Below are 288,358 nucleotides of genomic sequence, written 5' to 3'. Positions count from 1 at the left end.
AGTGCCCTGCACAGTAAAACTTTGCTGTGGTTGAAGCAAGCTAACGAGCTGGTAATGTAATATAAATCATAAATTATTCCTGCTAAACAGCTTTGTGGAGAGGGTTGTGATTTTGTGGAAGGGAGATCTATGCAGCATGAAAAAATAGTATTTGATGACTTCCCTTTTAGTTATTCTTTAGCCTACTTGCAGCTCAAATCCACAGTTCAACATAGCACATCACTAATTTTCTTGATTGCTCAAGGACCTCACCAGAGCTAGGCATAAATTATTTTGGTTTGGATATTATTAATTTAGCTGACCAAAAAAATTGGGTTAAATATTCAAAATGGTTTTATGCTGAAAATGCAGCTGTGGCCTAGGGTTGGGTTTGCTTCTTGCTGCTGTGGATCCATCTTTCTTAGAGGTGGCAGGTGACATAAACTGCCTTGAGAAAACATAATGACTGATAAAGGAAAGGGTGACATGTCTTAGTCTTATCTCCCAGCTTGTGCTCCATCAGCGCAGGAGAACCCCCAGGATGGTGCTGGTAACTGAAGGAAACATTTTTATTTCTATTGCTGCAGAACAGCAGGAAGGAGGCCCCCTCTCCTCAGCTGTGCTCCTTGATTCCAGCTGCCAAAGTCCACAGCCAACAGTGGAAATCATCACAAGTGTAATGATAAACCCAAAGACCAAACCCAAAAGCCTCTAGCTATTGCTTTGTCCAGCCCAACAAGTCTATATTTAAGGAGGAAAGTCCAATTCTGTTCTAGGCTATTTTACTGGGTTTTACCCTTAAATTTAAATACACAGTGCTAAGTCAAATGGAGGGGGAGGACGACAAGGAGAAAGGCCCCACACTGCAATGTAGGTAAAATCCTCATTTGCAATTTGAGCAGGCAAAATAGAAGGAGGCATTGCAGGAAATGTCTTGGTGTTGATCAGTGATAAAGTGAAATATCATCTGGGTATACATGCTTTGATTTATTGGGACATTAATTCTCCTGCAGGAATTTACCCCTAAAATGTTTATTTTTATTATCTAGCTGGGACACTGTTGTGTAAGCTGGCAGAAACAGAGGCTGGCTCAGAGATTGTCTGTGCCTTGTAAAGAAATTAAATGCTTGTTACTGTTTATTGCTTTTGACTAATACAGGGAAAGTTCTCCTCTGAGCAGGCTTGGCTCCTTAATGCTGTGATTAAATGGAGGTGAAGATAGACTTTGTTATTGCCTTGCTGCTGTAACTACCTACATGCTCTGAGTGTCTTTGTCACAGCCACACACAGGGTAGAAACTTCTCTTGGCACAATAATTTCACTGGGTGGGAAGAATCTTGGAATTTCTATTTTTTTTAGGCACAAGAGGCTGCATATGCCAAACCCCCATAATAATGGTGAGCCTGGTGAATACTATTTAAAAAATCCTGGTTTGAGAGCTCTTGCCTTCACACTTTGCTTTGCCTTGGGATTTGTACACATTTTTCTGAAAAGATGTAAAATCTCTCTTATTATGTCTTATATTTTATCCAAGTATCCAATATCCAAGTATACATGAGCTCAAGTATTATCAGCATACATATGTGTATGCTTGGATATGTGGTGCTGCAGGTAACAGAAATTAACATTATTGATTTTATAAGCTGACGTTTTTATTTTATTTGTATATAATTATTTTATATTATTATTATAGATATTCTTATAGATTTCTTAGTATAGCTATAAATTCTATTATAACTATGAATTATTATTATAAATATAATAATTAAGCTGTATAAGTTATAAATATATTCTATTATGATTAATAATAGTAGTAATAATAGTAATAATATTATTACTATTTATATTATCAATATTAAAATAAATATTATTCATATTATTATTCATATTATTATTATTATTATTATTATTATTATTATTATTATTATTATTATTATTATTATTATTATTATTATTATTATTATTATTATTTTGTGGTAACATCCATGCTTCAGTGGTACTACCCAAACACATTGCAGCACTCTCAAATTTAGTGCCTTTCTCCTCTGCAGACAGAAAATCTGACTTTGACATTTGCAAAAGGATGCAAAGGCCTCAGAAGCATGACTTGGAAATTAGATGAGAGCATCAGGAGCTGGGGGGAGAGCTGCAGACACTTGGAGAGAGAACTTGCCAGCAGTATTTTCATGTCCTTCCTCCAGGTATGCTGTTGTTTTATCAAGCACACCTATTAGCTGTTTACAGCCTCCTCTTGTCACCTGTGGCAGCTTTAACCTTGCTGTAGGAAATGATCCCGTGCTGAAATCAAGCTGCCTGCCAATGTGGCTAAAAACCTGCCCTGCATGGTTCCTTACCTCTAAAGGTTTGCCAGTTAAAACAGCTCTTCAGAATGAGAGCATTTTGCTCCTGAAATTTAATATTGCAAGCATGTGGAGAGCCATTATTGTCTGACTGGTGGCACCCTTCATCTCTCATTCCCCTCAGAACTCTGTTTTCCATCTGCACTTGCTCTCAGTGCCTGCCTGGGAATATTACCATTCCTGGAGCAGCAGATTGCTGCTTCCCCCCAGTCAAAAGCAACTTCCAGACTGCTCTAACCAGACAATAATGAAGAATAAATGTCTAATGCCCCAATCTGGCAAATCACATTAAACAATTGAGCATATCCAAAGAAATTAAATGTAGCCCAATAACTCTTTATGGCTTGGAAAATTACAGATGGGGGAAACTTCACGTCCTAGAGTAAGTTACTGACATACCCATTCAGAAATGAGTACTACATTATTAACCTGCTGACCTTAAGGGGAAAGTTTGAGCAATAAAAATGTCAGAATGAGACTGGCAGGGTGTCATCTGCCCCTCTGTTTTACTCTGTGCTTTCTGGGCTGGCACTGCTCACCTGCAGCTGCTGATCCCAGCTCCAAGCTGTCACTCAGTGCTCACTCCCAAACCCTCAGAGGGAAAAAGGAAGCCTGGGACAGGGCACTAACAGAGGCTCACCACCAATTTTTGCCTCAGCTTTTTACTCAAGCTATTGCTGGCTGGGGTCTGTGTACAAATCACAAACAGGATGGGACTGCTGGGAACGTGCCTTGAGCTGTTTGTTTTCCAGCATCAGCCTCATTACATGGTTATGACAATGGAAAGGTGCCAGCAGCTCACATCCCAGGCAGCAGACCAAGAACTTAATGTTACAACTCACTTTATAAGTTTTTTGGCCAATCACACAAAGCAAAAGCACATTGACAGTAGTTCTATCCAACCACTATAAGCACGTGTACCTTTGGTTAAAACAATGCTTATTTCAAATACAATACCTGCTTGTAAGCTTTAAAGCACAATGCACAGAGCTCCATTATTAAGCTTCAAACTTCCTAATATCTTGCTAGATAAACTTTTCTGTAGCTTAGGGAACTATTCTAGACCAGTGTTAATACACAGACCATTGTTCTATTTCTCCTTGCTTTTCTACTTCTTACATAATTTTTCTGCTGACCAATCTCATGGCTGCTGCTTAGCTCTAATCACAGTTCTACTGCCTCTGAGGCCTGCCTTTTGCAGCTTTCCCAAAACCCTCTGATATTATGGATTTCCATATCAAGCCTGATAAATTGAGGATGAATCCCAAAACCCTGCTCTGGACTCAGGTCACCCCTTGGCACCCTGTGGCTCTGGGGACCAGGAGAAGGGTGGGCTCTGGCTGAGTGCTGGGTGTGACGCCTTGTGCAGGCTGACCTAGAGCAGGGGCTGGGCAGAGCTAAAGAATCAAGCAGGGATTGATTCAAAGCATCTCCTCCATGGATCCACCTTGGGCAGCACCAGAGCCCAGCCAGGCCTGCACCCAAGATGAACCAAAATGGCCCCAAAATGCCCCAGCGCTCCCGGGCTCTCTGCCTTGGATCAGTTCTGCTCCATTTGCATCTTGCAGTTCATTGTCCCATCCCAGCTTTAGCCCCTGCAGTCCCACCCTGCTTGTTTTTCTCTCTCCAGCCCACGGGGTTTGTGCTCTGGGGCTGAGATTGGGATCATTTGTCCTTGGTGCCCAGCTGGAGCAGGAATTGTTTTGTCTCCCTGCTCTGTGCACAGAGCTCACCATCCCCTCATGTGAAGCCCAGACCCACACACTAAAGCAGCACAGAATGGGAAAAACAGAAAAGCTGAACCCTGAGGCATCAGGCAGAGGCTGACTGTGCTCTACTCCAGGATCATTAAACCTCTCTGTGCTTGGGCTTACAGAGAGACTGTTGGAGCTGACAAGTGCTCTCATCTCCCTTCTTCCCGTGCTTACTGGGCACTGTAGGCATGTCTGTCACCCCTCAGCTCCTGAGGGGTTCTTTAGTGCTGGCTGCCTGACATTTATTTGGCTTTAGGTCTTTGAATGAGCATGAAGCCACGCAGGGGAAAATCTTCTGGCATTATTTCACTCTAGACGTGATGATGTTATGAATTATCTTATTTATTTTCTTTTTTGTGAGTAACAGAGCAGCAAGAGTTTAGAAAAACAGTCGTGGGCAGAACATTCTCTTTCTATTAATTTTTTTTTTTAATTAAAACAGAACAAAAAAGAAACCAAGAAAAAAACCCAAACAAATAAAAGACAAAAACCACCATCAGAGAACCCCAACTTTGGAAGAGAGTGAAATATGCTTTTCCTTTACCATTTGTCATGTTTCTTTGGTTAGCTGTTAAGGAATTAGGTAGATGTAGTGGTTTTGGTTTGTGAATTTGAGATTTTTTGGTTAATGCAGTAATGAGTGTGGTGGGTTTAGTGTTGGTTAATTAGTACTGTACTTATTAGAATATGCTTATTTATTTTTTGTTTTGAGGTAGGATTAGGAGAAACGTAAAGGAGGTTTAAAATTTTAAAAGGGTATAAAGAAAAATTATTAATGCTAATTAAAAGAAAGCGTAATCAGAATTAGAATAATTTTTTAGACTACTTTTTATTTTTATAACTTTTTTTAATGATAATTTAAAGAGACAAATTTTTAATTAATTTACTACTTATAGAATAAGGGGGTTTTGTTTACTTAGGGAGAGAAGGGTTTTTGTGGTTAATGTTATGGAGATTTTTTCATAAGAAAGTAGTTTTTTTGGTGGGTTTTAATTTTTTACAATTAGTAGTTGTTTGGGGAAATTTTTAATTGTCAAAAATTTGTGCAATCATGAAATTTGTAGTTGTGTTTACGGGCTATGTTAATTTATGGGGTACTCTTTTAAAGATGAGTTGTTGTTTCTATGAAATAGAAATTATGAAATAGAAAAAGCCCCCCATTAGAGATGGAAGCAGATAGAAAAACCAGGGGTTTCTTCAACTGTTTTGAGTATGAAAATAATGATTTTGAATTCTGTAATATTTTTATTTTGCTTCCTCTCAGGCGGGCGGGTGCATGGCACGGTTCCATCTGCAGCCAAGGCATGAGATGTGCAGGAATTCCCTGCAGGAAAGGGGCAGGAATGGCTCTCCTGGAGCTGCAGGGAGGCAGAGGGGCCTGGCCTGTGTCCTTGGTGAGTGCAGACATCACTGGGTGTGCACATCACTCATGTTTAAACCCCTGATCTGGGCTCTCCCGGCGGGCCCCTGCTTGCCCTTAAGTGTGCCTCAAAGCAGGAGTTGTTGGAATTGATTTTCCAGCATCAGTCTCAGTTGTTGAAATTGTCTCTGGGTGCATGGGAAGGCTGGCTCACAACCTGGGCACCAAGGGCAGGCAGCCCTGAGTGCTGGGCCCAGAGCAGCTCCCATTCCTTCCTTCACTCCTTATGGCTCTGTGCTGGGCTCAGAGCAGCTCCCATTCCTTCCTTCACTCCTTATGGATCTGTGCTGGGCCCAGAGTAGCTCCCATTCCTTCACTCCTTATGGATCTGTGCTGGGCTCAGAGCAGCTCCCATTCCTTCCTTCACTCCTTATGGGTCTGTGCTGTGCCCAGAGCAGCTCCCATTCCTTCACTCCTTATGGATCTGTGCTGGGCTCAGAGCAGCTCCCATTCCTTCCTTCACTCCTTATGGATCTGAGTGCTGGGCCCAGAGCAGCTCCCATTCCTTCACTCCTTATGGGTCTGTGCTGGGCTCAGAGCAGCTCCCATTCCTTCACTCCTTATGGGTCTGTGCTGGGCTCAGAGCAGCACCAATTCCTTCACTCCTTATGGATCTGTGCTGTGCCCAGAGCAGCTCCCATTCCTTCACTCCTTATGGATCTGTGCTGGGCCCAGAGCAGCTCCCATTCCTTCACTCCTTATGGATCTGTGCTGGGCCCAGAGCAGCTCCCATTCCTCCACTCCTTATGGATCTGAGTGCTGGGCCCAGAGCAGCTCCCATTCCTTCCTTCACTCCTTATGGGTCTGTGCTGTGCCCAGAGCAGCTCCCATTCCTTCACTCCCTTATGGGTCTGTGCTGTGCCCAGAGCAGCTCCCATTCCTTCACTCCTTATGGATCTGAGTGCTGGGCCCAGAGCAGCTCCCATTCCTTCCTTCACTCCTTATGGATCTGTGCTGGGCTCAGAGCAGCTCCCATTCCTTCACTCCTTATGGGTCTGTGCTGGGCTCAGAGCAGCTCCCATTCCTTCCTTCACTCCTTATGGGTCTGTGCTGTGCCCAGAGCAGCCCCAATTCCTTCACTCCTTATGGGTCTGTGCTGGGCCCAGAGCAGCTCCCATTCCTTCCTTCACTCCTTATGGCTCTGTGCTGGGCTCAGAGCAGGCCAAATTCCTTCACTCCTTATGGATCTGTGCTGTGCCCAGAGCAGCTCCCATTCCTTCCTTCACTCCTTATGGATCTGAGTGCTGGGCCCAGAGCAGCTCCCATTCCTTCCTTCACTCCTTATGGGTCTGTGCTGGGCTCAGAGCAGCTCCCATTCCTTCACTCCTTATGGATCTGTGCTGGGCTCAGAGCAGCTCCCATTCCTTCCCTCACTCCTTATGGGTCTGTGCTGTGCCCAGAGCAGCTCCCATTCCTTCCTTCACTCCTTATGGCTCTGTGCTGGGCTCAGAGCAGCTCCCATTCCTTCACTCCTCATGGATCTGTGCTCACTCAGAGCAGCTCCCATTCCAGTCACTCCTCATGGATCTGTGCTCACTCAGAGCAGCTCCCATTCCAGTCACTCCTCATGGCTCTGTGCTCAGAGCAGCTCCCATTCCAGTCACTCCTCATGGCTCTGTGCTCAGAGCAGCTCCCATTCCAGTCACTCCTCATGGCTCTGTGCTCAGAGCAGCTCCCATTCCAGTCACTCCTCATGGATCTGTGCTCACTCAGAGCAGCTCCCATTCCAGTCACTCCTCATGGCTCTGTGCTCCATTCAGAGCAGCTCCCATTCCAGCCATTCCTCATGGGTCTGTGCTCAGAGCAGCTCCCATTCCAGTCACTCCCCATGGGTCTGTGCTCCACTCAGAGCAGCTCCCATTCCAGTCACTCCTCATGGCTCTGTGCTGTGATTTCCAACAGCTGACAGAAGCACGTGGTCTGCTTCTGCTCAGAAATGCCAAGTACTGGAAATTTCAGAGCTGCCTTTTTCTTCTTCGGGAAAAAAAAAAAGAGAGAAAATGCAGCCTACATTTGTGGGTATAAATATTTTCATTGAGTTTTACAGTTGATGGTAAATGTCCTTGATGGAATGAAGGTTAAATCCTATTAGCCCAATCTTTTTTTTTCTCCATTTGACTGTGATGGGAACAGATAGGAGATGTGAGAAGAACTTTAATAAATGCATTTTAGTGCTAAAAATGTTGCATTAGCAATTTTACCTGCAACTAGATATCCTAGACCTCTCTCATTAGTACCTCTGGCTCTGCTTCTTTTGTGCAAATTTAATAGCTACCACTAATGAAATGAAGACCTTGGTCATTGTAATTACTTTTTTGGAAACAAATAAACCATAAATACTTAGGGACCTAAGTTTCATTAACTACAGTTTCCACCTTTCTTAAAAAATTTTCTTGATCTCTTGGTTGATGTGAGAGGGTAGAGAACTGCAGAGCCACTGTACTTTGCTATCCCACTATACTCAATAGTTCAGAGGTATTTATGGCTTATTATATAAACACAGACAAGGATCAAATCATTTGCACTGTGGGCTTTCACACGCTCCAGGGAAATTGCTGGGATTATTTAAAAATACAGGAAATCCTAGCAAGTAATCTGCCACCTTCACAAATATTTTTCTCTCTCTCTTTTCATTTAATTCCATGCAGATGTGGGTTAGATGGAGGAAAAAGGGCTTAAATTTGAATTTCTACTTAAATGTGAGTTTAATTTTTTTTTATTTTTTAATATTCTGCCACCTATTGGTAACTGTAGGTGCTTGAGCTAATGTACATGGCACAGTGATATATACACAACAGCCAGCATAATCCATGTCCCTGTCCCTCTTAATTAACACCACCATTTACTCTTCTTCCCATGCAATTTACGCTGCAAAACTTCCCGTGGATCAAATTATGTCAGGGGAAATTACTAAAGCATTAAAACAATTCCACTGGTTTCTGGTTGGCCTGAAAACAAATCAAATTTTCAGATTCTAGACTGTCTTTCAGCCTAGAAATATATCTTAAATGCCATGGCCTCTCTTACCCAGTCTAATATGAACACTTCCTGTAAATCTTACGTGGTAAAAACATTTAGGAGACCAACTTCTGCCTATATGTACCTCAAGACATTAATTTACTTTGTTTATGATGAACATTGAATAGAATTGGATATCCATTATGTCTGGAACATATTTTGAGAACTCCCTAATCCGTTGGAAATCATACAGATTCACATCAGTCTTGATTAGCTCTTTATTTTCAGAAGCAGAGAAATTTTTACTGCACTTGGATGAGCTTAGTATTTGCTCCTGGTTTTTTGAATGAGAAAACTTCAGTGATTTTGATCTTTATGTAATATATCCCACAACTTTATTATTTATTCAGAAACCCCTCAATCGAGCCATGCACAATGTTGTCTTTGTCTCATTTGTAACTCCAAATGTGTCATTTTAATATTAGCATCATTTTAAAGAGTTCCTCACTGTGGAGGGGGGAGAAAGTCCCTCAAAGGCTGGGACTGGTCCATTCCTGGGAGTTTGTTATCAGGTGTAAATCCCCCTTTAAAGGTTTTTATCAGTGGGTGTGGAATTTGGATGTCTAAGGCAGCAGGTGTGGAAGTGTTTGAACTACACCATGTTGGATGTTGAGTATCTTCAGAATAGGAGGGGAGTAATCAGTGTGAGAGTATGGGGGCAGGCAAAAATAGGTCAATCTTTTCATTTTTGGGTGTGAGCCAGGAATTCCAGTCTAAAAATAATCTGTGAGCATCAGAAAGAAAGCCACAAAGAATGGCAAAGAGGAACAAAAATCAGAGAAGATGGGAGAGTAAAGCAGAGTTATCAACACAAATGTTTAGCAACTAATTGGCCCTCAAATGCATTTGGGCACCTAAAAAAAAAAAAAAAAACCAAACAAACAAAACCAAACAAACCAAAACTTTCTCATGGTTAAATAACAAAAGTACTTTGGGTAGACTGTGAAGCCAATAGAGTCCAAATTCTGAGGGATATAAGGGCAGATTTGGAAAATAGGAGGTCAAAGTGTGAAAACAAACAAGGAACTCTTCCAAAGAGAAAAGTAAAGATGATATTGTGACAAGTAGGTTACCAGAAAATAAAGGTGAGAGGTAATTAAGGAATATTGCTGAGGACCTCACAGATGTGCTTCTGTCAGTCTCCTCTGGGGAGGCTCTGGAGAGGCACCAATTTTCCTCAGGCAACAAAGATGACACATTCTGGGGCTGAGGTGCTGCTTTAATGCATTTTGAAAAAAAAGTAATCAGCTGTGGATAACAAAACACCAAATGTAGTCAATTAAATACCTGAGGACTTGGGCTCCAGAGAAGCCTGGGTGTAAAAACTGAAAACATAAAGATATCAATATGTATTGGATGCATATTATGCATAGGTTGTACTAAATCTATCTACATGTAGTAGGTACATACAGTGCAATTATACAATATATACAATTATAGGGATATAATATATACAATTACAGGGAAATTATAGCAGTGTCCTGTAAAAGGAATGATGACCCCAATGAGGCACAAGTTGCTGTTTGTTACCTCTGGGAGAACCTGTAAAACCAATCATGTGGATGTTCAAAATGTTTAGCAGGGAACATGAACTGAAAGGAAAAGCAGCCTCTTCCTAAAGGGAAGATGTGCCTCCTTAATATCTTGATTTTTTTATATTAACAAATGACTGGTAAGGGAGTAGAGAAAGGATTAAATGAGAGGTAAAGTGCTGTTGAGTTGAAAGAGGCTAGTGGCCAAAAATTAGAACCTGCTCTAAATCTAAACCTGGCAAGCTGTGCCCAAAAGGGATGAGAAAAACAGGCAATATAAATCATGTGGGGGGAAAGTATAAATATATGATTTTATTTTAGAAATCAGTCAGTTCCTTCTTTTTCTTTTGAAAGTGCCATTTTTATTTCTTGTCACCACACCAAATGTGAAAAAAGAGACAGCTGAAGTAGAAGTGATTGAGATATGAAGAGGAAAATGATGGACTTGGAGACAAAACCGAATTAATCTAGAACTGACATAGCAGCGTCTTTCAGTGCCTTACAGTGCACTTAGAATGGCAGCTGGGCTGTCTTGGTGGCATGCAGTTCTGAAGTTGGAAGAGAAGAGGAGATAGCTAACAAAAACAAACAAAACCAAACAAAAGTGTAACAAAATTCTTGCCAACTTTCCATTAATTAGAAGCTGAAAATCTAGAAAAAAAAAAGATGCAAGGAAATGTGCCCTTCCAGAACATAGACATTGACAGATAGATGGAGCACAAATAGAACTGATCCATCTGCACTATCTGGGAAAACCATTGTAGGGGGTTTAAGGTTTTCATCCCAGTGAGCCCACAGGGTTTATATGTTTATAACAGAGTGGAGAATGATCTTATCAGCTGGCACTTTTTTGATCAGCTGCCATTGTGCTGTGCATTTTGTTCCATCCCCTAAGCAGCTACTAGACCAATTCCAGTTAAGGGTGCTGTCCTGTGAACAAGCCAGGCATGGCAGGAAATCCCTGAACACCTGCCCTTGCTTTGGGACATGCATTTTCAGCACCTACAAAGCTCCCAATTCTCTGGGGTTTGGCAACTGAAAACAAAACTGGAGTTACTGGTATTCAGCTGTTGGGACAGACACCACTTGATGTGGTTGGTTTTGGTACTGTAAGGGCACAAGTTTGTGAATTCACTCCAAAATGTAGATTACATGCAGTAAATGTGAACTCAAACCCTGTTTCATGCACAACACCCAGGGCAGAGAGTGCCTCTGCTGAGCAGACCACACAGAAACTGATTTATTTTTCAGGGGAGAGAGAAGATGGAACGAAAGGAAAAGAGAGATGATGGAAACTGAAGACTGCAGCACACGTTACCCTTCTTTCTGCTTGGCTGTTATCCATTTTCTCCTGTGCTCCAAGAGAGTTTGTGGTGGCAGTGAGGAGCAGAGCCTGTGACACAGGTCAAGCAGGTGAGTGCAGCTTTCTCCAGTGGTGGTGGCAGGGCTGGTGCCAAGGTCCCATGTTCCTGCTTGGGTGGAAAAACTGCAGGCAACACCATGGAAAACCTCTTTTCCCTCCAGGAGAAGGGAAAAGAGGTTTCCCATTCCATGGAAATGACTGCATCTAGTGGGGAGGGAGCAAAGCTGTGCTGAGCAGGTCCAGCTGGGCCAGTCTGGTTTGTAACTCCCACCAAGGGCTGTGACCAAGCCCAGTCACTCTGATGCCAGCAGGGCAGAGGTGGAGAGCTGGGAGAATGAGAGGTGGATGGGAGCAAAGCTCTGGGGATGGTGCTCAGGAGACAGCAAACAGGCTCCAAGCACCTCTGTCTGCAGGAGGGGCCAAGCAGGCTGGGGAAAAGGGGTAAATCTTTCCTCAGAGCCCTTCTAATGCTCCCATGAAAGGAGGCACAGAGAGAGAATAAGTACCACAGCCTCTCTACTGAATTTGAGCCTGTGCAGTGGCAGTGCAGAGAGTGCCCCTGAGAAAGCTGTTCCTGAGCACGGTGGATGCACTTTGGAAGCCTGGGAGCCAGTCCCTCCCTGCCCCAGCTGGCTGCCCTGCAGTCTGTGCCTTGTGCTGGCCACTCTCTCGGTGGCTGTGGCCCCCAGCCTGCCAGCAAAGCCATGCAAGTGCCACAAGCCATGAGAACTGGCACCCAGACCCCCTCCTTCCAGCAGCCCTGCCCAGGTGTGCCAGGATGGGAGGGACAGCAAGAGCTGGACTTGTGGCTGGCTTTGTCCAAATGAACTGAGATAATGCTTGTTTTGGTGAAAATAGCTGTATAAATAGTCTGCCTGCAAGGCAGGCACCTCTCTCCAGTCAGACAGCACAGCCATGGTGGCACTTACAAATACCTGCACCACTGCAGACTGTGAGAATTGTGTTTGGAACGGCCCTCATTCCACAGAAATTGGCTTATAAGGAGGAGCACATGTGGGTTAAGAAAAACAGCAAAGAAAGGCATGGTTATAGCAAACATCATTCACCCCACACGTTGCTTTTAGAGCCAGAGCTCCTTGCAAACCTCTCTTGTGCACATCTCACCTCCAGACATGCCTCAGATACATTTCTCCTGCTGGTTGTCTCTCTTGCTCTGTTTAACCATGCATCTTTTTTTTGGCTCAGCTGGGAGCACCATGATGAAAGTTGCCTGACATGGCCCAGTAAGGACCATCTTTATCTGTTTTTTTAACTTCAGCAGAGTTTTGTTTCTGGGAATGGCATTTTCTCTGCTGAAGATGGTGTAAAGATGATTTGTGTATGTGTGAGAAAGAAATCAGAATAACCTTTGGAGTAAAGATAGCGAGAAATATTTTAGTTTAGTACTTTATTTTTGTTCTGGGGAAAACTTGTTTCATTTATGGTGCCTTCCTGCTTGAGAACAGGAATTCAAAAATTGGCTAAGTGTTATTTGGTAAGTAAGCAGGTCTGTCAGCCTCATGTTGATGATGTTCTTTTAGCCAGCCTCATGAAAATCTGCTGAAACTTGGCCAACTTGTAAATCCCAGGGGAAAAAAATTCTGTTTGCTTGTGCTCAGCACCATATGTGAGCAGTGGTGAAATTCTCTGCTGCACCTGTAGCTCTGGGCAGGGTTGTGGTGGGCTGTCCTCATCAAGTTCTCCTTCTATTGAATCTCCAGAATTAGTAGTAGTAGTAAAGCAGTAGCAGTAGTATGGCATTAAAATATGGTCAAGAAACCATAATGCTAGCATGGCCCAGGGCTGAATGAGTGGCACAAGTGCTTGTCTGAACCTGTTCCATTTGCTGGCCAACAGGATGAGTTCTGGATTTTAAGCTCTCATCCTTCAGCTGCCCATAAGAAAATGCTTTAAGATTTTGTTTTGTTCTGGCTGCTCTCCATGCAGGTGATTTTCACAAGGTAGCTGAATGCCAATGGGGGTTTTTCACAAAGAAGTGCAGTTTAATATTTATTGTCTCTACCATGAGTTTTGACAGGGATTATTTTATTTTTTTTAATAAACCTGAGGATTTAAAGCCAAGTCATCCCTGATAAAAAAATATTGCACTAATATCTTATGTATACTAACTGTAAATGTGAAAAGACAACACTGTGGTCAGTTCAAATGCATAAGATGTCAAACTCACTCTAAAAATAAGAAGTCTGAAACCCACTGAATAGGAGATATCTCTTTTTTTTTGTTTTCCATCACAAGCAGCCAGTGTGATTTGCAGGAGTTCCTGGTTGCAGGTGTGTGCAGTGTGCAAGAAAGCTGAATATTACAGGGCTTCCAACTGATGTGAAAAGTGTCACCACAAATGTGCTCTCCTCTATATTTTAAGTATGAACAGCGTAGATGAACTCATCACTTCAGGAGAGGAAGCTTTGAGAGTAAGGAGTAGAATAATTGCACTCATCCTGTAATACAATGCAACAATCCAGGTAGTATTTGATAAAAACATAACCCTACATAAAATATAAATCAACTCTGACTAGATGTTCCAGCTGCACAGCAAGAGCCAGGACCAAACCCTGGCTCTCAGCTCCAGCCTCCCCAGTGAACCGGAGCTCCCAGCACTGACACCCCAGTCACCAGCTCTTCTGTGAGGAACAGGAAGGGCTCTGCAGAGGCTCAGGGATTTAATCAGGAGTCCAAGGGGGGCAGGTTGCTTTTTAAGGAGCACCTTTTGGTGTTTACAGTGCGAGCCATGGCCTTGTTTAGTCTCAGAGGGAGCAGTTCCAGTTTTCTGCCACGTCCCTCGAGCTCCCAAGGGCAGCAACTGCTGCTGATGCTCAGTTGGGTGTAATCTCCCCATGCCACAATTATCTCAGCACAGTAGGGATGAGAACAATCCTTGCCTGCTGTCACCTCCAGTCCCAGGCTGCCCTGGCCCTCACTGTAGGATTCCAAGCCTGGCTGAGCCCCTAAGCAATTTGGTAACACAAATAAAGATAGATTCAGCCATTATTTACTAAAGACAACAGGGGACACAGCCACCTCACAGACATTTTAAATCCTCTTAATATTTGCATTTATTTGTTTTTAATCCTCAGTGCCATAGAGTTCATGTAATGGATGTGGGGCATAAGAGATGGGAAGTTTTGGCCCTTTCATCTGAATGGGAAAAATCCAGAAAACCAAGATTTCTGCTCAGATTCCTATTGCTGTACAATTTCAAAGAACATACATTGTCCCTTAAAGTAAGACTATAGTTTGGTTGCTGAAATGTGCTCAGTAACATGTCAATTGGAGAAATCTAGGAGGGGGCCTTCTGCACCTCATATGTCTTCTTTTCACCTTTCAAATTTGATAGATCAAGTAAGGGGGCTGATGCTTGAATCACAGGGATAAAATGGAATTTTGAAGTCTGGTCCTTTCCTCATTGAATGGCCATTACTGTCAGTATTGGGAGTTTTCTGCTTGTTTCAACTAATCCTGGAAGCTTCAAGGTCCTTTTTGAGTCATTTACTTGGAGGCATCTCTGCTGAAAAGCAATGGTTTCTTATTTTCAGCTTCTCAATTCTTTACAGGGAGCCTTTGCTGAAAGGAGAGCTTACTTTTTTTTTATTTTCTTTATATTTTCTTTTTTTTTTTTATGAGTTAAAGTAAGAATATGAAACAAAACTGATCTGGTATCTTGAATGAATGGATAACTGTGCAGGATCTGAAAGTGTGAAGATTCTCAAGCCCCAAGGAATTATTGCTGTTGTGCTATTTCTTATATAGGACTACATCCTGCCTTCCTCATTAATTGGACACAACTGCTGAAACATCCTTTACAATAAGCACTTCTTCATACCAGACATATTTCCTGGATCTATAAAACAGCTTTTAGAAAGGGAGAACTGTATTTAAGACATTAATATAGTTCCACAAAATGGTGCTTGCTGATATATGGAGCGCTTTTTGAATAATTCACTTTGAAATTAACACTATAATACCATTTACCTTTAAAGTCCTATTTACTGGAGCTGGAAAGAATTGTTCTCTGGAGATGAGGATGTCGGCAAGCACCAGACTTCCAGAGCTGCCCTGGCTTGATGAGAAGGGTCAGATGACTTGGTGCAAAGAGAGCAGCAGGCAGTGAGAGGGTGGCAATGCCAGGGGCTGAGTGTCCTGCCCCATCAGGTTGTGCCTGGGCAGGATTTGGGGACTGGCAGCAGAGGGGACCTGCAGAGCTCTGCCCCAGCTGCAGCCCCCTGAGCTCCCCCCTGTGTCGGGGGGGACTGAGCCCCAGCCACTGCCTGCAGCCATCTGGGTTAGGTTTAATCCCTTGAAAAACAGGGATTATTTCCAGGGAGGATCAGTTTCCCACTGGGATTTGCAGGGCCACCCTGCAGGCAGGCAGCCAAGCCCCTTGGAGGTGGCCACTGGGCTCCTGGCATGGCTCAGCTGGCACCCACCACCCCTTCCCCCAAAACTGCAGGCACAGCACACCCAGCCTCCTCCAGCAGCTCCAAGCAAACCCACTTAAAAGCTAAAATCTTCTGCTTCTCTTTCTTTTTTTTTTTTTTTCATTTCCCTTCCACCTCTCTGCCACGCCTGGAGTTGGTTATCATATAATTTAGGCAGAAAGAGACTAATGGAACTTGTGCCCCTTAAAAGGAGTTGCAAATTTTGCAGTCAAAAGTTCACAGCCGTGTGTGGTCATAGCTGCAACCTGATTTTTATGCAGTTCATTAGTTGCTTGTTCTTTAGCCAATTTTAGGTATAAATAATGAGGGGGAAATAGGATGTTGGTGGAGTCCTTTTCTATTGATTTCAAAATTACCTTTAATAGGAGTTTCTTTGATTGACAACAAGTCCTATGAATGTTGACTTTTGAGGTAGAGAGCTAAATGTTTTATTTATTGAACACCTGTTTAGCACTACTGACAAAAATGTTTTTGGTAAAGTCACATGATGTTATTTGACTGAGCTGATTGTCAATAAGGATAGCCCAAGTGGCAGCTGACTATTTTTTTTTCTGATATAAGAATACAGAGCACAAATTTATGCATATTTCCCATTACAGTTCATGTGGACAAGTTTTTATTTCCCATTTTGACTGCTTTCACTATTGCTAACCCCAGATATTAAAAAAATTGTGAGTTAGTTTATAAGAACAGTGGGATTAATTTCACTTTATGCATCTGTGGATTTTGGTTTTTTAGTAAGCTCTAAGATATAAAAGTAAAAATAATTTAGAAGCATGTAGGCTGAGCTATTTGCCCAGTCAGAATATTGCAGAAATTACCACTCCCTGCCACTGGCAGCCAAGGCTGCTGATAATCTGGGAAAACTGGTGCTGCTGTCACACTCAGCCTGGAATAACCTCTGCAGAGTGTCCCATAATTCCATTTAGCTGAAATGTAAACCCATTTATCTGTGCTCCCTTTCAGGTATACCAGTCACAGCATACCTTGGCCAGAGTAAGAAATTGTCTGTTTCAGACACTAATGGGCTTTTTCAAAAAAAAAAAAAACCCCTCTGTCTTCAATGGGAATCACAATTTCCGCATCCCAGTGCGAGTGGAGAAATGAATAATAACATCTAGATTTGTCTGAATTCCATAGATCCCAGAGGGATCAGCTTTGATTCCCTCCCTTATTTACAATGATACAAGGAAAGCATTTCAATTCTCCAAATGCTCCCTCATGTGGCTTCTTAGTACTAATACTGAAACATTTATGTGTTCTCGGAGATTACAGCTCTCTGCCAGGAAACGGGCTGAGACAACATAAGAGGTATTTCATGTGAACTCTGACATTAGAAAATTATGGTTCCAGAGCCTATATGTAAAATGTTTGGCTTTTTTGTTTGTGAATGAGATGGAAGCAGTTCTATTTGCTTCTGCCCCTGTGTTGGGGGAAGGGAAAAACCTGAGCTTGGATCGGGTTAGCCCACTGGATTATCTCATCAGATGTCGTGGCAATAGGTAAGGGATACAAATCTGAAAATCACAGAATTAACAGGGTTGAAGAAGAACCTTAAAATTCAAGTCCACCCCCTGACCTGGCGCCACCTTGTCAACTAAACCATGGCACTGAGTGCCACCTCCAGCCTTTCTTAGACATCTCCAGCACGGTGACTCCCCCACCTCCCTGGGCTGCCTGTCCCAATGCCCAATCTCCCTTTCTGGGAAGAAATTCTTCCTGAGGTCCAGCCTGAACCTCCCTGGTGCATCTTTAGTCCGTGTGCTCTTGTTCTGTCGCTGGTTGTCTGGAGCAGAGCCCGAGCCTCACGGGGCCACAGCCTCCTTTCAGGGAGCTGTGGAGAGTGATGGGGTCACCCCTGAGCCCCCTTTTCTCCAGGCTACACAGCTGAGCTGCTCTGCAGAGCACTTGTGTTCCAAGCCCCTCTCCAGCCTTGTTGCCCTTCTCTGGACATGCTCCAACATCCCAATGTCCTTCCTCAAGTGAGGGCCCAGAACTGGACACAGCACTCCAGGTGCTGCCCAACAGGGGAGCAATGACCTCCCTGCTCCTGCTGGCCAATGAAAAGGGACTAATTGAGTGTAATATCTGAAAAAGGGAAAGTCTGTGTACACAGCCAAGGGAATTTGCTTAATGCACAATCTTGCTTCCACAGCAGTTGTCAGTAAAGGTAGGAGTTGAATGGAGAAAAGGAGATGGAGGAAGGTGAATGAAACTGTGACACTGTCTTGTCCTTTACAATTTGGGAGATGTTTCTTGGAGCTCTGACACTTCCAGTTTGGTTAACAACATGGGAAGCCACTGCTGAAGCTTGGTGAGCAGGTGTGTGACCGTGTTCACAGGGGTCTCAGGTTGAGGGAAGAGGTGAGAATGTTGACTCCATGTTTCAGAAGGCTTGATTTATTATTTTATGATATATATTACATTAAAACTATACTAAAAGAATAGAAGAAAGGATTTCATCAGAAGGCTAGCCAAGAATAGAATAAGAAGGAATGATAACAAAGGCTTCTGTCTCAGACAGAGAGTCTGAGCCAGCAGGGCTGTGATTGGCCATTAATAAAAAACAACCAACATGGGCCAATCCCAGACCCACCTGTTGCATTCCACAGCAGCAGATAACCATTGTTTACATTTTGTTCCTGAGGCCTCTCAGCTTCTCAGGAGGAAAAATCCTAAGGAAAGGTTTTTTCGTAAAAGATGTCTGCGACAATCAGGGGGTGTAAGCAGTGCACCTGTTTCCAGTCATCTCAAGGGCCTTGGGTCAGCATGCTTCTCTCTTCTTCTTTAATGACAGCTCTGGTTCAGCATTATTTCTGAATCTGCTTTTTCCTGTGCTTCTGCAGGTCCTGTGTGATGAGCAGGGACTCCACCAGTGGGCAGCTTCATCTTGTGAGGTAGGAACAGGAACAGCTGCCACCTGTGCTGGGACTTCTCATTTCCATGGTGAGCTGTCACGTTGAAGGGCAAGGAGTGACTAAGGCTGGACAGTCTTCTATTATATGAAAAATCTCTGTAACAGGAAGATGATTCCTTCCCCTATTTTTGAATATTTGACGAGTGTGGAAATGTATCTGATAAACTGGATCAGAACACAGGTGGCTCAGCAGGACCCCAGGTCCAGCAGCACCTCTCCCTCTCTGAGGGGACCAGAGAGGTACAGCTGAGGCAGGCAGACAAATTGCATCAAAGACAAGGGCTTAGGGGAAAATGCTTTGTTGTCCCTGTGGAGAGCCCTCACCTGACCCCAGAGTGTTTGCATGGTATGCAAAGGCACACATGCAGGTGTTTTGGTGTGCATTTTTGCCTGAGGTGAAGGGAAATAATACTGCTGCTAGGTCACTTCAGCAATCTGGGAACACTTGATTTGCCTCTCAAGTCCTTTTGGAAAGGGCAAGTTTTACCTTCAGGAGGTTGATTCTAGAGTTGCTGGCTCGCTCACAGGAAAAAAGCTTCAAAATCAAAGGACTGCAAAGTTAATAATTAATATGTTTCATACTGGACAAAATATTTCTCTCAACAAGAAAATTTTCATTTTTATTTTGAGCTTTCTAAAGCCTGTAATAATAAAATTCTCTGACCCTGCAATAGTTTCTTTAGAACTTGGATGAAAAATCTGACAAAAGTGAAAGTCACCTGCATGCCTTATGGGAACCCTACTCTGCAGCTTGTACCAATAGAAGTATCAGGAATTACCCAGGAATGTTCTGTATCCAGATGCTTGGAATTGTTGCAGAAACATGCAGTGTTGAAACCTCCCCAGCAAAACCTTTTGCAAGGTGATGTTGTGTCTGTAGAGACCTGGAAAAATGTGTTCAACATGTACTCACATTGCTTGGTGTAGTGCTTCTAACTCTTTTGGAAAGGAAGCCAATGCCAAAAGAAATGCAACCGTTTGGGGACAGAAAAAAGTTTTGCATATTGGAGATTTTAGTAACATTATTTTTCCCCCATGTTATTTAAAATAGCATCCCTCAAAATACTTTGATTTGATCAAAAGAAGAAAATATTACAGGATTTTTTTCTCAGTGTCTTTGCTTTCATCCAGTATTCTGAATTGGTTTTCTGGTCACTGAAATTTTGCACTCATTGTTGAGGCATACGTACAGCATATTTGGGGGAAGACATACAGGGAAGACAATTGATTTTCACATTAATATGTTAGATTTCAGGAGTTACTGTTGAACGTAGAGAATGGAGCTTTTTCTGAAAGAGAAATATACAATGTCACATCTTTGTTTGTAGGTGTGTCCTGCTCATTGTGCCAAAGCTTCTGTCCTGCCTTGAAGCCAAGAAAAAACACAGAGCCTGCCCCTCCTTGCTGGGAACTGCCAGGAACCAGAAAAGCACCTGCTCCTAAAACTGCAGGGCAAAACGTCCCAGTACTCCCCTCTCAGGACGTCTCTCAAGGTAAAGGTAAAATTTCTCAGTTGCAAGGTAAAATATGAGCTAGGACTGGCCTTTCCCAGAGCTAGTACCAGGTGGATTTACTATGGCAACTACAGTTCGGCAGGTGAAAACACCATAATGAGTGGTGCAGGGCAAAACCAAGTTAGTCTGATGGACATTCCAGATATTTGCCAAGCAAAATGTGAGAGGAATGGAGTTTAAATAGAAAATATCAGTGAAGCACTTCACTTGTGTTAGATAAGAGTGATATTTAATTTGAATCTAATTTGAACTTATTATTAGGTACAGCTGGATATGCAGTTGCAGTATAAACAAAGTTCTTGCTCCTCCTCCTTTCTTGCCTATCCAAACATCCTACCTTCAGTTATTTTGTGAGATTTTGGACCTATGTCAGTTTGAAATATAGAAATTTAGATATTAAAATATTAAATTATATAATAAAATTAAAATTATATAATAAAATTAATTTTCTTTCTTAATTTGATAAGATATTAAAATAATATTAAAATATTAACTACGGCACCCAGTGTAGTTACCACCAAGCCAGGAACATTGTTCAGTCCCAGGAGAAGGAGGAGCACAGGGCAGCCTTGCTGTGGGATTGCACGGACAGTTTGCATGGACAGCGGGACACATGGACAGCGGGATGCATGGACAGGTGGGACACATGGAGACTGGGACACACGGAGAGTTCAATGCACAGACAGTTTGGACAGACAGTGGGACGCACGGACAGTTTGCAGGGGCAGTGAGACGCACGGACAGCGGGATGCACTGATAGTTTGCACAGACAGTTGGGATGTATGGACAGTGGGGTGCACGGACAGTGGGACACACGGACAGCTTGCACACACTGTGCAGGATGCACAGACAGTTGGATGCACAGACAGTAGGATGGATGCACGGACAGTTGGGACACACGGACAGTTGGGACACACGGAGAGTTTGATGCACAGACAGTTTGCACAGACAGTTGGGACACACGGATAGTGGGATGCACGGACAGTGGGACACACGGACAGTTGGATACAGTTTGCATGGACAGTTTGCACAGACAGTGGGATACACGGACAGTTTGCACAGACAGTTTGCACAGACAGTAGGACACACGGACAGTTTGCATGGACAGTTTGCATGGACGGCGGGACACACAGACAGGTGGATACATGGACAGCAGGACACACGGACAGCAGGTCGCACAGACAGTGGGACACACAGGCAGTTAGATACACAGACAATGGGGCGCACGGACAGTGGGACACACAGGCAGTTAGATACACAGACAATGGGGCGCACGGACAGTGGGACACACAGGCAGTTAGATACACAGACAATGGGGCGCACGGACAGTGGGACGCACGGACAGTGGGATGCACACGCAGTGGGACACACGGACATTTTGCACGGACAGTTGGGATCACGGATAGCTGGATGCACAGACAGTGGGACACATGGACAGTGGGACGCACGGACAGTTGGACACACAGAAAGTGGGCTGCACGGACAGTGGGACGCATGGACAGTTTGCACGGACAGTGGGATGCACGGACAGTGGGATGCACGGACAGTGGGATGCACGAGCAGTGGGACGTACAGACACTTTGATGCACGGAAAGTTGGATACATGGACAGTGGGAAGTACGGACAGTGGGACACACGGACAGTTCCCAAGGTAAGAGTGTGCAAGCACCATGTGCATTTTTCACCCCATCAGTCCCTTGCTGGTGCCCTCACCCAGGGGGTGCAGGTGCCCCTCTGCAGTGGGGCAGGGGACAGGGCCAGCCCTCTCCTCCCAGCACTGAATTCTGCCTTTTCACAGCAATGGTCTCTTCCTTCTGCTTGTGCCACCACAGCAGCGTGGCAGTGCTGAAATGCAAATGGGATGGCCCAGCTCCTGAGGACGCACATCTGCCTGGAACTCACTTGGAGCTGCTGGTAAACAAAATGCAAATGAAATATTCAAAGCTTTCTTTGCAAACTAGCTAAAGCAATCTACTCTACCTTTCTCTTTAATTGGTCTTACAAGCCAGTGTAGCATCCCCATAAATTCACTGTTCTCCATGACCTGAATTCATACTACTTGCATGTGGAATATCCAGAAATTATATGGTTCACTGTTTGCTGTTTATTTGGGTATTATTCACATAAGGTCCTTAAAGCAACGTGAAAATGTATTTACATTGTAGGAATATTAAAAATAGGCAACAGGGACTCTAACAATGGGAATTAAAATGGATCAGGGACTCCTAATAAGGACACCTAATACAATAGAAATTTTAATTACTAAAAAGGCAGATCTAAGTCTCCATTTCTGTAATCTCACATCCAGTGATGTCAGCATGTGTGTACATGATTTAGACTACTTGGGCACCCGTCCAAAAAAAGCAAATTCCACCAAATCTACCATTATTCAGTGACCGATTCATGTTTTGCATGGCCCTTACCCAGAGAATAAGATAATGTGGTTTCAAAATACTCACTTTATTTAAATTATTTCTCTTGTCACAAATCTCAAAAACCATGCCTTTTTGAAAAGCTTTCACCTGAATATTTATTTACAGTAAACCTCATTTCACCTCTTTAGCAAAGTAAGGAGGCTTTACATTAGCTCAAATTCCTATTTATAGTCACCCAAAGACCCCTGGACCTGTGTAAAAGTATGTTAAATGCCAACTTAGACCTTTGGGGCTGTGGCTGATAAACACAGATGACTCAGTCCACGATGAGCAGTGATTTCTCAGACAGAGGTCCACGCTGCCCTTCTTCCCACACTTGCTGTGGTGTTGTCTCATCTCTCCACGTGGCAGCTGCTCACAGTCTGTGCTCTGCACTGAGGTGAAGTTGTACCAAGCCTGGATTTCCTTCACTGCAAATTGGTGACTGAGGCAGCTCTGCAGAGATGTTCAAAGGACAACTGGAGGCAGCAGCCACAAAAAGGATCATAAAATAAACCATTCCCTTTTGTGAGTCAGACCCCTGAGCACATTTTAGGGAATGTTTGTTGTGTGGACAAGCAGTCCCTCAAATACATTACAGTGCTGTAAGTACTGCCCCAAACATGTGAAAAGGGCTTTGGTTACATAAGGCCATTAAAAGGGGGAGAAGTTATGTGGCTGACATCCTGGGTATAGAAAAACTTTAAAAAGCAGCATCACAGTCTCTTGACTTCTGGTTTCCATTTTTGTAGTAGTTGTTTTACTTGCTGGATGGTCATCACCAAAAAGCCAGTGCAAGGTTGCATGATTTACTCTAATATCATCAGAACACAGCAAAAACATCTGTGAAAAAAAGCCAGACTAATGAAATTACAGAGCATTCAAATATTGTAAAGGCTGTTGGGATCGATCTGAAGCAATCATGAGTCAGATAAAGAGGGTTTATATAAACTCCAGCTTTTGGAAAGTGTTGGGAGGGTGAAACTAGTAGCAGTACACCAGCCAGTGTTCAATTCAATTCAGTCCATTATGAATGGCTGGGTTTGAGTACCTGTGTAAAGGTCTCACTCAGGAGAGCTCTGTCAGCCTGCTCGAGTTCCATGATGAAAAGGCAGCTCCCTGCAGGATGTATCATGCTGTTCCTCATCCTGACAAACCCTGCAGGCGTGAGCTGGAGGCACAGACTGACCCCTCTCCTCTCAGCAGCTCATGGTCTCATTCCTCCAGGACAGGGGCCAGCCTGTACTTTTTCTCAAACTAGCAGGTTTAAGCAAAGAAGCACAGGCATTCTTCTTCCTAGGAAAGCAAATAGAGCAGGGCTTGTGAGGCAGGAGCAGTGGAGCCTTGGTCACACCAGCCAGTGCAAATCACAGCCTGCTCCAGGAGCCAGTGCAGTGCCTGCCAGCCAATTCTCCAAACTCTTGCATTTCCCTCTTTGGGGAGGAATTTCAAACAGAGCTAAGACCACAACCTAGGGCTCTCAGCTCCTCATTCCTTACTGTAATCATTACACAAGGTGCTCTTCTAAAGGTGATGGGATCAGTCCTGTGATGGTACATGTGGAGGACAACAAAGGATTTGATCTGAGGTGTACCAAGCTGAGTGTTTGTTGCTCTCTTGGGTTTAATTTCTAAACAAACAAGCAAAAATCTGCATGGCAGTCTGGCACTCCTGAGCTCCTGGCTGGGCTGTGGTGCAGTTGGTGCTTTCTGTCTTCCACTTGGCCACTCCTAGATCTCCTACAAAAGTGGAGCAAACAGAAACTGCTCAGCCTGAAGCTGCTGCTCTTTAGCTTGCCTCTCTGTTAGCCATGCCCTTATTTTCTCCTTATGTGCGTTTTATGTGTCTGGGGAAGGAAAAGCTCTGAGGTCACTGTGTAAGTCAGAGCCACGTGGTTTTTATCAGGGCACTGTAGTACATGCAAACAACAATGACATCTGTGGCACTGACATCTCTCTGGGGCTTTGAGTCCAGATTTTCTCTGTTACTGTGATGTAAATCTGGGAGAACTCAGAGCTACTTGGTACCTTGGAATAGATATGGCACTTAAAGTGAATATTTGATCTTCTGCTGAGCCTTTGAATATTTGATCTTACACTGAACTTTAGGACAGAGGACAATTAAACATAAGAGAAATTGTATCTCTGGAACAGGCAAAGGAAAAAGCAGTTTAAAGGGAAAACTTTAAAATGGGAATAGAAAACTTATATTCTTCATCTAACTTGGGCAGAAATGCTGAGTGGGTTTGAGGAAAAAAAGGTTACTTTTAATACTCTCCTGATTGGGTGGAAGGGAGGCAGGGGTGGAGAATGGATAAGAGGAAAGGGGTTTGTTTTGAGGTGAAGCATTGAGTTGGGATCTTCAAAAGAACGTGCTGTGGGAGACAAAAAGTGCTGTAAAGTGAGTGGTGCAGAGAGAAAAGGTGCAGGAATCCCTCCACTGACCATGAAACCAGAGGGTGGTTGACTCTGTTCTGTTCCAGAGAAGATTTAAACAAGAAGAAAATTAATATGCCCTTAAGGGAAAAACCAGAATATCAGCAGAAACAAATAAGTGATGGAAGAATGGGGAAAAGTGGCGTGTTTGTAAGGACATCTTTGGATATTCATCTTTAACAAAGGTGAATTTGTGCTGCAGAAAGTGCTGGCTCCTCAAGAAAGGGGTGCTGACTGAAGTCTGCCAACTGCTTCTGATGTGGCTGCAAGTGCAGCTGGAAAGGTAGCCCAGAGATGAAAGACTGGTTCTTTTATGGCCAGGTTGCTGAACTGCCTGCAATATGCATTTGTTGGATTTAAGAGAAAAATAGCCAATCTGGAAGGGATTTTTTTTTTTCTTTCAGACTGCTCTGAAATTCATTCCTGAAACCCATTCATCTCCAAGACAGAAAGAAAGCAGGAGGGAAAGAGTGGCTAAGACAAGTCTGAGGAGGGAGAAATCATGACTAAGAAGAATAGAAGGAGGATAATACTTTCAAGATGGAAAAGTTAACTTGCAGCTTTCAGTAAGACTTATTTTTTTTTCCTTTGAAAGACTCTTATTTTACTTACAATTACCAAAAAAACAAAAACCCAGAAAAGTTAGTATAAGTCAGTGTGTGCAGATGTGGATGTGTGTAATGATGATAACATGCTTTTAAAAATTCTGGATTATTTGGGGCTTCCACTTGCTCCAGTCATGGGTCTGGATTCCTACAGGGTGCTGCCCTCTGTCTTTAATCAGGGACTCATTTTCCAAATAGAAGACAGATATGCATAACTTCACAAGATTTGTAGTTATATGCACTTCTTATTAACTTAACAGGGAGGCATGTTTTTCTTGGCTTTGCCTTGTAAGTGCCATATCTAACAGAGCTTTAAGGCATATCAGCAACCAGCTTTCACCCAGCTCAGCTGTCAGTGGTTCCCAATATCAGGTACAGAGATGAAATCATTTTTCCTTATCCTTCTCTTATAAAGTAATTTATAAGGCATGTTCTCATATCCAAGAGTACTTTGGAAAGCACCCCTCTAGGTGTGACTTAAGCATGCTCCTGTTTATGAGACACTTCACAAAGCTGCATTGATTGGGACTTTAATGTGTCTGTTCATCTTTTTTGTCTGGAAATATCTGGTTTGAAACAGGATGAATAGGAACATTTTAAAACCTGACCATGGCTCTGCACATTCATGCACACAAACATGAATGAACATTAATGTCTGCATTTTAATCATGGAACTCTTACCTAGAAGAGTTCCCAGTGAGAAAAGTGCCATGTGGTATTTCTTAAAGAACATAATTCTCAATAAGGGCTTATATATACATGAGTATATAAACATACATAAGTAATATATTTATGTATGTTTAGAAATGTGTTATTTATATATTTATCTATTTAAAATGTTTACATAAATATATTTATATGTCACTATATAAATATTTATTTATTTATATGAAGATATATAAATAATATATTTATATTAAAAAATCCATCCCATTGTACAAAACACAAGCCACACAAAATCTCTAAAAAGAAGGATTATCAAAATATAAGGAGGCTTTCTTTCTGTCTTTCAGTACATTGTAGCTACATGCTTCTTTTTTTTCCATAATGCCACAAGGTTAGGGAGATGATCTCGTGGTTTGGCACTGGCCAAATGCCAGGCACCCACAAAAGCTGTTCTCTCACCCTCTCTTGTTCTCAGCTGGGCAGAGGAGGGGGAAAAGTTTAACACAGGACTCAGGAGTTGAGATGAGGACTGGGAAACAACGCTCTGAGGGCAAAGCAGGTTCAAATTTAAAGATGTAAAGTAGATTTATTATTAACAGAGTCAGAGGAGGATAATGAGAAGTGAAATAAGCCTTGAAAATGCCTTTTTCCCCCCTCAGCTTCCCCTTCCTTCCCACCAACAGGGCAGGGGGCTTTGGGGCAGTTCATCACTCGAGGTCTTCTGTTCACTCTGACAGAGGAGTTGTTCCTCTGCTGTGCCATGGGGTCCCTCCCTTGGGAGCCAGTTCTCCATGAACTTCTCCAGCGTGGCTCCAATCTCAGCAGCAGCAGTCCTGCCAAAGCTGCTGCAATGTGAGCCCCTCCAATGGGCAAAAACCACCCCAGAACTGCTGGGGAGTGAGCCCCTGGCCCATAGGGTGCAGTCCTCTGAGGCTGGGCTGCTCTGCTTTGGAAGGAAGGGCTCCCTGGCTCTCTGTCCCTGGAAGCAGGGCCCTCTCTCTCTAGGAGAATCCAGCTTGCTCTGGCATCCACCTGCTCCACTGTCAGCACTTTTGCCACGGGCTGCAGTGGGCCTCTGCATCCCCCCTGGGTCTCTGCATCCCCCCCTGGGTCTCTGCATCCCCTCCTGGATCCCTGCATCCCTTCCTGGGCTTCTGCATCCTCTGTGATCCCTGCATCCCCCCCCCGGATCCCTGCATCCCCTCCTGGATCCCTGCATCCCCCTCCTGGATCCCTGCATCCCCCTCCTGGGTCTCTGCATCCCCCCTGGATCCCTGCATCCCCTCCTGGATCCCTGCATCCTCTGTGGATCCCTGCATCCCCCCTGAGCCTCTCCATCCTCTGTGGGTCTCTGCATCCCCTCTGGTTCTCTGCATCCCCCTCCCTGGGTCTCTGCATCCCCCCCTGGGTCTCTGCATCCCCCTCCCTGGATCCCTGCATCCCCTCCTGGATCCCTGCATCCCCTCCTGGATCCCTGCATCCTCTGTGGATCCCTGCATCCCCTCCTGGATCCCTGCATCCTCTGTGGATCCCTGCATCCCCCCTGAGCCTCTCCATCCTCTGTGGATCCCTGCATCCCCCCCTGGGTCTCTGCATCCCCCCTGGATCCCTGCATCCCCCTCCTGGATCCCTGCATCCCCCCCTGGATCCCTGCATCCCCTCCTGGATCCCTGCATCCCCTCCTGGATCCCTGCATCCCCCTCCTGGATCCCTGCATCCCCCCCTGGATCCCTGCATCCCCCCCTGGATCCCTGCATCCCCCTCCTGGATCCCTGCATCCCCCCCCTGGGTCTCTGCATCCCTTCCTGGATCCCTGCATCCCTTCCTGGATCCCTGCATCCCTTCCTGGGCCTCTGCGTCCTCTGTGATCCCTGCATCCCCCCCTGGGTCTCTGCATCCCCTCCTGGGTCTCTGCATCCCCTCCTGGATCCCTGCATCCCCTCCTGGATCCCTGCAAACCCCCCTGGGTCTCTGCATCCACTGTGGATCCCTGCAAACCCCCCTGGGTCTCTGCATCCCCCTCCCTGGGTCTCTGCATCCCCCTCCCTGGGTCTCTGCATCCCCCTCCCTGGGTCTCTGCATCCCCCTCCTGGATCCCTACATCCCCCCTGGATCCCTGCATCCCCCTCCTGGATCCCTACATCCCCCCTGGATCCCTGCATCCCCCTCCTGGATCCCTGCATCCTCTGTGGATCCCTGCATCCCCCCTGAGCCTCTCCATCCTCTGTGGATCCCTGCATCCCCCCCTGGGTCTCTGCATCCCCCTCCTGGATCCCTGCATCCCCTCCTGGATCCCTGCATCCCCCCTGGGCCTCTGCATCCCCTCCCTGGATCCCTGCATCCCCCTCCTGGATCCCTACACCCCTCCTGGATCCCTGCATCCCCTCCTGGATCCCTGCATCCTCTGTGGATCCCTGCATCCCCCCCTGGGTCTCTGCATCCCCTCTGGTTCTCTGCATCCCCCTCCCTGGGTCTCTGCATCCCCTCCTGGATCCCTGCATCCCCCCTGGATCCCTGCATCCCCCTGGGCCTCATGCCTCACAGCAGGACACTTTGTTTCCCCATGGTCCTCACCCCATCCTGCAGAGCAGCCTTGGCTCTGACTGGGGCACCTCTTCCCCTCCTTTTCTTCCACTGCCCTTGGTGTCACCAAGTTGTTTTCCCTCACATGTCCTCATTTCCTCTGACTCAGAGAGCATCTGCTGCCCCTAGGTGCCATTGCCAAGGGGTTCCACCAATCCAAAATCCCTACAGGCTCCCACAGCACCCAGAGGTTGATCCTGTCCAGGTTCCACATCAGGGAATCGCTGGCCCTGTTTCCCCCACCGGCCATTTCCAAGAGTTGCTTTATTTTGTTGATATGTTGTACAAATAGCATTTGATATGCATGTTTTACATCTCTTACTCAGAGCTTTATCAAGCTTTCCTTTTCAAATTAGAATTTTAAAGTTGTTCTTTCCACTGAAGTTAGTACAGTGTACCTTTGCTGTGTATTTTACTGTCAGCATGTAAAAATCATTACCCTCTGCCCTTCAAAGAAGCAGTCAGGATAAGGACTTTTCTTATTTTTTAGTACATTCCATGATAATGCTAGTGTCCAGCAGCAAGTCATCTGAAGATTTATTTCCTTTCCCACACACACCAAAACCACCAGGTAGGGGAATGTGCTGCTCTCCAAACTGTGGCAGAGATCCCAGAAAACCATCAAGCCAAAGGTCTGCCCCTTTTGGTTTTTTTCGTACAAAAAATCTAACCAGGACCTTAAGGGCTGATGGAACTGGGAATGTTGCTTGACTACAGGTGCCAGATCAGGCAGTGAAAGTATTATTGAGCACAAGCTTTTAAACAAAAGCAAATTACATCTACTTCACCTCTGGCAAGGCTCGTGTGTGTTAATAGCAACCGTAGTGTGACTGCTGTCATCCATCATCACCACGTTTAATCAGAAAATCCTTGGAAAAAACATCAGACAAAGAGCAAAAATACTGTACCAAGAATGTTTCCCTAGCAGGGAAATGTGCTGCTGAACACCACAATCTGTTTCAGTTTTGACAGAAAGATGTTTCTTGAGAGTTTGCATCTGTAGAACTGAAAAAAAAAAAAAAAAAAAGGTTTATGGCTATTTTTATAGCAGTCTTTTTATGCATTTCCGTTGCAGTTTAATAATGTATTTGTGGGTCTCCATATTTATTCCTACTTCTCTGCAAAGATTTCCATTGATGTGCAGGGTGGGGGCTTGTGGGAGGGGGAAATTCCTGGTTGGATTTTTTGGTTTCTCTTGGCTCTTAAAAGAGAAGGGAGACCTGAAAACTTTTCAGAAAGGATATTTTTAAAGGTGTATTCAACATTTGGCATTCAGGTTGTCTAGCCTTTTTTTTTTCTTTTTTTTTCCTGGAAGACTCCATGGATCACCAAAGAGCCATTAAGCTTATGACATCAAAGGTGCCATGGAAACAAAACCTGATTAAAAGTGATTTTGGTTAGTCTGTTTTAAGCTTTTTTTTTTTTTTTTTTTTTTTTTAATGTTAGCTGAAATGTTTGAATGGGCATCTGGAAGGAAAAACACCTGCAAGTGTTTCCTTCTCTTGTTGTAGGTTCTGTTCTGTCTTCCTTGTCAAAGGCTGCAAGCTCCATCCTTCTCCACCTCTAAAGGAATGCGCCCAGAAACCAAGGACTGTTGTTTCCCCAGCATTTCCCAAACAGGGGAGAGCAAACACACAAACCAGCACCATCCCTATGGCCCAAAACTGGCACTTGTTCCAATTCAGCTGTAAAAAAGCCAATTTTGCTCTCTTTGACTCCCTGGAAGGGATGGGGTGAATTGGCTCTAGGAAGAGATTCCCCATTCATCATCCCTGACATGAAAACCACATCCTCCTGTTTATGTGGAGTCTGAGGCTACAACAAACAGCCTGAATGCCTGCTCCACTGAAACCACTGGGGGCTGTACAACCACCCTCAGAGAAACAGATTTCTTCTGTCATGAAGTCCTCTTCTGCCTTCATGCAGCTTTTTGTTGCTAAAGATCTAAACATCTAAACATCTTTCTAAATGATGAATAACATGTTCTAAACATCTTTCTAATGTTTTTATGCTCTGTGCATACTCAGTTGGAAGATTTGTTGGTTTTATTTTTGGTCTGAAAACCACCATCATGCTGAAATCATGTCTAATTATGGCTGTATCTTCCTTCCTCATGTTGTAGTTTCAGTCATTCCCTTGCTTTGCCCAAACCCTTCAGTCCTGGTTGTGGCCAGGACGTGGTTAATTCCCCTGTACCACCCTGATGCCAGCTTCAGCTATCCCTAAGATGCTTCCTTCTGAATAAAATGCTCCAGCTGGCTGAATTCCAGCTTGCTGTTCAAATATTTACTTTAAGGCTACACTCACAAAACTCACTGCCCTCATCTTGACGCTTCTCTCTCACCCTTTATCTCCTCAGGAATGGTCCTTCAGGCTGTTTAAGTGATGGTTGGGTATTTGCACTTCTGCATGCCTTTCTGAGTTGTGTGGCATGAGGCACAGGCATGGAAAGGACTCAGCTCCTGCTCTCTGGGCAGGAGGCAGGGCTGTTCAGAGCCTTGTCCACAGCACTGACCAACCCCAGCAGGCTCCAAACAAGCTCCAGCCCTGGCTCACTGTCACCAGTTCTGTACAAGACAGAAGGGGCCACGCTGAGGTAAGAAGAGTTATACCCCTGCAAATCCTTTATTTGCCATGATTTCCCTCTGTTTTCCTTCTGTGTGTTAGCAGGAAGGTTGGAAAGATAAAGAACACCTGTGGAAACACTCGATGCAGAAAGAGCCACCAGAAATCTGGTCTGAGAAATGGGAAACACGGAGACTGAAAATTTGCACCAATTTGTTATCCTGTGAAAATACCTTCAGGTATGGAAATACTTTGATAACATGCAGTCCCATCCTGTAACAGCAGCTACATTTCAGTCGCTTTGCTTTCAAATGTGTGAGAACAGTTTGCTCCATCAGTTTTGCTGATTTATCCATGTTTCCCCCAGTGCTTTGCACTCACCCAGCAAAGCCTCTGCAGAGACCTCATCCTGTCCTTTCAGCATCACAGCGGGCCTGGAAGAAAGATTGAGGACAAACTTTTTAGCACAGCCTGCCATGATAGGACAAGGGATAATGGTTCTAAACTGAAAGAGAGTTGAACTAAGTTAGATATGAGGAAGAAGTGAGGCCAGTTTTCCACCACAGTGAGGGTGGTGAAAAACTGGCCCAGATTGCCCAGGGTAAGGGGGAGATGCCCCATCCCCAGAAACATTCAAGTCCAGGCTGGGTGGGGCTTTGGGCAACCTGGTGTAGTTGAAGATGTCCTTTTGTCAGAACCAGGCTTTCTTAGGCCCTGGTTTAAGCAGTGAGCCAAAACTGCAGCCTTCCTTTCACTGCTGGCAGCCTCTTGCCTTGACTCTGCTCTATTTCCTCCACTCTGGTTTGTACTCCTGGGTTTAGTTTTCATTTCCTCTGCATTCTTGTGTTCACCTGTTGCATGCATGTGTTCCCATCAGCTGAGCATTGAAAGCCAGCCCTGGCTCTTCTCAAAGCTGTCACCTCTGCAATGGCAGCAGTGGTTGTACAACTCTGCATGGAGGAAGGATGGGAGGACATTTTTCTCTCCAAATTTCATTCAAGCCAATCTTTCCTCTGTCCATACTGATTATTCTAACAAAGTCTGACTGTCTTATCACTTTCACTGCTTTGATTTTTTTGACTGGAAGGGAACAAATAATTCCTTTTTTTTTTTTTTTTCCTGTGTTTAGGGCCTTTTCACTAAACATGATGAGGAATTGTCTGTCTTCTGCAAACTTGTGACCATTTGCAGGTCTAATGCACATGTTGGTTGTAACTCTGGTGTTCATATGACTGAAAAAGAAAGAAGAGAGTGTCTGGCAGCTCTTGCTAGCTCTCATTGCTCAGGTCCCTGAAGAAAATAATGTACAGGAAGGTGCTAAGGGGCTGAGGCAGCACATGCTAAATCAGTGGCTAGACTGAAAAGTTTCAAGTCATGACACCAATGGCAACTTCTGCTTGTGTGATTGCTATTCTGAAATCCCTTCACCTTTTGCCTTTGCATTTTTGGTCTTTACAGCTCATGAGGAGCAAGGAAGCCATGGTGTTACACATTGCCAAAAAGTCTCCACTGAGTTACCATGAGTGGGAGCAGAGGAACAGCAGGAGAAGCAGCAGTTTCAGCCTCAAGTTCAGCCACAGGTAGCTTAAGTCACTTGCACTGCTTGAATTTGAAGGACACGGGCTGGTTTGGACTCCTCTTGTTCAGCTTTGCTTAAAAAGGATTTCTGTGGTGTTGGAGACATGTTGCCAGACTCTCTGTTTTATAAACTGCTTGTGTAATCCACACTGAAAGTTTGCGAGGCTTTCTTGGGTAAAGCAGGAGCTGCTTTAAATGGCACCTAAAGCCATCTGTTCCACTGGAAAAGGCCTTTCTCTTGTAGGTTACAGGGCACGCAGGTTCAGCTGCTCCTATTACCTGCAGCTGATGGGTTTCCCTCTCTTCTCTAGAAGCAGGCAAAGGGGGATGCAGACAAGAATCTGCCCTGCCTGAGCAGGGCTCTCCAAGTGCCCAGATCCCTGCAGGATTTGCCTGGCTGCAGGCAGGTCCGTGTTTGCTCTGGGTGTCCCAGATGAAGCCAAGCAGGCTAGAAGTGGCAGAAGGGCCCTGCCCACATGTGCATCTTGAACACATGGTCCCCTCAAGTTTGACCACACACAGGCAAGAGATTGGGCAAGCTGTGTGCCAACAGAGCCCTTCCTTCCCACACTAGCCAGCCCTGGAGAAGGAACTGCTGCAGACATGCAGTGCGACCGAGATATTTGGCTTCGTGATTTGTGGTGGGAGAAAGAGCCTCAGCACAGTCACCTACTCATTTGGAGGCTCTAAAAACTGCCAGTTCTTATGCCCAAAAAGCATCTGCCCCCACACCCTCTGCTGCTGCTGTGACTATTTTCTGCTGGGGGGACAAACAGCCCACTTTGGGGAGTCACATCTTGGGAACTGAGCGGGGAGAAAGTCACCTTGGTGACTGTAAAATGCAACAGGACCAGCAAAAAGGAGGGACTGGTGTGGTGGTGCTCACAGGGGTCCCAGGATGAGGGAAGAGGTGAGAATGTTGACTCCATGTTTCAGAAGGCTTGATTTATTATTTTATGATATATATTATATTAAAACCATACTAAAAGAATAGAAGAAAAGATTTCATCAGAAGACCAGCTAAGAATAGAAAAGGAGTGCTAACAAAGGCTCGTGACTGTCCGAGACAGTCCGGACAGCTGGGCTGTGATTGGCCATTAATTAGAAACAACCACATGAGACCAATCCCAGACCCACCTGTTGCATTCCACAGCAGCAGATAACCATCATTTACATTTTGTTCCTGAGGCCTCTCAGCTTCTCAGGAGGAAAAATCCTAAGGAAAGGATTTTTCATAAAACACGTCAGTGACAGACTGGGTGACAATTCAGTCCAGACCTTGGTCTGAGCTCTCAAGGATTTGGGCACAGCTCCTCTTGCAACTTGAGGCCAAGCCTGAATCACCCCCCCTTGCCCAGCACACCTAAAGCAGGAGGGTCCTTGCTGTAAGGCCTTGCACAGCCTCACCTCCATGGTGTTCAGTCCCTCTGGGCTGGGCTCACCCCTGGAGCTGGCTGGCTTTGCCATTTGCTCATTTAAATGAGCATAGCCAAGCTCTGATCCTCCCTGCACAGAGCAGTGCTCCTGTCCAAGGCCACCTACCCTGCCCCTCCAGGGGAGCTCCTCTGGCACCAAAACCAAGAAATACAGCAGTGCTTTTGGGCTTAGGGAAATGCAGAGTGAACAAATAGCAAATAGGAGTAAGAAAAATTGGTTACCTCTCCTAAACTGGGACAGGGAATGGAAGGGGTTCCTGAAGCTGAGGAAGGGGAGGAGGAGCATCCCAGTGCCAGGTGAAGTCAGAGTTACAGGAGCAGAGATGCTGCTGAGCCCAGGGCTCAGGGCTTGCTGCCATCCCTGCACTCCTTGGGGTTTGTCTCACTACAGCCTTGTAGGATGTGCCCCTGGCTCCATCTGCTCTTTGTTGTGTGTGTGCCCCAAACAGGATAGGAAAAAATACCTTTTTATTTGGGTTTTTTTTTTTTTTTTTTTTTTTGTTTGCTAAAGTACAATAATCTTGCAGGAAGTAAGCAACTCTTCTGCCTTCTCTGTTTTTCCCTGACAGGCTTCTGCTTTGAAATCCTTCCTGGCAGAACAACCCTGCTGTGTCCCTGGGACAGCAGCTCCTCATTCCCTCATTCCTGGAGCTCTGTGGGGTTCAGGGGCCCAGGGCACCAGCACCAGGCCTGTGCTGGAGCTCTGTGCTACCTCTGCACCCCTTTCTTGGTGCTCACCAAAGATGTGGCAAGGTTTTAGCTGTTTCCCACCCTCTGAAAGCTGGAGACAATTGATTTTGCATGACTCCACTCCTCAAAGCTTCTCCTGAAGCCTGTTTCCCAAATGCCCAGAAAAAAAAAAAAAAATTACAGGGGGTAAGAGGAATTAAAAGGGTGATGTGTTTCTTTGGATTTTCTTGACCTCAGTCATCTGTTTTCTGAATGAAAACTGCTGTCTGGTCACACTTATGGCATTGGCATGATGTGTCTGACATCCTACAGGGTAGCAATTCCCTTGGAGCTGGCTGGTGTGTCTGGAAAGCATTTCCTGTCCTTGCAGCCTTTAACAGGCAGCACATTGGAGGCACACATTGAATCCTTTAGGCTGCCTCCTTTCACCAGGGAGCTCCAGAGGCACCAAACAGCTCTGGGTGCTGCTTCCTCAGCTCCTGGCACCTCGTGTGCTGTCCCACTGGAGGGGCAGACCAGCAAAGCCCATGTAGGGCTGTCACAGATATATTTTATAAAAAATCCTTCTGCTAGGATTTGTCTCCTGAGAAGCTGAGAGGCCTCAGAAATGAAATGTAAACAATGGTTATCTGCTGCTGTGCAGTTGCACCTTTGATTGGTCTCATGTGATTGTTTCTCATTAATGGCCAATCACAGTCCAGCTGTGTCGGAGTCTCTGGTCAGTCACAAGATTTTATTATCATTCCTTTCCTGTCCTTGCTAGCCTTCTGATAAAATCCTTTATTTTATTCTTTAGTGTAGTTTGAATGTATCATTTTCTTTTAATATAACATATATCATACAATAATAAATCAGCCTTCTGAAACATGGAGTCAAGATTCTCATCTCTTCCCTCATCCTGGGACCCCTGTGAACACCACCACACAGGGCTGTGCTCCTCCCCGAAAGAGGGGCGTTTTTGACCAGAGAAACCAACTCTTGGTGAGTTTTGGAGCCTTCAGGAGGAAGCTGTGCCTCTGAGCTGTCTCTCCCTCCTTGCTCAGCACGCCTCCTTCCATTGCATAATGATGGTAGACTCGTCTGGAGGTGACTCCTCTTGGCAGCTCTGCCTTCCCTCCTGGTGTGTGGGGTGAAGGCAGAGCTGCAGGCTCTGCTCTCCTTAGAAAAACCTCAGTTTCACCCCAAAATAGGCTGCAGGAGGAACCTGGCAGGCAAAAAAAAAAAAAAAAAAAGAAAAAAAGAAATCTGACTTTCTCGAGGGCTGTTAAGCATAAGTAGAGCTTGGCATGTAGTTCCAGGGGATGCTCTGTGAGCAGTGGCCTGACCTCTGGGAGGAGCAGGTCAGCAGGGAGCTGCTCACAGGAGCAGGGCTGGGGTTAGAGCTGGGAGCTGTCACATACACGTTTTATGAAAAATCCTTTCCTTAGGATTTTTTCTCCTGAGAAGCTGAGAGGCCTCAGAGGAAAAGAAAAACAATGATTATCTGCTGCTGTAGAATGCAGCAGGTGCATCTTTGATTGGCCTCATGTGGTTGTTTCTAATTAATGGCCAATCACAGTCCGGCTGTGTCGGAGTCTCTGGTCAGTCACAAGATTTTATTATCATTCCTTTCCTTTCAAGCCTTCTGATGAAATCCTTCCTTCTATTCTTTAAGTAGAGTTTTAATATATAATTTTCTTTTTATATAATATATATCATAAAGTAACAAATCAGCCTTCTGAAACCTGGAGTCAAGATTCTCATCTGTTCCCTGGTCCTGGGACCCCTGTGGACACCACCACACAGGTGAGCAGGGAGCTGTTTGTATATCACATTTAAACTTTCAAGTCCTTTTTGTGTTTAAATGTGATATACAAACAGTGAAAATGTTAATGCTAGGGGTTTCCTTGTGAATATCACCACCAGTCTAGAAAAAAATCCAGATACCTCATAAATTCATAGGAATTTGCTGCCTGGGTCAGTTTATGGGCATGCAAATTACAGAAAGAAGCATTTAGAGCTTTTTGTCTTTCTGACAAATAAGTGTGTCAGGTTTGTTTCAAAATAAATGTATCATTATCCTTGAATTCTTTTTCATTATTACAGTCACATCTTAGCCAGCTGGAGTTTTTATTGAGTTGTGCTATAGGTCCATTTGAAACTATGTGGGTTAACCTCATCTGCAACCCATATTTTAGGCCACTCCTTGATTAAAAAAAAAAAAAACAACAATAATACTTGCCTTGTGCACCACATCAAGTGGTTGAGTATTTCTATTGGTTTCTGATAAGCAAATGTGTGAAATTCAAAACAAGAGTGTTGACAGCTATTGTACCAACTGAGGGATAGTGAAACAAGAGGCTCTGGAAATAACAATATAACAATATCTCTGTGGACAGCCTGTGGCCCAGATGAAGCCTGAACTCTCTTCTGCTCTTATATTGCTGTGTAAGGTTATTTTTGTCCATTAAAGTAGTGGGACACCCTGGCTTGCTCGGGTAGAAGTAAATCCAAACTACTGAGCACTGTTGGATATATGAAGTGGCCTCTGTAAGCATTGGAATATGTCAACACTTCCTGGCAAATGATGTATTCAACTGGAAGCTATCTTTGCAGTTGTGATAGGGAAAGGACCCCTCTTAACGTAGATGAAAAATATAAACCAATAAACTATTGTTTATTGCTTTATATTTATAGTATTTAAATTATATTTATTTATATTATTTAAATTATATTTATTTATATTTTTTGAATTATATTTATTTATATTATTTAATATTACATTTATTTATATTATTTATATTATTTAAAGTATTACTACTTTTTTTTAAAAAGAAGAAAACCCAAGAAAGTCAGGAAAAGCATAAATGTAACGAGTTCAAATTTGTATTATTTAAACTATATTTATTTATATTATTTCATATTATGTTTATTTATATTATTTCATATTATGTTTATTTACATTATTTATATTATTTACATTATTTAAAGTATTACTACTTTTTTTAAAAAGAAGAAAACCCAAGAAAGTCAGGAAAAACATAAATGTAACGGGTTCAAATTTATATTATTTAAACTATATTTATTTATATTATTTCATATTATGTTTATTTATATTATTTAAAGTATTACTACTTTTTTTAAAAAGAAGAAAACCCAAGAAAGTCAGGAAAAGCATAAATATAATGGGTTCAAATTTATATTATTTAAATTATATTTATTTATATTATTTCATATTATGTTTATTTATATTATTTCATATTACGTTTATTTATATTATTTCATTTCATATTACGTTTATTTATGTTATTTATATTATTTAAAGTATTACTACTTTTTTTAAAAAGAAGAAAACCCAAGAAAGTCAGGAAAAGCATAAATGTAATGGGTTCAAATTTATATTATTTAAATTATATTTATTTATATTATTTCATATTATGTTTATTTATATTATTTATATTATTTAAAGCATTAGTACTTTTTTTTAAAAAAAGAAAACCCAAGAAAGTCAGGAAAAGCATAAATATAATGGGTTCAAATTTATATTATTTAAGTTATATTTATTTATATTATTTCATATTATGTTTATTTACATTATTTATATTATTTACATTATTTAAAGTATTACTACTTTTTTAAAAAGGAAGAAAACCCAAGACAGTCAGGAAAAACCTAAATATAATGGGCTCAAAGGAGAATGAGGAGGTCCACCACCCTTTTGGTGGAGAGACCTTGTTTCAGCTGGCTCACCTGCACCTCCATGTGCAGGGGGTTCCCACTGTGGGCAGTGTGCTCCTTTGTGCCCACCAACACGGCATCAGTCACTCTCATGCCCACCTGCTTGCTTTTGTTAAGACAGATATCAAAGATCTAAGGGGCCAAAATGTAAAATCTGCCCCTGCACCATCACGTCTCATGTGTGGTGCATCCTGTGCTGTATTCCTGGCAGTATCCTGGCATAGCTGTAGGGCAGGAGGAGTGCTGGTGCCTGACTTTTTGTTGGCTGCTGTCTTTCCTGGAGAGCTCCCAGATATTCCAGAACAGGTGTTTTGCAAAGGGCAATCTGTATTTATTTAATGTGCCAAAAGCTGACTGTTATTTACTGACAGGTTATGTATTTACTGGCAGGACAAAGGATGTGTTTGGAGATGTGAAGTGGCCACCCCAAAGGCTGTTTTTGGAAAGGTCCTTACATTTTGGAGGTGCCCCAGCCTGAGTGCCCTGCTGGGTGGCTCCCCAGCCTTTGCACATCCCAGAGCACAGCAGGAAAATTCAGCAAGCCCAACAAACCCACCCTGGGGTGAGTCTGCAGGGTCACAGGGCTCAGGACACTGCTGGCACCTGGGTCCTGAGCAGGCAGGGACCAAACCATGCTCACAGCACCCAGTCCCTGCAGGGCAGGCAGTGTCCTCTCTCCTGGGATGGTGGCACCTGCTTCCCAGGCTAGGAACAGCTCTCCTGGCATTTCCCCAGAGCCTGGGGAGAAATGCTGGCCCACTGGACTGGGCTGAGCAGGGCTGCCCCAGAGAGAGGAGTCAAAACCTTAAATACAGGGCTCTCTCACTTTCACTCTGCCTTGAGTAAAGGGAAGATAATCAAACAAGGATTTTTTTTTTCCCCTAGTTTAAAATATGTCTATGTCTAGAATATCATGCCTTTTTATTTTCTAGTGTGCTGCTTCCCTGCCCTGCCAAGCAGGTCCCACCTTTCCCCTGGCTGTGTCTCAGCTGTGGTGGGTGCCCATATGCAGGGTCCCCCTGCTCAGCCCCTCTTCTCTCCTGCTCCAGGAGGTGCACACCCCTCTGCCAGAGAACTTGGGGGAAATCTGGTTTCAGATTTCAAATCAGCCTCTCTTCTCTCCCGCTCCAGGAGGTGCACACCCCTCTGCAGCCCAGAGTGGAGAACTTGTGGAAAATGTGGTTTCACTGAGTTAAAGCAATGCAGGAGCATTAGCGAAGAGGAGACTCTGAAAATCCCGGATTTCCTGAGGAACAAAAGCTCTCTCAAGGTGTCTTGTGCGTTAAGACTTGTACAGAAACTTGAAGGATTGAAGTGTATCAGCTTCTTGGCTGAAACTGGACTGACATGGCTGAAGATAAACTCATTTCCTCCAGCTGAAGGGCTGGGAATTCCTGCACAGAAGTGCACGGGGGCCTTAGCAAAGCCCTGTGGCCCTGCAGGGGTGGGAGGAGAGCCCAGGCTCAGCAGCAAGCAGCCCCTCCCTCCCAAAAGGCTTCTCCTGCCTTCACTTACAAGCAGTTGGATCTCCTACTACCGAGTTGTTAGCAGCAAACTTTGCAAATGTGCATTGTCATGGAGACAGTAGAGATCAGCTGAAGGACCATATGGTTCTTTACTCCTTCGAGCTATCACTGGAAGGAGTAGACTGAGGAATATATTTAGTGTTTTCTTTTCAACAGATGACTAAAGATAAGGAAATAAAATTAGCTGGAGAAAACCCTTCCTATGGGAAGTCGGCTGCTCTTTACTCTGCATTAGAAAAAATATTACTGGGATCTCTTGTTTTACAGCTGAACATTGGCAGGTGTTTTGGAAAGGTCATGGCTGAGAGCCTCTCTTCACAAGAATACAAAGAAAAACCTGATTATCTCTCTTTCTTTAAAATGGTATGAACTTGCTCCCTTTAAAAGCAGGGTCTGTGTATGGTTTTTCACAGATAGATGATTCTTCTTTAGAAGAAGACTCCTTTAATCATAACTGTGTGCTCCCATCTACTTTAAGACCACTTCACCATCTCAAGGTGAGTGACAGCCTCGCTCCCAAGTCCTTCAGCAGCCACAAATGATCTGGTGCTGGCACTGGGGGAATGAGTAGTTCCCTGCAGCCCTGTTAGATGTGCCTCTCCCCTGGCCTGGAATAGCCCTTGGCTGCCCCTCTGCTCTTCTGTCAGGAATGCAAATTGTTTTAATAGTGGGGTTTAATAGAGCTGTGGTGGAAATAAGGAGGCCCTTTGTCCCACAGGGTTGGGGAGAGGTGCAGTGGGCTAAAAAAGGACAGTGGAACCATTGATGACAACACCATTGCTCAGGAAAAGCTTTCTTTTAGGGGGAGAAAAAATACACTTTAGGTGTATTTACAAAAGTGTATTAACAAAAGTATCATGCAAAAATATTTGAGCAGCTTTATGAGCCCTGTTCACTGGCAAGTGGACCACTGGAATTCATATGAGCTGGGCCACAGGTGTTGCACTTGAGCAGCCAATCTTTAGTACAGAGCAGCATTAGTATAATTCACCTGCCAATCAGCCCTTCAAGCAAGCAGTAGATTGTTCCATGCCTATGTGACACATGTGCTCAGAAAGGGCAGCCTGACTGCAGTGTCTCAGCTGCAATCACTCCAGGGAAAACGTTCCTCTTGCCAGTCTGAGCCTCATGTCTCCTCCTGGAGCACAGGTGGAGGCAGAATGTTCTTTCCCTCTGGTTGTGGTCTGCTGGGGAATGACCTCCCCCGTGATGGAGTGGTTAGCATGGTATCTGAGGAATTCCAGGGCTGGTGTATGGGGTCTCTCTTGCACAGGCAATGGGAAAGGAACATCAGGAGTGCAGGAGCATCCTGATCCATTCCATCAGTGCAGGAGCAGCCTGATGGAAACACAGCAGGGATCTCGTTGTCCTGGTCCATTGTTCCCCTGCTGCCAGGGACAGACTGGCTGAAAAGGCTCTGCTGCTTGGCTCTGGGGTGACAGCTCTGCCCTTTAACTCTTCTCCATGTTTTTTACATTCATCAAGACAGTGAAGTGTCCTGTCAGGAGCAGCCTCAGTCAGGTGAAGGTAAGAGATTACATGACTGTTTGAGAACAACTGGCAGCTGTGCCAGGCAGCATGAACAGAGATGTGTGAACAGGAAGGGTGTTTAGCTGCAGCTTTTCAGATGTTGGGAGGCTTTGCTTCCTGATGTTTCTGCTGTTTGACTGGCAGGTACATGACCAGGCATCCAGGGAAAAGGGCGAGGGCAAAGCTGCCCAGACCTCCTTTCTTCTTCCCTCCTCTAGGTCCATGGTCCTGAGCGAGCTACTTCTCTGGGCAAGATCCTGATTCCCTGACTGAGGATAGGTCTGTCAGACTGGAGAGGGGAGGAGAGAAGTCACTAATTGGGTAATGATTAAACAAATGCCAATTTGACTTTACTTGTAACCAAAAAATTGTGACATTCTTCTGCCTTCTGCCTCAAATCCTTACCCATTTTGCACTTAGAGGTTGGGTTTCTTTAGCATTTAACTATCTATTTTGGTTTAAATCGTGCCATGGAGTGCTAAACCAGAACACTAAATAGGACATCCATAAGCCTACCAAGCTGGACCAAAAGAGAGGAGATTCTTGAATTAACACAGCCAAAGTTGAAGTTTAGCAAAATTTCTAGCTCCTAAAACTCAGTGTTTGAAATGGGACTTTAAACTGCTTTATAACAGGGTGATGCTGTAGTCATCAAAAAAAAAAAAGCACATCTAATGTGACATATAACACAATTTGACAGTTTTAACCATGTGTATAATTAGTGATATTGTCTCAGTAACAGTGAGAATGACTTTTTGTTGGCACTTCATCCCATTAAATTGAATCTTTCCCAAGGAGGAAAATCTAGGAGGCACTAGTCAGTCACTGACTCACTATCAGCTGCCTCCTTGCTAAAGCCTGAATGCATTCCATAGTAAGTTATTTGTCACAGTGACTCAGCATTGTAGGCTCCTTTTTAATTTCTCTCTCACCACAGAGCCAAGAAAATCTCCCACCTCCCCATGCCGTATGCTACTGAGATAGCAGTTTGTATCATCGGCCCAAGGATAACACATGCAAATGTATGCACAGAGCCTTATAAGGGCAGGAGCACTTGTCTCCAGCTTGGACGTCACGATGGCGAGCAGGGGAGAGGCACCAATAATAGATCCTGGTGTTGGGTTGTGTGTGCAGGGTCAGTAACAGATCCTGGTGTTGGGTTGTGTGTACAATCAACATTAGATCCTGGTGTTGGGTTGTGTGTGCAGGGTCAGTAACAGATCCTGGTGTTGGGTTGTGTGTACAATCAACATTAGATCCTGGTGTTGGGTTGTGTGTGCAGGGTCAGTAACAGATCCTGGTGTTGGGTTGTGTGTACAATCAACATTAGATCCTGGTGTTGGGTTGTGTGTGCAGGGTCAGTAACAGATCCTGGTGCTGGGTTGTGTGTGCATGGTCAGTAATAGATCCTGGTGTTGGGTTGTGTGTGCATGGTCAATAAGAGTTCCTGGTGTTGGGTTGTGTGTGTGCACAGTCAATAACAGCTCCTGGTGTTGGGTTGTGTGTGCATGGTCAATAAGAGTTCCTGGTGTTGGGTTGTGTTTGCGCACAGTCAATAACAGCTCCTGGTGTTGGGTTGTGTGTGCACGGTCAATAACAGCTCCTGGTGTTGGGTTGTGTGTGTGCACGGTCAATAACAGCTCCTGGTGTTGGGTTGTGTGTGTGCACAGTCAATAACAGCTCCTGGTGTTGGGTTGTGTGTGTGCACAGTCAATAACAGCTCCTGGTGTTGGTTTTTGTGCACAGTCAATAACAGCTCCTGATACTGGTTTGTCTGTGCACAGTCAATAACAGAGCTCCCCTCAGCTGAGCCACAGGGGTGATCTGAGCCAGCCTGCACCCAGCCATGCAGCTGGTCCTGCACAGGTCACCCAGCCATGCAGCCGGTCCTGCACAGGTCACCCAGCCATGCAGCTGGTCCTGCACAGGTCACCCAGCCATGCAGCCGGTCCTGCACAGGTCACCCAGCCATGCAGCCAGCCCAGGCTGCTGTGGGAGGGGAGCTGCCAACCCTCCCCACCCTCTGCCTCCATCAGGTAGCTTCCCTCTGTCACATTCACATTCTCTGAAAAATCCCTTTGCCCAGGATTTTTCTCCTGGGAAGCTGAGAAGCCTCAGAGAAAAAAGAGAACAATAATTATCTGATTTGCTTCTCCTGTCTTTTGCTCATGTGGAATGTGTTTGGAGATTGTTTACCAACAGGTGATTGTTTCATTAGTTTCATATGAATTGTTTTGACTCTTTGGCCAATCAGTGCTAAGCTGTGTCGGGGCTCAGGAAAGAGTCACAAGTTTTCTTTAATATCTTTTTAGCCTTCTGTCAGTATCCTTTCTGTATTCTTTAGCATAATATAGTTTAGTATTCTTTAATATATTATAGTATCATAAAATAATAAATTAGCCTTCTGAGAACATGGAGTCACATTCTTCATTGCTTCCTTCATCTGGGAACCCCACAAATGCATCACCCCTCCAGCCCAGAAAAGTCAGTATGAAATGACAGGGACTCAACAGAGGCCCTGAATCTGCTCCAACTGGAACATCTCCACCTTGGTTAGCCCCGTGCAAACCAAGGGTGATGAGCTGTGCCATCCTCTGCCAGCTGCCCCGTGTCCTCTGTGCTGAAATGCTGCTCCTGTTCATCACAGCTGTTCCCCAGCTGGTGCCTCCAGCCAGTGGGAGAAAGAGCTGCTGATCTCAGGGTTCTGCTTGGATTGTGTCCCCCCTGAAAGCACAGCTTCAGGCACAGGGGGTGAGGGAAGGCAGCTGTGGGAGGTGAAGCACGGCCAGGGGCTCCCAGTCTGAGGAAGAAGTGCAGAGCAGCAGAGGAAGGCTGCTGTTTCTCTCTGCCACCTGGTGAGTCAAATACTTCCTCATGGCCCCATCCCGTGTTTACCCAAGTAATGACCTGCTTTTGTACTGCTTTATCCCTCAGGCCACATTGGCCACAGGTGTAACCCGCGGAGAATTTGGGATTCAGGCAAAGATGTCACGTGCCCTTGTACCGACTGAGAAGTGCTATTTGTTCTGGTAGAAATTAGTCTGCATTAAGCCAGAATGAGCAGCATGGGAACCAGACCAAGTAACCAAGAGCTGCAGGGTGAAAAGCTGGGAAAATCTGAAAAACTCCCCAAACATTCTGAAGGGTGAGTACATTGCACAGATCACTTTTTTTATTATTATTTTAATCTAAACTAATGTAAACTTCTCAGAGCCCAGTCAAAGGACTGAAGTTCAAATCAGTTTCATCTGTTTCTGGTGTAAGAGCATGGCTTTCAATTAAAAATTAAGGCTGCTGAGATCCAAACAAAGGCAGATAAAACCAATTTCTACTCTGCACACCATGTGATAGGTGACAATCAAAAGGGGGAAAAAAAGATTAATTGGGTTACAATAGTACTTTAATGCCTACAAATGGAAGTTGGAACAACAGTGATCCCATGTCCAAGATGTTTTATGAAATTAATCATTCTCAGGTGTAAGGATGTAGTGTATTCCCAAGGCTGGGAATTCATGGCCAGGGAGATTTGCACAAACAGAACGACTGTGAGTTATCCTTGCCATTTGGGCTCGTGTGCTGGCCAAGGGGAGGGTGGGTGTCTGTGCTCTCTCCTTATGGATCATAGCAGGGCTATAGCTGCTGGAATTTTAAGGGCCCCTTTGTGTGCTGCCAGCTAGAGACAGAGCCCTGGGAATGACATGCCATCCATCACAGAACCCCCCAATCACCTTTGTGTGAGGATGCAGGGACCAAACAGTTCCACTGAGTTTTGCATGTATTTTTCTCCTGAATCCTTCCTCACTTTGTCCTCCCTTGTTACTCGAGCATTTATTTAGGAAGGTATTTGCAGAGCTTGCAAAGGTCAAGTTCAATTCCTTAGGGGTTAAAAGCCAGTGTTTACCCAATATCCCCTGGGATGGGAGGGGAGCTGGGAAGAAACTCACTGAAGGTCCATTCTCCAGGTGCAAGCTTGAAATAAAGGAGCAGGTTATGAGCTCTGGGGAAAAAAATCATCCACAGTTGAGAGAAGAGTAAATAGAAATAACAAGTGAGCCTGGGTGGTTTGTGTGCCACCTGGATGCTAACAAGTGTGCATTTGGCTATAGGTGTGTGTGCCACTGCTGCGTTTTTCCCACTGTAGATGCAGCACTCCTCATGCCTGCCTGTGACAACATATGTTTCAAGTACCTGGCTGTGCTGTACCATGTTGGAGGTTAAGGAGTAAAGCAAAACATATGAGGCATGTTACTGAAATATTAACCAACCACCCCCGCCAGAAAAAAAAAAAAAAAATTAAAAAAAAAAAACAACAAAACAAACAAACAAACAAAAAAAAAAAACTGTTGGCTTCCAGGTCTTTAAAACGTTAGAAATCCTCTAATGGCAGATCTTGGAATCTCTTGTTTTCCAGGCCTGCTTATTCATCCCCTTTTGGACAGAGGAAAACAGTCACAACTCAAATTTCCTGCAGCTCAGAAATGCTAAGCAGGTAGATGGTTTGGAGCACCCCAGCTCACAACAATATCAATATTTGTTATATCTTTGCAAAACTCTCTTCAAGTCACCAGAAATATCTTGACAATATCACCTTTTTGTCTCTTTCAAACACTCTGTCATCTTATCCCATGAAAGATTGTTGTTACTAGGAATCCCCTGTGATCAGAAGTCCCAGCTGAGATGACAATCTCAAGCTTGTCCATTTTTTCTCATCTTTCAGCTGGAAATGCATGGGCTTGAGGAACTAGTCATGCAAACAGTTGCCTTGCACATGTAGAGGCAACTGCAGAGAAAAGCCTTTTCCTAAGAAGTGGTAGAATAATCTTTCACATTATTACAGGAATTTCAAATGTGCTGCTGACTTGTTATTTTTACTTTCTTTTCATTTCGAAGTTGTTTGCTACCATTCTATTCTATACATGTCAAAATATTTTTAGTGTTTTTTCCTTGATAACTGCAATGACTTGAAGATAGTTCTCATCTCTGCCATCAATGATGGAAAATTCACATCCTCAGGAATAGCACTTGATCTTGCTTATGTGGTGGGTAGAGCTGAAGAGAAAGCAGAAGTAGGAAAATGTTGTGCCAACATTTTGGTGTAACATTTTGAACGTTTCAGGTGAGGTTTCTACACAGAAGTTGAGTGGTGATTCTGGCTGCTGATGTTACCTCTGTAATGGATCAGAGCTCAAGGAAAAAATAGCAGGATTTCCTAATGAAATGGCAAAGGTATACCACGGGGATACAACAAAATCTCAAGAGGTTCATGAGTTTCTCAGAAGTCTCTCTTCCCCCAGTGCTACATTTATCACTCCTGAAGGCAAATGGAGTCTGGCAGGGGAGTGTTATCACAGACAGCCCTGAGGCTCCGAGTGGGCTGCCTTTCTCAGGAGGAGGTGAGCTTGTGCCTGGTCTCCCAGCAGGTAATGATAGCCCTGTCAGCCACTGCAGAGTGAGAAGTGACAGCCTGCAGAGGCTCTGGCAGTGGTGACCCTCCTCTTCCTCAGCGTTGCTCAGGGATGGCGAGGCAGACACCCCCCTGGCAGCGTCTGTCAGAAGATTCCCCCCTGTTCTCTCTGCAGAAAAGCTCTGCCTCTGCAGCACCAGGTGCCCACTCTGCTGTGCCAGCCCTCAGCTCCACACATTTGTGATGGCAAAATGGCCATTGCCTGTGAACACAATTGCTCCTGACTCTGCTTTCTGCAAATAACTCTGCAGGGAAACAAGTGCAGGTAGAAAGCAAGCATTTGAGGTCTTTTCTCTGCCCACTCCCCCTTATTTAGATAATTTGTGCTGTTTTCACAGAACTTTTTCACAGCTACTGAGAACTGAAATCAAGCAGACCAGTCAGCCAGCCCTAAACTACCCTGATGGAGCTCTGATGGCCACCTCAGCAACCACATGGCTCAGTCCTCCTGGCAGGTATGGGCTGAAACATCTTGATCTTTGAGTATTTGCAAGCTGGAAAATCTTCCAGCTCTAAGTTATTAAAGTAGGACTGGGAAGGGGACATAATTCCTGTGGGAATTTCTCTGAGGCTAGAAATCAGGTATCACCTTTACTGGAGCAGGTCAGTCTGGGACAAGGCTCTACATAAGGCTCCCCTGTACCTCCCTGCTCTGTCCAGGGCAGGTCCTTCTGCTAAAATGAAATGCATTTCTTGGGTTAGGTAGAGGCTTGTGCAGTAGGAGATATGAAGGAATTTGCTATGTCCCTCCTTTAGTTCATTCTCTTCATTTTTGGGTGCAATCAGGCTACAGCTGCTGCCCATATTAGCACTTGGTACTTTTTTGTCTCCTCCTGACTGAGGAGACTCAAATCCATTTTTGGGAAAAATCCCTCCAGAAAGGCACATTTTCCATTTCAGAGATGGAGAAACCAAGTCACATAGATAACAAAATTATTCATCTGCACAGGTGAGTGCTGTCAGGGACAGTAGAGCCCAGGTCTCTTCATTTCCAGCTATACAATCCAACCACAAGTTTTGAAGTAAACTTTCATTTTTCCATGGCTTGTAGGGGTTGCTGCTTGCAGACAGGACACAGCTGATTGTGGCAGGGGAGAAGTGCAGCTGTGAAGGGAGCATCAGTCTCATGTAAACCATGATACAGACACTGGACACCATCTAAAGCAGCAGACTGGAGGTGGAAAGGTCTCTGTGAAAGTGGAGCAGTGAAGGGCAGTGGCCATGGAGGGATGCTGGCAGGGCTGAGTGATGCTCCATGGTTAATAGCTGCTTACAGGCTCCTAGCACTGAACTTAAATCTTCTCATTTCCTGTGACAAAACAGGCAGACCAACACCCAAAAAGGCCAGATTAGCTTAGCTATAGGGAATCCTACAGGTGCATCCTTCAGCCACTGAAAAGCTTTGATTTCAGATTGATTTTTCCATGGGTCAAGCAGGGACCCATTGCTCTTTCACATGGCAGTTCTGTCCTGGAGGATGTTTGGTCGCTCAGCTCTTCACCATCACTTTCTAATAAAAGTCTTGATTTGTAGTTTTGGGTTGAAACGCCTAGGACAGCTGTCACTCTGCCCCAAAGTCATAAATCCTGATGATTTTCCTCATCTGGCAGCCCTCTGTGATTAAAGCAAGAGCTCCTTGGAAGGATGAATCACCGAGGCTCATAGGTATTCACTGCCTGTCTCAGCGCTGCAGCCCACTCCGTGTTGTCCAGCCTCTGTTTGCCTGACATCAACAATAGATGGGATGTCAAACATGCAGAATTGCTCTGAAAGGAAACAGCAGTGAGTTCTAGAGCTCCAGATTTCTTATTTGCTTTTAAGCTTGGAAATTAAAATGTGGGGGTTCTCTAAAACTAACAGGCTGGAGTGGCTGGCAGTTTCCTTTATCTGTGCATATAAAGCATGTTTTGGTGCAGCAGGGAGAGAGATGCCATTGACACCTAATAACAAGCACACAAATTACTAGTGCCTTTTGTGTAAGTAATTTAGATACTCTTGGGGTTTTTTTCCTACAGCATTCTCTTCTATTTATCAATTTCTCCCCTGTATCTCCCAGTTTGCCTGCATCTTCATTCATCATTCATTTACAAAGCCATTCTAAGCATCAGAAACCAATTTCCTCCCTGATCCCAGTCCTGTAACAAAACAATATTACCCTGGATGCAAGCAATGTTATGAAGATGTGGGGTGTTTTGAACAGAGGAGTGTGTAACAGGAGGTGGATTAAGACTAAAAAGCCAAACCATGTTTTGTGAACTGTCTCATCTTCAGCTCAGCACCCCTCCACAACATGAAAATAGATGTATTCCACTTTGTTCTCATGCATAGGCCTGTGTAAACTGCCATAAGATTCCACATCAAGCTAATGGGCGCTGAATTTTGACTCGTGTTTTTGTTCTCTTCTCAATCCTGGATCTTTGATTCCTTTCTCCAATCAGCTCAATCAGCCCAAGCCCACCCAGCAAGTCCCCGTGCAGCAGCTGCTCAGGCTGCCTGTGCTGCTGTGCCTCTGAATCACTGCCTTGACTGGGCTCCAAGGGCTCTGCTCCCTCGGGCTGTGCATGTAGGAGCCTGCAAGCTTCCCTGCAGGACTTGCAGCTCTCACTGCAGGCAGCACAGCTCAGCCCATCTGCAGAGAGCACACGGAAATCACCTGGGCTCTTACACAACCTGCACCAACCCACACCTGCTCAAACCTGCTGCCCTGCTCCCTCTGAGCACTGACTCCCCCGTAGCTTCATTGAGTAATCAATGTAGTCAGGCCATCGCTGGGCTGATTTGAACAGTTTTTGTTTCTTTCAGAGCTCCAAGGCACATCAGACAGATGCAAGGTTACAAGATGGCTTCTGCAAGGTGGATGAGCTCCACAAAGCTGTGGTGGTACATCAATTTAAGCAACTAAGAATCCAGGCTGCACTTTTCAAATTACATTCAAAGCTCTTTATGTTATTTAACTATGTTTTGGGGTTTTTTTATATTTTCATCTTGCTGTTGTTTTGGCTTGTGTTGCTCTTATCTCCAAGAATGCTCTTTAGACCAATAACCAAAATATATTTTTTTAGAGAGACTTGGTAGTACAGGAGGTAAGGAGCTCACCTTGACACCTTCTAGAGGAGGCACCAGGTTGCTTGTCCAGGAAGGTGTGGGGAGCTAGGAAGCAAATTGGGTTTAGAGTTTTCCTCACACTGCATGCCTAACTCACCAATGCCCGTGTCCTCTACAGACCATGCATGGCTAGGAGGGGAAGGTGAAGGAGTCTGAGATTGCAGAGCTACAGTGGTTTTTACACCCTGAACTGCTCTAGGTTTATTAGGAGAAGCACTGTCACTTTGTAGTGACAGTGGTCACTTTTCCATGTAGCACTTGGCCCTTGAACTGTGTATCATGTGGGAGAGTGGTGAAGTAAGAATGTTTATAATCATTATTCTAATAGATTATGGCTACCAATCTAGCCCTAATTTATGGGTGGAAAATAATGACAATGGATTAGAATTATTTTTTCAATTTCGGTTTTTGATGGTGCTTTGCTTTTGATAAGACTGGCGATAAATACGGAGAATTTCAGATCTTGCTTTCATAATGTCATTCCTGCAAACCAAGAGCTTTGCACGTTGAAGGGTCACATCTGTAGGAGAGAATGGCAGAGACAGGGAGTCCTCCTGACTGGTTTTTACCCTATCTCACCCAAAAATAGACTGGTTTTTACCCTATCTCACACAAATAACTTGGTTTCACTGCAGCACCCATGCTGGCAGTGGTGCCTCGGTGTTCCTCCAAGGAAAGGCTTCAGAGAGCTCATTTCAACCTACATCATGTCATTGCTCTCAGTCATTCCCTAAAGTCTCATTTTTATCCTCTAAATTGCCTATTTATTTCTAAATAGTATTTCTAAAGCAGTATTTCTACTCTGGTTTATAGTCAGTCTTGGTCTGCATGTAAGAAACACACAAGTGCATGTAAATTTTACTTCTATCTAAAAGTATTCAATGCTCTTTATGTTATTTAACTATATAATTTTTTTAATCTTTTCATCTTGCTGTTGTTTTGGCTTGTGTTGCTCTAATCTCTAAGAATGCTCTTTAGACCAATAACCAAAATATATTTTTTTTAGAGAGACTTGGTAGTACAGGAGGGTGTCATGTTTAGATACAGTAATTTATATGCTCCTAATTAAGTAATTGAGAGGTAATAATATTCTCTTACATTCTTCTTATCTACTTACTTGTAATTAATTATTTGTTTTCCACCACATGTTTTATTCTTAGATTTTAGTCACAATTGTTTTCCTTCAAGTATTGCCACATGATTCAGGTTTAGTGGGGATTACTCCTGAGCAGGGAATGTCAAAAGACTTACGAGAGACACAAGAAAAAAAGATGATTATGAGAGACAGCAACTTCATAGGAACTGTATATTTAAGTCAACAATCAAACCCACTGAAAGCCAGGGAAAACTTAGGCCAAGTTTCATTTTGGTCTCACATAACTGCACTAACTCAGATTATTAATAATGATAGACATCTTGTTATCCCAACAGATTATCTGGAGTGACATTTATTGTACTTATCTGAATCTGCCCATCTTCCTTCCCTGCTGCTATCGGGGTTGCCTTCTCCTCCTCATGGAAGGCAGACTGCCCAAAAATGATTCACCCATGAGAGATCAGAAAATGTTGGCATGCATGATGTGCTCTTCAGGCCTGTGCTTTGACCCTGTTCTGATTGCTAAAGAGCTTGATTTCTGGGAGCAGCCTGGTGGCACAGCACTGGGTGCCTGCTGTGCCAGGGAGGGCCCCCAGCACTGCAGGGCTCCCCAGGTGAGGCTGCCTGCCAGTGCCACCCAGCACAGCAGCACCTGGCTCCAGGCTCTGGGGATGAGCCCTGTGCCCAAATGGCTCTGTGGGTGAGCCCTGTGCCCAAATGGCTCTGTGGGTGAGCCCTGTGTGCCCCCTGGCTCTGTGGGTGAGCCCTGTGTGCCCCCTGGCTCTGTGGGTGATCCCTGTGCCCCCCTGGCTCTGTGGGTGATCCCTGTGCCCCCCTGGCTCTGGGGGTGAGCCCTGTGCCCCCCTGGCTCTGGGGGTGAGCCCTGTGCCCAAATGGCTCTGTGGGTGAGCCCTGTGCCCAAATGGCTCTGTGGGTGAGCCCTGTGTGCCCCCTGGCTCTGTGGGTGATCCCTGTGCCCCCCTGGCTCTGGGGGTGAGCCCTGTGCCCAAATGGCTCTGTGGGTGAGCCCTGTGCCCAAATGGCTCTGTGGGTGATCCCTGTGCCCCCCTGGCTCCAGGCTCTGGAGCAGGGCAGGGCTCAGGAGGTCCCCCAGCCACAGAGGGAGGGAAGGCAGGGTGAGGAGCACTGCCAGCTCCTGTGTCCATGAGCTCCCAGGCCATGCCCATGTGCCAAGGTGACCCATGCAGTGCATTGGGGAAAAGCTACAGGTATTTTTTAGCTGGACTTTAGCAAAGTGTTGGATACCTGGAGGAGCTGCCTGCTCGTGGCCTGCAGGGATGTACTCTGGGCTTGGTAAAAGCTGAGTGGCCAGCTGAGCCCAGGGAGGGATGGTGAGTGAAGTTACTCGTGATAAATGGTGAATGGTGAGTGAAGTTACACCCAGCTGGCAGCTGGGCACAGGTCAGCTTCCCCAGGTTCTGTTTAATGTCCTTATCAGTTATCTGGACAGGGGATCAAGGGCATCCTCAGTGAGTTTGCAGCCAATCCTAAGTTGACTTGGTGAGACTTCAGAGGGACCTGGACAGGCTGGATCCATGGGCTCAGGTCAGTGGAGTGCTCAGTGTGGCCAAGTCTTGTCCCTGGATCACGACAACCCATTGCAGTTGCTACAGGCTGGGGGAAGAGTGGCAAAGGAGCTGGGGGTGCTGGCCAAGAGCAGCTGAGCATGGGCCAGGTGGGCACAAAGGCCAATGGCATCCTGGCCTGTGTCAGAAACAGGGTGGCCAGCAGGAGCAGGGCACTGATTGTCCCCCTGCACCTGGCGCTGGTGAGGCCATGCATCAAATCGTGTGTTAAATTCTGGGCCAGAGGAGGTTTAGATTGGATTTTAGGAAAAACTTTTTCATGGAAAGCTTTGTCATGGATTGGAGCAGGCTGCCCAGTGGGGTGGTCGTGTTAGCAGCCTCGGAGGTGTTTAAAAGATGGCACACTTGGGGACATGGTTTAGTGGTGGGCTTGGCAGTCCTGGGTTAGCAGCTGGACTCAGTGACCCTAAAGGTCTTTCCACACCCAAACAACTCTAGGATTCTGTTCTATGACTTCAAAGCTCTTCCACAAAACTTCCTAAATCACAAGCCCAGGGTGCAGGCCATAGAGCAAATGCACAAGAAACATGTTGTGACCCACAGGTGACCCTTAACATTTAGGGTAGAGCCTGAGAAGGCATAAGAGATGGAAAATCTGATTGCTATTTCTCACTGTTTGCCCAAGTCCTCTGCTTTTTCTTCTAATTTATGCACACTTCAAAAAACTCCAGTAATTTTACCCCCATATTCATAATTCCTCCTTGCCCGTGTTTTGCTGTGAATGATATGGCATATCCTTGATATTATGATACAAATATCTTTGCATGGATCTTTTCCCAGTGTCAAAGTAATACACTCAGCAGGCACAGGAGAAGAGTCATTATAAATTTCTTAGAAAAAAGTGTTGGGACTGCCAGATCTTGACCGGCATTATTATTGTGGGTAAACTGCTCAGGGACCAAGCTGCACTATCAGAGTCATTTACTGGCAGCTTAAATGCTCTCTGCCTCAGTTGGTCTTTTTGGAAAATGGACACAAAAATGTCCCTCAAAGCTGTAAAGACTTATTCGTGTTTCTGAGAGATTTGCAACGAAACAAAATAATCAGATGTGATGCAGCTACTGATGAGGGATATATGCTGTACAGATTCAGGGATAAGTTATATGCATAGTTTTGTGCAATTATGTTCAGTGGTGTTATTACCCACCAGTTATCAGACTGGTAAACTAAAATGGGATCTTATCTAATTCATACCAAAAGAGACAGGTTCACAAAATCAAGCAGACTTGATAACTCTGTAGTTATGCCACTTTAATTGAAAAAAAAAAATTCAATTTTTTGTCGTGCCTCAAAGTATTTATCCTTAACTATAGAAGCTCTGCTCTTCTGTGTTTTATCCTGGTTTCTTTGAGAAAGCTGGTGTATGGTAGTTTGTGACATTTTCATGGTGAGAGATGCTTAACATTAACCAGTTATTTAGAACCAAAAGCCTGTGCCCTAAGATACATATGGTTGCACTTAAGCTGAAATCACCACTTTACCTTAGAAAATATTGGTTTAGTCATAAAAGGTAAGTGTTCCCAGAAGTGTATTAAAATGCACAGAGAGACAAAAGAGAAATATTGGAATTCAATCTTGGGTACCAATGTAAAAATATTTAAATATGCTATAAATTGCACAGATCCAGCATGGTTCACTGAAGAATCTTTCCAGTTATTAAAATATTTTCATTTCAATAAGAGACACTAAAAGTCATCATGCAATCTGTGTGCTGTTCAGTGTTAGGAACTCTTCTATGTATATTTATTCAATAAAGTTCCCCAAGTCACAAACAAAATTACTTCAGCTTCTATGAGGAGTAGTTAGAAGAGGAGAGCACATCAGAGAAGAAAGTGGAAGAGAAAATGTATGGGTTGTATCTGGTTCAATCCTAGTGGAGGTGTGAAAGGTAAAAAGGCCTTTTTTGGCTGAAGTGGATTAATTCACAATGACATCTGTGCATCCCAAGCCTCCACATGTGCACTGCAGTTAGGAAAGGCTCTGACTCCTAGAGTCCATGCAGAACACCTTGGAGGTAAATGGGTGGCACTACAAGGGGCACTAAGGGAAAATAATGGCCCCTTCTGGCCATTCTAGTTTCAGGTCTTGAATGATATGGCATATCCTTGATGTTATGATGCAAATATTTTTGCATGGATCTTTTCCCAGTGTCAAAGTGGGAAATACACTCAGCAGGCTCGGGAGAAGAGTCATTATAAACTTCTTAGAAAAAAGTGTTGGGACTGCCAGATCTTGACTGGCAGTATTATTGTAGGTAAACTGCTCAGGTCTTGGGGAAAAAAGTCAGGTTTTTTTCATCTCTGCTGGAACAGAAGATTTGCTAATTGCTGCACAGTGGAGATTTTCCTCACAGCCCCCCTTTTTGACAGGTTATCCGGCAGAGCAGAGGAAGGGATGCTGCAGCAGGATCTGGGCTGCCAATGGAAATGACATGTTTGAAGACATGAAGAGATGAGAAAACTGATGCAGATACAAAGTAGGAGTAGCAATAATATTGTTACCAGCAACCTCTAACCCTGCTGCATTTGGTAAGTTTACCACGAAATCCCAAGCAAACCTCCTAAACAAAATTTCCACCTAGACTTGCCCCTGCCTTTGTGAAGCTTGGTTTTGGAAACAGATCCTAGCTCTACAGCTTCAGATTCAATAAGGACAATAGATCTAATTCATCTCTACAAACAATGCATCTGAAGAGATCTGCTTGGGTTGAGTGTAACTGCTCTCTTTAGTGGTAATGAATGATCCTATCAGAAAGTTAAGACAGCACCACCTGAGACAGAAAGCATCATGCAAATTGTCATGAGGCATAGTTAGAGCTTCATGTGCACCTTGGCTCAAAAATGTGTGTACAACTCCACAAAATAACCCTTTTTTGTTTGAAAATTTATTTGTGCCCTACCTGGAAGGAATACCAGGACCCTGTGCTTTGGCATCAGAAGTCTTGCTCTAACACCCCTGTTCTCTTGGAGTGCATTTGTAAAGCTCTCAGCCTAGTTTGGAAACTGGGATAGTGAGACCATAGTGTCTGGCAGGCTGTTTGTCCCCCAGGGGTTTCATATGCATTCTGCAGCAAATGTTTTCAAAGTATCTTCTTTTAAAGGATCCTTGCAGGAATTCTTACATAGGAGCAGCTTTATTTATTTAGGTCAACATTAGCACTCTTTCCTGGTTGTTGTGAATACTATCTCAGGGGAGAATTTGTCATTTTAGTCTGAAAATGCTGGGATAAAAATAGATGGGACAATTTCATACCTAACTGGTAGGGAGGTGTTTTTAGCTAACTTGTTGCAAGAGCCTGGATGGAGGTTATTATTTTATTAAATACCCCTGCTTCAGCAGTAGCCTTGTAAGACTTTCTCTGTATTTCTACTTTCTTTCTTCTCTGTCTTTCTACTTCCCTTCAGCATTTTTGCCCCATGCCACTATTGCCTGTTCCTCTCTTCTTCAGCTGTCATCTCACCCTCTTCCTCTGTCACACAGGGCCTTGCAGAGAATGCAGTTCTGTTTGAAAGAGTTCATCAGGTGAGTGCAGGGACAAAGCCAAGGGTCACTCTTACTCAGAGCTTGCCAGCATCCCTTAATAACCCTCATATGACAGGCATCCAGCTCCTCCTGCTCTCCCTGACTCAGGCTGTAATTCCTCCAGCAGATATTTTGTTCCTCACAATAACAGGTTTCTGCCATGCTCAGACACCAAGCTGTGACTGTGAGCTCCCATGGAAGCTGAGGGAGGATTTGACTGGTGAGAAGTAGATTCGTGGGGTTTGGAAGGGAGTTTCCTTACAAAACATTAACTTTGGAAGGGAATTAAGGTATTTGTCCTGGTTCAGAGCAAATTTGGGAGAGAAGGTGTTTACTTTTCACCTGTAAGTACAATTAAGGCTAATCCCCTGTAGTTGTACATCTGTACTGGGAGTGCTGGTTTTCTCTACTAACTCAGGTCTGCATATAACAGCATTTAAAAATATGATGAGGCAGGGGTGTAGCTTCTTTTGTTTGTGGTCATGCTGTGTGTTTTGTCTTTAAAGAAGTTTGAAGAAAGAATCTCTTTTAAAGAAAGGCTGATGCCTGGAGATGTTTTCTTGTGGTTACATGAAGCAAGGTGTAGACTTTAATGCCAAAAGAAAGGGTCCCCCACCTTGTCAATGAATCCTATAATCAGGTTGCAATAGTAACAGATTACAGCTGTCATGTTTCTTTTTCTCCAGGTTCTGATTTCTCTCCCTATCTCTGGTTTTCTTCTCGTAAGAGATACCCGGTGTCTCATTTTGCTCAGGTCAGGCAGGAGAACTTACATGGGCCAATAGTTTCCATTACATTTATCTCATCTCCTGTCTTTTCCAGCTAACCTAAATGAGTGCCATGCAAGTACTGAACTACATTTGCATGTGTGGTATTTTGAGAAAAACAAAACTTTAATTCTAGAAGGTTTCCTGAAACACACCTTTTCCATAAATGACAGAAACAGTTTAGGCAAAACTTTTCTACAATAGTGCTTTTTTGCTGTAAGCTGATGGCAAATAATTAATTAAAGCAAAACTCTCAGACCTGTCCTTGAAGTCCTGCTACAGTCCCACTCCCCTGTGAGAGGGATGTACCTATGGACAGGTGAAAGTGCAGGACAGAGGATTTCCCCAGGATCAGCGAATTGGTGGCTGGCTCAAAGCTGACAGCCCTGATGCATGTCCTCCCCCTGTAACCTGTGCTGCTGCCTCCACAGATCAGGAATGCTGGCCAAGGCATCTGTCCCAGGGTGTTTGCTTCAGACACTGTGGATGATGGAAACCCTGATTTATCCTGGCTTGTAGCAGGGCTGGCTTTCCTTAAGCATACGGAGCTCTCCTCTCTTACCAAATGCGAATATGAGCTCGGCACAGTTTGTGATGTCAAAAACGTGCAGGATACCTCCCGTTGATGGTGACACTGAAGCCCTGCTCTTGTGGGCTGAGGAGAGCTGGAACCCAGGCTCTGTGCTGGCTCTGTGGGATTCCTGTGGGGATCTCAGCCTCCTTTCCCTGCAGACACTTGGAGAGGAGTCGGTGCTGAGCCCTCCTCGGAGGTACAACCCCAGCGAGCACGTGTGCTGCTGCCTGTCTGCTCCAGAGGATTTCCTGCTGCTTGCAGGAGACTGAAAGCAAGCTGAAATGTTCCAGCACTCTAAAGGAGGACAAGGCATTGGTGGGAGGCTTGTTTAGTATCTGAGTGGGATCATGACTACGATGTTCATCTGCATGTTACCAGCATGGAATATACGCACTTTGAAGACAAGTAGGCTCAGAAAGAAAGGAAAACTTCCAGGGAGGGAGGAGGCAGAGTGAAAGACTGCTAACACTTGCAGCGCGAAGATCAGGGGAAAGATGGAAATATCAGAGCAGGATAATCTGCAGGAGGAGGAAATCAGGCACAGAAAATCAACACTTGATGGGAGGCTACCCTAAATACCTACTGGGAGGCTGGTATTTACCCTCCAGGCAGTAGCAGGGCAGGTGCCAAATCCGCCTGTTGAAGAAGCAGGAGGTTACCAGCAGAACTAGCACACCATAACCCTGGGGGACCTTTCTTGCAAACACACCATTAGATTTTTGGCATGGAGAGAAGCTGGCAGCCCCGTTTCACACCAGCGATGATGTCACACAGCTCTTATTTCAGAAGCATCTCTGTGAAGTTGACAGCTATCTCCTCTGATTCTGCTCAGATTGCCAATGTTGGTGGCTGAGGCAGGTTTTCAGTGGTCCCTGAGGGAGCGGCTGTACATAATGAATGGAAGGTGTCTTTTAGCACCTTAGCAGTTAGGTGCTTAGCAGTTATCCACGTACTTTGGTAGTCTTTCAACTACATGAAAAAGCCAACCAGTAACAGCTCATCATTTTCTAAGGTGTTTTAAGGCAGGGAAAGAGCATTTGCAGCTTGCTTAGGATTTTGGGATGCTTCACAAGTTGATTCAAGGCACTGTGACTTCGCAGCAATGCTCCTGCAGGATTCTTCACTTTGTTTTGTCTAAGAGAAGGAAAATGTATGGCTGATTCCCACTTAATTAGGCCTCATCTGCTAAACAGTTCTGTCACTATTTACGTAGGAGTAGTCCCCACTGAAGTCGGGTCCTGCAGCTGTATACTTCATCTGGTAACAATGTGATTCCAAGATAAACAGACTTGGAACAAGAGATGTACATTGCCTTATATGTATGAACTACCTGCCTGCAGCCAATGCTGTGCCGTGTCATTCTGGCAAATGCTAGCAGCTATTCTATTTCAACAGCCTGGAAACAGACCACCTGATTATTAGTTTGAAATAATGGGCTAAGCTCTACTCACTGCTCCAGCTTTTAGTGAAGTATATGACTTGTCAGGTGAGTAACTTTGAGTCACTTGTGCCCCTCTATGGTGCTAAGAAAAAAATCACATCCAGTGATTTTTCATGGCTGGGTCTCTCATGGCCTGGGGATAAGGTGTTCTAGAAGGAAAAAAAAAAAAAAACCAAAAAAAAAACGTAGCTGGAAACAAGACATTGGGAAAGGAAATGCCTTGAAACTCAACAGGCATTTAGGTTTAATTCTAGTCATCCCCTTTCTAATGCCCTTCTTGCAGGAATCCCTGACAGAGGATTGACTGGTGCATTGACTGGTGTCTCAGCTTCAGCTCTGGCCCAGCAGAATGACTTGGGCTCTTCTCTCACCTGTGAGGGCCACTACAAGGCAAGAACTCTGATTGTTTCATACTGCCTCCTCCTCCTCATCTTCTGCCAGGTAATCCCCATTCTCCATAGCACCCCCTATTACCCTACCAACGACCTTTTGTTTTTCCATAGAGTTTTGTACCATTCCCTTGATTGCAGCCCAGTTTATTTCATTGATTGCACTGACACTATCTAAAGCAAACCCTTCAGCAAACACGTTTAATTTGGTCTATTGAGAATGAGATGTGATGTTGGTGTTATCAGTGGTCACCTAGCCCCAGGGAGGTGGGTGGAGTCCTGTCCTTCAGCAGAAATACTGACCAGGAGCCCTCCTAGTTGGCTGTCCAAAGAAGTAACTTTGTTTGTGGCTCTGTCCCGCATGGTATCCCCAGCAAACACAAGTTCCCCCAGGCAGAGCCCTGCCTTATCACTGCTGGGAAACCCCATCAGTCTCCTGTAGAAAATGCATCAGCACAGGGCTGGAATGACACCAGGCTACTTCCTGCTCTGGACCTCCTGGGAAGCTTTGTGGAAGGATTTTTTTGTTGTTGTTGTAAATTTAACGTTATTACATCGATATGATGCTATGACCCACCAAAGGTTTCTCCTGGGCATCTCTAACAACTGAGACCTTCAACAGAAAATGAAGATAGCTAGAAGTTAGTGAAATGAGGAGTAGGGGAGGAACAGTGCTGCAAAGTACTTTCTTACAAGTGTTACAGAGGGAATTACTTTCTCAATCAAAGACTGTTTCTTGATCTCTAAAATAAGTATGTAGAAATATGTTTTAAATGATAACTTTGTGAAGTTCTCTCTATAAAACACTGAGGACTCCACGGGGTCAGAAACCTTTAAGATTTAGATATGTGTTTATGTAGTCAGAACGTGAATCGTGAAACTTACTACCCAAAGTAGATACTACTAAATTATTTTATTCCCCTGAGGAAGAGGCAGGAGCAAATTGCTTAGAAGAATGTGGGAGAGAGCCCAACTCATTGCAGTCTTACCACTTGTTGAAACACTTTGGCTTTTTTTTTTTTTTAAATTCATTTTTTCAACTTTAATGCCACTTAAAACTGGTGTTCCTGACCAGTATTAACACTCACTATGAGTACTTCCAACTGCTGGGGGAAAACTTCAGCTTCCTGCCTGAGGCTCAGCCCTTGGGGACGTGTCTCGGGTGACAGGGTGTCAGCGGCAGGCTGATCTGCCGGGTGCAGTGTTTCACCAGCAGCAGGCTCTGCCTGCACATGGCACACGGGCAGGGGGTGGTGCACTGAGGGGGTTCCGTGGCTCTCCTCAGGGCAGCTTTGCTGGATGCCACTTGGACTTTTCTTCTAACACCTTGTCCCCAGGACAGCCGAGGCAGGAAAGTACCAGCTGTACCAGTCTTAGGGCAGCATCTGCTGGTTATTGCATGGATCAACATAGATGGTTGTCATGGAAGAGGCTGCTTGCTTTGGCTCCCAGGCGGAGGTACCTGGGACTGGGGGGCGGGAGAAACGGGCGCTTGGGAGACAAATGACCCGTCAGTGTAATTCCAACACTCAGTCAGGAGAGAACGGGAGTGGACGAGGAGCTCCTCGGTCTTGGTCTCTTTTTTTATCTCATGAGAGGCAGCGCCCATAAACTTTGGCAAGTCCAGGTTCAGTTGACTGCAATTCGCCTTCGAAGCGAAGAAACCCTCCCCACCACCTCCCACAGCCCTTCCCGCACCGCTCCCGCGGGGCTCTCGGAGCCGGGGAGGCGGGGCAGCCGCTGAGAATAAACCCCAGGTGCCAAGACAAGATGGGGACGGGGACTCTGTCAGCCGTGGCACGAGTAACCCCGGGGCTCGGCCACCTCTCTCGGGGAAAGGCGCTGCAGTGGCGCCCAGGTGTGCGGGCGTTCTCCCAGCGCAAGCAGACCGGAATTGGCTTGGCCACCGAAATCACGGGCGGAGCCGGGGCGCTGCTGGGGGAGACAGGGGGAGAGCAAAGGCAGAAGCCGGGGATGCGCTGCCCTCCCCTCCCGGGCTGTGCCTCGGCGGCGGCAGGGGCTCGGTGCCGGCCGGCCGAGCATCCCGCCCTCGGGATGCGCCTCCCGGCGAGGGCGGAGGGAGGAGGGGGAGGAGAAGCGTGCGGGAAGTTGCAGCTCGGGAAAGGCAGGGGTTTCGGAAAGGAACTCGTCTTGGCAACTGTGCCACGCTCCTCTTGTGGCAGGACCTAGTATGCAACAAGTCCCTGGAGCACTTCCCGTGAGAGCGCGGTGAAGGTGCCACTCAAACGAACAAACAGACAAACAGCCCCCCGAATGCTGACTTACCTGTCCCGAGCGTAAATCTGCAGAGCCGGCTCGCCTTGCGCGGCCCCGGGTGCGAGCCGGGAGGTGGAAGGAGGGCGGTGGGAGTCAGGGCTGGCTGCGCAGCGCGCCCGGCCGGCCAGGACTTCACTCGGGAACTTGGTGTCCCGCTCCGGTTTCCTGGGAGGCGGCTGCGATCACGTTTTATACTGTATTGGTTGGTAACCCCTCTCATTCATTAAGATCACGTAAGAACTCAGAGGGAAACGTGACTCTGAGCTAAGGCGTTTGCGTAAATCTATAGGTTTTTAAAACTCCCTGCCAGTTGCTTTCTGTCTTCTGTAGGCACCAAGGTGGTGGAGAGTTTAAGCTTGCGGATATTGCAAAGGGTTATTAGATTCATAAGTCACACCAAGTGGTGGGCGATCCACTGAGCAAAGCAGAAGTTCTCACATGATGACTTCAAACAAGACACATTACCTTCCAGCATCTGTTGGAGAGACTGGATTTTAAACCACTTCTGTCTCCAGGACAGCAAAGAAACAATGGTGAGTACCTACAAAAAAAAAAAAGCTTATTTTTAATACCCGGAGAGAGGAACAAAACAACTACACCAAAAAGCTCGAGATGCTGCTTAACGACAGGATCTGATATCACGGGCTCGGCTTTCTAGTACTTAATACGCCAAAGAGCGTAACCCGCGGAGGCCGGCGGAATTGTGCTTTAGACGGTGTAACTTTAATTGCGGCGCTCTTTGATTTAGGGCTGCGATGGGAACGGCGCGCCTGAGCCACAAACTTGCAGCTTGCGGCGGCCGGGCTGCCGCCGGGCGCTCTCCCGTCCGTCCCTCGGCGGGCACCGGGGGGGGCCGGGGGCTCGGGGCTGCCCCGGAGGGGGCGGGGAGCGGAGCGGGGAGGCGGCGGCGCCGGCGGCGGCACCGGCAGCACCCTGGACAGCGGCGGCGGGGGCCGGCTCCGCAGTGCTCCGCGACCCGGCGGGCGCTGGGTGCCGGCTGCCCTCCCCCGCCAAGCCCCGGTCCTTCTTCCACTCCCCTCCCTCCCCTCCCTCCCCGCCCGCCGCCCTCTCGCCCCAGCTGGAGCTGGGCGAAGTTGAATTCCTAGCGGTGCGGACTGGAATAGGAACAAGAGAGGAGGGATATATAAAAAAAAAAAAAAAAAAAAAAAAAAAAGAGTCTTGCAAGCTCCGGGGGTTGGTTTGACGGTGTCAACTTTGGGAAATGCCAGTATTTATCTCCGCGATCTAGCCACTGCTCGTGGTGTTAGCTGTAACCAAGGTAAGCACAGGGGGGACACCCCCGGCGGCCCCTCTGGCTCCTGCCTCTCCCTCTCTGTGGTGCGGGGATGGGTGCCTGCTCTTCGCCTAGTTTTGTTACCTTGCTGGCTGCTTGATGTGTGTGAGGGCTAGAGGAGGAAGGAAGGAAAAGCTGGATGAGATTTAACCACGAGTTAACTTAAGTTGTGCCTGATTTAACCTGGGAATCTCGTCTGTGTGTGTGTGCATGCTTTGGGCAGAGATGCAACTGATCTTTACCAAGAGAAGCAGATGCGACGGATTTTTTTTTTCCCCTGGCTAAGGATGCAAGTTGATTTTGCATAGCTAAAGAGATGCAGCTAGCCGGCACTGTGCAGGACTAATCTTTCACAGATAAAGGGACGCAGCTGATCTTTACCTACACGGAGATTAGCTGACCCCTCCGTGTACGCAACCTACGGCTCAAAGGGAGAGCCGTGCATGTATTGCTGATGATCCAATATCCGCATCTACTTTGCTATAATTAATGGTGTGTGTGCGTGTGTGTGTGCGCGCGTTTGGCAAGGCTGAAACCCAAACGCAGCCCCCCCAACTGGAGATCATTCGGATAAGCTTTCTGCTCATCTCCCTCCCTATCTCTAGTGCCTCCCCCCAGCCCTCCCCGCGCTTCCGATTCTTCCTACGTAGAAATGTAGCTAATAATATTTAGTCTCCGGGCTAAAAATAAGCTCTGGAAAGTCAGCAGTTTGGCGGAGCCGCGGCGGCAGCAGCAGCGCTCGCAGGTAGAGAGGCTCAGGGGGTCTCCGGCTCCGCACGGAGCCCGAGCATCGCCCCCTCCCCCGCTGCCCGCGCTGCCGCCAGCGGAGCCCGCCCGGAGCCCCGCCGTGCCCGCTCCGCACGCACCGCGCTCCTCCGCCCGGGGAATCCCGGCCGCGGGGAGCCCCCTCCGAGCCGCCCGGCCGAGCCCCCCGGGTCCTCCCTGCGGCAGCGCCCCGGGCCGGCCCCGCTGCGGAGCGAGGGCGGATCCCGGGGCCCCGCCGCCCCCGCCTCCCGCCGGGCTCCCTCCCGCTCGGCTCGCACGTAGCGCCGCCGGGCAGGGAAGCCCCCGGCAGGCGGGAGGGAAGGAAGGAGGGAGGGAGGGAGGGAGGGATGGAGAGAGGCCGGCCCGCCGCGGGGAGGGGGCGGCGTCCCCAGCGCGCAGCAGGGCGGAGACGCCGCGCAGGCACCGCGCCCGCCGGGCCGAGCCGGGCCGGGCCGCCCCCGCCGGCGTCCCCCGGGTCCCCCCTCTCTCCCTCCCTCCCCAGCGCGGTTGCCACAGCGACCGCCTCCCCCCGGGAGGCTCCGTGCTGCGGAAACGGGGCGCGGTGCCCGGGGATGGGGGCGCCGGGGATGCCGCCCCTCCGCCGCCCCCTCCGCCCCGCGGCCCTGGACGGCGGCAGCGGAGCCGCACCGGGCACGGCGCAGCCAAAATGGAGGTGGCGCGGGACGGCTCCGGAGGGGCTCGCTCCGGATAAAGTCGGGCATCTGCCGCCTGTGCTGCGGCCGTGTCCGCTCCGGGGTCCGGTCGGTAGCGGGGAGCAGCCGCTCTCCTGCCCGGGAGATGCGCTACCGGCGGCCTTGGCTCAGCGCCGTCCCCTTTTACACCCCCAGGCCGGCCGGAGGAGGGAGCGGGCAGCGTCCCTCCGTGGATTTTTCCATTTCCACCTGGAGAACTCGCGTTTGCTGGGGATACCTGTCAGGGTGCCGTAGGAGGCAGTTCTAAAGGCGAGGAGAGAGGAGCCAGAGAAGAGCCAGGTCTCGGCAGCATCCTTCGTCAGGAGGCTGGGTGACACTCAAACACTCATGATTTGCAGTATTGGTCTCATTAAATTCATACTGAAACGCCCTCTGACCTTTTTCCACTTAGGAAAAAGTAATGTGGTAGAGCCAATATTTCAATACATCCACTCTGAACTAGAGGTTGATGAGCCCTACTAAAAATCTACCCACTTCCCAAAATATTTTTTTCTGTTATCTAGGAGGTTGTCAAGGAGCTTCTAGTTATATGAATTTTCCACTCCATGCATAATTTTGTGTATCTTCCTGTATTTTAAGTTTGCACCCATTACTTTCTTGCCAACTCTTAAAAAACTCCAGCATTTCCCTTTCTGCCTCTGTTGCCATGTTTCTCTGGAATTCTAATCATTCTCTGCAGAGAGGCCTGGGATGGACGGCTGCTAACAAATGACACGGGCCGGTTTTGGTCCCATCCTGGTGACTCATACCTTCATCTGCAAGTAGCTTTATTGATTTTAGTATCTCCTGTTTCTCCAGGAGCTGTCACTGCTCTGGTGGTGGTTCATCACCACCTTTCATCTCTTACAGTTATGGTACTGTAAAATGGCCAGTGTCCTTGGGCTATGTCTTCATCCTCCAAAGTTTTGGTGTGGCAGTCTTTTTTTGCCTCTTTTTTAAGGTTTTCTTTTGCCTGGTACCACGAGTGTTGGCTTCAGTGTCAGTTGTCTGCGTCCAGCTGAGATAGTTTTTATAATATATGGTGTTTGACACAGGCCTTGTCTCTATGCAAGTTTGCCATTCTCAGCAGCTCACCATTTGGATAACCTTTTGATTTTCAGGATTGCTCAACAATTTCCTGTTTCAAACGGTCTGATATTTCTCACTATTTATTTTTAGTGGCCAGCATTCGCCAGTGGATTAATGTCTAGCATTTCATTAATCTGAGGTGGCTGGGTGCATACATTTGGTTTTGTGCAGAGTCCTTTTTTTTTTTTTTTTCTTTCTTTATCACATTAATGCTGTTGAGCTCTTAGAAATGCACTAAGAAAATGCAGACTGGCTGCCATTCAGTAACCATAAGTTGCTTCCTAAATACAGTGGCATATGGTTGCCCTGCCATGAGAAATTCTGGAAAGGTGGATAAATCCCGAGGGACAGATTTTCCTCGGAGCTGTAAGTCTTACCATGAATCGTTGTAGTAAATCACCACTAAGCACTTGAAGATGTAGCTGCTAGAATTTTTTTTTTTTATTTTTTTTTTAAATCAGCTACGCAAACAAAGAGAGCATCCCTAAGATTTCAGGAGAACTAGTTCATTCCTCTGGCAAAAAATAGTAACGTCAAGTCAGTAAACAGCATCTGCAAGAAACAGTGACTATCAAAGTTGTTGAAAATCAGTAGATTCCCCAGACCTTGGGAATGAGACAGGTAGTGCAAGGTAAAATATGTCTGAAAAGACACTTTCACGGCTCCCTCCCCTTTGAGCTAACATTAGACTGGGGCTAAGAAACTGGGGCTAGCAAAAGCAGGCTTGTCAAAGTGGTCCTTAAAATGGATTTGATGGCTTTTGGGGCACGGAGAGCTAGAAAGGAAGAGTGGAGAAATGCAGGCTGGTTTTGTAATGCTCGTTTTCATTTGTGGTCAGCAAGTCCAGCTAACAATAAGGACTGCAGAAGATGGGCAGATGAAATGTCAAAGAAAAGGTAATACTTGTATGCCTGGAAGTAAGATTTTGCAACACGTGTGGGTATCCCATGTTCCTCTCACGTTTGGTTTTCCGAATATTTTTACCCTTCCCTTCTGCATCTCTCCCACCACGTTGTTGGGAGCAGTGAAGTGCCCTGGCAGGGAAATGTCAGGGAGCATCCTGCAGCCCCCAGGGCATGTGATGGACAGGGTCACTGGCAAGCTGCTCGCCACCTTTGGTGAATTCCTACACCCACGTGCCAGCAGCAAGGTGTAGGGTAGGGCACAGGCTTCTCCCATGAACTGAAAATATCTCTGAGACATACTTCTGCAAAATGATAGCCAGGAAAACATATCGACTGACATGGAGTTCATATAACAACTGCCCACCCATTTCATTATTTCACAAATGTGTGATTCTTGCTTGTGAGCTGTCACCATTAACATTTCCATCTGTCTCAATATTGCTTCTATTCTTAGTTGCTTTGTGATAGATGTAGGTGTATGAAAAAGATTTTCCCTCCCTCCTTGTGTCGTGAAGTAAAATAAGTGAAAGCCACATATATGTATCCACACATTTTCGTGCAGGCAGCCAGAAATAGAGGCACTTTCATGGCACTCCCATTACTAGATGTAGAGGGGAAGTAAGAAGCACATGCCTGTGGCCTCTTGGTGCTGCTGGAACAGGCACATAACGGGGAAAAACATAAATAAGTCAAAATCTAACTGCAAAAGAACAATGTTGCTTTGATCTCCTTTTGAATATGCAGTTGGAGAGACCTATTTTCCCAACCATGTAAGTATGGGAATAATTTTACTTATCATGTAATCCTAATTGGTCTTTTCCTGAGGCAATCTCAAAGGGAAAATAGCTTTGGTGACATGCTTTGGTGTTCAAAGGATCAGGTCCTCAGCTGTGTAGGTATTTCTAAACTTAGACCTTTGAAGCTGCTCATTGCTTGGACAAACAGAAAACTCTCTGCAGTGTAGGCACAAGCTGCTCTTCTCAGCACGTCTGTGCCAGGAGTGGCATCAGTGGGATTCCTGTGGCAATGAGCAGACATGGCACAGGAGTCTCCAGCAGAAGTACATCTGCTTCCAGTCCCGCTATCCCTGCTGTCCTTTGAGCTTCACGGCTCCCATGCAGAGTGCAAACACACAGTCCCCTGATGGAAGAAGTCTCTGAAGTGGCTGGTAGGTGTGATGCATCTTCACCCTGGCACTGATGCTTCCAGAGGGGCAGGGATGCGGTCCCAGCTGGGCTGTGGGGCCTGGGGCAGAGCCCTGGGGCCAGGGCAGTGCCCCAGAGCCAGCTGTGCTGTCAGGGAGGGGTTCCCCAGAGCCACAGCTGCTGTGTTGGCTCTTGTGCAGGGGCTGCAGTGGGCCAAGCTCTTGCCATGAGTGGCCAAGTGTTCACTTTCTATTCCCCCTGCTTTTTCATAGTGTGGCCTGTCTTGGTTTTGGGTTTTTTTCCTTCCCAAAATAGCACACAGACCCCCAATTTAACAAGCATAAACCACGCACTCTGGCCTCCAATTTATTTTGACATTTGGCAAGAATGATTTTGCGACGTGTTCATTAAGTCATAACATTTTCGCTACTTTCCCATTCCAGATCCTTATTGACTGTAGCACATGTGAAAATAACAAAGTTATTTATTCTCCAAATGGACAGTAGACCCCAAAACTCCCAAGAAATTGCATTGTTTATGGATGCAATATATGCAGAGACTTTTAAGGGCCTAGGTCTTCCCTGAATGTAAGAAAAATGGTTCATTTCTGAAAGGGGTGAAGAGGGGTTTATCATCCACTAAAATGTTAATAGGATTGTTCAGTTAAGGAGGTCTCATCAGACCAGTTGTTTCTTCTTCGTTAAACAGAGCCTTTGTGGGATTTGGGAATAATGCAGTAAAAAGTTATGGTAGTAGATAATTAGATGGACCAGCTAAAAGCAATATGAAAGGGGGCTGGTAGCACAAGGATTACAGAAGGTGTGTGGGCATTTTGACATCCAGAAAACATTATAGATCTGGTCTCAGCTACCTCAGTCTCATGATGATAATTAAGAAATGTGGGTGTAGAAAAGATCTTTGCACGGTTTGGTTGGATTATTGCTGCAGTTCAGAACACAATTGACAGAGACACCCACATTGGACATGATTGCCCTTTGATGAGGCAGATACTGACTTTTTAAAGCTGACACAGTTAAAATTATGTCCAAAGTTTATGGGGCCACAAGCTTCTCACTAGACTCCATTATTATAACAAATGGTGTGCTGCAAATTGAAGCAGTTAAAAAAAAAAAAAAATGGGTGAGGCGTGCTGAGGTGGAAGGGACCCTGGCAGTGGGAAGGCTTCTGGATAAACTTTTCTCTCATCTGTTTGGCAAGAGTAGAAGTGGCACATAGGCAGTGTCTGTGAAAGGGGGCTGCCTTTCTCTGTGTGTGTGTGTGTGCTCTCCAGAGGCAGACAGGAGGGAAGAGCAGCCAGGTCGATTCCTTGGATGAGCCACAGCAAAGCCAAGCTCCTGTGCAGCTCCTGTGCTGTGTGGCAGATCCTCCCAGCCCCTTCACCTCCATTTGCTCAGCAGCCGTGCAGAGCAGGGACCAAGCTCCCCCCTGAGCACTGGCTGAGGGGAAATACACCCCTCAATTTAAACCCAACCACAAAGCTCACAACCTTTTGTCTGAAGGATTTGTTTTTAAGAAACATTTGAGAATGGGAAGAGAATGATGGAGGCTGTTTAGATGGTTACTGCTCAAGTCCAAGACAAGGCATAGCAGTGTAGCTTCACATGCTACCTCTTGCAGCGTATTATTCTAATCTTAGAGCCACTAAACCTGTACAGCCATGGAAATGTCAAAATATTGACGTCAGCCCTGATCCTGCATTCCGGTTTCTTTATCCTTTTACATGTTTCACCCCTTGAAACAGCAGCAGGAGGAGGAGGTTGTATGGTGGCCCACAAGCAGTTCTGTATCTGTCACTTAGCTCCCATTCAGATTTCCTCTCAGGAATCAGAAAAGGCCACACATTGTCAAGGTAGACAGAGCTGGGAAAATATTTGACATTTCAAAATTAATTTTTTTCCAGTATTTTCAGCACAAACTGAGTTCTCTATTGTTTAACAGAGTATTCAAAGAGGCTTTCAGTACTTCTGTCTAAAGCTATCCTCAATAATCTGACAATGACATTTGATAAAATATTCAGATTCAAACCCAAACAATATCATGAAAAGACAATGGATTTAATGGATTTCAGGTAAACAGGTGGCTACCAAAGGAAAGAAAAAAAAAAAAGGCAGCTGTTTTCTGACAGCAAATAGCTTTTGAAACCAAACCAACTCTACTGAGAATGAGATGAAGCAAGAGACATGAGCAGAGGTCAGGAGGCTGGAGCTGCTCATGTGTTGGTTTGCTCTGTAAAATACATGTTCACTCACGCCTGCCAAAAGTCTGTGAAACCATCTGAGAGGTATTTGGCTGAGTTTTGTGAACAGATAGCTGATAATATAGCATTGACCAGGAAAACAAAAAGACTTAGCAGTTTTTAAATGAGGCTAAATTCTAGGTTTGAAATTTTCCAGTGGATGCTGATACATCTCAAATGTTTTTTGCTACTGTACCAATCCCTTGCTGTAGCCTGAAGTGTGATAGCCTTTATTATATTGCTGAAAATTTATTGCATCAGAGAGGGAAAAAAACCTACTGTGTCTATTGGTCATCCACAGAAAGAGTGAATCTTACAGTATTTTCTATATGAATGTATTTTTGTGCCCCAAATTTGGTTTATTTACTGAGATATTTTAAGTGCTTGCAGCACATTCATCATTGATCACTGGTTTTGAACACTTTTTAAGTGACATGAATAACCTCTGTCACAGGTTTTGTTCTCATCCTCTTCTGAGGGAGCAAGTACCTAATTCTAGGATTTTCCCTAGTTTTGGTTTTTGAGGGGTTTAATTGTTGTGCATAAGTCTTTCATGAAGATTTTACTGGTAGCAAGAGGTAAAGTTTAATCCTAGTTTCACCTCTTTTCTTTCTGTGTTTGCTCCTGCACCAGTCACTCTATCCACAGGGTATTCCCCAGGCAGATCTGATTCTCTGGCCCTTCCTGCCCACCACCTGTTGTTTTCCTCTCCCAAATCCTTCACCTGGACTCAGGCAGCTGTCCAGCCATGCTCATAGCTTTTCTCACCTCTTTTTCTGAGCTCTTTTAAAGACACAAATGTCTCTGACTTCAGAAGAGCTTTTAATTCCCAGTCCACTGCCTTTGGCACCTAATAGTTATTTTTATCATCTGCTTTCCCATCAAAGTATTTCTGCAGCAGTCCCTTAAGAAAATTCTGCTGGCTCCCAAATTTTAAGGAAGCCAAAACATCTGACAAGAAGGCTAAGTCCTTAAAAAAAGACAAACCTAGGAAGTTCATTTGGAATGGCCAGAATTTCCCATTCATTTTCTGTAGGGACAAAGAGGGAAGAAATTCAGACTGATGTGAGGCGTTCACTTCAGGCCAGGAGAAAGGATGCAGAGTGCAAATTCACAGTCCCCTGATGGAAAAAGTCTCTGAAATGGCTGAGGGGTGTGATGCATCCCATGGTGGACCTTTCCAAATGCTTTTCTTTGGATGCATCAGCCTGTCCAAGAGCAGCAGGGCAGGACCAAAGCCGTGTTCCTGCTCAGCTCCTGACCCTCCAGAGGCCCTGGCAGCTGCCTGGGGCTCTCACTGGCCTCAGATCCTTCCTGCAGGGCTCCTGGGACCCCCGTGGGGCTCTGCCAGTGAGGAGCTGTGGGAAGGGCAAGCAGAAGTGATGGAGAGTGCTGGAGTCCTGGCTGGAGCACTCCCACACTAGGGGAGCAGTGCTTGGATGGAAAAGGAACAGCAGTGAGTCTTCTCTAGTGTGGAAGAGCACAGGGAGAAGGCTCTTCCCTTTGCCTTTGCCTTTGCCTTTGCCTTCCCAACAGGCAATCTGGGAATCCCTCAGCCACCTGCAGGTGTCCTGCCCCCTTTCCTTGAAGCCTTGCTGGGGGAAGCTGCCCACCTCCCTCCCAGTCCATGCTTTTCATGGGGTGTGAGGAAAGATGAATGGTCAGTCAAAAATCCATCAGCTAAATGTAGATGAAGGTCTAGTAGCAGTTTGTCAGCCCATGAGAATGAGTATTTCATCTGCTTGTCTTTCATTTGTGTCAGCACTCAGGCTGAGCTCTTTTTCCTGGGTCTCTGTAAGCCCATCAGTTCATGGAATTGACATTAATTCATGTAATTAGTGTTCCTTTCCTGCCAGGGTGAGGTTCTGGCAAAAGCACAGCAAACCCCAACTGCAAAGTGAACTGTGGTGTCAGCTACATGCTTCCCCAGCTCTGGGAGTTGGTGCAAATTTCTGGCAGCTAATGAGGTCTAAATCAAGAAACTAATCAGAAATAAGCCTGAAAATTGTACTGGCTCTTATTTACTTTCTTTTATCTTGATACAACTTCTTAAAAGAATATTTTTAACAGATCCTTTAAACATTTGTAGTAAGAGGCAATAGACAAAATGTCATAATTTCCATATGAAGGAGTGCAATTCCTATATAAAAAAGGCATTTTATCCTAATATGGTCTCAGAGTCTAAGTAACGTATTCTGTCACAAGAACTTTTGCATCAAAACAATTTTTCTGTTTCATATCCAAGAAGAAATGTTGAATATTTAAATTCCACATTCTTTTTGATCTTAATTCCCTTCACAGAAGAGCTCTTTAGGTCTCATCAATGTGCTCTAGGTGCAATATCTGAGTATATTTTTCATATTACGGGATCTAACCCAAATTAAGAAACCAAAGGGGAAGGAGCTATACATGCCTGTAGGGGAAAATGATTCTGCTTGGAGCACATAGCAGGGGAAAGCATCAAACTGTAACATAACAAAAGTCTAAAATAAGGGGTTTCATGCCTTGGTGCAAAGTCCTTGCTGAAAACCTAGCATTTGGCTCCCTTCTGATTTAAAAACTTTGCATTCCTGCTGACTTCAGTGGTGTTTATGTTCAAATAAGTAAAGGCACCATGAGGCCATATAGTACAACTGCAATTTGCAATAAATTATAGCAGATTAAACAGCCAGCTAATGAAATACAAAGAGGTGTTTAAAACACTCCCTTGTAAGCATTTACGTTTCAGATGTATAAACTATGTGAAAAATAAACATTGTCCAGAAAATAAACGTATATTATGTTGTTTATGAGTTTATACTCTAATGGCACAAGTCCTGAACCACCGAGGCCCCATTAAATGTTTTGCCAAAGCCAGGAGTAGATTTTACTTGGGTATTCTTTGAGTCATACCCAACACTAAAAATACAGGGCCTTTGAGCATCAGAATGTAGGATTGCTTCGGATTATATTCAAATGAGGTTTGTGGTGGTGGCCCTGTCTCCACTGCTGGACGTGCCCACCCCTCAAAAGCCACCCTGACCTTGTGCAGGCTGGGGCAGAGAAATCAATGTGTTTCCCCTTTTGAGAAATGGTGTGGAACGTGAGGGAAGTTATTTTAAAAATAGCTTCAAATTTGTATTGATTTTGTGGGTCGATATTTCAGGATTTCTGAATTCCCAAGTAGTCATACATCCACCTGGGCTTTGTTCCCCTCTCTCTGCATCTGGAAATGATAGTCTGAGCACATCACATGCTGTAGAGAGAGAACCAGCCACGCATCCAACTACCCCCATGCTGTGCTAGTGAGGAGGAAAAGAAGGTTTTAATAGTAGTACCAAAAACCCAGCTGTACTGGCACTATTTAAAGCAAACCTGCCATGCGAGTCAGTGAAATAATTTCACCTGGCCAGTGCAGAGTTAATGACAGCCCCTGTGCAATTCCTGCTCCTTGGAGCTGGGTGTTGCAGCGGGAGGACAGAGGAAGTGAGGACTGCACCTTCTTTGTTGCATTTTTTGTGTATTAGCACAGCCTGAGGAGTGGGGAGCACCACCCCTCTGCCATGGATGAGCAGGCCATTCCTTCATTCCTTTCACTTGGACACTTCACTTCCTTCACTCCTGGACAGACACATTGATCTCCAGAGGGGAATGCAGTAACACACAACATGCTTCCAGCCATTAAATTACCCGAGGATTAACAATCCCAAGCATTCAACACGCAGAAATTACACCACACAAATGACATGTTTCAGTCAAGGGAAACTTTTGCTTTAATGTGACTAATCCAGTACTTGTTTCTTGAGCCACAAGTCACACTGACTGGAGGAGGAGAACCTAATGGGGTCTGAGTTTCATTTTGAGGAGACTCTTTTTAATGTCTACTTCTGCATTGATAATTTTAGTTTGTAATTAACAAAAATATCTACTGTTTCGCAGATACTTCTGTCTTTAATGCTTTAGGTGGTTAACATAGAAAACGTAACATAGAAAATGTTTTGAACTCTTATGTTTTGTTTCTTAGGTGAAATAGCTCAATATGGTATTTAAAGAAAAAGTATCCTGAATTTATCTTTAAACACATCAGCTTGTTTAAAGCATTGGTGCGGCTCTGCTTTGAAAAGGGATGGAGCCAAAGTACCTTAACCCCTTCGGAAAGAGGAAGACACCCATCTAAGTGCAGCATAAAATATGTTAATCTGAAAGTCCTGGAGGGCAGGAGAGCCGGCAGAACTATTCACTGTTTACGCATGCTTTGCATTCCCAAGGATTTCTGTGTACCCAAGGAGGATCCCTCCTGCCAGCTCCTGGCAGAGTGGGACCCCGTGGGTGGTGGGCACCCCGGGACAGCCCCTGGCCCTGGTGCCAAGCTCCACCTGCACCTCCCCTTCCCTCCCCAGCTGCTCGCAGATCCCTTATCGCCCATCACCCTCGGGCAGTATCGCTGAGCTGCTGCACCTGGCCAAGGCAGAGCTTGATGCCAGAGGAGATCTTTGTGGCTTCAATTGAAATAAGCTGTAAAAGAGCATTCATAGGGCTGCGGGCCTGGGATTTTGGGGCTTGCTTATTTTTAGCACACACTCAAAACAAGCTCTCCAAAGTTATGCACTGAGCAGGGTTTGCTAAGGCATAAACCCGCTCTGATAAGATGCCTGGCTAAGTTTATAAAGCCCTTGGAATCTGATCCCTTTAAATATTAAAAATAATCCACTATATTGCATCTAACTGAAACCCACTGAATACTTAGAGGAAAGGAGAGATGAGTCAATCCCAACACCTTTCACCCACAAGTGCACCACCAGTTTTCTGATCTCCTTTAATCCTAGAGCTCCAATGGCCTGATTCGTCACAGGAGTGCATCTCTAGCCATCTAACCTTTCCACACCTGGCTCAGGTTTCCACCGTCCCAAGGAATCACACACAACCTCTTTGGGGAAGAGGGGATTTTCTTCTCCCTTCCCATGTCTGCTGCTCCCTCAGAGTGTGCATTTTTGTTGTTCTTGTCCCGTGCCCTCTTTTCTGTCTGCTGGGCTGGAGCCTTGGCTGGGCTGCTGGCAGGAGGCTCAGGCACTGCACGCCAGACACCTGGTACACTGGATACTCCTGGGCACAGCTCAGACACTTCCCTCTTTGCTCAGGTAGTGGGTGTTTAATGCCTCCAAAACAACAGCAGCAAGGCAGAGACACTCAGGAGATGAATTGCCAGCTTTAGTGAATGTCAGAGCATCAGGAAATGACAAACCAAACTTTTAATGTTTCTGCGGGGTTGGATTCATGGATTCATTCTCTCCTTACTTTTTTTTTTTTTTCTTGTTCTCACCTTTTTTTTTTTTTTCTGTGCCATCATCCCCAACATCCCCTGCACCCCAGAGTGTGGGGCAAGCCAGGTGTGGCTGAGCACTGGCCATGGAGAGGTGTCAGAAGGAAGGGTGAGTTATCCTCCTGGCTTCCCCCAGCCCTTCACAGGGGCTTTAGGAGCCCCTCTGTCCCAGCAGTGCATGGAGATCATGCCAAACCCCAAAAGAAAAGCCCAGAGGTTTGGATGGGGAGGGTTTGGTGCGTGTGTGCACGTCACTGCAGGTGGTAATTGCCACAGATCACAAGTTCTATTTCTACAACACTTCATGCCAGAGCAGAGACAGCTACCTGAGCAGTGGCGAGGAACAAACCCAGACCTGGCGTGCTCACCAAACAAGTATGTTCATGAGCAGCTTAATAGATGGATGTGTGATAGACACATGCATTTCCTTGTTGGCAAAAGGCTAATCTGCACCTACCACAGAACTCTGTCAGAGAAGTGGTTTCATGCACATAAATTGTGCTGAAATCCCTGATTAGAAGGCATGGGACGAGATTCAGGGTACAGATCCTGCCATGGGATGGAAAGCTGGCATACCTTTAGCAGACATGAGAAGAAAACAATTATTTTAATTGTTGGTTAGAGTTTTAAAATCACTTTTGCTGTAGCTGCAGGGTGACAATTCTGAGCTATTAAGTGGTATTTTCTCCAGGAAAAATGTTGTGGTTTTGGTGCCTGTGATTCAAAGAGTAGCTTTTCCTGCTTTATCCCGTGTACATGCAGCCTTCAAACCATGTCTAAGATCTTTGGGTTTGTATTCCCATCCTTGCTGTTTCACTTAATACTTTCCCTGCTAAAATGAGGCCTCTCAAGAACTGCTGTTCACTGAAGGTGAAATTATGCTTGAAATTAAGAGCAGCTACCCTGCACTACTTAAGGACTGTAAGGGTCTGTCTGCTGCTTGCAGACCAGAACAGCAGCAACTCTGTAGGCTGAACAAATGTAAACCTTGGGCTTGTGAGACCCAAGAGCCAGCAGCCCCAGGGCATTGACACAACACTGAGGGCTGGCAGGGGCTGTGCCCACAGCTTGGCCAAGCCCTGAATGCAAGGGGAAAGCTGGGCAAGTCACCCCCACCATCTTTCTCTCATCATCTCTCAAAGCCTCTAAAATAGGAAGATTTTACAAAGTTACGCAGAATTTGGCTTTGGTCCTCAAAGATGCTGAAGTTTTTCCAAGGCACTGATGTTGGTGTGGGGCATGAGGGGCTCTCTTGTGTGTGCTGCAGCCACTGAATTGTTGTAGAGCAGCATCATAGCCCTGTCATCCTACAAATGCACCATGTCTGCAACCCTGGCTGTGTATATAACTTGTGTATATAATCCACTGCAATTCTTAGCATTGCTGGAGTCGGAAAAGTTTATTTCCATGAATTTTCCATCTCTTTAATGTGAAAAAAAAATAGCAAATAAATGTAACTAGGAAACATGAATAAACATAATCAAATATAAAATGCTTGTAATGATATAAGGAATTACTTCAGCCAATTAAAATTTTAAACAGAAAAAAAAACCCTGTAGCATCAAAACCTGAGTACATCAATAGCATTGTCCTTTTTGTAATCAGGATTAGTTTGTATTTCCTGACAGCCAAGTGAGAAGAATTCCAAATTACAGCTTCTTGACCTTTTTCTCATTCAAAAACAGGCCAAGATCCTACGTGAATAAAATGGGGAGTGTAAAGACAGTCTGGGGGAGGGGAGACTCAATCACCCGCTGCCTTTTGTCTAATTATGCACCTTTTATGAATGTTACTCTTTTCAAATATTGACTTTTTTATTGCTTCTCCTACAATTGTAATGGGGGAATTTAAGAGCCCCACAAACTACTTTATCATATAATTAGTTTATCAGTAAATTTGGACCTCATACATCAATCACTATAATGCATAAACCTCCACTGAGACAGAAACCAGGTGTGCGTGCTTCTGCCTTCTTCTTTATAGTATCTACAGCATCATTAGTGCCTTTGCTAGAGTTTAAATTGAATTCAGCAAAAAGCAATGGTCTTACCCTCCTGCAAGCTATATTACTTCAGGGATAAATCAACATTTTATTGATTGACAACTCATAATCTTTCCCTGCTGCTCTTTGGAAGATGGCAAAGTAGGATTTGTGTATGCAAAAAATTATTTTAATTCATCATGAATAGAAAAAACCCTTGGTTCCAAGGTGAATGCCTAAAGTGGTCATACTGGGACAGCACCAAGAGGCTTGATACACTGAATTATCTGAAACCACCAGAAAAGGACCTGCCTGCCCTTTTCTCCCCCGTGCAATTGTGGTGTGACTTTCTTTTCAAGAGCCTCTTACACGTGACATCTGTACAATCCAAATGGGGAAAACACAGCTGGAAGACACAACAAGAGAGAACTCCTTTTGGGTCTACCCAGAAAACATCAGGATGCCTGACCTTTGCATCCTATGTGTCCCACAAATCCCAAAGGGGATGGCTCATGTGACCTCCAAATTTATAGTGCATTTCATGGACTAGGGAGTGGAGCTCCAACCAGAGCAGTGTCCCCATGTCCCCAGGACTATCAGTTGTTTCACAAACTAATACCTTGAAGACAGAATTTTTAGGGGGTTCATTCATAAAAATTCTCTTGGAAGTCAGGGTCTGATTTAACAATATGGAACCCAGCTTGCATGTGCAGCAAAAAATCCAAACAAGTCATTATTTACGCTATTTTTCATTTTCTGAGTAATCAAGCACTGGCTGGTAATAATGCTCCAAGGGCTGATTACACCAGCAAGAAACAGCAGCTCCTCTGACCACACCTCTTCCCTGGGAAAATCTCTACACTGATGCAAAAGGCAACACGTTTGTAGCAGAGAAAAGTGGGAATTTCATGGTTGCATGGAGTTAATGGTCCTCATGTTCTGAGCAGGGCTGAGCTGAAGTGCTTCCCACAGAGTGAGCACTTGTCAGGCTGTCTGTAACATGCTTCCTTTCCAAAATTAAAAAAAAAAAAAAAAAATCTGATTGCAAGCAGATTTTGTTCAGAGTATATCCCTTCTCCTTCACACCTGAGAAAAAGCCAGCAGTGTTTCTAAAGCATGATATTTGCTGCTGCTCATCTGCATGTCTGGTGTCCTAGCAGAAGAGCCTTTCCTCCAGGAATAACAAGTGTGCAGTGTATTACATTACAGCTGATTAAAGTAGCCTCTCCTGCTCCTGTTTAACTTGTCTGCTAGATCATCCAAATACTTGCACTCACCCACCACCTTATAAACACGGAATATTGGAACTGTGCTGTTTCGTGGCTGTGCAAAAGGGCTGCTGAAAACGTGCTGCCTTGGTGAAATCAGGTACCCACACTAACACAGTCACACCTGGAAAGTTAAATGGTGCTGTGGAGCAAAGGCTAACACAGGAAAATAAAATGTACACGTTAACTTTGCAAATTCCAGGTACGAGCACGGGTTTGACACGCCTCTGCAACATCCACCTGGCATTCTTGCTGGGAGTTGTAAGCTTATACTGGGCTAAGGAGTGGTTGATGTATCCCCAATGGCAGAATTTGAATAACAGAGAAATAGCAGAGCGGGACTTGGCGTGAAGAGCTACCTGGATTAGTGACTATCCATCAGCCAGCAAGGGCTGGACGTAATTCCTCAGGCCCAGGCTGTTAGTGAAGGCTTTGAAAATGTCTCCTTTCTCATAAATTGGATAGATTTGGACTGGAAAACACTGAGACAAAAAGAGGTAGAACTGTCTTCACGCTCGCTGACATTTTTAGTTCAAACACGCGAAACCAAACCCCCAAGTGCAAGAAGGATGGTGATGTGGTACTCAAGCATGATTTTTTTTTAAGTTCTTAAAGCTGCAAAGGTTATTAACCACCAGGAATCTTTCTTTTAATATATATTAAAAGCTGGATTTATATGGAAGGCCTTAGGTGTACTCGAATTTCAAACACCTGGGTTATTTTCTTTACTTTACTGATAAATGCAGGTGTTTCATAGCAAAAGCACACAGGCAATCAGACTGTCTGAGGGCAGCAATGAGTTGCACACATTTCTCCTAGGATAAATAAATTTTCACAAGTGCGTGGAGTGAATGGGCCCTTGGCATTAATTGCAAATTAGATGGCAGTCAGGCTTTGAGGCGTAGAAAAAAAATATGCGTTTTAACCAATTCGTGAAAGAGTTGCGCTAGCTTCTCCTGAAAATCAGCTGTTTCCAATTTTGCCTGGGAGGGAAGACGGAAGGGAAGAGGCGAGGCTGCCGGAGCCCATGCCAGGCGGGGGGTGAAGCCAGCTCCCCTCGCACGGCACGGCACGGCACGGCACGGCACGGTTCGCTCCAGCCGGCGGCACACGCGTGCGCTCCCGCTCGCCGCGGCCAGCCCAGCCCAGCCCAGCCCGGAGCGTGCCATCCCTCTGTCTTTACCGAGATCAAATGGAGCCGGTCAATCAGGGGATACCATTATTGCCTCCGCCATTCAATTTCCACTATCAATAATTTACTGTGCTCGCTGCACGCGCGGGAGGAGGAGGAGGAGGAGGAGGAGATGGCCAAACAGATTTTTGTCAGGGGGTACAGGATGCTCCCCGCGGGCGGCCGGCCGGGCAGAGCCGAGCCGCCCGTTCCGCCCGACATCCCCGGGCTCCGCGCTCGGCCCCGGCTCCGCCGGCGGGCGCTGATGCGACGGGCGGCCCCGCTGTCGGTCCCGGTGCCGGTGCCGGTCTCATCCCGGTCCCGGGCTGGGCAGAGCCGCCTCGGGACCGCCGGGACTGAGCTCCCGCTGGGCGCCTGCAGAAAGTCACCGGTGTAACGTTACCTGGGGCGCTCATTAATAAGCAATGCCTGTTATTATCTTGATTGCATTCTTAATAGGCGAACTACGGAGAGGTCAGCGCGGGAGCGATATTTAAATGGATTGGGCTTGCTTAATACCCGGCGGAGTAAACCAATATCCCGCCGCGGGCGGACCGGCACCCCCCCGCCCCGCTCCCCGCTCGGGAAGCGCCGGGGGAGCGGAGCGGAGCGGGGCCGGGCGGGCGGGGCGGGGGCGGTGGCGGGGCCGGGAGGCGGTGCGGAGACTCGGAGCGGGGCAGCGCGGTGCCTACGGCCGCCGCAGCCGCCGGCCGGGGGCGAAGCCGCTCGGCGAGGAGAAGGCGGCGGGGCTGGGCCGGGAGGCTCCGGCGGAGCGGCGGGAGTGTGGGATCCGGCCGCGCTGCCCTCCCGCCCCTCATAAAGCTTTGATGAGACACTTGAGACGCCGCCTGTGTTGTCGAGGCGGCGGGAGGCGGTCGGTGGGACTGGGCGCCCGGGAGAGGATGTGACTTCCCGGAGGGGACCCGGACAGGCTTTGTGTGGACGACAAGGTACGCGGCGCCCCGCCGGGAAACTTAAGGGGCCGGGAGCAGGGGGCGCGGGCGGCCGCGGAGCCGGGCGGGCGCCGGCCGGCGACAGGCGTCGGGGAGCGGTAAGGGCGGGCGAGGGCCGGCGCGCCCTGCGCCCCTTTGTTCCCGCACCTGTCGGTGCGGCCGGTGCCCGGCGGGGCTTTTGCCGGGGCGGGCGGGAGCGGGAGCGCGCTGCCGGCGGCGCGGGGCCGGCGGAGCGCGGGGCCCGGCGGCGCTTCCCCGACGGCGGCGGGCGCCCGGCGCGGGGCGCGGCGGGGCCCCTCGGGCGGTGGGGCGCGCCCCCTGGCGGCGGGAGCGCGGCGGGGCGGCGGCCCGGCCTCCTCCCTCCGTGCGCGGTGGCGGCGGCGGGGCCCGGCCGTGACGGGGCAGCGGCGGGGCCGGGGGGAGACGGCGGCATGGCCGGGGGGAGGCAGCGGCGGCGGCGGAGCCGTGACGGGGGAGCGGCGGGACCCGGCCGTGGGGCGGCAGCAGCGGCCGCGGCGGGGCGCGGCTGTGGGGCCGGAGCGGCGGGGCGCGGCTGTGGGGCCGGAGCGGCGGGGCCCGGCCGTGGGGCGGGCGGCGCGGAGCAGCCGGGGTGCGGGGAGGGCCGGGCGCCGTCAGGGAGGGGCGCGATGCACTTGTTGAAGCTGGACCGTCGCTGGAATGTGAAGCATGCCCGGCACCGTCTCCGGGAGCCGGTGCCGCGGGCGCCCGCTCCTCCGGCCGTCCCGGTGCAGCACCGCGGGCAGCCCCGGTGCCCCGGCAGCGAGGGGAAGGCAGGGCGGCGCACGGAGCCGCCGGAGGTGTCGGGGCTCGGCAAGGAGCAGCGACTGGCCTCGACCCACCGGCTGTGGATTCGTATCGGGGTCAGACACGCCCGCACCCAGGAAAAAACCCTGGGCTTAAATGGTAAATTTGTTCGGAAGAGGTTTAATTAATACTTCGGGAACCTTGGGCTGTCCCATAGATTTATTCTTTTTTTCCCCCTAGGATTAAAAGCGTGAGGTGTCTAAGCTGTGGGCCACGCTTGCTTTGCTTGGTTGTTTTTAAGAGGTGCTGTTGGTGTTTTGGTTTGTACATTCCAGTTAAGATCTGTCCTTTTCCTCTCAGTTTATTGTAGTTTGCTCTTCTGAGGTTATGCAAGATCAATAGTCATTACTTATTTATGTTTCTAGTAACACAGTTCTAATGAATGCAAAGAATCTATCGTGGCAATACATTTTTCTTCAGCCAGTATTTCTGTAATCTTTAATTCATGGTGATAAATAGATAAAATGAATTTCCTTGGTTGTCTGTAGATACGAGCAAAGGGCTGGATAATGAGCCGCCTGCTTGTGGGCAGGAGGAACTCTCACAGCACCAAGTTTTTAATGGCTTTTTGGTCACAAAAGTGAGGACTTGGCTCTGTTAACACGAGTGGCCGTCCTAAGTAAGAAGATCATCATCTTGCCCGCTCTTTTGTGTTGGGTAGCGTGTTTGTGTCAGTCGTGGGCTGTGCTTCCGAAGCTGCTCGCTGCCTGCAAGCCCTCAGGTGAGAGCTGCAGCCCAGCGGTGGCCCAGGGTTGGTGTGGGGATGGGAGGACGTCAGCAGAGGGGATGCTCTTGGCGTCAGGCTCGCTGCGGATCCCGTAGTTTGGCGTGTGAGAGGAGGCAGCAGCTGCCGGGGGATGCTGCGGCTTCCTGTGAGCGGAGTTGCAGGGCACTGCCTGTGTAAACAGAGCCGGGGAAGGGAGAAGACAGGCAGTGATGTTCTGCAGGAACGAGTGCCGTCCCTCACCTGGGTCTCAGAGCAAAGCGGCGCCTCTGTTTCAACTCTAACATATCTATTTTCTGCTGTAGTACTACCACTAATGTTCAGCTTCACTGAAGCTTGTCTGGGAAAACCCATTTGTAAGCAGTGTGCCTTCTGTTCGTGCTGCAAGTGCTCTCTGCTTTCCGGAACTGCAGGGTAGATCCTGTTGTTATGTGGCTGTGAAATCAGGGTAAACCAGGTCAGAAAGATGAAGAGCATTTCATCTGAATAAATCCAGATATAATGGTGGAGGAAGATGGGAAAGGACTTTTATCTTGGACAGAGCAGGACTAAACTGAAAAAAAGTGTAACTTCAAGCTGTTAAGCAGCAAGGCATTATGTTGTAACAGTAGTGCTTGGGAAGTACTGCAATATGCTGAAATACTACAGAATGTAGTGCACAGATGCAAAGGTTTTTAAAGGCTCGTTAATATGTGAAAAAAATATAGGGGAAAATAAGGTTCTGTGCTTTTGCTTAAAAGCTTTGTATACATGATAGTGCTGAGCTGAAAGTGGCTGCACTTAAAAAGTCCTTGCAGTAGCTGAAGCATTTGTGCAACTCTTACTCTGCTGTTGCTGTAAGGAAAACACAGAAGCTGTACATTTTGCTCAGATAAGAATTCTCTCAGGGAGTGCACATATAAAAGCAGGTCACAAGAAACTTGGAATAAGGAGACCCTCTCAACCCTCCTATGGGTAAGCACTGCATGAAGAGGAGAAACAAGTCACTCCACTGAGTGACTTGTGCAATAAGTATGGTCCTATAAAAAAAAAAAAAAGAGGAAAAAAAATGGTATTTATCATACCTGCCTTCCTGGTTTGTATAAAAGGCTGAAAAGTTCTTCTAAGAATGTGCCCCGTGCCTACACTAGAAATCTCACATGAGGCATTGTGTGAATTGTTGGAGGCTCCACTAGAGAAGGATATGTGCTTTTAATAGGTTAATTGCCAACTTGTCTTGACCTGTTTTCAAGCTTATGTTGTGAGCACTTGGTTTCTTCTAAATAGCTGAAATGCTGCTTAATTGGGAAACTCTCAATCATTTCTTAAATCAGTTCATACACTGGCATTCTTGGTAATCCTTAGTTGTAAACACCCTTTAAAAGGAAGCTTTTAAAGGCACTGAAGCTAAGCTGGTTTTGTGTGTGGCTGAAGTGAACTGTTAACCAATCACCCACTGTCTCCAGTCCCAGCAGGGAGGGCTCTGTAGCAGCCCTTGGATGCTGTGATAGCCCACGAGGAAGCAGCACAGGTGTGCACTGAGTGAACTGCCTGGTACCTGAGTTGGGATGGGGCTGGCAGGCTGTGTCCCTGTCTGTCAGCTCACAAACCTTACTTACTTTGTTCCCTTATCCATGGACCATTCACTCTTACCTTTGGCTGCAGGCTCTTGGAGGCAGAGCTAGTCTTGCCTGTCTGCTCTTTCTGGTACCCAACAAGAACTCACCAATGCTCTTGTAATACAAACAATACATAACAGATTTTGCTGTGCAACTCTGCCATGGCACCTTAAACTTGCCTGTTACCAGTTCCAGGTGCTGAGCAGTCCAGGGAGGAACACTGTTTGCAGGAGTTGTCCACGTGGAACAGGGCAAAGAGTCTCATGTGTGAAGTGTAGGTGATCTGTAGGGTCAGCCTCAGCCTTTTCTCCTTCCCAGCATTCAGGACCTCACTGTCAGGCAGCTGTGGACTGGTGGAGTTCCACTGCTGCGCCCAACAGCAACAGCGAACACAAAACTGTCTGGAATACTGGAACTGCCGTGGGCACGACTGAGCAGGCAACCAAAAATTAAGAAAAGCCAACCTCATCTCAGGTACAATATCTGCCCTTTATAACCAGTGAACAGAGCGTGGCTGGGCTGGTACTGGCCTGATGTGACTGCAATTCTCGGTAACGCTGATACCAGGGGTACTGGAATGTCTCCTTACAGCATCATTTAGGCACCATGAAGAGATCCAGCTGTCTAAAGATGAGTACCATGCCCAACCAGAGGAAGCAAAAGGAAACTTCATTTAGTGATTTTTCATGCCCTGCCGACAGCTGCCATGGGGCTGTAGCAGTTGTATACTTTCCTTGGTAAGAATATTGTATTTTTCAGAGAAGTCATTTTCTGAAACCAGTTAATTAGGACAGTTATTTCTGGCCGTGGCATTTGTAGAGAACAGAAGGCACGATTGTTCTTATATTTGTTTCTCAGAGTCCTTTGATCGACTAGAAGCTCTCAATGCTTTACGCTATAAATTACCTCAATCCTTTGGCAGTTCAGTTCTTTTCTTGTGTACTTGGTTAGGAAAATGCAGAAATCCTTGTGACTCAGCTACAGACTACTATAAATTATGAAGAAATGGGGGAGGGGGTCACATTTCACATTGGGAAAGGCAATTCTAGGAGGATGGAAGGATACTGGTTGCTAAATTTGAGATAAGCATCTTACAGTATCTCAAAATCTGAGCAGCTGCTGCCACCTAGAGATGCACGAACCACACAGGGTGCTCAGGCTGCCTCTGGCAAGGGAGCTTGCACCTTGAAAATGAGTCCATAATCCCAGCCCTTACTCCACAGTGTAGATTTAGTGTATGAGTGCAGACTTTTTTAGCCCTGTAATTGATGATCACCTGTGAATCCTGTTCTTGTGATGCAGATAGCTAAGTTTTACACAGTCTTCCTTGTGTGCCTTAAGTAGGTAAGCAAAGAAGCATCACTTTCAGACAAGCATTTGCTGATTTAATTTAGACTGCACCTAAAGAAGTATTTGCAAGTCAAATTTATAAGGGTTCGGTGCAGCTGCTGCTGAGGTGCCATAGCCTTTGTAAAGCTTACACCAGTAATGTGCAGTGTAGAATTAGGATTTAAGGATTTGAGTTCAGTTGAAGGTTGGTTTGTTCCCTATCCCATCTTTGAAGTCTACTTGCTGGGGACTGTCCTTTAGTATATATTTGCTGGAATAGAAAAAAAGTGATTTCCCCAAATGTATGAACTCAGCAGCCTTTAGACTGCTTTCACTAGACTGAGAATTTTCTCAATTTAAAAGTTAAGTATCAAAGTCAAGTTGAATATGTAGCTATTTATTACTATCTCAAATCTAACAACATGGAATGCACTAGTATCTGCCCCTTGTTTTTTTGTTTTGTACATCAAATTGCTATAGCAGTTTCTTCCTCTGCATTTGAGAGAAAAGCTGTGTTCCCTACTTAGTTTCCTGATTACAGAGGGAAACAATGAGCCTTTTTTTACCCCCTGAACTCCTAATCTCATGTTCAGTTATTTCTGTTTGACTCTTAGAGACACAGTATGTTTTGGAGCTTTTATAACTGTTAGCTCTCAGCTATCAAATGCCTCCTGGAATAAGCAAACCAACATAATTAAACCTGGAGCTGATGAAATCATCTCAAAGAGCCCCGAAAATGCAACCCACTAGTTAATTGCATGTACTGTGTTACTTCCCAGGTGATGATTTTTTACATTTCTTAAGATATTTGAAGTCTGTCAGTGGGACTGGGATAGGAGCTTAATCCAAAGCTTCTGAGGGAACAGAATTCTCCTGTGGGAAACTGTGATGCAGGGATATTTGCCACGAGTCAGGAGGCAACTGCAAACTGCTTATAGCATATCAGGGTGTGTGAGAGTTGTAATAGCAAACTAGGTTTGAAAAACTGTTCTTGGCCTGCTGGAGTTCCACATCAGCCTCAACCTTTCCGGTATGTGCACCGAGTTACGAGTAGGCTTTGCATGAATGCAGGAGGAATCTGGGAAAAAATGGAACTAGGCAAAACCTTGAGCAAAATGCTGTTCTATGCTCTTTATTAATTCAGCATGTAAAAGACTCAACCCAGAATCCTTTACTATATATCTTTTAAAAGTGAGTTAAGCTTAATCTTGTGTGCATATTGTGCCTTATCTAATGTGATCTAAATCCTGGGGTTTTTTTTTAACTGCTCCTGGAGAAATGCTGTTTCATATCTATCAAGAAATTAAAGGTTCTGATCTCTGGATTCCTTAGTCATTCACTTTTTAAGCCATTCACTTTTTAAGCTTGGTGCAACATCTTGTATATTCATATGGTTTCGTTTATCCATCTTTACACTGGCCATGGTGCTCTAGTAGAGCATTCAGTACATGATACACTGAGAAGAAAAGAAATGTAAACTTTGTTGAAAAGCTGGGTTAGTAAAGCCAACCTCTCCCCTTAGTCACAGCTCTCAGTGCAGCCCAGGAGTGTTGTGGGCACACAGTTTGTGGTGACTGGGAGTGGGGCTGTGGCCCAGCCTCATCCCCAGTGGCTCCAGCTGTGCAGGACAGGTGAGCAGCACTGACAGCAATGAGCCATGGGGTGCCCAGGGGTGCTGAGCAATCCCCAAAGGGAGCAGAGGGCACACAGGTGGAATCCATGCAGGATCAAGAGTATAAAAGGTTGTACTGAGGAGCAATGAAGAGCAGATGGCTGAGGCCTTCTTTGCTGTTGGTTGTGGCTCCACTGTGTTTCCAACACAGAGGCGTGTGGATGCTGTTGGGGTGAGTGACAGGATTTGTTTTGAAGTATTTCTAGGTAATTCTGCCTGCTGGCTGCCTCCATTAAGACTTGGATCTTCTCTTGCTATTTACATTCCTTCTGAGTTGATAATCCAGTTTGACTGAGCCGTAAATGCTGAGAGAGAAATGCTGTTTGATAGAATTTGTACTGAGAAAGCCAGTGTGAGGAGGAAGCAAATTCAATAACAAGTTGGAGCTGGCAAGAGTGACTTAACCAGAACCTGTGCCAGGAAACTGTGGTGAACTATGAATGTCCTTCTGAACACCATGACCACCCTTTAGCTTTTATGATGGGTTGAACCTCCACTAGAAATAAACGCATCTGAAGTTGTGCATTTTTGTTTTTCCAGATACAAACACTACCATTTATGTCAATGTCATGGTTTTTTTGTTGCTGTTGTCAGCTTATGTCTTGTAGACTGGTGAAGGATTGTTTTTATTTTATGGGAGGCAAGAAAGGATGCTTCACGTGTCATTACAGCCACAGAGTATTTACTGGGGTGGCATTGGCAAATGGATGCCAGTGAAATGGTGCAAAGAGAAGGAGCAGGTGCTTCTTTACAACTTCCACAGACATACAGAGTTTTTGACTAGCAAGAGATGTCTGGAAATGAGCTTTCCCGTTAAAGGCTAATGATTGGCACATGAATTTAAAACAAGGAATGAAGGTGCCTTCATTGAAAGACTGATTTTAGTCCTTTGTCTCTCTTGATCTTGCACTAATGATAAATTTCTGCTGTTCCCTGTGCAAAACTTTTTTGCCATTGCAATTGCAAAAGTAGGAGCAGTGTCACCAATGAACAAGGTCATTGCAAAAGAATGAGTGAATTCCACATGCCTTCATTAAAAAAAAACAGAAATAATGTTTAAGAATAAGTTAGTTAGACGTCTAAGCCTCCAAGAAGTCTGCCTTTGAGAGTGACAAACCTGTAGGCAGCATCTTGAAGTCCATAAACTTCAAGCATGGAGTCATACCACCTATTTCCTAATCAATTTTGTCCAACTTGGAAATGGTTGTATATTTTTATCCTGCTCTGATTCCTGTGACGGTTACAGAATTTACAGACTCTTTCGCTTGGAAATACTGTAAATCATTTTCCCTGCCTTTAGCTAATGGAAGGACAGGTATGCAGTGAGACTAGAAAACACAATAAATAACTTCCATGTCTACTTTGAATTAAACACTTTAGAGCAAGTCTTCAGTTGCAAAGCCCCACCAGACAGACCTTTTAGTATTCAAATTGTGCTCACTAGAAAATGGCTGCAGGGGAACTGCTGATACTCTGCATATTTTGTAATTTGTCATGATCAGGCGTACCTCAAAACATGACCTGTAGTTTTTTTAAGGACTTTTTTTAAGCATTGAGCCATTGGTATTTTAACATAAAGCTGGTTCTGTGGATGTGCATTGGGGATGAAGATAACTGGAACTCAGTCATCTTTTTTCCTTTTAGTGCTTTGATGATGATGGTGCTGCTACCTCTATTACAAGTAGGCATAACCTTGCTGTTCTCCATTTTATCTAAATTAAGGATGACCCTTGGTCCTTGCAAAGCTGCCTGGTTTGTGTTTGTAGGGCTGGTAAATACTTGCTTGTGCAGTAGTACTTCTTTATGGGAATTGGTCTTCCCCAAATTTCATAACAAGTTTGCTGCAGGTAAAAGCAGTCTGTGGTCTGGATGAGATAGGAACTTGTGTGGCATTTCAAATCTAACTTAGAGGTTTTAACGGTGAAGAATATTTGTATCTTAAGACTATTTTCGTTTTCCTTGTTGCTCTTTGTTATGTAGTGCTTGAGCCCACAAATTGGAAGCATGAGGCTAAAAGCTGAAAAATGCAAGCAGAAACAAAAAGCCATATGGCAATAGCAGGAGTTTCTGCCACCCCACCTTAGGCTCGTGACAACATGCCCTAGAGTTAACCTACAGTCAGGAGCTAATAATGACACAGATGGAAGTGAGCTAGCATATGTATTCCAAGTAATACCCCTCAGGTTTTAATCAGCATCTTTCTGTGTCAGGCATCTAAATTGCCGTGGAGAGATTAGCAAAATATGCCTGTGGTACGCATGGTAAAGGCAGCTTTGTGTAGTGGCTGAATTGAGGGGTTGTGAGCAAGAGCTCCCCTGTTCTCCTCTGGTTCAGCAGTGACTTGCTGCAATCTGGGGTAAAATGTTTAAAATACTTGTGGGCTTTAGGCTGCCCAGAGGGAAAACACCATTTCTGATGTGGTTCCTTCTCACCTAAGGATGTTGGGATTCAGTGTTTGCAAAGCACTTTGGAGGCTTTGATAGCACGTTCTCCAAAAAGTGTTGTACAATTGGAGAGTCACAACAGAGAGTCACAACACACAACTTAAGTACCAGATTTCTTAGCTTTGGCAACCTCTTTGCCTCTCTGTAACTACTAATTATCTCTTGTGTGACATTTTTGCTTTTGATTTTGAATAGGACGGTGACTTTTACAGCTATTCTGTTATGTTGTGGAGATGTTTGGGAGAGCGAGAATACTTGGCTGTTTCCAAGACTAATTGTGTAATTTGATGTTTCTTGCTTTAACTTTCTCTTTCCTCCCCCACCCCCAGCTATTAGAAGAGAAGCTGTCCTTCCCTGCAGCATAGTGGGATCTGCTTACATGAAGGGACAGGTATTGAAGTTTTTCTAGAGACGTGTTTATTTAAAGACTGAAATCTCATATACAAACCTACCCTTTGGAGCTTAAGGGCTCTTACAGTGAGAACAGTGCTTTGCTGGCAGCAAAGCCACTTTGTTCAGTGGGGGGTTGTGCATGAAATGGGACGCCCAAGTGAGGAACATTAGGTGGTGCTGGGCTGGATTTTGCATACTTCTCTTTATAGACATGTCCAGGCTGTTTATGTGCTTATATCATTGAGGGAAGAGAAGAGCTAGCCTGCACACCTAGAAAGGATTTTTCCTTTCTCTATAAACTGTATTACCAAGTATCCATGTATCCCTCAGGAGTCCTGAGGAAGCTGCTTTGCTGGAACCTGTCACATTTTGTTCTGATACAGCTATTAGCTGTAGTTTAGGTTGTGACCCCATCTGATTTTCTGGCCACATAAATACTGGTCACCTTTGCAACTGATACAAGTCTATGAATGAAACACTGTGGATTTATACCAGGCAGGGACTGTGTCCACTAGAATTAGGTCCACTGGAACTTAGTCCTTCAAGGAGCTTCCATAATTTTTGTGGATATAATTCCCCATGATGCCACAATCTGGTATGTCTGGTGGCAAGTGTGAAAAGTCAGGAACCATGTAACCTCATTTTTAATTAGGAAAGGGAAGGTTCCAGTGTCTGTGTAATTCACAGAAATCACAGTGTAACACTCCTTGGTGAAAGAAATTATACCATTTAACAGCTGGGAGAATGCAGGGGTTGGATAAATTAATTTTTCCTGTAAGACTGCAGGGAGGGGCTTCTTTTCTCTATGTTCCATTAAATGTTTGTACCTTGAGCAGTACAGCTAATGAAGATTGTTTTCAAACCCTTGCATCTTTGCCAGATGTACCCTCCTCACTCCTTCTAGGGATTCCAAACCCTTTCCCTCAGTGGAGCTTGTGAAATCAAAGGGAAAATACAGTGTACACTGGTGTTTGCCCAAGGATGGAGGAAGACAAGAGCTTGTTTGGGTCACTCTCAGGTGCTGGCATGCTGGTTTTACAGCATGACCCTGTGTATCCCTCTGCTGAATCTGGCTGAAGTTGGCCCCCAGATTTTTAAAATAGATTAGGATAGAGCACCAGCCATAGGAACTGCAAGAGTCTTGTTTCAACATGAAACCACCTAGAAGGTGAGGGAAAAAAAGCTGAAAACTGTAATGCTTTGAAATCTGTGGGAACCTGTATTGTCAGTGTAAAATATCATTGGTGAAACTGCACTGCCAAAGTGTTTTCAGTGCAGTTATGTTAACATAGTGACATAATTTTCCTGTAGTGTTATCTCCCAAGATAAAGCTGTTGTCACAGCAAGACACAGGCAGGGCTGGCTGCCCAGTGCAGCGGATTCCCAATAAGCAAATCCTTCCATCCTTGTACAAGTCCTCGTTATTCTGTTAGCATTGATTGAGGTGAAATCTGAAATCTGCAAACCTACAGATTCCTCCTTCTGCTGTGGTTCTGCTCCATGTAACTTTGGACTTGAATACTGCCAGGAAGTGCTGTGGTACCTCAGAGTAAGCTTTTCTTCCTTGCCCTGTGTATGGAAATTATTTCCATGGGGATGCTCTGCTGACAGCTGGACTGAGCATGTGTCAAGAAAATCCACACACAAGGGCAGACAGCCAAAAGATGACTGAAACTCCACTAGCAAATGCAGGAGGACTGTTAATACCTGTCAGGGCTCTCACAACAAGCAGTTCTGGTTGCTGGTTCCTGCACATCACAGTGTACAGCTGCATTTCAAGTACTGGCTATGGCTAAAAGCGAGGCATTGTCTCACAGCGGTGCCACACGCAGTCAGGGTCTCTGCAAGGTAAGAGTCCTGCAACAAGCAGGAATAGCCCTTGCTATCCTCTCCTCACCCTGGTGAAAGCACTGCCTGCCCAAACCACTGGTAACTGCTCCATCTGATCATCATGCTTTTTAACCATTTCTTTTCCTTGGCAAGTCTTCACTTTCGTTCCTGTTGGGTGCCTAATGTTCTGTAGGTCCTAGGAAGCTGCCACTTGCAGCAGAACTGATGCCTGTGTGGGATGCTTCACATGCTGTTCAATAGTTTGTAGGCACTCTGAGATCCAAGCTCAACTGGTGCAGGAACTCCTGGGTTGTTCCAGGATGCTGGGCACATGTCACTGTTCAAGGGATCCAACTTGTGCTAGATTGCACAACATGGTCTGTTCTGTTCCTGCTTCTGGGTGCCAATTATCCTTGACTCCTCTGTGAGCTTCATGTGTGTACTTGGCAGAATAGCTTAGTCCTGTGATGATTCAGTGCAGTGTTTCATACCAAAGGGCCCTAGTGAAACAGAAGGCAAACTACAGATGCTGCTCAAAGGTCTGAGGTTCTGCCTTAATGCTCTTTTGCACACAGGTTGAATTAGCATTTTCTAAAGCTCCAGTGGCTATTGAAGCAAATGATTTCAGAGAACTGTAATTATCTGCCCCCATGGAGGGGGCATCTTGGCATAGAGTAATTACTTAATGGATTGGTTTCATGGGGGAGTGGGAGGGGAGTATGTGCCCTATTCTATAGGTGAACCTTCCTTTCACAGAGATTGCTTTCATGTTACTTCTGAATGACCACAGTAATGGCGTGAACATACCTTGATGTGTACTCTAAAGAGATAAATGCAGATTTCTGAAGTCAGTTTTGAAATTGGGATTTGCTACTGCACGGGTTTTGGGCTTAGAGTATCATCCCTACTGTACAGTATTTGTGACATAGGAATAGAAGTGCAGCATGTTATTCTACCCATGGTACTCTGAAAAGCAGAAATGAACCTCTTGGTAGTGTTTAAATTTGTGGAGGACATTTCAGTGAATACCTTGGGATTTCAACGTGAAATTTTGGCCGAAAAATGTTGTGGTGAAGCACATTGTGTTTGATGGGAATGGTGGCACACACAGAGGCTCCTTTGGGAGCTGAGTTTCTTTGAGTACAGCTGGAATCACAGCTCCCCCGTGGTTTGAGTGCCCCAAGTGAGGTAGGCTGCATGAACAGCCCCAAAGGCAGTAAGTGTGTCACTGGATCAATCATGAGCTCCCATTGTCACAGCATTAAAAAAGTGCACATCTCTTCTAAAGATATCTCTCTGAAAATGTATGATACCATCTGTGAACCTGGTCTGTTTCTTCACTTGTGCACACTGTCAAAACTCATCCTTCCTGTTTACTGGTATGGGCAGACTGGGTCTGAGTGTGTCCAACAGAGATCCTGCTGGGAGCACCACCTCGCAGTCCTGCACTTAGCCAATTTAAATGCAATTAGGTGTGTTTGCAATGAATCTGCTCTGCACTCATTAAAGCAGCTGAATTCTCACTCAGTGAGTGTTTGAGGCCTGCTTGAGTGTCTAGGAAGGAAGGTATGAGCAAAGTCTGTAGGAAACTCTGATACGTGGCTCTGTGAAGGATCAGGACTGTGATGTCATGGCATTATTATTTTGCCATTATTTTCTTTGGGTGCTTTCTCACCTCTGGTTGTCAGAAGCTGATTCCTGTATGTACTGAGGAGAAAGTCCAACAAAACCTTGGAACCCCACAAAAAATGTCGTGTATTCCTTTAGACAGATGCAGTTTTCCAGAGCCAATGTAGACATTGCTTGAGTTTCTTTGGTCTCACAAGCTGTACCACAGACAATATTTAGCAACATACGATGAAAGTCAATTTCTCATGCTAAAAGTTCTAGTTAAAGTTAACACTGCTTGTAAATTTGCTTGCTGTTTATCTTGGACTTCAAAATACTTCACAGTGTCTGCTATCTCTGGCATTAAGACTAAGTAAATTTCATTACCTCAGGGAAAACCAACATGGGAATAAAAGTAAAATAGGTTTATTCTTCCTGACAAGAAGCACCAACTTAGAAGAATACAAATTGGATATGGTGTGCATGTATATGTATTGGGGGGTGGGTGCTTTATTTGCAGTAATAAAATGTAATTACATACTTTGCTGCATAAATAGCCTTGAGGATGAGTAGAGTGTGTCAGACATCCAGTTATGCATGTGATAAAGGTTAATACTATTTGTTCTCAGTACATTTAGTCTTTGCAAATCATGTGCTGACATGCATCCTATTTTGATATCCGTTCACACACTCTGGTAATGATGCATAAAGCAGGAACTCATGCCTGTGGCATTCAGTAGGGTTTAGTAAATTGAACTTTTGTGTAAAGATCTTAGAAAATGGCAAGGCACAAAACGAATGTCACTTGCTGCTAATTTTATCTTCCTTCACGCACTCCTTTCTGGAGATTAAAGCATGAATCTATTCACTACTGAAAGTTATTTCAACTCACGTGGCACATATTGGGATCCAGGAAAGCAAGGACATGTTCACAGCTATTCCTTAGGTCCCTCTGCTGGAAATATAACCTGTTAAGCTGGTGGATTTTTGCTTAAAAGACCTAAAATTAATGAAATAATTAACTGATGAATCTTCATTAAATACAAATACTGAAATAAATAGTACAGCAAGGTAATTGACTGCATATGTAAAGCAGCTGTAGCTAATTGACGTGACCTTCATTTAATGAGCCTGCTTCCCATTAGTGGAGATGCCTGCCACAATTCCATGTCCTTACTGTAGCTGTAACTGTTGGACTTTATTGGGCTGTGAAGTAGGTCACATCTTCCTGAGATCCACTCCAGTGGGTGGCCTCTTTTCATGGCTCCAGCTTCACTGGAGTGCTGTGTGAAAGCTGAGGGGACATTCTTGAGGCCATGAGAATGGACAGTGTTCCCAAAGCTGGTCTCAAATGTGATTTCTGATGGGCACACCTCATGTCCCGGGGGAGCAGCTTGAGGCTCTCAGGGAGGCTGCTGTGTGTCTATGTTGTACATGTTCGTGGGTGTTCAGTGCCTGGGACAACAGCTGGACCAAGATCTCCTCTCCTAGAGAGGTCTGCAATCTTTGATGGCCTGAGGTGTGGCTGAACAGGAGCACAGAAGGGTTGCAGCATTTACTTGTTGTTTCTAGAAGGTGTGGTGTAGAGACCTGAACCTCCTACACCTGAGAAGGGAGGGAAAATGAGTGATGTTGTAACATCAGTGATTTTTTTTTTTTTTTTTTTTTTATTGTGTGTTTGTGGGTGCACATCTTTCTACAAGAAGTCATGGCTACACTGTTAGTCTGGCATGCAGACTAGATGCCCTCAGAACGTGCATTATCAGCCAGGTTGCTCCAGTGGTGAGCCTCTGTGGGGAATAGTGAAATAGTGGCTCAGTCTGCCAGCACAGGCTGAGGCATGGATGTGCACAGAAATGCTGGGGCATCTCCATGCAAGGCCTCTCACTGCTGGCTGTGCCCAGTGATCAATACCTCTCTTGGTAGTAGCAGGCTGGGAAAATAGGAAAATAGTTTTCTCCCATGTTCCCAGCCCAGTTCCCCTTCCCACGGGGTGGCACAGTGACTGGCTCATCATCAGAAGGATGTGCACAATATGTTAATGTTTGGGGTTTACAAGACACTTGAGGTAACAGGACAGGCATTATCTTTAATCTTTGCAATATAGTGAAGGTTTGGTGGTTGGAGAACAGAGAGGAAAAGGACTGGAAGCTGCCATCCAAAGTGTTCCAGTGACCTTATTGATGCTGCATTGGGATAATAGTATTGCCTCATTAAGAAAGAGATGAACCATGCTGTTGTGGTTTGATGCTGGCTAAATGCCAGGCACCCAGGGAAGAACTCTTCAGCCATTCTCCTCTGCTACAGTTGAGCAGAGGAGGGGGAAAGGAAACACAAAGGGGCTCATGAGTTGAGGTAAGGATTGGGAAGAAATACTTGAAGGGCAAAATAAGCTGAAAAATTAAAAGGTATTTTAAAAAATCACTTCTGTGGCTGGCTTATTCTCTCATCAAAAAATCAAGCCAGGTAAAACCAGCACACCTGCTTTTGTGTGTCAGTTCAACAATAGCTGAAAGGTTGTGGGATTCTATCTGTGACATGAGATATCTTATTCTGCTACAGCATGTTGAACTAGTTGATATTTATAAACTGCTAATACAAATTGCTATGGTCTCTAAAATGAAGATATTTCCCAGGTGATAAAATACTACACCCTTGTATTAAATCACTTGATACAATTTTGCTGCCAAAGATAAGGACTCTGTATAGTGCTCAAGTTGCTGTCAAGATAGAGAGAAGAATGTTTTTACATCCTGCTTCTGGAGTTCAGCTTAGTCTGGGGCTCACTTGCAGAGCAGTAGATGCTTGATCTGTGGTTTCTTGCTGGCAATATTCCTTTATCTGTGCTGCTAAAGCTTAGTTTGACATGCTCTTCTACAGATTTAAATGGGAGGAAGGGGTTTGGCTTTTAAGCAGTGTATCATCAGGATGTTATGTGGGTTATGCCTGTCTAAAAACTGTTGTTTTTCAGAGTCTAGTTGTGCACAGTTTCTTGCAGCTTGTTGTGAGTGAAGCTGCCCAGCCTCTGTTCTGTTCTCTCCCTGTTCTGTGTGAGGTGAGCAGCCCAGTGACAGGGGTGAAGGATGTGGCCTGCTCCAGGGTTCTTCTCTCCTTTGTTCACTTGTCTAGCTTGAAAAGCACAGAGCAGCTCCAGCTGGTGTGCTTACCTGATGGGGCAAACTTCTCCCTGCTCTGTGCTTGTTTGGTGCCCCTTGTGCCCTCTCTCTTGTGCCCTACATGCTCAGAGAGACTCTGTCCCACAGAGTCAGGAACTGGCCAGGACCTCTGGGCACTGCTTCCATAAAAAGAACAGGAACTTGGTTAGGAGCCAGACGATCTGTTTTCTGTTCATTGCTCTGGTGGCCACAGAGTGTGATGTGTGTGTTTGGGGTTCTTTTCATTTTAAACAGTTCTCTGAAGAGAGAGTGTATAAATATTATTTTTCTGTTCCACTGGCTCTGCATTTGTATGTTAGCTGAGCCACCCATCTTCAAGACAAGAAGAGTTGTTTTGTCTCTCATTTGGTAGAGGAAGACTAGCAATCTTTTTCCTTCTTTTGTAAATCACCTCTGTAATGCCTCTTTTCCTCTCATTGGAGGAAGAAATCTGACACTCCCTGTAGAATGTTTTAAAAATTCCAACAGGAAAAAACTGCAAAATATTAATGTTCTGCATGGTTAGAGCAAACACTATGTTCCTGTGAGTCACAGATGTCAGGTTTGTTTAATCTTAATAAATCTATGCCACAACAACACTATTGAACAGGAAGAGGGATGGAGGGATGAAGGAAGAGTAGTGCTGGGTTAGAAAGGATTCTTGGCCAAAATCTTGTTTAGTGGGAGTCTGGAGATGAAGGGGGCATGGGCATAAACCTGAACACTTCCCACCCTGCCTTCATTAATTACATCTTGGACATTGCCTTTCTAGTGCACACTTCATTTTATTTGTATGTTTTATGATAAATTGCCTTTCCATGTTAAGTCATAAGAGTACTCATTTCCCACAGTACATTTGCTGGAGATAAAGTAAGCCTTTTTACATAGCACCCTGTTGGCAAACAAAAATAGCATTTACTCCAATGTGTGTTGCCAAGTATGAGGTACTTCCAAATGAAGTTCAAAAGCTCTGAAACATGCATTAGCTGCTTTTTCAAAAATGTGAACAATGCCACTGCTTTCTAGCAAACAGAACTGGTGAGAAGAGGGATTGGAAGGGAAAAAATAACAACTGGTGTGATAGATGTTGTAGTAGTGCCGGGGATCAGACAGAAGGCATAGCTCTCTGTCACTGCAGGATTTGGGGGTCCTTCTTGTAACAGGACTTAGAGCATCCACTCTGCCCTTGAGGAGGAAACAATTTCTACCTGAGCAGCCTTAGCAAAGCACTTGGGCAGGAGTTCATGTGAGCTCCCCGCGGCTGGGAGTCCCCACAGGAGTGAGCTGTGCTGATTCCAGGCCTGGTGAGGAATTGCCTGACCAGCACTCCTCTCTGGTGCTACCCCTCCCCTCCCAGTGAGGACAGAGATGAGCATGCACATACACCCTTAACACCTGCCAGATTTGGGGGCAGAATGTGAGAGAAACAGGCCAGCAGCTGTATTTCAGCATGGCAGTAGGGCTGGCGATGCTGGGTTTCATGATGGCCCCTGGGCTCTAGCTAGGTGTACATAAATGTTTTAGCCACCTGAGAACAGGTGCTGTGGGGCCCTGGAGAAGCACAGGGTAGTGGCTCTGCTGCTGTCACTTCAGTGTAGCTCTTCCCAGCTGTGTGTTCCAGCACGCCCCTTCCATGCTGTTCACATGATGCAAGCATCTGTCCTGCTCAAGTTTACTGCTCCAGGCCATGTTCTTGTTCTCTATTTTATGTATACATACACCTTCTACGTTTAGATGAGAAATTGACAATTGGATGGCTTCTTCCTGTGTTTTGAAGATTGCTTTCAAAACACAAATGCAGTTTATCCTGGTGCTGCTCAGCTGCTTGTTTGTTTGGGGTTTTTTTTGTGGGCAGAATGATGAGCTATTTTCTGCCTTAGAGAGATCTTCAAAATCAAGTATTTACATTTGCGCTTGAAATGGAAGTCTTGCCTCTCAGAGCTGTGGAGCTGTGTTTTATTGCTGAAATGTTGTATTGCTAAAGAGCAGTTCTGCTTTTGCTGTTACTTGGAATAGGTGTAATTGGTCAATAAATAAGGAGTCTCTGTAGTATCTAATCTAATACTTACACTGAGCGATTTTAGCATGTAGGAACTGAGTTGCTGGGATCAATGTTGCCTGTGCTGCAGCCTGTGCTTTTTCTGAAACTCTAATTTAAAGCACAGTCTTTAACAAGAGTATGCTTCATCACTGGTAATGAGTTGCAACTGCGTGCAGAACACCTCTGTAGAAAATGCACAGTCTTGTGAGTTTTATTACTCCAAACCTCGTAAGTTAATTTGTTTTTCTTGGTTTTTACAGTTCCACCAAGTGAGAAGAGTGATGACCATCCTTTTCTTTACTATGGTTATCTCATACTTCACTTGCATGAAAGCTGCCCCAATGAAAGAAGCCAGTCTAAGAGGACAAGGCAGCTTGGCTTACCCAGGTCTCCGGACCCACGGGACTCTGGAGAGCATAAACGGGCCCAGTGCCGGTTCCAGGGCGCTGACATCGTTGGCAGACACCTTTGAGCACGTCATAGAGGAGCTCCTGGACGAGGAGCAGGACATGCAGCCCGGCGAGGGAAACAAGGATGCAGACTTGTACACATCCCGAGTGATGCTAAGCAGCCAAGTGCCTTTGGAACCCCCGCTGCTGTTCCTGCTGGAGGAGTACAAAAACTACCTGGATGCCGCCAACATGTCGATGCGCGTGCGGCGCCACTCGGACCCCGCGCGCCGCGGGGAGCTGAGCGTCTGCGACAGCACCAGCGAGTGGGTGACGGCCGCCGAGAAAAAGACTGCGGTGGACATGTCCGGGGCCACCGTCACCGTGCTGGAGAAAGTCCCCGTGCCCAAAGGCCAGCTGAAGCAATACTTCTACGAGACCAAATGCAACCCCAAGGGGTACACAAAGGAGGGCTGCAGGGGCATAGACAAGAGGCACTGGAACTCGCAGTGCCGAACTACGCAGTCTTACGTGAGAGCTCTCACCATGGATAACAAAAAGAGAGTTGGCTGGCGCTTCATAAGGATAGACACTTCTTGTGTATGTACATTGACCATTAAAAGGGGAAGATAGTGGATTCGTGTTGTATAGATTATATTGAGACAAAATTATCTATTTGTATATATACATAACAGGGTAAATTATTCGGTAAAAAATAATTTTATGGACTGCATGTATGACTGAAGTTTATACAGTACAGTGGTTACACAATCTATTTATTGAACATATCCATGACCTGAAGGGGAACAATAGTCATTTGCGCACAAGTTTAAACAAAGAAACAAAAAAGAAAATCAAAAAAAAAAAAAAAAAAAAAAAAAAAGAAAATCAAGCGAACAAAAAAGTCTGCATTACATTCCTCCATAACATTGTGGTTTGTCGCCGTTGCCAAGAATTGAAAATATAAAAAATTTAAAAAAAAAAGAATAAAATTGCATGCTGCTTCAATTGTGAATTAATGATAAACTGTCCTCTTTCAGAAAAATAAATTGAACCAAAACATTCTGTTTACATTTTAGACAGTAAGTATCTTTAGTCTGTTAGTATATATGTTTACTGCTTCTAACTTCTGATAGCGTTGAAATTAAAACAATGTCAAGGTGCTGTTGTCATAGTTTTACTGTTTCTCTTTTACTTTTGAACTCCCATCAGATTGAAAAACAAAAAAATCATTACGTTATTCTGGATTAGAAAAAAATTTGGTTTTTGTATGTTGTGAAGGTGTTTGCAATAGCAGTCCAACTACTGACAAAAATAATAAAAAGAGGCAACTGAAAAAGAATGGTGATGTTCCACTTCACATTGTTGAACTTCAGGGTTAAAGACAACACTTATTTAACTGTATGGCAACATGCTTTTTTGGTTGTTGGGGGGGTGGTTTGTTGTTGTTGGGTTTTTTTTTTTTTGTCTTTCTTTTTCAATTTTCAGTCTTTTGAGACATGCATTTGCTTATACCATGTTTGCTTGTGTTTGAGAATTTTTTTTCCCCTTTTCTCCCTCTGGAGGGACATTGGTTGTGATCTTTAAGTATTTCACTTACCATAGAACTGGAGCTTGTCATATAGAGAATATTCTATAGTGTTCAGAGCAATTATTTTCCTATAATAAAAGACTGTGCTTGGATCAAATGTCTTGGTGAAGCACGGTGAGAGTGTCACTAGAAAAAGGGTCTAGGAAAGAGGATGGAGGGTCTGAAATCAGGCTGGTTGTGGGACTTTATAGCTCAGCCAGTTTGGGAACAAATGACAGTGCTTTGGGTTGGCTGGGGCTGTCCCAGTTGCAGTCATTACTGAATGTGCATCACGTTAGAGAGCAGAGCTTGGCCATGTGCGTGGATGCCCTTCCCCTGCAGAGCTGGTGGGCACACTCTGGGGCATCTGTGCCTGAAGGAGCCCTGGAAACCAGCTTGGGAATGGGACAGAGAGGAGCTGCTTCCAGCAGAAACAAATTGGCATTGTGTTCATGTGGCTCCACCTCTGCCGGCAGGCTTACCTTGTGAAACAAATACTGCCACTAAAAATCCACTCTGGAAGCAAATCAGGAGCAAGTGCTAGAGGAGCTGGCTTAGCTTGCTTGGGTCTGAGGGATGTGCTCACTGTGTGCTCCCCCTCTGCTGACAGAAGTACTGCTAAGAAGGCAGGTTGTGAGGCTGAGCTGTGCACAGCACACTGGCCACAGTGGGCTGAGCACTGAAATAGCTCCTTAGAAAGCTCACTGGAGGCTCAGGCTATATTTGTAGCTCCTGGAGATAAAAAATAGCTGAAGAGGTAGGAGAATACAGCAAAATATAATCTGCTTCTGAATGCTGTAGAATCTGTGTTTATTAAAACTCTGACTGGGCAAAGCTTACAGAAATATGTTTGCCCCAGGAATGCTCTTTGAAGAGCATATTTAAAACTGATTTTGTGTCATCACTGGTAGAAACCCATGCTGGAAGCTAACAGACACTTGACATCAGTGATTTCTTCTGCTTTGGGTAGAAGGGCAGCCCCTTCCTGAGGGTAACTGCCTGTTAAAGTGCCAGTGGCCAGACTGTGAGTGAGAAGAGAGGGTTGTGTGACCCACCTGAGCTTCAAACTTCAGCCTTCCCCATTGACTGCTGATGGGCATTTCCCACACAGGAAAAAAAAAAACCAAAAAAACCAAAACCCTTATTGAAATTCTCAAAACTTCATCTCCGATACTCTTCATGCAAATTAAATCATAGTATCAAAGACTCTTTTGTGTTGGAAGGGACCTTAAAGATCCCTTTTTCCATGGGCAGGTCCACCTTCCACCTGAGCATGTCACTGCCCTGGGGCGACACCTGTGTGTGTGTTGTAATTGGCATTGGGTAAAGGCAGCATGGCTCAGGAGCTGCTCTCAGCAGCACTGCTCACCTGCAGCAGAGAAGTGCTCTGATGCTGGCTCCTCTCAAAACAAGGGCTGGCTGCTGGGAAGGAAAGGATGGTGCTGATGTGGGAGCAACAAACAAATCACTCAGCTGGACTGCAAGGGGTAGCTAGGATCTGACAGGAATCCAACAACTGCCAGTTCAAAGAAACTTCCAAAAGAGAAGCGTTAGTGCCCAAATCATGCTAGAAGTAAAGCTCCTTACTTCTCAGAGTTAACTGTGGCTATATCCTTTGCTTGTAAATGCTCAGCTGGCACAGTGAGGGTGGTGCAGGTGTGGCAGAATGAGAGGAGTGGGATGGTGGCTTCAGAGGGATGAAGGACATCCCGTGGAGCTGGAGGCCCAGAGAGCTGTGCCTGGTACCTACACCAGAGTGACGTAGAGATGTGATTGAGAAGGTGCCAGCTCTGTGCTCAGTAACTGATCAGGAATTGATATTATTGATATTATTGATACTGATATTGGCAATTAACCTGGAGAACTGTGCCTGGTACCTACACCAGAGCGATATTCCCCTGAACATGCCAGCTCTGTGCTCGGTAACTGATCAGGAATTGATATTATTGATATTATTGATACTGATAATGGCAAAGAACTGTGCCTGGTACCTACACCAGAGCAATATTCACCAGAACATGCCAGCTCTGTGCTCGGTAACTGATCAGGAATTGATATTATTGATATTATTGATACTGATATTGGCAAAGAACTGTGCCTGGTACCTACACCAGAGCGATATTCCCCTGAACATGCCAGCTCTGTGCTCGGTAACTGATCAGTAATTGATATTATTGATACTGGCAATTAACCTGCAATAGTGATTGATATATATTGATATTATTGATATTGGCAATTAAGCTGCAGCCCCACAGCTCTGACATTAGACATCCATGCTCACAGGCTGGGCAGTTTTAGTTAACACAGAGACAGAGAGGGGAGGGTTGGTTTTCCTTCACATCACTTCATTAAACTCTTAATTAAACTTCATTAACTCTTGCTGTGGTCTGTTGGTGACAGAAGTATTCCATGCATGTCAGCAGGCCTAGTGCTGTGTTAAAGGACTCTTGCAACTGTAAGTTCATGTCTGTGGCCTTGTTCTCTATTATTCATCTTGTGTAACATAAATATTTATTGTATATTTATATAATTTTATGGTTTTTTGGGAAAATACTGAAATTGGCATTAAAATTTAAAAGCAACTGCGTCATATTGTAAATATAATTGAGCTATATTTAAGTGTACTGATTAACATAATATATGTTTAACTAGAGTTTTTTATGTTTTTAAATATATTTTCGAAATACATATATATATATATAAAATGGGGTTTTTTGGGGGACCATGTGACTTTTCTCTAATTGTAAAACAAACTTGAGTTTTACTATAAATATGTGTGTTCTTTGTTTTAAAACAATTTTTACTCTATTTTAGCAATAAAATCTCACTCGGAGGGCAGGTAGCCCCCTGTTTCATAGCTAGCATTGGGAGGGGAGGGATAGCAAGAATTTACTCCACATGAAAGCTGGGGATGCTTGCAGGATGATGCATTTCCAGTTAATTCCAGCACAAAAGTCCTCATGAACTAAAAGCCCATGAATGACATATATATGGTTTTACTCAAGTATAAAATAAAGAGCATAAGGGGGAGGGAGTTTCTTCCCTTAGTAGCTAAGGGGTAAGGGACACATAAACTCAATAGCTACAGTCATGTGCCTGATTTTTAAATGGTTATTTTAAAATTTATATTTTAAATTTATACTTATATTTTTTAAATTTATATTTATATCCCCTGCACTGATTTATGACCCTACAGAGTGCTAGGAGTGAGATTCCTCGGATTTAACACTTTGTTGGCATTTCTAAAATAATCTCTACTACAACTGCCAAGCCTGTACATTTAGTTGTCCCATAGACCTTTAATAATCAATAAATCCTCACGAGGAGTAGAAAACTTGCATATAACTTAAGGAGGGGGGTGGGGGGAAGCACAAACCCACACTCTCCCCAAAAAACCTATTGCTGCAGATTTTTCAGGAGCCCAGTGCCTGCAATATCTCACAGAAACTGAGGGAATTATTCTTCTGCAGACGGTCACTGGTATGAAACACGCCTGCATGCACATTACTTTTTTATTGTCACCCTGACATGGATGCTGCAGCCCTTGGGATGTGGATGGGCAGAGCTGCCTTTTGGCCATGCCATGTGCCTGCCTCTGCCTGGACCCTGCCTCCTTCCTGAGGCAGCACAGAGAATTTGCTTCAGCAATTAAAATATGTCTCGATGGTCTGACATGGGTGCCCAGGGGATGGAATGCACACACTCAAAATGCAGATTTGAGCTGCACGGGAAGGTACAGGTGCTAACCATACAGCCAGCCACTCTCTACTGAGTCCTAGCTCTGGAGGGGAAAACAAAGGAATTCCCATGGATTGCTCACCTGGAGAAGAACAACAACAACAACAAAAAAAAGATTCATAGCTAGGCTTTAAAATTACTCAGCAGAAAAATAATAGAAAGCAATAAAAGGTTTTTGAAGAGAAGTGAAGGCTACACTGAAGTGTAATGAGAGGGGGGGAGGATGTTTATTTCAGTTTGTCCCAGGTGGATCTAATACATGGCTTCCACAGGCTCCTTCCCCTAATTAGGTCCTCATTGAGGAGACACCTTCTGGCAGGTCAATTAAAATGGAAAAGTAATTGATGCCCTTCTTTTGAGTAAATATAAAGAGCACTGACATCTGACCTTGTGAAGGAATTGGAATTTTAAAGACAGGGAGTATCTGTATGTGGTGTTTTGAAAGAAGAGGAGGTTTTTTTTCCCTGAACTTTTTTTATATGTAGAGTTTGGTTTTTTAAAACAACTTCCTACCATTTTGAGTACTCAGAGACTGTGGTGTTGCTACAAACCAGAGAATTTAGGGTGATAGCTTTATTTTGATGCCTGTGGGAGATGGACTGGAGATAGCACAAGTGATCCTGCTTTTCCACACAAGATCTGGGCTCACCTGTGGAATTTTAAATGCTTCTGGTAAGTCTTTCAAGTCTTTTAAATCCTGTTAGACAGTGGCAGAAAGCACTTGGAGACAACTGCTCTTTGTCTCTCCCCATCCAGGGGCACAGAGCTGCAGGTTTTTGCTTTGCTGTGCAGTCTGTAGAACCTGCCCGTGACCTGCTCCATCCTCCAGGCTGCAGTCCCACACGTGGAGCTGTGTTTATCTAGGTCTGAGATCACTCCTGGTGCTGCTGAAGCGTCTCTGCTGCTCAGGCTGGGGGGCTGAGCAACCCCAGGGCTGCTGCATCCCTGCTCTGCAGGAGCAACGTGCAGGGTTCCCAGGATTGGCAGTGCCTGGGAGGAGCAGGGGCTGCCCTGCAGCCCAGAGCCCTCCCCTGCTCACTTCAGAGCCCATCTGAGCAACAGCTGCCAGCTGCTCATGCAGAGAGGAGGATTTGGCTGTGAGGCTTCTTGCCTAAATGCCCTGTCCTGCCTGGGCCAGCCGAGGGATGGCCTGCAAGGAAGGAGATGTCCTGCTGGGAGTGCAGAGTTTGGCACTTCCACAAACGGCATCTCGTGAGTCTACACTCTGAGAATGTCTCCCTTTGCTAGAAGAATCCTTTCCTTATCCTGTCCCTTCCTGCCCTTTAGTAAAAAAATCTGGTGTAGCCTAAAGTCTGTGAAGTTCAAACTGCAGTTGATGCAGTGTGTAAAGCAAGCTGCCTGCTCCTCCTGTGTTATGTTAATTACAACAGCCTTTAAAACTGCTCAGACTCTAAACAGGGGTGCAGGTACCTGCTGGACTAAATATTCCTTCAACTTCCAGGGTTTTAAATTCCTTCCAGGGTTTTAAATTATCTTGAGAAGATTTCCAGTTACAGCATTCTCTGACCTTTAAAGACCATTCAGACTCATTTTTTCTCTAACCACAACATGGTCCTTCATTGAAGTTCCACTATATTTGGACTCCAACCTTGGGAACGTGTTATTTCAAGACAATATGAAATATGTGGGACCATGTTTCTGTTACAAAAATAGTGCTGCCAGTGTCACCATTTGCTGCCATGGAACAGCCCAGTGAGGCCCTTTCTCTTCCAGATGTATGCTCTGATTGGAACAGCTGTAAAGCTGAATGGAAGGACACACCCAAAAAGCTTTGGGAAATAGAAAAAGAACAAATCTAGCAGCTTTGTTGAGAGCAAAGAGCAGGTGATGTACTGCTGCTTCCCCTGGACATCCCCACCTTGGCCATTCAGCCACAAATGCATATCCAAAGTCCTGTTTAGCTACAAGAAACTCAAACTGTGCAGCTTTTTTTTTTTTTTTTTTTTTTTATTAGTCCCTCTGGTTTGCTTTATTCTTGGGCTAAGCAAAATGTCTGTCCTTGCTGTCCCTGTGTGATGCAGGCCATCTGGTGAGCAAGAACAGCCTCAGCAACACAAGTATTTATTAAAAAAATCAAATCAAATCACCACATCACCTTGTAAATTAATACTGGGGGTTTTTTTGCCTCATGGGAGCTCCTGCTCCTGAGGGTAGAGCCAAAGGGACGTGCAGATCTCTGCTGACAGGAGATTGCCAGGGCTGCAGCAATGAGGGGACACGTGGCTGTGTCACCCAAGGTGAAACCACCTCCCAGCTTGTGACCACTCTTCCCTTGGCTTTGAGTAAATGAGTCTTGGACGTGCCTGAAGGGTCCAGAGAAAGCCTCACCCAGCTGCAGCTGAGCTGCTCAGAGCAGCCTCATTCTCTTACACCTCTTTGCCTGTGAGCTGCCCCTCCTCGCTGTGCTGTGCGCATCACTCACTCCTCCCCTGGCAGGGCCATGAGTTCGGGCATGCCCATCCCTGCTGGCTGCTGTGCACTCTGCTCAGGGCTCTGCTCAGCAGCAGAGGGAGCAGAGCAGCCCTGCTGCCCTGCCCTGCCCCGCTGTGTCACCCAGCTCCTTGCTGGCTCCCTGCAGGACAGCACACAGGGTGGCCCCGTGCTCCTCAGCCCTGCAGGAGGAACGGGCCATGCCCCTGTTCTCAGGAGCCTTGCTGCAAACAAAGCTGGCCAGTGAAACAGAAATTCAGCACCTGGTGTGCCAAACAGCAGCTTTGCCTTCCCAGGGGAAAATAGGGCAAGGGCTTGGAATGCTGGGAAGGATGCAAGTTTGACAGGGAAGTCTCACAGATATGTGAGCTTAGCAGAAAGGTTTTTGAATGTAGAGTCTGAAGAAGGAATAGAGATGGAAGCAAGTTTTGGTATAGAAGAAAGAATTGCTGAGCCAGTGTTACTGGATAACCAAGGAGGCAGAGGGTGTGTTAGTTAGAAGGGGTTTTATGGCTTAGAGCAAAGGATAAACCACCCCAAACAAGAAGATGTTTTTACCAAGCAGAAAGATAGCACAGGCAAAAAAGGCAGCAAAGTTGCAAGTAGAAAAAAGGTCTCAGAATTTTCCTCTGCAAGAAAACTGAAAAACAACTTCTAGCTTAAACTGTTAACATACTAACTTTTAGTGATTGGAGAATAGTAACATGAATATGGTAATTACAGGAGTTATGATAGGCTATAGATAAAAGTTAAGGTAGAGATTGGTTGTACTGGATGAAGATGCTCAGCAAAGAAAAGTATATAATGCACTGTAACCTAAAGAAAAGTTTATAATGCATTGTAACCTAAAGAAAAGTCTAGAATGCATTGTAACCTAAAGAAAAGTATATAATGCATTGTAACCTAAAGAAAAGTCTAGAATGCACTGTATCCAAAACCAAAGGGGCTCCAGGCCTGCCTGCAGCTGGAGCTGCCAGCTGTGGGCACAGCTCTGTCACCCACCACCCTGGGCTGCTGTAACCTCTTGGATACAATAAACTGCATTTTGGAGAGCCCCTGGAGTGCAGCATCTCTCATTCAGGCTCTTTCACTGGAAGAGGCTGATGGAAGGAAAGCATCAGTTTAAGGCTGTGTTCCCTTAAACATGCATGGCTGTTAGCTTCCCAAAAAGACAGCAGTGTCCACAGGGCTGTCTGCATGGGGGACCTGAGGGTCAGGTGTGCATTTCAGTGATTTCAGGGAGCACACAGCCCTTCCTGCCAGCTGTCACACTCAGCTGGCACAGTGTGGGACACAGACAAACATGAAATCCCTCTGCAAACCTCTCAGGCAGGCATCTGCAGTCAGCAGTGCTGCTCCTGTCTGTGCCCTCTCTAATTAAACCTGAGATTCCAGGCATAGCTCTGCATGTCCCCACGGCTTGCTAATTGTTGCCTGCATGCGAAGTGAGAGGAACAATGAAGATCAAGCAGTGCAGACAATAGTTAGAGCAGCTAATTAGCCCTGCCTGTCACTGAAAGTAGTGGATGGGCTGCCTTGCTTGAGCTTCCAAGGCAATATGTCAATGGGAAGGGATCCTGAAATAAAGGGTTCCTGGAGCCTGTGGGGGTCTGCAATCCACTACCCATGCAATGGTCACCCCATGAATTCTCCTTAGGAAACACAACACTCTGTTCTGTGCTTCCTAACTCCACAGATACCTATGGCTTCCAAGAATTGGTGCAATTTCCCTGATAAAGCATGGATCAGGTATTGAGCAGGGCTGTAACCTTGGTCTAATTTACATCAGTGAAATGACCACCTCTGCAGTAAGTTGGGGCACTGCAGAACAAAGCTGCAAGCCCAGAGACCTCTGCAAATATTCATTCTTGGAGCTTTTGTTTTTTTCTCCTTTAAATAGGACGATTTTTACTTAATCACAGAGCCTAATTCTGCCTTTGAAAAGCTCAGTGTCTCCTGAATTTAGCTGGAGGATTAAAGAGCACTCAATAAATCAATAGAGAATAAGTCTAGCAGAAGCCATTCTGGACAGAATCAGGAGAAACTTGGGGTGAAGACTGGCAGAGGAGTTTGAATTCCCAGGGATGTGCTTGTTTTAGATTTTCATGGATGTGTTTGGTTTGAATTCACAGGGATGTGTTTGGTTTGGGTTTTCAGCGATGTGCTCAGTTTGAATTGACATGGAAGTGGGTTTTTTTTATTTATTTTCATGGGTGTATTTGGTTTGTAATTTCATTGGTGCGTTTGGTTTGACTTCACATGGATGTGTTTGGTTCGACTTCTCAGGCATGTGTTTGGTTTGGATTCACACGGATGTAGGGGTTTTTTTGGGTTTTCATGGATGTGTTTGGTTTGAATTTTCATGGATATGTTTGGTTTGAATTCACACAGATGTGGGGGGTTTTTTTGGATTTTCACGGATGTGTTTGGTTTGGATTTTCAGGGATGTGCTTGGTTTGGATTTTAATGGATGTGTTTGGTGTGGATTCACAGGGATGTGTTTGGTTTGAATTCACATGGATGTGGAGGTTTTTTTTGGATTCACATGGATGTGTTTGGTTTGGATTCTCATGGATGTGTTTGGTGTGGATTCACAGGGTTGTGTTTGGTGTGGGTTCTCAGGGATGTGTTTGGTGTGGATTCTCATGGATGTGTTTGGTGTGGATTCTCAGGGATGTGTTTGGTGTGGATTCTCAGGGATGTGTTAGGTGTGGATTCTCATGGATGTGTTTGGTGTGGATTCTCAGGGATGTGTTAGGTGTGGATTCTCAGGGATGTGTTTGAGGTGCATTCAGCCATGGGCACCCAGCAGGGATGAGGAACCTGCCGTGTCTCCCAGGTGCTGCAGACTTGCCCTGGCCTCAGGCTCAGCTGGGCTCCCTGGCTCTGCTCTCTCACCAGGTTTTGCTGCTGCTGCTCTGAGTGTGGCTGGTTCTGCTTTACCAGCAGGCTGAGCTCCATGCCTGGGCACAGGCTCCTGCCGCTGCCTGGCTGGCTGGGAATTGCCATTTTGCCTTGAAGCCCATTGCCATGGCTGGCTGGGAATTGCCATTTTGCCTTGAAGCACATTGCCATGGCTGGCTGGGAATTGCCATTTTGCCTTGAAGCACATTGCCATGGCTGGCTGGGAATTGCCATTTTGCCTTGAAGCACATTGCCATGGCTGGCTGGGAATTGCCATTTTGCCTTGTTCCCCCCAGCAGTTCTCCCTCTCCACCAGACAGAGCACAGACCCTGCTCTGGCCCAGCTCTGTGGCCACCAGCTGGTTTTGCCTCTTTGTGTGCCATCCATTGCACCCAGAGCTTTCTGCCATTACCCAGGAGGGGTTTTCCTGTCCCTAAGCATTGCTGGGTCCCAATGAAAAGTCACCAAAATATTTACCTTTAGGGGCCTGCAGTGTTTTGCAATGTGTTCCTGTGAAACTCTGCTGAACAGGGATATTTAAAAAGCAAGCACAAACAGAAAAGATATGCCAAAGCTCTGATTGCTGTGAGTGGTAACTAGGAAATTACAAGAATTTGTATTCAAGTTTTATTTGAATTTATTTGTATTCAAGACATTCAAATACAACGTTTGAGCTGCAGGGACGGAACTCTGCCTCTTCTCCTCACATGGCAGGCACACCAACCTCTCTTCTCAGCCAGCTTGGTCTGCAAGGCAGCAAACACAGAGCTATTCCTTACAGCTCTTCTGGGAATAAAAAGTGTACCTGATTTTGGGCAAATCACATCATTTGGGTTGGGAAGTCAGGGTTTGAATAAACACTGATTTGATTAGGAAAAGTGTTTCTTTCAACTGTTACCAGCATACTTCTGACCTACAGTTTTCTGTCTTTTGAGATGAGCAATAGATGATGGTGCCAAAAGCTTTTGAGGTTTGAGACACACTTATGAAGACTGCAGCACATCACAGGATGCAAAACCCTTATTCTTTAATAAATTACATATTGCAAAATATCTGTCCATTGATGCTAAAATATCTACAATGTAAATATTTGCTGATATAAATGCAACCTTTCATTAAATATCTGAACAAAGCCTGTGTGGCAGGCTGTGTGAGTCACTGATGCAGATGAAGCTGTATTGATTACCAATGCAAAGGTCCACACTGTAGGCTGATTTTATTTATCAGAATGCATGTACCACTCCAAAACTGGGAATACTCCTACCCACAAAGTATTTAAAGGATGTTCAAAATAAAATCCCCCTCTGCAAGTATAAAACCCTGTCAAAGACTTCAGACTTCTCAAGTACACTGCAGACTTGAAATGTTGGAAAATATGGGCTCCAGACTTCTTTTTTTTTTTTGGCCTGGCAAGCAAATGTGACATCTTTGAAGTCCTGGATGCAGCCCAGCCAGGGGCAGGGCTGTGTGTGTCCCTTCCCACAGTCACTCCAGCCCAAAGCTGTGGGACCAGGTGGGTTCACACAGGGATCCAGGTGTCTGAGCCTCAGCAGCAGCCAACTGGGGACTGGGGAAAAACGTGAGGAGCTGGTAGTGATGCCTTGGGAAGGCTGAGCTAGGACAGAGCTAAAGAATCAAGCAGGGATGGATTCAAAGCATCTCCTCCATGGATCCACCTTGGGCAGCACCAGAGCCCAGCCAGGCCTGCACCCAAGATGAACCAAAATGGCCCCAAAATGCCCCAGCGCTCCCGGGCTCTCTCCCTTGGATCAGTTCTGCTCCATTTGCATCTTGCAGTTCATTGTCCCATCCCAGCTTTAGCCCCTGCAGTCCCACCCTGCTTGTTTTTCTCTCTCCAGCCCACGGGGTTTGTGCTCTGGGGCTGAGATTGGGATCATTTGTCCTTGGTGCCCAGCTGGAGCAGGAATTGTTTTGTCTCCCTGCTCTGTGCACAGAGCTCAGCATCCCCTCATGTGAAGCTCAGACCCACACACTAAAGCAGCACAGAATGGGAAATATAGAAAAGCTAAACCCTGAGGCATCAGTATTACCTGTTCAAAATCCCTGTGGATAATTAACTGCCGATCACACCATCACTGCTCTCATTCTCTCCATTCTGCTTCCCTCTCTTTGTTTCTCAAACTCCTCACTTGCAGGGGAGCCCAGGGTGGGTTCAGGTTTGCTGCACAGCCAGGCCCAGCACAGAAACCTGCCCCAGGGACAGGCCAGGGCAGGGCAGAGTGTGGTGGTGTTCTCAGGGGTCCCAGCATGAAGGAAGAGATGAGAATCTTGACTCCATGTTTCAGAAGGCTGATTTGTTATTTTATTATATATATTATATTAAAAGTAAATGATATATTATAACTACACCAAAAGAATAGAAGAAAGGATTTCATCAGAAGGTTAGCAAGGAATAGAAAAGAATGAATAACAAAAGCTTGTGACTCTCAGAGAGTCTGAGACAGCCGGACTGTGATTGGCCATTAATTAGAAATAACCAACATGGACCAATCAAAGATGCACCTGTTGCATTCCACAGCAGCAGATAATTATTGGGGTTTTTTCCCCTCTGAGGCTTCTCAGCTTCTCAGGAGAAGAATGCTGGCAAAGGGATTTTTCAGAAAATATCACAGTGACAGCAGAGATGCTCCCCCTCCAGCAGAACAGAACCCCCTGGAGAGCCCATCTGCATGGAGGAGGCAGCTTGCAGGACCCTGGGGGGAGGCAGGGGGCTGGCTGGGTCTGTGCCTCAGGAAGCAAGGCTGATTAACTGCTTCCCACTAATTAAAAAAATGGCACAAAGCCATTTCTGGCAGAGAGGAGGGGATTTGCCCCAGAAAGGAGCAAAAGGGGAAGGGCACAGAAAATCCCCTTCCCCTGGCCTTGGGAAGACAAGGCTAAGATGTTGAGGAGCACTGGGCAGAACAACTGGAAAGAAAAGGCAGAGAAACTGGGGAAGCTGGTGTTAGCTGTGTGCAAGAAGGAGAGAAAGCAATGTGAACAGTGCAGCCAGCCAGGGGGAAACACTGCCCTTGGAATATTGTAAGGACTGGCAGAGCAGGGATGCTGCTGAGCACAGAGGGTGAGCTGGAGGCTCTGGGGGCCAGCCAAGGGGGGCTTGTAGCCCCACACTTCTCTTCACAGAGAAAACCAAGGCACACCTCTTCCCAGAGTATTTCTGGGATTCACATTCTCTGAAGCTCAGAGAAAGGAAACACAATTCCTATCATTTGCTGTGCCTGTGTTTGTGCCAAAGCAGAATGCAACATGGAGATTGTGCAACCCAGGGTGATGGGGTTTTGTTTCCTTGGCCTGTCAGGGCCAGGTGTGTGTGTGTGGGGACTGTGGGTGACAGCCACGAGATTCTGAGCAGTGTGAGCAGAGTTGAGTGCTTGGCAGATTCCATTTTTGATGTATAGGATAATCTAGTATAATAAATATAATAATCATAATAAATAATTAATTAGCCTTCCGACATCAGTGGAGTCAGATGCATCATCCTCTCTCCCTCCCCACCATCGGAGTTGCCTGTGCAGGGAGAATTTTTTTAGGTACGATTGGACACAACAGTTTATGTGTTGAATCTTTTATCTTACAGAGAGACAACTTCTTTACTTCTTTACAACAGGGGGATTTGACCACCAGCAGCCCCTGCCTGGTGGTGCTTGTGTGGCCCAGGGTGTGCAGAGGAGCAGCTCTGCAGAGGAGCAGATGTTGAGCACGGGCCAGCAGATGTTCCAGCTCTGCAGAGGAGCAGATGTTCCAGCTCTGCAGAGGAGCAGATGTTCTAGCCCTGCAGAGGAGCAGATGTTCCAGCTCTGCAGAGGAGCAGATGTTCCAGCCCTGCAGAGGAGCAGATGTTCCAGTTCTGCAGAGGAGCAGATGTTGTGGCTCTGCAGAGGAGCAGATGTTCTAGCCCTGCAGAGGAGCAGATGTTCCGGCTCTGCAGAGGAGCAGATATTCCAGCTCTGCAGAGGAGCAGATGTTGTGGCTCTGCAGAGGAGCAGATGTTCCAGCCCTGCAGAGGAGCAGATGTTGTGGCTCTGCAGAGGAGCAGATGTTCTAGCCCTGCAGAGGAGCAGATGTTCCAGTTCTGCAGAGGAGCAGATGTTGTGGCTCTGCAGAGGAGCAGATGTTGTGGCCCTGCAGAGGAGCAGATGTTCCAGCTCTGCAGAGGAGCAGATGTTCCAGCTCTGCAGAGGAGCAGATGTTCCAGCCCTGCAGAGGAGCAGATGTTCTAGCCCTGCAGAGGAGCAGATGTTCCGGCTCTGCAGAGGAGCAGATATTCCAGCTCTGCAGAGGAGCAGATGTTGTGGCTCTGCAGAGGAGCAGATGTTCCAGCCCTGCAGAGGAGCAGATGTTGTGGCTCTGCAGAGGAGCAGATGTTCTAGCCCTGCAGAGGAGCAGATGTTCCAGCTCTGCAGAGGAGCAGATGTTCCAGCTCTGCAGAGGAGCAGATGTTGTGGCTCTGCAGAGGAGCAGATATTCTAGCCCTGCAGAGGAGCAGATGTTGTGGCCCTGCAGAGGAGCAGATGTTCCAGCTCTGCAGAGGAGCAGATGTTGTGGCCCTGCAGAGGAGCAGATGTTCCAGCTCTGCAGAGGAGCAGATGTTCTAGCCCTGCAGTGGAGCAGATGTTGTGGCTCTGCAGAGGAGCAGATGTTGTGGCTCTGCAGAGGAGCAGATGTTCCAGCTCTGCAGAGGAGCAGATATTGTGGTTCTGCAGAGGAGCAGATGTTCCAGCTCTGCAGAGGAGCAGATGTTCCAGCTCTGCAGAGGAGCAGATGTTGTGGCTCTGCAGAGGAGCAGATGTTCCCTCCCTGTGGCTTTTAGGACATCTCCTGCTGGAGATGTGCAGCCCCACCCACGCTCCAGCCCCAGCTCCAGGCTGCAGCACACACTTGTGCCAAAGCATCTGCTTCGTGCTGCTCCTGACAGCCCCACATATGGACAGAAATGAGCTTAAAAATAAAAATAATCCTGCTGTGCTGGCGATAGAGAGACACGGGGAGACTGACTGGGTGATCAGAATCTGATTTTATTGTGGGATACAAATGCTCATGTACTATTTCAGGGAGACTAGTGATGTGCACTGCAATGATTGGGTTAAAATCACGTACACAAATGCTTATGTACTATTTCAGGGAGACTAGTGATGTGTACTGCAATGATTGGGTTAAAATCACATACACAAACTTCTGTATATAACAACATCTCTTGCTTGCAGAGTTTAATGGGATTTTCTTTTTCCACTTTGATTTAAGGGGTTCTTACAATCTTGCAATCCAGCAATCCATTTTCAAAGTTCCGTTTGCTTTTGCCAAGGCATCCTGTTATCAAATCTCTTATGTTAACCAGGCCCAAAGGCCATCATCTGCCTTGTGTCCCCCAACATTCCACAACATTCCAACACTGCTGCAGCTGCAGCAAGCTCAGGTCTGGGGTCCCCAAGTGCCAGCTGCTGGCTTGGCAAGGTGACCAGCACCAGAGCTGCAGTCCCTTGCCTCTGCCCCAAACTGGCCCGTGCTCAGCATCACGGCTCAGCTGTGGGGATGGAAAGAGGGTGAGGAACCACTGGGTTGGAGTGGAGTAACTAAAGCTGAGATGTGAGTCACGTCAGCCACATTTGTGAGCATTTGTGCTTTCATCAGCACCGCTGTGAGACACCAGAAACTTCTCAGAGGAAACCCCCGGCCTCCGCAAGCAGATGATCAATGGCATGAGCAATTAAAAACACTGTCAGAGACATTCAGGGGGTGTTGTTTATGCTGCATCCAGCTGCAAAGCAAACAACCCAGGCCTGTGGGGTTTGGGTAGTGCAGGCTGTACTTGCTGGTTTAATTATAGCATAAGTGAGGCATCAGGCCCATGTCTTCCCTTTTTCTGGAAAAGTCTCATTCGGTTTATCACTCATTACCTGAGAATTAATGACTCACACAGACACCAGAGAAGGTGGAAGAATAAGTATCTCTTTCATGAGAATGGAATAAATAATAACAAGTACTTCTTTTTTTGTCCTAGTGGATTTGGTGACCTTTTGGGAAAGACTGCTTTCCTTTACCAACTGTATCTCATTTAAACATGCAGTTGTGTGCCTCCTCTCATCTTCCTTTCCGTGTTTGATTTCTGATTTGATTTTCTCCCTAATTGCTGCCAACCTTTGTGCCTGAGCAGGGACAAAGGGGCCAGGATGGAAATTCTGCTTTGATTGAGGCAGATGTGTTTGCATATTGTTTGCATGGAAGGGAAATCTTGGCACATATCAATCACATGGCACATATCAATCACATGTCACATATCAATTCCTGATTAGCATAACACAGCACTGTGTGAATGCCTCAGATCACAGATTTGTGTGATTTGTCGAAGACTTGTGAGAGGTACCAAAGGTTTATGTGAATTTCATGTTTCACAGATCACAGATTTGTGTGAATTATCACAGATTTGTCTGAATTTCACATATCACAGATTTGTGTGATTTACCGCAGATTGGTGTGAATTGTCACAGATTTCTGTGAATTTTCAGATTTGTCTGAATTTCACATTTAACACTTCACAGATTTGTGTGAATTATCACAGATTTGTTTCAATTTCACATTTCACAGATCACAGATTTGTGTAAATTATCCCAGATTTGTCTGAATTCCACGTTTCACACGTCACAGTTTTGTTTGAATTACCACAGATTTCAGTGAATTATCTTAGATTTCTGTGAATTTCGCAGTTCACGTCACAGATTTGTATGAATTTCACAGATTTGTCTGAATTATTCCAGATTTTTGTGAATTCCACGTTTCACATATCACAGATTTCTGTGAACTGTCACAGATTTCTGTGAATTATCACAGATTTGTCTGAATTTCAGAGATTTGACTGAATTCCATGTTTCACATATCACAGATTTGTCTGAATTTCACATATTTGTATGAATTTCACAGATTTGTCTGAATTTCAGAGATTTGACTGAATTCCACGTTTCACATATCAGAGATTTGTCTGAATTTCATGTTTCACGTATCACAGATCTGTTTGAATTATCACAGATTTGTTTGAATTGTCATGGATTTGTCTGAATTTCACATTTCACGTACCACAGATTTGTGTGAATTTGACAAATTTGTCTGAATTCCACATTTCACATACAACAGATTTGTGTGATTTGTCACAAAGGTGTGTGAATTTCCCAGATTTTTGTGAATTATCGCAGATTTGTGTGAATTTCATATTTCACATATCAGATTTGTGTGAATTATCACAGATTTTTGTGAATTATCGCAGATTTGTGTGAATTAGCGCAGATGTTGTGAATTATCACAGATGTTTGTAATTAATTCCACAGGTGTCACTACTTTGTCAATTAACAAATCCCGGGATTGATTGACAGCTGCTTCAGCCAATCAGATCTCTCCTAAGGCTGCGGGCATTTCATTGGTCAGATCCGATGGGGGCGTGGGGATTCGACCAATGAGAGCGCAGCGCGGGGGTCCCTCACGCGCCCTATAAAAGGTGGGGCGGGGCGCTAGCCGCGCTCAGTTCTTCACGGCCCCGCCCGGGCCGTACTGCGCTCCGCCCGCTCCCCTCACGAAGCTCCCGTACGCATGCGGCCCCCGTGGCTCTCGGCGAGGGCAGCCGTGGGGTGTGGGGGCACCGTGAGGAGCGGCAGGCGATGGCAGAGCCGTGTGGTGGTGATTCGCACCGCGGCCGTGCCCTCCGGCACCCCCGTGCCCGTGTGCCCCCCTGGTTTCCTGAGGCGCTTTCTTGCTCGTCCTTCTCCTGACGGCGGCTCGCAGCCCTCACACAGAATGTTCCAGAAAGATTATCTCCTGTGCAAGGTAGCAGCGTCCTGTTTGCAGGGCTTGCCTCCGCTGGGGTTTCTGCTGGTATTATCCGACGTTTAGGTGAGAAACAAGGGGGTTTGGAGCCGGGGAGGTTTGTGTCATGTTTGTTGTTTTAATTCATAAAGATTGTTTCAGAAGGGATGTTTTATTCTGTTTTCCCTTATTTCACTACCAAATCCCTAGATTTTATTCCTTCTCCTATATCTATGCTTTTTACCAGCACTGCTGATATATAATGTGATCTCTCATAGTCCTGCCACTGTTTACTAAAATATTTTTAATTTATTGAGCTTGGTTCTGCACTGGCTTATCGCCATGGGCTTCACTGGGTAGGCACGGCCCTGCTCCTTCCTTTTTGCTTGTTAATTGGATGTGTTATACCATTGATCAACTTTTGATGGATTGAGACTGTTTGCCTGTATTCTGAAAATACACCAAGAAATGTTTCTGTCGAGGTCTGGCATGTGGGTAAGGAGCCATTTCTGGTTAGCAAGCCTCTAGAGTAGAGTGGTATCTGCTGGGAATGGGATGAAATGACAGCTCAGAAATGAAAAGCGCCATGAAACCTCGGCAATACCCAGGGGCGCAGCTGCTTCCACTCCTCAGACACGGCATTTCCACCGCGAATTCACTCTGGGGAAGTGCTCCTGGCTGGGCTGCTTGGCACATGGCTCTGGTGGGTGTTCCCAGGGCTGTGAGATGGGGGGAAGCCTGCAGGGGACGCCTCGGTGTCTGTTCCCAGCTGCACGGCTGTCTGTCCCCTGGCCTGTGTCCTGGAAGGGGACAGGTGCAGGGCAGAGAGCTCGCTCTGCTGCCAGCTGCTGCCCACCTTGCCCTTCCACAGACAGCTGGCACTTCTCAGAATCCCTGCTGCTCAGAGTGACCCTGAGATGTGTTAGGAAGTCTCTTTTCCCAGCCCAGCAGTCAAAGGAACTCTTCTATTCTCATTGTCAAGGTTGTTTATTGTTTCTCATCTATAAAATTCTTTCTCTGGCCTGGTGAGGTCCGTTCAGCAGGTCAGGCAGAGGCACACTGCCCGTCCTTGGGGTGGTGTTACCTTTTTATACTAAAAACTACGTGTACACTATTTACCAGAACTTCCCAATACCTATCACCTATGTTAGACAGTGAGCTGTTACTCTAAACCAATCTAAAAGTGCCAACATCCCAGCAGAAGATGGAGGCCAAGAAGAAGAAGGAGAGAGGCTGGACATGCCCAGATCCCTCCGTCTTGCTCCCTGAACCCCCATTCTAAAAACCCAAAAAAATCTATTTTTTCTCCATGTGATAAATGCACTATCATTCTACTTAAACTTTCATGGCTTGTAATTCTTCATATAAAGGTTGCTAATTGTTTTTTCATGGGTCAAGGTTAAAGGCACAGGGGTCTTGGGCTCTGCCAAGGTCTCTGAGCCCCCGACAGGATCTCGAGTCCTCCAGGGCAGCCAGAGGAATTTCCTGGGTTCCAGCAGGCACTCTCTCCTCTCCTGGGGCAAGGTTCTGCCTCAGGTTCTACAAAGGAAAGGAGGTGGTGTTTTCAGAGTTGAGCAGAAATCGTTTGGGTTTTGGCCTAGAGTTTGTGTGTGAGGAGGTGCCACCCAGCTGGCATCTCTGCTCTGCACAGGCAGCTCCAGCCATGCACCTGGAGCAGGGGAGGGAAGGTACTTCCACTAAGTGTGCTGCCATTGATTTCCATATGGTCCTAGGTATTAGAGAGGAAAGAGACCTATTAAATCATCTAGTCAGTATAATCAAGCAGAACTACTCCCTGCTGGACACTTACTGCTGGTTTGTCAACTCTAGTTCAGGAAACTGAGTTGTAGTGTTCAATCTAATGGATCCTGAATTTCCATTTAATATCAGTTTTCTTTGGTTTCTGCTTTTATATTAATGCATTGATGGGCTTTATATTGATTGGCTTTTCTTAGTGTAATGAGAACAAAATGCCACTTATCTTTTAAGTCATTTAACTCAAACTAGCAAGCTATCAAGGCTAGCTCCTCCCAGGGGACAATCCTAATGGCTGGAGCAGGGAGCTACATCCATACACAAGTGTTGGTAAGAGAGATAGTTCTTCAAAGGTTTTAATTTATTTCCAAACAGCAGGAGAGAGTTACAGCTGAATACACCAAGCAAGTCTTCAAAATCCCATGGAGCAAAGCAAGCAGAGCATTATGAACCTTCTGGAGTCCCTCAGTGCTGAAGGTGGATCAGGTGGGTCTCTCTATCCCATGGAGCAGGGATATTCCTGCAGCTGCTGTTCCCAGAGAAGCTTCTAGGCTGTGGCAGTGCAGCTCCATAGCTGGTTCAGTGCCTCTCCTGAGCATCTGCTCATCACTCCTGCAGTAAGTATCCCTTGGTGCTTTCCCTGCCATTTCCTTGGCTTCCTGGGCCCTGGATGATCACTGGGATAAACACCTGAAAACAGGCTTTCCACAGAGCAGAGCCTTTACTGAGATGCCAGCTGAACTTTTCCTGGGGCTGTGAAGTTCCCTGCTAAGGTCCCACATAAGGTGCTGGGGGATTACGTGTGGCAGGCTCATTCCTCACCCATGAAATGAAATCAGTGGCTGTTTCACAATGCATGAAATAACAGGGAAGATGTGCCAGTGGGTGGCAGGGAATGCTGCTGAGTCACTGGCTATTAAGCAATGCAGAACAAAGCAGACAAGGATTACAGGCTCTTTGGGGATGCCATATCAAGGAACCATTGGAAGCAAGCAGCAGCCCGTGCCTGACACATGCAGGCACAGGCATCTGTCAGCACAGCCACGCTCTGCCCAAGGCAGGGAGAGGAGAACCTCCTCCATTATCTCACCAGGGTCTTGTTACTCACCTGGGGCAGGCAACAGCAAAGGACTGGAAAGCTTGGTCTTAAAGCAGAGCTAGCAGTGCAGCTGCTTATTACAACAAATCCTGATTTTTAATTTTTTTTTTAGCTGGACTTTTAAAGCTCTATGTCTTTTATTTAGCAAAATTAATGTAGTCTGGTGGACACCAATGTGGAAATTTTAATTTGTATTTTCTAAACCTGTTAATGGCTTCTTAGTTACTGTATTTCAGCTCAAGTATTTAAACAAAATTGTGTGAGCACCTCTTCAGCTGCATGTTTTTTTCTTACATTCACTCCCAGAACAGCTGACATATTCCAGCATGAACAGAGTGGCCTCAGATGTCCTCATCAGAAAACATTAAAGGTTGAAGGTATGCAGTAATTGAGTTGTGCTAAGGGAACTTCCTGTGAAGCTGTTACACAAATCCACTAGAGAAAGAATGACAAGAAATGAAGAGAATAAGTGATATTGACCAAATTTGGAGTAGGCTTCTTAGAAATATGTTTAATACTAAGTTGCTGGGCTTAAGCAAGAATATCTAGTTAAAATGAGAGGGGTAATGCTGGAGCACTTCCAGAATAGGCAATGTCCTCATGATTACTTCATTCACCTTGAAAGAGGTAACTTAGGATATTAATCTGGAACTAGAAGTAAGTAGGGGCTACAGGTAGTTTTATGATTTCTGTGTCTGATTATACACTTGCCTCTTTCTTTAAGTGGAACTGTTTAATTTTCCACTCACATGTCAATGTACATTTGTGCAAAGACTGCCAATTACTGTTTTTACTGTTCCAATGAAAAAATGAACCTGTGGTTCTTGTAGTTGGTTTTGATTTGGACTGAAACAAAAGCAAGCATTTCAAGGGGTGGGGGAATGCAGAAAGCCAATAGATGATAAAAAAATGTTAGAAAATACAGTAGCCTTGTGACTAGTGAGCTGACCTTGGACATGACATCTTTGTGTTTGATTCCCTGCCTTGTTACACATCTCCTAAAGAGCTTCCTAGCCACAAAATTCCTAAATATTCTGCAGTCTTTCTCTCATTCTAGTTGGTCATTAAAAATTTTCATTTTTAATGGTTTCATCTTGATGCAAGTGCAAGTACTGAGTAATACCAATTTTTCCAACCAAGTCTGCTCCTTTGCATTTACTTCTAAACACATCAGGCTCTGGCTGGAGTGCCAGGTTTGGGATCTGGTTTTCCTGACTGAAATGGCACAAAGAGTTTGTCATGTCAGTACTTAAAGTGTCAGCATCCATTTATGGTTTAATTTTTCTTGAGAAAAGCACAGCATGCTCTAGACTCAGCAGTTCACTCTCTTCCAGTGCATCAAGACAGACTTGGAACTTAGACAGTGGCTATTTCTTTAAGTACATTTTTTTTTGTTGGAAGATAAAAACCACACTAAAATACTTCTGCCCACCTTTGCAACCTAAGACACCGCTGCAAAAATCAGGCAGTGCTGTAAAAGTGCAGCAGAGTGCTAGAATGTTTCCTCAGAAAGGAAAATGCAAGTTGGCTATGCATGGCCTTTTCTTCTGCTGTACAACCTGTAGCCCTGCTTTTCTTCCCTCCCTTGTTGTCCTGCCCTGGCAATCCACTCCTTGAACTGGAATTCAAACCCTGTTTCCTGCTAACTATTACATTGTCAATATTCTTCTTCACAGATCACAACCTAGAAAGCCAAACTTTGTTCTGGTTTGTTTCTTTTTTGGTTTGTTTTGCTGGTTTGTTTTTTTTTTTTTCTGCAGGTATAAATCAGTGCAAATTGCTGGAGTTATGGGATTTAAGCTGGAGAGTGCTATCAAGTGGACAGTGGCAGCACTACTTAAAATTTGCTTTTCAGATTTTCTTATTCTTGTAATGTCATTGTCCAGATCACTGGGTCCACAGGAAATTTAAAGCAGCCACTTGAACCTCTGAGTCTTTAGTCCTTATGGAAGTCAGAAGAATGGCACTTTAAACGTTTAAACATGTACTCTCATACATGTCCTTCAGAAAGGCTTAGGATTGATGAAACATTGCTGAACACTCATTTTTCTCCAAAGGCTAATCTGTCCAAAGTCTGAGCAGGTTATTTAAAATTTCAGCCCCTTCTAACAGAATGGTCACTCCTGCACCACCGATAGAAACATCTGGATTTTATTCAGAAGCATTTCACAATTCCGGCTGCTGAAGCACCACTTCTTGCCGGAAACGAGTCTGTGAAGGTTTAATTCTGTTCACCTGCAAAATTCCATTTGTGTGACCTTCCCATGGAAATGCACATGCAGCAGCCCTCAAACTGAGAGGGACTGACATGGAAATAAATCACAGAGAGAGGCGAGTACATCACTGCCACACTGGCGGACACTGGGAGACCTGTTGAGAACTCTGCTCTTTCAAAGCAAAAAATACAAAATGCGCACAAAATCAAAGCCAAATGGGCAGAGTTCTGCCCTCAGAACCAATTAGGAGCATATAAATACATGTTCTGAAGTAGTCCCCTACTCTTTTCCAGAAGAAACTCACACAGTAAGTATGTCATGCTTGTACTTGCAGTGATTTGAGACAGATGGCAAATTCAATGCATTAGCCCCACAAAGAGATTAAACTGGTGCCAAACAGGAAATACAAAGCACGTCTCGCATTTCACACAGGCAGAACCATATTCATGTGTGTATATATTTGTAGATATATATTACACATAGTAGACATTTTTATGTCCTGTTTGCTATATATAATTTTGTAATTTTTTATATATTTATATCTATTTATAATATATTTTTATATATATTATAAATACATTTAAGTGTATTAATAAGTGTATGTACTTATATAAATATATAATATATAAATATTTTTTTTATTTTATATTAATATATTAAATATATACATGTATTTATATATATTTCTATTTTAAATATGATCTATATTAATATAAAAATAATATATTATTTATATAATTTTAATATTCATGTATGAACATAAAAATATAAATTAATATATTTATTTTTATATAATGTATATATTTTAAAATATTTTAATATATTATACGTATTTATATATAATATATTATTTATATATATATTTAAGTATAATATATATTTGTAGTATTTGTTATATAGTACAATATTGTATAGTGGACCTATGGAGTCCACTGTTTGAAGAAGTTGCAGAACTTTTCTGTCTCTGTGGACACTGTTTTTTCCGCACAGTGTCAAAAACCTTGCTGAAGTCCACGTAGACAACATTTCTCTCTGTGAGTCTGTCTACGTACGTGTGTTTAACGTGATTTACGTATTTAACATTATTTTCGTATTTAACATATGTGCATATCCCATCCCCGGGGGCACTCCGGGCGCACGGAAGGATCCGCCTCAGTGTGGCATTGTGTCAATAGTCCTCAGTCTGGCTAAAGCACGGGGAACAAAACGGAGAGGACATGTTCCACGGCAATTCCCATGGGGATTTGGCATCGCACGGTGCAGAGGAACAGTGTCCAGGTACGCTGGCGGGCACTCGGGCAGCTGCCGGGACCCTGCGGGCCGGCACGGCCGTGGGCGCTGGTCGCGGCTCCCCCGCCCCTCACGGGGCTCGGCCCCTCGGCCGGGCCGCCTCGCATTTCCGGCGTTGCCGCGTCACTTCCGCCGGGCCGGGCAGGAGGAGATGGCGGCGCTGGGCGAGCCGGTGCGGCTGGAGCGAGGTGAGCGCGGCCGCGGCCCGCACGGGCGCTCCTCCGCTCTCCGCTCGGCCGGGCGGCGGCAGCCGTGGAGCCCCCGGCCCGGCCCGGGACCGCGGGGCGGCGGCAGCAGTGGCCGTGCCGCCCTCCCGGCCTGCCGCAGGAGCCCGGACGCGGCTCTCCGCCGGGCGCAGCCGCGGCTCGTTCGAACAGCTGATGGGATTTGAGCCGGGTGCCGTCGCTTCTGGCTCTTGGAAGCGTTTCGGTGGGGCCGACCTGTTGGGCTTTGCTTTGTGCAGCCCCCGGAGGTTTTTCTCCGTTTCGGTTTGCCGCTGAGTTTCCGTGGGGGCACTCGCCTGAGGCCTTCTGTAGCTATGTCTGCTCTGCCTTGGCTGCTGTGAACGCTTCAGCCTGCTCTTACTCAGCCTGCTGTCTCTCGGTTTCTGCTTCTCTCATGGCAAAACTTCATCTGAACACAGCAGAAGTCTTAGAGTTCTGAGTTCAGTCGGTTAGCTGTGTGTTGGGTATAATCGTTTACTTCTTTTGTAGAAGACGGCTGACACATGCAGGGATCCTGCTACATTTGTTCATGGTTGTCTTCTGTTACCCTCTCATATTTGTTTTCGCCCCATTTTTTCCAGTATGTAGTCTTAATTTGTATTGTCAATACAAGTGCTGTGTAACTGAAATGAAGAGCAAAACAGATCAAGTATAGAACCTAGTTGGGTACTTTTGTGTAGTATGTTTGAGAGATTTATCCACGGTTTTTAGGAAACAATTATAAATTTCCTTCAGTGTGATGATCGGGTACTGTGTGAGGCCCACAGATGCTTTTATAGCAATATAGATGATTGGTTTGTCGGTATGGATTTAGGACAGTAGGGACTGGAAAATGAAATTTACATGGGAAATGATTATTGATCATTAGAAATCATGTTTTTGAAAAGGAAAACAGGTGAAGTAGAGGTGGTTGATTGCTCTGACTTTCCCCCCTACCATTCCCACTAGCACCACCACTTTTGCTCTTGCTGCTAGATGTGTTTCTGTAGGTGTATAACACACTGTACATACCCACTTCATTTTTCTGCTGCTATTGTGTTACCTGCTGAGGAGCTCAGTTTTTCTTTTTTTGCCAGCCCTGCTTCCCATCCCACCCGGGAACCCCTTGAGCTGTGTGAGTTGGCCTGTAAACAGCGAGTTATGTAAGGTCTCTGCTTCACACAGCTCATCTACTGTCTCGGCTCAAAGCTTCTTAATTAGGGCAGCTGCTGCAGCAGTGGATTAGTTGTGCTTGGGAGGTCTGCAGATTTAAGGCTCAGGTCCCATCCTTCAGCTCATTACCCTGCCACTGTGCCCTGTCCCTGAAAGCAAACAAATCTGCAGAGTTACTTCGGGATCAGTGGAGCAAAGGAGCTGTTTGGTCTTCAGGCATATTGGTCTTTTTAAGGAAAGAAGAAAAAGAGAGCCTTATTTAAAAGCAAGAGCCTTATTTACAGAAATAGGTAACTGTTAATTGTGTGGGGTTGACTGCACCTAAACTAATGATGAGTCATAATTAGCTTGAAAGTGAAAGTCACTAATGTTGTTGGCATATAGCACGAGAAAAGAGAGAATAGGGTAGAAATGAGCTGATTTTAAATCCGTACCTTATGCTTACCACGAGGGCCACTGGAGATTCTTGTACAGCATCTCCCCAAGTCACCAGAGGGCAGGAATGAAACCAGAGTTAACATTTCAGTCCTTCTTACAGTGTAGTGGTGATGTGCTAGCTGTACACACAGCTCAGGAACCTAGAATGCTTGCACATAAACAGTGCAGCTAATTAATCAGGAGTGTCTGTGAGGGTGCTGTGTTTTTTCTCTTTCTGTGTCTTGGTCACACATGCCATCTTGCTGGCTTTTCCCCCACCACATTCTTTTAGTTTAAATGTTTTCTTTTTTTCAGAATTTCCATCTAGCGATCCCAAAAAATGATTTGTGAAGAGCAGGCAGTGTGGTATAAAAAGGAAGAAAAGGTGAAAAGAAATCCATTATATGTATGGATTCTTTTTTACAGTTAGTTTTATGGTTTGGGTTGTTTAAATTATCCACCTCTGGAGCCACATCTGTGTCGATCCTTGTTGAAATCCATCACTGGGCCACTTGTGTGCTGTTCACTTTGGTCTCTGGTGCTGAACAGTTGGCTGAGCTCTGGTGTCTGTATTGTGAGGAAGACAGCTCTCAGCTGGTCACTCAGGAGGAAGCAAATTACCTCAACACAGTAGTTAGCAGGCTTTTCTTGAAAACTGAAAGAAGGTGTATTTTGCTCTTTATTCCCAGCAAAACACTTTTTTCCTAAAGCAGTATTGCTGGGATAGATGGAATATTCAGCTTTTGACTGGTAGTGCCCAGTGCAGTTCAGTAGAAGAAAGCTGTGCTCAGTTGCACTTCCACACTGGTACAATGGGATCCTCTCAATAACACACAGCAGAGCAGCTGCTGGGAGCACAGTGTCCTGCTGGTGGGATGTGCTGTCTCTGTCTGCCTGAGCAAGAACTGTGGTGTGATAGATGGTTTGAGCACTGAGGATCTGACTCTCATGCTGTGTCTGACTGCTCTGAGTTTTTACTTTATACCAATACTTTGGTCCTTTGATCTGAAAACACCTTTTTTATTGGAGTGTGTCCTCTGCTTTAGTTTCACCTAAAATGAATCCAGTTCAGTGTATCCTAATCACTTTTTGAAAAGCTGATTCTGTGTTCTTAGTCTGTAGTCAATGAAAGACAGAGCTGGTTCCCAAACAAACCAATTTTACCTTAGGGTGAAAAGTGCTGTGTCATTAATGTTTTAGTCTGTTAAGAGATACAGGTAGGAGGCATATCTAACTTAATGACAAAACATGAAGGTGGAAAAAAGATAAATTAGCACTTGAAATTCTGGTGTCTTCATTTCTCCAGCTACTCCTTGTAGCAGTTCATTCTTGTCACCATTGAAAGTTTCTTGCAGAATCCTAATCAAATTGATAGCAAGTTTGTGCATCTTACATCTTCATGTGGTTCACAGACCATAGGCTCAGGAGTGGCTACATGTAGCCTCTATGTGCATGTAATAATCATTTGTCTGCAAACATCTGCAGGTACTGAAATGAATGATAGTGGTGCTGTAGTTGGTAGATAAATGACATTGGTCATTAATCCATGGAGTGCTGTCAGGTTGGAAGTGCTGCTGTTTCCATTTGATCATAGCCCTTCAAGTTGGTCAATGGGCTACTTGATGAATTAAGTGTTATGTTAATCAGTACTGCTGGTGCTGAGCACAGGGGTTACTAAGAATGTTGGTGATTTTGCATCATCTGGAATGTCTTTAATTTCACCAACTGTTTTGGGTTTTGAATGAATTGCGAAATATATATTGGGAAGTAAGCTGTAAATGTGGGGTTTTTGTTAATTTTGCAGTTATACAGGTAGTAACTGTGAAAAATGTGTTCTCTGTAGAACAGGGGATTATTAGTAGCTCATTCAGGTTTTGGTATTGCACTGCTCTGGATAGCTGATGCTTATAAAGCTTGGAAATGCTTGCCAGAAAGTACCAAGTGCACATGGCACATGGAAATATATGGCCATGTTAACTATCATCAGAAATAATTTGAGTCTTGGGGCTATGGTACTTGAGTGTTTTCCCATGAAGGGTTTGTTTCCAGTGCATGGCTGAGCAGTCTGTGTGCTTCAGGTTTGCCTTGTTCACTCAGCTGCATGGCCTGGGCGTGTCTGATAATTCGTGCCATGGACAGAGCACTGCTGTGGGCTGTGTCCTGATTTCAGAGCATGCTACCTTCTCATCCTGTTACAGAACTGGTCTCTTTTTACACTCCTGTTGCAGAGGTTCATGGCTTCTGCACCTCCTCTGTGCTGCCGTGGTACTGCTGAGTAGGTGTGCATTCACATGAAAAATGAGTACCTAGAGGTTAGTTACAGAAAAAAGGAAATAGTGCCTTTGGGACTAGCAGTGTTCCAGACTTCATCCTGTTCTAAAATGATCTGTGCATCATTTTATGTAGTAGATTAATCACTTTTGTGATAAGGAAAGCAATCCTTTCGATCTGCTTTTCCAAGAGACTGTCCTAGTTCTGGTCAAGGACTCCTCTGTGTTTCAGAATAATCACTAATGTAACAGTTTGGAAGTACAAGTGAGGGACGTGAATGTATTCTGCTCTTCTGGTGCTGCCAAGAGAATGTCACATTGCATTTGGTGCCTGTCCTGAGTCATTCTGGTCTGGAGTCAAATCCTTCATGGAGTTCATTACACAGAGCAGCATTTATGAGAAAATGGACAATGCCAACTCTTAGGAACAAATTTCAAGGGACTGAAAGAGGCTTGGGGTTCAGGATTCTAGACTATGGAGATGTTGTCTCTCAGCTGAGAATATAAAAAGGAGTTCTGCTGGTTTTATAAGCACTTGAGGAGGGAAAGGAAATAGACCAGATGGTTTTCAGCCCTCTTCTATGGGCAGTATTGAATATACCTTATTGAGCTGATTTTTGAATATAAAAGGGATGTTAGCATATTTGTTAATATTAAAATATTATAATATTTCATAATGAGCATATTTGATAATATTAAGTGTGTGTTAACAAATTGCCGTCCATAGAGTATTTGGAAGAGTACACTCCCAATACTTTAATACACATGCCAATATTTCAGTCCTTTGAGGACACATTGGATTGTCTTTGCAATATGCATGTCAGTGTTGTCCAGATATGTCCAGGTTGTTTTTGTGGCTGATTTATAACAGGCTGAAGTAGTGTTGTATTGTAGCCTTTTGTAAAGACATGGTTTTATGGGTAACAAAACTTAAAGCACAGTTTTAAAGTGTATGCAAGTGCACACCCACAGACTGCTCCCTTAATTAAAAAAGGTACCTTGAGATTCCTCAGGCATTCCTCATTACCAGTGCTTTATTTTTTTTTTCATAGACATCTGCAGAGCAATTGAATTGCTGGAAAAGTTACAGAGAAGTGGAGAAGTGCCACCACAAAAGCTACAGGCTTTGCAAAGGGTTCTGCAGAGTGAATTCTGTAATGCTGTAAGAGAGGTAAGTTAACTTGATGGAACAGTTACCTTCAGTCCAAGTCCAGTATGATTTACTTTTTGCTTTTTGTGCTCACTGCAGTAAGCTGATTTTGAACTTGATAAAGCAGCATTTAATTTGCAGAGCTTAACAGAACAGGCCTTACTTTTAAGTAATTTCAAAATAAAATAATTTGGGACACCATAGGTGTATAAAATAATGGTTTAGTAGCAAATCACTTCTTAAAGGTTATTTTGAGAGACTGCTCTTACTGGCAGCTAGCAGGATATTTTCCAGTTGGTTTGTAAGAACAGACCAAGTACCAATTGCCTATGTAAGGCAAAGTACCAAATGCTGTTTTTAAGCCAAATCCACACCATCTTTAGGTGGAGTCTTGTGCCACCTCATCTTCATCCCAAGTATTGTTTGGGAGACTTGTAGGTGATTGGATGTGCCTTGCTATTGCTGTTGCTTATGTTAATACTGATGATAACAGCTGGAATGATTTTTAAAGAACCTGTTTGTAGACACAGGTGTCATGTTGATGTTTTCATGCCATTGAGGACACTGTACTTGTTGCTTAGCAGGTATAAGTGGTTGGCAGGGAGACGAGATGTGGGTTAGCCTGCAGTGGAAGCACCTCCTTAGCATTAGTATCCTTATTGTCTCTGTGTTTTCAATCCTTGTTTTTCCCTGAGATGCTCAGTTAGTTGCTAAAGTTGAAGGAAACTTTGGGAGCTTTTGGGGAGGGATGGGCAATCAGCAAAGCCTTGAAGAGCAGCCCTGAAGTGTTTTTGTGTGCATCCATGTTGAACAATTCCACTTGAATCCAGCAAGAGAAAATACCTGGAGTGAGGTGTGGCAGCCCAGCCATGAGCATTCCCTGAATACTGGTGGGGCCTGGGTCCTGTGCAAGGGGGGGAGCCTTGGGCTGAGACTGAGCAGCAGAAATACTGAGAGAGTTGTTTCTTCAGAGAGTGTTAGATGGCCTGTTCTTGTTGTGAGTCAGGGAGCAACGTTAGAGGTGTGTGCTTTTAATGTACACAGTTCTGAGTTGCACCTGATATTTTGTTACATGACCTAAGCAGGAAAATATCTGTTTTACTCATGCTGGCACTGTTTTGTCTCTAAAGGTGTATGAGCATGTGTATGAAACTGTGGATATCAGCAGTAGCCCCGAAGTCAGAGCTAACGCAACAGCAAAGGTAAAAGCCAAACCCTAACTTGCAAAAAATGCAGTAGTTCATTACTTTAGAAGCAGAAGATGATATAAAATTCAAAAGGCTATTATCTAGATGGCTGATAAAATGGATAAGCTTAACAGGTTATTAAAAGGTATAACAAGACTCGTGTTTTTTCATTTCTTTCATTTCAATTTTATTCTTGGAGTTGTGAATTTTTCATGCTAGTGTTGATAGGTAGGGAATTGTCTCATTTGTCTTAACATGTGAGTACTTTGAGATGAAATACATTTTCAGCCTGCTCACTGTGCCTAGCTAAAGGGACTGTATTCCATTTCCTAAAAATGACAAAATCTTGTTTCTCACAGGCCACAGTAGCTGCATTTGCTGCTAGTGAAGGTCATTCTCATCCCAGAGTGGTTGAACTACCCAAAACAGAAGAAGGCCTTGGCTTCAACATTATGGGAGGCAAAGAACAAAATTCTCCCATTTATATCTCTCGGATTATCCCTGGAGGCATAGCTGACAGACATGGAGGCCTGAAACGTGGAGACCAGCTGCTTTCTGTCAACGGAGTGGTAGGAGCTGCTGTTCTCTTTCTGTGTAGCAGTGGCTGCTTGTTTCCACTTGAGGGGGCACAGAGAACACATGGCACTAGCTCCTTGTTCTTCTGATCTTGGCAAAGGACTCTCTTTTTGCCCTTCCAAAACAAATTTGCTTAGGTTTCTGTGGAGTTGTGTGCATTGAGAGTTTTGGGATTGTGCTTTGGTTACCTGTCTCAAAAAGGAGCTGTACTGTCTATATCAGTATTTCAGATTTTGAGGGGTTGTATAAATGTAGTCAGAGAATTTTGTAAAATACAAGCTGCCTTCCTTTTTAATCCATGTTTCATGATGCAGATTTCTACTAATAAAGTTTTCTGCACCTTCTAAGGTTGATAGTAAATTATGCTATGTTGCTTTTGGCTGACCAGATTGTCATTTTTCCATAGTGAAAATGCTACTGCATGATGAAAGCTGTAATGAGATGGAACTACAAGGTGGTGTTACCTTGTATGGTATTTTTTTATCCTTCCACTTCACTATACTGAGCTTCAGAAGCAAGCTTTTTACTGTGTTTTAAGAATTGTGTGTCTGAGGTGCTGATGTGATTTTTTTTTTTTTTGTAAGCATCCTCTTCTGAAGAACCAAAAATATAAAAAGTAAAACAAAGGGAGACTGGAAAGGAAAGGTTATGGGCAGGCTTTGACTTGAGACAGCTTTCAGTCACATGCATGTAAATATCTCCCAAGCACTTGCTTTTATTTACAGAGAGGCTCTATGCAGGCTTAAAATTAATATTCTTATTACATCTGTAAACCAAGTTTTATCTTAAGACTGAGGGTCAAACTAGATTCTGGGGGGTTTTGACTCCTGAAAGGAACAGTGCCTGGGTACAGATCCTGGGTGTCTGTACTCAGGAGCTCCTGGCTGGCACAAACCTCTGACATACCTGACTGTCACCTGGGACTCCAGCTGTCCTCTCCAAGAGGCAGGAGAGAAATCAGCTCTACTGATGCAACTGTGCTTGCCTTTGCCTTCTGTTATTGGGGAACATGTTGGCACTGGTGCCAAACTGCCCTCAGATGGGGCCTTCCTCACCCACAGAGTCTCTTAAGGACAGCAAAACCACCACCCCACCCAAAACTGAGCCTGATCATCAGGCAGCTGGGACAGCTAGCAATGGCTCTCTGTGTGCATGCACTTGTATAAATATATATGTAGCCCTGGTAAGAATGCAGCAAGTGCAGAAATTGCTGTCCAGAATGCTGCTGTATTCAGAAAATCCTTGCCCTCTGGTATTTACAGGTGGAATCATCATAATACATGACAGGCATTTTCTTGTGATTGTAATTCATACTTGAGTAATAATAATAGAAAATGCCACTGCCAAGACTGCAGGGAATACAACTGAAAAACAAGTTCATTTTTTTCAGGTGGGAGATCTCTGGTGTACTTCAGAATTTAGGTGTTTTCATAGAATTAAACAGCTCCACAACCCTTTTATTACTAGTTTTAAACAGAGCAGCCTAAACATCCGCTTGAATAACAAAAAGGAAAACTTTTGGATGTATGTGGTTGTCTAAGTCTGGTAGAGGAAAATTAACTTGGGGTTTTTTAACTGATGTTTTTCTTTCTGTAAGTAACTTTATAGTAACAGGGAAGCCCTCCAGTCAACAGGTGCATCACCTGCCTTCTAGCTTCTAATAGCACCAGTGGGAGGTGGGCTTGGAGTGGTCCTGTCATTGTGTTTGATAAGTTTGGCAGAAAAGTGTTGCTGATAAAATACCTGCTGTGCAGGAACGTATTGGATGCCATTTTTGACAAGTGTTGCTTAAAAATTCTAATGAGATGAATCTAGATAACAGGTGATGTAATATAATCTAAGAAATTCTGAGAGTTGGTATAGGAAAGCATTTTTATTGTGGTCTTCTGAGTTGGGTCAGGCTATTGATAATGAGTTGAGAGGAAATTACCTGGAGTGGTGTGGGTTTGCTGGGAGACAAGTGGAGCAACACACTGCATGTTAGTTGCTCCATTGCAAGCAGCCAGCATGCACTGCTCTGCCTTGTTGTGATGCCAGGTAGCACCAAGAGGGGCAGTTATCTTGCAGCTGGCTGTGTCAGTTTATTTAGCAAATTGAGGGTGGCTAAACTTAAAATGCATGCAAAAAAAAGAAAATTAATATCAAATTTTAAGTAAGCCTTCTCCTGAAGCTTTTGGTATTTGAGTGTAATTTCATAATCAACTAAGGTTATCATTGCAGAATTTTCAGAATTGTTCAGCATAAATTAAAAGTTTTTGCACTATTCTTTTGCTAATAGTAATTAGCATTTTTATCCTCACCTCACTTGGTTTGTTCGAATGTAACTCCTGAAATTGTGTTACATTGTCCTTATGCAGTCCTGAAAATAGGGTACATATAAATCAATACATCAATAGAATGGCTTGTGCTTACATAGAATTGTACACAGAGTGTAAGAATCAGTTTCCATGTGTGCCTTAGTAACAGTAGCTGGTTTGTGCTTCACAGAGCGTGGAAGGGGAGCACCATGAGAAGGCAGTGGAACTGCTGAAGGCAGCTCAAGGCAAGGTGAAGTTGGTCGTGCGATACACACCAAAAGTCCTGGAAGAAATGGAGTCAAGGTTTGAAAAGATGAGATCAGCAAAACGAAGGCAGCAAAATTAACACTGTGTGCAATAACTTAAAGAGAAAATATATATTCCTTTTGCATTTTGTAGTTTCTTTGTGACTCGGTTGATCCAATGCCTGTCCTCAAACCCTGTCCTTTTCATAGCATCGTGGAACAGTTCAGGTGGGAGGGACTGGATCTAGTCCATGCCCCATTGCCCAGCTGAGAGGAGGGCCAGCTGGAGCAGGTTGCTCAGGAGTGTGACAAGCTGAGTTATTCAGTATCTCTAAGGATGGAGACTCCAGAAGATGACTGGGCAGTCTGTTCTAATGTTTTGCTCTCCCTTACACTATGAAGATCCATTCCTATGTTTAAGTAGAGCTTCTGTTGTTTCCACTTGTGCTCCCTTCCTCTTGTCCATCCCTAGATTTACTGGGAAGAGTTAGGCCCTTCCTTCACTCCTCCCTCTCAGGCATTGGCACAGACTGGTGAGATCACCTGAGCCCTCTCTTCTCCAGGTGAGAGAGACAATCCCAGCTCTCCCAAGTTCTCCTTGTCTGTAAGCTACTCCAGTCACTTCACCACCTCTGTGGCCCTGAACTGGATTCACTCTCGTGTGCCCGTTTCTGTGTTGGGCTGGGGAGCCCAAAGCTGTCCCAGTGCTCAAGCTGTTCTCAGGAGGACTGAGCAGAGGTGAAGAGTGCCCTCCCTCAGCCTGCTGGCCGTGCTCCTTCAGTGCAGAGCAGGGCACTGTGGGGTTTCCTTGCTGCAGGGGCCCCTGGTGCCTCCTGGCTCGCTGCTGTTCTCTGCAAGGCTGTCTGCAGCTGCTCGCTCCCCAGTCTGTGCTGCTGGACAGGGCTGTTCCCCCCGTGTAGGACTTTGCACTTTGCTGACCTTTGCCCGTTTCTCCAGCCTGCTGAGTCCCTCTGAAGGGTTTGCTGAGGGTGATGTGTGCCAGCCCCTGGGCTGGTGTTAAAAACCTGCGGAGTGTGAACCCTGGCAGGGCCCTGGCTGCTCTGGTGGGGGCTGGTACCCAGCAGGACACTTGGCCCCTGAGCACAGCAACCCTCAGCAGCTCAGCCAGTTCCAGAATGTCTGCAGTCTCCTTGTGCCCCACGGGTTAGGAGGAATGTGTAGGTTTAGAATGGCCTGAAATGCCCTGGGGAAGCATATATGGTGATATTTCTCTTGGCTTTTTTAGTAAGTCTTGTGTCAGACTTTTAAGTGACAAAGTGATTTTACAGATTTTTTTCAAAGGCATTAAATAAGACATAGTTGTACAATCAGCATCCCTTTTTTCCTGCTTTCTTTTGACATTGCCTAGCTTAGAATCGGCTGGGGGTTTTGCTAACTGACTTTTTTTAAAAGAAGAAGATTCTTATGTAGCAGTATTTTGGCACTTTTCTTAGGGATATGTTGTATGTCAACTACAAAATGTAATCACAATCTACTGTGTAGCTGGTAACAATACCAGATTTTGTAATGGTTTTGGTAAGTACATTGTTTTTACACTTCTGCTGAATTATAATTCACTACTCTGGAAATTGTATTACCTCTCCTGTAAATAATTTACAGTTGGTGTTCTTATATAATGATGTTGTAATAGCCAACATTTACAAATTTGCAACAATCATTCCTGTAACTTACATTATTTTGTACCAATTTTAAAGCAGTTATGGGGAAAAACATGATTGCTGTTTGCAGTTCTGGATTGACTCTCTAGATGTATTTTTATATTGAGAAACAGAAGATATGTAAATGCAGTGCAAAAGAAGTCCAGATATTCCCCTGACTTTCTGCTGTGTAAAAGAATTATTCCTCTTAATTGTCATACCATTCTTGTCTTTCTATTATCTTCTGTTGTAGTCTTACTTTCATATTGAATGTATTGCTTCTGGAATTAGTACCTAAATTACTGATTGCTATTGAGTCTTATATGCCAGGTTACTGTGACATGTCAGCTTGTCTGGGGTTTGAGTACTGACTGCTTCTGACTTGGGGGATTCTTGTTTGTACTGCACAATCACAACTGCTCAATGAGGACATCTCCATCTGTGGACAGCTGCTGTCTTAGCTCATGGATGTTTGATGGTGCCATGGGTTTTGTGTACCATTTGGAAAATTTCTGGACACAGATCCACTTTTGGGAACTTAGAAGGTTTGATGCTGTACTTGTGTAGTTCAGGTTCTGGGTTTGGGTCTTTAACTACACCTTTTGAAGAGTTAACTTCCTTGTCTACTGGGTATCAGTTCACTTGTATGGCAGCTATGCATACATCCTAATTGACTGTTAGTAATATGATTTTTAGAGGCTTAAACTGACAAGTGCAGTTCTTGCTGTGTGGCTAATCCCTAGTCTTATTTCACATGAAGCAATATGTGAAAGAAGGGAAAAGTAATAATCTAAAAATGACAGCTTGAAGCTTGTGCTTTGTCAGTTGATCTATTTGAACAGAAATTGTGGTTGCTATGGGCAGGTGAGAAATGTGACTGCTTTCTGCATGTCTGTAAGCATGGTAAGCCTGCAAAGAGACCTTTGGGAGATACTGGTAATTTGAAAATGCAGTATAAATATTTATCAGTTAGATGACATTGAGCACTGAATTGCATGGTTGGTTTTATGTCATAGGCCTCTTTCACAAGGCCTCATGTTGCTGATACAACCATGTTGTTGAATTGTATATTTTTATGGAACAACTAAATGTTTAAAGTATTGAGACCAAAATCACTAGTTAGACCAATTGTGGATGTGTTTTAATTTAATTGTTAATTAGTAGAGATATGTTTTAGAGCCATAGATAAATATATATATTACAGAAAGGTATGGATACAAGATAGGAATGTTCATTTTACATACCATGTCCCTTATATTACTGAACAGGGTGTGTTTTGTTACTCTGATGAAATATTTACTTCACTGCACCTAGAGCTGCTAAATGCAGTAGCATTTTGATTCTGAATTGTAGCATTTGGTTCTGGTTTGGCAACTACTACAAAATGTGGAGGCGTACCTGGGCATATAAATAGTATGTATAGAGTTTGATAAAATGTTTTTAAATTGCAGTAACAAAAAAAATAAATAACAGCCAGCTAATTAATAATCATTTTTGATGCTACAAGAACCCTTTATTAATAAGGAAAGGGTTGATTAAAATATGCCTAGAAACCTGATCTCTGTTACTACTGAGCAGTGCCTGTACTGTGTTAATGTGCAGTCCCTACACACTTCTCACACATGGGTATACCAACATATTAAGAACTGTCATTTCTGCAAGTGACTTCTGCATCTGTTGCTGCTGTGAAGGATCTTTGCGTTTATCAACAGAAAAATAAAAATTCAGTCTCACACCATTGTGTTTGTGTGTTTTTCTTCTGACTTTCCATTTCGAGTCCAGGTTCCAGACTGCTTTAATTGGCTGTTTATAGTCTCTAGGGCATAACATAAACACCTGGGAGTGTTTGGGCATCCAAAGAGAGAAACTTGAAATCTCTGTTCCGTTGTCTCCTGGTGGCTTTTGAATTGTCCCTTTTCTACCCAGTGTTTGGTCATTGGCTGGGGAAGGAGTGCTATAAAGCATCTGTAATAGTTAGAACCTTTTGCACTTTTGAGAAGTCAGCTACATAAAGTCAAAGATGCATATATTATTCTGAGTCAGATATTACCTTTTAGTTGTTTGAATCAAGTATCTCATTCTGGGTCAGATATTTTAATTGTTTGAATCAAGTATCTTTAAAGTTACGAGATATTGAATTTCTGTAAGTCCTTCAAAGGACAGTTCCTAACATTGTTGGTAAAATGTTTCAAGAGTTATGGACTGAGGTTGACGTAGAGAAAATGTTTCAGTTTTGAATGTAAAACAAGTTGGGGTGTTGTTGATTTTTTTTTTCACATTTAAGTAGGCTGGACTGTGATTTGAAAATACATGGAGAAATGTTATGTGAACATTTGATGTTGATAGGAAATAAAAACACATTTTCTGTTTTATTTAAAAACCAAGTAGTTACAGTGCCCTGACTTACGACAGTGAAGTAAGTCAAAAAGCAAAGCTGGAATTAAATTGGTACAAGGAAAGGGTGGTAGGTAAACACTGGAATTCCAGGGGAATGGTGGATAAGGTGCAGTTGGAGTTTCTGTGATTGTCTTCTAAAATCCTGGTGAGAAGCTGATTTCAGAGGTAAGTGGGGTCTGCAGTGTTCACTTTTACAGAGGAGTTGTCCCAAGTCTGGAGAGTCTTGTAGGCACAGAGTTTGTGGTGATTGGAGTGGGGCTGTGGCTGATCCCAGATTGGTGCAGCTGTGCAGGACAGGTGAATGCTATTGAAGGTGAGGGGCCATGGAGTGCCCAGGGGTGCTGAGCAACCACACAGGAAGCAGAGGGCACACAGTTTTAATTCTAAACTGCCCTTTAAAATTAAGTTAGAAATAATTTCAAGCTTTGATGTGTTACTGTTTCCTGTTTTAGAGACAAGTCAGGTTTCGAGTGACAAAATCATGAAAATTAAAACAAGCTCTGTATTCATCTTTGTTGGCTTTAATTGTGTGGTTGGTTGGGATTTTGGGGGGCAGGGGTGAGTAAATTAGGCGTTGTATTGGTAGCCAAAGGTTTAAAGTAAGTCTGCACAGTTGCATGCTGACAACTTCTTTCCCACTCCTCAAAGCAGATCCCTTCCCCAGCGCAGCTGTGCAGGTGCCTGTGCCCCTCAGGTAAGAGAAGTGCCACCAGGGCAGTGGTGGCAGCTGTCCCTGCCCGTGGCAGGGGGTGAGCTGTAAGGCTCCTTCCAAACCATCCCATGGTCAGGCTGCCCACTGCTGCTCGGGGTTGGCTGGGGGTGGGAAGCAGGGGAAGGTGTCTGACATATGGGGGCTTGATGCTTTCTGCCTTCCTCCTGCTTTCATACGGGAACACTGAGGTGTTTTGTGCTGTCTACTTACACTGCAGTGCCTCTAAAAGGTGCAAAATACAAACTAAAGCCTGTTCTTTTATTACAAAAACTTTGTAGCTGGAATACAGACTGACATGAATATTGGACTAAACCCTGAATTTAATTTCCAGTAGTTTTGTCCTAAGTTGCTTTTTAATTCCTGTGTAGCTACCTAATTTCAGCTGATGACTGGGTTAGAGTGACAAGATAATTTGTTATGATGCTATTACTGTGTCCCTCTTTTTTTCAAGGGGAACACATGGTACTGGAGAAACTCCAGAGTAAACTCTAGACAGCAGAAGACCTGACCCATCTAGGCTGAAAAAACTCCCAACAACAAAGAAAGAACAAAATAATAAAAATAACAACCCTCCATGCTCACTTTTTGAGCTGTCCTCTCTTTTGGCTTTGCTCTATCCAATCAACAGGCCAAACTACAAAACACTTTTTGCTGTGGCTCATCCAGGTAAGGCATGCACAGGGACAGGTAATAGAGACTCTCTACCATTGGAAGTTAAGCATTGTTTACATAGCAAACTGTCATATTTATTCATAAGCAATTTTTCAATTAATTTTCTCTCAGAATTCTATTTAACTTGTATGGTTTTTCTTCAGTCTACATGTGCTATTTCTAAAGTGTGGATTTTAGTGGTCTTGCTTGTCCTCATTAGTTTTTCTTGTTTTACAGAGGCATGAAGTAAGTATTGGCAAACAAATTTCCTGGGCAAATTTTTGACTCTACCAAATTTTTTTTTTCCCAATAATTTTTCTGAAGCTTTAAATTGCTTCTGTATTTGTGCTACACTAAGGTTTGGCTCTTTACCATCATTTTCTTAACAAAACTTTGAACTTGACTGAGCCTTTCTTTTGCCACTTGTTTCCAGAAGTGACTTTCAGTTCTACTTCACCTGAGTAAAAGTTTCAGCCTTTTTTGTGGCAAGAAATGTACTTCCATTTTAAAGAGAGCTTGTTTTGTCAGTGCAGCTATTCCAGAGTGATCTTTCTCCACACACAGCAGCTCTGTGTCATGTTCTCCAGCATAACTAATTTCCTGGTGTCGTGGTTTAACCCCAGCCCAAGCCAGCACACCGTGGAGGCAGAATGCAAGTGCTAATTGAATTTCCCAGCAGTGTGGGGCTTAGTAGCAGCAGCAGCAGCTTTTGCTGTGATGCCTCTTTGACAGTTTGCATGAATCCTTCAGGCCCATTTCCAGCCCCTTGGAGCTTATTTTTGTCACTAAACAGATAAAATTTCAAGCTGCTCTAAACTGCATACATCTCTGTGTTTACATCTGCATAGTGAACCGGGTCTGGGCCGTCCTTAGGGAGGGGAACAGCCCTTGGGGCACATCCTGCCACATCAGCATTTCTGATGGAGGATGGTTGGGATGGGTGAAACCAGGGGTGAAACAGCTCACCTTGCAGGACTGACACACTGACTGCGTTTTTATCCCAATTTAGAAATTGAAACCTCCATGCAAATCCCTGTTTTTTCTGTAAAGTCAAAGAAATTCTTAGAGGAACACAAAGTTTTTATCAGAACTGTGATCTTCACATTCCCGTTCCCCTGCCATCCTCTTCCCTGCACAGCTCTAGCAGCAGGAGTTCTGATGCTCCAGTCTACCTTCACTTTGTGTTTATTTTTGTGTCCATGTTTCAGGTTTTAATCTGCATGCTCTTCCACTTCAGACTCCCATTCAATCCAAATGAATTTGTGTCGCTGAAGCAGGGTTTTGTCAGAAGCAAGTACCTTGTGGAACAGTATTGTGGCAATAGAAGGAAAAAAATGCCATGTCCATACTTTTGTGTTTTCCCTCTATGTTTGTCAAGCTTTCCTGATGCCTTTTCACCAAATGTCTGACAGAAGTTTCAAAGCCCTTTGCCTGTACATCAGGCACCAAATCCTGGAGATGCTTCACAGTAATAAATCAGTTTATGGTGCTTCCCATTTTCCCTGAAGAAGAACAGAGAATAGTTTCTCCACCAAATAGTTTCTCCACAGCTCAACCAAAATGAGCTAGTTTTATCTATTTTTTTATTGACTTGATAGTTTGGCCCTCATCTTCTTCACCTTGTTTAAAGCATCCCTCAGGATTTTTCTCTTTTTTGCAGGTTTTTTGAGTTGTGGGGTTTTTATTTTTTAATTTAATTTAATAAGCTAAATGTTGCCTTATGCTGTATTTTGGGGGATGCTTCTTGGGATTTGTGATATTAAGGATTGCTTCAGACCAGATTTTTAAATTATGGTAATTTCAAAATCCACAGTATAATTTTTAGTTAAATAGGTAATTTAGTAAAATATGGCCGTATTTTTTTAAGCTTAAAAATATCTTAGCATGTAGATCTTTCTTACAAAAATAAACCAGCTTTACAGAAGATGCTAGGGTTTTATTTATTAAGGAAAATAAAATCAATAAATGCCTGCAAGTAGGTGTCTGCCTAAGCAGAAAGTGAGAGAAATGGGAGTTGTTGATGGAGAGGAAAGAGCAATGATCCATCATCAGTACCAGCAAGGGAGAGGCAGAGGTTGAAAAACTAAAATTAATACTTTGCCAGTGTGAGTTCCAGACTAACTGGAAGCAGCAAAGCTGTATTGGCTGGATAAAAAGGGGAAGTGGATTGCTCCTAGGACAGGAGTTTCAAATGTGGTGACTTTTGAGAGCTGCACTAAGGAAAGAAATGTCGAGTGGTGCTGCTAAAAGAAAGAGAAAAATTGAAATCAGGCAAGGATAAGGAGGAAAAGCTAGACCATTCCAGTGCTTCAAAGCATGCAGGGAAATAAAAAAGCTCTGCTATTCTGCTTTTACTGGGGCCCTTTTGTCCAGAGAACTTCTGGGGACACTGTAGGGTACCACTGCTGCTGTACAGAGTAACTCCATGCTACTGTTTGTCTTCCAAAATCCAGGCAGGCACCGAGGGCCATTTCTGCTCCCATTATCTTTGCTTAGTGAAGTGAGACTATTTGCAGAGTGAATGTAAGTGCTTTGCTATTTTTCTTTGCCAGTAGTAGAAGAAAAAGGTCACTTTTTCTTGTGGGGATTGGTTTGGATCTGTTTTGTTGCAGGAAGTTGAGAGAACTCCTTTGAGTTTTTTTTCCCCCTCTGTTCTGGCTGCTGCTCCTCCTCTGCTATCCCTGAGCACAGGCACAGAAAGTGACATGAATGCATGGTGGCTTTGGCCCTGACATTTCTTAGAACAACACGGCTTTGACAGCAGCATTTCTCTGCCAAGAGCAGCCAGGGAGGACAAAAGATAACCCAGTGTCTGTACTTACAGCAAACATTGGTACTTTTATAGCACACAGGGGTAGCTTCCACTTTGAGAACTTCGTATTTCTCACAAGGTACAGGACAAGCACACAGCCTGGTATTAAAGGGACCTCACCTTTTCATAGGTAAGTGATGATGTTCATGGAAAATCAGCGCATCAGGAACAGGATTCCTAAATGCAAGAAAATAACCATTTTTGCAACGAGATAAAATAATCATAACACTTTTAGAAGGGTTGAAACACTTCAGAAAAGTTGAAAAATGATGAGAAATGTAGGAGATGGTGGTGGTGGCTGGAGGATCTGTACTCCTTGGGTCCTCACTGTGCACTGTACTTTCTTGGGCACAGACAATTTTAAATCTTCAGGTCCTTACCATTGACATGCCTGATTTTTAATTTTCACCAAGTGACCGTTTTTAAAGCAGAGACATCTTGCTTTTTTTTCCCTTGACCTCAGTCAGCTCAAGAAAGGTGTGATCAGCACAGAGCTCAGCCCTGCATGGGGTGTCCTCTGCGATGTCAGTGGTGTCACAGGGAGCCCTTGGAAGGTGAAGTGTGAGGGATGAGCTCCTCACCTCCTGGCTGAGCAGCAGTGCCAGGCCAGGGCTGCTGGGGACACTGTCTCTGCACTGTGTGACGGGGCCTGCCTCATCCCTGGCCTCTCTGCCTTACCACCTACTTGCAGGTATTCAGGATTTCTCATCTGCAACTGCAGGAACTTGAAGTGAGTGCCACCAGGCCATGTGAGACCCTTGGCCAGGTGCTTTGACTATGGACTAAGGCCCAGTTACCACTGCAGATCTGCTCCTGGCTTTAGGGGAGCTGGCAGAGCTCTGTGTGTGCAGGGTGGTGGGGTTCAGCCCATTTCTGCTGTGGCAGGGGCAGGTGGTCAGCCACTGAGCCCTGTCTGTGCTTCTGTCATTTATTTACCTGCAGGATGGACAGAGGGGTGTTGTGGGATCATATCTGCAGGAAAATGGACATGTACTGAATGAACCAGCCTGATCTGTGGGATCATAGCTACAGGAAAATGGACATGTACTGAATGAACCAGCCTGATCTGTGGGATCATAGCTACAGGAAAATGGACCTGTATTGAATGAAGGGTGTTGTGGGATCACATCTACAGGAAAATGGACATGTACTGAATGAACCAACCTGACCCTGTAGGATCACATCTACAGGAAAATGGACATGTACTGAATGTACCAGCCTGACCTTCTGCAACTAAAGAACGAGGTCATCTTTGGGGATAAAAAAGCTGATGATGTAAGAAGAAGAGTTGCTGACAGACAAAGGGGTGTCAACCCAAGTGAAATGACACTTGCAGCTTCTACCAATTAGAATAAGAGAAAGATGTGAGCTGCCTGGTGGACAAAACAGAGCTGCCAACCAGGAGATGAGTGGACAAAGCGGAGCAACAAATCGAACAACGTGTGACTGTGTAGACCCAAGGTAAGAAGTAAATAATGTTTAGAAGCACAACAGCTTTTGCTTGATTCACATTGAATCTGCAGTGTCCTTTGCCTTCTCTCCTCAGGGTCCCTGCCTAGCTGCTGGGGTCTGGGGGCGTTTAGGCTGGGCTTTTTGGGCTGGGCTTTTTGGGCTGGGCTTTTTAGGCTGGGCCTAGCATCCAGCCCAACACAGGTGCAGGTTGAAGCAGGTGCCGTGGCTGTGCACCAGAGCATGAGCCTGTGCCCCAGCCGGGCTTTCTCCAGCTGGATCTGCCGGCTCAGAGCAGGCCAGCACTGAGAGGTTACCCAAGGACTGCTGTGACATCCTGTCCTGGTTTAGGGTAAATTTGGGAGAAAAGCAGTGATTGTGGTGATTGCGTGCGGGTCATGGTGCGTGAGTGAGTGAAGCTAATGCGGTGGGCTCATTCCTGGTGGTGGCTGCAGGGTAGAAGCGTCCAAAAAAAAGCGTCTCAAAAAAAGGCAGGTGATGGAGGGCACTAACGACGAGGTTAGATAGGGTTTCCGTTTTGTTTAGTGCTGTTTTTAAGGTAGGTAGGGGAAAAGCAGGCAGAAGGGCACAGATTTGGTAGCGATGTGTGAGCTGTACAGCAGCAGGTACCACGGCAGTGCTTTGTGCGGGAAGGGAACGGTTCTTTCACAGCAAACCGGTTCTGAGGAGAGCCTGTGCTCAGTCACCACAGCTTTGGGAACAGCAGTGAGAAGTGCTTTTGTGTCCCTGGGGCAGCCGGACGGCATGGCCCCCGTTCTCCCTCCCAGGGCATGGGTGGGCCATGCTGGCAATGTTCCGGTCCCGGGCCCTGAGCGGGGCGGCTTTATCTCCTGCCGTGCATTGTCTGGGCCCGGCCGGGGTCGGTGCCTGCCGGCTGCGGGGGAACGCGGGCCCAGGCGCCCGCCCGCTCCTGCCGCGGCAACACAAGGGCTGGAAATGGTGTCCTGAGGTGCCGGGGGCCGGCGCTGCCCTGGTTCGCAGGCCGGCCCTGCCGCGGTTCTGCCCCGCTCGCTCGGGTTTCCTGGGCCCGGGGGTCCCGGGGGTCCCGGCGCCGTGAGGGAGCGGCCCCGGGGGGCGGCGGCCGCCGGGGAGGAGGGCGGGGCTGCCCGCGCCGGCCCCGCCCCTCGCGCCCGTTGGTGGCGGCCCGGCTGTGTTTTGCATATTGCCCACCCCGCGCCGGCTCTGCTCCAATGGGAGCGCGGGTGCGGCCGTCTCATTAGCATACGCACCTCTGCCCTGGGCGCGGAGCCGCCGCGGCCGCAGGACCGAGCTCCGGGAGGGGCGGGAGCGCCAGCGGAGCCACCGGGGCCGGCCCGGCACCGCCACCGGCACGGCCTCCCCCGAGCGCTGCCTGCGCGGCTGAGATGAGCGGTGGCGAGCAGCGCTGCGGGCTGTGCACGGGGCAGGCGGGCGGCGGAGGGCTGACTTCCCGCTGAGGCAGCCCCGGAGCCGCGCCGGACGGAGGAGCCCCTTTATTTTGAATTTTTTTGTCGTTGTTGTTTTTGGTGTTTTTTTATACGTTTTCCCGGTGGCCGGCCGGGCTCGGTAGGCGGAGGGCGCCAGCGCAGAGCCGCAGGCCGAGCCGGGCCGGGGGGGCTGGGCGGCCGGCGGGGTCGGCGATGCGGTGCCTCGCTCTGCTTGGCCTCGTCGCCTGGGGCCTGGGGAGCTGGGCCGGACACAGCGGCGGAGCGTCCCCCCCGCCCTGCCCGGCCCCGTGCAGCTGCGACGGCGACCGCGGCGTGGACTGCTCCGGGCGGGGGCTTGCGGCCGTGCCTGCGGGACTCAGCGCCTTCACGCACGCACTGTGAGTCGGGGCCGGGCCGAGCCGGGCGGGCAGGTAGCCGGGCGGGGGGAGGCACCACCGGCGGCGATACCCCCGGTAATTGCGGGTGTGCGGGGGTTGCTGCGGTGCGGGTCTAGTAACGCGGCCGTCTCCGGCGCCGCCGCGCTCCCCGGCCGAGCCGCGGTGCGGCCTCCGGGCAGGGCCCGGCGCTGCCGGGGCAGGTGAGCTCGTCAGGGCCTGGGGCGGCTCCGGGCGGCCGAGGGGAGCCGGCCGAGCCCGAAGGGAGCGGTGTAAAGGCTGGGAGGAAGGCGCTCGGAGCCTGCGGCGGTGAAAGGCGAGGCTCGGGGGTTCGGTGGGGCCCGAGTCGATGCCGGTGCCGTCCTGAGGCGGGGGGGAGCTGCTGCCCTCGCTCGGGTGTGTGTGCCTGCCTCAGCGTGCGTCCGCGCCCCGGGTCGCCTTTCTCCTCGTTCCTCTCTAGAAACCGGTTGCCATTGCTGGTCAGTTTGCTCCCGAAAGTTAAAGGCGTTTTCAGCCCGAAGAACGCGTAAGTCTGGTTAAATACGGTGCCTTCGCTTTTACAAAATCTTCACGATGGTAAAGCACAGGGGAACCTTGGAAAAAGCCAGCATAGCCAAACATCGGGGGTTTGTCGAGTTTTGCTCGTGAATGAAGAAAAACATGAACTCTTCCAAAAAACCACCATTTTATCCCCTATTCTATGGTAATGTTGTAAAGCAGGCAGAAACTGGTAGGTCTTGCGTGGCGTTTTGGTAACTTTAATAATAGAATTTTAATTGAGGAATGAGCACGGTTCTGTAGAGACATGACCGGGGAGGGATTTGCAGCTTTCAATACGGTAGCTTTGCTAATCCACAAACCTGTTAAGTTTCACAATAAAACCTGTCAGTCTTGCCCCACTTCTCAGCGCAGATTTCACAGGGTGGAGCAAGGTCTGGTATGGGCCAGTGGTCAAGTCTGGTATTACTAAAGCTTTGCCGTGTTTACAGCGTGTCATCCAGCACACTACGGCAAACGATAGTGCGACGTTTCACATCGGTACTGAATCGCTGTTTTGTCAGAACACAGCAGAGGTGTATGCCTTGGAAAATTGCATTCTTTTCTTTGTCTTTGTTTGCCCACGCTTAATATGCAGAGGGAGTCTGATTCATAGTTACTGGGTGTTTAGTTTACTGAGGAGGTTTCCAATTTCTCCTACATATTTGGATTGTTTCTTTTACTTGTTCAGGCTGGGTGGAGAAAGATTACTGGGCCTTTTTTCTTGTGTACTAGTTGATGAATGGTAGAAGTTGCATCTGGTCTCAGTTGTTATCTGTGCTTAAATATTTTGTTCCTTTTTTTGTGCTTATAAGGTGTTAAGTGGGAGCTCGATTTGTGATATTTTTTCTGTGGAAGAAATGGTGGTTTCTGAGTGTTTGGGGTAGGGAGTTAGACGCTGCTGTCATGAACCCTTGGAATTACTGCTAAACAGTCTTCTCTTCACAGAGAAAACAGGGAAGTTACCCAAATTAGTAAGGTTCTTGAAGTCTCTCTGGTAAAAGCTGCATTTAAGCATAAGATTTTATGGCTCCTACATTGTCTGGCTGTCTTATAAAATAGACTGGTACATCCCTGAGTGTCTGCAACATGACATAAGTTGTCTAATGGGCACAAGTCACCATAGCCAACACTCGTTAGAGAGAAAACTGCCGAAGAGTTTCATTTTGTAAGTTCCTCCTTACTGTGCAGGTAAATTTCATACAGGCAATGTGACACTTATGGCTAAAGTGAGAGGAGGGCTGCACACACTGAAATGTGCTTTGGAATGAATTTTTGTAGCTTTTGATTTTATGCTCTTAAAACTTGAGAAGAATCTTTCTTGAACTTGAGAAGAATCTGGTGCTGTGGCAGTGGAGGATACTCTTGATCCCTCTTTGCATTCAGTTCCTGCTTCCTTATTTACCGAAGGAAAATAATTGGTGGCTTCTTGGTGCTTCTGAGCTTAACCAGTCTCTCTTGAAGTCAGGGCACTAGAAGTTTAGGGTATGTAGAAGACAGTTTTGGAGGCAATAGAAAACTCACTTCTGACCTGCTTGGACTGGACAATGTGTAGTTTTGCCAGAGATGTTTGGTTGGTTAGTGTGGAAGAAGAAGACACAAAAATAAAATCACACTCCTACGTGACATGTTTGTCTCATGGCAAAGCAGCTTAGCTATGTGAAGAGAAGAAAACTTTTCTGTTCTCTATGTCAGGCACCTTCATGATGTCAGGAGAGCCCCTCAGCATTGCTGCTGGGCTAGTTTTTGATTACAGCCATGGCAGCAGAGAGCCTGTAGCACAGAGGTGGCTGAAAGAGTGTTACAGGTGATGTTCTGTGATACTAAAGCAAAGCTATGCCCAGATTTTTGCTTTGGCTATGAGAGAAGAAAGCTGTTCATGACTGAAGCTGGCAGTGAATGAGTTCCAAGGCAGTTGAGAATTATGGAAGGAACCTGGTGTTTACTTTTTTACTGGTTCTGTTTTCCTGAAGTCCTAATTTCTTTGTGTTAAGTCTAATCATTTAGCCTCACTTCCCAGGTGCTGCCATGAATGGTCAGACAGGGGTTTCTGTAGAGCCTTAAAGGCATATCCTTACAGAATACCCTTCCCATTCCTTACTTCTGTTTATTCAGCTCTTGATTGATCCCCTGCAGCCTCTTGCTTACTGTGGTGGTTTGAAAGCAGGGAGAGAGGGGCTGGTGTGATAGTGGGGGATTATGTGATTACCAGAGAATGGTGGGATCTCTTGAGGGTAATTCTCTCAGACTGAGCAGCTTGAAAACATGGAATATCTGCTCACTGCTTTTGAGTCATTGGTGAACTTTGGATGGTGGAATTTGAATAAAGCTGTCCCAGCTGCAGTCAACTCAGTGAAGAGATTACTGGGAGATGTACAGGTGCTCAGGAAAGACAGATGACAGCACCAGGTCAGACCTTTCTGAGGGGATGGGATTGACGGGGACGAGCTCACAGGGAGTTGGGATGACATGAGCAAGGATAAATGCTTGATACTTTCACTGTAGGCAACCATTTGTATAATTTAGGTAGGTGTTTATGTAACTCTTAATTGCCACCTGCCATTCTTCTGTTTATGAAGGTTCAATTTGCTTGGTTGCAAAATAACTGTAGTCTGTGCACGTTGTGGGCACAGGGTGAGTGGTGATTGGAGTGGGGCTGTGCAGGATCCCTGATTGTCTCCAGCTGTGCAGGACAGGTGAAGATGAAGCTGAGGAGCCATGGAGTGCCCAGGGGTGCTGAGCAACCCCACAGGGAGCAGAGGGCACACAGGGGCAGGGCATTCAAGGTGAAGGTTATAAAAGGTTGCTCTGAAGAGGAATAAGGAGCAGATCATTTGTTGTTGGTCATGGCTCCACCATCCTTCTGATATGAGTAAGTGGTGCCTGTGCACCATATAAAGCATATGAAAATGGGTTTTGTTTGGTTTTTTTTAATGCTTTATGCTCCTGATTTTTTGCTATGTTGTTTCACATGCCGTGTTCCAGAAAACTTCATGCTAGTTGAGAGGAAATTGTGGTAAGGCATACACATGTGCTTGTGCTTCTCATGGATGTCAGTTTGAGAACTCAAATTCCAGTTAGCAAGGTTTAATACTTGTATGAGTCTTGTGCAGGAGATTAGAGCAAGGAATTCTAGATAATTACTTTTGGAGAGATTTTCTATGAGCCTGGCTGACTTAGGTCTTGCCTGACAACCATGAGGAATACAGCCCCTTGTCAGTGCCTGCTATTATGTTTTAGGCACTTCAAATAAGAAAACAATACAGGTAGTTTTCATTCTAGTGCTTCTTGTGTGTATTTTTGCACAAAGAAGGAAGGGTAGTGTCCCTAGCTTTAATTTTGCTTTCTTTGAGTGTGAAAGGTGGGGGGCTTGGGAGCTCTGGCTGCCCTAGACTAGGGGATAAACCTTCAGGATGAAATTGTCATATTGATCTTTTGGGTTTTATTGCTCATTTAACCTGATAGTGCTGTATTTCTGTGTGCTTTTGTGCACTAGCTTTATGAGGTTGAGATGTGGCAGTTGAGATCCTTTTTTCACTTGTTCTTCACTAGACGTTGCTTCAGCAATCACAGAGAGTTGTTGATCTCTGTTTTGGAATACATGCTATCTGGAGGTTCCTCCATGCTCTCACCATTGAGTGAGATCCCTTGCTCTGTGTATAAATGGCAAAATGATGTGGTTCTGTTTGGGGTGAGCAAAGCTTGCCCATTTTTTTGTATTTTTATCTGTCACTGTTATTTTTTTGTAGGATGATGATAAAATGTAGTAGGGAGGTGTGAGGTGTCTTCTCCTGATACATCTGGTGCAAAGACAGAGATATTTAGTGTGCTACTCTGGTCAGATGTCTTAAGTATAGAAGGACCTGGCTGAGTTTTGTTAATGCTGTCTGGTAGAGTTGTTATGGTGAAAAGTGAAGATGTCCAGATGTGACCTTGAGTCTGGAAAATGTAGCATGGTTGCAATTCTTCTGAGGTAGAAAAGCCTTATCTAATTACAGGTTTGAAGGTTTTGCAGGTAAACCATTTAGTTTTTCATTTGCTTGTGCTACCTACTGGTGATGTGATGGCAAGTAGTAATTCCATCCTTCTTTTAGAAAGACATGGTCATGTCATTTCAATTTGGATATTCCTGTAAGTCAGCAGAAATACTGTTACATTTGTACAGGCTCATGAAATCCCACAGACAGGAGGAGTATTTCAGTTTGGTGAACATTCAGTGATTCCAGCAACAGTCTTTCCAGCATATATCACCCAAGGATTGGAGTCTTTATCTTCATTTTAAGCTGGCCAATTTATCTGTCAGTCTTGTAAAAAAGTAGATGCTTTTAGGTAGTGTACACAAAATGAAGCTGTTGGTGTTTCAGTGTTAAATATTTTTGCCTTTTTAATGTTTTTGTTGGTATCAAATTTGGTGTTTTCCTCTTCACCATTTATCCCCCCCAGAAAAAAACCCAACATTTTGCCATAGCAGGTAATTCTCAGGTATTTGGCATTTATTTTGTACATGGAGCTGATTTGTATCATATGTAATTCCTTGTTTGATGTGTACTGGCAGAGGCTTGTAAGTGTGATTTTGGGCAATAAATACTAAGATAAGTCTGCAGCATAGAATCAAGCTTATGCTAGTAAGGAGGTAAATAATTACCATTTCAGTTCTTGAGAGAAATTTGCTAGTAACTGTCTCCTTGAGAGGGAAAATATGGAAGCTGTAATATAAGGACTAAAAAACAAAACAAAACTAAAAAAACCTCCTCTGCAAGGATCTTTGTTTGTTTTGTACTCTACATCTAAGCCAGCAATTTTTGCAGAACACAAGCTCTTATTTACCCAGAGAAAATTACTGGCCTAGATTTCCGAAGGGCTGAGCACCCATATCACATTTTAGAGAGCACGGTGGCTGCAGGGCTCTGGGAATAACTCTGGATGTCAGAGATCTTCCTCTCAGCCACCCCTGGGCCTTTCCTAAAACCTTGTTCCTAAAGATGAGCCTCTGGTTGGGAATGGGTGGGAGCTGGGGCTCTGTTTATTTTGTGTGGTGACTGCCAGCAGCCCGGGTTTGCCTGCCCCTTGTTTTACAGACACGCAGGGGAGCGGTGGATGGGGCTGGTTCATTTCAGCAGGGCTGCAGTTACTCTGCTCAGGGTGAGCGTGCTTCGGGCAGCAGCTCTGTGCTGCCAAACTGTGGTTTTGGGTCTCTCTATGGAAGAAGCAGAATGTCAAAAATAGCTTGAGGAAGAATCAGAGAGATTTGTATGATCCTAGAAATAGGAGACTAAGGTAGAAAGAGCAGAAGCAGCCGTTCCTATTTGAAGAAACTTGTAAATTGAAGCAGCAGAGTTTTAAATGCTACAAGCCCTTTGTTTACAGAGATCTCAATAGTGTGTCATGGATTAGAGGCCATCCTCTCCACCTGGTGGGTTCACCATCTGCTTCACTAGTGACCTAGGATTTTGCAACAGAAAAAATACTCTTCTGTAGTTTTTCATGTCTGCCTTTCAGGTACTGTTGCAGTTTGGGATAAGATGTTCTCAAGCTTTGGTCTGACAAGAGCTTTGCAGTCATGTGGTGTTGGTTCTCAGTGCCCTGCCACCCCTAGCTTGCCCTGCTGAAGAAGTGGAGGGTGGCTATTGGTATCTCCTTTGCTGAGAGGTGGTCAGCTGGTGGTGTTGGTGGGGAATTGTGTGCAGGGAAGGTTGTCACAGGAGCTCACACAGAGAACAGGAAGATCTTGGTGTTACTGTGTAAATACTGACCTCACTCTAAATATGTCTGTGAGTTTTCTTCAGAATCGTGCCCAGATTCATTCACTTTTGTTCCAAATAAAGCTGCTATGTCCAAATTGGAAAAACATGCAGCAGTAGATATAAGGGTACTTGGGAAGTATAATTAAACAATGATAAAATGGCCTGTGATGTACCTGCAAAACATTTGAGCTTTTTGCCTTTTTTTCTTTTTAAAGTTCTAAGTTCCTGTCAGCGAGTTTCACTGGAGCTGAAAGTTTCCAGTATTTTCAAATCGTGTGTCATTTGTTTTAAAATACATACTTGACATAGCAGGATCCATTTTACTTTACTCCTGAATGATTTAACTGTTAGAGGATTGTGACAAGGTCAGCACTTTCCACTTCCCAGAAACATACTCCTGTTGCTGAAAGAGAATCTGTATTTCAGCTTCACTGAGAATTTCAAGGCACAATGATGATATAAATCTCTTACAAAACCACAGAAAGGACTTGTAGTGATCTCAAAAATAACAGTTTAAAGTTGGTGTCTGAAAACTGCTGTTGAATTTGAATGGGTAATAGCCAACTTATGGCATTATGCATAATGTCAGCCAATATGGTAACATGTTTTTTAAAATACAGATAGCTATTTTTGACCAGGTGATGTTGGTATTCCCTGGTGGACTGTGGTCTGACATATCCCTGTCAGGGATATGTTTGATTTTGGGAAATAAGAATATCACTTAAACATTTTCTTACTAAAATATGAAGGCTTTTTGTTTTTTTTTCTTTTAAAGTGATGTGCCTCCTCCTTTTCTCTCTCCAACCAGTTGTGGTGAAATGCTAGGTCTTGCAAGGATTTTTTCACCTAAAACTTTTAATCAGATGTGTCTGGACTTTTAAACGGTTACAGGATTAGTAGTGAATCATAAATGAATGTGCAATTTCAGAGATACACAGGGAAGGCCTAAACCTGTTTAATTTAGCTTCATAATGCTGCAGATGCAGTTGTATATCTGAACATGTTTTAACTGGGGGGTTTTGCTGTTCCCTTGTTGGCAGGTGCAGGGTTACAGATTGACAGGCTGCCCCAGTGCCCGGTGGGGAGAGCAGCATGGCTGTGCTTCCACAGCCATGTCCCTGACATGGGACAGATGGACTGCTTCATCCCATCCTGGAGAGCCCTCTGTGGGGCTGGACAAGGTTTGCTGGGAGCACTTCAGCCCTTGCTGCAGCTCTTGTGCTTTGCCTGGCACTGCTCAGTGGTGGCACAGGAAGCCCAGATGTGGAACAGTGCTGGGTTGGCATTGCACTAATGCAGTGGATTGCAGGGACCATGCAGCACAGCTCACTGTGGCTGTGTTTCATTCTTTTGGGTGTGATACTGTGCAGTGCTTCTTTCTGAACCATGTGGGCACTCTGGGGGTTGTGTTTGGTGTTCAGCAGATGCAGAAGACATGAGTGCAGATGTGGGTCCTGCTGGGATGTACCTGGACTTTCTCTCCTGTGCCTATGGTTTCCTCTTTCAGAGCACAAAATGCAAATCCTGTTCCCTGCTGTCCAAGCAGGACGTGGCAGCGTGTTAGCCTGTAAAGGGAGAATTTGTTTTTTCTGCACTCAGGGCTTTAGGGTTGTGGCAGGAAAGCAGGACAGTTATCTCCTGTTGCTGGAGGAGGAGATGGTGCAGGTCAGGAAAGGATGTTTGGAGAAGCTGGCTGCCCCTTGCCAGTCAGAAGGAGTCGGGGGTGCATAGCCTCAGTCCTTTTCTTTGTTATTAGAGTTTGATAGGTGGGATATCCTGGCTGTCCTTTATTAAACTTAGTCTCATGTTATTTTAAAAATATCTCTTACTGGAGAAGTTTCCTTGCTGTTTTCTAAATGCTGATCCAGATTAGCAGTGGATGTAGTTTGTTTATCTGGAAAAGTGAAGAGACTGAAACCTGTGACTGTGGAGTGCAGGCCCTCTCTCGTGCAGTGGGACGCTGTGTCTGGAAACATGCATGGTGCTCTCCATGTGGCAGAACTGGTGCATCTGACTTTCACTCCACTCCACTCCCACGTGTAGAAGCTGTGAAGAGAGGTTGCCATCTTTTTCAGGTGCCATGGTTGGAAGCCCTAGAAATATGTTGATTTTTTTTTTTTAAACTAGGGGAAACCTTTCCCAGACTGGGGGACGTGCCTGTAGTAGAGCTCTCAGCAGTTCTGTGAGCTACTCCTGCAAATTAGGAGTCCTTTAACCTATTGCCAGGAGCCTTGCACCGTTTGCAAGGTGGTTGCTTGAGTTACACGTTCTTTAAGGGAATTTTGCAAAGCCATTGTCAGCAGCAATCTACATATTTCTTGTTCACCTCCCTTATTTACAGTTTCACTCAAGTAGCTGCTCTCTTGAGACATGAGATGTTCACTGTGCTGTGTGTCCTCTTGGGGTCTTGGTGGCCTTCCTGGAATTAGCTGGGCAGAGAGAAGGGAAATGGTTCATTGTAAAGAGTCCTACTCTGAGAATGATTTGGGCCTGCACAGGCTTCTGCCTTTTGGAAATTTTTTACTGCTCTTGGCTTTAACATTTGGGTTTAAAAAAACCATAATGGAAGTAGATGGGCTAATATTGACCAAACTGTTAATATTTTACAGAACCTAGTGTGAGTCTTGGTGGGTGTAGAAAATCCATGTCTTTTGCAAGGGCAAATCTGGTTCTGTGTTACTGTGGCTAAGTGTTTACTGGAGGCATTATATCTCTTCAATATCAGGTCAGTCATTTATTTAGAATTTACTCGCTCTTGCTTGACATTTTTCTCAGAAATTTCAACTAGTTTGTTTACATGTTCTTTTTCTGTAACCTGCTTACTGCAAAGGCAGGTCTCTAGTTTTCAGACCAAAAATTAACAATATCTCGAATGTTCAAGAGGATTAAGCAAGGATTTAATTTGTTTTTGGTATAATAAGTGGCAGTTGTTTACTTCTTCAGCAGAATACTTTGCAGCATTGCAGCAAGACCGGTTCTTCCTCCTTAAAACTCTTCAACTCTCCTGAGTAACCACGCCAGTAAAACAAGTCTGTGTATTCAAAAGAGGCTAGCATGAAAACAATAATATACCTGAAATCCCATTTAAGAGTAGGACTGCTTGCACTGTGATTGTATCTTCACTTACACAAAATAAGTTGGGTTTTTTTTTGTCTAAAAGCATGAATGGGAGAAATTCTGTAACAAACATCAGATAAATATTCAAATACCCTTGGTGTTTGCCTCACCAGATATATTCCCTATGTCCTTCAGGCAAAGTGCATCACCTGGTCTGGGTTGGTTCAGTGCCATCAAGAACAGAGAATAGCAGAATAATAATGTAAACATGAAAAAATTTGTCCCTCGTACCATTTGTCATTGAACTTGCCTCAGTGAATTTGGTGCCCAGTCTGATTTATTTTTTTATGAAAAGGTCAGGATTGATACTGCTGGCCACTTCACTGTGCAAATTGACTTTCCCACCAGTTTGTCCTTTGGCATCTTTAGTGGGAATAGGCATTCAGTGGGAGTGTTTCGTCTCTGGCCTGCAAGTGCCCATCAAGAGATACACTTTAGAGGTACCTGGAGCAACTGAGGATTGATTCTACAGTGTTTATGATATATGTACCTCTTTCAAAAAAATCCACTTCTTTCCAAAGAGTATGCATTAGTTGCATTGTGCTGTTACTGAGAAAAAGAACAAGAATTACATAGTGTCTGCTGTCCTCCCGTGTACTGAATAAGTTTTACTTGTTGGTGCCTTCCTTGAACTATCAAATGGAAAAGTAGTTTCTTAAGAGAACTTATGAATCTCAGTGTGAATCAACAGGCAAAGTGTAGAGGTAGTTTTGCACATGACCATTTTCAGCCTTACAAGTTTTTTGCATCTCTAATTTAAAGAAAGAAAAGCCATTGAGTAGTAGCACCCTCCCTTGGGATTTGAGCCCTGCTTATGTTTGTGTTGAAGTAGAAGGCTCCTCATGTGTGGTAGTGGTGAGTTCTGTTTAGCTCTACTGTACATTAGTGGAAATCTGCAGGAGCCCGTGGATATCTGGTTTAGCAACCTAATCTGAGGGCTTTGCTAAAAGAGTTTGGAGTGAGTGACTTGCAAAATTTTAAAGTTTGGTAAAGGAGGCAGGTTCCTGCAGCAGAGCAGTGCTAGCAGATGCTTCTTTTGAGGCTGACAGCAGATATCTTAACAGTTCATATTTGCAGAACTGTTGGGAAAGCCTTAAGATCTGTCCATGTTATAGATGTCATTTAACTCCTTTGGGAGCTCAGACATACAAGTGTAGCCTTAAATGGGATTGCTTCTTAACCTGTCTCTGTGAAATAGTCACCCTTTGGTTTATGTGTCTCTGAAGTGTACAGGGTGCTCGAAATACAGGATATTGCTCCCTATTTGCCTTGTATTTTAAAAGCAGTTAACCCATGGTATAATTTCAGAGAATATGTGCAGATCACCCAAGAAGCCTCAGCAGAGCCTCACTGCATGTGCAGGTGAAAGCACAAACAGGCCCTGTTTCTGTGCTGCCATCCTCTCAGCAGCAGCAGTGCACTGCAGATGCCTTGGGAAGGCTCTTTTCTCCAGGTGTGCAACTCCTTGGAAGGAGGAGATTCTATTGCAGCTCTTCTTTAGCAGCTTTTCACTGCAAATAGCTTTCATTCAGTTTTCACAGGGTAGCCCAAGGCTTTTGGGGAAGGACTGGGCTGGAAACTCAGCACACTTATTGCCATATGGTGCATGCATTTAGACAAGGTGGTGAATGAAGCGCAAGCGGCATCTAAGACATTGAAAATCTTGGTCATATTTTAAGTTTTTTTTGCTGTTACAGAGATAACATCTGTGGAGAGATTAATGAGCAATAAGTAAACTGTGTTGAATCCAGGATTGCAGAATGCAGTTTAACTGCTTTAGGTTTCAGCACACTCATTTAATTAATGGGTTACTGTAGGTTTTCTCTGCTGTGGGGAGTGTGTGTGTGTGTAAGGGAAAATGTGAACGTTTATGCAAAGAACTGTGAATGAAGTTTGGGAGTGTTGCCTTTGTGTTGCCTACACAATCCCACTTTATATTATCCCTGCCTTAATTTCTTTTCAAGAAGATTGTAGATAGATTGTCTTGCTATCACTTACACTCAGCTATTTCAGTGTCCAGTTCCCCATGGGATTTAACATACACAAGTTTAGTTATTCTTTTCTGGCCTAAGGAGAGATTTCCTTCCAATAATACCTTTACTGCCCTTTACCCTTCTGCACATAAGTTTGTTTGGAGAAAGATAGTTGCTTGGTAAGCAACTCCAAACAAGGCAGTGCCTGGAGCTGTCTTGGAAACATAAATTATACCTTTTAAATAGCATGTTAAGCTTCATGTGCAGAAAGTAAACAACTAGATGTACTGAATAAGCAAGCTCTCAACATTTCTTCCTGAGCTATAGGCCCTGTGAGTTCATCAGGAAAGCGCCAGTTCACTCTGCCCTTCAATACTCTATTTGCAGGTACAAAGACATTCAAGTTACCTAATAACATCCATTCATTCAGCCATTGCTTTCTACTGGCAGCTGTTTAGCCATACAGTATTCAAATGTATTTATGAGATGAATGTGATGCAATGCTGCCAGACAGATTGCTCCTGTGGTAGCAAAGAAATACATATTTAATCTTGTGGAAATTTCTCAGGATTATATCCTTCTGTTTGCCTTCCATGATGAACTTCTTAATACAAAGTATGGATGAAAGAAAAGAAAATATAGATAGTAAAGACCAGCAGGGACAAAGTGCATACATTCTTTGTCAAAACCATTTTTATTTTAATTCAGTGGTAGGTAGAGAATTTCTTGAGCTGGGTGGTACAGAATTACTTCTGAAAGCTGTTTCATTAATTAATCTATATGCTGTACAAAATACAGTCTGATATGTAAGGGATGGTTGCTTCACTCTAATATGTTTACCATAAATAGTCCTTATATCTAACTATTTTGTGGTAAATCTAATGAAAAGCAGGAAAAGGTTCCATTTGTCTTGAACCTTTGAATATTTAGTGTTCTTATTAAGATGGAATAATCATTTAACTCTACTGTTAATGGCAGTAAATATTTGTGAAGTTGACTATCTTTTTGTACGTGGAAAAAAGAAACTGTTTTAACTTGACAAAGCTATGGATCTTTTAAAATAAAATTGCCTTCTTCATTCTTTGTGTTTGCTGAAAAACACAAATAGTGATCACGTTTTGCCCATTTCCTCACCTTTTCCCCTAAGGTAGTCTCTGAAATCTCTAATCTGATCACCTGTCCCTCAACTAAAAATTAAAATAAATCACTGCATCTACTTTACACTTTTTAGATTGGGTAGTGAATATAAGATAGATTGTTATTTATTGTGTCATCTGACAAATATTTGCAGAGCATAATTTCATTTGTTGCATTAAAAATAGTTTGCCAGTTTCAATAGAGATCTTTTCACTCTGTGAACTTTCAGGGTGTTTATTTTTTTAATGTTATCTTCATAGTTTTGCTGGTGATAAATTGGAAAAAAATGGGTGTGTTAATGGAAGCAAATTATTAAATTGGTAATGAGGAAACAGGGTGTCAATAGCTTAAAGGTGTCTGTGTTAGGAGCAGGTTTCAAGCTGTGTGGCAAGTTTTACTGGCCTTGGTTTACTGAGCCAGTAAAATTGAGTCTTTCGAGGTAGGAGGAACCAGACCTCTTCAAAATGAGCAAGAGCAAGACAAACCAGATCATGTTATTAAGGGAGCTTAGCAAGGATGCGTTTTGTCCACCTTGTATCGATTTTAGTTGTTTCCGTGTGAATTTACGTTGGTCAGTGGTCTTTAGTTAGGTAAGAGCTGGGGTGTACTTCCTTGCCTGTGGAATAGCTGTGATGATGTGAAAAGATGCCCATGTTTGTCCTGTGGAGATAACCAAGAAGACAGATGTTCATAAGCCAAGTTTGTTTGTTGGAGTTCATCTGTAAAATGCATATTGCTGGGAAAATGCACATACTGTTTCTGTCTATAAACAAGCTGGAAATACATGCAGGTTTTGCCTTCTGTGGGTTGCTTCTTTTCACTCACACATGAATTAGGTGTGTTTGTGTAAAAATTGATTCTATGTACATGATCAAAGTTGACAAGCCTTAATCTCTGTTGCAGGGAGTGTGGACCAGCTAGTCCGTGTGGTAGGTCTTTGTTTTTCATGTGAATACTTGAAATGTTCTGTTTGCATTAAGTAAGCTGTTTTTTTCTTGACAGCTTAGTGATTAAAATCTGATTGGTTTTAAATAAGTGTAGTCATTTAAATGCTAAGAACAAAGTTAAACTAAAGAGATAACCTTTTGAAGAAAATAACTAGTAATGAGAGCTTCTTTGACCTCTTTTTTATAATTGCAAGTGAGGGCTATCTGTTCTTTTTGGTAGAGGGTTCTGTGAACCATTTCATATGTTTGTATACATTTTCCTTAAAAATTAGTAAAGACACTAAGTTTTTTATTGGCTTATATTGTTGTGTCAGCAATAGTAAATATTACTAATTTTATTCGTGTTAGGGAAGAATCCAGAAGTCCAGAGCTGTGTGTCCTGCTAAGTTTGGTTAGCACAACTATCCAGTTTGGGGTGCAATTCCTAACCAACAGTCATGTTTGTGAGTGCCTCTGATGTCTGAGTAGTTTTGGGGCGTTTCTTTGGTTTCATTTATTTTCACAGAATTGTTATGTTTGGAAGGAGCTCTGGAGATGATCCAGGCTAACCCCCTGGCCAAGGCAGGGTCACCTGGAGCAGGTGGCACAGGTGTGTGTCCAGGTGGGGTTTGGATGTCCCCAGAGGGAGACCCAGTGACTCCCCTGGGCAGCCTCTTGTAGTGCTCTGCCACCCTCAATGTAGAGAAGGACTTCCTGGTGTTGCTGCCTCAGTGAGACTTTCTGTGTTTTAGTCTATGGCCATGTTTGCTTGGTTTGGGTGGTTGTTTTTGTTTTGGTTTGTTGGAGGGTTTTTGTTGGTTTTTGTTGTTGTTTGGTTGGGGGAGGTGTTTGTTTTTTGACAACAGCAGATTAGACATTGAGCCGTGCAGCTAGCGAGAGGCCAAGTGTGGGCCTTGGGTGGACAGGGTCTTGTTATGCTGTTCTACATTACATTGCAATGGCATATTCTCATGCTATATTGCAGTTTTACCAGATATTCTAGCAGTATTTTTATCAGCTTGATGCAAATTGATTGTCGCTGATGCATTAGGATGAGCTTTCATGCTTGGGTTTAGAATGTAAATTACTTCTCTTGCTCTTTGCTGCTAGGGAAGAGTTCCTCCTGAGCTGCTGTGGTAAATAATCACAGAAATTATCAATAGTGTAACAGAATTTGAGTGCAGTTAGTCCTTTATCAGTGTTGAACTCTGCTGAGGTCAGGGATACGAGACATTCTGATAAAGGCCTGTGAATAGGCTTTCCAAAAATATATGCTTGTACTTAGGCCTTCAAACCAAGCCATGCAGACATTGCTGTGGGTTTTTCCTCTTAATTTTTTGTATAGTTACATCATATTTTCCTGTAGGAGGAGGAAGCAGGCACACCATTTAGGACAGGTGGTCATCAGGTGTTATTTGTTGTGGCCTTATTTCAGTGGTCTAAGGTAAGACTAGAAAGAGATTTTGGTGTATAATACCCAAGTAGACCATCTTATCTTTGAAAAGCAAAATCACTGAGTACCATTAGATGACCATTGCTGAAAGGAAAGTTGCTTCTTTGATTACGTGAACAGAGTTACCAGCAGCTGACTCTCTGATGTATTTAAAAAAAAAAACACATAAGAGTTTTTATTGTTTTAAAAATAATAGAGAAGTCCATGTTGATTTGTACCCAGTTGCATTTTCATAAAATCATGGAATGGTTTGGGTTGGAAGGGACCAAAGATCACCTAGTTCCAACTCCCCTGCCATGGGCAGGCACACCTTCCACTAGAGCACGTCAGACTCCCATCCAACCTGCCCTGAGCAAGGGATGTCCCTTGGGGCATGGGGCACGCACAGCTTCTGTGGGCAGCTGGTTCAGTCTCACCACTTGCACAGTAATGCATGTCCTCCTGTTATCTGATGTGAGCCTGCTGCTTTCCCTTTGATCCCATTCACCACCACGCTTCTGCCACGCCATGCTCTTGTGAATAGTCTTTATCCCTTGCTGTTCTAGGCTCCCTTCAGGTACTGGAGGCTGCAGTTATGTCACCCCAAAGCCTTCTCTTTTCCAAGCTGAACAATCCCAGGTTTTGCCTGGACACAGTTTTCTTTATAGCAATATATTTCTTTATAGTTTTCTTTATAGTGGTGCTTGTGCTTGTTAAATAGTGCCTGCCTGATACGTAGGTGGCATAGAGAGGATTTTAAAACATCACTTTTTGCATTCACTCAGATTGGTGTTTGTAATAAAAATGGCTTTTTCTGTTCTTCATGTCAATCACAAAAAGGCTATTCCAGTTTTCTCTCGGGGGAGAAGGTGCTTTAGAGATTACCAGAGCCTCAGCCTGTGGTTCTTTAATGTGAAGAATATCCTCTGGTGATGATTCTGGTAGCTTTTGGCTGGACTGGCTGGGCCAGTCTCCCACAGGGGGAAGCTGCTTGTATTCACAGGACAAGGGAATTTACAGGATAATGGAGTGAGGCAGCAGCAGCTGGAAGGCCTGGACCATGGCTGGGCAAGTGATGGCTTCAAGTGGTGCTTGTACCTGGTACTCCTTACCCACCCCTGAGCCCTTCACCACGTGCACTGGATGCCTCCCAAAAAACAGTGACCGCGTTCATCTGCTGCTTTGGCTGGTTTGGAGTGGGAAGGGATTAGGAGAAGGAGACTTGGTCTCCTCCAGCCAGCCTGCATCTGTGAGGATGATATTTCAATGGTGTTTTCTTAAAACTGTTTTGTTTCGTGTTTGTCGCTCAAATATTTCAAGTTTCTATAGCATTTCTGTCAAACTGAATCTGCCTGTGCTGCTGAAAAGCAGATATAATCCTCAAATGTCCTGTTTAATACACAACCATCAGTATGACATCAGTTTGGTCCTAAATAGTGAGTACAGATTCTTTATTATTTTAAATAATGAAGCAAGCAGATATTTAATTGTACGAGAGGCCAGTTAGATAGCAGGGTTTACACAGGGCCTTGAGCACAGCTGTATTTTCAGCGCATGCAGATGTGTCATGTGCAGTGTCAGCAGTTCTCGGTCCTTCCTCAGCTGTGTGCCTCGGGACGCCCAGGGATGTTTCATCAGCGTCCCTTTTCCACTTGCTTTCATTTCGGGAGCTGCTGTCTGGTGATGGCTTTGAGCGAGCTGTTGCAGATAGGCTGGGTTTCTGACTACCTGTATTAGCAGGGAGTGAGCAGAGTAAGCTTGAACTTCTTGTTATTGATGATAATATTTAAAAGCTCAAATGTAACAGTATTTCAGTTGTGAATACGTGGAAATTGTGTGTACTGCTTAATGTGTTTCAGAAATCCCTGTTACTTTTCTTCTTTCAATACAAGAAAACAGGCGTGTAATGCCTCATTGAAAGAAGCCTGTAGGGGTGCTTTGTGAGGGACTTAATTAAGGGCTTTGAAAGACTAAACAAAAGGAAAAAGAAAATGCTACAGGGTTATTGTTATTCCAGCCCATTGGCTCAGAGAGCTGACCATCCATTGGTGCCTTCTATCCTTTTGCGAGCTGAATGACACTTTTGTTCATGGTTAACAGAGGTGAAAGAAGCCAATTATTGGCTGTCTTTTCCACAGGGCAGCTGCAGACGGATTTCACTGCAGGCAAATATGGACTCTTCTACCGCAAGGATGGTTGTGATGACAGTTATTTTTGTGTAATTGTACGAAAGAAAACAGATCTTTTTTTTGCCTTCCAGTGACTTGTGTAGATGTTTATTGAAAACTACTGTGAATATGCTGGCAGGGAATGGGAACGTGTGAGGGACTGGATTCCCCATGCTAACAGTGTACTCAGCTTTTTCTGTGAGTGTGTGAATGAGTGAGGGTTTTTTAATTTACTTTTTTCCTCTTATTTTCTTTTTTTACCTTGAAATTGCAGTTGATTTGAACTGTAGAGTTTTTCTAATTGGTGTACAGTGTGCATTTAACTCTCTTATGGCTTGCCAGCCCAAGCTGTGCTGGCTCCTCAGTATGCAGTAATGATAGAGGGACAACCACTGCAGGTTAGTGGCAAGCCCTACAACAGCAAAGCACACCATTCAGGACCCAGAAAGTGTCTGTGCCTGAAACTTCTGAAACTTGTCACCCCTTCTCCCACATCACTATTGCTTGGTCTTTCTTTTATAATTAAAAACGTCTTCTTTTCCCTGCAAATTTCCTTTGTTTCAGTGGTTGTAGTTTAACGTGTAAAGAGGCTCAGTGGACTAAGAAGCAGGTTCTCTGACTGTTGGGATTCTGGAGAAGTCCCCTCCAGTTAGGGACAATTTTAGAGCAGGGGCCAATGTCTCAGTCAGAGCTGATGTGCTTTTGTTACACAGCAGACTTCTTGCCGTGCTGGCTCCTCCTTGGCCTGTCACTGCTTGAGCCTGTGCCACTTTGGAAGCCTCTCTGCATTTAGGCATCGTGCACTATTGTTAAAAATAGGTTAGAAACTGTTGTAAAGTAGTTGCTAGATAGTTAAGCGTGTACCGTTGGGTTGGTTATTATATTGTAAAAGGGATTAAAAGGGTAGTTATAAGAAATGTGGTACTCACGGTACCATAACACACCTCAGTAAAGTGCAGCACCCCCAGGGGAAAGGAACCAGCCTGGACAGAACTGTAATGGCCAATTGAGCGCCTTAAACCTTCATGCAGATGAAGGATCCGAAAAGAAACCAATCCAGAGGGACAAAATACAGGACAAAAAGGGGGCTTCTGACCCACTGAATCCGTGCTGCTCCATCGGGACCGTCCATCCTCGACGGGAGCGCTCCTGCTCGGCCCGGACCCCCTTGCTTTAGGCTATTCTTTTTCTTATAATAAAAGCTGAAATCACTTTAGTACCAGGAGCTTGCTCTCGTTTTTATCAACAATAACAGTATTAAACATGGGGGCAAAGGTGATGCTCCTCAATTTGTGTGGCTTTCTGCTGCAGGTGAGAGTCTGCCTTTTGTCTTCAGACCTTTGGAAGTGGAAATGCTGAGTACGTTCCCCCTTCATCTCTTGGTGAATGAAGAGGAGTTTTGATGCTTTCCTTTGGTTTCTCTTTAGCCAGACCGAATTTTTTCCTTTATAGATTTTTTTTTGTGTGTGTGTGGCATGGCCTGTTACCCGCAGATGGGACTGCTGCTGCATCCTGCTGTGTTGCTCACCCACATGGAGTGAAGTTCTGAAGTGAGTTGTGCCCCCATGAGCTTAGCCCAGTGCAGGCAGCTTTGTCTGAGGCTCAGAGAATCCTCAGAGGATGTGACTTGGAGGCACTTGGCATTTGTGGGGTGTTTTGAGTCGTGGGGCTGTGCTCTGCAGACTCCTGAGAAGGAGAGATGTGTGCCAGCCGTGCTGAGGTGACTCTGCTGGGGCCGAGGGAATGGGCAGGCAGCCTGGCTCTCAGGGAAGGAACCAGCAAGAGTTGTGTGTTTTTTCACGAGGCAAAAAGCATACGTGCATTTGAAATAATTAGCTGTGTGAGAAATCAGATAATAACAAGAGAATTCCTAGCACTCTGTGTGAAAAGAAAGAAAATGGGGTTTGAGGACTCCCTTGATGTCCCTTGTTCAGTCCTATACTATTGAAATAGGAGGTGACCCTGTGGCTCTTCTCTAAGAGTGTCCTGGCAGATGATTTGGGCAGCTTTCATTTTAATTCATGTCTAAGCTTCACTGGAAGCTAAGGTGGATGCTTAACCCATGTCTTCATATGTATCTATAAGGAACTTGGACATAGATCTCCAATCAGGAAGAGAAATGTAGCTGAAACCATCATAACTGGACAGAGCAGGAAGGCTGATGAGGCTGTTTGGGTTCTTGTATTCAGCTCCACTCCTTGGCAATAGGCAGCAGCTTTGCCATTTGTTCAAGGCACAGTTTCCTGAGAGAAACACAGGGTGTGTGTTAGCACCCATGAACTCAGCCACATGGGAAACTTCAGGCAGACTTTAATCCTTTAAATGTCAAAAAGTAAAAATTACTCTTATGTTAAAATGCCATGCAGTAATTGATGACCAAAAATGTTCAGAACTTAAGTTTTACATCTTAGCAAAATTGGTTGGTTTTCATCATTTTATTTAAGATACCTTGAAAATTACTACATATAAGCATGTTTGGTTCTAAAAAGGTCCTTCCAGGTGCTGCCATGAAGTCTATTTTGGCACTAGGAAGTTCTACTATGTGCTTTTAGTTTTCCCACAGTATAGATATTTTGAGTGCTTTTTGCCAGAAATAGTTTCTAGTTATATCCAAGTTACGTGTTATATGTGATTGAAAAAAAATGCTTAAATGCTAAAGCTGTTGTATATAGGCTTGGACTAACATTTAAATTTTGTCATCTGGCATCATTGTATCAGTGACTGTGTTCATACACCAGTTTTGTTTTGCTGTTTTTTTGGTTTTCGCCTTCTAAAAATGTAGGTCTCTCACCCAGACTTTTGAGGCTCTGGTTGCTTTCAAAACATTGGGTGGGACAGACTAGAACACCAAAATAAACCAGGAAAAAAATGAATAAAATTCAAAGTACTTATAGTTACTAAAGTTGGCACTTCTATGAAATTGGATTTATAGCTGTTTATGTTCTCTTTTTGCAGCAGAGCAAAACCACACACAGTGAAGCTGCAACAGAAGGTTTTTATATGAATATATGTGTGAATTGGTATCACAGCTCAGGAACATGGGTAGCTTTAGCCTTCTCCTACCTCGCAGAGATGCAGAAGTGTTCTCCTTTGGACTCAAGACTTGGGAAGGAAAGGAACCTGTGTAAACCCAGGAGATCTCTCTCTGCTGGAGCTGGCTGGGATTTATGGTGTGAGGCATTTGTTGTTCAGTGTTGCTAGGTGGGGAGGGCTGTGGTGTCCTTAGAGTCCAAAGGGTGAGTGTGACTCCCCACGCTCCTGCTCTAGGGCGGGTTGGGGTTTATGGCATTGCCCTTGGAGCTGATCCTGCAGTGGAACGTGCCTGGTGGCTGCTGGGGGTTGTGCAGCAGAAACCTGAGACTCGGGGGCGGGACAGACAGACGGACGCAGATCTCATGGAACTGGTTTGGTTACATACTGCCCTCGTGTTCGTGGAGGGCCGTGATAAGGGAAAAGGGCTCCAGAACTTGCTCAGCGCTGATGAACACAACTGTGGCTGGGTCGTGTGGGAAGTGTTGGTGTCGAGTTTTGCAGTACGTTTTCACTTCAAACACAGATATGGATTAAACCTGGTACTGACAACTCAATAAAGACAAACCAGATGGCATTGTTGAAAAATGACCTAGTTAACCTCAGTGACTGGTGATTCCATTATGGTAAGGACAGTTGATGCAACTGGCAAGGCTACCCTGCTTTAACTTAGTTGCTGGTGTAGTGTTAAACTTTATTTACTTACAACATAACAAATACCCTTCCATAAAACTCCTTTAGGTTTTCTGTTGTTGATTTTATTACAGGCATGAGCTACATGTGACATGTCTTCTTAGTGTCTTCTTCAGTACTTTCCTCTCCTACTACCATGGGAGTCACCTGCTCCATAAAAGGCAACTAACACCATCTGATTACAAAAAAAAAAAAAAAAAAAAAGAGGCACAAAAATATACAGCCAGGGTATAGCTGGTTGAATTCTTAAGTGTGTAACCTGTTGCTGGATTCCCCTCTTCCCTATGTGTGGAGACTTATGGCTTAAAAGAAATAGAAATATTTCTGCTTTCCTTTACTGGCAATTACAAATAATGTCAAGTCTTGCCAAAAATTGTATTTTATGGTTTTTAGATGCATATTTTTTGAGCTAAGATGATCTTACTTCGTATAACTTATTTTTAAAAGGTCTCGAGTCAGAGGGTAGCTGTGATGTAACCATGCTGAAAGCTTTCCTGTCAGGAGTTTGGCTGATAGCAGGACATGCAAATTTGTTCCAGATCAGGGATGTGCATGATGTGAGTTCCCACCTGCTTTTGTCCCTGGACCTCTTTGTGGTCTCACTGGTTATTCACATTTTGTGATGAATACTCGTAGCTACAGGAGGAGTACCTTGGTGTAGATTTGCTCTCAGATTGCTGGATTAGTGTGCCTGTCACATGGTTTGATGTTTTCTGTACTCAATTCCCTGTCATTACTGTATTCCTTAGAGTAAATAATTATGAAACTGTGAACAATACATCATTTTACTCTCTGCTGTAAATCATCTCTAACTGTGTAAATCTCTGTATAAAAGAAATACTCCTGCACTGAAAGACATTTTGTTCCCTCCACCAGTTTAGAATAAGCCCTTCCTTTAGGCTGTAATCTGCTCTCAAAGTGTGTCTCTTAAAAATTAACTGATGATCATGTTAACTTGCGCTATATTCCTATTCCGGGACGGGATCACTTTCATAATAATGCAGTGGAATTTTTTTCTAGGTTAATTCCCTACCATGTGTCAACAAGAGCCATTAACTGTATGTGTGATTGCTTAATGGCTGGCCCGCAGTGACTCAAATACCAGTTCAAAATAGGGCTTTGCGTGCAGGTATTGTTCTCGCCGAGATCTTGATGATGGCTTGACTGGCACATGAATAGGGTACATTAGAGCTAGTTACTGTGTCTGAAAGAAAGCTAAAACACCATGGTGGAAGGAAAAAAGCCAACAACAGGTTGATGTGACACGGGAAGGAGGAGGCAGGAGAAATAACTTAGAGATACGGAGGGAGAAAGAGGGACATGTTACTTGTCTTGCAGGAACAGGCCTGCCTGAAGTTTTGCAGGTTTTCAGTTGCTGCCAGTGAACAAGTTGCAGGTCCTGCTTCAGCAAAATGCTAAAAGCTTACTGAAATCTACAGGATGTAAATGCTGCTTTTTAAATTTTTTTAAAGGGTTCTGTGTACCACTATTTACTAAAATTGATGATAATCAAAATCTTCGTAATAGCCAGGGGTGGTAGGTGGTCTGAAGTTTGATTATTTCCAAAGTTTGATTATTTTGAAAAGGTTTTATTATTTCTGAAGTTTGATTATTATGAGAAGTCAGGTCAAGTGCTGTCACTTAGTTTCCAGTTAGAGCCACAGAAAAGTGAATGGAAACGTTGCATATAAGTCAGAGCATAATTTCTTTCTGCTGCTACCAAATGGAGAGAGCCTATGTATCTAGCCAACAAGAAATTGTCAGAACAATCTCCTGTCCTGTTTTCCTGTTAGACAAGCAAAAGGGGCAGGGGAAAAAAGGTCATTAATTTGTTTTGGAAAGGTCATGATAGGTGGGAGCTGGGCATAGAACACGGGAGCAGCCTTGGTCAGCTGGAGGGGGCTTCAGGCTCTGTAGGTGACTTTTTTTTGTAGCTTACTTCAGGTAGCTGTGCACACTTGTATTCCCTGCCCTGCTGTTTGTTCAGTGCATTTGGGCAGCAAAGCCCTGTAGGTGAGGAGTGTCTCCAGCTGTGTATTTGTACAGCACCAGCCCACTGACGTGTTGAGCAGGGCCCTCAGCTTCTCCTGCAATGCAAACAGCAGGTGATAAGGCCCGGTGCTCATTAGTGAGATAGCACAGGTACTTAGGAAATGGCGAGTGGGTTTGCTGGGAGGGAATGCTACCTGTGTCTTACTAAGCCTCACTGCAGGTACCGACTGAGGCTTCAGATATTTGGATATTTTCTTTCTTGTAAGAGTGTTTTCCCACTTCTGGAAGAATTGGAAAATGAAGCATGCTTGTAAAGGATGTCATGTCTCATAGGCTTTCTGTTACTCCAGAATGGCCTGTGAGTACAGAACAGGTTTGTGTGCCTTTAAGTTTTGGAGGTCTTTGTGTTCTTGTCAGAGGCACTAGAAGCATGCTTAAGATTGCTGGGGAGAGATGGAAAAATAAAAAGAAAAATTGTATTAATTAAAATATTCCCTTTTGCCATTAACAGCTTTGTTCACATGAAAAGCAACAGTAGATAAGTATCAAAAGGAAAAAATGTGTTGGGACAGGCAGTAAGGATTAGAGATGAGGGATGGTTAATACTGCAGAGTTCTGGCTGGTGGAATACCCAGTGGACCCTTCCCACTGGAAGATGGGCACAGGTAGTTGTGACTGTCAGAAATGGAGAGAGTGCTCACTTTAAATACAATGCCAGTCTGATACTGGGGTCCTCTCACCATAGAAATGTTAGGTAATAGTATGGGTATTACACTATCATACTACTACCTTGCAGTAAGAGATGTAGGTAGTAGATAAAAGGTAAGAAATTAATTTCTCAGCATGTTATTTAAACTTTATTTTGAACTCAAACACTTTCCAAGTGTAGTTTCCTCTGTAAACATCATCTTTCCTGGTATTTCTTTTCTTGCTGTTGATGATTTCTCACTGCTGGGGCTGGCATGTCTGTGTGTAATGTGTATCCCTGGATTTTAGCTGCACTCTTTGGATTGCTAGTGCAGGCTGTTACCGTTCCAAGCATTAGTTGTGACGTGGTGCTTCTGGAAGAGACTTGTTGGCTTCTTGTCATCAGAAGGATAGAATTACAAACAAAACCCTACTACCAAATTTGTTTCTTTTTAATTGAATTGAAAATTTCATGCCGATCCTCTAGGCTTTCCATGCTTTCATTACATACTGAATACAATTAAGACATAGGGCAGTATTAATGTGACTTCATTTATTCTGTCCCTTCAGTAGTTTTATCACCATCCTGAAGGAACTGGCTAAATGGGAAAGAAGATCTAAACCAAAGATGTAATTCAGTTCCTTCTCTCCCATGAGACTGGCTGCTGAGGGGTGTGATTTGGATGGAAATCACATTGGTTTTCATCATGTGAACATGTTACTACAAGGAGCTGGGCGCTGAATGTATTTCTTCAAGACTGTAGCATTGCAATACAACTTAATATTAGTCTCAGCTTGAGTTTCTCTGATTTCTTCTCTCCCCCTGCCTACTCGTCTTGGCTCCAGTGTCTCTGCCTCTCCCACTGCCACAACACCAGGAAGTTCTCTTGGTTAACACCTGGATAAAACTTGAAGTACTGACCATTTCCATGCAGCTGTATAAGGGTCCTTTTTGTTTGTTTCTTTGTGGGGTTTTGTTTTTTTGTTTTTTATTTGTTTCTGATAACTGGTGAAAAGCCGTTGGTCTCGTGTGCTTAGAAAAATCTGTGTCACTTTGTCTTTATCCTCACCAGTGTTACTGTAATCAGGTCATGATCCATGTTATCAATGCTCCAAATGGGAAAGGATGGCTGATTGCTGCTGGGTACTTCCCAGCATCATGTTGAGGTGCTTTTGCAATATCCTGGCTTATTTAATGTACTTGCTAAAAATACGAACAGCCTCAGCTTTTCCTACTGCTGAAACTGGATCACGGGTACTACCTGGGGAATTTTATATAAGATTGAGACCTATTACCTAATGGTTTTGTACAAGTAGGTAGGAGGACTTTATTCAAATATAGATAGCTCTGCCTAAGTAATTTTCTGTGTGTTATAATTAAATAACTCAGTGGCAGACGGCCCAGACATTGGAAAAGACTGAATGGAGCCTACAGTATTACATGCTATTATCTATCAACAAACAGGTTAAGCTTGCTCAGAGGCAGCATTTTATAGGAATTTAAAGGTGCCTTGTTGAAACATGATCTTCTTTCCTTCAACCAACGCTCCCCTCTCTTTTTCTAGCTCCTTCCCTTTCTCTCTTCTTTTCTAAACTTGACAGAATCAAAAAGCCAAAAAGTAGATAGCTATTAATAAAGTACTGGGAAGCACAGGGATGTATTTTGATATTATTTGTTTTAAATTGCCAATCTCAGTTTGGTTTTGTTGAGATTTAATTTTGCTTTGCTGTAGCTAGGTATTTCATGGTTTGGCTTAAGACCTTTTTTACAAAGCAGAGTGTTTTAGGCCATTAGTATGTAGTGCATGGATGTGGTGGGAAGGTGTGTGTGCCCCCAGTTGGGTGCAGAGCCAAGTGTTGAGGGAGGAGAGTGTGAGCTAGGACAGAAAGTGTAACACTGGCATCTCCTGTGGGTTTTGGGAGACGTGCCAGCACAACAGAGCTGTGCAGAAAGTTTCTTTGCACAGTTTCACAGCTGTGCACACATTTGGAGGAGATGCAGTTAGGAATGGTAGGTATTGTCTTGACAAAAAAAGAAGATTGTTGCAGCTAAATGTCCCTCAGTTCACAGAGACTGGTGTTGTTTTCCTTTTCAATATCCATCAGTTCTTCTGGGTCACTTGCTTTTATTCTGTGCTTATATCTTGGGCTAGTCTTATCTATCATTTTGTTGTCCTCTCTGTCCTGCAGGAAGTCTGTACTTCCCATTTTGTTGTCCCTTTTTGTTGTTGCAGCTTTTCTTCTCAAGCCAGAATTACTGTCCCACTCCTCCCTGTCCATCACCTTTGGTCATCTGTTCTTTCCAGCCAGAGTCATGCTCAGGCAGTTGCTGTAAGAGAGAAATCTAACAGGGCTCAGGCTCCTTTATGGCAGAGGCAGTGCTTCAGAATGACAGAGAAGGCTACCTGTGCCTGCAGGAGACACTGGGACATGCTGTGCATTGCATCTAACGCTCTTTTGTCTGATCCACTTCTGAAAGCTGGGATTGAAGCCACTATTTAAAGATGAGAGTTTCTGTTTGTAAAATATGAGAGAATCAGTAAGCTGCCGTCCAAGAGACAAAGTATTTCTGCTCATCCTGAAGCCTGGGGATGTTTGGCTTTGGTTAGTGGTAAAATCAACAATCCTTGGCAGAAAAAAATAAATCCAAGTAACTAAAACCTCACATCAGGAACTGGAGTTCTTGCAGAAGGAGTTTAATGAAATGTTTAGGTGCGTTATGTTTTCTAGTTCAGTGCTGAAGTCTCCACTGCTGGTCAGTCTAAAAGTGATTCAATATCTGGCATTATGCAAGATGAGATTGTGTTTTTACTATGTCCAGCAAAGCTGCTTTCCTTTTCCAAGGAAAATAGACACAACAGCTTTAAATGGGGAAACCCCAACAGTTTCATATTCACAAGAACACAGAAACCTCATTCGATGCCTATTTTCAGCAGAGGGAGGGTTTCATTGCTTTTACTATGATTGCCAGTTAGCATAAGTGTTTTTAATGACTTTAAAGTGTTTCTGTGTTAGGTGAAAGCAGGAAACTCTGCTAAACTCAGCTGGAAGTGAATATTCAGGTAGTTGTCAGAATAAACTGGAAGGATCTACCTGAGCAGGCTGGAGACAGCAAATGAGTGCTGGAGTACCTTGGCTTGACTTTGCACCTTTTGCTTGTAAAAATTAATCTTTGTGTTACCTGGGATGGCCAAAGCACATTCACAGCTACAAGCTACTATTTTAGTTAGTTTTATTCTTTTCTGTAGTACCTTCTTGGAAGAAGGACAAAGCTTCTGTTGGAGTGTAAGGAGCCTTATTTATCACTCAAAACTGCAGCCATGGCACTATAGGAGGGAGTGCAGCTGTGTTTATTTTCTGTGTTACATCTCTCCTCCCTGAAATGGACATTAACTGTAAATACAAGGCTGTGATTCATGTTATCCCCAGAGATCCAGCCTCTTGCTAAAGAGATTACCACCTTTGGCAGCTCATATCTTAGTTTCAATGCCAGCTTCTTGGCCATCCTTCTAGTTTCAGTGCCAGCTTCTTTGCCCCATCATGCCCTTCAGTGTTTGCAGGAATGGGGCATCTGCCACCTCTGCCTTGGTAATGGTTGTCAGTGAGTGAAGAGTTAGCCTGGCTCTTCAGTACAGATAAATCCAGTTAATGGCTACCTGGTGAAAGGTGCAGGTCTGCCCATGGTTCTCCTTTTTCCTGATGAATCTGCAGTGTAAACCACGGTATTACCATTATCTTAACTCTCTTAGAGCTGTTGTGTATGTTTGGCACTTCCTGGGGAAAAGGAACTTAGCAAAAATTTCAGCTTTTTAGCAAGGCATCATGATAAGCAGTCCCTGAAGATTGATGTGATGAAGACAATCACAGTTGATATTTCTGTCTGTCCCAAGCATAAATGTGGGTCTGAGCTTAAAATTAGGGCAGAGGTGTAGTTTGCTGGGCTGACAGACCATACTGGGGACTTGTTGGAAGAACAAGTAAACTGTGACAAGCCTTTTAGATACAGAGTTCACCAGTAAAATTTAGGGCAAACATATGGAGGTTTTGGTGTTTTATTTGTTGGGAGTTCTGTGTGTTTGGTGGCAATTCAAAGGTTTGCAGGTGTTGTGCTGCTTTTAGGGCACTTAGATCTGGATGTAGTACCCCAATCCATAGCAGGTCTGCCAGCCTAGCCCTGCTGAAAAGGGGCTTTAGGCAACTCCTGGAATGATCCTTCTGTTGTGTGATAGCATCACTCCCATGAACTCTGCTAGGGGCTGGGATAGTACTATTAATGGTCTTTTATTCATTCTAAGGAACTTTTTTATATATTAGCACCCTAAATGATTTCTGGGTTTATATTCCTGAGGGATTTTTAGTAGAGAAGCAGGTGGTGTATGACAGCTTCTCAGTGGAGACTTCTTTGACATGTCAAGGACATACTAATATTGATCTTTATTAAATGGACAGCCTTCTTGATACTGCATTTTTTCTAAAGTTTAGGAGTGGTAAAATGACTATTTCAAAAATGCAAACAGTAAAAACTTAGCAAGGGCTATTTTTGTTTTGGACTGTGGTTTTGGGGATTATTTGTCATTATTTTGTTATAGTATATTGTGCTCTGCCATTTTTGTTGCAATTCTTCTATTAATTATGTGTTATGAAGAGTATCTTCACATATTAACTTGGTAAACTTTATAGAGACTAGTTATTAAGTAATCTAATTTTAGTGTCATGGGTGTTCCTAATATTGTTTGAAAATTCTTGGTCATGAACTACTTAATATTTTATTCCCAGTGTCTAGTGCTTGTGAACTCATTCTTTGAGGAGATTCTGTAGGGTGAAATGAAAAGAAAAAAACAATTATATATATCTGCAAAGCTGCTTTTACATAGTGTTCTTCATTAAACAAGAATTGTTTTACAACTTGTATGATGATCATTAGGAGACTTTCAGAGCTGGTTCTTGGATATTGCCCAAAGTTTGCAAATCAGTGCTATAATGATTGACTTATTTATTTAGTTAGAATTACTACTACATGTAATGAAGGCAAATGCAGTAACTTTGTAAAACATTCAGCTTTTTAGCAAGGCATCATGATAAGCAGTCCCTGAAAATTCATGTGATAAAAGACAATAGCAGTTGATATTTCTGTCTGGATTTTTTACAAATTCAGCTTCACTGAAAATAGACTTCAGTAGAATTTGAGAATATTGATGATGGTTCTCATTATTAAAGCGATCTGTTTCGTGCTTACATCCAAAGAATCTACTTCCCAAATTAAAATTGTAGAGCCTAATCCTTGAAGCTACAGGGAAAAACCATTTTTAGTTAATTTCAGATCCCAGAGGAAGCCAAAATTGCTTCGAATTTGGATGCAGCCATTCTGTGTGTCTGCATGGTTTCCATTGACTTTGTTTAGGATTGCATAGGGCACTTTTGAAACTGGGCATTTATAGCTCTGGAAATTTCAAGACCATTGCTTTCTGGTGGATGTTATTTCCTTGCCTCAGCTGTCAAAGAGCAACGAATGTGTGTGCAGCCACAATCTTTGCCAAAGTGATGCATAAGCATTCACACAGTGCTTTCTGATGCCATATGCTGTTGACTTATTCCTACTCCCACTATTTATTGTGGTGCATGTGGCAGTAGGGTTTTATATCACCTGGACTCTTTTGTCAGAGATGGGATTTGCTTACACAGGTTACTGGTTCTTAAGATGAGGGTCTGCACTCTCTTCTTACTCTTCTGCCCTATTCATAAATGCTTCCCCAGCTGATAACAAAAGGATTTGCAGTCTTCTAAAAAGGAGAGGACAAGCCTGGATGTGTGAATTGTGTGTGTTTATGAGAATTTGAAAAATGAGTGAGAATAGGTGTTGCAGTCTCCCATGGAGCAGACAGATGAAAGGTCATGTACCTGATACATTGATTTACTTTCCTGCACAAGAAGAAAAACATCCTCAACAGCAACATTTTACTGTGACCAGGCTGCTGCCAAGGCACAAAACACTGCTTAAAGCATGAGGGCTGTGGAGTCTGGGGATGAAGCATCTGCAGTTCAGCTCCTTCTGGAGCTTGGTGAAGGGGGCTTTTGTACCATAGTGGATTTGTTTTGGCTCTTATCACAGTTGGGTTTGTTTTGTGTGTGCTGAACCTTATTTTGCTGCTCTTGAATTGGGTTAGTGTACTATTAGCAGCTGCTGAGGAGCAATCTCTTAGTTTATGCTGGAAAGTGAGAAATGAAGGTTTTGGACTACTATTTCATTAACACTGATTTTAGAGAAATGGCTGCCTCTAGATTTAGTGTAAGAGTGCAGTTTTACAGAAATGGGTGTTTCTGGATTTAATGTGAGCATAGTTTTAGAGGAATGGCTGTCTCAGGATTTAGTGTGTGTGCAGTTTTACAGGAATGGCTGTCTCTGGATTTAGTGTGAGCACAGTTTTACAGGAATGGCTGTGCTGTCTCTGGATTTAGTGTAAGCACATTTTCACAGGAATGGCTGTCTCTGGATATAGTGTAAGAGGGCAATTTTAGAGGAAAGGCTGTCTCTGGATTTAGTGTAAGCACATTTTCACAGGAATGGCTGTCTCTGGATATAGTGTAAGAGGGCAGTTTTAGAGGAAAGGCTGTCTCTGGATTTAGTGTGAGCACATTTTTACAGGAATGGCTGTGCTGTCTCTGGATTTAGTGTGAGCACATTTTTACAGGAATGGCTGTGCTGTCTCTGGATTTAGTGTGAGCACATTTTTACAGGAATGGCTGTGCTGTCTCTGGATTTAGTGTGAGCACATTTTTACAGGAATGGCTGTGCTGTCTCTGGATTTAGTGTAAGCACATTTTCACAGGAATGGCTGTCTCTGGATTTAGTGTAAGCACATTTTCACAGGAATGGCTGTCTCTGGATTTAGTGTAAGCACATTTTCACAGGTATGGCTGTCTCTGGATTTAGTGCAAGCACATTTTTACAGGAATGGCTGTCTCTGGATATAGTGTAAGAGGGCAGTTTTCACGCTGGCAGCACCTGGGGGTCTCAGCTGTGCACAGGTGGTGTAGCAGATCAGCTGCCAGTCACTTGTTAATGTCAGCGAGGAGCTTCAGTGGTACTTGTTGGTCATTATTGAGATAAAAGGAGAGTTTGGCTTTGTTTGTTGGTGTTTTATCTGCATTGTGTAGGGGTGGCATGTAGGCACTAGAGAACAACGGGGAAGGCAGCAAGCAGGGAAGGCTCTACTGACAAGTGTTACTGAATTGCTTATTAACTACATACTGAAAAAACCCAAACCAGCAACCCAGCGGAAAGTAAGAACTTGGATTATGTCGTAAATTGTTAGGCAGTTAATTATCAAACCAAATTGTTTTCATGCTGCTTTTATTCACATTGAGCAATAACTTGCTTTAGGAGTGGGTAATCTGTGATCGTTGTGTAGGTGTGAAGTGAGGTGATGGCACCAAGTTTGCCACTTACTGCTGCTTTGTAAAGAAAAAAGCTGAGCAGGTCCGCATACCTATCATGTAAGCACTTGCTGCCAGCTTCCCTCTGCTTATGGACTGAGAATGAAATCTGCTTAAAACTATTACCTCGAGGACTTTATAGGTTTTGTAGAAGGAAAACAAAAGAAAACAAAAAAAGACTGTGGTAGAGCTAGGACATGTTTCTGCTATTCTTGCCAGTTGTTCCAGAAGCGTTGTTTGCCAGAAGCTATTTATTAAGTCCTAATGCATGTATTATTTTTTTTAAAGACACTGTGGGATGAAAATTTGCGTGGTGGGTGGTCACAATATTTTTTTTTTTTCATATGCTTGTGGTTTTAGAGTATTCTTAATCATCTGAGTTAAAACTGTATATAAGTGTAAGTTGGTAAAAATTAGTACTGTAGATAACAATACTGTAGGGCCTCTTCCATGTATGCCTTCCCTGTAGTTTCACAATAATTATTTCTGTTTAGAGATGTTGGAAAACATTATTTTGTCAACTTCCCATTTTCTAGGTCTTTGCTGTAACCCGATTCTCAAATTACAGTGACTTGAAAGTTTAGCATGCAAATTTCTGGAAAGAGATACTACTCTGTGATACTAGAGTAGGTTTTTTTCTGTTACTGTACTATCTGATGAGACTTGCTTTTTTGTATCCTTCTCATAGGATGTGAAAATCCTTTCCTGGTTATTAATGCATCTGTATTTTTTCTTTTCCAGAGATATCAGCATGAATAACATCACGAGACTACCAGAAGATGCCTTCAAGAACTTTCCCTACTTGGAAGAGCTGTAAGTATTCTACACATGTTCAAGTTTTGCTGCAACATCATATGGCTGTATAAAGTGGAAGGTGGGTGGAGAAACACTGTTAAGTTGAGCTGTGAACAGAAAAAGCAATTATACTTTGAAAATACAATCTTGTACATGTTTGGAAACCAGGACAGTAAATGCTACTTACAAGGGACTTTTTATAGTGATTATTTTAATCATGGCTGGAGTGATGACACTAATTACAGTGTTATCCAAAGATAACACAAGAGTTGTGTAATTACCATTGTTTCTGAAGGAGCTACAGTATAGCTGTTGCATAAGTTCCATAAAATAGGTGTTGCTTCATTTACTGAGCAGCTGACTTCCATTGTCCTTGTAGGCTGCAGATGCAATGCTCACAAGCCCATCCTGACCTATATCAGAAGTTCTGTGGTACAGGGCTATTGGAATAATTGTTGCTTCTTTTTTTTTAATTTCTCTGGCGGAAATTTTTTTCCCACTTCCCACCTTCCTTTTGTCCAATTCTCATTTTAGCTTTCTTTTTTTATGTTTTACTTGACTGATATTTGGATTTCTGAATCCTTGACCTCATGTGCTCAGTGTTTTGCTGAAGTCCTAGCTAAGATGCCTTTGCAAAGCTGAAACATGCTGTCAGCAGCGTTGTCCTTAATTAGGTTGGGTTTCAGAGTCAGTACACAGGTTTGACATTCACTTACTGCTTTAAGTACTGTTAGGTGACACGTGCTCTCTGTGTGCCTTAGAGTTTCCTTATCTGTGAAGAGAGGGTGAGGGTAATGGTTCAACCTGTGCAAGAGAGCTTTGAGAACTTCCTGTACTAAGCAATAGATAAGACAAAACCCCTGCAATTTGCTTTGCCTCTCCTATATTTTCAGTGACAAGGTAGGACTTTATTTATTAAAGAGCATTTAAAGTACAAATTAAAGCTGTCTCTATTTGTGACTTTGGCAAGACTAGGACTGTGAATGCTGCTGCATTGAGAGGTTTTTCAGTAAATCACCTTAGGGAAAGAACAGTTTTCCTAAAGGCACCATCCTTATGAGGTAGGGAAGTGTTCTTCTGACTTCACCAAGAAGGAAACAAATAAAGAATGAAAACCATTTGTAGAGGGCAAAAGAATAAATGAACCCTGTAGCAAAACTGCAGATAAAGCCCTGAACCCTTTGACTCTGGTTATCTGTTATAACCAGTACAACCACTGCACCTTACTGGAACAGAGATACTGAGAAATTGATAAGAGATGGATTGCTTTCTTCTGAAGAAAGATTTGGGTTCCTGAAGGCTGCTTCTTTGCCCTTCTGCCTTACTAGTTACTCTAATAAGGTGTTCCACCTCTCCTTAGAATTTTGGTCTGTCTTACATCCTGATGACATAGCAGCTACCATTACCAATGCACTTAACTCCATTTTACCTGTTTTTTAAGTAGTTTTGACTCAGGTCAGTGCAACTGGGAAGTGCAGTTGAGTTGATTTATGCCAGATAAATTGTGTGTGATATCTCATATCTCATTTAATGTTTAACAGGTTCTGGTTTATTCCCTCTGATTTAAGGTATTGCTTGCATCTGTGATATAGGGAAGAATGCTATATGAAGAAAAATAGATTTTCAGATGGTGCTTTTGTGTAATTGACAGAATTTAAGAAAGGCTCTATGGCATGAGTAGTCAGCTGGAAAAAAAAAGTGGCCTAGGAAGGCTTGGTTGGCTTCAGAATATATACTAGCAAACATTCCATGTGTGCTTTATAATATGTGCTTCTGTATGTCTGTATCTTTTGTTAGACTAGATCTGTAGTCCCCTTCTTAAATTTTAATTCTTTGTAGGCATGTTTCACACGAGAAGTTGAAAAGCCCAAACAATTCTGTTTTTCCAACTTAGATGACTGTGGGAGACTTCATTTTCTTTCCCCAATAAGTAATTAAGCAATAAAATCTAATGGGTGGGTGTTATTGTGTAACTTCATAAACCTTGGGGTGCGTCAGGAGATAAAGAGCAAAGGCAGAGCCTTCAGCCATCATCTGTTGTGTTTATTGCCTAAGAGCCATTTGCTGCATGTACCTCATTGCTCCCCTAAATTCCAGGTTTTCAGTTTGAAAAAAAATAGGCTAGCATTAAGCTCAGAATTATGTGTGAACACCAAGAAGCTTTAAATCATTCTTAGCATGCTTACTTGATGTGATGTGTTAAAGCAACTTCTGGGGAAAAAAAACCCAAAACAAAAACACAATTCCAGATTCCCTTGTTTCAGTTCAAGTTATTCTTAAATGGGAATATAATGAAGTAAGTTGAAACAAAACAGCTTTGCTCCTTAATAGAAATTACCAGCAGCAGATATGACAGGTTTCTGCTTTGTTCTCCCTGTTCCCTTTTCTCTATGGGACAGGGTACAAAAATGTTTCATTCTTTATTTTTGCTGGTTATGAACAGGAGCAACTGAACTCTCATACTTCCTTTTATACAACCACAATTTTTCCTTTCTATGATTGTCACAGTTTCTTCCTGGCTTTTATTTGTAGCTGAACAGATCCGAATTCTGACTGCCAGGCCCTAGCAAAGTTGCTTTTTTAGCGCACAAACCTGGGAGTTAGTGTCCATGCCAAAGAAAAGTGATTTAAAGGAATGACCTAAAGTGTTGGAATGTGTGCTATAAGTGACTTTTCATTGAGAAATTCTCCCAAGAATTACACTGAAGAAAATGAAAATCCCACAAACTAATGGGAATGCAGTAGGTACCCACACCAGCATGCAGTTTAGTGGGTCTCCATCAAGGAGACAGCCCCAGACACCTTTATCTTAATACCATGCCACAGTCCTGCCACTGTCAAATGCTGTGTTCAATTCGCCCTTGGCAGAGTTGGCTAATTAATGTTGCAAAATAGTATCATAGAATTTAATGGAATGGAAATAGGAGACAATTAGCATGTATTATTTAGGCAACTGAGTTACATATGTGGAGAGGCTGAGATGAAAATGTTCAGTAGGAGCCATTTGAAATGGGGGTTGTCATTTCTTCAGTGAAATTATTGGTAGTCTGCAGAGGCTTCAGAGGATCATTTTCCAAATCCTGAAAAGAACACTAGTGGAAGAGCCCCAGACTTGGAAAAGCTGGCTGCTCAGTTCAGAAATACATTCTGCATCACTAAAGAAGAAGCAACTCGGGTGCTTCAATTATGCATCCTGGGCTGGTTTTAGATGTTCTGGATTATCCAAGACACCTGCACCAGACCGACAGGTCTGACACAGATGGGAAACCAGTGGGTGCTGTGAATGGCAGTTTTGGGCCCAGGTGGAAGAGGACATCTGAAACGGCACTAAATGGCCAAGTTAAGGCAACTGACTCCCCAGCAAAGATCAAATTTGCAGGAACAATCTGGGATTTTGTAACTTTGAGGTGATGTGCTATGGGAGCATCGCTCCCATCACAGGTCCAAGCCAAGGGGTTTTGCCTTGTTCAGGGGCAGGATGTGCCCGTTGGGTTGAGTGCTCCATTCACAGCCCCGTTCACAGGCTCGTCATGTGCGTCCCCACACTCGCCAGATGGCAGCAGGACTGAGCACTGTTTATAAATGTTACACAAATTCTCCCTGTCTGTGTAACTGATACCCATCTGGAAGTCATTTGCAAACTATTGGAATGGCAATGGTCAGAGTCAGGGAGAAGCAGACCACCAAGGGTTTTGCCTTTGCAGTTAATGATGTGTATTCTTCAGAAAATGCTAACATAAACATGCTGGAGCCTTAAACACGATATGGAAACTAAAAATTCTTGAAGAACTTGGCCGTGGTTTTCTAACCACACCTGAAGTATTTATAGAAAGCTAGAAGAGGAAAATATAACTAGATAATGCAGTGTTTTTAGAAAGTAGAAACTATTTTCCAGTGTGAATTTTTAACTAGAATATCTAGGTTGTGTTATGTTTTGATGGCCTTTTTAAAAGGTGACAGTCCCTTCCAACATGTAAAGTTATCTAAAGTAGTTTGAAGGATTTTACACTTTATTTGTGAATGATCTGCTAGATTAATAAAAAAGGCAGTTTCTAATTGAGGAAGGCAAAATTAAAATTATTTTTATTCTTGGCCAGTTTTCTAGTCTGTCTTCAGAAACTTGAACCACTTCAATAATGCAAAAGTACCTTTGACTTAATGACCTTTTAAGCTTGTTTTGATTTCCACTCTTAAACCTTTAGAATGTTGTGATCTTGTTTGCCCTGCATTCGTGGGCAAGATTTAGATGATCAGCTTTTAGCTGTGTGGCTGCTGGTCTGTGTGGGAAGCAGAGGACTACAATCTGTTCCATGTCTGTCTGTGGGTTACTTGTGCCAGGAGGATGTGATTGTCCAAAGGGGACACAGGTAATTTCCCAGTCAGTCAGCCTTGGGCAGGGCCCTGACCTTCTCCTGCAGGGGTCAGGGAGGGGGTTTGTTGTCCTCTCCACTCTTGGACTGTTGGGTACAAAAACCATATCACAGCCAGTAATGCTGCAAGGAGAGGAATCCTTCCTGAAAGCACCGACAGACACCAGGGCTCAGTCAACTTCCAGATGTGTACTTGATACCAAGATCTGTTGTGTTTTTGATTTTTGCTCATACGTGATATGCACTAGTCTCTCTCCTGTGATGCTACCTTCAGATACTGTTTGTTTTATCAGGCAAGGGAAAAACGTTCTTATTTAATGGCTGGTTGAAAATAGTTGGGGAAATAAGTAATAAAAGGAAGAGTTAGCTCAGTCAAAGTCTTCTCTTTTCTGAAACACAATGCTAATCTGCTTTTTGAGAAATGAATAAACAGTGAACAAGAGACCACACACGTGCAACTAATTTTTGCAAGAAAATAAATAGTGCGACTGAGTATTTGCTTGACTATTTAATTATATCCATGTTGATTACAAGTCTTAAGAGGTCTTGCTTAAATATCTCCAGAGTCTCTGCTCATGGCTTTTAGTTGACAAAGTATATTTTAAGAACATAAGGAGTAATTAAAATGTATACTAGCAGTGAAAATGAGGTGGGTTTTTGCCATAAGGTTGTAATCAGGAAATATCTGTAAGGGAGATGTCTAGAGTTATTTTCCCTCTTGACTGCAGCTGAAGATGACCACCTGGCTGAAATGCCACAGCTGCTTATTTTTGTAGTATCTGTTTCAGTGTGTAATTTAGGTGGTACCCTTCCTCCTAATTTCTCAGTCAGCACCAAGTTGTATCATCCTTGGACAGGGAGAAGGGAGTATCGTGTCTTTTTTCTTACCTGGGTTTTATGAGTAAGACCTGTCCTGGAGCTATGCCAAGGCTGGGCTGTTAGTTTAAGCTGCTGTGTCTTTTCTCACCTGGCTGTGGAACACTTGGTGGAAAGGCTTGCCTTGTCCTTCAGTGCTAGGTCTTTCAAGAGCAGTATTTTCAAGGTAGTGTGTGAAATGTGGATGAGATGGTGCCATTCTTTTATCTTTCATGTATGTGAGACATCCCAAGGTTTATAGTTAGAAACTGGTGGTGAAGACTTGCTTTGAGTAGAAAAGGTAAGAATGAATGTTCATGTTGTCCTAATGCCTTGTGTTAGCTCACATGTGATAACTAAAACTGTGATTAAACATCCACTTGTAAAACAGGCTGGCACAATTGGAGGCATTACTGCCCCATTGTGGAAACCCAGGGCAGTGGGAATATTTCTCTGCTCTGGGGTGCCCTGACCCCCAGGGCAGCACTGACTCTGACCCTCATCCATGGAGAAAGTTTCCCAGACTTCAAGATAGACTGGAATCCACAAAAGTGTGCAATAGATTATAGAGAGCAGTGTAGGTGCATCACTTGGTGAGAAATTGAGGTTTTGGGGTTTTTAGTATGCTGTGGATGGAAGCAAGATGGAGGGCACAGGGTGTTGTCCTGGGTTTCTTCTTCATGCTTCTTCCTTGTTCTCCATGGGTTTGGGTGGCTTTTGTAATCGAACAGAGAAGTCTGCATTGTGGGCTCTGTGGGATCAGTTATTGGGTTAAAAGGGAGAATAATCCAGGTGTCAGCTCTTAATTGGATACTTTAGTCTTAAAAGACCTTGTAACAAGAGATTGTTGGCCATTTTGTGCCTTCTAGTGAAAAGCTGCTGAACTCAGAGTAGTGAGACTGTTTTACTGATAAGAAATAATAAACATCTGAGTCCAAACGTGAACTACTGTCTCAAGTGCCTTCAATCCTGACCCAGAGAAACCCACAACTGGAACCCCCATACCCCATATCTGTCCATTGAGCCCCCACCAGCAGAGTCTGAGGAACAGGCAGAGACCTTTCTCCAGCTGCTTTTTTACAAAGGCAGCCAGTGTAGATCGCAGCTGTTGGTTCCTCAGCAAGAGCCATATGACTCAGGGTTGGAAGCCAGTGAGTGCCCTTCATCGATCTACCAGCTCTGAGTCTTTGAACAGCTGCAGGAGGTGATTTCCTCAGTTGATCCAGCCTGAATTCCAAGAGGTAAAATGTTAATGAAATAAATGCAAGGGGTAGGTTTCTCGTGTGGTAGCAAGTTAAAAGCCTAACTTGACCAGCCTGCTCACATTAGGAGCGCTTGCTGCCCTGTGTGCACTGGAGCTTTACAAAGCCAGCAGCGTGTTGTAACTTGCACCTTCAAATTCTAGTCAAGACAAACCTTTAGGCAAAGACTCCCAAGTAGAATTAACCACAGTCAGCTAAGATATTTTTAAACATCACTTACTTGGTCTGCATTAAATGCTAAATGATGTTTCAAAACATGTTGGCCAACCTGTGTTTAATTAGTGTTTTCTTATCTCTGGGAGTCCTAAATCAATTTGGTTCTGGATGAGTTTTAATCATGCTGATACAAGAATATTTCTGTAGCTTAGAAGGTTCTTGCTCTGCTTGTCAGCTGCATGTTTTTTCCTGTTTGTGGGGATAGATGCTAGTAGGTTGGGTAAATTCCATTGTTTTTTGGAAGATAAGGAAGTTCTTTCTTTCCAGTTTCTGTTTCTACATGTTAATTTCCAAAGTTGACATGGTTGTATATAAGGATCCCGAGACTGGTTATTCTGCTGCAACTACTTTTAGAGGACAACAAAACCTTTTGCTTGGCTGTAGTTGGTTTTTTTGAGTTTCAGTGTTCTGCTCACATGCACACACGCAGCAGCTGGCTTAGCTGAATGGCCTGAAGGCTGAACTTTGCTGTGTTACACTTCAAGACCAGTCTTACAAGCCTTATTTATTATGCTGCCTGAGTTGCCAGGCTGGGCCTGTCTGAAGGTATAAACCAGATAAGAAACTTCTGGAGGCTGAGCAGTAACTTGAGAAGCTCTTAAGCTGTGTCTCTCCAAGTACACATCTCCAAATGGTCCTCATGCCATGCAGTTCTCCCTGCTTCTCCTTTCAGTTTCAGAAACTGGAGTGTGGAACAAAAGGTGTGTGTGTGTGTGAGTGATCAGGTAGCCAGTTTGAGGCCGGGGTCTCAAGAGTCATCACATGAGCTCTGAAAACCTTAGACAAAAAAGGAGGAAAAAATAAATCCTGTGTGTTGAAGGTGAATGCCTTATCCTCTGAGAAAGTAACTGGGTATTTGCTGTCATCATAGTTTCATAGTAGGATGCTGTGTGTTACCATGAGATGTGGTGATGCCATTCTTTTAGCTCCTTTACTCCCCTCTGCTTGAATGTTTGTGTTCTTGTATTTTTTTGTTAGTACAGAGGTATTCCTGGCTAATTAGCCTTGGCAGATGTCCTGGCACAGAAATAGTAACCAGACTTATAAAGTTCTTTTTCCTGCCTTTCTTATATAAAATAAAATTCTAGATGATTCTGTTAAAATATTTGGTTTTATTTTAGCTGGAAAAAAGCTAACAGTCAACCAAAGCTGAATCAAAGAATCATACTGAAAATTACCACAATTTTTCTAAGGTCATTCATTGTGAATGTGTCTGCAGAACCTGTGTCTTGCATGTACCCAATATGCATCTGAAGTGATTAGAAAACCAGTAACAGAAGTTTTTAATTGCCAAATACGTGTAGACTTTCCCATTTTGCAGTGTCACTTGCCAGATGCATGGTCATTCAAAGATCCCATGCCTGGATAGCCAATCAATGCCAGGACAAGAGATATGGCTGTATGAACAGACCAAAGCAACTTTGAGAATTTGCTATATCAGCAGCAGTTTTTTCACCCTCTCTTGTCTGACCATTAACATATTTCATGATCTTGGAAACCTTCTGAACATCTGGATAGCTAAAATCACAAATCTGTAGTTAATGGAGTTGTTGCATCCCAGTTGATCAAACCCAAACATGGTGGTTTTCATCTCTGTCTCTGCTGTGCAGACCAGGTAAGTAAAATGCATTATTACCTGATGTTGAGATGGCTATCAAGAGAAAGGTCTATCTGGCCAATGGTAAAGCAAAGCAAAGTTACCACAACATAGTACAAGATGTGCAAAGGCAAACAGGGAGAGGAGAATGTATTTTATAAAATATATTCTGCATTTTGCTTTGGTGGTGAGAGGTAACAAAATTGCTTTCTGCAACAACTCAGCATTTCTGCTGCACACTAGGTGTTAACCAGTTTTCTAGATACCATGGTATTGTTGCTTATATTTACAACAAGTATGTCCATGTTAAAAAATTTATGCAAACTTCTGAGGTTTTTTGCTGCAGAATACTAATAGAGATTACCAAGATCACTTGTTTCAACAACTTGTAGTGTATAAGAATTGTTTTGTGTTACATTATTTCTTTTGGTGCATGTGTTGCAGTCTGTGGGTTCTGCTTCGAGGTCTTGCCCAAATACAGATACTGCTTGGAAATGAAAGGATAGAGCATATTTTGCATGGTTGTAAATGCTTGCTTTCCTGAACATTGTAATTTATTTTTCTGGTTTTGATAGTCCATGAAAAGCATTACCATAGAGCATATTTTGTCTTCTGGTAGATGCTGGTGACTGTTGCTGACAATTTAGTCATGAAGTTATGAACAAGGTTTAGACTTTTTAATCAGTCCGTTTTGTTTACTTAGCTATTTTAGCTTTTTAGACCAAAATGCATTTTGAAAACAAGCAATTACCTTAAAGCTCAGTAGAACTTTGAGAAAGCTGTAAACGCTGGAAAGGGAGAGATCATGACAAGAAGTGGAGTTGGTGCCTTTTCAGTGCTGTTGTGGTTGCAGTTCTCTTTGCTCAGTCATGATGTGTCATGATGTGAGTGTAGTACACTCACAATTTTATAAATAATGGTGGAGGTTGTGTAATACTAAAACTGCTGCAAGAAAAGGAGGAGGCAAATGCATTTTCTATTAGCAGCAGGGAAGTAAAGTATCCATTCAGTTTTGTTAAATTGGTGTGGAGGAACTTGGGGTAACCTGGAGGCAATAGATTGGCTTCCCAGCAATGCAGCAGGCTGCAGCTGACACAAGTCCCCAAGGGGCTGTTTGCTACTCCCAGATAAGCAAAGCCAGCTTTAGTCTGGAGACCCAGATTCCATTTCACAGCTCCTCCTTTCTGCAGCTGCCCACCTGGGCTAGGAGCTGTCTGCAGAGGTGTGTGCCCTCACCAGGCAGGGCACCCAGCCCTGCACAAGGCATGCAGCAAAACCCTGTGTTTTCCTGCAAATGACTGTATACCTCTCCTGTAGAGCTTTCAGCCTTGATTAATAAATTATAGCATATAAATAGGCATCATCTGTTGAGAAAAACAGAACTCTGTTCCAAAGTGGCTGCTATTTTGGCACAGATGGAAACTGAAGCTCCTTCCTTCAGAGGAAACACTTGCTGGGTATCCTGGATTAAGTTATCTATGAGGCATTTCCAAAGATGACTTCTGTCGTGGGAGAAACTTAAAGTAAAATTCAAGTTTGTATTTCGAAAACACAGAGAACCCAGAAAAATTGGAAGGCATGTAAAGATAACAGAATAGTTCAATGTAAGACAGTACAAAAAGTACAGTTTCTGAAAGTACAGGTGGAGAAGCAGTGCAATATTTTCTAGTGGGATGAAAATAGGTAGCTAAAAGTTGGATAGCTAAAAGTAAATGTTGGCCAGGCTGAGGAGCAGTGGTGGGTGTGGAAGGCTCAGGCTTGACTAAACCTTGAACTAGGAGTCTTGGCTCTTACCACAAATCAGCTAATGTAGAAGTAAAAATAATAAATCAGGTTTTTTTTTATGACATGTCAGGGTTGCAGTCTCTGACACTCTTTGAATTTGTTCAGTGTAGCCATTATATTTTTCTCAGAGACAAGAGAGACAAAAGGTTAGGAACATACTACCAAGAGGAAAAGAAAACCAACCCAAAATCCACAGCAAAAACATTTACTGCATGAGCATAAGACCTTCAGATGGATGGAAGGAGATGAAACCCTTTACTCAAGTATCCTTGGGTTCACTGCCATCTGGGATGCAGGACAGGGACAGAGGTTTCCAAGAGGTTTTATTGTGTCCTGTCATAAGAAGAGTGATGCTTTTAATTGTTACAGGCAAAAATGTATCCTTGGAACACCCTCCCTGACTTTTGGAGTCACACCAGTGATTAACTTGGCTTGGTTAACATGCAGCTGGGTTGCCAGACTCATAATTGCAAAAGTTTTAATTTCCCAAAGGAGGGAAAACTGTATTGGCTGCAGCTCAGTGCAAGGACCTAGGCTTGGTGTGTACTCTGGGAATGAGACACTATGGAAGGCTAGTATTCAGCTACATTGCATCCTGATATCTGTAATAACAAAGTGTCTTCCACATCTGGACATTATTTACTGGGTCACTAAAATAATGATTAAAGGATATTGCTCACCTCTGTATGACAGGCTTTGTTCTCTGTGTCCTGTTCTGTTATACTGCTATGTTGAAATTGAATCTGTAGATTTGAATTTGTTGAAATTTACCATTAAAACACTCAATATTTATTTTTAAAGTAAAAATAGAAAATTACAACATTTAATGCTAAGCAGTTGCAAGAAAGATACCTACTGTGGCCATACATTACATCTGTGATTCCACTGGAGAAACCTCCAAGGTTTAACTCAGATGCACTGATTCCAGCTAGAATGAATTATTATTATTATTATTATTATTATTATTATTATTATTAATAATAATAATAATAATAATAATAATAATAATAATAACAACAACAACAACTGCAGTCTTTGGCAGAGTCTCCAAACAAGGGGAGCCAGGACAGAGTTAGCAGAGAAACTCGTGGTCAGCGTGATACACATTTATACTTCAGATGGTGCCTGCTGCTGTGTCTGTGCCTTTAGAAGTAAGAAATAGCAAAGTTTTTTGTGGCCTTACAACATGGCAGGGCACTTTACACTTGTCTGTTTAATTCAGTTTTTTTACTGTCTTTGTGGGTGAATCTGTTTTGCAGCCTGCTGCCTTTTGGAGAAAGAGCTCTAATTAATAATGATGTGCTGTGGTTCAGTGGCAGCAGGTGGATTTCAGACTAGATATTTGTAACCATTTCCACTCAGAATGAGGGGAAGCATAGGCACTCAGCCCTTGATAGTGTAAATGTGGGGCTGCCTTAAGGTACTGCTTTGTGACAATGTGAAATTGTCCCACCGTAGAGCAGGAATTTCCAGGGCTGCTCTCGAGCAGGATAGTGAGCCTTGCTGCAAGGAGATGAAAGTTGTCTTTTCTGTTGTGCTAGAGTTTTGGCCTTGGTAAAACTGTGATTTCCCTTAGCCCATTTAGAGATGTGTGTCTGAGAGAGAGAAACAGAGATGCTTTTAAATTATTTCATAATAAATATTTTTAAGACTTGCTGAAAGAAAGTAACATGGAAAACCTGACTGGATGATTTCAATGACAATTTATAATGCTGTACATGTGCTATACTGTATGCTATTTATTTTTCACTTCTCTCTTTAAAATGAACCTGGTTGTGTGAAGAGAAGCATTTCCATCCTTCCAGCTGCTGGAAATGTGTTGAGAGCAGTGTGTGATATACTGATCTTTGCCTGCTTGGGAGCTGCACTTGGAACCTCCTCATGAGCAGCTCCCCAAGGCTGGGATGTCAATGATAAATGTGTGTTTGGCAAACTGATGAGTAAAGCCTGGAACACTGCCAGATAGTGGAGAAATGGAAATGTAATGGATCACAAAGGTTGGGATTTTTCTGTTGGTTGGTTGGAAAAAAGGTGAAGATGCAGGAGCTGCCTTGAGGAAAGCGGAGTCCTGCTATTTGAAGTCACACAAGTCTTGCTCTGGCTCGGCTGTCATTTGTTTCCAGTGCTCTCTAGGTGGTTGTTATTGCCATTCAGGTTGAGGGAGACTATTCAGCTGTATTTAGTTGAGCTTTTTTAAAGCTAAAGTAACAATCCCCAGTCTCTCTGGGAGAGGGAGCAGATGCCTGACAAGCCTCACACAAAGCAGATTAATGGGGAGCCTTGGCAGAGCTGCAGCCAGAGCTGCCTGACACATTTACCAGGGCTGCCACTCCTTGAGTTGTGTAATATGTAATCATAGTAGTGTTTGCATGCACAATGATGAGGTGCAACAGCCTCAGCTGAATTTTGTTTGATTTAAGGGTTTGTGTTATGCTGTTTCAAACACATTTTAACAGAAACGTGTTTTGCAGATTACTGGCTCTGCTGTAGAGACCCAGCATGTTTCATCAGTACTTCTTTCTCTTTACAATGAACTTGTAAATCAATTATTAGAAGGAAAGACATGAAATATTGCAAACTTCCCTCCACATCCCCCCAGATAAAGTTAATCAAGTTGATTTGGACAGCTACTGGCAACAAAATGAATTTTAGGGAACTGTTTAGTTGCCATGTGGAAACTTCCATTAATGTTAAAAATTCAAAGTATTTGAAAAATCACGTCCCAGCTCTGAAATTCTGAGGTTGCTTGCAGACAGGAGATTTCAAGAATACATACATAGGTTCTTCTTATTTTCCTTCTAGTTTCAGAGCTGTTTGATTATACTCAAGCATGCAGACAAACTTTTCTCAGCAGTCAGCAGATGTGGGGGTTTTTTAACATGCTTGTAGTGATGTCAGAGCAATAGCAGTTGGGGGGTGTGTGAAAATACCAGGACTAGAACCCAAAATCCACCTTAACAAGCAAGAGTAACACAGTTTTCTAAGAACAAGTAGGTTCTTCTGCTGTCACCTTCTTGTTCCTGAAGGTGTTCTTGTCCTCTTCTCCCTTGGTTTATAAATATAACCATCGGCATTTGAGAAATGGATTTAATAAAGATAACTAGCATCCTCTCTATCAGGCAGCATTTTATTAAGTCACTAATTCTGTTGCAAGCAGATTTATGTAAGCATTAAGTGCTTTGGTAATCTCTTTTATGTAGTTAGAGGAGGAGATAAAAATGTAATAACATTGCTACGTTCTGGCAAGCTGATCCTTTAGGTGTTGCTCTTGTTATTTCCTTTGTTTGCCTCTTTGAAACAGTGTTTTCCCTTTGCTGTGTCTAGCTTGCTTCACAGTGCCTTGTAACAGCAGGGATGGGTTTTGATATTCTGTAACCTTTGTAAAAGCACGTTGATTGTTTTTTAATTATTAACACTTATTGGATTGTACATAGTATTTCCATGGGTGATTTCATTGCACAACCTTGTCCAACGTTGCTTTTGCTTAGCTGAGATATGAAACCCAAGTCTAAAACCAAATACTTTGGCTGAAACTTTTGCATCTTTTGTCAGTTATGGATTACCAGGTGTTTTGCATTATAGTCTTTACCCTTGATGAAATACAGCTATTAGCAGCTCAACCAAGGCTGGACGTGCTGGGCAGGGGAGAGGTAAAAGGTTGGAGGAGGAAAAGGAGTGGGGGAAGGGGGAATGAGCTGTTTGGAAGCAGCTGTTTTGGCTGCTGCTTCTGCTTTCCTGCTTTGTATTCTGCAGCATCTCCCATTTTGATTACTTTCAATATCACATTGATCTTCATCATTTACTCTGTGTTAATGTCTAGCAGTCCAGATTTGAAACCAGCCACATTTTGAGAGAGAATCCTATTCCATTTCTCCCTGCCGCAAAAGAGTTTCCTTTCTTCAAAAGTTCTTCCAAATAGCTGATCAAAAAGATGAAATATTGCCAATATTATGTCTTGGTCATATCAACAGGTGTCCTGTCAATTATCAGCACTGGGTGAACATACCACTTGCTTGTGAATATTGTTTTCATATTTGGGATTTTCATAGAGACTTCTGCTGCTTTGCTGTAGCATCTAGCATCTGTTTTTACTTAAGTTCATACTGTCTTTAGAGACTGCTGTATAGATGAAAAATACATGGGAACCAGAGGCTGTTTCAGTGGAGCAATGCTGAAAGCCAGAGGATTGTGTTGGTAAATGCACTTTCAAACCTAGCACCATAAGAAGGTCCATCATTCCAAGGTGTGCTTTTCCTAGCACGTTTGCAGAAGAATATCCCCAAGGCTGAGTAATGCACCCTCATTGTTAAAATGTGCTGTAATCAAAAGAACTGTTACAAACTTGGAAGATTGTGAATGTAGTGTAATTGAATGCAAAATGCATAATTGCTGTCAAGATGTGATACTGTAGTGATTTTCCTTGTTAGATGGTTGCAGAAGTACTGTATTTTGTGGCTGAAATTATTATTGCAATTTTTTTCCAGGCGACTGGCTGGCAATGACCTTACTTTTATCCATCCAAAGGCCTTGTCTGGGTTGAAAGAACTCAAAGTTCTGTAAGTAATTGGGTTTTAGAGCTTCATAGCTTGTTCTATGCTTTCTTAGTGCATAGCCTGTTTACTGGTGGGCTGGAGGAAATTTTTTTGCCCTCTGTCCTCCTAAAGTAGAGCTCTCCTACTTTCTACTTTTTTTTTCTTTACAAAGCCTGCTGCATATGGTCAAGATGACAATGATGAACTTGACTAAACTAGAATTACTGTATATTTTATTAGAACACTTATGTGTTTCTGAAGTATATCTTGTAGCAGAAGAAACAGAGGAAAAATCCTGAAAAGGACATGTAAGCTTCTGTTTTTCTCCACACCTTCAGCATACTCTGTCAGGTACCTGACATTATCAGGTGGTACTCTACTTAGAGGTTTAATACACTGCTTGACTATTCCCTACTGGCAATAGAAAAAATTGCTATAGCTTGATGCTTCTCTAGGTGAAAACAACTTAATATTAAAAGAAAATCTTTTGTTTTTCCTTCTGAAATAAAAATTTTCATGACAGCTGTTTTTCCATACCTAAGGATAAAAAAAGCTTTCTGTTGTTTAAGGTTTTAAAAAACTCTATTTGAAAGCTGCAGCATTTCTGATGATGTAAATACTTCCAAATGCTAGCAGGGTAATAGGTTGTTAATTAAAGAGATATTAAAAAAAAAACAAAACAAAAACAGACCTTGAGGTTTTGAAGAAAAAAACCCACAGACACTATTTCCAGGGTACAGATTAGGGAGCTGCCCATTTGCAATACTATTTAATACAATATGCTGTAAATTGAATGCAAAGTGTCAAAACTCTTGAAGACATATCCATTGCAACTCTAACACTGGAAGTGCCTGAAATTCTGGCAGTTCTTGGAAAAATGTGGGACGTTTCTTAATTAAAAGCTGTGACTTGAATTTTTACCCCAGTATGCGCCAAAACTGAGTAAGATTTTACAAGGTCATTTACATTCTCTTTCTAAAAGAACTCACATGACATACATTGTCCTGTAAGAGAATTTTGAAGAAACCCACAGCAGTGTAGCTTAATTCAGCTTGGCCCAGTGGTGCTTTGTTGTGAGCAAACTTCATAGATTAGGTTGTTGATGCATTGTGTATTGATGCAACTTCAGGAAAAATTAGAGTTTGTGTGTTTTCTAGCATGTGTAAGATAATTCCACAAGAAAACAATAACATATATCTTGTAGCAAATTTGTCCTAGTGCAGTTGTTTAACCTCTTCAGTGAGTTCCCAAGGGAATTTCAGCATATTGTGTCAGCTTGTTCTCTGCAAATTAATGCTGTTAATGAATGAGTTGTAAATAAAACTGAAATAGACCATTGTTTCATTGTTGCCTTTGGGCATCTGGTCTTGAGAATTCTACATGCATTTACATACACTAGAAATCTGAGAAACCATAAATAACAGGACTATGGGGTTTTGTGTTACCTATAGCTCTGATAAAGATGCTTGTCCAGTTCTACTTTATTAACACAGTGGATTTTTACAGAACCCTCCAGAACAATCAGCTGAAGACGGTACCTAACGAGGCCATCAGAGGATTGAGTGGCTTGCAGTCCTTGTAAGTTGCCTTCTTTGCTTTTGGTCTGGGGTTGTGTTCCAAGTTCCACTTTCAGTCACTCTGTCACCTTTGCTTCATTCTGTAGAGTTATGAACTATAATAATGTATGTGTCATAATGTACCTGGAGTTTCTGAAAGTGCAATTGCAACTGGAACCAAGTTTCACAATTAAAATTCATGAGGAATTTTATTTGTCATCTTTGGTGGAGTGACCCAAATGCAAAACTCTTTCAAAACTCCAACACCAGGTGCAAGATTGCTGTGTGAGTGCGGCAGTGTGTAGTTAAACCCTAAACCCTCTTGCACATCCTAAGCTATTTGAGCAATTCTTAAATGTTGTGCAAAAATGAATGATGCCCAAGCCTGTTGTATCCAGAGGAGGAAAAGGGATTTCTGGGAAGAAGTATAACTTGAGACATGGAGAGTATTGGTTTTACAGGAAGGTGTTGAAATCTCACAGACAGTTATGAATACCTCAGCCTTGATTGCCAGTTGCACATGAGGTATTTCATATGTGCTTATCCTATCTCATGGCTTATTATGTTTTATAAAGCATCTTAATCAGACCATAATAGTTAGTTACAGCTCTCTAGGTGGTAGATACCTATCACTGTGAGGAGGAGGAGGTGGGAGGGGCTGCAAAATATTTCCTCCTTCCCACTTACCTCCAGAGAGAGAGAGGGAGGGGGAGAGAGAGTGTAAATTATCTATTCTCTCTGTGCCAAAGTTCAGGTTTCTGGCCCAAGACCTTGATTCTTTCAGATTATGGATTTTTGGAAAAAAAAAATCAGTTTTTAAAATAGATTTGCAAACTATTGCACAACTTTAGCAAAGGTGCATTCCCTAATCTTGGATCTTGGCCCTGCTTGTTGCAGCTGCTTGGATGTTCCAGTAAGGAGGGAATTCAGTGTCCATATTTCACTCTTGTTTTAGTCTGTGCATGGAAGAGAAAATACCTTGGTCTTGGTGCAAACACTATGCATTGTAATAAAAGCCCTTCAAATTGCATGATAAGAATAGACCTTTAGTAATTATTTAAAACAAAACAAAAACTTCTTCTTGGCTTCCAGCATTTCTTTGATGCCAAAAAGAGAAACTGCTTTCGTAAAAATGTTTGTCTACAAATCATCCATTTCATTTTCAGCGAACATTCTTTTTTCTATACATATTTACAGTAATGTTTGTTCTCCAATTAAAGTTTAAAATATTAAATCTCCAGTTGCTGGAGATGATAATTTTATGTGCAAAAGGGAAGGAACAAAATTTAAGAGGAAAAATAATGAATGTACAAATTAAGTCATTATATATTTTTTCAAAAAATCATATGTTTTTTAATATTTTTGGCAAGATGACAATGTTAGAGTTATTTTTAAAAAGGAAAACGTTTCAGTTTTGAAAAAAATTATGATTATGGAGGCTTGTATAATGTAATCATTATAATCACTTGACCAAACATCCTTACAATTAAGATACAAGAGTAACAGTTTAAAATGTGGTGAGATTCCCCTTTCTAGGAACTTCATTCTTCAAGGGCAAATGATAAAATATATCAATTTTAGGATGGTGAAAAAGGAGGAAATTAGGTTAGTAAGTGGTAGCAAGCTGCTTGTCACTTCTTTTTCTGAGGAAAAGCAAATTGAGATTTCCAGATAACCAGTTGGAAATACGGTGGGCAAGTCCATTCTGGAAGTCACTGGTGTCAGAGTCCCAGACAGTTGTGAGCTGGAAGGATCACTGCATCCAGCTCTCTAGTGAATGCTCAGGGAGTTGAATTAAGGAATAAATGAGTTACACAGGGGTTGGAGCCATGACCTTGGTGCTATCAGCACCATGCTCTTACCAACCGAGCTCATCTGAAGCTCAGGAGGATTTGATCTTGGGCTTTTTTTCCCCATCCACTGACGTGACTCAGCCTTTGGTTTGTAATTCGTTAGAAACGGGCAGGAATTTGAGAATAAATTGGGTTTTGAGACAAGTGTAGTGAGAGATCAAAAGTATTTTTTCTATACAATTTGTTTACTTCACCAGAATGCATTTCTGTGATTTTAATGAATTTCAGGAAAACTTTGCTAGCATTATTCATGCATAATTACACTGATTATGCATATCCCCTAGTAATGCAGATAGCACCTTCTGGCAAATGAATCTAAGAGTGATCCTCTGAATTTTGTGTCTGAACATGGAAACATAAGTATCAGCATCCTGCTTTATTGTATGAAGAAAAAGGACAAAAGTGATTTATTCCCCTCCCTAAGGAATTTTTGTTAATTCAAAACTCCCAAATTGCTGCAAGCTTCTTTTAAAACAAATAATTCATTGCAGAATATGTTAGAAAAACCTGCTTCTACTCTTCTATATGATCTGCATCCCAAACCTGCAAGTTTAAACATCACTGAACTGTCCCTCTTTTGGCAATTTCCCAGTTTGCTCTGAAGTATGGTTCAGGGCTATTTTTTTCCTTGGTGAAGGCACAAATTACTTCCTCAAAACTTTACAGTATATTGATAATAATTTCATTTTAAACAACTTTACAAGTGTTTTCTGTCTTCATGTGCTCCACTTTTTAGCTCCATAGGAAGGCAGTTGCCACAATGTGGTATGCATTAACAGACTCAGTAAACATACCTGGGTGGAAATAAAAAAGATGGTTATAGGGGCTTCATGGTCTGCAGTGTTTATATTACAGCTGGTGAGAAGCCAGCCTGGTTCAGAATACTGAATGGCAGCTCTTTATTTTCTGTTAGCATTGAATATTTTTTCCCAGCTCCGGCCTCCAAAACAGAGTTAGAATAGGGCTCTTTATATGGAAGTGAAATTTAGCAAAAATTAAGAAGTCCTGAGTAGGGTTCTTTATATAAAGGTGAAATTTAGCAACATTAAGGAGTTGTACGGAGGGGCAGCTTGCTGTGTAGCACCCCAGGAAAGTTCATCTGGCAGGATGTGTGCTCACACTGCAGGGTGCTGTGATAGGGGTGGCTGTGGGACAGCTCTGCTGAGGGAGAAGCCTCTGTTTGTCCACCTTGTGCCTCTCCCAGTAGCACAACAACCTGACCAAGAGCTTCACAAATGTAAGCAATAGTCTTGGTGCATTTTGGTTACTGCAAAGCATCAACAGCATGGTTTTGTTACTATGAGGCCATGAAGTACTTTGTGTTTTAGGTCTGCAGGTGGTGTTGGGGAGGTTTGTGGGCGCTCCCAGGGTCGCACAAAGAGCAGGAGGTGCAGCAGCACAGTGCTGGAGCTGCTTCCTGGGAACCACCAGGAAGCCACTGAGGAAAGTCTCTCCTCTAAGTGCCTTGGTATATTTGACTGATGATTTATTTTGTATTTATTCTGAACTTTGACCCAGAATCTGGGGATTTGTAAAATGGCAATGTGAGCTGCAGCAATCTTTAGGCTGCTCTGATTGACCACAGAAACCCAGCTACGTAGGACTAGTAGGAATATTCTGGTACAGTCCCCAACGTGTGACAAATATTGGAATTACACTATTTAAACAAAGACTTTCAGATACTTTACAAAGGAAAGCTTTATTCCACTTGAGTAAAAAACCCACAAACCGAATTAGCACCATGCATTTGCCATCAAACCCAGGAGTCTTCTGCAAGCCTGTCAATATCTGCTGATGTATTAGGTATGATTTACTGTAATTGTAGTCCCAGCACATGTGCGCACTTGTCCACATGCAGGGAATACTGGAGCATTCTACAGCAGCAGTTCAAAGCACTGCAGTTTAGCAGCTCTGCCAGATTGCCAAGCTGTGGGATTTGGGATCCTGCCAGAGTGATACTGAGCTGTGATAGCTCCTGCCCCTCCTTGCTGGGTGGGTGCTCACCTGAGCTGCACGGTGAGTGTCTCCATGCCTGTGGTCAGCAGGCATTTCTGCACTCCCTCAACAGCCTCATCTGTTCAGCAGGACCATAACCAGTTCTTCAGTCTGCTTCCCTGTCTTAGGAGGCTGGAGCAGCCTTGAGGCAGGATAAGACAGGAGGCACAAATGTGCTGAACTGGCATGGGATAATGTTTTCTGGGGGTGGGAATCATCTCAGCCCAGGTGGGAAACATTGGGGTCCTAATGTAGAACTGAAAGGAATGAGAGCAGAATCGTGTTTTGCAGGGTAAAATGTATGGTAAAAGCATGGGGACAGAGAATGGAGGCATATTTCAGTCATATCTAAAAATATAAAGGCGACTGAAATATTTCTGATTATAAATTAATTTTTAATATGTCTGATTATAAATTATAAAATTAAAATATTATAAATAAACTCAGACATATTTAAAATATATGCTATAGCACATATCAGCTACAGGCTTGAATTTATAGTTTTTTTTGTATTTTAAGAAGGATTCCTTATACAGATCAAGTTAATATTTGTCTTTATTTAAAAAGTCAAATCTAGAAACACTCTGCTAGTAATGAGAGTGCCTGAGTTTAAGCCATAGTTGATGTTGCTGACAATTTCAGTAACATAAACCATAAACACAAAATGTGTCAGAAGGGAAGATCCTTGAATTTGGAGAGAACAATGCAAATATAATCTTACATCAAAAAATACACAGTTCTGTTCTAATTCTGCTGTCTTCTTCTTAAAGAGTGCTTTAGGGCTCCAGTTGATAATTCTGTGATTCTGGATTACAGTTTGGAAGGACAGGACATGTCTGTAGGGACTGTGGTGTCTGGGAGGCTGTGGAAGGTGCTCAAGGACTAGATGAAGTTTAGAAGCTTTAAACAGTGTTATATGTAGCAAGCAGCCCTTACTGTGGCAGGTGTCTTTTCAGCTAAGCACCTTTTAATGCTTTGTCTTCAGAGGTTTTCTGGCTTCCTGCTTTGCTGTTACTAAGGGTTTAAAGGGCACCAGCCCTCAGATTTAGTCTGTGTTAAAATATGGGATTAATCAGAATGGAAATGGAAGAAATTGACACATTTTCTCTTTAACCTGCAAAACCAATACAGAATTAAATGCACTGAATATGTTTTTGTTCCTTGAATGTTTAGAGTTAAGAATGTATAAGAGCTCTTCTGAGCATATCTGATTGTGCTGAAAAATCTTTAAATGTACTGCTTTGTATACTTCACATATTTTTCTATGCCATCTTTACCTTTAGAAGGTGTTCTGGTTTTCTTGCAAGCGGGGTGGGTTCTTTTGTGAACTTCAGGAATTTCTGGTATTGTTCTAGCTTTTTTTTTTTTTTTAACTGTCTGGGCTTGCTTAGGGAATTGCTAAGTTTAAATAAAACTGCTAGGGAATTATTTAGAAATTGAATGATCAGAAATTTAAGTGTGATGGTGAAAGTTGAATGGCATGTAGGCAAAATTAGCTGAATCCTCTGTGGGGACTTTGCAGCAAACCGTGGGCTTTGACTGGTACCATGTGAACAGATGTGGAGAAACCAGATGTGCTGGCCCATCAGTGCTGGTGATGGGAGCAGCTTCAGCATGTACCACTAGTTTCTGAGGGCTGCTGTCAATTTGTCTTTGAATCAAGCAAATCCTCGTGTTGATGCTCTCAACACCCAGTGCCCAGAGAGCCACTGCTTGATGCAGTGAGCAAGCTCTCAGTGTTCTCAAGTGCCTCTGCTAACATGGGTCACTGCCTCCCCCTGCAGCAGGATTTCCCAGGTACCAGCCTTATCGGCACTCCACTTCCAACTAAAAACCTTCTCCGCCGTTATTGGAGTGATTTCTTTGTGGTTTTTGAAGGAGCTCTTTAAAGAGCAATGCTCTTTAATGATTGCTATTGAGCAGAAGTGGTTTAACACAAGAGCTGGGAGTGATTTGCCTTTTATTAACATCAGCAGTAAACTCCTGCTGTACAAGGCTGTTAATTAGGCTATTAGGACAAGGCTGTTAAAGTTTCCTAGTGCTGAAGCCTGGAAGAGCCTGTGGTCAGGGATGAGAGCTGGTGAGGCTGGTCCTGGAGGCCTCTCAGGTGTTACCTCTGGGGGATGCAGGCTGTAGGGTGGTCACCCTAAGCAGTGTGTGTACATTTGTGTGTAAAATTTCATTTATACGTGTGTGTTACATTTGGAACTCCTATTTGTTTGAACTGGGGTAGAAGTTCTTACTAATTCTGGTTTCCTTAAAGCAGAGTCAATTGTTTGAAGAGCCTGCTTTGTCCTGTTCTAACAATATATCAAATACTGATGGAAGAGCTGCTGAATGTTTAGGTTTCTATCATCCTTCTGCTCTTTTCTTCTCCTGGAGTTGGTGCTTGTGTAAGGAGGGAACATAAGGGGAATGAAAGTGAAGATGACAGCTCCACAACTGAACTCTTAATTTATAGACTAAAATGTAAAGGTCTCTCACAAGCCAGTGTCTATAAGAAAGCTGGAATTGAAGTAGCTTCTGAAAGATAAAGGTCTAATTTGAAGAATATACTTATATCTTTAACAATGTAGTGGAAAAAGACAGTCTTTGTACAAAGTCCAGTCCAAGCAATGAGTATTGCTTGTTCTTTGTTAATTATTTCAGCTAGGGAATATGCCCCTTAAAGAAAAGTTGTGGTCCTTAATTGTTAATGTTTTGTGAAGGTTGTCAAATATTTTAGTTTTGTTTTTCAGTTGTTTCACGAAGTACTTTGTTATGCGCATTTCACACAAAATAGGAGAGTTTCAGCTGTGTTTTGTGCATTCAGTATCATGTGGATAAGCTTTGACTGTTTGGAAGAGAAAGGAAAACCATGGCATATTAGGCTCTTAGGAGAAATGAAGGAACACAAAAAATTGTGGATGAGAGCAAATAACTTAAAAATACCTCTTTCACTTTCCACACCTCCCTGGTTGTGTCAGTGATGGGTGGTGGTGTTCTTTCCCCCCTCATCTTTGCTACTGTGGGCTGTAGAAAATAAACAAAATAGCTGGGATGGCTGTGGAGAGTCATCAGTTCAAAGTGGGGTACTTGGGTACTGGATCCTCCTGTTCTGGGGGACAGAGGGCTTGGCAAAGCCAGCTGAAAACTCAGGGTGAGACATCATCTCCATGACTGTCTCTGTTCCCCCTGGCTGAGCTCAGCTCCTCACTGCGTGTGTCCATCCTTCCTCTGTTCTCCTCTTCCTTCAAGGCTGGGAGAGGAGGAGCAGGACCAGAGGCTTTCTTGTGTGCTTTTGTTTTCCAAAGTCTCCTAGAATAAGTGGAATCTAGCAAGGTGCCACTGGAAGTACAGATGGACTAGATGAGTGATGGACAATGATTGAAGCCTGTCTCTTGAGTATGCTTCTTCTCTTAAAAAAACCCAAACCAGCCCCTTCCTCCAGCAAAAAACCCAAAACACCAAAAAAACCCCCAAAAGAACCAAAAACTCAGGAAAAAAAAAAAGGGAGGGGAGAGGTGGGGTAAGGAGAAATTAGAAGACCTGGATATGTTTATTCCATTGGGAAATAATTCTTTTGATCTTCAGGGAGCTGTGTAAATTTAGGAGAGAAGAAAGACAGGTAATTTCTAGTTGCTTTTTTTTTCTGAAGCAGAGCCTCAGGCTTTTTTCCTCTCTCCCCCCAGCTTCTTTGTTTTCCTCCTTTATTATCATCAGACTTGGGTTTCTCTGAGATGTTCTGGTCTCCATTCAGCCTAAGAGCATTCAAGTAGAACATCATACACACCTCTCAGATCATGGGCAAATGATGAGGGGATGCCAGTGTATGAACCATAGGAATTCACTCTGATGTACAGCTTTAGAGCTAATCTCTCACTCATCTTAGGAGAGAACTTTGACTGCAGACAATTTTATAAGTTCCCCCTTGTAATAGCATATTTGTTGCTTAATTGGGTGTATTTTTTGACTTTTTATTACATGGAAATTCAGCTGATGGCTTTTTTTCTTAATAATTTGAAACATGCAAACCTCACGCATCACAACAACAAACCTCTGTTTTAAGGAAAAAGATGAAGTGTGTTAAATTTGTGATCAGGGTTGTCTTCTGCATTAACTCTTAGGGTTGTATTTTCCCTTTGAATTCTGCATGTCCTTTAAGTGCTGGAATCAGATCTGTTGTGACTGTGCCTGGGGACAAATGCATGAAGTCACTTGGTCCACACTGCCTGCCCAGAGAAGGACAGGATGAAGGGCTGGGGGAAATTACTTCTGAAACTAACCCAGCTAGACTTTCAAGAGCATATCTGATCATGGCTTTAGAAACTGCAGAGTGCTAAGTAATTCCAGAGCTGTGCTGATTTGTATCTTAATGAGCATCCCTGTGGAGGGGGGTGTGTTCTGTGTCCCTGCACCATGGCTGGTGCAGCAGTTGTTTCACACCACCTTTGCAAGGTGCTTTCACAGAATCACAGAATGATGAGGTTGGAAGAGACCTCTAAGATCATGGAGTCCAACCTATGCTCTAACACCTCACCTGGACTATAGCACCAAGTGCCATGGCCAGTCTTTTATTAAACACATCCAGAGATGGTGATTCTACCACCTCCCTGGGAGGAGCATTCCAGCACTTTATTATTCTTTGGGTGAAAAATTTCTTCCTAATATCCAACCTATACCTTCCCTGACATATCTGAAGACTGTGCCCTCTATTCTCTATCCTCTTTCCTTGTATTTGCAGGGAAGTCACCATGGTGCAGTTGTGTGATGACCTGGAGAAGGGCCATCAAATACTGCCCAGTGCTCTGTGCCTTCTCAAACCCACTGAGGTCCATGGATAGGAATGTTTTACTTCTTCCCAGCATATTGAATAACCTCTGGGTCCTAGATATATGTCCCCTTGTCCACCCTTAGTTACTCCAAAGCTTAACCCGTTCGTGGCTGGAACCAGGACAGTTACCATAGCTAATTTTGCAATTTGCATTCATTTAGGGGAAAAGTATGATGGCAAATCCAGGGGTACACAGTAGGTAAAAGTGCTGATGTGCTGTTTTGCCTTTTGTTCTGGAGAATGTTAGAAAAGATCAGGGGCAAGGCAGCAATCAGTTGTAGTTGAGATCTTTCATTTGTTGGGATAATTCATAACTTGACTTTGTTCACAAACAGCTTTTAATAATCTTGTTCTCTAAAGTAGGTGCTTTGTTACTGTATAGCAGTGCCACAAATCAAAGCATACAACAGTACATGATGCTATCAACAAGGGCGATGTAGGGATAGGATAATCCATTCAAATGAGTAAATGCCTCTGCAGTCTAGGCATGCTGTCAAATGACTGTTTTAAAGAATTTTTGCTGTGTTAAAAGCTAGGGGTTTTGTGGGAGATGCCTTATAGAGTTATTAATTCATTTTGGTTAGCTAATTATAAGCATATCAATTTGTTCAAATGTTTTATTAAAAATGTCTGAAAAGTTTATTATGAAACTTTATTTTATAGGCTCTTCATTTGCCTTGAAAAAGGTTTTCATGCATCTTTCAGTAACACTCCAAACTTGGAAGTATTGAATTATTTGAAATAATTCACACTTAAGCTTGAACAGAGATGTTGATGAATAGTAGGACTTCAGCTGGGCTTTGCAACTGTGTGGTTTGAGTTTGCTGATGAATTCTTTGTTCCCCTGCAGGCGTTTAGATGCCAACCACATCACTGCCATCCCAGAGGACAGCTTTGAGGGGCTGCTGCAGCTGAGGCACCTCTGGCTGGATGACAACAGCTTGACAGAGGTCCCCATCTCTCCACTCAGCAATCTCCCTTCCCTGCAAGCCTTGACACTGGCTCTCAACAGGATAACTCACATTCCTGACTATGCATTCACCAACCTTTCCAGCCTGGTTGTTCTGTGAGTGTTTGTGTTTCACAGGGCACTTGGCTTTTATCTGCAGTTACAGTTTTGGTTCATCCAGGGTGGCACAGAAAATGGATATTTTGCTGTGTTTTAGCTCAGTTGGCCACTGCCAACATGAGATCATACCATGTATGGTAGAGAATCTGCTGAAGGTTTGCTAAAAACTTTCTCCTAAACAAAAAGCCACACTGTTGTGGGTAGTGAGATTTGAGTTCTGACATCTCATTATGTGATGAATACTTCAAAATAATAGTTGTCACAGAAAGCTTTCAGAGATACAGAAAGAAGAAAAAGTTATTTTAGCTGACACCTGTCTCATTGTAATCTTAAAAATCTCTGTGGAATAATAAGAAAAATACGTTTGATTTCTGTGTTTGCTATTTTTCATCACATTTCTGGATAGTGATTAAAGATTTAAAATAGGTTGTCTTGACTGCAAGCAATCTGTTCTTTTTCCATATGAGGATGAAGTATTCTGTTTGGAAGTGAAAGATATTCTTCTCTGTAATCCATCCCATGCAATGTTTTTTGCTAAATTGTTTAACCTCTTGATTTCGTAGAAATATCTGCTAATTTGTGAACTTACATGAAATCATTCCCTTGTTTTGGTTTTGTTTTTCAGACATCTTCATAATAATAAAATAAAAACTATAGGAAAACACTGTTTTGATGGATTAGACAACCTTGAAACCTTGTAAGTATGTTTCCTAAAATAATTTGTGGTCAGTGTTTGTCTCAGTCTCAGCTTAATCAAGGTTGCCATGCTGGGATGATGAAAGTTTTGCAAATCAGGTGTGTGTGCCCTGACAGTTGGCTCCAGCTCAGTTTTGGAGCTGAAGGCTGGTATCAGTGCACTGCCCCACCAAAAAGGAATTACCTACATTGAGAAGCAGGTAAATACCAGCCTGGGTGAGGTGTCATGCTGGCTGATGTGGCTGCAGTGTTCCCAGCCCTGCTCTAGCTGCTGTACCTTTGCATAGCACTCTGCTGAGCCAGGTGGACAGATCACAGGTGTTTGAGTGGCCCCATGAGTGATGAGGGACAAACATTTGTGTCTCAGGTTTTCTGTAGGGTTAAACATCTCTAGGATACGTGTCCAAAGCTACTGTGTGACAATAGGAGCTTTCTGAGGGGGTCTCAGAGGGCTGCTGCTCCACTGTTCCTCATCCTGAACCTCCTGAGTTGCCTCAGTGGCAAGGACTGGCTTTCAGCTTTTCCCATTTCCCTGCAGCTCACTCAGGGAGTGTCTGATAAGTGATATCTCTATCAGCAGTGCCTTTTGGTATGCTTTGGGGAATGCTAAATTAGTGAAACTAATGAGGGAGGGCAAGGGCAAGCCAGTGCCAAGCTCTGTTAACGTGAGGAGCTGGGAGGAGGCCAGAGATGCTGCTTACTTCATCTCTCTCACCCTCAATTGAGCAATGACATGCTGGGTAAAGAGATACAGCTGACACAGGACTCTGAAAATGGCTTTGCATTATTTATTCCATTATAAGGAATAAATATATCTAATGGAATAAATAGACATATTTATTCCATTATAAGGAATCCCTTTTGCAGAGGTCCTGACATTACTGCTGGAATATTGACAGCTTAACTGAGAATTCAACAGATCCCCATCACCAATCTGTCATGAGGTTTTCCTGTGCTTCTAATCAGTATTTATAATTGGTTTTCTGCAAGATCTGCTTTTACATAATGGCTTATTTACTGTTTGTTTTATAAAGCCTTAACAAAAGGTATTCTTAGGCAGATGATAATAGAGTAGTAACTTGTATCTACTTTTTAAATAAAACTTTGAAATCATAGTTCATTCCTGTGTAAATTCTGTTGAAGAAAAATCTATGAGGTATTGAAAAATACTGAGCTTTGCTGTAAGGAAATATTATATAACTTAATATGAATAATCCTCTGGGTAATATTTAATATCTTAGCTGAGTTATTAGCTGGTTATAAAGTATGTAAAACATCAGAAGATTAAATCTAAATTGAAGTTATTCTATGGTCTAGTTAAAGGTGTTCTGAGAACTTTTTTCTTTCGTTGGACTGTCTTAAACAAAAATTATTTTGATAAATCATGGCTACTGTTAAAAATGTTATAATGTTCTTGCTTTATTTCTTCTAGGGATTTAAATTATAATAACATGGTAGAGTTCCCTGAAGCCATAAAAGCACTTCCAAGTCTAAAGGAATTGTGAGTATTACTTACTCTTTCTTTTTACCAGTTTTCTTTCTCTTTTTCATAAATAAAAAGGTGAAAAAAGTCCTGGATTTAAGAATGCTTGCCTCATTGTGCAGGAGCCTAAATTAGGTTAAGTTATGCTAAGTGAGACTATGATTAAAAGAAAATATAATCATCATCTGGAGAGGGCATGTGTTGAAAATGATTTTGGAGTTACATAAGCAGGAGAAGCATTAGCATAGATCTGGATCAGGAGAGGGTTTTTGCCTTCAGGGTAGGTGCTCATTGATGATGCAAGTTTTCCTTGTGCCCTCCTTAAGAGATGAGTGGGAAAAGTGAAAGTACAGCATGATGTTGGGTCAAAATAATGCCTTTCTAATGAAATATTTTCAGTTTAGCTGCTGTGCAGTAGACAGAACTCATTAAAATTATTCCTGCAGATGGACTTAGTCCTACTGCAGTCCTTGTTAAGGCAGGATTGGGAATTGAGTAGGTATGATGAAAATGACTGCTGGTTGAATCTGCTGGCAGTATAGTTTTAAATGCTAATGTTGAAGTGTTTTTCTTTGCTATTATCTTTAGGGGATTTCACAGTAACTACATTTCCATAATTCCTGATGGTGCATTTGCAGGAAACCCCCTTCTGAGAACGATGTAAGTAATTTTCATCTATCTATTTTTAGCCTTTAGCAGTCAGTGACTGTAAGAACAAACACTGAAATGTGTTCTTCATTTCCCAGACATTTGTATGATAATCCTTTGTCTTTTGTGGGGAACTCAGCATTTCAGAATCTGTCAGATCTGCATTCCCTGTAAGTACCTTTTTGACAATACTGTACAATAAATGGGTATGAAATGTTGCAGCTAAGGACTCAAAAGAAATAAATTTTCGGACTCCCTCTTACATTAGAGGGGTTTTTTTCAGTAAGTTCTAATAAATATTGTTATTGTTGGGAATATCTAGTTTCTTAAGAAGCTCTATTAAATATGCTCCACAACTTTTTTATTAAATTACCTTTCATAAAATACATAACCCAAGGCCAAATGCTCAGATTCTTAGTTAAACAATCTCCAATATGTCCTGGGTGGTTTTTTGAGCAGGGATGTACATGGTGAGAATGTTTTGCAGGTTAGTGCATGTATGCTCTTAAAAGATAGCACTTCTGGGGCTGATGAATAAGCAAAATGGAGTGAGACTTGGAACTACAGCTGCACTTTTCATGTGTATTGATAGCACTCTTTGCAGTTTGATGAATTGCAATTCTTTGCTCGTGAAGGAGTAATTTATTAAGCAAATGAGTAGCATAAGAAGCAGTGAAAACACAGCCTTTCCCACATTATTCAAGTATAAAATTTAAAAGCAGTAAGAATGTTAGAATGTCTCCTTAGTGTAAAAATCTACCTGATAATAAGACTGAATGTCACAATTCAATTTCATAGTAGTTCACACCTGATTTTCATGGGGATTTTTTCCAGGGTCATTCGGGGTGCCAGCATGGTGCAGTGGTTTCCTAATTTGACAGGAACTGTAAATCTGGAGAGCTTGTAAGTGCCTTCTGCAGAAATAAATTCATGGGTTTGCCACTTGGGAAGGAATTGAAATCTGATTAGTGGATCTGAAGAGCAACTGCATGTGTGTTCTCTTCCTGTCAATAAATGTAACAATACAGTTTTCCTCACTGTACTGATACCTGGGTGACACTTAGTGGGTTCTTTTTTAGTAGGGGGAGCTGTGAAAAGCATATGAAAAAGGCCATTGATACTAACCTCCTCTCCCAGAAATGAAAACCAGAAAAATTATCCTCTTAAAACAAACAAACAAAAACCCCCACAAAAAATAAACAAACAAACAAAAAAAACACAAAAAAAATCTCAGAAAAACCCCCCAAACCAACCAAACAAAATTTGGTGGGTCAATTTAGCATCCCAATAGCATTCTGTTCTTATATATCCTTGTTATGCCATCTGTCATAAACAAAACAAGCATTTATAGGGTTTGTTGTTTGTTTTTTTTCCCCCAGAACTCTTACAGGAACCAAGATAAACAGTATTCCTGTTAATTTATGCCAAGAGCAAAAGGTGCTTCGGACTTTGTAAGTATAATATTGTGCCTCTCTTCATGCATCAGAATGTTTTGAAAGAAACTTAAATCTACTTTAAAATGAAAGTGTTGCTTTCAATTTCTCATCCTAGTAGTTCTACCAAAGTTGGAAATGTGGTTTCTTGATTGTTTTTTGTTTGGATGTAATGCCTTACATTCCTTAAGCAGAGTCTCCTTTATTAGGGATATGTTGCGTTTCTTTTGTGTGTTAGAGAGATATGCAAGGTGGTGCTGCAGAGACCAATCTTCAAATTTGTTGTGCCACTTCTCATTGTTAACAGAACTGTAGTCAGCTACATTCAGAGGTTAAAGAAGAGTTTAGTTACAGAGCTTTGACTTCTGGTGTTCGGGAGCAGAGGAGAGAGCATCAGGAACCAAAGAAATGGAGATGAGAGTTAGGAAGAACATAGCAATGCAAAGACTAGACATAAAAGCCAGTGAGGATGTGTTAAAATTAATGCAAAAAACCCCAAACTGGTAACTGAAACCATTAGGGGATGGGAACAAACCATGTTTGCAAAGGATGCATGCAGGAAAATGTGGAACAAAAACAAATCCTGAAAAAGGGAGGAGAAAAAATAGATTCTGTTTGATAGAAGAAAAGCAGGAGAGAAAAAATGATGAGGTGGGATTTATTTTCTAGCAGCCATTTACCTTTCAAATAGAATTTTTAAGATATTTTGCTTGTTTCTAGTCTTTTCTTCGTTGTTTCATGGAATATTCTGAGCTTTCCTAGCTTTGCTTAAGCAATCACCAGCACACTAAACAAAACTGGCACCAAATTTGTATGCTTTACATGCAATTTACTTAGTTTATTCTAAAAAAGCAGGTTATGAATAAATTTTTTAGATTATAACTCTCAGAATTCAGGGAACACGTCCTAAATGTTTTTAGGGTATGTGTATACCAAGATGTAGAGTTCACACTTGTGATATCCTCTGTGATTTTCTCTAAACTACCCTTGGTTTCTCAGAAGAATGGTACTAACAGGATGATTTTTCTGTCAATCTGTTTAGTAGTTACAAGTGATGAGGTATTTCAAGTAGAAAAGAGTTGAACTAAGCTCCCTTCTGCCATTTTCTGTTTTGAAGGGACTTGTCTTATAACAATATCAAGGACCTCCCAAGTTTTAAGGGCTGCCACACCTTGGAAGAAATGTAAGTAGAAATGAGTGTTGTTTGTTTTTATAAACTCTTTAGTATTCTGAGTCCACATCTCTAGGGATGTTTTTGCTTCATGTTTGATCCAAATTTTTAAAAATTAAGGACAGAGAGAGAGATCTCATGAGAAGTGTGCTGGACAGAGAATTCAACCACTTGTGCCTTCCTTAATTATCTAATGTTTAATTATTCCTGTGGCACAAAAGTAATGAAAGACACAGTTTAATCCTGCATTTCATAGTAGTATTGCTATGCACATAAATGGAATGGTTAAAATATGCCCAAAGACTCCATGCAGAATGGAGAGTTATTTTAAATTTTAGAATGACTCTTCTGGGTTCACAAAGTGTTTTGAAAGTAATTCAGTCCACTCTTAAAAGTTTCTTCTAAATTAAATGAGCTGTACATTGGGATTGGGCAGAGGTGCCAGGAAGGTGCTCCATGAACATAGCTCATGCAAAACATTTGACAGTCTGTCTGGGAGGGGAAATGGGTAAAACCTCACACTGATAAGGCTAAAGCCACCCATTAGCAGACACCAAGCTACCCTTTGTATGAAATCAGCTACTAAAGTTCTGTTTCTGCTTCTTCCCTTTGCAGTTCCTTACAGCATAATCAAATCCATGAAATTGCAGAGGACACCTTTCAAGGACTATCCTCCCTTCGTGTCCTGTGAGTGCAGATGTAGCTGCATGCTGAGTAAAACAAGATCCTGGTTTTGATTCCCATGTAAACTGATGTCAGGGTTTGGTGTTACAAGCTTGATTGATGGCAACAGGCTAGCAGCCAGTTTCAGCCCTGTTCCTTCTATTCTCCATTTTATTTTTCTAGCCTATAAAATATTTTTATAAATATTAAGTCTAAAAAATGAGGTTTTTTCAGTGGTCCAGTATTTTGCATTGTAACTGTATTATTTCATCATATAGTATTTGTTGGAGAGATCCTATCTGTTTTCCTCAGGAGAAGCAGATAAGTAAACAATTATCTTCTCCCCTTACAACTCAAGCTCTATTAAGTTAGCAGCAAGAACAATCCAGAAATATACAGGTATTTTAAGAAGAATGTTATAACTCATGGTGGTCCAGCAGAAGCTGGAGCTGGATTTGAAATGCAGCAAACCAGATGCTCCTCTGCTAGTTCTTTTGTTGTCTTCCCCCATCTTTGCCAACATGCCCTGCTATAGATGCAGTTGTCACCAAAGTGATCATCCTGGCACCTTCATGCTGGGAATGGGTGATGCCAGAGGCAGCCTCTGCCTTGGGAGAGGGAGCAGCAATAAGAGATGAGGTGAAGCAGGATACAGCTGCATTACCAAGGAATTTGGCTCTTATTGCACCTGGCTGAATGGGAAGAGAGGGGATATGTTCTGCTTTTCTGGTACAGGCATATGAAGTATTTGTCACCTTAGCTTTTTTTCTCAGTACAGTGGCTGTTACAGTTGGTGAAACTGCCAAATAATCTCCTTTGGCATTCATTGCAGGGACCTCAGTAGGAATCGGATTCATCAGATCCACAAGGGAGCTTTCATCACTGTTGGAGCTCTCCTTAACCTGTAAGTAGGCTGTTCTGTGCAGTCACCTCCTCTCTAGCATTCAGCTGCTGAGATAATAAATGTTTTTAGCTTAAAAGTGATGCTGTCACGGACATATTTTATGAAAAATCCTTTCATTAGGATTTTTCTCCTGAGAAGCTGAGAGGCCTCAGAAAGGAAATGTAAACAATCTGTGCTATGGAATGCAACAGGTGCATCTGTGATTGGGCTCATGTGGTTGTTTTTAATTAATGGTCAGTCACAGTCCAGCTGTCTCAGACTCTCTGGTCAGTCACAAGATTTTATTATCATTCCTTTCCTTGCTAGCCTTCTGATGAAATCCTTTCTTCTCTTTCTTTAGTATAGTTTTAGTATATAATTTTCTTTTCATATAATAAATATCATAAAATAATAAATCAGCCTTCTGAGGTATGGAGTCAAGGTTCTCATCTCTTCCCTGGTCCTGGGACCCCTGTGAACACCACCACATGATGTGTTCATCATTTGTTTAATATCTGTGAATCAAGAAGGCTCCTGCTAGCTGAACACATGCAGGGCACACTTCTTTAAGTGCCTGCTGCACTGACAGGCATTTCCAGACCACAGCCTGGTGTGATAAAGCCCTTCCCTACTTTAATGAAATGTGGGCCAGAGGGTCTTCAAACTAACTTTGTAACACAGTGTTAATATTCACATTCCAGAGACCTGAGTTTCAACGAGCTCAGTTCAGTTCCAGCTGAAGGATTGAGTGGCCTGAACCAGCTGAAACTCACAGGCAATTTGGAGCTGAAAGAAGCTTTGGCAGCCAAGAACTTCGCCAAGCTGCGGTACGTTGGTGAAGAACACCCCAGGGTGCTTGCAGTGCCCAGCAGGGTGTGCTCAATGGAGCCAGGGTGTGCAGTGCCCATGGCAAATTGTCTGTGCTGAGTCCTGCAGGGTCTCAGTGCTGCTTGCAGAAAGGGCATCTTGTGGGAACCCAGGAAATCCCTCTGGCTGCCCTGGAGGACTCGAGATCCTGTCAGGGGGCTCGAAGACCTTGGCACAGAGCCCAAGACCCCTGTGTCTTTGACCTTGACCCATGAAAAAACAATTAGCAGCCTTTATATGAAGAACTACAAGTCAAAGGGGTTTAAGTAGAATGATAGTGAATTTATCACAGGGAGAAAAAATAGATTTTTTTGGTGTTTTTAGAATGGGGGCTCAGGAGGCAAGATGGAGGAATTTGGGCGTGCCCTATCCTTCATCTTTCTTCTTCTTGGCCTCCATCTTCTGCTGTGATGTTGGCACTTTTAGATTGGTTTAGAGTAGAGGCTCACTGTCTAACATAGGTGATAGGTATTGGGAAGTTATGGTTAATAATGTATGTGTAGTTTTCAGTATAAAAAGACAACACTGCCTTTTGAGGTGGGCAGAGTGCCTCTGACTGTCTTGCTGAGCAGACCTCAGCTGGACAGGAGAAAGAATTTTATAGATGAGAAACAATAAACAACCTTGAGAATGAGAACTGAAGAGTTCTGACTCCTTCTTCGACTGCCAGGCTGGGAAAAGAGACTTGAGCACATCTCAGGGTCACTCTGAGCAGCAGAGATTCTCAGAGCATCTGACTGCTCTGGTGTACAAGCCAGTTACAGATAATTTTCCTGGGGTTGTCTAATATTCTCCACCACTTTTCAGGCAAGATATCATCTGGTTTGAGAGCAGTGCTTTGGGTAGATTTCCATTTGTTACTGAACTGAGCACATCTGTCTTTCACAGTGAGGAAAACAGGAGCAGACAGGCAGGTGTCTGATCACACAATCACCATGCTTTATATATATTTTCTTGGAGGCAAATGATAAGAATAAAAATAATCCTTCAAATGGAAACCTGTAATTGATTTTTGTGGGAGATGGATCAGACAGTGATGAACTGTTTTCCATTTCTCAAAGATCTTTCTGCACATTTAGAAGAAGCGGTCTGATGTTCCTCCTAAATATTTTCAAGAAGAGAATTCAGGATAGTTGATATTGTAGTCCTGAGTGAAAAAAATTAGATTCTGGTCTGCTATTCCCTCATTGTTTATGTGGTTTTTTTGGAACTCTCTGTGAAGATGTACTTCTTATGTGTCAGAATTAACAATATGTACAATTTCTGCCAAACACACAAAAATAGAAATCGTAGTTTGATATCACAGAATGAAGAGTGAGAAGGAAAGATGGTAACACAAGGTTGTGATCATCTGGGAATTAACTTTCTCACAAAACACTTACACTGTAATTAGCTTACTTAATTAGTATTCAGTTTAATTTCTACAGCAATGCCACAAACTAACCCTGATCAGAATTTGGTTTGTACATGGAGTAGAAAGAACAGTAGAGAGCTAAATATCATAACATCATCTTTGTACTTCTCACTTGGATACGTCACCTGTCCTTTATTTCAGTGCAAGAGTTCATTAGAAATGCTTATACCTGATCCAATTGGAAACAGCTTTTATCAGCCACTGTGAGAAAAAGATTTGAGTTTAGCACTGATGTGTGCTACTGAAATATTTTTAATAGGTGGTAGTCTTACCTTTGGTTACAAGGTTTAATGGTCTTCCTTGTCCTGCCTGTATTTCAGGTCACTCTCTGTACCATATGCTTATCAGTGCTGTGCATTTTGGGGTTGTGATTCTTATCTAAACTCCAATGCTGAAGATTCCAGCCACCAAGATCAAGGTGCCTTGATGGATCATGAGAAGGGTAAATGTTTCATGTACTTAACCAGCAGTATTGTTTTGTACTTGACTAGAATAAGAAGTGTGTGTTGCCTTTGAATAAGGGAATAGGAAAAATGTAAGTCTTTATATAAGTCTCTTCAGAAGAGATCTCTCACAGTGTTTAGCAATTGTTTACAAATCAGCAGTGCCATGTTCCTTCCAAACATATGAAAGATGTGCTGGACACTGTAAGACTTGCCTGTCTGAAAAAAAATTAGTAATTAAAAAAAAAGTCAAACTGCAGGTATTGCTTCTGTCATGGTTTTATTGTTCTCAGTGTTTCAGCCTTTCTATTCAGACAGGACTTGTTCTTCCCCTGACTACTTCAGGCTCCTTCCCCAGTGATCTGGTTACAAAGTCCTATGAGCAGAAATTTCTGCACTGAGCATCAGACCTTATGTGGCAAACCAGAAGCACTTCACTTGTCACAAGGCTCAAGTGTCACTGAACTACTTCCATCCTAGGCAGCTTCACTGCCATTTCACTTATTTTTCTTCCTACAACTAACACGTTTTTCACTTTTACAGCTAATGCAGATATTCTAAGAAATGAGAAAAATGAGGAATTGGGACAGACTATTATTCACTGTACACCAGCAACAGGTAAATCTCATCATGTGCTTTTGCCACACTGACCTTCAGGCATGGTGTTATGCAGAGAATTATGGTGTTATGAGTGAATTAGATCTTTGATTCTTGGTAGTCATTCTGTACACAGAAGATTAAATTCTCCAGTGCTTTCAGTGAAACTTGATTTGATGTCAGTGTTGTTTTGGACGAGAAGTCACAAAGATCTGAGTCAGCTTTAGACACATAGCCCTTCATTGGAGAACTGTCCTAGGAAAAATACCAAAACCTCTTTCCATAAGCAGAATAATCAAAGAGTGTAATGCTTATATTTGGAGTCTGCTAATGCGCTGCCTCCTTATTCTGCCTTATTTCTCCAAGGAGCTGTCTGGAGCAAACTGTGTGAGTGCTCATCTGTTTCAGTGAGAGTTCAGCCAGTGCTTTAAAAGCTTAACTCAAACTGCTGTCTATCATTGGTGGTTTTAAGGAAGCTGGATGTCTTTCCAGGAGAGAGGATGAGGAGCAGCCATGTGATCTGTTCCCCAGCCCTGCTGTAGCTGCATTAACTGTGAGCAGAGGGCTGTTGCAAGCAGCTGGAGCAGGCAGCAGCATCTTAAACTCCTCTGGACATTTGTGCAGTGAACAGTCTTATTGGCATACCAGATTTACTCCAAGTCAGGCTTGAACAGTCCAGGAGTGTTGCAAGTCTTTGATCTTGCAATGAATATTTTCATTCTAGGCAGGTTTCTGCCCTTCTATTTCTCTTACTCCAAGTGCCAATTTCTGTACACGGTTCCCCTCAGCTCCTGAAGCACTTGCTGTGGTGTCTCTTGCTTTCTGCCTTTGCCTCTCCAGAGTTTCCTTCCCTACATCCTGTACCCTTTTGTTTGCCTCAACAGGAACATGCAGATACACTATGCTTCCAATGAAGTTACTCCTGGGTGAGCAGGAGTTTTCCAAGTCTTACTTCTTTCTCTTCTCCTAACTACTATTTTATGTTACGAAAATCTGTTTATCTTTTGAGCTAGCTCTGGCTTTAATATCCAGAATACCATAAGGATTTCTTGATCACAGCCAAAAAGTCCTGTAGTCAGAAAGTCAAATATATTAATGTAATTGTACATAATCTAAAAGTTAATTTGTTAAAGGTGCTTATTTGCTTTTGATCTCCTGTTTACAGAATGAGAGTTAAGATGGTGTGTCACATGGGTTAAATTTTTCAAGTCTTTAGCTCATTCTTTTTGTCCATGCCAGAAATGCTGTAGTAGGTCTAGAAGAAAGAGCTTGTTCTACAAGTTCACAGCTTGCCTTGGTTTTCACCCGTCCCTCTCGTAGTGAGAAGTTTCTATGCCATGCTGCCATCTGCTCATAGGATACTCCACCCACCATGTCAGTTCTGAATCACTGCTCAGCCTGGAGATCCACTTTGCACCTTGCCTAAAGAATGGATTGCTGAGCAGTGGTGCTCAAGCAGCTCAAATTTGCTGAAACACCCTTCCAAGCATGAATTTTTGCCCCATCCCAGCATGGGCTGGGAATATCAGTGTGAGAGGAGGGTAACTTTTAACCCAAAGGATTTGGGAGAAAGGCAGGAAAGGGTAGTGGCTTTTATTTGTCTCAAGTACAACTACTAGAAAAATGGCTTCAAATTGATTTTTGGAAGCACAGAATTGACATTTTAAAATTTCATAAGTAGGAAGTTGTTTTTATTTTTAAGTAGATCAGCTTAGCAGGTAATGTTTTGTCACACAAATGTATTGTAAGGTTAATTATTCTGTCATTGATGTTGTACTTGAGAATACCTGCTAAAAAGGGGTTTTACTCCTGATTTTCTGATAATCCAGTGGGCTTCATTATTTTCTGCCCAAAAATGAAGCTTGACCATTTAAACAAAAAGTTTGTTTTTGGTTTTTTTTTTTTTTTTGCTTGTCAGTTCATTAATTTCTGGAAGTTGCTTTAGGCCTTGTGAGATTTTTTCACTGCCATTGAATCATTCTTGGCAGTTCTGATCCTGCCCACAGCAGGGATGGGTTGTCCTTACCTTTCCCCTGCCTGGAGGAAAGGCATGTGCAGCACAGAGCCAGCCCTCAGTAGTCACAGGCTGGCTCCAGCCTTTGCAGGCTGGCATTTTTCAGCTGCTCCCTGAGTGCTCCTCAGCTGCAGGGAGGGATCCTGAGCTACTGTGCTTAGGACAAATAGAGATGCCTAATGGGGATATAGGAGAGGTTAAGTTCTTGTAATTGTTACTTAAAATCAGTAGGATTTCCCTATGGAATAAATGGCAGTTAGGGGGATTAGAAGGGTATGCAATATGTTCCTTGTCTTGTCTCCTTTATTTTGTTTGTTATATTTTTTTTATTATGTAAGCTGTTTTAAGTGACAAAAAAATAAGAAAAAATCATTTTCTCATATGACTTTTCAAGCTCACAGTGCCCTTCAGTGGTGTGGCTGGGGGACAGGGCTTGTGGTAAATTCCTGTCCCTATTAAAGCTGCTTAAATTGAATTTGGCTGCTGTTCTACAGATGTTTTCTTGTCACCAAAAGTTACTTCAGAAGGCATGTTTGTGAATAATTTTTTGAGAGAACATGTTCTTTCTAAAAAATTCTTCTCCCTTACAAGGGGATTGTGGACATTCACTTTTATATTTTTTGCCACCCTTTTCTATAAAGTATGAAATCTACATAAAATAAAAAAGTATTTAGGTCACACTAATAAAAGCTATTTTGAATAGCTAAAAGGTAATTAAGTTTGTTTAGCTAGCTTGTTTATACAAAATGTTCTCAAGTGACCATTCACTGCAGTAATTATTATTTCAGGCATAATTAATTAGTAAATAACTTCAGCAGAATAGTTTGCTTTCAGCTGACCTATTTAGCAGTTCAGCTGTGTATTCTATTCATGAGTTAATGAGGAGTTCACTTTTAAGACCTTCTCAAAATCTTGCTTATTAAGGCAGAATCTTTTCCTAAATTGGTTGTCCTTCTGTTTGTTTTTTGTTTTCTTCTAGGTGCTTTTAAGCCTTGTGAATATTTATTGGGCAGCTGGATGATTCGCCTTACTGTCTGGTTTATTTTTTTGGTTGCTTTGTTCTTCAACCTGCTTGTCATGTTAACAACATTTGCATCCTGTACTACATTGCCATCTTCCAAACTGTTCATAAGCCTGATTTCTGTCTCTAACTTATTTATGGGAGTCTATACTGGTATTTTAACTTTCTTGGATGCTGTATCTTGGGGAAGATTTGCTGAATTTGGCATATGGTGGGAGACTGGCAGTGGTTGCAGAATTGCTGGGTTTCTTGCAGTTTTTTCATCGGAAAGTGCCATTTTTTTCCTGATGTTGGCAGCTGTTGAACGGAGCTTGTCTGCAAAGGAGTTTATTAAAAAGGGGAAAAGCAACCGCCAAAAACAATTTCAAATTGCAGCATTTTGTGCTTTCCTGTGCGCTCTGGTAGCGGGCTGCTTACCGCTCTTTTATAAAGCAGAGTACTCGGCATCACCCCTTTGCTTGCCCTTCCCCACTGGAGAAACACCTTTGTTGGGTTTCACAGTAACTCTGGTGCTGCTGAATTCCCTAGCGTTTTTGCTGATGGCTGTTATCTACACTAAGCTCTACTGCAACTTGGAGAAGGAGGATCTCTCCGAGAACTCCCAGTCCAGCACGATTAAGCATGTGGCTTGGCTAATCTTCACCAACTGCATCTTCTTCTGTCCTGTTGCCTTCTTCTCCTTCGCACCGCTGATCACGGCCATTTCTATCAGCCCCGAAATCATGAAGTCTGTCACTTTGATATTTTTCCCACTGCCTGCTTGCCTGAACCCGGTCCTCTACGTGTTCTTCAACCCCAAGTTCAAGGAAGACTGGAAGGTGCTCAGGCGCCAGCTGAGCAGGAGGAGCGGGGCAGTGGCCGTCGCTGCGGGCGCCCAGGGGGACGTGGCGCAGGACTTCTACTACGACTGCGGCATTTACTCGCACCTGCAGGGCGGCAACATGGCTCTGTGCGAGTGCTGCGAGTCGCTCCTGCTCTCCAAGCCCGTGCCCTGCAAACATTTAATGAAGTCACAGAGCTGTCCGGCGCTGGCCGTGGCGCCGTGCCCCAGGCAGGACGGCTCCTGGTCGGACTGCGGCACGCAGTCTGTGGCGCACTCGGACTACGCGGACGAGGACGACTCCTTCGTGTCGGACAGCTCGGACCAAGTGCAGGCCTGCGGCCGCGCCTGCTTCTACCAAAGCAGGGGCTTCCCCCTGGTGCGCTACGCCTACAACATCCCCCGGATCAAGGACTGAGCGGGCTCTCTGCCCTCAGCCGTTCCAATAAAAGAGGTGTCGTGTTTGGCAGACTGTTGCCTGTTTTGACCTTTCAAGCAGGAAGCACTTTTGGAATTGTTATTGTCAATGTTTAGTGTCATTTGTAAAGAAGGGAAGTGGGCGGTGACTTCTTGAGCCATACGTTTTTTAAAAAATTAAATAAATCGATTGCCCTGACTGTAAATAATTGGTAAACCAAAATTGTTACCCAATATTTTTACTCTTTTCACAAAATAGTGGTTTCTTTTATACAGTTTTTACATGCTAATAGTGTGTTTCCACATCGTATTGCAGTCATACTTTGCTTCTTCTGGTGGTGAGGTAAGTTCTTTTTTTCCCCCCCCGACAAAGCACAATATAAAGGACAGCTGTTTAATATTATAGAAATTATTTTTAAATGTGACTTTTCTATAATTAAGCAAAAAAATCTATTGCTAGCTTTGTATAGTATATTCAACATTGAATCTCAGGATGCATTTTATTGCAGGGCCAAAAAAAGGGATTAATTCTCCCATATGTAACTGTGACAGCAATATCAGAATACTGTGTTTGTTTTGTATTTTAGCTAATGTTCAATTAAAAAAAGAAGAAGTTTGTTGCAGTAAAGTACCTGTAATCCAATATTCTGTAGATTTATTGGAATCAGAATATTAACAGCTGTCAGGAACAGTAGGGTTAAACACATTTTTCCAGTGATGGCGCATCACTTCAGGTGAACCACACGAGTTTGTTCAGTATTAGGAGTCGAGTGGCAGCACTGGCAGCAGTGAGGGGTGTGGGGTGGCAGCAGAGCTGCCCCTGCACACAGCTCGTGTCTGTGCCATCAGGCTGCCAGTGCTCTGCAGCCTGCTCAGTGTCACAGCACTCCAGGAATACCTGTGACAGGCTGAGGCTTCAGGAAATGGAGGGAAAATGCAACGCAATTTGGCACTGAAAAAAAAGCATTTTTCCAATATACTTTACTGACAGTGAAGTACACTGTGCGAAGTCACTGATTTTCACCTAAATCAGTGCAATCTTTTTAAAGCATTGAAGTTCTGAGACCCAAGTGATTTAAGTACAACCAGCGATCAATTTTTTATATTTAGTTTGAAATATGATCAATACAAATTTAATAATACATGATTAAGTCATTATGTAAGGTTTTTGGATGATACACTAGATCAAGAGTAAATCCACTGCCATCCCAGTTACTCTGGAGAAATTCTTGTTAAGATCTAAAGCTAGATTGCTGTTTTGAGAATGAAACTGTACATACTGTTCATACAATGAATTTTTATCTTTGTATTGTAAGTTATTTGATAGAACCCATGATGGGAAATGTGGCTTCAGTTCATTTTGTTAATTAAAGCTACCTCCTAAACAATAGTGGCTGCCAGTAGCAGAATGTTTAAAATGTGGTTTATGTACTTTTTCATTGTAAATAGACGTGGTTGTATATTGTCACTATAATAAAAACAGGATTCTTGTATATCAAAATCATGTAGTTTGTACAAAGTATGGGAGGAATATTTACTGTATGCTGTTAATTTTTTAAGCCAAAATATTCAAGTGTAAAAAGGGAAGAAAACCATCCAAGAGTTAATTCTTATATTTACACTCATGAATATTACGTCTTCAATTAGCATGGAATATTACACTAAAGCAAATAAAGGGTACATGAATACCTGTGGTTATTTATCTCTGTTTTTCAAAAGTTAAAGCTGAAAATAGTGCACATGTAGAGTTATTGAGCATAAATTATGTCTCATCTGCTCTGAGCTACGTGTAGTCAAAGTTTCAGGAAAGAACTGCCAGAAAAGCAAGCAAGTTGACAATTTGCAAGTGGATCTGATTTCAGAATAATGATGACTCTTGGCATGCAAAAGGTTAAAAACCTTAAACGAAGTGTTAGCCCTTTTATGAAGCAATCTCTTGATTAAAGGTGTTGTGTATTGTGTTTGAGTGGAAATGTTCTTAGTATGTTTTGAATAATCATACAGATTATAGTTTTCATATTTCTACTGTTTAATGTTGAAACTGTGGGGGTTTTTTGAGCCATCACTGTCTAAGAGTCACAGCTTGTCCCACGTTCCCTCTGTTGGCCAACCTGTCAGAGGTAATAAGAATGCTTCTCAAAAAGGACTGTAAATGTCAGCTGCCATTTCTAATCAGTGGGGAAGGAAATAAGCCTGTTGTGTTTTCAGTGTTCTTACCTATGGATTTATTTCTTCTGTTCCACAAGCGAGCCTTTGCTGCCATGCTGTGTACAACGGTGATGTGATGCATTTGAAGCTCTGGTATTTCACTGTATCTCAGGATGTTTTTGGAGTTCAGTTATCCTACAATTAACTCTTCAATGCAGTCAGCCCAGTGCCTTGCAGCTGCTGGAGGGGAAGGAATGTGAGAGCAGCTCCTGGAGCCAGGCTGTTGAGGAGCAGTGCTGCAGACCTGCCTCTCTCTGCGTGACCTCGTGCGTGACACCCGGGGACAACGGCCACGGGAGAATCCAGATCACAAACACCACCTTGCTTTGTGTCTTTGCTGGGGAAGCTGCTCCTGGCCCAGGGCACAGTGCTCAGGTGTTCTCATCCACTGGGAACTGCTGCTGCTCCAAAGGAATGTCAAACACATGGGGACCCAGCTTGCATTAAAGCTGTTCTGTGTTAGCAGCCTGTGGGATTTTTGTTACCTGTGTACCAGTGGCTTTCTGAGCTGTCACCTCAGCAGTCTCTTCAGGTAGGTAGAGCTTCCTAATTCCACTTTTCAGACTGAAACAAGTGACACCCTTCTGGGGTGCCCACAGAAAATAACTCCTGTGCTTTTCTAGAGTCTAAAGCTAGCTGCAACTGTTCTTACAGCAGTGGCACATTCCTTGCCTCTGGAGCTCTCCACAGCTGCCATACTGAGCTCCAGTGCTGGGTTTAGCAGTCAAAAAGGCTGACTGAATGAAAAACATAAGGCAAGGAGAGCATTTTGTTGTTGTTTTTCTTCCTTCTGCTGTTGGGAGGAAGCACCTTTTTGTAGGGAGAGGGTCACAAATAAAATTGCCAAAGGTATTCTTTATTTTTCCTCCATTAAGAGTAATTTCTTATGGATGGGTGTTAGCCTGCTCTGTGGCAATATGCTGGTGAGAGCTCATTGTTTGAAATTGAGCTTTTTCATTCTGTTATAAAAACAATGCATCAGCTTTGCAACTTTTTGATTGAGATGCATTTTGCCTTTTTAAATTTCTTTCCTGTAGAATTTCTTGTTTATTCATGAATTTACTCAGAAATTTCAAACTTACACAAAGATACTTCAGTAATTCTTTTCACTTTGATTACTATTTTTAAGCCTTCAGTTTCAATTTACAGGGTAACATTTTTAATTAAAAGCACAATGCATAGTTTGTTTTATATGTGCTCTCAATTTTTAATCACATAAATGCTTTTGATCTTTTACTGTTAGCATAAGTTAATTTTTTTAGCAGGAGTTTTTTTTCAATATTACCTTTCACATCTTGTGCTGTAGAGTCTGATTTAACACTAGGGTTCAGTTGAAGATGATTCAATAAGTGAGGAAATGAAATGTGAAATGGGATAATATATCACTGTACAGATGGCTGTTTTCTGTAAGAACTTGGAAGGTGAATGGACATATTTCATACTCCAGTATAAAGTAACAGTGTAGGTTTTCCATAAGAAATACTAGTTAGTGGTCACTGTGGTGTTTGCTATAGGGAGCTAATTTTGATTTGAGGGTAACAAAATATGAAGTGCCTCACTGGTTTCCAGTAACAAAAGCACAACCTGTGTTCTGAAAATTCCAGCCCAAAAATGAGCAGGTAAATCTGTTAGTAGCTGATGCTTTTTAAAAGAGAGAAAGACTTTATGCAGAACTATTTTCTTGCTAAAGAAGTGAAGGCTGTTCAAAAGCAGGAGGTCTGTGGTCTCCAGCTAGCATAAAACAGCTAGGTTGAGTGGGAATCCTGCTAGTGATTCACAAAGATGTGATTTTAACTTAAATGTGTTGCACAGAGCTCTTGCACATTCCCCCAGAGAAGAGGAATTCCCATCTGGAGGCCCTGTCCCTTTAAAGCAGAGCCTTGCACATCTGCAGGCAGCAGAACCTGGGCTGGGACTGGCAGTGTGTAGAGTGCACTGCAAGGAAGAGAATACATCATACCATGGAGGAAAGTGAAGCAATCCAGGACCTCTCAGGTTTCACAGCCTCTAATCAAGCAGAACTACACATCCAGGCACAAAAATAGCCAGCAGACAAGAACAGGCAGTGTTCCTTGAGCTCTGACGTGGAGGGTGAGCCAAGTAGCTTTCTCCCTTGCTCCTGTGCCTGCCACAGTATTTTTCCTTATGCTGGAAAATCTCAAGACTTAAGGGGATTTGAATTCCAACTATATTTGGTTCAAATTTTCTACTCTTCAAGGTTGCAAGTAAAAGTGTTTTCTTCAGACTTAAAGCTTGATGTCTAAGCCTCTGTTTCTCCCTACATTTAGTAATTATTTTTCTCCCTTTTGATTATTTTTATGCTTATGTTCGTTAATGTGTAGTGGGGAATTAGACATGACATCTACAAGCAATCTGATCTCATTCCTTTCATTAAACCTGCCTAGTGTTCATCAAGTTGAACTGAGAAGTTTCCTTATGCTGGCTCTTGTGTTTTCAGAGACCCGAGTTCTTTAGATTACAGTCAAATGTCTAAAACTGAACGATTTCATAAACAAGAGTTGGCAAATCAAAGTGTGCTTAGTGATTCAGGGTAGTTGATTTGTGTCTAGAATATAAATATCTTCTGTGTCTGTTACATAAGGAATTGCTTTCTTGATATTTTATGTGTGAAATGCTTTTTTAAATACTGTGGGTGGCTATTGGGGAATACTTTGAGAAATCTGTCACGAGCATTTGGTTGTTCAGACACACTGATTGGCATGAGCATGCAGACAGAAAGTATAGGTCTGTGAACACATCATGCTATTTTTACTCTGAATTTTCTCACTGTTGCTAGATAGCTCTAAGTGCTTATTCTATGGTCTGTGACAGTGAGCTAGCACTGAAAGACTGAAGATAGTTTTTGTAGTTTCTTTAGTGAAAAATTAGGATGATTTTGCCCACTGGTATCAACCATAGGGGTGTGTGTGTCTTTATTCACTTCATTCAGCTGTTTGTGGCAACTTCTGTGCTTCATTGTGGCAGTTTGATTTTGCCTATGGGCTTTAGCAGTGTTGGCATGTAATTCTTGCCAGGGCAGCTGCTTCTGGCATTCAGTTCACAGAACTGGGGATTTGCTATCCTTGCAGCATGCCATTTATCTTGTCAGTCCTTCTGTGGCCATAGAAGTTGTGTACTGAACCTGCAGGATTGTTGTTTCAATGCTTTTTAACCAAATTACATTGTTTGGGCTCATACCTTTCCTGTGTTAACTAGGGCACAGTGGCTGTGGAGCTGGCTTGACAAGCTGGGCACAATGGTAAGCAGGACAGTAACAATATTATTTTATGTTTTCACATCTCTTCAAAGTTGGAGTGCTTCTGCTATTCCAGCAGCAATGCTTTTAATTTCCCAAAGGGTGAACTGGCTTTTGCCACCCTCCCTTATGGGCAGTCTCAGTGCATAAATTCCACTAGCTTGTCCCAGTGCTAAGGTTTGTTAATATAAGCTATTTTCCCAAATACCTGCTCCAGCATCCTGAGAAATTCTCATATTCTGTATAACAGGAGAGGAAGGGAATAGACAAGCTGAAATGTTTGTTTGGCAAAGTTGCTGCTGCTGCCTCTCCTTGAGACATCCATTTCACAGTTTCTGGCCATTCCAGGTGATGTAGGCCTCCATTGGAAGTGACAGATGCCCAGTGCAATTCCTCAATTCACTGAGACAACACCAGACTTGTCATTTTTCCTAATCATTTATGATTGTTGCCACTCTTCACTGTGAGATGGGCTTTAAGGCCAGGGAAGGTTTTCAGACCTTCCTGAGATGTTTAAAATTACCTTGGTCTGCAGCCTGTTGAAATAGCTGAGGTTTTCCTGCTTGCCATGACATGGAGCTTTGCTCACAGTGCTTGGGTAGCCATGGACTGAACAACTTTGATGCTGCTTTTATTTCTCAGCTGAATGCAGCACATATACAAAAGTGCCTGTAAAACCACAGGTGGTTTGTGTTGAACAAAGCTGAGGCATTGGATTGTGTAACTTGTATCCTAAGAATTCAGACCAATATCAAATTTTCTTCTTGTTGTAACTTTACTTGGCGTGAAATTTAGATTCTAATGATACTCTGTTGTCTGCAATATTTGAATCATCAAATTATTTCAACAGGTATAATTTGTTTGTGAGATACTGTGGCTAATCATACTTGATTCTTTATTTGATAATCATAAAATAACAATCAACAATCTGCCACAACTGGATGGAGTTATTTAAGCATCATGTGCCTCAGTGATGTATTCTGGGGGTGCTTAGATCAGAGATGTATTCAGGCCCTTTTTGTGTTTTTCAGCTTGCTAGAAAACAGTTCTGTAGGACTATCAGCAATGCAATAACATGTGTTCTTCTCTTACAGGAACCATAATGTTATTTCTCCAGCCTGTCAAAAGTGCAGTTCCTTGTGAAATGGTAAGCCAAATGCAGAAGCTCCAGCGCTGAAGGGGGAAATCCCAAATCCCTTCCACCTCTGCCTCTCCCCCTGCGTCTGTGGTTGTGCTCCTGGTTCCTGGTGTTCCTGGTTTTGGTTGTTCCTGTCTTCCTGGTTTTGGCCTCAGCAGTTGTCTGATGCATCCTGAGCTTTAGCTTGCTCAGACCACACGTTGTTTGGCCAAATGTTTTACTACCATTTTAGTAAGGTTTTGTGTGTCAGTGAAGGTCCAAAGAGCAAGAGGGAGGGAGAAGTACGTGCTCCTGAGAGACAGGAGAGATGCAGTCTGTTTGTCAGAGAAATTACATATTTGGGTGTCTGTCAGTCTGCAGCCCAAGCACCAAACATCCCCTCTTAAAATTTCCAAGATGATCATTTTAGGCATCTTCTAGGACTGTTAATGATGGTGGCATTGAGATGTCTCCTCCCTCACAGCACTCATTTTTGCTGGTGGTAATGGTTATATAGATTGGACAACCTTTTTTCATCATTCAGCTGCTCAGATACCACAATTGATTTTCCTAATTAAGACAAAGCATTTCCAGTACTGTTTCCTATTTTTCAACTTGCCTATCCAATTAAAAATACATTTCTTGTTAAACTCGCCTGAAGAATCCCCACAAGAACAATTGGTACAGCAGACAAATTAACACTAATTTTCAAACTTCTGTGTCTCATGTTAATATCAGTAATACTTCTGCTTAGTCAGCCACAGCAAAGTTACTCAAAGTTTTATAAAAATTTACCAACTGCTGATCAGCAGTTATCTCCTTGGTTGATGAAATTTGAAGGTAATGAAAAGCTTTGGTTGTGCAAATGTTTGTTGCTGATCCTGGTCAAGATTTGGCTAAAGGTGGGGGGATAAGGGTGGCCCAGCATAAGCAATGAAGGGGGACAGTGTTACTGGGATTTGGAACCCAAATAGAAGGCTGACAAAGAATGTAGTGGCAAACAAGAATAGGAATGTCTATATAGATATATGATCTGACCTATTTATTACAGATAGTTGTAGACTCAGTGGAAAATTGACTGATGGAGAAGGCAAAGGACACCGTTTTCCTAGCAGACGTGTACGAAAACCAAGCTTTAGAACTCTGAATCAGAAACAAGATAGTAACGGTGAGGACTGAAATGGGATTTTGCAATTCGATGCTAGTATAGATTATAGGGTGTTTGAATGTTGAGATGCCTCCTTGTGATGTGTCAGGATTGCCACCTGCAGATGAAGTTACCGGTCCCTGTTTATTGCACCGGTGCGTGCGCAGAAACGTGAAGGAATAAAGAGGAGCTGCGAGGAGTCGCTATGATCAGCACAGGCGTGTCAGTGCTCGCCCTGGCGGTGCCAGGTGGGCAGCCCCGGCACATCCCGGCGCTGCGGGGCCTCGGCTCGCTGCCCACCAGCGCGGCAGGGGCCGCCGTTCTCACCCGCCGTCTCTCCCCGGGCCGTACGGGGGCCGTGAGGGGGCGGCCATGGCGGAGCCGCGGGGATCGTCGGGAGCGCGGCCGAAGCCCGCCCCTGCCCGCGTCGGTAACCGCCCCCGCCGGTGCCCGGTAACCGCTCCCGCCGGTGCCCGCCATGAGCGGCGGGGCCAACGGCCCGAGCCCGCCGCCCGCTGAGGGCCGGCTCTCCCCCAGCCCCTCGCAGGGCTCGCCGCTCTCGCTCCCGTCCCGCTGCAGCTCCCCGGAGCGGGAGGAGCCTCCCGGAGCCTCCCGGAGCCCGCCGGGCCATAGGTAACCCCCGCGGCGGGGACCGGGCTCTGCCCTTGCACTCGCTTCCCTCCGCCGGAGACAGGAGATTGTTTTACATAAATATAGCCTTGTTTGCAGAGATGAGCGCTTTAGGAGCTTTGTTCCTTTTTATTGTCTTGGGAAGTCTTCTCAGTGGACACCTGAGGATTTTTAGAGGCTACATCTTTCCTGCCTTAATTTAAAAGTGCTTGCAGACTGCAGGGTTGTTTTGCATAGTGTATGTAGCTGGGTCCAGAGTCAGTTTTGTGTTGTAAGCGTTGCACAGCTCCTCCTCCGGTGGCTTAATCTTATTCCATTTTAATTATATGCGAACATAAAATGCATTCTTTTTACTTGGGATCTCGCTGGCTTGACAGGAGAATAATTCTTCTTCCGCTTAAAATAGATGGGGGAAGAGCAGGGAGAGCCGATCCTAATCTGGAAAACCAGCTTCACGATAGAAACTTCACAGACTTGCGCATTAACCGGGGCTGAATGTAGCTAGCGAGGCTGAGCTGAGCTAAAAGTGCCAGTGAAGTAAAGGAAGGACTGCAGAGCTTCACGGGATGCAGGTTTCCAGCAGGGTTCTCAAATTTCCATGGAGAGCAGTGAAGGAATATGGACCACACTGCACTTCTCTTAAACACATTTCTCGAAAAAGGTACTAAAAGTCCAGGGAAAGAGTGTTCAATTGTAGCCAGAAGCTTCTGAGCAAAGAAACCAGCCGGTTTATGGTCCCTTCTTTCAGTGTTCCTGTTAGCTCTCTCTATACTATTCCCAATGAGCAGTTTTATTCGTGCCCTTTGGAGTTCATTGCAGTCTGTTCAAGCTGCAGCACGTCTTTGCAGCTTCAGGGGCTCTTGGGAACAGCTCCCCACTCGGGCCTGTTGCTGCAGTGTTGGCAGCTCTGAGGTGCAGCTGAACACAGCCACTTTTGGGGCCTGAGATGGCAGTCTGACTGTGAAAAACACCAGTCACTTGTTTTTAAAATTTTAAAAGTTAAATAGTAATAAAAGGATTATAAAAATAATAATGTAATTAGAGAAATAAAAATTTGAACAATTGAGATTAGGACAATACAAGACAATGAGAACAAAGAGTTACAGATGGTCCGGGTACCTTTTCTGGGCAAAAAAAGCCTGAAAAAGGACCCACGTTAACAGAGGATTAGCCCTTAAAAACAATAACCTGTTGCATATTCATACATCTTATGCATGATGCATAAATTCCATTCAAACAAAGGATTCTGTCTGGTCAGTGTCAACTCTTTCTTAATCCTGACAGTTCTTCAGGGCTGAGCAAGGCAGGAAGAAGTTAATTTCTTCTGATAATGGAGCAATAAATTCTTTTTCTCTAAAAGATTTGGGTGTCCTGTGGCTGCTGTCTCAGTGCGAGTCCTTTATTTAAGATGTACATAGCATAGCTTCTACTTTAACATTATGTTATAACCTAAAACCATATTTAACACACTACTTAAGAAAATTAATACAGCATAACTTTCTAACATAACACATATAATATTCATTTTAATATTTGCAAAAAGCCAATCATAAAATAGGCATTTTTCACATGACTGAGCAGTGGGCTAAATACACCCTGTGCTGCTGGGTAGCACTGCTGCTGTGCTGCACTAAGTGCCTACCTTGTGTTCATATGGCAACTTGTGTCTGTAGCTACCAAGATACCAGAATTACAATAATGAAAGACTATTTCTTATGCAGCTCCCCATGTATGCATGCACTCTGAATGTTGCTGTTGTTGTTGTTGTCCTCTTAAAACGACACAAAAATTAGCTGGAAGCAGCTACTCAGTGTGGGAAATGCAACATTTGCAAAAGAGAAAGAGTAAAAGCAAGGACTTGTTAATGCTGTTAGGCATTTTCATACTTTGGTTGTGGATCCAGTGTTATGTTTGATGTGTCACCTTAGTGAATATACAGCAAATGATAATCACTGTTCACTGTTAATCAGACTTAGGTCTAAATGCCAAATGTGTCCAGTTTGATTTAAGATACTTATTTACAGCTAAATGTGCACTTGAGAATGGGTTATTTTAAGAAGTCTATTACTTTAATTATTTTGAAGAAGTTCCTAACTGCTAGAATTTCAGAAAATGGTCCTGTGAAATTCAAGGGGTGGGTGGTTTAAAATGCATGGTTGGTTGTCCTGGTGGCTGCAATGCACACCGAGGAAGCCTGGGTTCTGGTGCAATTGGAGAGCTTTAGACACAGTATTGGAGAAGTCTTTCTCCTTACAGGTCTTAATACTGAGCTTGTGTTTTCCTCAGTTTAAGTTTCATTTTGTGTTATTTCTTACTTGTCTGCAGTAAGTTTTTAATCTATTACTGTGAATAACTTTTTTTGAGAAGTTGACAGCTTGAATTTCATGAGTACTGATAGAAGAAAAGACATAATAAATCTTATTTTTCCTAATTTATTTATTCTCCTATTGGTACCTTTTCTAAGGTTGGTTTAATTTGTCAGTCTTGTTCCATTAAGTGCCATAATGCAAATCACACAAAGCAAAAGAATGTATTGAGGAAGTATCCCTGCCCAAAATGTCAAGTCTGTACAAAGTTATGGGGTTCTTTCCTGAATGTGAATGTGTAATACTTTTGTCCTTTAATGAACTTTCAGAGACTTATTTTCTTACAAAATGTGTTATTAGGCATTCTTAAGTGGCATGTCTTATTATATGTATGTGTTTAAGAGCTGCCTCTGTTAAATTTTTGGTCTTTATTAATGCTGCAGCATAAAAGCCCTGGAGTGCAGCAGATTGTGTGGGGCTGGTGAGTCTTTGGTATGTGCAGTTCTGTCCTTGCACTGACAGGGGTGTCCCTGTCAGTTCTGTTATTTTGCATTTCACACCGTAAAAGTTGATTTGTCTGGGGAAATAAAGCTGCTCCAGGTGGGTTTCAGTGTGAATCAGTTACCCTGAGCTGACCAGCAAAGTCCTCTTGGTGCAAACACACATGGGTAGAACAACAGGGAAGAGTAGGACAAACTGTAACACTGACTTTGTCCCCAAATGCTTTCTAGCACAGAAATGTACTCTGAAGATGAGTGGGACAGAAAATGTTGTGCAGTTGAGTGTTGGAGTACTGCTTTGTCATGAATATATTGTACTTTTATATTGATAAAATACAGATGCCTTACATTTACCAATTTTATTTCTGCAGCATTAGCATAATATGCTTGTTGGATGCTTCTTCTGTAGCTTAGGTTCAGCAAACAGAATTCCTCACTGTAGTGGAATATATATGTAGGTAGGTATTTCCAGAGCCTGTACATCCATAGGAAATAGTAAAGTGAAGTCTAGTTTCATTGCTTTGTTCTCAAGAAAAAAATTCTGTGCCAGATAAAAGAAATTTTGTAAAGAAATTTCTTTACCTGTTTTCAAATTTTGCTGACTTGGACCCTAATATACTGTGTTACTTATGAAATAGTACATGTATAGAATCTCATAAAAGATATTTGTGACCTGGGGCTAGGAATGCTGCATTATTCATGAGTGACTTACATAGGGTATCCTATTAAATGTCTAATAGAACCTTGTATAATACCATCAAGTGTTGTATGCTGGCTTTATTTCTTCCTGGATTGAACAGATGGATTCATAATGAATGGACTCTTAATGCTGAGGTTGCCTGATACCATGGATCCACTGCTATAAGACTTGAACAAAGAAAATAACATTCTCTGTTTTTGCTTTGCTTCTGTTAAAGACCACTGGATACATGGAGCTTCTTGTGACCAGGACAGGATGTTAATGTTAAATCTCTGTTTTGCCTTGGCTTCCATCTGTGAGAAGCAAAGGGACACTTTGATGTTACGGGTATTCTTTTAGTTTAGTTCCTAAAAGGTAATGTTTGAATCTGTTCCACAGTTTGGAGTTCAGCAAGAGAAATGTAGACTGTAAGGGGGATGGTCAGAGGTGCATTATAAATGACATTTATCCATTAGGGAGATTACTAAACAAGTAGAAAAATGATGTCATTGTTGTCACATCATGCCATGAAAGAAAAGTACTTTCTCAAAACAGTAACACTTGGACTTTTCAATCAAATGCATTATAGCTAATACTCTCTTCTGTTTCTTGTTTTTAATTCAGGAAGACTGAACACTCTGAAACAGCAGGGGGGAGACAAGTGTCACCTTTGAGAGATAACCTTTCACCATGGGAAGAGTGGTTCATTGGCAAAGAGAAGGAGCTGCGTGCCCGCCTGCAGGCTAAAGCTGCACAGGTGATTACATCCAGCTCTTCTGAGTCCAGCAGAAGAGAGCAGACACAGCATTTTCTTTTCCTTGGTTCCTTGGTTGTAGAAACACGAGTAGTCGTTTTTTCCTTTTTTTTTTTTTTTTTTTTTTGGCAGTGTTTTAGGTCTCCATAGTGTTTGTGTTTGTCAGTGCTGGTGTGATTCATGTCATGTGTATTTTCTTTTGCTGCATGTTGTACTTCATTGAACGGGTGCTGTATAGTATTTTGTTTATCCAGCTGTCAGGTAATGGTTTCATGTTAGAAGATTAAAACTTTTATATAATTACTGCCTTAATTTTCATCATGGCTACATAGGCCTGCATGTAGGTTGTAGAAGAAAATGAGGTGTGTGCTCATTGTAAGAATGCCAAGCTACTTGGTTGGTTTTGAGGAACAATGTTGTTACCTGCTCAGCATGTAATTTTACAATTCTTTGGTGTCCTTTCCCAGGAAAGGGATCCCTGTTGCTGCATTTTTTTCCCTCATTCTGTCTTTTTCCCCCTTGTAGATGAACAGTTCTTGAGAACCAGGGCTGGGACACAATTAAGCGAGAGCACCCTATCTTTTCCTGATTACTCTGTTTGTAGTTGCAGTTGATTAGATGATACCATTGTTGAAAATCAAATGGAAAGTATTGAGTAATGATTAGAACAATCACATCAAAATTAGATAATTTCTCACTTTAGTTACTGATTAACTCTTTGACCTTGAATGTTTTCCTAGCCTTTCTGGGATTGCCTGTAACGTTTTATGTGGGCTACCTCATGTTGTTTATAGAACACCTACCACTGGAAGGCTCAGGAACAGAATTTTACAGGTCAGCAGTACTCCAAAGTAGTTTGTTAAGCTTGAGCAATATGCTTTGATCTGTTAATCCACATGCACCAAGTGTTTCATGACTTCCCATTTATATTATGGATTGGTAATCTAAATGTAAGCTAGCAGATGTCTCTCAACTCAATATTAAGAACAGTCATAGAACAAGCATTACTTAAGGCCATGTAGAAAATAGCCATATAGTTTGTAAGATTTTGAAAACATTAGATGTTAAACTGCAGCAAGACAGTGTGAAAACCTTATATTTGGGGGGAAAATATAATCAACATTTTTGTAAGATGCCAGAAGAGAATGAAATGTGTGATATTTATACAAAAGAATATTGCTCTGTTTGCATTATAAAAGTATTCTAAACTGATATCCTGAGAAACAACAGTGAAGTTTGAGATCTTTTGCTGACATTAGTACCAAGTCTGCCCTGAATGTTAAAAAGGTGGATAAACATTTGGAGTGGAATTAGGTTGGGTCTCGTAAGGTGCTCAGAGTGCCTTCAGCTGTGGTATTGTCAGGGTTCCCAGGAGGAAGGAAGAATTGAGAATGTGACTCCATGTTCTTAGAAGGCTGATTTATTATTTTATGGTCTTATATATGAAAGAATGCTATACTAAAACTATACTAAGGAATACAGAAAGGATACTTACAGAAGGTTGAACAAGATACTAATGAAAAACTCATGACCTCTTCCTAGAGTCCCAAGACAGCCTGAGGGTGCTTGGTCATTAAGTCAAAACAATTCACATGTTGCATAAACAATCTCCAAACCACATTCCAAAGCAGCAAAACACAGGAGAAGCAAATGAGATAATGTCATTTTCATTTTTCTCTGAGGCTTCTCAGCTTCCCAGGAGAAGAAATCCCGGCAAAGGGATTTTTCAGAAAATACGACAGTGACAATCATTTTTTACAGAAACCAGGATCCCTGCAATACAGGTGTCTTGGAACTCAAAAGAGATGTTGTTTGGGGTAACTTTGCCTCAATACAGCAACAACTGTATTTTCAAATTGTGTCTGTATTGTGGGTGTTTGAGCTTTCTGTAAGCTTCTGTTGATGTCCTACTAAACTGAAATTCTATGTCATAAGAAAGGGGGTTCTCTCTGAAACTGACTGCAGTGTAGGCACCATAAAATCAATTTCATGGAAATAATTCAATCTGTCTGTGTTTGAAGGTATGAATTTTCATTGAAAATTAATACTTTGTGTTAATGTTACTGTTGGAGAAGGTAGACATCTCAATTGTCTCCTTAGTTATGTTTTGTCTTTATTAATTTCACTGGAGAGATACAAATGGTTGCATATATACTGTCTGTCTTATAAATATACTTGGAAAATTTCTTCTCTCAAATTAAAACTCCTGTTTGAAAATTTGCTAGAATCTGCAATAATTTTGGCTTTAGTAAGCCTTAGCTTAAGCCCTAAAGTTCTAGTAGTTCTGGTACAAAAAATCACAGGTGAATAATATTTCATTTAGCTTTTCATACCATCCACAGTGCAGAGCAGTACACAGGGTAAATTTTAAATATTGTAGGAAAGTACTGCTGCAAATTAAGAGTCTACTGGCTAAAAAGGCATTTCAATAAACTGAGGAATGATTTGATGAATTTAATTGCTTCCAAAGCCTAATTGAAAGATGTATTTCCAGTTAATATCCTAAAAATTATGGATTTTCATTAATTGTATTTCATAGTATTTCTGTGTTGACTGCTATTCTTCTTCTCCAAAATCTTAATGAAGGAAAATGTGCCAGAATCTAATGCTTATATTGTTTTAACTGCAGCACTACTGCCAGTACTGCTGTAAGTGGTCACCACAGCTTTGAAATATATGCTCTTTTTCTAATTAGGAAGTGAATAAACAGCTTGAGGAAATGAAGCAAAATCAAGAATGGGAAAGAAGAAAAAGGATAGCTGAAGAGAAACACAAAGAATGGGTCCTAAAAAAGAGAGAAGAGGTAAATATTGCTTTGACTGGAAATATTCTAGTGCATGCCATGCTTGAGTAAGCCTGTGTAAAATTTCCTCAGTCTGTTTGGCCATCCATGTTTTCAGTTTGCTGAGTAAATGGCTGCTTTAATTGAAAATGATAAAAACATGCCAAAGCAGCTGAACATTTTTTCAAGACCGATTTTTCTTTTCTGTAGGGTACAAAGGGATTTGTGTTCTGATTAGTCACATAACTGACAGTGGGTGTACATCTTGTGCAGTAGCCTTCTGCTGATGGTAGCTGGGGTTTTGGTCTTCAGTGCACCCAGACTTGCCAGGTTCAGTGCCCAAACATTTTTGGGTAAGTGTACATCTTGGCTGTGTGCAATGTTTTGTACACAGGTAGAGCCAGAAGAAGGGTTTAGTTAAATATCACCAGGGGCAGGCAAGGAGTATTTACCAGAGGATATGGTTTGGGGGAGGGGGTAATTGAGGGATGGGGCCAGGTGGGGGGAGTTCTCTGTTGCCCACAGTTGGCAATTGGGAATTCCTTCAGTCAGTAATTAATTTCTGGGTGGGATCAAAAGGCTCTTGAGGGAATGCCTGGGTCCAGGGTCAGAAATAGACAGAATGGTGATCTCAGTGGGGCTGTGGGACAGCTGTGTCACAGCAGGTGAGCTTGTGCCCTGGGTGGCAGCAAAGGCAGTGTGGTGTTTTAGGGGTTCTCTGTGGCAGGAAGGAAATGATGAATCTGACTCAATGTTTCTAGAAGGCCAATTTATCATTTCATGATCTATATTATATTAAAGAATGCTATACTAAAACTATACTAAAGAATAGAGAAAAGATACAGACAGAAGGCTACAAAGAATGACAATGAAAAACTTGTGACTCTTCCTAGAGTTCCAACCCAGCTGGACTGTGATTGGTCATTAAGTCAAAACAATTCACATGTTGGATAAACAATCCCTGTCGTAACGGCGGGAGAGATGCGACACACTATATGCGATGAATAGCAAATCTCTAAGTTTATTGAAACTCCACACATATTTATATTAGTGTTAATGAAGCTTATACATATTGCAAAAGCCGAGCTCATTATTGGTTAAAGCACACTTAAATCAAACACACTTACTTCTATTTCTTAACAATTATTTTGCTTCTATGTGTACATTCTTCTAATTTCTCTACTTTGGGATAGCTACATTTTCTGGCAAGCAATTTTCTCCCCGTTTTAGAGAAGGTCACTGTGACCTTCGTCAGTAATTAGGCACCGGTTGCTCAGTTCCCAGCTTGTTTCTCTTACCCTTATCCATCGGTATCACATCGGAATGTCCTTTCTCAGCTAACCAATTATCCAAAAAGCTCTCTACAAATCCCCAACCACATTCCAAAGTAGCAAAACACAGGAGAAGCAAATAAGAAAATACTGCTTTCCTTTTCCTTTGCAACTTCTCAGCTTCCCAGGAGAAGAATCCTGGGCAAGGGGGTTTTTCAGACAGTATGCCAGTGACAATGGGAGCCCAGGGCATGTCCAGCCTTGGCCGTTCCTGTGTTCATATTCCCATGCTCTGCAGCAGTTCCAGCTGCTCACTGCATTGACTTCTGCTTCTGAGCAAAAGCAGATGAACATTCACCCAAAATATCAGAACAGCACTAGCCTGGGTTGGGTGGGCAGACCTCCTACATTTGTTTTCATGATTTTAGAACGCCTTCAGATTCAGCCTAGAACCACTAGAATAGCATATATTTGGATCTAACCTGATTAATCTTAGTCTTAATGCTGGTTGGGTAATTGGCAGAAACCCACTGCAGAACCTCTCCTGCTCTATTAATTTCTTATGATTTATATTACTAATTAAAGTACACAGGAGAAAGTAGATTGATTGTTCAGCACATACAATTCCATTTTCCTCTTCCAAAATGAAATTTAAATGAAAATTAAATTCTGGGTGTCTGTGACTATTCATTGGCTTAAAGGAGTTGGTCTGCCTCTTAAAATAGTTCAAGTTCAGAACCAGAAGTTTTCCTTCTGTCTCTTCCTCACTACCCCTACCACCTCCCTCAGCTTCCATAAATTTCTACTGATTTGGGTTTTCCTTGGAACTTTGTGGTTTTACTGGTTCACAATTTCTATTCTGTTCTCAGTGGGATTAGGAGGTCTTTTTTATGGTAATCACAGCAGTCCAAAGGACAGGAGAAAAAGCCCTGTTCGTGTCTGGACTTTATCAAATTATGTTTTGGGAGCATAGGGTCATCTTTAGAGCAAGTGTTTAGAAAGCAGTAAGCTGATTTTCATTTAAATCAGATGATTCATTGGCTAGTCTTTCCTATAAACCACACTCAAATCAAGGATAAACTGAATTTAAAAGCTTAGCTGTCCATAGGATATGAACATTTGTGCTGTGTAGACTGTCCCACTTCAAGTTTCTGCAAGATTATTTGTGGATTTGGATACAGACTGAAGGACAAATAGGTCAATTCAGTGACTAAGATTTTTAAAGGTGCATCAGGATTTCAGCTGTAGTTGAGCTATGAGTCAGGAGCACTGACAGTTGATATAATTCTCTTGGGGAGTGTGTACATATCTCCTGTTTGGAAAACACTTCATTTCCTCATAGAAGTATCCAAAGATGCTTCTTGGGGGAAAGCTTGCAGTACTTTTCAGTGAAATTTGCATTAAGCACTCACCTTTTTCAAGCTGATTCTGAGCCCTGTGTGCAGAGAGCAGCAAGTGCTTTATTTGGAAGAGGCAGTGCTTTAGGGAACCTCACCTCTGTAATCCCAAGTCTGTGTCCTTTCCCATTGCTCAGTACTGCAGTGATAAAGAAAGGGAAGCACACATCAAACTTCTTCCTTCATCTTGAGCATCCAGCAGCAGGAGACACTGCTGGAACAGTCTTTGTGCTGGGAATGTGAGAGATGTTTGGGTCAGAGGTAAAATGTTTGTATATGCATAAAACAATTCTGGTTTTCTCTATGTCAAGCCAGTACCCTTGCATGGCAATTTTAGTTGTGATGTTAAGTAGAGTCCTTTAGGGTGAGGTTAGGAAGCAAAGCTTGAATACTGGTTTTGTCCACAATTTTTTAAAAATTATTTAATACAGATTAAAAATTATATGCTGTTACAGTTTTCTTATGCTTCTAATAATTTTATAGAAGGTATTTTTGAAAGTAAAGGAATCCTCGCTGTTTAGTATTCTATGTAAATAGCTTTTGTGGTTCTTAAAGGTGGTAAATGAACTAGAAGTAATATTTTGAAATATGAGCCATCAAAGAACATTCTAAGCCATTAAATGTGTTTATGCAAATATTTATTCATGGCAAAATTTTTCAGCTGACTAGGAATTGGAAGCTTTATAAAACCAATTTTTAGGCACTATCTTGGACCTAATAATGCCTTTACAATTTTCAGCAAGATACTGGATCCCTCCAGGACAAAAATAGTCTTAGTTTGTCTCCCTCTTAAAGTTGAGCCATTTGTGGGCAGACAGTAAATTGTCTGTTGACTTTTTAGCAAGTATCAATTAAAATCTTTTAACTCTAAAATAATGCTAAGTATGCTTTTGATTCCAGAAGGAAAATGAACATAACATGATTCTTATGTAACTATAATGTTTATTTCTGAGTTAGTGTTGGATTTATTGATAAAAATGAAGTGGCTGTGGTTATAAATGCTGAGCAAGTAAGTTTGGTGTTAATTTCCTGTTTTATGTGAACTTCTGATGTGAAGTCTCTTTCATTGCTATCATCAGCTGTGGAAATGAACACTTTAGTAAGGTACCTGTAATTGTGGAGTTGCTGATTTCAAATCAAAGTATGAAAAGCTTTTGAGAAATGCATTGTGAATGCCTGTAAGCTGCCATGACAGTTTAATTCTTTATCATTGTCATCACAGTCAGAACCTCTTAGGAATTAATGCTGAATAAAATATTAGGATTAAAGCTCAGGCCTGATGACAACAGCTTTTTGATTGCATATGAAAAAAATCAACTCTGATGCAGTGCACTCTATATATTATATCTAATATCTTCAAATCATATTTAATCCATCTTTACTGGCTCTGCAAAGCTGTTTCATTTTTACAATGTCAATAGAGCGTGAACTTAGAAATATCTGGAGTATCCAATTCATTTATATACACATGTGTACATATAAATATTTATATTATTGTTGTTGTGGGTTAGCCCCAGGAGGCAGCTAGGACCCCCCTTGCTGCCCCAGCTTTTCTTGCTGAGCAGGATGGTCTGGGCTTTCCCTTGGGGTGGTGGGTGTCAGTTCTGGCTGTGCCCCCTCCAGCTCCTCGTGCACCCCCAGACTGTGCCCTGGTGCCATGGGGGAGAGGCAGAAAAGATCTTGAAGCTTTGTAAGCACTGCTTAGTGTTAACTTGTTATCAGAAACACTGTTTTGTTCACAAATCCAAACACAGCACAGCAGGAGCTGCTTTGAAGAAAATTAACTCCATCCAAACCAAAACCCCACTACATGTGTTGTGCATGTGTTTGCAGCAGTGATGGAAATCCCCAAAGAGAAATACTTGCATTCCAAAATAACTGGAACTCTGAAACTCAGGTTGTTAACAACCCTGTATTTAGTCTTTGCATGTAATTCTTTATCCTGTAATAATGTGATACCTAACTGTATCTTAAAGGTACAAAACTTATTACTCAGCATAAACAGAACAAGACAGTTAAGGATGAAAACATCACATAGTCAACCTAGTTGTAAGAGCACAAGTAGTGAAGTTAGAATTTTCCATTGGAAAAACCAATTATTCTAATGCCAATCTAAAATGGACTGTAGCATTTCTAATACTTTCTGCATTGTTGAATAGAGAATAAGGCAACAAATTTTTAATTTTTTTTCCATAAAAGTAAATATTACCAAGCAGGCGTTAAAAATGGAATTTGAATGTTCAAAATTTTTTATTGTTCTTTTTTTTTTTTTCAATAAGTCCCCTTTACTTACTGAAAAATATCATTTTTAATGGAAGCTAGGTACAGGATGGAAAAATTCTGTTGGAAAGTTTTTTCATTGAAGATTTGCATTAAGGAGTATATCAAAGCCTAGAACCAACCCGGTGTGCAGTAATGAATGACAGTGTTCTTGGAGCAGAATTCCCTTTTTGGTGTGCTGGTTCCTCCAGAAGAGACACCTGGGTGCCAACTCTTACACCAAAGGCTTTTTGTTTAATGTATGTTTCATCTCAGCATGGTTAATGCAGAGCACAGATTGTTCCACAGCTTGAGCATGACTTTCAACTTCAAGAGCTGGGCTTGCTCATGCTCTCTTTCTTTCATCCAGTGGGTTGTGAATGATTTTGTGAGGAATGGTGGCACTCCCACAGAAGAGGTGGAGAATCCTGTCATGCCAGCCTGCAGCTTGGGGACATGTTCATTGGAATCTCCTCTGGCAGGAATGTGATGAAATCCAGATCTTCCCTGTCTAGGTTCATGTTCTTACAGCTGAGCTGTTGCTGAGTCCAAGCTCTGGTTGTTAATGGAAAGCCTGATGTACAATGGTCTTTGGTGGCAGGTTAGACTTGAAACAGATGCTAAGATGTCCACCTGTTTAAGACTGAACTCTTTCAAGAAGTGTGTTTGTGAGGGAAGCTTTCCAGTCATGAGAACCAACTGCATTTAAGAATGAAAATTTTCTGTTTACATACCTGTCTTTACATATCTATATTTTTTTTCTGAGTCTGGGCTTAATTTTTTAAGGATTTTTTTTCCCACATATTGTGGGACTTTTGCTCTCTGGACCTGAAAAGTCTTTACACAGAATTTTTCTGTGGTATCGTGCATGACCCATGCCATGGTTATAATTTTAGGTTTTATCTGAATCTTAATTACCTTTAGATTTCTGTAAGTAGAATGAACTAATTTCTCATGGTGAGTGTCAGAATGAGTTTTAGACAGAGTTTTGGAAGAGGAATCCAGTGTCACAGGTGAATGAGTGCTCATGTATTTCAGCAGCATTTGTGGAGTCCACATTCTTCTGAAGATCCCAAGAGTGTTCCAGGAGTAAGTACACTGAAACTTTGTGCTGTCACATACATTGAGTCCCCACATGAACACATTTTGGGAGAAAGATGCAACAATTCTCCAGTTCCCAGACTGCAGCGGGGTCTGCCCTGACTCTGTGAACTTGAGCAGTAAATTGGTATAAACCAGCTTGTCAAGAGCCATCTGCAGCTCAGACTGTTGCTGATCTCCTTTCTAGCCTCTTGTTGTTTTCACATGGAAATTCTAGAGAGATTAAAGAAGTATTGGTGTGGGCTAGGCCTGGTCACTGAGTTGTGTTATGGGGTAAAGTTGAAAAGATAATTACAGTTGTTTGAAGGACCCAGATTTCCAAGACTGCTAGAAGTTGATGTTCCCAATTATTATGAGGATAAACAAGTAAATTAGGGTGTGTGTTCTGATGTTGGCCATGTGGGCTTTTCCTATATTTTGCCATCACTCAGCATTAACTGATGCTAGAATATGCTAGCTAAGATGTCAGCAAACAGCTGTGAAGTAGAACACTTAGCTGTGAAAAGAAAAATGTCACATTCTGCAGATCATAAGATGGAAAAGATTGCTTTGAGAAGTATTTTAAAAATATCAAATCACATCATTAGTTTCTGGAAATACTTCCACTCAGTGACAGTCTACATAGGAAATGCAGAACAGAAAGCACCTCTGCACTTTACACATTCCAGCCTCTCAATTACTCACTGATGTGAAGATAGTAAAATACAAAGTTTTAGTTGTATTCTTCTAGCTGGATATAGTGCCTCTGTTTCAGAAGCAATTAGGGTTTTTTTCCCTTGCATGGAAAATTATTTCCTGTTTCTACCTTCTGTCAGGATGGAAGTGGGACACTTCTTCAGATTTTAAAATCCTTTGAGCATTCACCACATGCAGGTAGGTGTGATTTTTGTGGAGAAGTTAGTATTTAGCAGTGACTCAGTGAGACACAAGCTGTGGGCAGAGTCACCATCACAGCTTTGTGGGCCAGGTGATTTGTGTGGGCTGGGGGATGAGCCAGGCTTCAGTGGCTTCTGAGACCTGATGGAATCACAGCCCAGAGCACTGAACCTTCAGGGTAGATTTGTATCCTTTCTCCTTGTCATGTGCTGGGCCAGGGTGGCTGGAGAACAAGCCTTTCTTGGATGGTTTACAATCAATACCTTAATTTTCCAATCAATACCTTAATTTTCCAATCAATACCTTAATTTTCCAATCCATACCTTAATTTTTACAATCCATACCTTATTTAGGTAATACCCACAACCATGTGTAAATTTACCAGGGGTTTAGTGAATAGGTTGTGACTTGTTTTGAACACAAGATGAAAGAGAATTTTTAAAACCCAATCTGAACAACATCAAGCATAAAAAAGTAATTTCTTCCTTCACATATACATGGAAAGAAAGGAAAAGAAATGAAGAACATGGACATCAATATGCACATTGATAGCATTTTTGATGGACTTTTAATATGAGGATGGGAAAAAAGCTGGGACAGTCAGGGTGACAGAAGCTTGACATGGAACAGGTTACTAAAGCTGGGAATGTGGTCTACATTAACTTTATGAAGAAAAATCTGTTCTGATTGTGAGAGAAAAAGGAAGCATTCCTGATTTGTCTGCGGAAAAATTTCTAGGCAGTGTAAAGTCTGGAATTCTGCAGGGAGTCCCCATGTCTTAGGGATGTCTCCCTGGAAGTAAAACTTGGCAATAGTTGTGGCTTTTGTGTGTATGGCATGCTATTGTTTACATAGGACCTAATTTAACTTGGAGTCAGCCTGGAGAGTAGCTAAACTCACCTAAATATTGTGATTTAAGACACATAAGTTAAGAAGAGTCCCTGGCTTTCTTTTCTAGTATTTAGAAGGATTTTTAGTCTACTTTCTGCTTATAATGGTTTTCCATTCCCCTAGGTATGGAAGTAGCCCCTTTTTTTCAGTTTTCTCCTATATTTATTTTCATGTCTTTTATACAATAGGACCCTTAGCTAAAGACTGTAGTTTTGGATGATCCTTAGTATTGTAACTTTCATGTACATCAGAGGTAAGTCAGCAAAAATCAAAATGTGCAAAATCTTTGTAAGCCACCTTCTCCCACAGTTTAACTCACTGATTTCACAGATATCTCTCATCTACATTAATGCTTCTTATGTGTCCCAGACAACCATTGTCTCAAAACTGGAGTTGTTGGTGCATTTGGGGAGTATTTAGTAACGAAGAGACAGAGAAACAGCTCTGAATAAAAGAGATTGAGATGAATTGTAGATGAAGAAGGAGGGAAAGCCTAGACAATTGGTTATTTGGTTTATTTTCAGGAAGGTGATGTTTAAATCATTTGCCAAAAAAATCTATTGTTTTTTCTTTTCATCATCTTAAAATATGGAAGCGTTTTTTTATGTTAGGAAAGTTCTTGTTTCCATGCTTCATTAGCATAAAAATATGTCAGAATCTCAACTTTCTTTAGTTCCCAAAATGAAATGTATTTCTTCATTAGTCTTGGTGGTAAATTGTTTTATCACATGTACAGGCCTCACTGTTGTGAAGTCGTTTTAATAAGACCAATTGTTTTATAATTCTGTGTAGTTTTACATTGCAGAATGTGCATTGTAATTGGGATGTATTAATATTTGACCATTTTCCCTACACCACCAAACAGATTAAGCTGATAATTGCTAGAATGTATTAGAAGTGAAATGGAAAAAACCCCACCAAACAACAAAAAAATCAAGTAGAAAAGGGAGCTAAAACACTAATTGCAATTGTTCTGTGAAATTGTGTCCACAGAGAAGTCTTTGTTGTCACATAAGAATATTTGACAAGAGTATGCCAGAGCAGTACTACTGAAAGTACCCTTATGACTTAAGGTGAAACAGCATCCCCCTTGGAGCTTATGGTAAACAGAGGTGTTAAAGCCTGGCTTGGAACAGGAGGTGGGTGGGGGGAGTCCCACAGTGCCCAGTGCAGCTGCTGATGTTCCAGCTGTAGTGATGCTCCTGCTGCTGGCAAACAGAAAAGGACTCACTGCCTCCAGTGGTTCTGTGAGCTGGCAGCAATCAGGTGAGTGTGCTGCAGAGCAACATAAGCTGAGGTTTTTATTCTCTGTGCTGCTCTGTTGGCTTGCTGGTGGTTTTGGTGTGGGGGCACAAGCACTGGGCCAGCAAGTTTAGACCCTCCTGTTCAGACCAGACTGAGGGAGTTGTGCTGGTCCCCAGTGCAGTATTTTGGCTTCTGCTTCATTCTGCATCATTGGAGTTTCCAGAAGTGCAGTAAACCTGGGAAAAAGGTGGGGGAGGGACAGGGAGAGCTCTAGATTTCTGCCTTTTTGTTCTTTTAATGGAAAAAAATGGTAATATATAATGGTAAAATGGGAATGGGAATGTATTTCTGGTTTTTCTGGAGAATGTCTTTTTCCCATATTTCATTTACTGATTCTAGTTTGCAGCTGTAGTTCTAAGCATTTATATCCATACTGCCAACTGTAATAATTCTGAGTCAGGTTGAGTTTCTGCTAAGTTACCCATCTCCTTTGTTCAAGAGCAGTGTGCAGGGAAGTGTAAAAGTAGATTTCTTAAAAGAAAAACAAGATATTTTTTCAACAGCTCTTTTCTGTTAAGAGCAAACTGGTCTTTGCTCTTGTGCCTCTCTTCCAAGTCATGTGCACAGCTTGTCTGGTAGATTTTTGTTTCTGCACATGGATGCAGTTGCTTCAGAGCTAAGTGAGTTAAGCAGAAAGAGAATCAATCAGTAGATTGCAGACACTTCATCAAGGTGACAAGGAACAGAAATGACAGCTATTGTCACTCTTTAAATGAAACTACCTCCCTCTCCAGATCAGGCAAAGGCCAGTGGATGTGTGGTTGTTTGCTTAGAGAAAGCTCCTCAGAAGACTCTTGTTGGATACACACACTGCAAAGATGTAGAGGTGAATGACACCTCTGGTGTGTTCTGTCTTCCAGATCATACAGGCAGCAATTTCACTTCAGCCTCAAGTCACGTTTTTGCCTACCCTAGAATGTGTTTTCTCATTTGCCCTTTCATAATTGGAACAGGAGGAATGTGTGGATTGATTTATTGAAGTAGTCCCTATGTGGATAAACTGAAGTGTATAAAATACCTAAGAGAATACCACAAAACATGAACTGTATTTCTGTGTGAACTTTTTTTACTGTTTAATTGATGCTGAAGTGTGCTGAACAATCTGCATATCTCAATAGAAGGGGGAAGTTTACCTGACTTGCATTTGGAACTGTAGTTTGCTCTAGATTCACTGACAAGTAAAGCTAACATACCATTGTTGAGAATTGCAACATGTATTTCATTCCCAGAAATATTGAGATGTGTCTAAAGTGTTTAAAAAATCTCAGAATAAATAAAACAGAGCAGTAAACCTGAGGAGATCTGAAAGTAAAATTTTTATAGTATTTTTTGACAAGTTTATATGTCTATCATACCTGGAATGTAGCACTGAATAGGTTCTGTGAAATGGTGTCCACAGAGGAGTCTTTGTTGTCACATAGACTGTCCACAGAGGAGTCTTTGTTGTCAATAGGTTCTGACTTCAAAGAGCTTACAGTATCACATATTTTTTTCATGTTCATGATAATTTTCTTTGTAATTGTGTAATAAAATTTACTGTATTCCTCAAAAGGATCGCTCATTGAAATACACTCAAAAATTTCTGTTCTGTTTCCTTGATATGTTTTACATAGGAAAGAAGAGAAAGGAAACGAAAGCTGAACAAAGAACTGGCAGAAAAAGCCACAAGGGAACTGGAAAAAATGCAGCTAAAAGAAAAGGCTGACATAAAGTATAAAGAATGGTTAGAGAAGAAGAGAGCTGAAGAGGCAGAAAAGAAGAAAAAAGAGAAGGTGTTAATGAACTCATAATTTATTGGGATGGAGTTACTTAATCTGCAACTTATTGCAGATTCAGATTTGCTAGATTCAGAGCTTACATTGAATATATGGACATCAAATGGCAGTGTTGTACATGAAGAAAAATCTTTCAAGAGTTACAGTGTTGGTGCATTAAAGACACTGTGGTATGGTCAGCAAAGTAAGATGCATATTAATGCATTTTTGTTAATGGCCTTTGGTTTGTTTCTTAGGGAAACACTGGATTAACGTGGAAGTTGGGGGTTGGGATTTTTTTCAGTCTTAAACCAAAAAACAAAAATGCATCTTTTCCATTGTTAGGAAGAGGTGCTTGTATTTGAAGAAATACTTGAATTGTATTCAGCAGTCTGGAAATCTGCAAAAAATTATTTACTGTTTTGTGTATATTGTCCAGGGCTTTGTCCAGGAGTACCTTTTATTCTTTTTATTTCTAGGAAAAAGAAAAAGAACGGGTGGCTGAGCTACAGGAGAAGAGAACAAGATCAGAGAAGATCTTTAAGGAATGGCTGCAAAATGCTAGAAATAAACCACGACCTGCTTTAAATGGTTATGGTTTCCCAAATGGGAAGTCTACAGGTTTGTACATACAGTACACAAATAGGGAGTGACTTGGGCTGGTGGTTCCTTCCTTGTAGTATTCTAGTGTAAAATGAAGGCTGTTCAAGACACTCATCTAATACCTAGGTTTTGGCACATAGGAATGGTTACTTTTACTATGCTATAAGTCAGGGAAACAGATTGAGACCTTTTGTGTATTTTTCTTAGCCTTTCTTTTTTTTATTATTTGGGAGGAAAATGACATTATTTGAGATAATTATGTGGCGTACCAAAGAATGATTTTATCTGATTTTTCTTAGCAATCATAGGAATCACTAGAGCAAAGTCCTGGGTGCTGTGAAGCAAATTGGTTGTCATTGTCAAGTTAGTTTGTGTGTTACAGAAGGTGTGTGTCAGCACACCTGAATCCCCCTTAGGAAAGAGATGGGGTTTTGAGACACAAGAACTGTTAGAAGCTGACAGAAGTCCTGTCTGAAAAAGGAGACAGGGGCATCAACCTCTGTTCTGAGCTAAAATTTTGCTTTTCACCTGCATTGCACCTCCTTGGCTTCTGTAATCCTGTTCCATTTTTGTTTGAAAACATCTTATTTTTCTGTGCAACTGAAATAATTGCTTCTATGTGACTTTGCAACAGAAATAGTTTGGAGACCAAAATTCTGATTTCTGAATGTTCAAGAGACAGGTATAAAGCAGGTGAACAGCCTTTACTCTTCTGCTTAAATGTATTTGTAAGTAGTGATATACCTTGCCTTCCTGTTTTGCTTGGGCCTGCATTACAGACTGACAGCTGCAATCATTTATTTCCATGATTTTTGAAGAATATTTGTCTACTCCCTTGTGTCATTCAGTGTAATGTGTTACAAACTTTGAAGTGTACCCATCCATCATGTGGTTGGGTAAAACAAAATGGCCAATTTGTAGACATTTACAGTTTCTAAGAACACAAAGCATTCAACCTGCTTATTATTTAAGTAGAAGTGAAGAATATACCAGTTACTGTTTAAAAAGGGGGACTGGTTATTATTTTGAGTCACTTTAATTATGTGATGTGCCTGTGCTGTCTTTCTCTGAAGGTGATGTTGTGTTGTATAATTATTGTAACTGCTTGCTTTGGCAAGCTTGTGGTGTAAAGATTCCTTCTAAATGATGTGTATTTTCTAACTGTTCTAGGGAGTGCTGTTAGAAATCTGTATCCAGCTCCAGCATATTGTAACCCCATTCCTTGGAAGCCAGTACATGTGTCTCCCCCAAAGGAAGACACAGTTGTCAGCAGGAAGAGGAGTCAGAGACCTGGACCTTGTCAGCCATTTCCCAGTGGTGATTTCTAAGCCCAGGAGTAACCCTTGTATTGGATCCCTGAGCAGAAAGAAGTTCTAGTCCAGAAAAATGTTCTTACAACCTTGACCAAATGGGGCCGTAAATGTGCAGTTCTGTGTAGTTTTATGTCCAGTGCAGATTGCTTTGTGTCTGCCTTTTTTTCCCCCTTCCCCCCCCCCCTTTTATTTTGAGCAGGTTTTGTGTTTACTGCTAGTTGACCAATCAGGCTTTTAATGTTTTTTCTATATTGCATATTAGTTTAAGAAAAAGGGAAAGATTAAATGTAATGGGACTGTACCTCAATGCCAATAAAATGCACAGGGTCGTTTCTTCCTTTCCTCTCTTGTTGCTGAGGGAGTTCTTTTGTATATGTAATTATTCTTTTGGGCAACAGTATTAACTAGGTTATTTTAAATATAAATTTAATTTGTAACAAATTGTTTTGTTTTAATTTGTAACAAATTTTAAACCAGTTCTTGGCTTAATGCAGGAGGAATTGGCCTGCCTCAGTTCCAGGGTTATCATGACCCTGGATTCCAGAGATCAGTGGGATGGCTGGAGTGCTGCAAGGAATTGGATGCAGGCTCTTGAGGGAAGCACAGGCTCTTTGCTGGCCCTGATCTGCACAAACCAGGGAGAGCTGCTCAGGGGTGGGAAGTTTGGGGCCAGTGCTGACATGCACAGATCTGTGGGCTTTGGTCAGGTGCACCTGGGAATGCTGAGGAATGCCAGATGTCACTGTCAGGATACTCTGCACTATCTTGGAGAGCTCTGGTGATGAGGGGAGGCTGCTGAGAGCTCGAAGGAAGCCAATGTCAGGCCAGCCTTCAGGAGGGGTGTGGATGCAGAGCTGCAGGCCAGCCCAGCCTCACCTCAGTCACCTGAGCTGGTGATGGATGGGGTGAGTCCAGCCAGCAGCTCCTGGGCTGCCGAGGAAGAGCCCACAAGGGGATGAGTCTGTCCTTTGTACCATAACTATGGGAGACCACACTTGGAGTGCTGGGCCCGTTCCTGGGCAGCAATGTGCCAGGCAAAGAGTGACAGTGATGCTCTGGAGCAAGCTCAGGGAAGGGCCACAAAGATGATTAAAGGATTGCAGCATCTGCCAAGAATGCATCTGTCTCAGAAGCTGGGAGAGCTGTGACTGTTGAGCATGAAGGAAACGTCAGTAGTGTCTGAGCAATGTCTGTAAATACCTGGGGCCTGGAGAGAGAGCACAGACCCTCCTCAGTAGGGGCCAGCAAGAGGAGAAGAGGCAGGGAGTGCAAATCCAAGTACCAGAAATTCCATTTAAACAGGGGGCAAAAATGTTAACAGGAGGAGTCATCGAGCGCTGGAACAAATTGCCCGGTGATGTTGTGGAGTTTCCATCCTTGGATATACTCCAAACTTGACATAGCCCTGAGAAACCTTCTCCAGCTGACCCTCTGTTGAACAACAGACTTGGACTAGACTATTTCTAGAAGTCCATTCCAGTCTCAACAATTCTGTTATTAATGATGAAAAGGAAAAAGCAGAACTAAAGAAGACTTATTTTTCCTGTTGTATCACTGTGAGAAAGACCTTTTTATCCTTAAAAAGTTACAGTATTAAAAAGTATATTGCACATTATAAAATTTATGAGGTAAGAAAAGACGCCAAGTCACATTCTGGAATGTAAGTGTTCTATTGATTCTAGTGCTAGGCTTAATATTATATTTTAATTTCTTCAGAGCAAGTTGTAAAAAGTACTAAACTATCTCATCAAGTTTATACCTAATACATTACTTGTACCATTACTTTGAGTGAATCAGTTTCTACAATATGCCTGTGTCTGTTCTTTCTAGGCAGTGGCAAATGCTGACCAGACTGCAACACCTTACAGTTGCACTTAGGGATTATCTGGTTTGTGTTTGCATTTAGGCTTTCACAAAGTCTTAATTTTACTGTGTGCATTTAGAAGAAGTCTGGTGTCTGTAAAACACATGGAACATCAAACTGTGTTTGTGGTAAGCAGCAGCACACAGAAGTCTGCACATTATCTTGAGGATGTAGAACTCTGTGTCCATCCTTGTCTCTAATGATGATGTTTTAGGCACAGTCTGGTGATTGGGAGCAGTGGGTGCAGCTGTGCAGGACAGGTGAATGCCATGGAGGGTAATGAGCCATGGAGTGCCCAGGGGTGCTGAGCAATCACACAGGGAGCAGAGGGCTCACAGGTGCTGTGCATCAGCAGGAGGGGATAAAAGGTTGTGAGCAGATGCTCCAAGCTCTCTTTGGTGTTGGTGGTGGCTCCACTGTGGTTCCCATATCACGGTGGCCCCAGCAGGATTTGGGGTTTTGCTGTAGGGCGAGGTGGAGACGCAGCCCAGCGTAGCCTGGAGAGCAGTGGGGGGACACTGCCCGATGGACCAGGCTGGATTTGGCACCTGGAGCACAGGTGAGCTGCTGGGAACACCATGGGCAGTAACTGCATCTTGGGTTTCTGTGGTTAAGATGGCCCCGAGGTGTTAGAAAGTCTCTTTTTCCAGCCCTGCAACCAAAGAAGAGTTGAGATTGCTCAGTTCTGTTTTTCAAGGTTGTTTATTTGCTCTTATCTGTTCCATTCTTTCTCTGACCCACTGAGGTCTGTCCAGCAGGTTGGTTTGTGGCACACTGACTGCCCTTGGGGTGGTGTTAGTTTTTGATAACTAAGAACTACCTGTACTTTATTTACAATAATTTTCCAATACCCATCACCTCTGTTAGACAGTCTGTCTCTACCCTAAACCAATCCAGAAGTGTCACCATCACTGCAGAAGACGAAGGACAGGAAGAAGGAGAAAGACAGGACATGCCCAGATTTCTCCATTTTGCCTCCTGAACTCCCATTCTATCCCCAAAATTCTACTTTTTCACCCTGTGACAAATTCACTATCATTCTACTCAAACTCTTGTGGTTTGTAAATCTTCTCACAAAGTTGGGAATTGTTTCCATGGGCTAAAATCCAAGGCACAGGTGTTTGTGACTCCGTGCCAAGGTCCCTGAGCCCTTGCCAGGGTCTCCAATCACCCAGGGCAGCCAGAGGAATGTCCTGGGCCCAACAACTTCAGACCATCTAATGCAACAAAAGCTGTGAAAGGAGCAAGAGAAGTTGTTAGAGCAGCAGGAGGAGCTGGAGGCAGAGTGGCTCTGTTGTTCAGTGCCACGTGTTTGTTTGCTGGTAAAATCTGTGTACTGTGCTTGTGAATTGCACTCCTTAGGATGGGAACATGCAGATTCTGTCTTATTCTTGTGTGTTACTTTATGAAGTTGTGTGGCTGTAGATGGAATTCTGTAATTCTGTTATTCTTGTGTGTTGCTTTATAAACTTGTACTGCCATTGATATTGTCAATATTGTCAAGTATTCTAGAAGTGTCGGTTTGAGGATTTTGATGATGTGAAATGAAATTCTGGGGAGTGAATCAAGGTCAGGACAGAGTCCAGAGTCAGTGGAGCCTGCACAAGGGATACTTGTACCATGTTTGCTGTTTCTTCTGCAAGGGCCCTCTAGGAGGATGGCAGACATGGCATTTATTGAAAAGGAGCAAAAAGGGGGGGAAGTGTTGTGGGCACAGAGTTTGTGGTGGTTGGAGTGGGGCTGTGGCTGATCCCAGATTGGTGCAGCTGTGCAGGACAGGTGAATGCTATTGAAGGTGAGGGGCCATGGAGTGCCCAGGGGTGCTGAGCAATCACACAGGGAGCAGAGGGCACACAGGGGCAGGGTGTGTGAGATGAAGGGAATAGAAGGTTGTGCTGAAAGAACAATAAAGGGCAGATGACTGAAGCCTCCTTTGGTGTCCTCGTGGCTCTGCCTTGGCCCTGATGCTGGGTAAGCTGTGTGAAGCTTGTGAGTGTTTAACATAAAAGGACAGCATTTTATTGTAATGCCAATGATTAATTTTGGATTAGCTTGCAGAGATTTCTTGGGACTGATTTAGTTGAAGAGTCATACACTATTTTAGTGTTTTCTCTAACAGGTTCTCTGAATGTGTGTTGACATGATATCTGAGTGTATGCTGATGGCTTTGGATTTCTTTTTGGATTTATTTGCTTGTAGTGAAATAAAATTAATGAGTGGACTTAGAGCCCCTAAAATAGAATGAGGCCCTTGCTGTAGCTTCTCCATAGCATTGTAATGACAGTTCTGTCCTAAGTAAATTACAGCAAAAGGTTAAGGCAAGATAGCTGCTGAATGCCCATATTGGCCCAAATTCAATCCACATAATGATTTTGCTAAAGAAGAGAAATAATATTTGGATTTTTTCCAACGAGATATCAACTACACAATAAAATGGACTGGCCTTGCAGCATAATTTCAGAGTGTGTGCCACAGAAGGCTATAATTTTATGCTGTTGTGGTAAATAATTTACACCATTCTTTCTCAGGTGTTAGAAGACAAAATGATGACACTGGAGCAAGTGGTTTAAAGGGTTGGTAGCAATGGTTTGGTTTGCTCTGCTCAGAAGGGATTTCTGTCTCTGCTGGGATATCTGTGCCAGGCTGAGCACAGCTCACAGTGCCTGAGGGAGGCAGGGGCAGATCTGCAGGATGGGTGTGGGTGAGCTGGAGGTCATTTCCCCCCAGCAATCTCACAGTGCTGTGCTCTGCTGTGCTGGCTAGAAAGGTGCTGGTAGCAAACTTGCAAAAACAATTTCCATGGCAGGATGCAGGAAACAAAGATGAAAGGTGCATGGATGGCAGCTGAGGCTGCAGCTGTGACTGGGCACAATTTGATGCCTCTGCTGCATTCTTTATTTCCCACAATATCCAAGTTTATGCAGTCTTGCCCTGGGAAAAGTGAGTTACTGTGCCCATCCAGCACTTTCTCCTATGCCACTCTCTGTGTGCACAGTTTGTCACAGGTGTCCCAAGCCAAATGTGCGTGGCAACAGCTTGAGGTGCCCTGAGCAGCAGGATCTGGACAGGGATATTTATTAATAAGTGCCAAAGCTGCTGCACTGATCCAGGGGTGAGCACTGAAGTTTCTGGCTGGTTCTTGTTTGTGATGTTCAGCCCATTGCAGCTGACATGACCTGTGTGGAACATCCTTGTACCTTCTCCAAACTCAAATGGCTTTCAGACCTTAGCTCTGTTTCATATCCAAATTCTTCTGCTTCTCAGGAAGGAAAATGGGAGGGTAAAGCTACCAGCATTCTTGGTGGAGAGAAAGTGGGTAATGTAACCCAAATGAATTTAGCAAGGAATGTATTTTCATACTGGTTTAATCAACTACTAATACAAAATGTTGCAGAGAATGTAATTTGAAGAAACTCTAGGATTTAGGTACTGTTGCTGATATTCTTCTCTTTTTTTTTTTTCTTAACTGAGTCTTTTAGGCTGATGTTATTATTGATTTATTTGTACAGTCCATGCTTCAATGCTGACCAGGGAACTATTTTTGCTTCCAGCTTTAAAAGTGGAAAATATTTTATGTCATTTCCTGAGTGAACTGGATGGATGTGCTGATCACATTTCACAAGATTCCAGCAGGAACAGATCTTTGAAAAAAAATCTCCTTTTTTTTGTTATTTCAGGTGGTGTGCGTGTGTTGCTCTTACATAAAATTGTTAGGGTTCTTCCAAGACTACTTCAGAGGTGTAAGATTTCAGGATTAAAATGCTTAAACAGGAGTAAGGACAGGAAGCTTCAATTTTGTGCCTTTTAAAAGTATTGGAAAGTGTCATTGCCACTTACCTTTAAGCCTTTGAGACTTTTAAAGCATAATCATCTGGTAAAGCAGTTTAAATGGTTGGCACAGTCACTTAAAATGTTCATCTCCTTCATGCCTAGTTAAATTGAACCAGTGATTTGTTGTTCATTTACTGTCCATGTCAATAGATTTACAGGATTTAACATCTCTCCTCTTGAAACTTTTGACATCTTCTTGCAATGGTTGTGGTTTTTCTAAAATAGCTTACAGGTAACAGTAATTCCAGAGCCAGTGGCCTAGACAATAAGATATGTGAGTTTCAGTCTCTGATCCACAAACTTTTGGTTATACATGCAAAATAAAATACTTTGAGCAGAAGGGTTAAACAGCTCGAGGTAATTTATTCTCTCACCCGAGTACCAAGGATGAAATGAATGAAAATAGCAAGGTGACTTTTGAGAGATACTGTTCTGGGTTTTTTCCAGGTCTGTGAAAAATCCTTTAATCATATTTATGGTTTTTAAAAAAACTTGTGTGTTAAATGCTGAGTGGACAATATTTTAGGCTTTGGCTCTCTGTGGGAAGTTTTAGGTTGGGTTTGGATGCAGTTGGAATGATATTTCAGGGATGTGATATTTCAGTGGGAATACCTGAGGTGGGAAAATGATGATGCTCATGAAAGTGATGATGCTCTGCTGGTGCTAAAACCCTGATTGTTTTTATCCCTGTGTCCCTTGGGATCTGAGTTAAGCTTTTGCTGCACACAGCTGGCTTGGCAGGACGTGGGTGTGTGGATGGTGACTCATATTTGTGCACTGCACTTGTGTTTGCTGTGTGCTCCACAGGGAGGCTGGCTGGGAAGAGAAACATTGAATTGGCAATTTGATTTCACAGGGATTGCAATTCTGTGCTACTGTTTGCTTTTAGTTTTGCACGTTTTCAGTTGTAAATTTTGTGTAAGTCCTGTACAGGAAGGATTTACAGTCTAGGCTTGCTAGACCAAATCACTGGGAAGCAAAGGACACACCTCAAAGCTGCTGATGTGATCTACAAAGCCTGTCTGGGGATTGGTTTGTTTGCTCCTTTCTGCTTAATACTAGGAAGCATTTTTGTTCTGTTTTATCTTGGGACTTTTTCATGAGTAGAAACATAGATGAAATTACTTTTTTGTTTGCATAAAGATTTCATCCATACTTCTCTCATAGTCCTAATATATGTGTATATTTAAATGTATGAAAAACATTTGGCTAAGTTTTAGTATTGCTTCAGTTTCTTAACACAAAAGGAAAGTAAATTGAATTATCGTGTTCTCAAAAAAGAATTCTTGTCTAGGTGTGTATAGTTCATAGAATTACACAGTGTGCTCTTTAATTAACATTGAGACAATTTATAACGGGTGAAAAATGCTGCCTTGTACTGAAATCAAAGAGCTTGCTTTAAAATTCACGAGTTATATATCTGAATCTTTGCTAGATCAAGGACATGTTAAGTAACTTCTCTCTGCCAAAGCCATGGCATGTCTGGAAGGTGCTGGCTTTCAGAAATGGCCCTTTGGCTTGCCAGGTGCACAGCACATGGGTGCTTTTCCAGGCTCTGGGAGGCTGCCTTGCCCTGCACGGCCGAGTGAGGGGAGATTTCTTTGTTTCCCATGGTTTTCAAGCAATTGGTTCAATTGTCTGAAACAATCTGGCTTTTTGGTGGTGGCTGGCATGTGAAGGAGGGCTTGACTGCTCCAGTGACACATCTCTGTGAAAGGCACTGTCTCCAGCAAATGCAATTAAATATTATCTAGGAACCAGATCAGGATGTGTTCTCCATGACTTTGGTTTAATTTTGTTTCTTACTTTGCTGCCATGCTGTTGTTGTTGATTATGATTAAAGGCGTGCTCTGCTAGGCAACTCAATCCAATTGGAAATGTGAACTTTTAAAAATAATGTACTAAGGACTTACTGGTAGAGCATAAACCAAGTTCAAACAATGTCTGGAACTAACATTAAAAGCCAGAAGTGATTGCCCTTTCAAAAACAAAGCCCCAGAAAAACCTTGGCAGTAAATTAGAACTAATTATGTGTGTGCAATACCACACAAATAAATGCTATGTACAGCAAAGTTATTACTTAGTTAAAGTTTTCCTTCCTATTCCCAGTTACAAAAGATAACTTGTAGATTACTTTTCTGCACTTTAAGTCCACCCCAAATTCCCTCAGTGGTTTTTTTTAGGGGAATCAAAAGCAAAAACCATAAGACAAAAAACCACCAGCAGCTCAGGCAGTCTAATATGAAAGCTTGACTCCCAGCAGCTTGAGGCAGAGTTTGTAATCCAGTTTTCTGGATAAACGAGTTCTCCCTGTTCCTGGAGAAGGGAGGGGTAGGGATGAGAGCCTCTCACAGATTGCAAATGTAGCCTGATTTGTAACATCACTGGTTGCAGTGCTCTGTACTTTCAAGAGTGCTTTTAAAGGCTGTTTTTTCCTCAGGTAATCTGTTTATGGTATGTGTCTAAGTGGGTAGATTTTTGAGAAGTTGCTCAGCAGTGTAAATCTGATAAGCCTTTCCTAAAATTTCTCTCAAGTACTGGGAGGCCAAGGGAAAATTGAAGTTACTTGGGTTGGCTTTCATCTCACCCAGCTTCAGCCCTGACTGGCACGCTCAGGGTGCAGCAGTGCTCTTTGAGAAAGGCAGGTGATTGCAGAGGTGTGTGGATGTTCCTGGGTGTTCCACTGCTCTTCTGGGGGCACTGCTGAGTGGGGTCTGCTGCTTCACAGAGCCACGTGTCCAAGCTGTGCTCTGCAGCCCCTGGCTCCTGCAGCAGCTGCTGTGGCTGGTGTAGTCACTGCCACAGCTCCGTTCTGAGCCTTACCTGTGGGATTCTTGCCTTACAATCCTGGATTGGATCCCACTTCCATCAAAAACAAGCCAAGAACAGCATCTAAAGCTGCTGTGGAAATCAAGGAGGTTTATTGTTGTGGTTTGTAAACTAATGTTCCAGCAATCTACTGAGGAATCAACTAATGCACGTTGTGCTTTTTGGCCAATCAAAATCCAATTTCTATTTGTTTGGGTTCCAGTTCCCCTCAGACATAAGTTGTCCCTGTCTGTCAGGTTTCAGTTGTTGGTGTCTCATAGTTAATTTAACTCTCAGTCAGATGGAGGAGACTGAGAAGCAGTCTCAGAAGTTAAAAACACAAATTTTGTCTATGTGGCTGTGTAGGTTTTGGGTAGACAGAATATCCTGAGTCCTTGGGGAGTTTCCAGTGTGACTTGAGCAGGACCAAAATGGGCCACAGAGCAATGGCCAGTGTGGGTTGTGCATCTGGTCCCCTGTGGTATTTGTGGGGTCCCCGTGGCAGGAAGGAAATGATGAATCTGACTCCATGTTCTCAGAAGGCCAATTCATTATTTTATGGCATTGTATGATATTAAAGAATGCTATACTAAACTATACTAAGGAATAGAGAAAGGATATTCACAGGAGGCTTAACAAGATACTAAAAAAAAACCTGTGACCCTCTCCAGAGTCCTGACACAGCTGGCTGTGATTGCTCATTAAGGTAAAACAATTCACATGAAACCAATGAAACAGCCACCTGTTGGATAAACCATCTCCAACCACATTCCAAAGCAGCAAAACACAGGAGAAGCAATCATCAGATAATTATTGTTTTCCTTTTTCTCTGGGCCTTCTCAGCTTCCCAGGAGAAGAAATCCTGGCGAAGGGATTTTTCCAGAAAATAGGACAGTGACAGTCCCCAGCATCATTGCCTGCTGCAACAAAACAAACCAAAGCAAAAAATAATACTCCCAAAATTTTACTCTGTTAAATTAAGCTCCCTGCAAATTGTCTGGAAGATGATTTTGGTGAAGAAACCTGTAGGGGACTTCTGGAGCCTGTGCAGTTGAGGCAGTGGTGAGGTAGGGAGTGCAGGATGTGCATAAATGCTTGGAGTGCAGGGCAGTAATGATAGTGCAGAATTGGAGATTGTGGTATGTGAAAAAACTGGGATCTTCTAAATGAAATCTGCTGAGTGTACTTTAAAATATGTTCTTTCAGGAGAGTGGGATACCCAGAGTAAAAGCTTTGGGTTTGTGCTCACTGTCGCTCAGCCTGTGACTCACTCGTGCTCCGAGCTTACCCAACTCTGTTTGCTCCTGCTTTCCAGAAGCTGGGCAAACACCTTGTTAAATACAGACGTGTTGCAACTGGTGAGATGGTCAGAAATTTCTGAGAAATTCTGGCTGAGGAGTTTCTGCCTGGACTGTAATACAAGAGATTTGTAAAAAAGTAATTTGGTACGTGAAAAGAACTAATGATGGAATCCTAATCAATGGGAGGCAGAAAACTCTCTTAGATAACTGAAGTCAGTCTGAACTCAAGATTTATGGGATTCCCATGCTTTTCAATCCATAATTTTTTCACAACATGGCAAAAAGCAAAGTTTAAATACCAAGAAATCTGAAAATGCCAGGTCAAACATAAGTAATTAAAACCTAAGCAGAGTCCTAATACAAGAATGTCTGTCCAGTAAAACATGGGTAGTGCAGGTCTGCCTACATGTCAGCAGACAGGGAAAATATGTGTTTTTCCCCTGAAGTTGTTGAAGGAAAAAATAAATCCTTGTACCGTTGCTCCTCTTGTAAGGAATATATTTTTCTTAGTGAAAGATAGGGAAAGAAATACAGATGTTGTGTATAAACAGTATGTGCTATTTATTGTGTACAAAAGTGAATACTATTTATTTTAGATTGAAAAAAGAGAAATTCATAAAGAAAATTAAATAAATCGGGGAATCTGACGTAAATTTTCAATTTCAAGGTGTTTGAACATTTCTTATAATTTCCAAACCTTGCAACTTACAGTGAACCCGTTACAATACCTTGATCAGTTTCTTTTTACCCTCCACTTTTTTTGTTGTGATCATTTGATAATTTCAGCCTCAGTTTGCAGGAGTACATTTCAGTTTCTTGAGCGTTATTCATGTGTTGGTGTTACATCTTTCCTATGTCATTTTCCACACACATTTTCCTGGCAGAACAGGAAGGGATCTGCTCTGAACTCATGTTCTTTATTTTGTGAGCCCCAAGAAGCAGTTCTGGTGTATTTGAAGCTGACAGTGGCAAATTTTTTTTGAACTGTGTTTGCCAGGGCCATAGGGAAAATAGTTAGTTTGATCTTTTTATTGAATCAGGAATTAAATCATTCCAGGTTTTTGTTATACTCTATGTCAACAAAGTAGTGGAGAGCTTGTTTTTTTCCTTTAGAAAGGATGGTTTAGACGTCCTGTGCCATGGGATTGATGCCAGTTTCTGAATTGTAATTTAAATACAATTTAAATACTAAGTGTGCCAGGTGTGTGTTGAATGGGTAGGACTCAGTGCCAGCCCAGCACATTGGCAAAAGCAGTGACAGGATTGCTGTGAGCTGCTGTGACACGAGCTCTGTGACACTAAAGCAAGGACCTGATAAAAGCCCAGGGCTCTGCAGTGAGTTGTGTTTTGGTGCAGTCACTTCTTTCCCTGAGAGCTGTGAGAACTTGGAATGTACAGTGAAAAATCATGAGGCAATAAGTGACCTGCAGCAGGGATCCCACAGGCTGCCTACATCTCATAGCTGAACCAACTCTGCTCAGTTTCCATAACAGTCAGTAATTCCACTTGCAGTATGCTTTTCCCTCACTAGATGTCTTAGTGCTCTGTGAAATCCTGGCCATGGTGTGATCCTTGGTAAACTCAGTCTTGGAAAAGAGTTGGAGACGTGACATTACTGGGTTCTTCAATATTTCTGAAATCATAATTGGCAAACCTCCCCTTCCCCCACCCCTGCATTTGAGAACCTTCTCTGGATTTAGGTACCTAAAATGTACATTCCTTGTCATATTTAATTGTACCCCATAGCACTAATGTTGCTTTTTGAGAAGGGATGGGCACTTTTGGATCTGAAAACAATTCTGTCAAACAAAACAATCCTAGCATCCATTAAAGGTCTGTGATGTTTGTCCAGTTATTGACTCAGTAGAAACTAATGTTACTGTTCCCATTAGCCTTAGTTTCATACAATATGGAATTGTTCAACTTGATTTCAGTAATAAAAAGATTGTGAAGCAATTAATTAAAAGAAAATGTCACTTAATCAGTGCATTAGGCAAATGGCAAGGAGTTTGGCCCTAAAGACGTTTTCAATCTATTCTGTTTAGATGAAAATTATGATAGCAACGAATGGGATTTTTCTTTTGTTTAGTTAAAGTCTGGGCCCTGATACATCTCTGGGTTGTCTTATTGCTGGCAGCTCATTCTCCTCAAGTGCTTTGGAATGCAAATGTGTCATCTTTGGGACACCTCATACCTTCCAGGCCTTCCCTCCTGTTGCTCTTCTGAACCCCCAATAATATTTTGTTTATCTCCTGTTTCTCCCCTTCCAGGTAGGCCTTGATAGCACAGGCAGGGTACAGGAAGGCAGGGGAATAAAAGGACTTTTCTCCTTTTGTCACAAGGCCAGTGTAAGGGAGGGGTGCAACAATTAATGTGCAGTCAGTTCTGAGCCATCAGCTGGTTTTATCTGCACATACAGCCCCTGCTGCTCTGGGCTTCTGTCACATTCCTATTTTCTGAAAAATCCCCTTGCCCAGGATTCTTGTCCTGGGAAGCTGAGAAGCCTCAGAGAAAAGGAAAACAAGAATTATCTGATTTGCTTCTCCTGTGTTTTGCTGCTTTGGGATGTGTTTGGAGATTGTTTATCCACCAGGTGATTGTTTCCTTGGTTTCTGCTGTGAATTATTTTGACTTATTGGACTTATTGGCCAATCAGTGTCAAGCTGTGTCGGGGCTCTGGAGAGAGTCATGAGTTTTCATTATTATCTTTTTAGCCTTCTGTGAGTATCCTTTCTAAATTCTTTAGTATAGTTGTAATATAGCATTCTTTAATATATTCTAGGATCATAAAATAATAAATTAGCCTTCTAAGAACACAGAGTCAGATTCATCATTCCTCCCTTCATCTGGGAACCCTACAAATACAAGAGGCTTCCTTTGGATTCCTATTGCAGAGAAGTGGTGTGCTTCCTGTGGATATTACCTATAAACGTTTGTGTTGGTGTATGTGCTTTAAAAAGCTTCTCCAAGTTTCTTCAGATCAAGGAGGCAACTTCTAAACACTGCAGAGGGTTCCTTTCACCAGTTGTTTAAATCTTAATCTGTGTGTTTTCACCTAATAAAAGCAGAAAGAGAGCTGATATTTAATTGCATTGTTAGAGGCTTGATTTTCACAAAATATTTCATCAAGTGTTGTGGGAAGAGTAAACTGCTCTGGAAAGCAAAAATATGACCTTACTGTTCTTTCTATTGCTGAATATTTGTGACTGGCTAAAATATTTACCAAAGAGCTGATCTGCACATCTAAAGAGGTTCCAAAGATGAAAAGCAGCTGAGGAGAGCAGTTCAATGTCTGGCACAGGATCTGGCTGTATTTTCCCTATGGATGTACATGTGAAATACAGGAAATGATATTCCATGTGTTAAGTCTGTGTGGTGAAGATGAAATGGCAGATTCAGTCTAAATCTTGACGTGTCTCATTAGGCTGCAAGCATTCAGGCTCTGTTTGGTTTTGAGGTGGAACACACGAGTGCAGGCATCAGCTGCTGTCCTGGGGAGGTTTTGTGTTCCCTGCCCCATGGCCAGGGATGGCTGATGTTGGGTTGAGCTGGGTCTGGGGCAGGAGGGAGCCCTGGGGCTCTTCCACAGCCTCACTCCGGGGTATTTTGTGCTCTGGGGTTTTGTGGGGTTTTTGCTTTGCTAGTGAGAGGAACAGCAGATTTGTCTTTACAGACAAGCTGTGGGTCTGCTGGTAGATAAAACTATAGCTCTGGAAGGTAAAAGAAACAATGGGAAGGATTCCACTGATTGATGAATGGAAAAGGATATTTGCTTTTACAAATAAACTTTAGGTTTGCTGAGAAACAAAATTAGACGTTGAGAGATGAAAGAAACAACAGGGAAGAAAAACCTTGCATTTCTGTAAGAATTAAGAATTAAAAGGGAGGGTTATATTTTAGAGGGAAATCTTTGGGATCAGGTGTTCTGGGAAGTCTGTACCTCTCAAGTACCTCAGCCAATGGGGAAAGAGAGAAGGGAAATGCAGCCAGGAAATTGGGATAAAAAGGGAGGCTGTGTCCTCCAAAAATGTGAGAGATCCCAGGCAAGTGCCCCATGGCCTCTTCCTTTATTCAGACAAAGCTAGAAAGGACTCCTCTGTCTCCTTTTTGGACATAAACCCCTGGTGTTTGTGAATTAATGTGGTGGTGTTCACAGGGGTCCCAGGATGAGGGAAGAGATGAGAATCTTGACCCCATGTTTCAGAAGGCTGATTTATTATTTTTTTATATTTATATTATATGAAAAGAAAATGATATCCTAAAACTCTACTAAAAGAATAGAAGAAAGGATTTCATCAGAAGGCTTGAAAGGAAAGGAATGGAATGATAATAAAATCTTGTGACTGACCAGAGTCCCGAGACAGCTGGACTGTGATTGGCCATTAATTAGAAACAACCAGATGAGACCAATCACAGATGCACCTGCTGCATTCCACAGCAGCACATAATTATTGTTTTTCTTTTCCTCTGAGGCTTCTCAGCTTCTCAGGAGAAAAAAATCCTAAGGAAAGGATTTCTCAGAAAATATCATGGCTACAGATTAATTTTCCTAACCCTAGCTAGGGTTTGTTGTTAGCTTAGGCAAGGGGGGTGGGTTTTTTCCTTTGCCTGGCCTCGGGGGCTGGGACAGCCATCCTCGAGTGGCTTTTGTGTGGGATTGGATGCTTTGGTTTTGGTCCCAGAGCAGAGAGACCCGGCGGGACAGCCAGGGCTGCTCCGGAGCTGGCAAAGCCAGGCGGGAGCAAAGAATCCCAAATGTCCCTGTTCAGCTGCTGCTGCTGGGCTGTTTTATGGTGATGCTCTGTTCCCTGACCCCTGCCGGGTGCCCGGGATCGGCTGCTGTGGCTCAATGGGAACCAGGGACCCGCCCATGGGTTTAGGAGGGGTAGGTCATGTTTGACCAACCTTTTATGACCAGGTAACCCGCCTGGTGGATGCAGGGAAGGCTGTAGATGTTGTTTATTTGGATTTCAGCAAGGCCTTTGACACTGTCTCCCACAGCACACTCCTAGACAAGCTGGCAGCCCGTGGCTTGCACAGGAGCGCTCTGTGCTGGGTTAGCAACTGGCTGGATGGCCGGGCCCAGAGAGTGGTGGTGAGTGGTGCTGCATCCAGCTGGCAGCCAGTCACCAGTGGTGTCCCTCTGGGCTCTGTGCTGGGGCCAGTTCTGTTTAATATCTTTATTGATGACATGGATGAGGGTTTAGAGTCTTTCATTAGCAAATTTGCAGATGACACTAAGCTGGGAGCGTGTGCCGATCTGTCAGAGGGACAGAGGGCTTTGCAGAGGGACTTGGAATGGCTGGATGGATGGGCAGAATCCAATGGGATGAAGTTCAATAAGTCCAAGTGCCAAGTCCTGCACTTTGGCCACAATAACCCCCTGCAGTGTTATAGGCTGGGGACGGTGTGGCTGGACAGTGCTCAGGAGGAAAGGGACCTGGGCATGCTGGTGACAGTCGGCTGAACATGAGCCAGCAGTGTGCCCAGGTGGCCAAGAAGGCCAATGGCATCCTGGCTAGTATCAGGAATAGTGTGGCCAGCAGGAGCAGGGAGGTCGTTCTTCCCCTGTACTGGCACTGGTGAGGCCACACGCTGAGTGCTGTGTCCAGTTCTGGGCCCCTCAGTTTGGGAGGGACATTGAGATGCTTGAGCATGTCCAAAGGAGAGCAACGAGGCTGGTGCGGGGCTGGGAACACAAACCCTGTGAGGAACCACTGAGGGAGCTGGGGGTGCTCAGCCTGGAGAAAAGGAGACTCAGAGGTGACTTTATCACTCTCTTCAGCTTCCTGAAGGGTGACTGTGGTGAGCTGGGGGTCAGTCTCTTTCTCCAGGCAAGAACAGACAGAACAAGAGGACACAGTCTCAAACTGTGCTGAGGGAGATATAGGCTGGAATGAAGGAGGAAGTTTTTCACAGAAAGAGTGGTCAAATACTGGAATCATCTACCCAGGCAGGTGGTGGAGTCACCATCCCTCGATGTGTTTAAATAAAGACTGGATGTGGCACTTGGTGCCATGATCTAGTTGAGGTGCTAGAACATGGGTTGGACTCGATGATCTCAAAGGTCCCTTCCAACCTAGAAATTCTGTGATTCTGTGAATGGGAACCAGGACCTGCTCGGGTTTGTTCAGGCTGCCCCTGCCCTGCCTGGCTGTGCCTGCCCGGCCTTTCTGGCTTCACTTTGCTGCTCTGGGCATGGAGCTTCTTCTTCTTCCTTCCCCTGCTCTGGAGGCTTTTCACCAGCAAATCCTTTTGGTGTGTTTTGGTTTTTTTTTTTCTTTTGGTTGTTTGGGTTTTTTTGGGTTTTTTTTTTTTTTCTTCCCTGAACTGTTTTGGCTTGGCCTTCCTTGCAGTGTCTGGTGGGCATCCTGAACCCAAGAGCTTGGAAAGCAGAGTAAATTCTCTTTACAACACAAAAAAAGAATATTTTTTTTTAATATGGATATGGGGGGTTTTTTTGTTTGTTTTTGTTTTGTTTAGTTTTGGTCTTTTGTTTTTATTTTTTTGGTTTGGTTTTATTTTTTAGTTAATCAGCAGTTCTCTTTTTTTGCACTTTCACTCACCACTATCCATTTGTGTCATTGGCAGAAGAAGAGAGAGGTATTGAAACTCTTTCTCTTTAGATGAAACGCTCATTCCAGGGCATTTTCTCCTGAAATTTGTCTCGAAACTGAGACAGCTGTTAACACCAGCAATTCCACAGGTTCCCATCTGTTTTGCCCAAGCTGCAGCGTGAATGTTTTGTTTTGGTTTCTTTTTCCCTTGAGGCAGGGGCCAGCACCATTTTTTTTCTCCCCACCATGTTGCCTCTTTCCCTGGCACTTTGGTTTTTTTCCTACTGTGTGTTTATGTGGGGCGTAAGGTCTGACGATTCAATATTTAGAATTTATTCAGCATTGATTCACTTCTTCCAGAGTGTTTTTCTCCTAAACTTGTCTCTAAACCAAGACAGTTGTTCATCCTGGTTTTAAGCTGTAAATCCTCATCTTGTCCTGGCTTGGCTTGGGTGGATGCCCCTCAGCCCTAAGAATTAAAACAATGCTCTGGAGCTGGTGACCTGACCTTTGGCAGGCACATCCAGGAGCAGAGGGCGGGGGCTCTGGCACCATTCAGCATTTTAGGGATAACGAAATGTGTGAACAGGGGATGCCCTGTGACCTCCCCTGCCAACACGGCCACATCTGTGCACATATGCATGCTGTGTATGTGAACAAAGGTCTTGTCACCTCCTGCAAGAGGCCAATGGTGGCAAAGCTCTGGAAACCCAAGTTAATGGAAAAAAACATTTTAAGAATGTTCTTTGGGTTCTTGTTTAAGCGATGGAACAAGCAGGAGGAAGCTGCAAACAGGCAGCCCTTCATTCTGCTCCCCAAATTGCTGGGATGCTGCCAGCCCACAGCATTTCTTGTGGCTTGCCTGTGCGCTTGGTTCACTGTTTTCTAGCTGTGGTTGTCATAAAAGGTGCCGTAAAGCGCGGCTGTCGTAAAAGGTGCTGCAAAGCGCGGCTGTCATAAAAGGTGCTGTAAAGCAGCCCTGTCGTAAAAGGTGCTGCAAAGCGCGGCTGCCGTAAAAGGTGCCGTAAAGCGCGGCTGTCGTAAAAGGTGCCGCAAAGCAGCCCTGCCGTAAAGCACTTTATTGCTATCTCCCGCCGGGATTTGGCTGCCACGGAGCTGGTCCCAGCTCGCAGGGTACCTTTTTCTGGGCAGCACGAACCCAAAAAAGGACCCACGTTAGCAAAGGATTAACCCTTAAAAGTAATAGCCTGTTGCATATTCATACACCTCATCCATGATGCATAAATTCCATTCTAACACAGGATTCTGTCTGGTCATCATCAACTTCTTCCTTCCAATCATAACAGCGCCTTGGAGGCGGGAAGAAGTTCGTTTCTTCTGATAAGAGGGCAAGAAATTCTTTTTCTCTGAAAGATTCAGGTGTCCTGTGGCTGCTATTTCACTGCAAGTCCTTTCTTCACACAAAAAAAGTATCTTACATAGCATCGTTTCTATTTTAACAGTTTTTGTAACCTAAAACTATATTTAACACACTACTTAAGAGAATTAATACAGCGTTACTTTCTAACACAACACATATATTATACATTTTAATATTTGCGAAAAGCCAATCATAAAATACATGCATTCTTCACAATCCCCACTCTTATTCTTTGTAAATCTTTTGACTTGAGCAATATTTCTTATCCACTTACATCTTCTGGACTATGCTGGCAAAATAAAACAGGGGATTACACAAGGAAGAAATATAAAAACAGTTGTAACACATAAAATGAAAGATCTTAATTTCTTCTAATACATTAATATGATTTCTATTAGTGAAAAAAAGAGAACATTAATTCTCTGTTATATTTCTGTAAGGACCACATTTGCTGATATTTAGATATCAAAGATCCACTTGAGCTAGAGAAAGGATGAGGAAAAGCTACTTTGCCTTTTCAGTTCTCAGGAGGAAGCAAAAACACAGGGAAATCAGGCAAATAGTTATAAATCCAGGTTAACCTTTGGAAGGCAGTGAAGTCCTTCTGTTTTCCCTTGTTACCCATTTGAAAAGTTCAAAACCTTTTTTGAATTAAAAAAGATATGGCTATTTGTATGCATGAGCATGTTATTACAAACCTGTATTTTTAAATAGGTGCAAGAAGGTTAAACCGTTAGATTACAGCAAACAGCATTTCCATTGTTTGATCTAAGGTTCCCTTTATTAAATCCAGTCTACTAAGAGTATGTTAAAATTGTTTTGCGTTTCTGTGGAATAATTTTAAATTGTCATTCTTTAGTCCCTAAAATCCATTTAAAGCAAATGCGGCTGCTCAAGTGCAGATGTAATTTTTTTTCCTATTTTGGTGAAACCTCTTTAGTTTTTAAAGAAATTGCATCAAGGAGACATTTTAGGAAGAGAGGAGGTGGGAGAAGAGAACCAAAGCCACTAGCAGAACATGACCTAAATCAGGACAAACATTGCAAGATTGCCAGATATTAGAAAAAAGGCTGGATCTGGCTCTGAAAGTAGTCCCCTTCCATTAAGCAGTAGGGATTTCTGGCTTCATGTGGCATGGTTTTATGTCATACAGAAAAGCTGGTCCTCAGCAGGGCTGCAGAAGTGATCAGATGGCCGGAGCACCTCTCCTGTGAGAAAAGGCTGAGAGAGCTGAGGTTGTTCATCCTGAAGAAGAGAAGACTTTGGGGAGGACTTCATGGGCCTTTTCAGTACTTGAAGAGCACTTTTAAGAAAGATGGGGACAGACTTTTTCATAGGGCCTGTAGCAATAGGATAAGGGACAATGGTTTTAAACCAAAAGAGGGTAGATTCAGGCTAGGGAAGAGGAAGAATTTCTTTACAATGTGGTGTGAAACAGTGGCACAGGTTGCCCAGAGAGGTGGTGGATGCCCCATCCCTGGAAACACTCAAGGTCAGGTTAGACAAGGCCCTGAGCAACCTAATTGAGTTGAAGATGTCCCTGCTCATTGCAGGGGGTAGGACTGGATGAGCTTTAAAGGTCCCTTCCAACCCAAAGTATTCTATGATTCTATGAAAGTGTTAAATGTGTTCTGTGGATTGAAAAGAATTAATTCTCTGGGGTACTGCAAGGCATTTCATCACCATAGAATTATTTCCTCTTAGCCAGCTTCACAAGTTTAATGAACAGGAAATTGGCAAGCATTAACAAAAGGTAAAAATTATTTCAGAAATGTACTGGAATAGCATGGTCCCATTTCTCTGGAATCTCTTCTGTGAAATTTTGAGTAAAATTTGAAGGTCTGAAAAAAAAGGTTCTGAAAGCCTATTGTAATCCATTGTAGTTCTTTTGCAAGTTTCTGAGCTTGTTTGGCTTTGCAGCCTCACATGGAGCTGTGGGAATCTCTGTATTCTGGTGGGGGATCAATCTCAAGAAGAGCTGCAAGGTGAATTTGGGGGTATGGAGGAGTTCAGTTGTATGTGTGCTTATTGTAAAATACCTGTAAGAAGAAGAATCTTCAGCTGGAGCAATTCTCTCCTTGGTAAAAAGGAAGTGGGTTTGTCTCTGGTTTTTTCTGGTCATTTGTTTAAGGTGAGGTGCTTGTTTGCTTTGGGTTTTGCTGAGGTTTGTTTGTTGTTTGTTTATTTTTTAAAGTAGAAGCAGTATAAATAAGCAAGATTTCATCCTAGGAAGTTATTCTGGTTAACATGGATGATTTTCTGAAATGATACTAATTTTGCAAAGCTTTCAGGCTTAGCATTTCCATGCTGTGTGTCTGAAGGAGAAGTCCCCCATGCAGTGAATCTGAGGTAACTCCTCTGCCCAAAGACACATTTGTTTCACATGTGAATAGCTGGATCCCTAGACTGAGGTGATATCGGTTTGAATTTACAAAAGTTTGCACAGGGTAAGTTCTACAGATCATTTCTGGCTTAAGTGTTGTTCAGGTACTGTAAGAGCTGACCCTCCTGGGATTGAAGTACTGAAGAGACATAAACCCCACCCTGAGCTAACCAAAAGCTTTAATTCCTTCTACAAACTCCTACTATTGGCTCTTAGCAATGGAACTCTAAAGGACACTAAAGGACATAACTGCTGACTGAAGGTCAGTTTTGTCAGGGATTAATTTCACTCAGTATTTTATCCATATTGTACTCTTTATTGACTCATTTATTGACTGCAGCAGCTCTCAGAGAGTTAGCTGAGAGCACAGCTATTGGGTGCTGGCTTCATGTCCTGATCATGTATCTGGTTCCATTAGTAAATAACAGGTTTGTCATGGTTGTTTCCTAAACAACTGCTAGAAAAGCTTACAAAAAAGAGGAGTCAGTAATTTCAATTTAAAGCTTGCTCTGATTAAAGGAGACAGTTTGGTTTGTCCATCTTTGCAGGTCAGAAGCTGCATTAGAAACCTCACAATCTCAGATTCTTACTCCTATAAGGGGTTAAAGTACCTAGAGAAGGCAAGACGTATACAAATAATGTTTTAAAACTATGGACAATGGCTATTTCCATCCTCAGTTAGTTTGGTGAAGGCTTTCTGGAGATCCCTACACTTGTCCTTCTCTTCCTTGGCTCTGATTTTCTTAAATAATAAATACATTCTTAGTCAGCTCCCCATTCATCTTGCTCCCAGCAGCCATATGGTAAATAAACTCCCATGATGTCCTTCACTAAACAGATCCAGAACCATGACAGCAGTGTAACAAACAGGACAAGCACGAGGATGAGGATGTGTCAGCAGGAGAACGCTCTGGAAGATGAGTCCAAACACACCCAGTTTATGGATTAATTGAAACTAGAACCTGGACACTTTCAGCCAGGAGTCTTAAATTAAATTATTAAAGCACTTTCTGAGTCAATTACAAAAACAGTCAAACCCAATTAATTTTGAGCAGTAAGAACATCTAGAAATATAGCAGAGTTTGAGTGGTCATTAAAAAGATCATTAAAATAACTTTTCCTGTGTAGACCCACCCAGAAACAACAGAGGACTTAAGCAGAGCAGTTCACCTCATACAGATAAATAAGGACTAAAGCTGTCTGCCTTGAAAGTGAAGTGAAACAAGAACTATATTCAATCTTCATAGAACTCTCATCCTTTTTCAATACTCCAGGCTGTGTTTCTCAGTTTCACTTTTCACAAAGTCTGGTAGCAGCAGATGCAGTCGCACCAGCTGACAGGCTGAGGAGGAACTTGAACAAAGCTAGATTGTAAGGAAGGAGTTATGGAAGGAAATGATCCATCCTCCTGCCTGGGCCCAACCAACATCAGCCTTGCCCTGTTTAACACACAGCTGCACCTGCAGGTGATGCATGGCCAAGAGGGTCACCCAAGGGAAGGTGCTTTCCTTGAGAAGAGTACCCGTGCCTGAGAGTGGTTTTGAGCTGCGAGCAGCAGCAGGAACAGGCAGGGCAAGGAAAGGTCCCAGAGCAGTTTCACTCCATGTTCATTGACTGGAGGGAGCTCTGGCTGCAGAGGGCTCCCTTCTAACAGGTTTTGCTGTATTGTGTTCACCAAAGCTGCAAAGCCATCGAAGCCAAGTTATGGAAGACAGATTTTATCTGGAACAAGCTTCATCCTGCCCAAGTTGTATCATGAACTCCTACAGAAACATCAGATAGAATACAGGCAAAAACCCCAACACCCCTGGCAGGTATTTCACCCTTCTAGCAGCTACATTTTGGATACTTCAGGGGTCCTTTTTCTTTTCTTATCCAAGTTTCCTAAACCCTCTGTACTTTACCTTTGAGTGTCATCTTATCTAGTTCAGTGACAGTGGAACAGGAAATTTAACTTTATAATTGCTGGAGATAGTTGTCACTCTTCAAAGGAAGTAAGAACAAAAAGTCTTTTAATCAATATTCACGCCAGTGACTGCCCAGATCTGCAGAAATTCTGGGTAAGACACAGCATTTGCAGAGTTGATATTTGTGTTGCTGAAATGTTAAATTCAGTAGTGACTTCCTCCACTCTGATAGTGGTCTCTTTCCACAAATCTTTGAAGGACAGGAGGGTTTCAAAAGTTGCAAGTCTGTATCAAGACCAAGACTATTTCAACAGAAAACACATTCTAGTTGATCTGGAAAAATTTGATCAGTCAATTACTGCTCCTTTATTCCAACTGCTATTTCATTGAATCACATGGTTTAGGCAGAAAGAATGTAAAAGAAGTCTTCAGGCTTCTTTTAGAAAATGCAGAACATCACCATGGTATTTATGTTTACAGATGTGAAAATCTTTGTAAATATTACTGAGCAACAGTAATTGTTTTTTGGAGATTTAGCCAACTAACACGTGGAAACTGAAGAAGTTTCTCCCTTCCTTTCTGCCAGTTGAGAGTGAAGAGGGCACTTCTAAAGAGGAAATGGTATCTCACTCTTAGATTCAGCCATTAGCCTTTGTTTTAACTGCAAAAGTAGGTGACAAGCAGTGCTGGTTGCAGTGATGTACATCTCTGATGGAAAGCCACCAAACTGCACAGGAATATTCCCTGAAAGCCACCAAACAGCTCTCAGTTTAAAAAGAAGCTTGCACATCCTCCCATTAGGAATCCACTAAGCTGTCCAATATCCACAAAATGAAGTTCTTATGTTTGGTATTGTTTGCTCAGTCATAACTTTTACATTAAGTCTCAAGTTAGAGTCACAGAATCATTATGATTGGAAAGGACTCTAAGATCCAAAAGATCCCCAAGTGCTGGGGCACCACCACAAGGTTTGCCACTAAATTACTAAACCATGTCCTCAATGCTACAGCTGACCAAGCTGAATCTACTATAAATATTCTTCCTAACATAATATTGAGTTATACACTACTTGTTTTCTTTTACAGATTCTAGCCAGTCTTTTTGTTTTCTGATTAGATTTTGGTTGCAAAGTATCTAATTCTTGAAGATGTTAGAGATGGAAGCATGAAAATGGTAAGTTATTAAGTAACTAGAAATAGTACCTCAGTGTTAATATTTTTATCTTTTATGTCTTTTAAAAAATCCTACATTTTTGTGAAGTTAGCTTTGTTATGCTTAAGAAATGCTGTAGGTGTTGATTTCTTATAGGATGATTTTCTCAACGTCCATCACTAAATCTCTTGATTATAGAGACTTGTATCTGTGTGGTCAGGAAATTAGAATAGATTATCATTGTAGGTCCTTTCCATCTGAACTATTCTGTTCTTCACAGTACATTTTTTTTTTCATTTTTTGGACAGAAAAATCGGGGTCATTTTTAAAAAACCACTTCAGTCTTCTGAGAGAGTTGGTTCATCCACCTTCTTCAGCCTTTCTACAATAGTGCTGCAAAGACAGCAAAACCTATCTCAGTTGTTCATACCCAGACTAAATAAATGCATTTTATTAATCTATTCTATTCCTAGTTCTCTCTCCTTAATTTAGCTGTGATTTCCAAATTTGCCTTTTTTTTTTTTTTAAGTGCTTCAGTGGAGAGATGAAGCTGCTTGCCACAAAGCAGGCTGAAATAAATACACAGGCTTTCAGCCTTCAGGGAAAATTTGGATGGATTTTCAGGATAAGCCTGATAGCAGACTCTAGACACCATAAAAGGAACCACGTAGCCCACACGTTCAGTGCATTGTCTTTGTGCATGCAGAAAACGTGCTGGGGTTGCTACAGCTTCAACTTTCCATCCTGAACTTCCTGGCACAGGTGAATCCAACTTGCTCCATTCCTCCCAGGCAAACAAAGCCATCTATTTTTAGAATGGTTTAATCAAAGGAAGTTTTATAAAGAGGAAAGCTGAGATTCAAAAAGGAAATACATCCTGCCGTGCAAAGTTTGGCTCCAGCCTGCCCACCACCTTGAGCTAATATTGTCCAGCTCTGCATTTGCAGGTGGTGCTGTGCAGTTGGAGCCAGTTTGGTGCCAGGAGCCTGATGTCCACGCTGCATGGGAGTGGGTGGAAAGGAGGGAATGTGCTTTGGGCTTGCTCTGCTTTTGTCCTGTGAGCTGAAAGCCCAGCAAGAGCTGGGGCACAGGAGATGCTCTGCAGTCTGTAGAGTGCATCTTTCAGCTTTGTGCCTTTTGGGGGTGTCTGGCTGTACTCTTTGATCTGGGCTGCATCACACAAGGTAAGGTGGGAGGGAATGAACAGGAGATTCCCTTCCAAAGCATATTCCTGGTGTGAGCTTACAAACTCAGAAAGATGCCTCCACTGATTGGGTGGTTGGAAAAGTAAGCATATTCTGCAGACTGTAGGGAATTAGTACTTTCTGCCCTTTGAAAATAAATTTTCTCTGTATTCACTGATGCTTTAAAAAATATCCTAGTATTTATTCTCTGTGCTAGGGTGAGAGAGGGAAACATGGTAGAGTATAAAGGTGTACAAGGGAATCTACTTGTCTGGTTAATAATGAAGGACTCCCCTGGGAAGTGATTACATTCTGTTTCATAACTAACATAGAAGGTACATGGACTGAAAGTTGTCTTCCATATCTGTGATTTTACTATTTCAAAGCCTTCACCATTTACCTTTTTCTAGAGCTGCAACCAAGAGAGCTTTCCCTGATTTCAAATATTTTTATTCTTCATAAAATGGGAACTGATAAATTGAAGGCCTTGCATAAATCCAGTACACCACTTAATGGCATAGCATTAGCTGCAGACAATACTATTGCTACCTTTGTTCTTCTGAGTCAGTGCTGTAAAATAATGCAGCAGTGAATACAGAGAAATGTGATAGTCCTGTAAGAATGGTGGAACTGAAGAATGTTCTATCATTCCAACACTTGTGAAAGTAGTAGAATGATGGATTTCTGGCCACGGCTTGTCCTCTGAGACTGATTGTTTACAGGAGTTGTAGCACGGGAGCCCATGAGCAAAGATGAGATGAGGAGGCTGATTCTGCTGCCTCATTCAGATGAAGCAGGACTTGCTCTGAGCAATGAATGCATTCATTTTCATGAGGGAGTCTAAAAATGGACTACAAAGCAGGATGGGACCCAAGCCTCCATCTCAGCATTCAAACTCTGTTTAAACAGCTGTCTGCACAAGGCTGTGTTGCACTTGTGTTTGGGATGGCTCTTAGTGGCAGCCAGTAACACCAGTATGGACCACGAAGGTGAGAACACAAAGCCAGAGGCCATGGCACTTTTTACACAGACTTTACTTAAAATAGGGAAGTGGGCAGGTGAGCAGAGGTAGTGAGCCATGCAGAAATTTGTACCAAAGCTTTTGCAAGCCTTAGCATGAGAGCTGCAGCATTTATGCAGCTTTACACGTGAATGTGGCTGGCCTTTTGTGAAGGAAGTCAATCCATCAATGAAAAGCTGTGTTTTAGAACAATACATGTAAAATAAGCCTTCTTTTATCCCAAACTCTCTCTCCCCCTTTCTGAACCACTTCCTATTGTCATTCCACATGTGATACTTCCTTCAGCACTACATCAGCCTGTGTGGTGGTCACTGGGGCTTTTGCCAGAGTCCAGTGTAAAGCAGGTTTTGGCAAACTGTGATTGCAGATGATAAAAGGCTGGCAGCAGAGTTAGCGTGGGGTTAGGAGCAATAACACTGAGAAAGTTGGCTAAGAGAACCAATATGTTTCTCAGCAGAATCCCTGGAGCTGGGAAGTCCTTTCCTCATGATGATTTTAAGGTCATGTGGTGAGCAGCATTTAATTTCTTTGAGTTGGAGATATTTTTAAATGCTGCTGGGTGTCTGTGAGCATCCTCAGCATCCTATTTGGGAAAAAAACCAAAACTATAGAGTGTAGTGTACCACATTCAAAAACTCTCTGATCCCTGAGCATTTGAGGTTTGATCTTATTGTGAACATCTACTTTTTATCATATGTAGGGCCTGAGTAATTCTAACCATTGCTTGAATAGTAAATGCTACTTGGTCCCTCAGGATTTGGCCTTTATTTTTGAAAAAAGGCAATGGAAAATGTAAGAATTAATTAATTCCCTGCAGGTTTTTGTATTCTCTTCAACTCTCAATCTGATTTTCTGGATCTTTCTGCATGTTCACGTGTACTCAGCAGCTGAGCATCTATGGTTTAAAAAAAAGTCACTGAAAAATACCAAAACTCTGTTTCTCTGCTCCAGCCTTTTACAAGATACCTGCAACAGAGAGGGTCAGGAATTTTAATGCCAGCTGATTTGAGTCCTAGGAGAACGAATAACTGCACAGTATTTTTGCCAGTGTAATCTTTGGTCATTATTCTTGATTGAAGTGAAGCTGAAAAGTGGGTTTCTTCTGAAGTCTTTTGAAAAATGGTGGCTGTCAATGTGCTTTTAAGGCTGAAGCATCTATCAGCAGCCCTGTAACGATGGTGAATTAGTTCTGCTGAAGTATGTGACACCTGTGAGAACTCCTCAGTGTGTCTGAGGGGGAATCAGGGGTAACTTTCAAATTTTGGATACAAATGGAGGAGAAGAATAATAATTCTCTGTGATGTGCCAGTTTATGAGCAATGAGTAAGTGCATGATGCAGGTTAAAAGCACCTCTTTTTTGAGGAAGCAGCAAGGAAGAAAGAGTAAAATGATGTACTGAGATCTGACCCCAAAAATACTCAACTTTACAAAAACTATTCACCAAGAAGACCTGTAGAACTCAGAGAGAGTTTCCTGGGGGAAAATTCTAAGTGCTTGAGTGTAACTTGTTGAGTTTCATAGGGCTGTGATCTGACTGTTTAGTTAGGATTTTTCCTTTGAGTTGATATTTGCTGTCTGTCAAGTGGAAGGTCTTGCCCAAGAATGAAAGTTATTTTACAAAAAATGAGGTGCTGCAGAAATCATTGATTTCCAAAAGCATGGTCATGCTTATGAAGTCTTGACAAGAACATTTTAATGAATTTCTATTCTAGAAGCTAGCAGTATTTAAATAAATTTAAAACTCCCCCAAAACAACAACAACAACAAAAAAATCCAAGTGCCAAGAGTAAAGACAAGTAATTTCTGGTGATTCATGCAGATTATTCTTTCTGATTTGCTAATATTTGATGTGGAGATAATCTGTGAAGTCCCTTGAAGCAGAACAAAAGCTTTAAAGATATTCTTAAGATCTTATTGATAATACTAATAAATCATATCAGTGAGGAAGTAGAAAGCAGTTTTCCCTGAACTTTGCCTCAACAAATAATTGTTGACAAAGGGCTCTTGAGGATGAAATGTCACATCTTCTTTTTCCTGTGGCTTGTGCTAAGTTGTGCAATCAAAACTCTAAGGTCACTGGTTTTTTACTAGGCAAGAGTTTATTAGGTCTACATGCCCAAATGTTTTCAGTTCTCCCTAACTCTGATGGCACAATATGTGATGGAAGTAAAGGAAATCAAGGTAATATTTGTGTCTGCTCATACAAACACAGCTCTACCATCTCTTACTAGTTAGGTAAATACTCTGTCTTCAAAGTTCAGGGCTGGAAGTAAATATCAAAGATGACCAGTGTCAAATGTGTTGTTGAGATTGCGCCCAGTGTTCAGTTTGTTTCCTACTGAAGTTTTCTGTGCTGCCGTTGACAATTCCCACCTACATAAAAGCAACATCAACAGATCATTCTTTTGCCTCTACTGCTCAATAAAATCAACTCAAAAGCAATTTTCTTTCCTCCATTGAAGTCTTTAAGAAATGAAATGCTGCATAAACTGCTAAGCAGGGCTGTGATTTTTTTGTCATCCTTTGAGCCAACCTTTCTAGGCTGGAAAAAGATTGTAATTGTAGATCAGGCCCCATTGAAGATGTTTCAAATCTTGGATGAATTTATTATAGTACATAAAACAAATGGAATTTTGACTCACCCTGTGTATAAATAGCTCCTCTATTGTATTAGATTTTTTCTCAATTACTCAGATTACTCAAATCTTTCCTAGATTATCAACTGATTTTTTATATAAAGAAGAGGGAAGATTGATTCTGACATTTTCTAAGTTGTGTGCAGTGACACTTTTAAAATGGTAACAGTCTCCTGCCAGCTACAGATATTGACTCAGGCTTGAGATTTTCAGAAGACATGCTTACTCTAGAGACTAGTTTGTCATGTTTCCATCTGTTGGATAAATGTCTTTTTGACTAAGTGTAAAACCTCAAGTACATGTCATCCCAGATGCTCAAGCAATTTTTCACTTGACTGCTGAAAGGATGAGATGCAAAATCCTTTCAGAACACCCGCCAAGCGAGACTGCCCAGTCCTGTCCCAGGCCACTGGAGCAGCCACCTGAGGTTTGCAACTTCAACAAGCCCAATGTAGAACACAGAGAGACAAATCTTACTGCTGGGGAGTGTATGATTGCCCCAGCAGGTGGGAGATGTAAATCAGGAGCCTGGAGGGAGCCAGGAGATCTGAGAATGCAGAGGGTTGGACGCTCAAGTCGTGCCCTCTGCAGCCGGGTTCCTGGAAACCTGACCTTGGGTTATTTTGGATACTGGCTGATAAGAACCTTTTCCTTGTTGTCTGAGCACTGAGACTGAAGAAATTGCATTCCTCCTTTTTGCATTTGATCCTGCTGGCTGTACCAGACAGGGCTGATGGGGGCAGGTGAGGCTGAAATCCCATTGTGCAGGCTCCCTCGCTGGCGCGCAGAGATTTCTGTCCCTCACGGGGAGAATTTGTTAACACCTTGGGAGGTGTTCCTTCAGGCTTCTAAGAACAGTGTGTTCACTTGTAAATACTCTTCTTTTGCCTCTCCCCCTTCCCTGAGATAAAATAATGCTCTGGTGGCACAGTCTCTGTAACCCCTCTGTTGCTCCCCTGCAATAGATGTGCAGGATCTGTTTTTTAAATACAAGTCTCCTCTGCAACACCAACGTGCTTCCATTGATACTGGGCTTTGCCTTTCTTCAAAGTATTCTACCTATTGATGGATTTGCCTAGGAAAGCAAAAGCAGTTAAAGCAGGAAGGAAGCAAGAATGACAGAAGAATCACTTCATGATACTGTTGACTTCTTCACAGCAGCTTTGATGAGACCAGATAAAGACAATTTCATTTTTTTATTCAGTAATGAGTTTTACTTCATGTAGTCACCAGCAGACTTGGTGATCCTATTTCCCCTTGTATATGGTGAGATTTTAACCATGCAGTTTTCCCTTTGTCTCTGTCAGAATAACCTGAAAAGCAGGTTCCTTTTATTTTGTACTAAAGTTTGATTCTGACCAAGGCAGTGAACAGCTGTGGTCTTGCTGGAAGTTGCTACTTTGCTTTGCCCTATCCTTTCCCAATCTCTGCCTGCAGAACAGCAATGTGGGACTGGAAGTGACTCATTGGATCACAGAATCCACCTCTCTGCTGCAGCATTCACCCCATCTTATCAACTCCCTTTAAAAACATCCAAACTTCGTCTTGAAACTGCTTTGTCATGCACCTCACCTGCTCTGAGATATCCTACATTGTTTAAAAAATACTGTTCATGAACTTGAAAGGCCTCAGCTCTCCTCACTGATGCTAATTAAGCTCTTTTTCCCCAGATATACACATGGAAATATGGTATGTAGGTGTTTCTTTCCAGCTGCTCCTGCCAGCATGCTGCTCTGGGGCCCCACTGATTAGAAACACAATTGTTTTGCTCAGCCTTCATGGCCAATGGATCTGTGCTTGGAAGTGTCACCCAGCTGCCCATTTGGTCGTGCAGTTCCTTGTGTTGTCAGAACTCTTCTGGGGAGGTTTGTTTCAAGTAAGTCTGGGATTGCTCACTGAGTTATGGGAATGCACAAACTTCTTTTGTCAGTTTACATTACATGAAAAATGTGGGAATAGGGTGGAAGATCCAGGGTTTCTGAATGATACTGTAGTAAGGAAGAAATGCCTGGATTATCTGAGAATGAACAGAATGAGACTGATTACAAACGCTTTGTAAATAGAAATATTTCAGGACATTTCAATTGTGTGTTTAAAGTCAGCATTCCAGAATTCTTCTCATCCATAGGGAGGATTTAAGTTTAGAATGCATTGAAAAGCAGTGTTACTGTTTCTATGATAGTTCTTCTAAATCAGTGAAAAAATAGAGTTGAAGAATGCTTCTATGATCACAGAATATTCTGAGTTGGAAGGGACCCAGAAGGATCATGGAGTCAAATTCTTAGGTGGATGGCCCATACAAGGATCAAACCCACAACCTTGCTGTGATTAACACCGTGCTCTGACCCACTGAGCTCATCTCAGGCCTTTCATCAAAGGAAGTAGCATGACCCAAGCCTGTGTCTTCTGGCAGGAGCAAGAATGACAAAAATTTCCTTGACATTTTCTTTTCCAAGTTTTTTTCTCCTCCTTCCCAACTTCTGTTGTCTTCAGTGGTGAATTTCTAACTATGTCCACCATTAACCATGCCATTCAATTGTTATTTTTCCTTTCACTTCTTATTTCCTGGACTGATAACAGAACGTTATGAATTGATTCCATCATTTATATGATGGTATTATAACTAAAGCAGATTACTTTATTTTTAAATTTTAAAATTATTGTGAAAGTAGATTCCATCTTTGTCTGATATTTTAAGAATATCAGAATTTACTAGCAGCCTCTGGCAAGGGAAATCAAATGGATTTTAAGATAAATGCAACAAAAAATCCAGAAATAGCTCTCTAGAACTCTATTTTCTGATTCAAGTGCTAGTAATCATGGAGTTGTTCATGAGAGATTTTATTGATGAAGTAGGATGGGGCTCTTTCATCTATTCCTTGGAGTTCTTGATTGATGCCATCAGGTCACATTTGCACAAATCCCTGCTTTTGGTAGGGCTCTGGCAAAGGCAGTTTGATCCAAGAGCAGAGAAGGGGGAAATTGAATACTGGACGTGGGGCTGTGTGCTTCCAAAATTGGAAAATGGCTGCTTAGGCCTTGGTAACTGAGGAAACCTCCTGAATCCACTCATTCACCCCCTCCTTTGTCTCAGAATTGCAGATTCTCTTAATAATAATCTCTTTTATCTTATACCCGATTTTGGACGCTGCTTTTACATTCACTGAGTCTCTCCACAGTGTGGAATATTTTTGGCTGCAAGGGGCAGCAGCTGCAGAAGGAGGGGTTTTTGTGTGGGAAGGTTGCAGTGTCTGTTCATGTATTATTCTGCCACAGGATGTCCTCCTAAGCCAGGTTAGAGTTATGGAATGCAGGTACTCATTTCAAACTGTGCAATTCTTCAGCATTCAGACATGTATTGATGTAAAAGGGACCTTTCTTGTAGTAAACTATTGCTCTAATCAGAAATGCCAAATCTGTAATTTGTTTCAGTTGCTATGTATGGATAGTGAACATTTCTGCTGATCAGCCTCATGACCATCTGCATTAAAATCCAAAGCTTAAGAAACTTCAGCATTTTCCATTTGTTCATCTTAGTCTTACTGGTACTGCTCACTAGTTTGTAGAAGCATTTTGTCCTCGTTGTGTATTTTTTGCACCAAGGCACATTTTGAATGATGCACACATTATGTGAGCATTGTGATTAATCTTATGAATAAAGACTTTAAATAAAGTGTCTACTACTTGTATTTAGGCTATGACAGAAAGATTTTATGTACAGCATCCTGCTTTTTCTTTGTGTCATATTACTTTAAATAACTTTTCTTTTTCTGTGAAAACTTGGTGTTCTTTATAATGCTGATGCAGTATATTTTTGTGTACTCAGGGCTGCACGAGTGTTAGTCTCCTGCCAGTTCATTAAGGTGGAGGGGATCATCTCCCAGCCAGCCAGAGGAAGATATTGAAACTGCAGAAGCAGCCTTGAGGAGTTTGGTCCTGGTGCTGAGTACCTGGTTCACTGGAGGTCAGCAGTGCCCTGTCTTGTCTTAGCTCTCAGTGTAGTGCTTCACAATATTAACCAAAAGAAGGGCAGAAAAATAACCCTGCTTTGTTTTCAGCAGAGTCACCAGGTCTGTGTTCTCTCCATACTTGATCTGAGTCTGTGCAGATTCATCTGTCTGTACAGGAATGTGGATCTCACCCTGTGGAAAGCAGCAGATACAAGTGAAGCTTCAGCCCTTGCTCATCTGAGCTTTTACTGGCTCAGGGGCTTCCCCTGGACATGGATTCTTTAGAACAACCCAGGTTTCCAAGGTGGCTGGATGGTAGCAGAAAGAAAATGCTCCAATACCCACATCTCACTTGTTGAAAGTTGACTTGCAGATCTTGCTCCTTAGCATGTCCACTGAATTAGAAACTTGGACTTGTGACACAATGCAGGGCTTTCTTCTGGTATGGAATTGAAGTTTGACCTGAACTTCAGTTTAGGATTTGGAAATGGATTCATTCTTCAATTTAAAATGAAGGAAAAGGGTCACAGAGCAAATGATTAGGGCAATGAAAAGAACTGTTTTCTGTGGAATACTCAGTAATTAGTCCATCCCTCTGCCCTGAATGCATCCAGTACTATTAAAAGTAATGACACTGATCATCACAGCATTTAGGCATAGATGACATCCATAAACAAAAAAGAAAATGCTGTTCTAGCATGCCAGTGAAGTCTGCTTTGACAAGTTAGTCCAGTATTTATTTAATTAAACAATGGTAATAAAATATTTAATTGCACTTTAAGATTTCAATTTCTGTCATCCAAGCAGGCGAAAAATTCTGAACTGCACATATGTCAAGCAATGAAAATGCCTCAAGCACATCAAACAGCAGCCCATTATCCAGATTAATGAAAGAAACTGAGCTGCAATGTTCACAGGTATGAAATGTGGAATTCCTTTTCTGTTCTTTGAGCCTGAAGCCAAAGGGAAGGAGCCCTCTCCTCCCCCAGCCCAGCCCTGTTTGCTTCTGAGGAATGTTCATCAGCTTCCCAGTGCCAGCAGGCTACAATCACCAACTACTAATTAGTTTTAGAGCATGGTATTGGTCATGAGGCTTTAGTTTCTCAGAGGCACCAAACTGAGCTTGACTCAAGTGTATTTAGTTATTAATTAAGAATGTTATTGTGCAGTATGAACAGTTTGAGCATGTTTAATGCCAGATATTTGTATTTCATTTCCTAGTATCACACACCATTTTCAAACAGGTTTTGCTGATGGAGCAGCTGATTTTAAATTAACTTTCCATTTCACAGGGCCAGTATTTGTCTCCTTGTTACTCCAATTGTTTGATTACTCTCTAGGACATGTTTGCTACTCAGGCAATTATCTAATTACCTGAGGTAAGAAGATGTAATTGGGGGAGTTTTTAAATGAACTTCCTGTCCCATGGCCTCTCTAGGAGGTCTGTTCATGGGCTCATGTCAAGTGCTGCTGTTTTTGCAAGGTGTAAAATTCTCTGCTAAGTGTTTCCCAAACAAGATTTTCATTTGTTGGAGCTGCCAACTGTGAGGGGTGGAGAGAACAGATCAGTTTCCACTTCATGTAGTGCTGCAGTCAGGTGTGAGGTGAATTTGTATGTTCCCAAAAGTGAGCCTCAAAATCCTTTCCACCATTAAGGCAGAGAAATACCATTATCCAGGAGATGATACCAAATTCTGTGGCATGATTTCATACCTGAAGTTGTATTAGGGAGGAAGAAATGGGACATTTCAGCATCTACATGAGGATCTCAGTTTGGTTCCACCTTTCTATCTGGTAAGTTGACACTGGAGGATTGTGTTGAATGGGTAAAACCATGAAGAAATGCCAGGTCTGTTTCCTTGTACCATTGTGTATTGGAAGTAAGACTAGAGAAGGCAGAAATAATGTAACATGTTTCTGGCATGCTGTCTTTGCTCCTGCTAAACATTGCAGGCCTTATTTGACCTTTAATCCCTTCAAAGCACCAACCCACTGTCAGAAGGTGATGGTGGAAGAATGCAGCATATTGGAACATTTTGGATTTTATGCTTTTTGTCTTTTCATGGCTGTCTTCTGCTTCTCTATTTTCCGTATTTTCGAGTAAAAGCCTGAATTTTATTGAAACTCCCAAAAGATCAGATGTTTGAAGGCATAATTTTGGTCCAAGTCACATGTCTAAGTTGCAGTTCTGAAAATGCTTGCAAGTGCTTTCTGTTGGCATGTGGAGTCCATTTTTTGCTTGTTTTTGTAGTTGAAAGTTCCTCAGTATGATTAAAACATTCTCAATTTTGACAAACTGAGCACTAGAAACCAATGGATTTGTTATTCTTTTGAGTAAATATGTTTATAGCAGGTTTCAAGGCATTTGTATTTGTATTTATGCCATCAAGAAAATGAGTGCTATTTGTATATTGCATTCAAACTAGAGCATCTGTCTGAGATGAAGAATACTTCAAATTTTTGTTTTGGCTTCCAGTAAAATTTCTCTCCCCAATAACAAATGTAAGAATCATGAATGAGATGCTGTGTTGCTCTGTCAAATGGGATCCTTCCACTGGGCCCAAGAAACCTTGAATTCTTTTCCTTGTAATAATGCAGCTTCTGCTGAATGGGGTAGAATAGTTTCCAGCTTGCTTCCTAATGCATTCTTTGGGGAAATGGAAGACATGGATTTGAGCTCCCTCATTCTGAGGAGAAATCAAGGTTGAACTTTATATTTCATAGGTGACTGCTGGGCTCTTCTATGAACAATAGGAATTTTTTCTTCAATTGTCTTTTGCCTTTCTACTTCCAAATAAAAAATGTACACACACTGACTGTTTCAACATTAGAATCAGCCCAGCTGAAGCCTAGGGATATCAGGATATATCAGTTCTAATGAAAATATAGGTTCTGTGTGATTGAGGACCTAGGCTATCCTAGGTTTTAGGGCAGCTGTGTCCTCCTCTGCTCACCAGCTGTAGTTCATGGGAAGTTTGGTTTAAAATATGCTTTCCTTGTATCATGATTGTAGAAAACTTTTCTTTTTTTCTTTCATGTAATGGGGGGGACAAATCTATTCAAAGGTTGTATTTTATAAACTGAAATTGTCTACAGTAAGTAGAATTTGAGGGCAATGGCATTAGAGTATGATAATTTCTGAGTGCCTGTGCCCAGCTGTGAACTTGGATAATTAGGAAGAACCCTTGAATCAGGAGCAGATTGCTTCATAGCTTTTGATTGAGCATATTCTCCAGACTTGCTGATCAAACATGGGATACATCCCAATTGTGAAACACTGGAATCTGCTGAGAAAGATCCCAAGATGGACAGAATAACCTTCTCTCTAATTTTACCAGGCCCTGAACTGAGACTGCCAAGCCTGTAATTTCCAGGGTCTTTGTTTTCCTATGAGCTACCTAAAGGTATGAGAAATGTCTTTTTGTAGCTTTCTTGCCCTTGGTGTGACTATGTTGAGTGTCAGCAGTCACCTCCTTATTTGCCATGTGCCTCAGCACAGTTTCCAGGAGTATCTGCTCCATGCCCTTACAATATTTGGGTTCTGCTGTGCCAGTGTACTAACTCATGGGAACTCTTTTGGTGTCCTCAGTTTCCCAGTCTTGGGGAATGATTTCCTTTTGGTTTAATGTGGCAAGAGGCTTTTCAATGAAGAACAGACTGGCACATCAGAGCTATTTTACCTCGGTCAGACCCAATACACTGATTTATTAGGGAATTTTGCCAATGGGTTTAGCAGAGTGTGAGACATCAGTGAGACATAATGGTAGACATGTCTCAAGAGATCTCACTTTTTATCTCAACATGATTAAATCACCCTCCCCCACCCCCCAAATATCTTTGTAAGTAATTACAATAGAGAGCTTTGAAGAGGTGAGGATGTGAAGGACAGTGGCTGAATGCCATTTCTGGCTGCTTTGTTGTTTGAAAATACAAGGAAGTTAATGGCTGGCCAAAAGGTAAAGCTGAATGCTCTCTTAGTTGGAGATACTCTGTGTTTTGCTGGCCCTGGATTCCTGAAGTTGCTATCTTCTTCCTGAAAACCTGCATGATAATCCACTTCTAAAAAGTAGATTTTTAGCTTGTTTTGTCCATCTTTTGGATAAAGAAGTAACTTTGCTTTTTCCTACTTTTTGTTCATGTGGCTTTTTTTGGCAGGTGAGTATTTTCATTTTATCATGTGGGAAACAAATGGGAAAAAGACACTTTCTTATAGATATTCTAAGTAAATTTCAGATCTTTTTGTGTTTGTACATGAACATCTCAGGTGGCAGGTATCATATAACATGAGATACACTTTTTAATGAGAAAAGCAAAATAAGAGTGAATTAATGCAAATGAAGACCAAGTGAGAAGAACTCAATGATTATCTGTACTTTGGTTTTGTATCATATCCTGAAGTTCCACTATAGCTGAGTGACATGCTCACAGTTAAAGGCCGTTTTGTGCAACCAATTTAAACCATTTTGAAAAGGAGTTTTCTAGTTGTTGAAATGGAGATGGATGCAGTTCATTTGACAGTGCAGTCTGGAAGATGTATAAATGCTCAAGCAGGAACTCGAGTGTACAAGTAGTTATGTCCAAGTTTATGCCATGTCATAGCACATATCAGCACTGGTTTTATGGGCCTGTGAAAGAAGCCAATCTTTCAAGATATTAATTGTTGATCCACTCAATCCCAGGCTTGTAGGCCAGCTTAGAATGCTCCCTTCTCCTCTCTGTCCTTTGTCAATTTTACAGGTAGTATTCTCTTCCCTCAATCTTTGTACCCTAGGAGTTGCATCTATTGAAATTAAGAGTTGTAAAATAAACATTGCTTGTCTTTTAAAAAACAAAAACTACATCAAAAGCAAAACAAACTGGTGTTCACCTTGTCAATTGACTAAAGACTCAATAAATTAGGAGTTTGGCTTCCTTACCTCCTTCCTGCAGAAAACAATTTTTGGTTTCCATAGTAAAGCACTATGCAAACGTAATGCAAATCTAATTCAAACTGTAGTGCAAATCTGTGCTTTCTACACCTATTTTTAAGGAATTCCTGATGTTTCAAGTTGTTTCCCTCTTTTATGCCGGAATAGTATGCAATGTTTTGGCTGTTCTCCTGAAATTGGGTTGTCCAAGTCAGAATTCAGCTGCTGATTTTGGGAATTATGTGTGTGACTATCACCAATATGTGTATCATGCACAGAGCTGTAGCACAAAATGTGGGAGGTCTAGATTGAAATCTCTGCTCTTCTTGATTCAGAGCACTTTATCCTACATTAGCTGGAGGCATGCAGGGCATGAACTTGAATGTGGATCCCCTGTTTCAAACCATGCCCCTGGACAGGCTTGTCAAGGCAGAGCACAAGTTGATGTGAATATATTCATAGATAGGCTTCTCCTATGGTATAGCTCTGTGCAAAGAATGCAGCTTGGAATAACAGTTATGATGAAGTTTCATTTAATCAAAAATACTCTGTTCATGTGTATGTGTATAAACAGCAAATAATTAGTTATAAAATATAGTTTATATAAACAGCATTCTGTGCTGGAATGAAAGTTAATGTCTTCAGCTCCCTGTTTGTCATTGTCATCAGGCAGGTGTCCCTGCCCATGGCAGAGGGGTTGGATCTAAATGATCCAGAAGGTCCCTTCCAAGCCTCAGCATTGCATCACCACTGTCCTGGAGAGCAGCACGTGTTCTGCAATGGCTGCATGGGAAAAGCAGCCCAACCTGGAGCTGCTTTCTGCTTTTATTCACTTGATTTGGGGGGTTTTTAAAGTGAAATAACTAGCAGAAAACCAATTAATATTTTAATTGTATAAACCTTCTGAATTTAAGAATTTAATGGTCTAAACCTTCTGAAACCTTCATGGTAGTGGAATGACTGGGAGAGTACAGTGCCAGCAAACAGACATTTTGGGGTCACTGGAGACTCATTCCATGTATCACTTTTCAGCATTCTGAATATGCTTGTGGCTAATTGAAAAAACCCAAACCAAATGCTTTAATTCAGGAACACAATTTGGTGGTAATTTCCATAACAATAAGATGCTGTTAAGCAAATGTTTCAAAGTGGTTTATGTATTGAATGAGGTAAGAAAGGAGATCGAAATAAGACAACAATATACTGGTAGTGTTTAAATCTCACCTTCCTTTTTTAAGGATGAGTTTAATCCTTTACTGCATTTTTCTCTCATTTGTCTCCTAATTTTCTTTATTAAAACACTTCATTCTTCCTACTTAGCTTTGTCCCCTGAAGTTACATGTGAATGTGTCTGTAAAATGAAACATCTTCACTGGCATCTTCACAGTGATAGATAAACATTTCTAAGAGTTTCAGTCTGAAGAAAATGCTGGAAGTGCTTGCTGTGAAATAAAGAACATACTACCTGACACTTGGGCCAAATTCACCAGTAATTTGGGGGCTTCTTCTTATAATTTGTCATGGAATCATTGAAGCATCAGCTTCTTTCCCAGATGTTTTGCTCTTATTTAATGGCTGCTGTGGTGCTCTTTGGCTGCTGTCTCCTCCCTGCTGCAGTGGGCAGCAGTTCTGTCCTTGGGCAGTGCCTGGCTGGCCTCTGGCAGGCCTTGGCACTGCCTGCACTCTCTGCTTTTATTGCAATGATTTCCAACGTGCTGTCTTTAGTGTTTTAAAGTGGGGGGTGAGATGAACTGGGGATTTAATTAGAGTGAGCAGGCAGGCCAATTGTTGATTGTAAAGAAAGGCAATTGCTGTAGCTGTGCAAGATGGAATCCTGTTGCTGGCTTTTCAGTGACCCCTTGGGCACTGGGATCCAGCAGATGGGTGGGTGGTACTTGCCTGCCTTTGCCCTTGCTGAGGAGATCAGTTCTGTTCTGCAGAAATGTGGCAGCAGAGAGGTGTGGGCTGTGCCATGAGGGAGGATGCTGCAGGAGCCAAGAGGGCCCAGGCCCAGGCAGGACAGTCCCTTGTTGTCCCCAGGGCAGGCCCTGGGCCCTGGGCCAGCGCTTCTGGGGCTGCAGCTCCCAAGGCATTGGAGGGCTGGTGGTGCACTCAAGGCCCTGATGGAAGGTTTGTAAGGAATTGATAGCATTGCTGGGCTGGCACTTGCATTTGTGCAGCAGTTTGTGTGCAGCTGGCCTCTGGCACAATTTGGAATGAATTAAAATGGTTTCAGTTCTCCCTGAGAACAGAGAACTATTGCCACTTGTAGAGTCATGGAATACACTTTTGCCATTTTCTTATCCAACATAGTGTATATTCTCCCTGGGGATAATGGCTGAGTTAATAGACTGAATAGAAGGAATTAAATCTCTCCATCAATATTCTTCACTATTATGTGGTTTTGTTCTTTTCTGTGTGCAGAGCACTATGTTAATACAGTCAGAAGAGAAAATTGTGCAGACTGTTAAGTCTTTGGAGCTTTTGGCCTTGGATGTTTTGAATCACAAAACTTTTGCTTGCAGCGCGAACCTTTTTCTAAAAAAATGAGGACATTTCAGTGGTAAAATACCATTCAGAGTATTTCAATTCCTTACCATGTAGATTTCTCAAAAGCTTGTAAGAGTAGAGTCATTAGCATTTAGACTTTTGGTTGCTTTCTCTATAATCTTCATGTTGGGATAAAGCTTTGGATGATGATTTGATGTTCAGCCTCTGCTCTGCCCATCTGTTTTATTCTGTTGAACAAATGATTATTCTCTGTGGTTAGTTAGCTTGCTCTAAGAGGAACTGGGTTTTAGGTTAGAAATAGGTGGTCTTTGAGAGCCCAGCAGTTTGAGGGGAACCCAGGCTGCAACAAGGCAAATATTAAAATACAGATGCCTCAAAAGATTAAGTACCTTCAGTAGTTATGTTAGCAATTTTTGTCTGCCTCCTAGTGTTTGTTCCATTCTCTCATTTTATCTTGTGTTTAATGAGATTACATATTTTTGAGTAGTGAATAAGAATAGAACTTCTTTTTTAGAAAGAAATATTTTCTGCATACTTAGAATGTTTTGCTGAAGAAGCCTTGGCCAAAAGTGAAATCTGCAACTTTTAAATGAAGATGTGAAATATTTTGAAGATTAATTATGACTATTTTTTTGGAACTGCTTGTAGGACATTTTTCACAGGAGCTGCTTCCCAGCTCCCTTTTAAATCAAGTCTGCAGGGAGCTATTTCTATTGGAATGTTTTGCTTTGCTAGTCTAATGGTGCTCTAAGTTCTTTTACATGCTACTTCAATACATATATTAAAAACCCCAGAAAAAAAAGAAAAAATTAAAAAACCAAACAAAGAAAATTCAACAAAAAAAAAAAAAAGCTGAACAAAGAAAAGCCAATCACCACCACCACCAAAAAAATTTAAAAACCAAAAAAACCACCACAAACCAGAAAAACCCCATCCCAATGTCCCAAAACTTTGTGACAGCCTTGTGGTCTGCATAGAATTCATTAAGCTGCACTGTTCATGGTAAGGCTCATGCAGCAAACCCAGGCTGTTCTTGCTGTTTGAGTGCCTTTGCTTTTGTTTCAGCCCCAGCAATCTGCAGTGCCTGTTCCTCTCATGGTATTTTCCAGAGAGCCTCAGGGACACTCAGGGTGATTGGCAGTGCTGCAGGACAGGGCCCTTGGGCACAATTGATGCCTCTTGCAGCAGCCACTCAATGTTGTTCCTGAATGTGCAGTGTTCTAGCAGGGCTGTCATGGACAGCAAATTGAACAGATTCCCCTGTCCATTGAAAGACTCTTCCATTGTTAGAAGACTCATGTCCACTTTTTCTAGTCTGGTGTTATTTTTGTATGGGTTTTGAGTTTTGCCTGGTGCCAGTGGCAGATGGATCTTGCTTCTTCTAGATTTAATTATAGTTCCAGTGGAATTCTTGCTGGGAAAAACCAAGTCTGACTTGCATTCCCTCTGAAGATGTTTTGACAAGTAAAACACAACTAATTTCTGCAGAGTGCTATTTACAGTGTTTCAGGCCACATTCCTTGACACAGAGATAAGAACTGGGAGCAAGGATGGATACTTGAAAAGTTCTCCTTCTTCTTGATTTTGTGGTGAGTAGTTGTAGCATTCCTGTTGAGATTTATGTCTGTGTGAGGTTCTGTGGAAACCTGGAGCTCTGACCTCAGTGATTGCTTGACCCTCAAAGCTTCAGAAGTATGAGTAAGGATACACAGATGGTACTTCCCAGAAATTCTTGTAGCAATAATATCAAGCTGTCTTGACAGTTACCAAACAGTATTTTGGGACTGTTTTTCTCTGTGGGCAAAGAGCCTTTGCACCCATTTTTCCTTTTTACATTGTCAGTGTGTGCTGGTAACTTCATGGAAATGGCTTCAGGGAGCCTCATTTGTTCTTTTCACCAACTTTACAGTACAGTTGTCTCATTTAATGTCCAGTTCCTTCTTTTGGTTTGTCCCTAGGTGAAGCACTTTGCTAAATGAAATTAAATTCCCATCCTCTTTTAAAATGAAATTCTTTCAATCTGGTTACAAACCCCTTTCTTTCCTCTAACTTGCTGCCCTCTGTCCCACAGTTACTCCTTCAACTCTTGGTAAGCTTTCACTGCCAAACTGGGTCCATCAAAGCTCAGGCCAGGCTGATGAGGTTTGGGGCAGCCAACAGGAACCTTTCCTCCTTTGCTCACTGCAGACTTTGGAGCTGAGGGAGCTTTTGAATTCTTCTCAGAAATCTTTGAGGAGCAGAAACATCCCTAAGCCTTTTTGATTGCTGCTTGTTCTGTTTAGTCAGGAGACTCCAGTCCTTGCTCTATTCTGCCTGGGCTGTAAGCAATCCTCATTTCTTGTTGTGCTGTTCCTCAGGTTGACTCCCAGCTGATTTCTTAGGATGGCTGCTGATTCAGTCAGTCCTGGGCTCATTGTTTGGGTCATTGTTTCATCTGCTGGGATGTCGCTGTTCAGGTGACATCAGCCCCCTGTTGGTGGGATTTTCCCCAGTGGAGTTATGGTGACCTGTAAAATATGTTTTATAGAAATAGGTCAAATGTGCATTTCAGCTGATGCAGCCTTCCCAGCTCTTTATTGATTTCAAAGGATTTCTGTTGCTTTAAAGCAGTGAAAGAACTGCCCTTTGTTTTCAAGATCCTCTTCTGATACTGAAGCTGTACTTGCCATGGTGTAGCTGCTTAGGTGGCCACACAAAAATGACCAGGGCTGCACCTTCACATGTGCTCAATGTTCAGTCCTGGCTCCATGATCCCTTTTTGCTTTTCTGTGACTGGTTTTAGAAGTAGGCCTGTTTGTTCACTTTCCAGACTGCTTTCAGTTCTAGTGAAACAACAGCAGGCTTTTGACAAATTCTATCCAAAAGCAGATTATACCTCTGTCCTTAGAATATTCCTTGAAGTTAGGAAGTTCCTAGATGTTAAGGTTGGTATATTTTCCACTGAAGTCTCCCACCAAAATGAAAGTGCAGTACAAAGAGAGTAAATGCCTCTTCATGCAGCTCTAGCTGCAGGACTGAGGGAGAAATGGGTGGGAAAAAGGTGACAATTTGCCTTCAAAGGATTCATTAATCAAGAATTGCTTTTCTCCACTCTACTGAGAAAAAATCAACTTCTAGTGTAGCCAGTGCAGCAGGGCATGCCTTTCTATTTTTATCCAAGTTGTCTTCCATCTTTCCCATCCAAATGTTCTCAGACTTATTATCATTCTGAATTATTAGAGCCACTGTTTCTATCTCTGAAAGATCTTTCTATATTCCACACTTTCCATCCTATTTGTGGTTTCACCAGCTCCATCTAGGGTGCATTAATGAGAAGATCTACATGCTTTCTATTTGTTATAGGCAAATAAAGATTTCAGAGCTCTGTTTGTACTGTGTTTCCTCTGTCTTGCAGTATTGTTTGGTTATGACATGGACTCCCACAGCTGGTTGCCCATTTGGGAATTCCTAATATTACACCAAGGGCACATCCTGATCAGACAGGCGATTTCTGTGTCTGCAGATGAGCCCCTCATCTGCTGTGTCTTTGGAGGCTGGTCTTTTTTGGCTTTAAAACCTAATTTTATGGAGAGAAATTCTGCTCTTGGATAGTGCCAATGATCATCTGGTTAGGCTTGCTTTACTCCTACTACTCTTAAGGACACTTGGAATGAAAACCGTTTTACTGTTTCCTGATGCAAAGAGTATTGTGTAGGGT

The 288,358-nt window shown here is 43.1% G+C and overlaps 4 protein-coding genes across 9 annotated transcripts; all 4 read left to right on the top strand.

Annotated features, from left to right (window-relative positions):
• Positions 1 to 62,695: 62,695 nt before the first annotated feature.
• BDNF (brain derived neurotrophic factor) lies at positions 62,696 to 103,351 on the top strand. 5 transcript variants are annotated; one of them, XM_071418303.1, is made up of 2 exons: positions 62,696 to 62,834; positions 99,000 to 103,351. In XM_071418303.1, the coding sequence occupies exons 1-2, from the start codon at positions 62,832 to 62,834 to the stop codon at positions 99,759 to 99,761; spliced, it is 765 nt and encodes a 254-aa protein (XP_071274404.1). In that variant the 5' UTR covers positions 62,696 to 62,831; the 3' UTR covers positions 99,762 to 103,351. The 5 variants fall into 5 exon arrangements, with proteins under 5 accessions (XP_071274404.1, XP_071274407.1, XP_071274406.1 ...); XM_071418306.1 differs by lacking the exon at positions 62,696 to 62,834 and adding an exon at positions 63,250 to 63,580; XM_071418305.1 differs by lacking the exon at positions 62,696 to 62,834 and adding an exon at positions 80,157 to 81,117.
• A 20,495-nt stretch (positions 103,352 to 123,846) lies between these two features.
• On the top strand, positions 123,847 to 136,872 carry LIN7C (lin-7 homolog C, crumbs cell polarity complex component). 2 transcript variants are annotated; one of them, XM_071418307.1, is made up of 5 exons: positions 123,847 to 123,949; positions 129,077 to 129,195; positions 130,305 to 130,376; positions 130,721 to 130,930; positions 133,425 to 136,872. In XM_071418307.1, the coding sequence occupies exons 1-5, from the start codon at positions 123,889 to 123,891 to the stop codon at positions 133,578 to 133,580; spliced, it is 618 nt and encodes a 205-aa protein (XP_071274408.1). In that variant the 5' UTR covers positions 123,847 to 123,888; the 3' UTR covers positions 133,581 to 136,872. The 2 variants fall into 2 exon arrangements, with proteins under 2 accessions (XP_071274408.1, XP_071274409.1); XM_071418308.1 differs by lacking the exon at positions 123,847 to 123,949 and adding an exon at positions 124,013 to 124,149.
• Positions 136,873 to 144,391: 7,519 nt separating this feature from the next.
• LGR4 (leucine rich repeat containing G protein-coupled receptor 4) lies at positions 144,392 to 218,806 on the top strand. The gene is made up of 18 exons (XM_071418273.1): positions 144,392 to 144,983; positions 176,592 to 176,663; positions 191,215 to 191,286; positions 192,769 to 192,840; positions 202,330 to 202,545; positions 203,174 to 203,245; positions 204,677 to 204,745; positions 205,316 to 205,387; positions 205,474 to 205,545; positions 206,210 to 206,278; positions 206,755 to 206,826; positions 207,926 to 207,991; positions 208,595 to 208,666; positions 209,475 to 209,546; positions 210,227 to 210,352; positions 212,127 to 212,248; positions 212,793 to 212,867; positions 215,840 to 218,806. Exons 1-18 carry the CDS (start codon positions 144,799 to 144,801, stop codon positions 217,117 to 217,119), a joined length of 2,856 nt encoding a protein of 951 aa, XP_071274374.1. The 5' UTR covers positions 144,392 to 144,798; the 3' UTR covers positions 217,120 to 218,806.
• Positions 218,807 to 225,264: 6,458 nt separating this feature from the next.
• LOC139585497 (coiled-coil domain-containing protein 34-like) lies at positions 225,265 to 245,609 on the top strand. The gene is given in 7 exon segments (XM_071418275.1): positions 225,265 to 225,479; positions 229,586 to 229,718; positions 232,411 to 232,518; positions 243,211 to 243,369; positions 243,831 to 243,972; positions 245,125 to 245,260; positions 245,262 to 245,609. Coding segments are annotated over 7 exon segments (903 nt in total). The 5' UTR covers positions 225,265 to 225,324; the 3' UTR covers positions 245,332 to 245,609.
• Positions 245,610 to 288,358: the final 42,749 nt, after the last annotated feature.

The sequence above is a fragment of the Agelaius tricolor genome, unplaced genomic scaffold (assembly GCF_023055355.1).
Source record: "Agelaius tricolor isolate 1412-34295 unplaced genomic scaffold, bAgeTri1.0.p SCAF_82, whole genome shotgun sequence".
Classification (NCBI taxonomy): Eukaryota; Metazoa; Chordata; class Aves; order Passeriformes; family Icteridae; genus Agelaius; species Agelaius tricolor.
This window is presented reverse-complemented; position numbering and strand designations above follow the sequence as displayed.

Excerpts from the sequence above, each read along its gene's own strand:
- LIN7C (XM_071418307.1), top strand. The coding sequence starts at position 123,889 with ATGTTCCACGGCAATTCCCATGGGGATTTGGCATCGCACGGTGCAGAG. Across the intron at positions 130,377-130,720 it reads GAGCTAACGCAACAGCAAAG|GCCACAGTAGCTGCATTTGC; the intron begins GTAAAAGCCAAA and ends TGTTTCTCACAG. Across the intron at positions 130,931-133,424 it reads TGCTTTCTGTCAACGGAGTG|AGCGTGGAAGGGGAGCACCA; the intron begins GTAGGAGCTGCT and ends TGTGCTTCACAG.
- LGR4 (XM_071418273.1), top strand. The coding sequence starts at position 144,799 with ATGCGGTGCCTCGCTCTGCTTGGCCTCGTCGCCTGGGGCCTGGGGAGC. Across the intron at positions 205,388-205,473 it reads AACCCCCTTCTGAGAACGAT|ACATTTGTATGATAATCCTT; the intron begins GTAAGTAATTTT and ends TTCATTTCCCAG. Across the intron at positions 209,547-210,226 it reads GTTGGAGCTCTCCTTAACCT|AGACCTGAGTTTCAACGAGC; the intron begins GTAAGTAGGCTG and ends TTCACATTCCAG.